Genomic DNA, 229,454 nt, shown 5'->3' with positions numbered 1-229,454 from the left:
GCTTACTTGTACTATGCTCAGACTCTACTTAGGCTAAGATCAATATAGAGCGTATACTTTGACTTTGCTCAGACTTAAGTTTCCGTTAAAACGAGACTTTATGTCTCCTTTTAACAGTATCTTAAATCTGAGTAAAGCCAAAGTATTCTGTATAGATCCCAGCCTTATAGTTAAAACGTTTTCACTAAAGTCTAAGAAAAGGTCGTTAGTAATTACTACAATAAAACAGCAAAAATTAAATAAATCTGTTTATTGATTTACAAATAATTATTTCCTTCCTCTACATCTATCTATCCACAATAACTCCTTTCCTCCGCAACCGATTCTAGCATTTACAATTTAATAATAATACGTAGAATATTTACATACATAAAATTAAGATCAAAATATGCACGAGGAAATTTTATTTCTTTCACCTTTGAAGTTCGACGAAAAAACAGTTTGAAAAATAAAATAAAACATTTTAAAACCAAAAACCTATATCCAATTTTCTTATTTCTTAACGAACATTATTTATAAAGAAACTCATTATAATATCAACAAAAACAATTTTTAAACGAAATTAATAAAAAAAAATTCAACAGAAAAACAAAATTTTACAAACTAAATTAGAATCAGAAAAGGTGAAAGAGTAGGGACTGAGACCTAATACACTCCTAATAAAGACCTAAATACCTAGACAAAATATGTTTTAAAATATTAACATAATATTTATTAAACAAATTAAAATGTTCTTGTGTCTTAATATTTTTCTAATTTTTTTCTAGCTTTACTGGGTCGATTTAAAAAAAAAGGCACAGATTAATTATTATTATTGCCTCCACAGTGTGCTTAGTACGAGCTTTTTCATGTCACCTGTAACGTTCATAGTATTCTAGCATCGAAACACTTTAGCGTTAAAGTAAAATAGACCTTAACAACTTTGTTTTAAAGATAAAGTTTGTCCATACATCTACAGCTAGCGCTCCAAGCGAACGTTGCGAAATTGAAAGCGGTGGCACTGAATTTTTAACTTTAAATCAAGGAATTTTAGTTTCATTTTACTTGGATGGTGTCAACACCATCAAAGAGTCAAGATCAGAGAGACATCATCAAGAGTCAAGACTCTCGAATTCTATCAACGAGATAATATACAATCTCATACTAAGAACACTGTTCTTAACACATACAATAATAAAAGACAAAACATTGGATTGAGCATAATATATAAACAAATTGAGTATAACCTACTTAACAAGTCTACGGAATTAAGAAGACCAGCGTACTTATCAAAATATTTCACAAATACTTTTAAATTCTTTCATTATTATTATTTTAATATATCCATCGATAAAAATGATGACTGTGTACGAAGAACTCAAATAATATTTTTTTTTAATTAAATTTAAAATTCATTCTAATTGGTACCAACCACTTTTATAGACTGGCAACTGCAGGTCGCCATGTTTTTAAACATACTCGTACAATAGATGTCGCTTTACCCCGTAAACACCACTATCTATCTATGGTTCACGAGTCGCGACAGGTCGATATGGCAATCGGGGTATGAGGCGGGGGGACCCGCACCGGGTTAGCGCGGGGGCTGTGGGGGGCGTACCCAGCACGATAGCCATGTCGACCTGTCGCGCACTATTTATGTAGTCTGTGCCGCCGCTTCGTGGCACATGCACGCATGTCATGTCACACACGCATAATATGAGTCTTCACGCACACACTTTGCCTATCTGGAATTTTATATCTTTGTTCGGTACATACGACTTGATTCAGATGTTTATATAATATAGTCAAAGTATGTTTTTAGCAAATACTTATCTAATTTAGACTAACGGTACCAGGCTAAGGCTAATAAAAAACTGTATACCATATTTTTATAAGTAGCGATTGTCGCACCTTGGCTATCGGATCTATGTTTAAAGTCAAAGAGCCCAGTTCCTATGGCCACCTTCTGGCCTATCATTAGACTGTTGTCAATATGTACTAACCACTCATCGAACCAATTTCTCATCGATATCAAAATAGTAATCTACTGCGTACTAGTAATAGTACATCTGCTATAAATTTTGAAAGGGTTAGATAGTCTGCAGTCCAGGTTGCAGCATCAGGTCAAGGTCGCCATATTATTACAGTGCAGGAGTCGAGTCGATATGACAAGTTCATGTAATAAGTATATATCAATCACAGAATTGATCAGATCAGAATCAGATCCCTACACCGGCAGAGAAAAGTGCTACTAATTCTCAAACAGCTGAACAGATTTTCCTCAAACCTAGCTATGACTGAGATCTACAGAGCGTACTTTGACTTTGCTCAGACTTAAGTTTCAATTGAAATTACAGAAAAATTTCTGACAGACAATTTCTGATAACATGTGGCCGGCCTTAGAATTGAGTTTTTCGAAATCATAGCCACATAGAAAGAAAAAAAAAATCGATGAATAAGTGCTTCAAGTTAGGTAAGAAATGACACTAATTTACAATATTTAATATTGCTTTTATTCATAGTTTTTATCAATCATTTTTATCACATTTTTTACAATCATTTATGAAGTTATGAACCCACAAAAATTATCGAACGCAAACCTCCAAGCTATGGTAAAATTAGACTAAGGCCAACCGCAAACATCCTACTGTCGGATCCGATTATATTTATCGACGACTAGTTGATCCACCTTTCCTCGGATCCTTTGCTTGGATGGAATTTCTGAAAAACATGTCTTAGTGGTGGTCTACATTATAAAAAAGATCTATTATAATGTAATAAATAACGGGTACATACCACGATTAATATGACGATTTTGAAAAGAAAATCTAGATTAATTCGAATGCGAGTTGAATGTCAGGCATGGATTTACAAACACAAAATTATTTTCCATATTATTTGCATTTAAAAAATATTCGCTCATAGAACTCAAATTAATTTAAAGATTTTCTAAATCATCAAGCATTTAAGTTAGTAAAAATCAAGTAAATAAGCAAGTATTTTTTTTGTTGGCGGTACATTTTCGATAGATTTGCAGTGCAATTATTACTGTCAACATCAACACATACTAAGGCCAACTTGCAACTGTTTGAATCTGGTTTAGTAAAATTTTGAAAAGCTGTCACTTTTTGACATATAAATTTATTCCAGTGACAAATAGTACAGGGATAGAAAAATTTACTTAAACACATTTAAAAGGTTGATGCAACCTGACCCTAACTTTTTTTAATTATTTGTAAAAATTAACAAAATTAAAACACAAGAATCCACTAAAACCTGTTGAGCTTAATAATGACTGAAATCGATTAGAGGAGTACTTAACCAAACAAAAGGCACTGAAATTTACATTGATTGGAACACAATGTCGAAAAAATAAATAATCGATTTACAACAATCGGACCCAAGACATATCATATCGAAAAAATAATCGATTTCCACTAATCGGATCAGACACATCATGTCGAAAAAATAATCGGACCCGAGACACATCATGTCGTAAAAATAATCGATTAACAATAATCGGATCCGACAATAAATACGCGACCGGCCTGCAAAAGTTACCTTAAAATCTAGTCGCACAAGTGCATAGAAGGAGAACAAGCCTGTCTCTGTCGCACGCCCGGCCGCCATTATCTGCTATCTCTCTCCCTAGTTGGAGGTGACGGTGTTTTGTTGTTGTTGTTGCTGTTGTTTGTGCCGCCGATGGTCGTAGTTGACGAGTCTTTGCCCGACGAGGTACTTGTCGTTCTTTATGTGCTCGTACAGTTTGCGGAATTGACGTATCTGTAAAAAAAATAGGCAATGATACTGATTCTGAGCGCAACTAAAATTTTGAGTATTCGCATCTCTTCCTTACCAATGTAATAAGAAAAGGACAGACAAACCAAATTTAATTGGGTGGTGGTGATGGTGGTGGTGGTAATGATAGTGGTAGTGTTGGCGGTGATGGAAATGGTAGTGTCCTTGGTGGTAATCGTAGTGGTGGTGGTGATGGTGTTGATAGTGAAGATGATGGTGGTTGGTTATGGTGGTGTTGGTAATAGCGGTGGTGGAACTAATGCTGGTGGCAGCGATGATTGTGTTAGTGATGATGGTGGTGTGATGGTGCTGGTAGTGATGATGATGGGCGATTATCAGATCGTGCGATAAGAAGAGTTCATCCTTAAGAGATTTCTATCATCTATCATTCTACCAAAAAGCTGTGATAGCCTACTGGATAGGACGTCCGCCTTCTAATCGGAGGTCGGGGGTTCGATCCCGGACACGCACCTCTAACTTTTCGGAGTTGTGCGTTTTAACTAATTAAATGTCACTTGCTTTAACGGTGAAGGAAAACATCGTGAGGAAACCTGCATCCCCGAGAGTTCTCCATAATGTTCTCAAAGGTGTGTGAAGTCTACCAATCCGCACATGGCCAGCGTGGTAGACTATGGCCAAAACCCTTCTTACTCTGAGAGGAGACCCGTGCTCTGTAGTGAGCCGGCGATGGGTTGATCATGATGATGATGATGATGATCATTCTTTCAGCCACCTGGCACGTCACTTACCTGGAAGAGCGCGAGGCCGGCGAGCATGGCCAGCAGCAGCAGCGCAGGGTACACCCGGCGCACTAGCAAGTTGCGCTGCGCGGGCGCAGTCACCACAAGCGGCGCCACGCTGTGCGCGAGCGCGTAAGGCACCGCCAGCGCGAGGCCCAGCCATCGCACTAACGGTGCCGCCACCTCGCGCAGTATAAATCTGGTGAAAATAAAAAAATAGATGTAAATGAAAATGTAAGCAAAAGTAAAAGTAAAATATTATTGTACACCAAAACAATAGAAATATAACGATAGCATGTACAATAGGCGGCCTTATCGCTAAAATAGCGATCCAGGCAACCTTAGGGTAGAGGATATTATAAAAATTAAAGAAAGCGAATTAAGAAATGTAGTGAGTGTATGTACTAGATATAAGTTGAGTAGTAATAAAGAGGTCTAGCCACCGAGCTGACGTGTTTGAATTATCACCTAGTAACCAGGGTCGCCATGTAGTCACACTACATGGCGACCCTGGTTACTATATAGTTACTATACAGGCGGGGCCAGGACAGCGCTATGGTATCCGTAGCAATACGACAGCAGTCAGCAGTAGCAATGCGACAGTTCATTTGCTGTCTCTCTTCTTCTACTTCTTATCTTGCTTTGTGGCTATTGCTGTCTCAGTCTAGCCGGACGTTTGATCGCGAGATTTACGCCTGTCGCGAGATACGTAATCGCCCCGCCGCGGCGCCATATGGTCACGATCCTTTCTGTAAAGACTTCCAACCATCCAAATCTGTCATAGACAGAAATGTGGCACCTATTTTAATGCCTTTCTGAACACTTACTTGAGATCCATCTCTCGAATTCCATCTCTATACGCCTTCTCAATGGCCCGTCGCATACTCCAATCCGGGCCCATCATAGTGAGAGCACAGACTATCTTCGTGTATAGGACGCCGAGGGCCCAATCTTGCCATACGAATAATACTGGCGATTGTTCTAGCGGCACCCGAAGTGGTATTACTAATACCTAGAACAATAATAAATCCTATAGATATTTTATGACATTTTAATTTGAGTGTAAATCCTCAGGTGTGACTTGAGAGCACTCATCCGATCCGAATCCGTGAAAATACGGATATAAAAAATATCTACGACATAATATGTCATAAGCTACAATAAAAACAGTTCGTAAAACAAAAAGGATCGTATTTTCACGGACTCGGATCGGATAAGTGCGTCATCGCTCGAAGTCAGATTTTTTTCGGACAAAAACAAACGTTATTTCCGTCAGTTTTCAAATAGCGGACTCAAAACAGAACAGCTGTTTTGCAGCCGCCATCTTTTATCGAGGTGTTTAAAACTACTTGGTAGTTAGTGCCATAGATTAAAAACTATTGTTTCACTTACTGTAAAAGTCAAATACAAAATAAAGTCGAATCGACATTTTATAATAGATAGATAGATAATAAGATTTTATAATATATAAATACATAGGATCGTCAATAGCTCAACGGGTAAAGGAATGGACTGAAAACCGAAAGGTCGACGGTTCGAACCCCGCCCGTTGCACTATTGTCTTACCTACTCCTAGCACAAGTTTGACGCTTAGTTGGAGAGGAAAGGGGAATATTAGCCATTTAATATGGCTAATATTCTTTAAAAAAAAAATTGTATTGTGGGATTACTTTATCTAAATATGAGACTCTTACCAGTTCCAATAGCAATCCAAACATAAGCGGAACGAGTCCCAGCAATGCTAAAGCCGCTAGCGCAGCCCTAGCCGCGCGTCGAGTCCACAGCGCGGCCCGAGCCAACAGCGCAGCCCTACCACCCTGCGCCCAGCCAGCCGCTAGCGCTCCGCCCCGTCCCGCCGCCCAACACACGTACATTCCTAAAAAGGTATCTTAACTTATCGCCAGCCTAAATGAGAGTGGTTTAGGGCTTTAGGCCATAGTGCACCACACTGGCCAAGTGCAAATTGAAACACATCTATATATATATTACTATATCTAAATATATAAAATGAGAAGGTGACTGACTGACTGTTCTATAGCACAGCTCAAACTACTGGACGTATCGGGCTAAAATTTGACATGCAGATAGCTGTTACGACGTAGACAACCGCTAAGAAAAGATTTTTGTGAATTCAACCCCTAAGGGGGGTAAAAAAGGGGTTTAAAATTTGTGTAGTCCACGCGGACACAGTCGCGAGCATAAGCTAAGTATATTATAAAACTTCAAAGGCGACTTCCCAGTTCCCAGATAACGGCCGCTTCATTTTGCCTATTGGCTCGTCTCCCTAAACCGGCGGGGTGATTACGTATCTCGCGACAGGCTTACGACAGTAAATCTCGCGATCATTGCTGTCAAACGTCCGGCTAGAGAGAGACAGCAATAGCCACAAAACAAAATAAGAAGAAGAAGAAGAAAGACAGCAAATTAACTGTCGCATTGCTACTGCTATCGCGTTGCTGTCGCTACTGCAACGTTTTACGTTATCATCCCGCGGGTATAGTTCTTGCATTTTACCAAGGCGAGTTACTCATGCTTGTGTTTAAGTCGTATCGGTATACATAATACATAAGGTACACTAAATGTGTGCGTTTGCGAGCACACATACGTAATGTCACATAAGACGTAACCACAAGTAAAGTTCACTCGCCTTCGTGAATTGCAAGAACTGTATAATAATAATAATAGTTTTTTATTTTCAGGCATAAAAAACCCATATACACATTTAAAATTTACAATAAATTAGCATTATAAAGCATACACATAATACATTATACATTAAAATACCTTACGACTAACTGAAATGGTTAAAAAACTCATTTCAGATGTCACAGGTATTACTTTCTGTTCTTATCATGGTGTACAGATAGCCAATAACTAAAAATAGGGCTGGGCAATGGGCATCCCTTCACAAACGACCTTGAGTATTGCATTGTTAGAGTTCCGAAGTCTTTCCCAAAAGGATGCTACGCGAGTTCTAACAATACAATAGAAGTCGGGCACCCCCGCTTCGGCAAACATAGTAGAAGCACTGCAATACCTCGGCAATGCCATGAGTATTCGGAATGCGTCGTTATAGGTAAATGAAAGCGATTTACTTACCGCACGCTGCCGTATATAGTTCATGGACACCTTCCGATGCCTTCGGTAACCATAGTGCCATGACTTTTCTCCCTATAGCCACGGGTATCACCTATAATAAAAAAACACCCATTAAATACTGTTGTTAAGGCGAAATGCAGCCCAAAAGGGGTGTTGAGACACATTTCGAATGTTCAAAGAATTAACTTTTGGCCTCAAAAACTAAAATTTTTTTATTATAAAAATTAAAGATATTCTTCAGTGAATTACGAGAGCCAAAACACGATTGGCACAATTTGACTCGATACAAAAAATCTCGAAGTTTTCCCAAAATACGCATTTTTTACAACGACCAATAGGAGAAAAACCAGTTTTATTAACTTAATTTAATTTAATTTAAAATAACTTTATTGTCAATAGATTTACAGAGAGTAAGAATACAGGATACACTTAAAAAACAAAGGGCGACCTTATCACTAAAGTGATCTCTTCCAGGCAACCCATACTTAAGAACTTATAGAACTGTAAGACGGGGAGTCGCAATGTAGCTATAAATATAATATATATATAAATATATATAGGTATATATAAACACATACACTCTAATAGGTACATACTATAAAATATAATATAATATATACAATATACATGTATATAAATACTATATAAAATCAATATAGTATAATTAAAAAAATAATACATACTACATAGCTAACTGTACATATAGTTATGGCAGAAAATCTACAGTAACAGATAGTGTTTCTTGACACGGTTTTTAAAGATTGCCAGCGATTTGGAGCGTCTTATTTCGACCGGAAGTGCATTCCACAGCGAAGCTGCTTTTACAGTAAATGATTCCGCGTAGCCATGCGTAACTTATTAACTTATTAACTTTATCTGTGCTCTCTTTTTAGTGTGCATGAGAAAGCAAACGTTCCTTTGTCTAGATTTTTTACTCAGTCTATACGTAACAAAATGAACTTACAAGAGTAAGCGCGCTGGCCATGACGAGTGAAACAGACACCAACGCTAGCAGAGCTCCCAACCGCACGGGGAACCACGACACTCGCACGTACGGCTCGAACCCGGCCGGCCCGTCGCGCCACATCAGAGCCTAGAACAAAATCATACTTAATAAAAAACCGGCCATGTGCGAGTCAAGTCATGTTTTTTCATTTTCATGGAGGCCATTTTTATTATTTTTGTTGTTATAACGGCAACAGAAATACACATTCTGTGAAAATTTTAACCCTACAGATTCCGTTTCACGAGATACTGCCCGCTGACAGAGGGACGGACAGACAGCGGAGGCTTAGAAATAGGGTCCCGTTAGAACCCTTCAGGTACGGATACGGAACCCTTAAAGCCGCGTAAATTTAGGTTTAAAATTCCCGTAGGACTAACGATAATTAATAACGGTATCTTGTTTTAAAAGTGTCTGAGCAAACTCAAAGTGTGCTCTAAAGTATGTGCCTTATTTTGAGACCTATAGAGCGCACTTTGACTTTGCTCAGACTTAAGATTGAGTTAAAACGAGACAGATTTCTGTGAAAACCTTTGCCTAAGTCAGAGTGCGCCCTATAGATCTCAGCCTTAGAGCCCAGAGGCAATTGACTCTAGTATTCAGTATTGTCAACTAGGTATCTCAAACCGTTTCTGAAGGCCTTGACACAAGGACGGACGAAAGTACGAACGGACGAACGGATGGAAAGGCAGGCAAACAACTAAAGTCCTAAAAAGAGAAACACTTTAATCTTACCCGATGAGCAGCCCCCAATTGATGCGGTGGATGTGGAGGGGGATTAGGCTCGTTATCCCTCGAAGCCTCCCCTAACAAATATGAGCGCAGCCCCAGGGCTCCGGCCGCGCAGGCGCACCACGCGCGAAGGCCTGCCTTCAGCCATGTACGTGTGTGAGATTGTTCTAGAAGTGCTGGTAGGATCACCTGAAACAACAGGGTTGGGTGTTACAAAACTACTAGCTTATGCTCGCGACTTTGTCCGCGGTTTAAACACCTATTTCACCCTCTTAGGGGTTGAATTTTCCAAAACCCTTACTTAGCGGATGTCTACGTAACAATAGCTATCTGCATGCCAAATTTCTGCCCGATCCATCCAGTAGTTTGAGTTGTGTGTTGATAGATCAGTCAGTCAGTCACCTTTTCCTTTTATATATTTAGATTTCCGAAGTTTAATCTCCAGTGTGCACGTCCAATACTATAGCATCAAAACTACATTACCCGGCAGGAAATATTGTACATCGACCTTTGGAAAGAGAGCAGTTTCGTAGAGCGTTGTCTCTGTCGTTGAGACCTACAAAACGTCACATAGGTATGAGCGACAGAGACAACGCTCTACATAGCCGAAATGTCATTCTATAGGCCGATGTACATTACTTTCTGCCGCGTACTGTACTTAATTATCGCTATCCCACTTCGAATAACAAATTAGAGCGAGAAGTCGGATTACACTGGTATGGACTTACTTGCAACAACAGTAATTCCAAACTGAGCTCATTGACAGGAGCCTCAGTATGGACGGCCACAGCGTACGGAAGGAATCCAGGCAACACGTATTTGATCACCCGGATAGGTAACCACAGCATGAAGAGTACAGCCGTCCCGAACACCATGGCAGACACGACGAGCCTACGTATGTGAGACCATACTGGGAGATGGATCATTTCCTAAAGCAAACAATGGTTTTTCAGTCTGTTTCTTTCGTCTATTTAACTTAATGTTTGGTCTAGTTATCTATGACACGTTAAAGTAATACTGGCATCCCACGGTGATTGGCAGACTTCACACACCTTTGCAAGGGTAGAGAGTTGAAATTTTCACTATTGCCGCTATAATAACAAATAATTATAATTCAAAAAATAAAAAATAATAACTGTTAAGTTGTACTATGGCACGATGATGGTACGGAACCCTTCATGTGTGAATCTGACTCGCACTTGAACGATTTTTTATCAGGAGAATTATTTTAATTAATTTTTAAACTTGTATAATGTACTTGCTAGTGCATAATATCATTAAAAGAATTTTCGATTTTCGAAGAACTGAGTCCCTGTGAAAAAGGACCCCGGATGGGTTCGAAACTTGTCGGGCTAACGTCGACTAAACACGCGGGTATGAGATATTATGTATAATTTTCGATTTATTTTACTTTGCAGACAATCCTACTGGACAGGATATATGTATACGTAGTTTTTCCTGAATACTTGCATATTATTAGCTGAGAATTTTAATCGACCGACTCTACATACTAGGCAAGTACTTAATGGATTGATTTGACTTTATAATTAGACACACCGTGCAAATTAATGAGCCTTACAAAATTAGCCAATTACCTTCGTTAGTGTAACTGTTGGATTTATAATATTATTTGTGCTCTGTACCTAATTAAATCAGGTTAAAAATATATTTTTTATTTTTATTATATCCACATCCATTAATTCATAATAACAAACACACACACATAATATTATCAGTACCCTTATTATAAATGCGAAAGTGTGTTTGTTTGTTGGTTTACCGGTTTATGGGTTTGTTGGTTTGTTGGTTTGTCCTTCAATCACGTCGCAACGGTGCGACGTGATTTTTTGCATGTGTATAGATAAAGACCTGGAGAGTGACATAGGCTATTTTTTATCCCGGAAAATCAAAGAGTTCCCACGGGATTTTTAAAAACCTAATTTCACGCGGACGGAGTCGCGGGCAACAGCTAGTATGGAATAATTGTATTCCACATTATTCCACATAATATTATAAATGCGAAAGTGTGCCTGTCTGTCTTTCTGTCTGCTAGCTTTTCACGGCCCAACGGTACACAATTAGCTGACATCCCAGGGAAGGACCTAGGACTACTTTTTATCCCGGAAAATCAATGAGTGCCCATGGGAATTTTAAGGGCCTTACCGTTTAACCGATTTATATGAAATTAAGCTATGCTAGTTGTAAAAAACTTTGACATTTGTGACCATTATTTTCTAAAACGGTAATTTTTTTGCAAAAAACTGTCTAAGGAATCTCATGATTTTAAAATACCTATTTAACAGTTATCACTCTAGAGTCTAGACTATCCCCCAGAGTCTAGGGGTTAACCAAAATTTTTTACTCGCCGAAACTGCATATCATACACACCTGCACAGGACTAAAATCTGGATCATTCAAATTCTTCAAGAACCACAAAACTCCTGGTCTCAGCACCTCTCTGAGTAGCAAAATGAATGATGCGAAGTAGTACACGTAGACCATTCCAACGAGCCAGTGTATGAACATGAGCGTCCAGGGGGCGGCTTGGAGACTGGACTCTCTGTCTTTGAGGGTGGCGTCGAACATTGAGAGGGAGCATAGGTCCAACCACCAACCGCAGACTAGGGGTATTACTCCAATCTAAAAGGGCAGGATTAAAGTTATAGTTCGTTAGTTAAGACTGTTTTGTTTCAGACAGCTTGTGGGATGAGGTGGTAGTATAGATTTATCTATCTATTTGGCAGTACAAAGCAAAGGGTGACAGCAGGGATATCTGTGTCCATCAGTAAACCTTTCCCCTACTGTATAAACCCCCACTGTCATCCAGGGAGGACTTTTTGTGTGGTACATATAACATGTGCTTCTGAATTCCAATGTTGTGTAAAACTAACTGATGCTTACTTTACTTTTACTTTAATTTTGCTTTACTTTTACTTTACTTTTACTAAGTCCATCTCCATGATGCAAACTATGTATGTGCCAAATTTCGTCAAGATTGGTTCAGCAGCTAAGCCATGAAAAATAACAAATATATAAGCAGTTACTTTTGCATTTATAATATTAGTATGGATGTATGGGATGTATGAAGGTATGTATTTCTGACATTCTCTAAACTTCTTGTACTGGAACTGCATTGCAATAACATGTTGCAAAAATTCTGTTGGAATTGGTACACCTGTTTGGCAAATGAACAGTTAACTATCAGAATTTAAAAATACACTTTATTGGTTTAGTCAATGGGCCAATAATCTAACTGGAATTTTGCACCTGTTTGGAGCAGGTGCTTCTATCTTTTCAATGTTCCTTGAAACCCCTATACTTCTATTTCTTGAATCTCTAAGGGTTCTTTGCAATTAAATATGTAACTAGATCATTGTTTATGTTTCTGTTGGCCAGCCAGCCCAGCCAACAGCCATCATTCACTGAGATGGCTTGTGGGGAAGGGTGCAGGTTACAAGAGTGATAGGAATGGTGAGGCTTGTTTTTTGTCAACCGTAACCCTACCCACACCCTACCTAAGCGATTTGTATGTCTCTAATTATCTCTATATATAAAAATGAATCGCTGAATGAAATGAAACCGATTTCGCTAATTCTTTTTTGATAATATTTCTTGAAGTACGAGGATGGTTCTTACGGAGAGAAATATTTAAAAAATTCCTGAAATAGAATCGACTGTTAGGCGGTACGAAGAACCTTTCAAAACTATTCATATATATGTATAATCTTAGTACATGATATCATGTACTAAGATTTTTTTATAAAGTAACTTGCAACTTGTCCGTGCGGACTACACAAATTTCAAATCCCTGTTTTACCTACTTAGGGCTTGCATTTTCAAAAATTCTTTCTTAGTGGGATGTCTACATCATAATAGCTATCTACAAGTCAAGTTTCAGCCTAATCCATCCAGTAGTTTGAGCGGTGCGTTGATAGATCAGTCAGTAAGTCAGTCACCTTTTCCTTTTATGTATGTTAGACTATTAATTCAAGGAAAACTAAACCAATAAAACTGTAACCTTGTGAAAAAAAACCGGCCAAGTGCGAGTCTGACTCGCGCACTGAGGGTTCCGTACTATAATCATATTTTATCGACATTTTGCACGATAAATCAAAAACTATTATGCCTAAAAATAAATAAAAATCTGTTTTTGAATGTACAAATAAAGCTCTTTCATATGATATCCCACTCAGTATTGTAATCTTACTTTGAAAGTTGAAAATAGCAATATTTGTTCATGACCACAATTTAATTTTTTTTGTGTCATGTAACCACAAATTCACGGTTTTCAGATTTTTCCCCGAATGTCTGCTATAAGACCTACCTTCCTGCCAAATTTCATGATTCTAGGTCAACGGGAAGTACCCTGTAGGTTTCTTGACAGACGGACGGACAGACGGACGAACGGACGGACGGACGGACGGACAGACAGAAAGACAGACAGACAACAAAGTGATCCTATAAGGGTTCCGTTTTTCCTTTTTAGGTACGGAACCCTAAAAATAATAAGAAAACATTGTAAGCAAGATGTTAAAGCCTATTAACCCTACTAATAATATAAATGTGATGTGTGTGTTTCTTCTTTGTTCTTCAATCACATAGGGACTTAAAAACCTGCACATCTACATTCCAATAGAAGACCATGATTTCAACTCCAAAATTTAATAATCAATATCAGATGTTAGTGATAATAACTGGAACCAACAATTTAACATGCTCTTTGATGCATGCTCATTGGGGCTGATTCTCTTGTACACAATCTCTAAACTAAATTAAAATGACACGTCAAAATCTATTGCTATCCCTGTCATAATGTTGCTTGCTGAAAAGGATAGCACTAGATTTAGATCTGTTAATTTAGTTTAGTTTAGAGATTGTGTACAAGAAAAGCGGCCCCAATATTTGGATAGAAGCTTTAGAGTAGATACATTTTAGAAATATTTATATTATAGATAGAACTCTTACTCACCTCAACTACAGACAGTAAGGCAACTTTAACCACCACATAGCAAAAACCCAGTGCTTTTTTAGCACTTCGCAATCTCAGTAAAGATGCCATTCCATGTAAAACTGCCAGGATAGCTCCAACAATTACATATCCTGCTAACGCTGTTAAGAGACCTGCAAACGGACCTTCTGCTGCCAAACCGGCCAGTGCTGCTCCCAGTTTGCCAATATGGTACGGACAGAAGGCAAATACCACAATAAATAAGGTGTTTAAGGACACAACCCAGAAAACATGTTCCAAAAACACCATAGAGCCATCTAAGCCGAGTAAACGTGCCCAGGTCAATTCCTCAGCTGCTGCTCGGTCCCATTCCATCGGATTCCAATTAGCTTCATCTCCCACTAAAGGGTCATCACCCCCTTCACCGTTAGGCTCTTCCCTCGCCCCACCATCATCGCCTGCACCTTCGTTCACATGATCATTGTTATTATCTTGTAGAGGCAAGTCCTCAGCAGCCGGAGCAGGTAGGTTTTCCCTTTCCATCCAATCAGGACCACCACCATGCATAATCTGCTCTCGCAACCATACTAGTCCGATAAACGAGAATAAAGTACACGTCACGACAAAACAACCAGAAAAGACATCTTTAGCAAGGTTCTCAGCTGATACTATATCAAATGGCAGAGATATCACCGGTTCCAATGACCCCGAGAATAAGCATCGATACGTTCGACAGGCAGTCAGAGGCACTATTCCCAGCCAAGCCAGCGCAACCAGAGTATAATGCAACCAATCTTTTACAGCAGATGCCACAGAGGTGACCAATCCTCCAACGACGTCCTTAATAGGAAGCCGGCGCGGCATATCGGGAGAATAAATCGGCATGAACGAGAAACGGTGCCCGCACAACTCGCAGATTTCCTTGCGCGAATATCGCATCCATTGTACCAGGCACTCTTGATGGATCCACTTTATCGAACCAGTGCATATACAGGGGTGGAACAAAGGCCGGTCGGATGACGCCTCCGACCTGCAGAACCGACAGAAGTCCGCCCCGGACCCGTCCGAGTCCATCATTGTTGCAATTCAGTTCGTCAGCTTGATCTGCAAAAGTTGACGTGCTGTTTCCCGAACTGTTGTCGAGTTGTTGCACAAAAACGACACGGAATCTACATGCGTATGAAATTACACACACCCTTCTTATTATCAATATTGGCACTCTTTATGCAAACAAACAAGGGATTTTATAACAGAAAACGATTTCACTTTATCTATAAATTATGTTGTTTAGTTTAGGACCACACAGAATCAGAAAAATGAAAAGTGAATGAAATAACGAGTTGCTAATGTTGCTATTAGTCATATTTAAATTCCTACGATTCCTACCAATAAGCAAGCCCATAAATAATATTTGTACCATACGGGCACCAATTATAGGCTCCAAAAAGCTAGAACCCAGAGCCGTAAAACCAGTTTAAAAAAAAGTTCTATTGCTGTCAAATGTCAAATCACAAATATAAATGTCAATTGTCATAATATTGTCATCTTGTCATGTAAATAATTAAATCATAAATAATCTCTATGAACCCAACCATATCCAAGAAAAAAACCAAGAAACATGCGAAATGGTATGTTCTTATCAAAAATATTTGATTAGGATCCTTGCTTCCAAGTCCTCATAATAATTACATACCAACAATATGTAAAATCAGTTAAGAATATAAATTGGAAGTTTTATGAGCTGATTAACAGTCCACCTTATCATGCAATTTTCCAGCGAAATCTGGAAATTGTTAGATGTTTTTCTTTCTATAGTTTCTTTAAATGCTTAATATTCTTGTATGTTTTCAGTACAAATTGCTACCATGATACTATCAAATAACTAAGTAACTATAATTATTTTATATTAAGTATATTAATACATCATTATTAAGTTTACATTTCTTTTCAGTTAACCATGAAATAATTCATTTGACGTTCAACTCAAATATATTTGTAAAAGTTTATCTGTGATATTAAGAAAATGGATTCCTCAAAGGAAGTACTGATTAAGATAGACGAAGCAGAAGGCACCAATGGACAGACTAGAAAATCAGAAATTAATATATTATGCCTAGATATAACATCATTTAGCCCTTTACTGCAGTTTGCTGTTTGTTCGGTTTTCGTGTTTATATGCTATTTAGCATATGGATATTTCTTGGAACTCATATTCTCAGTGCCTGAGGTTAAGCCAGTGAGCCTGTACATTACTTTAATACAGTTTCTAATAACAATGAGTCTTAGTTATGTGGAATCTCTTATAAGGAATCCTATTAAGAGAAAGTGAGTATTTTATACAGTAAATAAACTTATTTCTTTCTTTCTTTCTTTCTTCATTCTGGGCTGGTTTCCGCACTTAAACGTTTCCGTCTGTTGTGCGTGCATCACCCCTCCCCGCCGAAGTCTTCACTCCAGCCATCCAAGCTCACTCCAGAAGCCAAGTAGACCGCCCAGGTTGCCGAGGGCTTCTTGGAGTGAGGTCGGGGAACCTAAATGGCGTTCGCGTTGCTCTGCTACGCCAGTGCACTCCAGGAGCACGTGCATCGGTGTTTCATCGACCTCCATGCAGGCCCTGCACAGAGGACTGTCGGTGACACCTATAACGAAAAGGTGTTTGTTTAGTGGACTATGCCCTGTTATGAGTCCCACCACCTTCCTAAGTTTACCTCTGTCCAGGCGGAGTAGTTTGTTAGTTTGACGTTTGTCTATGTTAGGCAAAGCCTCTTTGGCTTGCCTGCAGTCTGTTGTGTTAGCCCATAGTTTAGAATATAACTGGACCAGTTAATAAACTTATTTATTAACTGGTCCAGTATTTAAATATTATACACCATGAAAACATTGCTATTTAATAAAATATTTAGCTAAGTTCTGCTTGAACTTTGATTTTATGAGTGATTGCCCTGATTTCTACACCTCCATAGTGGTTAGGGAATATGTATGCATTAAGTTTTTGGGATAAACCTGGGACAAAAAGGCAATCAGCGACTTTGATAGCCCCTCAAAATTTCGAGTTTCTTCACTCTGGGCTGGTTTCCGCACATAAACGTTTCCGCCTGTTGTGCGTTCGAATTTTTGAAGTTACTTAAATTTCAACTGTTTGCATAAACAACAATACTCAGATGACCTATTTAAGCTTAAAAAAAGTTTACACCCCTTGCTTCTATCGCCTCCTTAACAAAGTTTTTTTTATATAATTTTTTATACAATTTTCTTGGTCTTCAACTTTGGTCCAGTAGATGAGTAGTTTGTTTTTAGACTGCAAAAATGTATTATTGCATGACTTTATCGCTGCTATCGACTCTAGTTAGTGCTGTTCAATAATACCTTTTTGCACAATTTAAAAATTGACCACTTAAGTCACAGATAAGTTTGTAAGTACATGCTATAAAGTCACATAATACTCTTGTTGTCTTGTGATTTAGTTACAAGTTATTGCATGGCGTATACACTTGCTACGATTCTGCACTCACTCACCCCATGGAATGATGGACTATTTAAGTCACACCTATCATAATGTACTATTGACATTTATTGTTATTATATACTAGCTGAGGCCCGCGACTTCGTCCGCGTGGAATCAGGTTTTTAAAAATCCCCTAGGAACTCTGTCTTTGCAGGATAAAAAGTAGCCTATGTCACTCTCCGGTCACACATCTATCCGTTGCACTGTTGCGAGGTGATTGAAGGACAAACCAATAAACCAACAAACAAAAATACTTTCGCATTTATAATAAGGGTACTGATTTCTTTACAGGGTACCAATAAGAACATACGCTATTTTAGCAGCTCTGACACTAGGTACTATGGCATTTTCGAACCTAGCACTAAGTTACCTGAACTACCCAACTCAGTTAATATTCAAGAGCTGTAAGCTCATACCGGTGATGATCGGCAGTATTATAATATTGGGCAAAAGGTATGGGTTCTTGGACTATGTGGCAGCTGTTATTATGTGTATAGGACTGACTATGTTTACTTTAGGTGAGTTCTTTTTACTTTATAACTAGACTAGCTGATGCCAGCGACTTCGTTTGCGTGGAATTAGGTTTTTTAAAAATACTGTGGGAACTCTCTGATTTTCCAGAGTAAAAAGTAGCCTATGTCACTCTCCAGGTCTTTATCTATACACATGCAAAAAATCACGTCAATCTGTTGCACCGTTGCGATATGATTGAAGGACAAACAAACACACTTTCGCATTTATAATAACGGTAGGTACTGATGATGCCTGCAGCTTCGCCCGCATGGATTAAGGTTTTTTAAATCTCATGGGAACTCTTTAATTTTCCAGGATAAAAAGTAGCATATGTCCTTCCTTCCAGGCTATCGCTGTACCAAATTTCGTCAAAATCGGTTGGGCCGTGAAAGGCTAGCAGACAGGCGGACAGACACACTTTCGCATTTATAATATTAGTATGGATTATTTTCAATCAACCAAAAAAAAAGAGTTGACCAACGGTTTATTATTTGATATAATTTCTGTAGTTTTGTTAGTGTCTTTGTATGATCTCCATAATATCCTACACTTAAGTGAGTACTTAATTTACGACTTTTTTATTTTTTACAGCTGATTCAAAAACATCTCCCAACTTTGACATCATAGGCGTAATAGTGATCTCTCTAGCGTTACTATGTGATGCGATCATCGGTAATGTGCAAGAGAAGGCCATGAAACAGTTTCAAGCTACCAACAACGAAGTGGTGTTCTACTCGTATGCGATAGCTTGTGTCTATCTGGTTATTATTACTGGATTCAGTGGCATATTGACTGATGGATTCACTTATTGTGCTCAGGTAACTTTTACTTTACTTTCACTTTACTGTCACTTTCACTTTACTGTATTACCTAGTTGTTAAATTCCAATAATTGTTTAAATCTATAGTCCGCGACAGGTCGAAAATGCAATCGAGGTATGAGGCGGGGGGACGCCGCGCACACCCACCGTGTAACCCGGTGCGGGCGAGCGTGGGGGCTGTGTGGGTGTGCGGAGCGTTCCCTCCCCGATTGCCATTTCACCCTATCGCGTACGTATAAGAAATATACAGTCTCACTAATATAATGTACTTAGTGTATGTGAGGGAGAGGGATGGTTGTCTTTAACACAGATCGTTAAAATCTAACAAAAACAACCAGTTTTGATCTTATAGGTTACTAAATGCGAATTTATAACTAAGAAAATTGTTAGATCTAACCAAGCCCAGCAAAATGTTTTTGGAAATAAATGACTGATTGATTTCATTGTCACTTTCACTTTATGTTCACTTAGTACTTTGGTTCTAATAGTTTTTTGGTAACTATTTTTAGGTATGTAACTTTGTAAATCTCTGATGGATGGACAGTGGGCTTAGTAATAAGGCCCCTTGGGATCCTTCAGGCATGGAAACTAAAAATGACACCTCTCATACTCCAAAAACATATGATTTCCTTCCAGAACGCAGCAACAATGTACACCAACATATTCCTGCTGAGTGTGAGCGGGTACTTGGGCCTGCAGGCGGTGTTGACACTGGTCAGGCTGTGCGGCGCCACCGTCGCCGTCACTGTCACCACCATGAGGAAAGCGCTCTCTATTGTCATATCGTTCCTGCTTTTTAGCAAGCCGTTTGTTTTTCAGTAAGTATTTTATCAAATCCCTAATCAACTTATACTTACGTGTATAATACAAGTTGATGATAATAGATTTAGGTTCATAAAAATTCTGTGGGAACTCTTTGATTTTCCAGGATAAAAAGTACCCTATACCTACCCGTCTCCAGGATGCAAGCTATCCCTGCACCAAAGAGATGATACTTACGGCTTTAGGTTTATAAAATCTAGTTTGAACTGATTCTTCAGGATAAAAAGTAGTCTTATGTCCGTCCAGGGTGCATACTATCACTACCAATTATGTGATACCCGTAAATTCCTCCACACGAATTTAGGTCTCTTCAAAATTCCATGGGTACTCTTTGATTTTCGGTAGTAAAAAGTAGCCTATGTCCTTCCCTGGGATGCAAGCTACTTCTGCCCCAACTTTCGTCCAAATCGGTTGAACAGATGGACCGTGACAGGCTAGCAGACAGACACACTTTTGCATTTATAAATAAATAAAAATAAAATTGATTTATTTCAGGTTAACATACCCATAATAACAACTTTGAAATTAATAAAAGTAAAATAACAATACATAAAATAATTAATAAATAAAAATAAAATTAAATATCTAGTACCTTCTCTCCGGCATTGGTACTGGAACATGTCTTTCACAGCAATGCCGAAGATAAGGACAGTCGAGTCGGGCTGCAATCATCTGCAGAATGGTGTTGGGGCTTTCCCGCACTCTGCGCACCAACGACGCGCACCGCTTGCGTACATTAGTATAGAAGCAGTCGATGCGCGCGTCCGCAAACATGCCTGAGGCGCTGCAGAATCGGGGCAACCCCATCAACATTCTGAACGCATTGTTGTAAAGGACCCGGAGGTCACTGTATCGTTTCTTCGTGTAGTTAACCCACAGGCTGCACGTGTATAAGGACGTACAATACGCTCTAAAGAGCGTAACCTTAACACCGGTGGAGCAACGAGCAAACCTGCGGGCTATCATGTTTGCTCTTATCGACAGTGCCCTCCGTTCCCGTTCAACATCTGCATCATCCTTGAGGTCGGTAGTAATCACGTGCCCCAGGTATCTGAACTGCTCCACCGTGTCTAAAGAGACGCCAGAGAGCAGCACAGGTGGTACATTCTGAGGACGTTTTGTACCGGCGGCCTCAAAGACCATACATTTACTTTTTGCAACATTGTATTTCAAGCCATGACGACCTGCGTATTCCTCACAAGTCTGTACTAGTCTCCTCAGTCCACAAATCGACGCACTCAGCAGCACCATGTCATCTGCATAACTTAAATTATTGACGCAAACGCCGTCAACATGGCAACCGACACGCTGCTTGCTGAGTGCGACGATCAATTCATCCATATACAGGTTAAATAGAGTTGGAGACGTTAACCCACCCTGCCTGACACCACATTCGAGCTGATATGAATCCGACATTGCCCCCGCCCAACGAACACTGTTTGACTGATGCGCATACCAATATTGAAACATATTGATAAGTTCGTGTGGTAATTCTACACGCTTAAGTTTTTCCCACAGTAGATCATACGCCACCATGTCAAAAGCCTTGGATAAGTCGAGGAAGCACGCATACACTGGTGTCTTGCGGTCTGTGTAATATTTGACGGTGTGCTTAAGACACAGTATAGCACTTTCAGTAGACAGTTGAGGACGAAACCCAAACTGGTTGTCATGAAGTGCTACATATTTGTTCAACTGTGCATTAAGCAAACCGTCAAAAACCTTGGCCATGACAGTGGCAAGAGAAATTGGCCTGTAGTTACTTTTGTCAGCCAAGTCACCAGTCTTATTTTTTTTTTTTTTTTTTTTTTTTATAATATTAGTATGGATTATTTTCTTACATAAACATGATATTCTTCCAGATACGCGTGGTCCGGTATGTTGGTAGCATTGGCGATATACTTGAACCACTACAGCAAGAAGAATCCGCACTACCTCCCTACGCCGATATCGACATGTTGGCACTACATGCAATCCTTCTACCAGTCCGAGTATAGGTATCTTAGGATTAAGAGCAAAATGTATTCTGATACTGTGTAGATAGGTCACAAAGATTTTACAAAATGTGTTACAGGCATAGTATATGATTGAAGGACTATTGGATAACTGATCGCAGAGGTAACCACAGCCCACAAGAGATCCAGCCAATGTCAAATTAAAATCAACATTGGCGCCGATTCTGTAATCTTTCTCTAAACTAAATTTAGAGTATCTGCATCTTTTTCCTTTAATATTGCTAAAACGGGATGGAACATGAATTTTACATTTGAAGATTCTAAATTTTAGTCTATGCTACAAACAGTAGGCTCGCGACTGGTAGCTAAAGTTTGATGGCTCTAAATTAAATTTAAAACTGTGTCTGTCCTTTTCTAAATGTATCAGTAAGAACTAAGAAGAGGATGTGAATACTCTGAAATTTAGGTGTGCACAGAATCAGTACCCGTTTTGTTTGTTTGCCAGCTTTGCTAAGAATTGTTGATAGCAACACAATATACGATTGTTTCGTAAATTATTTATAGATGTATGAAGCTTCCACTCGTACAATTAAAATTATGGCGTTTGACAGCTCAGTAGGTTTAGGTCTTATTGCAATCTCAATTGTTGTGATGTGCTGAATTTTTGCGATTCTTGTTGCAACAATGCATTGTAGCCAATAGTGAGAGAGTGCCAACCAATCAGAGGTGATTGCGCCAGACTTCACACACCTTTGAAAACATTTAAGGCATACGGGTTTCCTGACGATGTTTTCCTTCACCATACAAGTGATATTTGATTGCTTAAAAATTTTAAGCAATTTTATTTAGTGCAAAAAAAAGTTTGCATCTGGGTAGTTTGGTGTTGTGGTTCCAAGGAAATTGTTCCTTACATACTTCTGCATACTTTGCCCGTAACATTTTACAATTATAATTTTATTTTATGGAATGACAAAGTGTGAATAAATTATAAGATGTATAATATTAATATTATTTTAAAGTGTATTAGAAATCGAATGAGATTTAAAATCAATTTTAAGCAATGAACTCTTAATTAAAAAAGAACATCCAGATCGATTAATGAAATTAAGTAGTATCAAAAATCTCGGATACGTTAATAACAAGAAACTTACGTACATTATTTGTCACAAAATTTATTTTTTGCATTTATTTAAAAGGAAATCTGTACCTATGTAGAAACCTATTTAATAGCCTTTAAGTATATTATTTTTATAAGTCTCAAAAATAGTGAAATTTACATTATAATATAAGTAGGTATCCGGCAGTAAATATTACACAATATCAAGCTTTAGAAAGAGATAATCGGCCGATTCGATGACATTTTTAGTCAGCGACTTGTCAGTGTCAACGACAGAGACAGCGCTCTACGAAGCCGAAGTTGCCGATTATCTCTTTCTAATGGTCGATGTGTAATTATTAAGCCCGATACTTTAATTTATAGATATTCTATTCTGTGTACTATATTGTAAGTGGAGTAGAATTGAAAAATAAAACAATTTTATATCAATAACATTTATTTAATTGTATGTACAAAATCTTACAAATCTAATTGTTTCATACAAAAGTGTCCAAATTTAAAGTGTTTGATTACTTGGAATGTTATAAGACACTATTTTTACTTTTCTCAATTTACACAATCACTAGGTCGATGAGAGGAGATTATTAAGTGATTAAAGCATACCTTTAATACTTTTATGAGGCGACGAAAATTAGCTAAGTCATGGTTTGTGATCAGTCGAACAATAATTGAATGTTATAACGTTGCCATATTACCCGATTCAATATCGATGTGCTTACATCATACCAACGTTAAGCTAAAGTAAAATGGATCTTACCCTTACCCCTTTAAACTTTAAACACCCTTATTTTAAAACTCAAGTTCATTCATACATCTATAGCAAGCGCTCCAAGCAGAAACACTATGAAAAAAAATAAAATTGCAAATCGGTCCAGAAACCTGGAAAAAATCGATGTACCTGTCCTTACATACATTTAAAAAAGTCGAAAAAAAACGGTCCGAATTGAGAACCACCTCCTTTTAGAAAGTCGGTTAAAAATAGGAGTTACTGCATTGTGAGCTTTAAATTAAGATGCTTTAGGTCCCATTTTTCTCAGACTATTGTGTGTTGCAATGCACGAATGCTATCAGTGTTCGTGAGATGAGCACAGTTGAACAAATCTCTCGTCCTAGAAAGTCTTGCTCTGAGTCATATTTCTCGTTGCTGGGGTCGTGTATCTTTCCAATAAGTATTTAATAACTTATTATCAACAGATTAGAGATAGATTGAATATTGAAACCGGACGAGTACGAGAATTCAACTCTTAGGTAATTAAGTAAAAAGAAAGTGTAGAATAATGAAATTGAGAACTGCGGTGAGAAACAATGTTTTACCTACTAACAGACATGTAAATGTTTATAGGTTTATCGATTATTATCAATGTTAGTGATAAACCAGGTTTTTTTAAAAATAAAGGAATATTAGCCATGTTAAATGACTAATATTCCCCTTTCCTCTCCAACTAAGCGTCAGGCTTGTGCTAGGAGTAGGTACGACAATAGTGCAACGGGCGGGGTTTGAACCGTCGACCTTTCGGTTTTCAGTCCACTCCTTTACCGGTTGAGCTATTGAGGCTCTAATGATAAAGGAATGATGGCTTAACGTACTTTCTACGCATGGAGGAATCGAAAAGGCTAAAGTTATCGATTAGGATCAACGTTGCATATCCAGCGTAATCGACTAATATACAGCGTCGCAAGAAAGCCACACGTACTTTCGATAATATTGGTTGAATTTTACTTATCCAGTATCTTTGTGACATCGGTATTTCAATACCGATATCGAATCGGTTAAAGTGTAAACGTTCTTAACAATATAATATTTTTATTAATACAATTTAATCGTACACATGTCAAGATTGAGGATATTGGTCAAATAATTAACAATATACAGGTCACAATTTCTAACTATGCTAAAAATTAAATATGCCCCCACTTAATTACTATCCTTCGCTCATAATGTACTGTACATAATGTACATAACTCTTTGGTATATGATCCTAAAGCTATTTTTTTTTTCACGTTAAGGAATTTGGCCCCTTTGCATTTAGACATTTTGATTCATTTATATTTTTTGTGTTAGTTAAACTCTTAAAGTTTAAAAGAAAATTTTATTAAGGCGAAACATTAAAAATTGACATGACCGGCTTCAAACTACATCCTAAATAATATTTTCGCAAAAAATATCGATTCTTGTAACGATACTGATATCGATATCAACTTCGATACTGGTATCTTTGACCTTTTTATATCACTCTTATTTCGCCCTGTTACAACTCGCCTATGTTTGCTTATCTATGGTCGTTGTCAAAAAGTTTTAAGTATTAAAAAAATTCGCAAAGGAGCCTAAATAATTTCGGTCGAGGTGAATACACGACGTTATAAACTCTGTATAAACTTCGGTATATTAAAGGGGGTATCCAAATTTTTCTATACAAGTTTTTTATCACTATAGTCTATAGTTTATCTATGATTTCTTTTTTCGATAAAAATGGACTGAAAATATTTTGTACGCAATATAATATGAAATGTGTGTTCTGTGTGCAAACTTAGAAGAAAGAGATTTATTTAACATATAAAGATAAAGTCGACCCCACTACACTTCCAAATATAAAGTTATAAACTACAATCTGATAAATCACAGACATATGAAATTTGTAGAGCGTGTCTACAAAACTGAATGCAGTTTGATTGCTTAAATAATATATATTTTTCAATCAAACTACGTTTGTATGAAGCACGCTCGAGCTCCACGCAACTCCACTCTAGCGCAAACTCCAGTGATGAGTTTGTTAATTCAAAAAGTTACACTCTCTGGCGACAAACTTATTATAGTTATAATATACCTTGTTTTTGTGTAGAGATCTTCATTTTTGGTTAAAAATAATTAGAAATATTGAAGTCGACTACTAGCTAGCACCATTGAAAAATAAAAACGTAGTGTGTGAAAATGAAATTGAAATGCATGAAATTTAGACTTCAAGTGATACAAAAATATCACATCTCAATTTAGAATATGAAAATATTGCGTTAAGAGTTCTTTCGCGTTATTCGATCCGATATCAATGTCGAATACCCTTACGATATTACGATAGTATCGAGAACGTTATCGTCCGTTACACCAATGTTACAAGTTTGTTTGACAACGCGACCAAAATATCGGTATCGAACCCGATAACGGTATAAGTATACACATATCGGTTCAATAATATAATTGGTGTCTAGTAAGGGATATTTGATCAAATAATGCGAAAATGCTCTGACGATTAATTTAGATTTTTAATCCCTATTCACAGTGAATGATTTTGTACAAATGCAACGTAATACCTAAATATGCTTAAGCTACAGCTAATAAATAAGAAAATAGGTGTTTGCACAAAAACTGGCCTGTCCCAAACAATCGCAAAATTCCGACCGGTATTTCCGCAATACGTTATTGGAATTATGGATGTTACGCCTTTAGGACACCAAAGCGTCGGTGTTCTAAAGGCATTGAAGAAGTGCGAAATTAGGGACCAAAAATATCTGTCCCATACTATTATTTCGAAATAAAACGATTAGTATCAACTATGTAGGAAAACTAGTGACACTTATGGGACTCTACCACCGGTTGGGGAAGAAAATTCTACATAGAAGAGCCGGCAAGAAACTCGGCAGTTACTCTATCACCGTTCGATATTTCCAGTCGGAAATAAGCACTTATTTAGGAGAGACATAAAGTCACTTAAATTACTTTTCAGTGGACTTAATTAGTTCCATGTGATTTTCTGTAGACTTAATTGATACTTTTTACATACATCATTCAAATTTTCCATAACTACAAATAATATGAAAGCCGGTGAATTAAAATGACAAGCTCACACTTTCCTGTATAGTTTTAGTAACGCTTTGAGTATAAAAATACTAAAATAGAAACTATGATAAGTGTGTGTGTTTTTCAATCAACACTCAATCTATTTACAAGAACATTCAAGGTAGATTTTAATCCGTAGTTTCAAGTCAGTTGCATTTGAAAAGTCTATCAACTCTAGTAGATTAGAAATATTACAGGATTTTTTTGTTTCAAAAAATGCCTTAGTTTGTATGAAATTTCCTGATTATCTTGACCCAGATCTAAGAATTTGTTACAATTGCATAATTTAAGTTTATCATTTCCTAACTGATTCTGAAAGTTAATTTTTTAGACAAAAATCAAGATCTGAGTGAACTGGGATAACTTGATTGTGAATCGACTTTATCTGCCGAAATTAACAATAAATGTATCTTTAAAAAAATTGGTTAGCAATGTTTTTTGTCAAAAATTAATCTTCAGCCGAAAAAACATCTTAATTGCAACAAATAATAATATGTTATCAATCTATCCGAAATCAGTCCTTAGCAATATTGTCATTTGGCAAAAAAGAGCGTACAACTAAGGTACAACAAATAACAACGTTGCTAAGTACAGATTACAGGTAGGATTTGAACATTGAAGTCATTTTCTTTTATTGGTTATGTTTTATCGACACACACACTTGTCATATTTTCGTTTATTCGCTAAGGACCCTACACAATTTTAATCTCTCACGCTTTTCACAATGCTCCCAAACTAAATCTCCCATAAACAGTTCAGCTCAATATTTTTTATTATTCACATAACAATATTGTTTTAGTCATTAAACAGTACATTCGCGTTAAGAAAATAAGTCTTGTCACATTTTCCAGCTACCTCTTATCTGACCAAAGATCTGACTTTAAATAAAAATGCTGACCAAAAAGATACGGTCAGTAAAATAGTCAAGGGACTAGAGTAATAAAGCTCGTAAGTTTTGACCGCTATATAGCATCGAATAACATCACAGAAATCAAGCAACCTCTCAGTGATGTCATTTGACGCTATAAAGTGGCTAACCGTAAACAAGACTGTGTATTTTCCTGGAGTTTTCCGTTTGAAGTCAAAAATTCTTCTATCGTGCTAGGAAACCAAATTCATTTTTAGATCAGAATTTGGGGCTGGCAAGGAATAATTATTTTCTTAACTCGAATAAACTGTATATATTCGCAATGCGACATCATATTATCACCTCCAACAGCCAAAAAAATGTCCAGCGTTTAACCGTCTACAGATCCAAATTTGATAAGAATACGGGCTCATCGCTTTCACTTGAACGCACAGCGTGTTAAAAAGTCTGAAGTGTAAAAATCCTATTCCACTATATCACAGCACTGTCCTAGTCCTGCACTTCTCTATACGGTATCTCACTGGTTACTGTGAACGATTCGAAATAGTGATTCAAGAATTCGAACGTCGGTCGCTTCTCTGGGATAGCGTCCCAACACTGAAGCATCAGTCTATAAATATCGTCTGGCAGATAATGACCCACAGGTTTAGGCATTCTATAACCTCTTTCCACTTGTTCGATGACTTCTTTCCCATGCAACCCTGGATACGGTATCTGGCCATATGTGAACAACTCCATTATTAAAATTCCATACGACCAAACATCACTTTTTATAGAGAAACGTCCATAAATAATTGCTTCGGGAGCCGTCCATTTGACAGGGAATCGGGATCCTTGTTTGGGACAGTATTCGTTGTCTTCGATCACTCTAGCCAGTCCGAAATCACATATTTTCGCTACGTTGTTTTCACCTATTAACACATTTCTTGCCGCTAAGTCTCTGTGTATTAGTAGTTTGGATTCGAGATACTCCATCCCGCTTGCAACTTGAGCTGCAACGTAGACTAAATCCTCAAAATGGAGGGATTTTCCTTCCCCATTTCTAAGGAATTCCAGTAAGGAACCTTTGCACATATACTCCTGTACGATGTACACAGGTTCCTGCTGTGAGCAGACCGCGTAAAGCGCGACTAGTCGTTTGTGACGGAACTTCTTCATAATGGAGGCTTCTTGGAGGAACGCTTGTTTGGACATCGTGCCTTCTCTTAGCGTTTTGACTGCAACCTGGAAAGCAGAAAAAAATATTAGAACTGTTAGTTAAACAGTAAACAACATGTAAACAGTAGTAGTAGGGTAAGTTTTACAGAACACTGCACTCAGGCATGTTAAAATAATTTTCATATCATCATCATCATCATCATATTCATCGTTTGCAACTGCTACATCCTACCTACTTATAAAAAATCGCTTGAACTAGTTTAATATGAAGTCCAAAATATTTATTAGGTACATTCACAATATTTTCATTGATGGCTAAATTCGCAAGTTTGTGGATTAAGCTAATACTCTTGGCCTTCTAAACCAGATGTACCTGATTCCATGGGATCTACCATTAATCCCGTACCTCTAGCCCATGGTTCACATCTAGCTCGTGGGCAATTAAGGTAGTTGAAAATACAAAAATCATATCTTACCTCAATGTTGTTACACCATTTCCCGTAGTACACTTCTCCAAAGTTCCCCTGGCCCAGTTTCTTGATCAGTTGTATCTGGCTCCGCGGAATCTCCCATTTGTCCCGCAACTCTGGCCCCAGATCCCACATCTGTGGCTCAGGTTTGGGACAGGGCCGCGCTAGCACGTGACACAGGCCTAGCGCATTCTCTGGAAAGCGTGAGTACACATCATTGGAATTATGAGTTATTTTTGGTTAGTTGGTTATGTTTTTTGTAAGTACTATTTACATTATGTAGGGACAGGACATTGGGTTATAAAATACAAGAAGTAGCAGGTATATGCAGTGTAGTAGAAAATAACAGCGGTAGGAGTAATGTATTAGTATTTTTAGACTGTATACCAGTGTAACCCAAATGCCCAAAACCAAACAAAAAAAGCATAAAAATGATCGATTCTGTAATCGATAACAACGAAGAAAGACTTAATAGCTAGAAATTCAATTGCCAAACAAATTCCCATAAATTATTCTAGGGCTCATAAATTATGAAGGTAGTTTCAAATTTTGCTTCTTTTGGTTCCTAATTTGTAGATTTAACATAACTCAAAAGGACTCACTCGTATACGACATAACCAGTGCGGGTAAACTTGGAAACGTTTGATTCGTCGCAATATAAAATCCCCCATTATCCAATGGCTTAATCTTATAATGCTTCACATGATACCCTCTGCCCTCTTCCCAATCTTTGACGCTAAGGCTGAAGCCGTGAGGATTATGTTCTGCAGGCCTCACGAGGAAGGTTCCTCGAGGATTGATTTCGGCTAGGAGTAGTTTGTCAGCCTCCTTCCTTGATACGTGTGGGAAGAACCAGCTGTAACATCAAGGTTGTCTTTAGCATCAAGTTGGTGAACACATTTGTTGTTATGAGGACAGTCCAATACAACTTATATACTTATACCTACTGTCCAATAGAATAGGTACCTACTATATTTCCGTGACCTTTTATGGATATACATTGAACAATCAACATTTACAGTTCAATCCATTGTTTCTACCAGAAATATCAGTATAGATAGCTATTTGGCTATCTTTGGGTTATTTAAGAGTGCAGGGACTTTCCAGGAGCAAAGTTAATTTTACAATGTTTTAAGATTGCAGAGAAAATTTCACAAGCTTGCACAATTTTCGACACCTTGCCGACCTCGAATCCTCGAAATCTTCATACGGTTATGCCTGATCCAACGGTAGATAAGTTAAATCTCTCCCGACTAGTGGAAAGATGTAAAATTCTCCACCAGTCATGTTCCGCGTCACCTCTATACGATCTCTCTAGTATAGAAGCTAAATTTTCATGGATTATTATTATCTACATGTTCAACTTACTACTTACACTCCACCGATCTGTCTTCCGCTAAAAATTAGCTGATTCCAAAACACCTCCCACCTGGTGGAGAGATTTTAACCCTACACCAATTGGACTCCACGTCATTCAGTGCCTCCAGATCCAAGTACTAAGATAAAGTGTTCAACTTACTCCTCACACTCCACGGAACTTTCTTCCGCTACAAAGTTAGCTGGTACAAGTCCTTCCCGCCTGGTAGACAGGTGCAAAACTCGCCACCAGTCTGGTTCCGCATCGCTCAGCACCTCCATACGGTCTCCCTTGCGGAAGGAGATATCGGACTCCGCTCGGGCCGTGTACGCACATAGTGCTTTCACTACACGACGCCCGCCGTTCGATATACCTGAAAACCCAAATGAGAAAATTGATTAGTCTTTGGCTATCTTCTACAAAAAATTATACGCATTACTTTTTGTTACCTGAGAATTCTCAAAAGACACATTATGCTCAACCTTGAAAATTCACGGATAATTACTTTTTTAGCGGAAAACTAGTTGATCTGTCCCGACTTCGGTCGGATGAAATTTCTGAAATTCTTCTCAGCGTCTACGTTATATAGAAAAATCAACGAACAATATCTTAGGTTCAATTTAAGCTGATCCTTGTACGATGTGACAGTTTGTTCTTTTGTACAAAGGTATAGAAAGGCTTGTGCGTGACGACAATAATGCCTGATGAAAAGCAACGATAAGATCTACGTTGGTTGCCTGAATGTCTACTCTTAGTTTTGAAGGAACTGAAGTTATAAGTAACAGGAAACACGATAGGTCAGATAAATAATTGTACACCCCCCACCACACCTCTCTGAAGTTCTCAGATGGAGGTTACTGAAACAGCTCAATGTTCGGCATTTTGCTCAGTCGCTTCTATTCTCCAGACACTTTAGGGACTATTTAGATCTCAAGGATCTTTGTAGCAACTACACCGTAGCGGTTTGGTCGAACAAAACTTCTTAAAGCATTAAGATCTTCAACAAACATAATCGCATAATGGCATAAAGCCAAGGCTCCACTAAAGGAAGGCGTCCTTTCCGAGTTTCCCTCGTCTGGCGACGTTGCTTAATGAATATAGAAATGCGTAACTTGGATGGCTTAATTTCATTTTAAATATTCAGATCGTTAGTCCACAACCGCCGTTACCTTATTAGCTAGCCATTACTTAGTGACTCAGTTCTAGTATAAACTATGCAATATTTAGGTAGAATTCATTGTTTGATTAGTAAAATGCTATTGATATCAAAATACTATGTGACCATCAAAGAAGAAACATTAAAATTAACGTTTTTATCAAAATACCATCAGGTTTGCAATTAAGCGTTACTTCTCTATATGCATAATCTTACTAAATCTAAATAAATGGCTGGTTCTTCTCGGTACAAAAGGCATTCGGAACCGCATTTGACGATTCAAAAAATACTTGTAAAAGTTTATTTGAATAAAAAATCTTACTATTTGTTTAAATATGAAAAGAAGAACTGACTGACATATCAACACATAGGTCAAACCGTTGTGCACACCCGCACAGGCCCCGCGTACCCGGTGTGGGCGAGCACGGGAGACGTGCGGGTGTGCGAAGCGTCCCACCGCCTCATACCCCGATTGCCATCACGACCTGTCGCGGACTATATGTATGCTCTGTAACGTAAACCCGCACTCAGAAATTCCACCCGAGCGACGCCAGGCCATCTAGTAATCTATTAAAAAAATCTAAGAAAGAGAACTTACATGCTCCAGGGTTTCTGGTGCGCACGATGTCTGCTGGTCTGCGTGTAACCGCGCGGTTGTTTGGCTCGCCTGTGTACCGCGTCTCCAGCGATGGGCATGTTGTGAAGCCTGCCTCGTTCTTCTTGTATGCTGGGTATACTGTAAACAAGAGATTTTGGGTTGAGCTTAGGGTTTTCCAGGTCCCGCTTATTAGCATCCCGCCTAAAAGAAACATTATAAATTCTGTGAGAGAATATAGGTCAGGTCAGGCAAGTAGGTATACAACAGTGACCCCAAACACTCCCTCGCAAAACAATCCCTATAAAGACAGAGGCAAGCAACCATATTGCAGACGACAGAGAGACCCTCAAAGCTGAGATAATAGGGAAACAAATTAGAAATGTAACACAAAGGACAGCATAAACTTGTATATTTTCATTTGCAACAACTGCAAATGAAACAGCAGGTAAGTAAAGGAAAGGCACCATTGGTACAGTCGGCCAGTATTTTTTATCCCTTTTGTTTAGTCGCAGAATTCGTTTTTCGTAGACAGCGTTCGAAAACTGCGAAAATGTTTTCAACGCTTAATGTATTGATCATTTGCAAAAGCTGCTCTTTGTTTTATCTGTATGTACGGTTTTTGTGAAAATACCTAGGAACTTAATGTTTCAACTTGTTACAATTATTATTATTATCAGGACTCCAGACATAAATATATTACCTATACCTAAGTAAGTATGTGAATGCCCATCCACATAATATTATTGTTCTCTAAACTGGTGATTAAAAATCTGGGTCAGTTATTCAAATTAAAAAATTAAAGTTTACCTAACTACTTATTTATGACTAGATTTTATCCTCTTCTAGCTAATATTTAAAAAGGTAGATAGGAAGAACAAATAATAATAATTAAATAAAACTTTCTTCCTCTTAAAATTTGTATCAAAATTACTTACATAATTACTTAGTAGAAGTTAAGTAGGATAGGTTCTCATGTCGCAATATAAAAAGCAGTTTCATTAGGTGATAGCAAAGCTATTGGATACAAAGAAAGAAAAAAAAACAAGAAAAGCGAATCCTTTCTTCAACCCTTTCCTATACCTAATGGTAAATGCACGGGAAAAGTACAGAAAAGTTGCCGAGAAACTGGGACGCACACACAAGAGCGTTATTGAACCGAGCATATTGATATTGCTTAGGCTACTTACACTTGACCGAAGTTAAATAGGCCTTTGGCCGTCGTTCAACCTTGTTATCGCGTATGATATTAATAGTCAGTGGAATCACTGTCTATAGTCCCAACTCCCAAGTTTAGAGTTCTGCATTTAGCTGTAAAAAGGGACTAATCAAAAACTTCGTCATGTTGGTTCTTTATGTATGCCTTTATAAACCGATACCAACCGAATGCTTCGTAAAAGAAATACAGGTACCTACGCCAAGTGACTACACTACACATTCGCCCAGTACGTTAGGCCAACGTGAATTGGTGACTAAAGGCAAAGAGCTGCAGTGTGATTCTCTAAGGTAAAATAATATTTACATCGGTCGCACATCGGATGTTTCCTTAGATGTAGCACATTTGTTATTCTATTAATCGCGTTCGACTCACCTTTGCGACACTAGCGCTTCACGAGCGAGTGTGATCGATGTAGGAAACGGGTTTTTGACATTTATGTATGGAATTTGCTATTCTAATTGCTCGCCTTCGACTACATCGTACGCCCTCGCCTTCGATTCTATGTGTCAAACGGAAAAGCGTCTCCGGTGTAGCTTTTCTCTACGATGCACCATCGATGCACGAGTTAAATTTCGTTGTAAACATAGAAAAACTTTAAAAGAAAGGTGAAAATGTGAGTTTTATTTTGTTATTTTCTATAGTAAGTATAATTAAATGATAAAAAAATATCTGAGTTAACTATTTATCGTTTTTCACTTCAGATGGCTGCTCGCTTAGCTCAAGTACATTTTTCTTATTAGAAGAAGCTAAACAAGAGGAATACAAAATAAAAAGGCGTGCGAAAGGTTGTCAAATACGTGGTCTTCGTCTGCTCTCGACAGACGCATTATGTAAGAATATTTAGTATCACGGAGGAACTTGTGGCAATGTTAGAAAGGGATTTGCTCCCCTACATCAAGAGCTAGTCATGCAGTGGTGTATGTATTATTTGGAGTTTAAAACGAAGATTTAGATGCCTTCTAGTTCATAGCGATTATGACCCAGGGATGGTGGCCAGAAGATTCATTATACTTAGCATGTTGCATGCACGTTTTACACAACATACTACAACATTACCAGCGTTGTCATTTCCAAATGACATAATCCGAGAAGAACATAGGATAATGAGCATGCTGCAAAGGAATCCTCGTCAAAGCAGAGCAGAGGGCTTAGAAGAAGGACAAAGGTGCCGAGAACTCCTTGCTAATCGCTCGTGGCGTGCAAGACAGATGCAATAATAAATAAAAGAGTAGATTTAGATAATTCTCAATTTCAAAGCCTTTATTTATTCCTTATCTTAATCTTAACTATTTACATATATTTTAATGTTATATACATTTTATAACTTATACCGTGTGTGTGTTAGTGTTTTTCTATAGTTAATTATAATATATTTTATTGCATTTCTAGTTCATTTGTTTTTAATATTTATGTGGAAAAGATAATAAAAGTGCAATATAAACTTAGTTTACATTTTTTTTTACCATAGAAAAACAGACGGGTTTTGTTATAGACTTTTGGTAGAAAAAAATAAAAATAATTCCCACAGGATTTAAAAGCTTCTCAACTGCTAGATGCTCAGGAATTTTAGAGTCTTCCACTGCTTGAGAAGAATTCATGATCATCGTGATCAACCCATAGCCGGCTCACTGCAGAGCATGGGTCTCCTCTCAGAGTGATAAGGGTTTTGGCTATAATCTACCACGCTGGCTATGTGCAACTTGGTAGACTCGCACACCTTTGAGAATATTATGGAGAACTCTCAGGCATGCAGGTTTCCTCACGATCTTCTTCTTCACCGTTAAAGCAAGTGATATTGGATAAAAAGCACAAAACTCCGAAAAGTTAGAAGTGCGTGCCCGGGATGGAATCCCCGACCTTCGATTAGAAGGCGGACATCCTAACCACAAGTCTATCACAGCTCACGAGAATTAGTTAAATATAATCTCCCTGATAAAAAAGCTGTGATAGCCTAGTGGTTAGGACGTCCACCTTCTAATCGGAGGTCGGGGGTTCGATTCCGGGCACGCACCTCTAACTTTTCGGAGTTATGTGCTTTTTAAGTAATAAAATATTACTTGCTTTAACGGTGAAGGAAAACATCCTGATGAAACCTGCATGCCTGAGAGTTCCCCATAATGTTGTCAAAGGTGTGTGAAGTCTACCAATCCGCACATGGTCAGCGTGGTAGACTATGGCCAAAACCCTTCTCACTCTGTGAGGAGACCCGTACGTACTCTGTGGTGAGCCGGCGATGGGTTGATCATGATGATGATAATGATGAATCTCCCTTGTGAGTTCTTCGCCTGCAACAGCCACAGTTGAGATATTATGAAAGAGTTGAAATAATTAACTAGTCAAAAAAATCCGTAGGTATATTTTATACTAGCTTATGCTTGCGACTTCGGCCGCGTGGACTACACAAATTTCAAACCAATATTTCACCTCCTTAGGGGTTGAGTTTTCAAAAATTCGTTCTTAGTGGATGTCTACGTCATAATAGCTATCTGCATGCCAAATTTCAGGCCGATCCGTTCAGTAGTTTGAGCTGTGCTTTGATAGATCAGTCAGTCACCTTTTTCTTTTATACATAGGTATAAAAGCTAGTATAGACTAGCTGATGCCCGCGACTTCGTCGGCGTGGATTTACGTTTTTCAAAATCCCACGGGAACTCTTTGATTTTCCGGGATAAAAAGAGCCTATGTCACTCTCCAAGTCTTTATCTATACCCATGCAAAAAATCACGTCAATCCGTTGCACCGTTGCGACGTGATTAAAGGACAAACCAACAAACTAACAAACCAACAAACAAACACACTTTCGCATTTATATAATGATATAATATATAATAATATTATACACACCGCTGGCTTGAAATAACTCTCCAAGTGTGGTAAACTTTCATCATTTATATATCATTCTGAAATAAGAAAAAAAATAGTACTTTATATTATTATTTTAAATAATTTTCCATATTAATTACGTACCCATACTAGCCATACCTAATACCTACTTAAACTTTAAATGCGAAAGTGAGTCTATCTGTCTGCTAGCTTTTCACGGTCCAAAAATTAAACCAATTTTGATGAAATTTGGTGCAGAATTAGCTTACATCCCAAGGACGGACATAAGCTAGATACTTTTATCCCAGAAAATCAAAGAGTTCCCACGGGATTCTTAAAGGGCCATCTATTTAACCCATTTATGCATTTATTTGTAATTTGGTACAGAGGTAGGTTGCATCCCGGAAATTGACATAGACAACTTCTTATCTCAGAAAAGCAGAGTTCCAACAGGATTTAAATATTCATTTATAGAGATAACATAGACAATTCAAAATCTTCCTATCCTGTTGCAAAACTTTCTCCACCCATAAGAGAAACAATTATTAGGTATTTGCTCAAGGTTATTTAGATCTGCTACTGCTATATTTTCATCCATACCACTGCCTGTTCTTTCTTCTAGCAATAACCATGCTACTGCATTTTCTCTTTGCATCATCTTTTTTATCTTTCCAATACTGTATTGTATGACAACATTTAACACTAGGTAGATACTAACATTTATACTCTGCTTAGAAAGTAGATTGTGTCTTTGAAAATAATATTTACATACCTTTTGCTATTGTTGCCAAGTTTTGATGCAGCCATTTGTATTCATCCAATATTGTTCAACTTCTTGGTTATGCTTGGTGACTACGGTCTCTAGCAAGGGCAGTGCGAGCGTGCCCAGTTGCTAACCATGGTTTTTACTCCATAAATTTGAACAATTTTTCAAGTTGAGCAGTGGATGGGGCAATATTGCGAGGCACTGAAATTTATAATTAAATCGTTGGTCAGCACCGAAAGAACAGTTTGATAGGCAGTCTGACACAAGTTAAAAACCACTGATATAGGAGTAAATTAAGTTTAATTGAATACTCACTTGTATTTTAAAACAAAACACGATAAAACGACGTACAAAGACGAAGTTCACGCACTATTTGTTGAGTTGTTGTGACGACCTATGAAATCACCATGGCAGTAAAGGAATTATAAGTGCTCCACTAACCACTTGATTTATTACGTGCAGTTTGTTTTAAGACTAGAGTTTTTTGTCGAGTAATCGTTTTTCAAGGGTGTAGGTGATCATTAATTTACCAATACCATTTTTAATTTTGTGCTGACTGACATCTTGCACGGCGGGAAGCAACTTTTTTTTTAATGATGCAAAACAAAGGCAAAGGTCTCCTGCCTATGTCCAAGATTTTTTTAAATAATGATGATTTCTCATAGTATTTTGCATTTATTGCTTTAACTTTGTATAAAAATAGCAAAGGTAATCATAAATGAATTTTAAACCCACTATAAATGCCATATTTCGTAATCGTAACTTTTTATCGGTATGAAAATAAAAATAGGATGACATCACTGGCTCATCCGAGATAACATCGTAGAGCCCGTCTCAACCATAAGATCGCCGACGAGCTTAAAGCCACTACAGAATCACAAATTTACAACCGTTGCTGGCCTGGTCGATCTGTACGATGTTACCTCGCAGACCGCATCGATGTTGGCAACGTTGAACCGTTCTTTAGAGAATCACATAGCTGAAATCGGTGCTTATTTATTTTGAACGTCGCGTCGCGTCGGTCGCCCGCCGCGCCCCGCCGTCGCGATCAACTACTTCATATTGTGTTTGTTGATATCTAACCTAATCCTGCGTTTCCTTGATAACAGCGAACGCAGAACTCAGAATTATAGACCTCTGGCAGTGAGACCGGCGACGCATAATATAACTACCTACTAATGAGTAATGGCATTGATTGATACATGTATAGTGCATTCAATATAAACTGACGTGTTTCCACTTGAGACCGGCATTAGCAATAATAATAGGATTACATTCGACATGCCACGTAAACAATAGGGGTAATAAACCAAACACTCATAGAGCCCATTCATTTGTAAAGGAGCCGGTTCAACCTTATATATTTTGTTGCAAACCAACCAGTGTTGATACTTTTGAATTCACACGCCACGACTTAATCCTATTGTTATTGCTAATGACGGTCTCGAGTGGAAACACGCCAGTTTATTTTGAATGCACTATACCTAGTACTCCTATCACGATACGAATAATATGCTTCTGTCAAAATTGTATTGGCCTTCTGCAGGGCGATTGTCTAAAACCTGCATCAATCATTATTACAATCTCAATTGTTCTGATTGGCTGAATTTGTGCGATTCTTGTTGCAACAATGCATTGGGGCCAATAGTGAGCGAGCATTAACCAATCAGAGATGATTGCGATCGTGACATTGTAGCTGTCAAACAACCGCGGTAGGGCCACTGGTTTAACATCTTGATTATCAATATGAATTGGTTCATCGGTATGACTAAAACATTTACTTGATGACTTTTTAGTACAAAAATATGAAGAAGACAAAATCTAGGTAAAATTGGGAATTACCGCTGATAAATATGTAGGTACATCCTTAAGTGAGAGAAAAATAACAAACAATTCAGTAAGTACTTTATAAATAGGTAGGTAATAACAAACCAAATAATTATTTAAATAATGTACCTAGTGATAAAAAGTGACCTTTGTAAGATGCAGTTTCCGAAGAAGACATGCTTGGCTGAGCCAATACGTAATTCGGGAAAACCAATAACACCACACATAGGTACCTAACAGACAACAAAAACTGTATATATCAAAACAATACTGTTAAGTAAAAATACCTACCTACTTTTGAAATACCTACGCTTTTCAGAGTTGGTTTCAAAATAAGTAAGTAGGTAAAATAGTGGCTAATTCTGGACAGGAAAGAATGATAAAAGGCATATCAATCTCAGAACAAGGATCAATATATTATATATTTAGATCTGTCATTTTAGATGGTGTACAACATAATTTTGCCCATAGTAACAGTAAATTAATAAATACTAGGTACAACTCGTAAAACAGTATTAAAGTTAAATAGTTGATGTGACAAAAGTAATAAAAATACGAGAAAACCAGTGGGAACAAAGAAAAAAAATCGCAAACAGACCCTAAGTGGGCAACTTAAGCATCGTGCGAAAAAATCTCGAGGATTGTTTTAAAGAAAATTGTTTCCGCTCTGGCGTTCGAGACTGAAAATTTCGCGGTGTTTAACTTGGATGATGAAATGTTTACATTTTACAATGCAAAGGATAATTGAAAATGTATATTGTTTTTAGTATTTAACTATGCTTTTGTATTGTCTACCAAGGAAACTTTTATTATCGCCATTTTCCAATTCTAAATAACTCGTTGGATGTCCATGCCCAATAAGGTAGCGTAGAGCAATGTATGAAGCAATGTGGTTAATTATTGTACACCACTTGTACACAATGTCTAAACCGAACCTAAATGACAGGTTTAAATTTGTTGCTACCCCTTTCTTAAGGCTCCCTGCGGAGAAGGATAATGCTAGATTTAGACCTGTCATTTAGTTCAGTTTAAATATTGTGTACAACAGAATTAGCCACAATAGTACCTACTTACTTATCTTAAGTTAGAAAATCTACTCTTCTAAAAAATACCTACCTACTCTTCAATTATTTGCGTATCCATAATTTAGAAACTTTAGCAGCCATATTGATTTGGCAAAAATTACAACCTGGGTACTATTATTATGCATACCTACTAAATCTTGCAATACCAGCTTGTTAATTAGTACAATCAAGGGCGGATCCAGCTTTGGTGCCAGGGGGGGTCACATTGTCGTGGTCAAGTCACAACATCTCGACCTCTTGCGACAGGTCGAGTTGGTAATCGGGGTATGACGAGCGGGGGTTGGGGGGACGCCCCGCACACCCGCACGCAGGGCCGTCTTTAACCTATTGGAGGCCCTGGGCACATTAGAATAACGGGGCCCCTATGATCTTGACAGAGTACTATTTTCTTGGAATAGGCAAAGAAAGCAGATAAGTCACCTTCTAGACGTATTATAAATGCGAATGTTTCTATCTATCTGTTATCTTTTCAAAGTCCATATTCTAAATCAAAATTTAGTACTATTCAGAGATAGTTTACACTCGGAAACGGATTTTTATTCCGGAAAATTAAAGGGTTCTCACGAAATTTTAAAAACTTAATCTATGTGGACGAAGTTGTGGGCATCAACCAATACAAAGTAAAATCGCGAGCGAAGCGAGCGCGAAATTTTTCATATATTTACGAAAAAATCATAAGGTAGCTACTAATATTATAAATGCGAAAGCGTGTCTATCTACTTATCTGTTACCATTTGACGGTCTATATTTTTACTACACAGAGAAAGCTTTCATCCCGGAAACCTGCATACACTTTTTATGCGGAAAATCAAAGAGTTCCTACGGTTTTTGAAAACCTTAATCAATGCGGACAAGGTTGCGGGCGGGCAACAACTAATACAGAACAAAAGCGCGAGCGAAGCGAGCGCGAAATTTTCTGTCTGTCTATCATCTTGTAAGGTACTTTTTCACGGCCAAATGTAGGTAGGTAGGTACTACTCAGTGATAGCTTGCATCTCGGAAGGGATTTTTAATCGTAGTGAACAGAACGTGCGAGCGAAGCGAGCGCAAAATTTATGACATTATTTACAAAAAAAGAAAAGATAAATGTCAGAAATATTGTATTACGATATAGATAAATGCCAGAAATTTTGTACTAAAAACTATAAAGTCATCTGTTGTATAAAGAATAGTTCTATTATCTTTAGGGGTCCCCAGATGCAACTAGCGCTTGGATAATAAAAACTTTACTATAAATAATAAACGTAAAGGACCAATCCGACCAATACATTATAGGTATATAATACATATTATTTTTTACTTTTAGAGGTTTTTACTGTCGGGAATTTTTTTAAAGTGTGAAAAAGAATGAAATATTCTATCATTTGCGTTATCAGTAAGACAATAAAGATCGGATATAAGTCAGTCTTGACTATTTAACAATCTCTACGGTCCTTTGCTTGAGATGGCTTTTTGACCGTTGATTTTATCGAAATAAATATGTTTTTGGGTATTAAAATATCGGTTGGTCTGTTATAGTTTGGTGATCTGGCAGGGACTACTGGGCCCCAATCGATCGTGGGCCCTGGGCAAGTGCCGTGTGATGTTCTTCAATCATTGAAGAACGTCGTGACATCTCGATGAAAGGTAGCGGTGGCGCGGTAAAATTCAAATTTTGGATGCGTTTGTTCGCAAGAACATAATGTTTTTGCCATCATACAAAATATTATATTAAATTGATTAAGTATTGAAGGAACTTACATAAAATCTAGGTATATAAAAATATAAAAAAACATTGTTTAACAATTTTAATTAGTGGTCCACCTAGGTCCTGGACGCAGCCCAGGGGGGGGGGGGGGGGTACTTGTAGTACTACTAAGTACTACCGCCCTTGAGTACAATCGTAACATTTTCATTCATAACATTCTAACTTGTAAACTAGTAAGAAACTGTACCTACTTGAGTAGATTAATACTTATACAAAGTATTTCAGTGCATCCTAAGAAACTAAGTTCACACAACAGCAATAATGCTCATACGACCGAAAACTTCCTAAATTAACGGTTCCTCAGACTTGAGCAACTTACGGTTTTGTACTTACCTACCTATACTTAGTTTACTTCAAGCGTGAACCGCAAATAGGATTTAGTAGGGGGAGTTAGTGGGAGACAGGTATGCTTAAGAAACTTTCCGAAATCGAGTTTAAAAAGTTTCAGTGTAAGTGTTTACCTAAGCAAATCGATACCAACTTTAGGGTTACGAAGAAAGCTGCTCAGCGATCGCCCCTGTTCCTAGGGGTGTTCCGCAGGGTTCTGTGTTAGGTCCGCTTCTTTTCATTCTATACAGTGCTGATATCATCCAGCAAATTAAAAGTTGTAAATATCACATATATGCAGATGACTTGCAGCTATATTATGTATTTAAACCAGAGGAGTTCCAAACTGCAGTAAATCTAATCAACGATGACCTTAATCGCATTGCGGAATGGTCAGATTCTAACTCACTTGTCCTTAATCCCGTAAAGTCTAAGTTTATATTGTTTGGAACTAAGAAACAGCGAGATAAAATCGACGTCAGTAGTGCTAATATAAATATAAAAGGTGAAGCTTTGGAGAGAGTTTTTCAGGCGCGTAATTTGGGCCTGCTTATGGACTCAGACCTGAGATTTGAAAATCATATAGCCGAGAAAGTTCGCAATTGCTTCTATCGACTGAAGATACTTTACAAAGTTCGTAACTATCTTTCTCAAGAACTGCGTATCCAGTTGGTAGAGGCTCTGGTGCTTTCAAAGCTGAACTATGCAGACACTATATATGGGCCACGGTTGTTATGCAGAACAAAACGTCTCGTTCAACGTGTGCAGAACGCATGTGCACGTTTCAGTTTTGAGGTTCCTCCGCGCAGTCATATTACCCCTTTTCTGAACAATCATAAGTTGTTGAAGATGAGATCAAGGAGGAAGTTACATCTTGCTGGTTTACTTTTTGGTGTGGTTAAACTGAATAAGCCCACGTACCTAGCCGATAAACTTCATTGGGTAGGCGATGGTGAATCTGACCGTTTGCGAAGCTGTCGCCATCAACTTCGTATTCCATTCCATCGCACTGCCGCATTTAGAGGTTCATTTACGTACTCCGCCACTAAATGTTGGAATAATATCCCCCCTCCAATAAGGAATTTAAAAAGTAAATTTTCATTCAAAACTAAATTGAAAAAATTCCTTTTGGATAAACAGGTAGAATTTCAGGATCATGTGGCGGAGTACTCCTTTTTGTAACAAGATTTAGTCATACCATACACATATACATCATAGCCATACCTTATACATGTGCATAGTTGTGTCCAATTATATATATGTATATATATATATATAAGTAAGTATAATATGTGTGAATTTGTATATATTATTAACATATAGAATAGATAGATTAGATAAGTACAATTGAAATAATTCCGTGGCGCCACCCGAATTAGGGTTCCTACTGAAAACCAGCGCTGTATGTTTTTGTACTTGTGCAAGACATATGGCATTTATGCTGAGTAGGGACCTTTTTTTTCGGGTTGTGCCACACATGACATGGTTTATTCCGGCGCTTCTTCTACTTGAGGTCTTTTGACTTTACTACTCAAGTATAAGAGGCGCCGGGATAACCTAACCTAATAATGGTAATGTGTGGTACAGCCTTAAAAAATAAACGTTTTTCTTTCTTCTTTCTTTCTTTCTTTCCAAATATTACCACTTAGAATCTCGAAATAGTCTTTATCCACAGAATTTTACACATCTTCTCTTATATATCTAGGCTCTTTGTGAACAAGAGGAGGTATACCTATGTGCTATGGAAGATGGATGAAGCAAGAGCTGACTAAGAAGAAGATTGAAAATATAAATACACCAAACCAAGCGAATTCGGGGCTATAGCTAAGATTAAAAAATGTAAATAAGACGAAACGCAAATTAATTAAACAATTTACATCGTCGTCAAGTATGATATTTGCAAGCAACGAAGGAATTCTTCAAAGACGCCATTAGCTTATTAAAATATTTCGTTTCGAGACTAAGTAAAGTAATCTATTAAATAAATACCTATTAAACTGAAGCGGCACTTGAGACCAGACGGAAAAGGGTAGATGGTCGTTTACGGCAGACGCGGCAAACAGAACAGTGATTTATAACCATGCAAAGTTTGAGTGGATCTTAATTCCAAGGGTCTCCCTTAAACTCCATCGTCGCGGAATGGACAGACCACTCAGAAACAGAACCTACAACTATCCATTAACAGTCCCTGTTTTATTTGACGAGACCGCTACTTAAGGCAGCTCAGTTCGGTGCTTTCTTCATACAAACGTAGGAGGGAAAATACAACAATATTCGATATTGTACGCACAAAACTAAGAATTATATCGATTTATCTCGTCATTATCTAGGTTCAATGATATCTAAAACATTGAAAAAAATATTGATTTAAAAGTTACGAGCCTCAAAAGATTCCTATTTTAACACTAAATTTATGTCAACTTTGGGCGTAAATAAATAAGATTAGGAATAGGAAAATTCTAAAAAAAATTATCATTAGACATAGTTTATTTATTCATTAGTTGAAATAACTTTACTTTGCAAACCTAAATTCAGTAGTTTTTTCTCAAAAATACTTTTCCCAAACTACTGTTCAACCCTTTTCAAGCGCTAGATTTCGGCTAAAATCATCATGCTTCTCACCCCAAAACATTAGACACCGCGCGGGTGGCGGAGGGAAGGGCCAGCCCAGCGGCGCGCGGCTGCGCGTGTAATATTGTGGTTTCTATGACGACAACTGTTGTTATTAATATGTTTTCAAAAACAAAAGTCGTAATGATTTTATAAAATTAATTTTTATTCAGTGGCTATGCAAATGTGTAGAAGATTGAGCAGAGCAGAGTCAATAAGTCCTTCAAATACTTATTGCATTTTGTACATTGACCTCTGGAATTTGAAATTTGGACACCAATTTTATTCATTGGTTTATTGACCTGACTTTGTTGTTGAGGTCCTAGTAGGGATATCTACTCGTGTGGTCCTAGTACAATAGGTAAGTAACTTTGTTTAGTTATTTATTTTATCTAATTTTAAAAAACCGGCCAAGTGCGAGTTGCTCGCGCACCAAGGGTTCCGTACTCAGGTATTTTTTTGACATTTTGCTCCATAAATCAAAAACTATTATGCATAAAAATAAATAAAAATGTGTTTTAGAATACACAAGTAAAGCCCTTTCATATAATACCCCACTTGGTATACTTATTATACATTGAAAATTGAAAATACTAATTATTTTTTCATTAACACACTTTAATTTTTTTTTGTAAGTTGTAATCACAAATCTATGGTTTTCGGATTTATTCCTTTACTTGTGCTCTAAGACCTACGTACCTACTAAATTTCATGATTCTGGGTCAACGGGAAGTATCCTATAGGTTTGTGTGACAGATACGACACAGACGGAGAGACGGACAGACAGACAGACAACGAAGTGATCCTAAGGGTCCCCTTTTTCCTTATAAAGTACGGAACCCTAAAAAGGTACCTGTATATGTATAATAATATAGGTAGGTAGGTACCTACCTGGTGGTATTTCTTTGTATTTTTAGGGTTCCGTACCTCAGAAGGAAAAAACGGAACCCTCTGTCTGTCTGTCTGTCGGTCCGTCTGTCCGTCCGTCCGTCTGTCCGTCCGTCCGTCCGTCCGTCCGTCCGTCGTCCTTCAGTCCGTCCGTCCGTCCATGCGTCTGTCGGTCCGTCCATCGGTCCGTCTGCCCGTCCGTCTGTCCGTCTGTTCGTCTGTCTGTCTGTCCGTCTATCTGTCTGTCTGTCTGTCTGTCCGTCTTACAAATAAAGTACGCAACGCTTCGTACAAATAGTACTTTTTTATTTATTATAATAGGTAGTTATAGCGTAGGTATAAGTAAGCGTAGTGTGGGACGCCTTCCAGCACGATGGACCGACGATATACAGAGGCTGGCGGGAAGTGGCTAGGTGAGGAAGGCTGAGGACCGGGTGTGGTGGCGCTCTTTAGGGAAAGCCTATGTCCAACAGTGGACGACCGCAGGCTGATGATGATGGAAAAAATCACGTTGATCCGTTGCACCCCTCACACGTCCCTATCCGCCTTCTCCACTCCTGTCACGCTGGCGAATAAGTTTGGAATAGAATAGGATTTCGATGGAGTGCGTGGATTTTGTGAACGGAGTTCAACCATGTAGTCGTGGTTTGGTACAATAGTAAATGGTACAATATTAATTCACCAACAACAGTTCCTAAAACCTTGGACGATTTAACCTATGGACTTGTAACGCGCCTAATATTACGAATAAAAATTTCTGTCACTTTTGGTGCGGGACGAGGAAACACTACATAGACAACTTGACACACTCGCTCAACAAAGTTTTGTGTCATTATTAACACACACATATCTAAATCTTCAACACTACTACATTTTACGCACACTAATAAGTTATATACATCAACATACAAAGACATTACGAGTGTAAGACAGTCAAAGTGATTTCCGATGCTACCGTATCGATATTTTAAAATATATCGATAGTTTTTCAGAAACAAAAGTAGAAGTAAGAATTTATTACTCGTATTTAATTACTTAAAACCAGTGTTTGGTCAGCGTAGCGTATTCTTGCATACATTCACCTCACTTAATAGGTAATTATCCCAAAAACTAATAATGCAACGTAAAAATAAGAAAAATATTTATTTAAAAAATATGCACATACTTTTTTACTTATTTTATATCATTTTTAATCTTTTGTATTTTTTTATATAACGAAATTTTCATTTAAAATTTCGATAGTGAAAATGTGCTTATTAATGATTTATATTATTATATAATACAAAATAAACCTGACCGCGCAAAAGCCTACCAAACATAATTAGTAGGTATATCAATCAATAAAATGTTTTTTTCTTTCCAATCAATCATTTATTTATTGCACATTGGGTTTACATGGTAATTCCAATATGGTGTACTCTTTGTCCAAAAATATTAAATGTAAGTTATTAAATATAACACGTATTGCCCTTACAAATTAGCAATGCAAAAATTTTCTCAATACCTGCCGCTTTTACCCCACAGCAAAATTCCATAAGACAGATAATATGATACTTTGAAAATAAATTAGTAAACACACCCGGTGGCCTCTTCTATTTTTAACACGTCATTGGGGCCGATTCTCTTGTACACAATCTCTAAACTAGTTCAGAGACACCCTACCCCGTTTCGCGCCTATCACTAAAATTGCGTTGCTTTAATTTTTTTTTAAATGTATTAAGTACGTGAAATCACAGAAATCGACCAGTTTTATTACAAGTATAGGTAGCGAAAAAATTGTGGTAATTAATAATAACTATTCTTTACTTGACTTGAAGACGGTAATTTAGTCGTTAATAATAAAGAAAATGTTTTCATCGATATCGATAATCGAACCGCAATCACTATCACATGATTCTTAAAAATCGAACCTTATGTCCTATGCAATTGAATCTAATACTGAAAAATTTTGTAAAAATAACACTATAGTCTCGTGGGGAGTGCGGTATACTATAGACGGAGAGCCAGGGCCCAAAATACTGTTTGAATTTACTAAGGCTAATTTTTTTATAGTTCATTAGAATGGTTGCGTACACAAACATACTGCGGTCAGTCAAGTGAACCTGAGAACAGTGACTCAGGTGCGCTATCAAAGGTGTCGTACCTGCGAGGTAATAAAATGAATTTACTAAGGCTGAAAATTGTTATATAACTTGTATATTGCATATAAATAAAAGTTGTAATGGTTAGTCAGCAGAATATGGGGACAGAGCTGGTCAGTATGCGCAAAAAATTAGCCTTAGTAAATTCAAACAGTTTTTTGGGCGCTGGCTCTCCGTCTTTAGTATACCGCACTTCCCACGAGACTAGTGTTATTTTTACTACTACGTAATTTCATGCTGTTCACGCGTATTCAAATTTTAACCTAATTTGTATATATCGAGGGTTGCAATTGTTTAGAAAAAACAAAATATAGTCTCGTGAGAAGTGTGACTCGATTCTACCGAATTATTACGTACTCAATTACTGAATCGGTAAAGTTCTCGATTGTTATTTTATTATAATAATTTATGTAATTTAATTTATAGAAAGCGTTTATTACACCAAAAATACTTACTTATGAAATGAAATTCCATCTTTTTGTAAATTTGATGTGTTTGATTTGTTCTTGCACTCACTAACGGCACAAACAGGCATTTTTCACCCAGCGTGTAAGACGTCGTCACACATCGAAAACGATTCTGACAATGACAAAATCGATTCCGCAAACAGTGTTTATAAACGCAGTGGATTAAAAATCCATTACTATTGACAGAGGGGAATAATCATGCGAGGCGCGTCCTTAGGTTAAATCGTCCAAGCCTAAAACCCATAGAATAGGAGTGCAGTACCCTGCAGCATCAGTATTGAAGAGTTGGAACTTAAAGTTCAATAATGGTATATATGTTTGGCATCTACAATATTATCTCACAATCAACAGTGGCTTAGGAGTGCAATACCCAGTACCCTGCATCATCAGGGTTGAAGAGTTGGGATATCGAGTTGAATTATGAAGTCGTTGCTTGGTACCTAAACCAGAGATAGTTTATTCTAAGCGTACCTTTAATATCAATTCAACATCAACTATTCCTAAAACAGCTGATTGAAATCCAAAAGTACAAAAGCTACCCGTCATTATTATGATGATGGTTGAGAAGTTGGAACTTGAAGTTTTAACATGTATGGTTTCTAACAAAAAAGAATGAATGAAATCGGACTACGCGTTAATGAATTACAGCTCAGTATACATTTTAACTTTCAACCCCTCTCCTAAGGGAACCATGCTGAATTTCGGGATAAAAAGTATCCTATATTCTTCCTCATAGTATGACGTCAAATCGTACCAAGTTTCATTGGAATCCATTCAGTAGTTTCAGCGTGATGCGCGGCCGTGATACAGACAGACAGACAGACAGACAAAAATGAAAAAAATTCCAATTTTGGGTTCAGTATCGATTATAGAGTGCCCTCGAAAAAAAAATTTCAAAATATCTTCAATGTACAGAATTTCACCTGTTACAGTTTTATTATAAGTAATAAAATAATAATAATAATATTGATTCAGATACAAGTTAGCCCTTGAATGCAATCTCACCTGGTGGTAGGTGACACGGTAGGTGATACAGTCTTGCTTACGACTATTTCGGATCGGAAATTCTTGGATTCAGGTTAAATGCAGTGCAAAAAGAGAGATCATTAGGATTCCGTACCTCAAAAGGAAAAAGGAACCCTTATAGGATCAGTTTGTTGTCTGTCTGTCTGTCCGTCTTACAAATAAAGTACGCAACGCTTCGTACAAATAGTACTTTTTTATTTATTTATTCAGATACAAGTTAGCCCTTGACTGCAATCTCACCTGGTGGTAAGTGACGATACAGTCTTGCTTACGGCTATTTCGGATCGGGAATTCTTGGATTCAGATTAAATGCAGTGCAAAAAGAGAGATCATTAGGATTCCGTACCTCAAAAGGAAAAGGGAACCCTTATAGGATCAGTTTGTTGTCTGTCTGTCTGTCTATCTGTCAGTCTGTCAGTGTGTCTGTCAAGAAACCTGTAGGGTACTTCCCACTGACCTAGAATGATAAAATTTGGCAGGTAGGTAGATCTTATAACACACGTAAGGGGAAAAATCTGAAAACAATGAATTTGTGGTTATATCACAAAAAATAAATAAAAATGTGTTCATTAACGAATAGTTAGTATTTTCAACTTTCAAGTAAGATTAGTAAACCAAGTGTGATATCATATAAAAGGACCTTACTTGAACATCAAAAACCGATTTTATTTATTTTTATCCATACTAATATTATAAATGCGAAAGTGTATCTGTCTATCTGTCCGTCTGTTTGTCTGCTAGCTTTTCACAGCTCATCCATTTAACCAATTTTGATGAAATTTGGTACAAAAATAGCTTGCATCCCGGGGAAGGACATAGGCTACTTTTATGATAAATAAGATTTAGTGGATACCGCTATTTTTCTGGAAATAACGTTAGATGCGAAACTTCAATGGGGCTCTCATATAAATAACTTATCGAACAGACAGTTCTGCTGCATATGCGGTAAAAAAGATTCGCCAGTTGACAGACATAGAAACGGCGAGACTAGTATATTTTAGTTACTTTCACAGCATTATGTCATAATATGGCATATTATTAGAAAAGAAAAAGAAAGAAAAGAAAAACGTTTATTTTTTAAAGCTGTACCACACATTACCAGTTACCAACTGGTTAGGTTATCCCAGCGCCTCTTATACTTGAGTAATAAAGTCAAAAAACCTCAAGTAGAAGAAGCGCCGGAATAAAGTATGTCATGTGTGGCACAACCCAAAAAAAAAGGTCCCTACTCAGCATAAATGCATATTGTCTTGCACAAGTACAAAAACATACAGCGCTGGTTTTCAGTAGAAACCCTGATTCAGGTGGCACCACGGAATTATTATGGGGTAATGCTGCTGATATAAATTCTATTTTTGTGCTGCAGAAAAGGGCTGTTCGAGCCATATATAGTATGGGACCACGAGAGTCTCTGCGAACTAAATTTAGAGAAGTTAAAATTATGACAGTGCATAGTCAATATATTTTTGAAAATTTATTGTACGTATATAAAAACATAAATAAATTTAAAAAAAAAGTGACTGTCATAAGTTCAAAGTGACTGTCATAAGTTCAAAGTTTTCATAAAACGTAAACTAATTAAAAAATCCTATTACATTGTAAAGGATTATTTAAATGATAAGCAAGCTTGGGAATGAGTTGCTCGGCTGTGTGATAGTTCTAATAAGTTTAATTTATGATTTTGTAAAGTGGTGATAATAAAAAGAATACCCGGCTGAGTTAGCTGTGGGCTCTTCTCAGTCTTGGGCACGTTTGGAACCCTCGTAGCGTTTGCGAAATAATTATATATCACCACTATATTTTACAAATCCAACAACTGACAATCGAAAAGAGTAATTTATTACCTATTTTGAACAAATCATTTGACTTTGACTTTTGATCCCGGAAAATCAAAGTTCCCACGGGATTTTTAAAAAACCTAAATCCACGCGGACGAAGTTGCGGGCATCATCTAGTGCATACTAAATAGTTTTTGATTTATCATGCAAAATGTCAAAAAATACTATTTACCTATTTATTTATTTTTATTTTTCACTAGCTGCCCCGGCGAACTTCGTACCGCCTAACAGTCGATTCTTTTTCAGGAATTTTTTTAAAAAATTTCTCTCCGTAAGAACCATATTCGTACTTCAAGGAATATTATAAAAAAAGAATTAGCGAAATCGGTTCAGCTGTTCTCGAGATTTGCGATCAGCAACACATTTAGCGATTCATTTTTATATGTACCGAAATTCTAGTTACATAGTAGTAATACATTAAGTTACATTGTAAATGCTTATCTCTAAACAGAGATTTAGAGATAAACATTTTACTATTGTAGTACGGAAACCTCGGGGCGCGAGTCTGACTCGTACTTGGCCGGTCGGTCTGTCGGTCGGTCGGTCGATTTATTTTAGAATGCATCGTATCGACAGCTGGTGGTAGTAGTTTACATATATCCTACTAATATTATAAACTAGGTGAAGCTATGATAGCCTAGTGGTTAGGACGTCCGCCTTCTAAACGGAGGTCGGGGGGTTCGATCCCGGGCACGCACCTCTAACTTTTCGGAGTTATACGCGTTTTAATTAATTAAATATCACTTGCTTTAACGGTAAAGGAAAACATCGTGAGGAAACCTGCATGCCGAGTTCTCCATAATGTTCTCAAAGGTGTGTGAATTCTACCAATCCGCACATGGCCAGCGTGGTAGACTATGGCCAAAACCCTTCTCACTCTGAGAGGAGACCCCTGCTCTGTAGTGAGCCGGCGATGGGTTGATCATGATGATGATGAGGTGATGCCCGCGACTTCGTACGCGTGGAATTAGATTTTTAAAAATCCCGTGGAAACTCTTTGATTTTCCGGGATAAAAAGTAGCCTATGTCACTCTCCAGGTCAACCATACCCATGCAAAAAATCACTTCGATCCGTTGCTCTGTTGCGACGTGATTGAAGGACAAACCAACGAACCAACAAACAAACACACTTTCACATTTATAATAGGTGTAGTGATGTGTGTGTGTGGATGTTTGGATGTTTGTTACTCAATCACACAAAAACGGCTGAACGGTTTTGGATGAAATTGGGAATGGAGATAGATAAAAGTGTTAATTTAGGGTATACCCTAAATTAACACATAGGCTACTTTTTATCCCGGAAAATCAAAGAGTTCCCACGGGATTTTTAAAAACCTAATTCCACGCGGACGAAGTTGCGGGCATCAACTAGTAATAAAATATAATTTGGACTTATCCGAATTCCGAAAGTCAGGGTTGTCAAATCACACTTTACATTATAAAGGCGAAATTTTGTATCTGCGTGTGTGTGTGTATAGGTTTGTTACCCTTTCACGCAAAAAGTACAAGACGGATTTGGCTGAAATTTGAAATAGTGATCGCTTTTGAAAGAGTTCTCGCGGGATTAAAAACCACTATATCCTCGCGGACGAAGTCGCGTATATCATCTAGTTACAAATATAAGTATGTAGGTCATATTGTGTGCTTAGACAATTTAATTATATACTTGAGTTTTCGTGTAACAGAAACAAAAATGGATTGGCGGAAGAGGAAAAAGAAACGGTTTAGACTCGCAAAAGCTTCTCGCAAAAGCAAATCCCTTGCAAAGAGGAGATCTATTAAAATTCATCAGAATCTTTCCAAACCATAATATTATCTTGTGATGATAATGCCATTACTTTTTCGGGGTTATTCCCGTGCGTCACACCCGACGTGAGTAACAATGTGACTCGACGGGAATTTTATTTGACTGAATATGTACTTTTCCGGGATGCTGAATTTGATAATGACATTTATTTTCAAATCCAAAATAGCAGACATGCACTTTTCACAAAAAATAGAAATGGGTGTCGTTTTCAGGGTTTCCAGGATGCTGGTTTTGATAATGACATTAATTTTTTAATCTAAGATGGCGGGCCAGCACATTTTATAAAAAATAGACGCGAGTGTCGTTTTCAAGGTTCTCCAGGATGGTGAATTTGATGATGACATTTATTTATTTTTAATAAATACTTATATATTATACTTCTATTTTAGTGGATCACGGGATTTTCTTTGGCAAGGAAACGACAAAGCAAAAAATCGAATTGAATTAGATTATGATGCTATCACACCGTACCATTTAGAGCCAGCTTCTGAAAGTTTGACACTGTGTTTGTAAGTTGATATTATTTAGATACTAGCAAATGCCCACGACTTCGTCCGCGTGGGCTACACAAAATTTCGAACCCCTATTTCACCCCCTCCAGAGTTGAATTTTCAAAAATCTCTTCTTAGTGGATGCCTGCGTCATAATAGCTATCTGCATGCCAAATTTCAGCACGATCCGTCCAGTAGTTTGAGCTGTGCGTTGATAGATCAGTCAGTCAGTCAGTCAGTCAGTCAGTCAGTCAGTCAGTCAGTCAGTCACCTTTTTCTTTTATATATTTAGATTAGGAATTAGGATTAGGATAATATAATTATTATGTTACTAGCTGCCCCGACGAACTTCGCACCGCCTACAGTCGATTCTTTTTCAGGACATTTTTTAAATTTTTCTCTCCATAAGAACCATCCCCGTACTTCAAGGAATATTATCAAAAAGAATTAGCGAAATCGGTGCAGCTGTTCTCGAGATTTGCGATCAGCAACACATTCAACGATTCATTTTTATATAATAATATAAAGATTTACTATTTGTTGTCAGATTTGTCAATGCTGAATTATGTTGTATTTTAGTGACTCAAGACATTCCTTTTAGAAGAAAACAAGGAAAATAAAATGAATGTGCCCAATATACGTACCACTGAAATCCAACATGATGCTGCAACATTCAATTCCGTACTAAATATTGAAAGGTCTACCCATACCATACTTGTAAGTTGTTATGCTATGTTTTTTGCATACATTCTATATAGATAATACTCACAATATATTTACGTTGATTGTATGTTTATTAATTCCAGAAATGAAACGGAGAGCTTCAATAGTTCTGCGTCGAATGATACATCTAATGTGACTGTTGAAACAGAAAATGATACATATTGTGTTTATGTGTGTAGTGGGCTTTTAGAGGGAAATTGAATTGTACCTACTTCCTACTTATAAAAATAAAATTTTCATTTTTGAGATCAAAGTGGAATTTATTTAGACTTTTTTATACACAAGTAGATGGTATATATAGTTTTTAGTCGCTACTAATAGATAAGTGTAGGCAACAAAATTTATTTTCACAGACAAACGAATGTGTAATCATGTGTTCCTAATAGGTAATCCGCCAGCACAGAGAATTCAACTCCTAGAGTACGCATATACAAGGATTTACATGAAAACAAAATCGTAAAATGTTGGCGGGGGACAGGGGAGAATGCTTTGTTGTGATTGGTGGACTGACTAATAAAAACAATGTGCGGAATGAGGGTACCGAATGGGCGTGGGCGATGATTCATTTAAAATTCCGTGGGATCACCACGATTTAGCAATGCAATTCCTTAGGTACAGCATCAGGGTCGAGAAGTGGGTCTTCGAGTTCAATGATAAAGTCTTTACTTGGTAGATATAGGTACCTACCTCTCAATATCAATTTATAACCGACAGTTTCAAAATCCCATAAGTTTTGGTGGTCATGTCCCCTGCAGCATCAGGATTGAGGAGTTGAAATCCACATTTTATATAGGACAATGTTGCAAAGTTTCTTTATCAATTAAAAAAAATACGCAAATCGGTTCAGAAATCTCGGAGATTTCTGTGTACATAGGTAGAAAAACACAACTCCTTTTTAAAAGTCGGTTAAAAAAGTATCCTTTGTTAATTCTCTACTTGTCTGTAAAAGTCCCGTCAAAATAGGTTCTGCCGTTCCGAAGATTAGCCCGTTCAAACTTCAAACAGACAGACAGACAGACAGTTTTTAAAAACATTTGATTCAGCTGTTATGGTACAGTTCAAATAACAATATTATGAGCTTGCGGTAGTTATTTCGAAATTACAGACAGACACTTCATAGAAGTATGGATTTCTATAATATAATATAAGTACGAGTTGTTTATACACGCTGAGGTAGTAGTTACCTAATAGGTATGTATGTAAGTGAGATTTTATAGTATTCATCAAAAGATAAGTAGGTAATCATTATCATTCAAAAAAAATTAAAAATATCTATTTCAGTAGGTAAAACAATTTCACATAGTGCGTAGTAATTGGGACCATCCCAGTAAGTGTTTTAGTATTGCTACGAGTACTCGTGGCAGGCGACCCCGCTCTTCCATAAAATCTTATACAATAATAATTGAAATAAGTAGTTCCTTCATAAATCATATATTTACAAAAATTCATCGGTGACATCTGTCCAACTATCTGTGTGCCATCATCAATATATCCGGACGCTAGTGTGAGCGCATGCACTCGCTACACTGCTCATCACTGAGTCTATTTCTTTCTATCACAATGTTAGGTGAAATAGCATACAGGTTACCCACGTGGGCCGAGCAGTTCGGACGTGCATCCAGCGTCACCTTAACGAAGTGATCATTGCCAAGTAGAAAATGGTAAGTAATTCTTAAAACGAAAGTCACAATGTTTTTGTTAAAGAAGAAAAAAAGAAAACACATGCGTTATCTGAAAATTTTGTGGAGGTCTACGTTACAGAGAAAATTAACAAGCAAAATCTCAAGTTTCGAGACACAGTGGTTTGATCTGTTACGTCAGTCAGTCAGTTTGTCATTATATAAATATCGAAGATCATCTTAAGGGATCGAGGGTGAAATAAATACAAAAGAGAACAAAACAGCAGAACCTGAAGTTCATATAGCCACTAGTAAGCAGGAAATTTTGCTACATCAATGAAAAACTTACGTCTACAAGACTTAATTTTGTGTTAGAAGGCCAGCCCTTCTAACACAAAATTAAGTTAAACAGGAAAGGATAGGGTTCGAGTTAATGCGAATAGTTAGATGTTATGTTGTGGATTCATGCTTCCGCTTCGATGGGTAAGGGAAGGCACCGTAGGCGTACCGTAGGGCCGGCAAAGGTAAACATTTTGTTTTTGCCCACCTCTTGTTTGTGAAAATATAGGTGCGACGTGGAAAATTCTTACACCAGGGGCTCTATTTTATGTATGAGGGAAGGTATTATAAGATTAGTACATGGTTCGATGATTATATTATCTTAAACTCTTAATGCGAATGCGTCATCGTTGAGCTGATCAACTAACGTTTTGATCTACTGTTCGTTCGAGCGCATTGCGAGACCTTGTATAAAGTGATTGTGAATACGCGCGTAAGCATCGGATGTAAGTCTTCAAAAGTGCGGCTAAACGGAGAAAGTGGAGGTAAAGAGTGTACTCACCTAAGGGTCGGTCGGGGTCGTGGCGGCGGCTGCAGCACTTGTTACCCATGGCGCGGCCCCCACGCTACGCCGCGCCAAGCCGCTCCTGCAAATAAAACATTCTATTAGTATAAACTTCAATTAACTTATGGCTTACCTCTAGCTGATCCTTGCTTTGGATGTGGCCTTAACCCTAGTCAAGAAGATCATCATTTTTAGGGTTTCGTACCTCAAAAGGGAAAAGGAACCCTTATAGGATCACTTCGTTGTCTGTCAGTCTGTCCGTCTGTCGTGTCGTTACGTACTGCATCCGATCCGAGTCCGTGAAAATACGTTTCTTTTTGTTATGTGTGGTAGCTTATGAAATATGTCGTAGACATTCGCTGGTATTCTCACGGATGATGGATAGAACTCGGATGACAGAAGTGCAATGCGTAATCGCCGTAAGGGGGGTAAAATAGGGGTTCGAAGTTTGAGTAATCCACGCGGACGAAGTCGCGGGCATAAGCTAGTTTATTGATAAACTTGAAGAAAACATCGATGCAAGACAGGCGGTATATCTTTCCGGAACACTAAATTACAGTTATCAGAACCGGCGCTGGTATCCATTTCCTAGTAAACTCCCGTACAATCGGAGTGCGATAAGCGAGTGGAATGGTTGATCCTACATTAATCACATCATATCAACTTGTCCCGCTATCTCTTTCGTTGTCAAGTTCCCACGACTCTTTCTGATACCCGATCAGGAATAGAGCTGCGATAGGCTGTGATTTATGAATCACGCTCATTGATATAAAAACTGGAGAGACAAATGTAACTCTTTTAAAATGCTTTTTTAAAAGTCAAGTTCAAATGCGTACCTAAGTATACAACTCTACCCAATAAGAAATTAGAACAGTACCTAGCTAGTTAATGTTGGTTCCGTACTACAGTCATATTTTTTCGACATTTTGCACGATAAATCAAAAACTATGATGCATAAAAATAAACAAAAATCTGTTTTAGAATGCACAAGTGAAGCCCTTTCTTATGATACCCCACTAGATATAGTTATCTTACTTTGAAAATTTAAAACACTAATTAGTAGTTCATGACCACAATTTAATTTTGTATGTAACCATAAATTCACAGTTTTCAGATTTTTCCCCATATTTCCACTATAAAACCTACCTACCTGCTAAATTTTATGATTCTATGTCAACGGGGAGTACCCTGTACGTTTCTTGACAGGCAGACAACAAATTAGTGATCCTATAAGAGCTCCGTTTTTCCTTTTGAGGTACGGAACCCTAAAAATTGTAAAAGACAACTCAAACAAACATACCGACTCGACACGACAGTCGACTACGTAAGATCGGGTAGCGTGTTTTAAGTGTGCCCGCTCATTATAATTTTTGCTATAATATTGTGCAACTTCTGGATTAAACTGATTAAATTAGTACGTGCTTATAACGTGATTGATATAAAAGATTAGTTATTCATTACAATAAGTAGGTACTTAATTAAAGTTTGACATGATAATTAATCCGATAAGAAAGTAGGTAGGTAGGTACTTAAAGTCTTAAAACCAGAAAACCCCCATATATATTTCTAAATACCTACTGAAATAGAATTTGCGCACTCACTTGGATAAAGAAACCATAGAATGATTATTAGTTCACTCACGGAGTTTTCTTGAAATTTCCAAGAGCATAGCGAATCCTTTGGCGTCAAAGGAAAACAACTCGTACTTACACTGATATACAAAATAGATACCTTGAGCAAAGAAAAGAAAATAACGTGCAAAATGTATTTTTAGGTTAGTGGTGAACTCTTCTGTCAATTTGTTCATCGAAAAAATGTATATACATCCATACTAGTATTATAAATGCGACAATGTGTCTGCTAACTTTTCACGACCCATCCGTTTCACCGATATTGACATTATATTGACGGGATTATAGGCTACTTTTTATCCCGGCAAATCAAAGAGTTCCCAAGGGATTTTCAAAATCTAGTCTATTGTAAACTTTTATCGCAACGAAATATTACAGCATTTCTTATTTTGGATCAAGCCGAATATCACGAAATTATTTTTTTGCAATATCTACACCTACAGGAAAATGTATAAGAGAATGGGTAAAGGCAAAGGTTTTTGGTTGTATCTCCTTGCTTAGCACCAACTTTAATATTAAATTCTTAAATCTAGTATTTGATATATAGCTGCTTGGCAATTTTAGACAAAGTACCTAGATGTTAATTAGACAAAGTACTTAGATGTTAAAGCTAACTTGATTATGTAAAAGACAATAGAGACATTTTAAGTCACATTTTTAAGGAACTGCGCATCTTCGGTGTTAGTATATCAATGGTACAATGTACGTACATTTTATTTACCGAACATGTAATACGAAGAAAGCCAGTTAACTGAACGCGTCGTAGGAATTCTGATGCCGTCGTCATAATCGGAATTCTGATATCGAATCGCATTTTTGTTTATGTTTTAGAATCAAGCTCGTTTCTAATTATTATGGAAAGCACGCGCGCTGCTGTAGACAACTAGCAATACATCATTAGACTTCTGGCTCAATAAATCATTAGACTTCATAGAAAAAAACATAAGACCGGAGTTTTAAAATTTTTAACATGCGAAACCAACTACAATAAATATATTTCTTTTTGCAAAACACATTGAAGATGCACAGTCCACTAGCTTTTATGTTATTCACAAATAGTAGAATACGAAAGACAAAGGACTGTAATGTGAGTGTATTGTATTGTAAACCCGCAAACAAAGGGCATGAAATAGAATACACGATTGATTTGTTTATACGGTTGCGTCTCTAATTCATAACGGTTTTGCATTTATTTCATAGCTGAAGTCCAAGCGCAATCAGTGAGGCAAATTGGGTATTTTCCTACTTTTGAATTTGATAAATATTACTTTATTATAAACTAGGATAAAAATAATGACGTACGCTAAATAAATATTAAAATCCAACAAAGATTTACAAAGTTACAGGCATTTTAATTTTGGAGTGGGAGGGTCTTCTATCCCTTTCTCGCAAAACGAAATTTTTTATGAAACCGCACGATGCTACTATGGCATTAGTAAGGTGTGACGTCAAAATGTTATATCGCTATCTCTGTCTAATCAGAAATGTTTAAATGCTTATAACTTTTTTGTTATTTGATCGATTTAATTAGTTTTTTCAGTTTACATCATTATTTTTATCCTAGTTTATAATAAAATAATAAAAAAGTTGGAGTCAAAGGCCCAATGGCAATGCTCTGTCGCGGCTTTTGGAACGCTTTGGCTTTGTATCGACAATCTCACAGTTCTTGAGTCGCAAGAGTTGTGAGATATCATCGCAATTGACGGATGCAAAGACAAAATAAAGGTTTAGTCATTAGTGTTAATAAACCATAATATCGAATACCATCAAACAAATTAGGAGCCTTCTGATGTTATATGTATTAAAATACATAGTCACCTGTATGTTGGAAGAGCGGCATTAGTTTGGATTTGGAAGTTTTTTAGGGTACTTCAAAAGGAAAAACGGAACCCTTATAGGATCACTTTGTTGTCTGTCTGTCTGTCTGTATGTCAAGAAACCTACAGGGTACTTCCCGTTGACCTAGAATCATGAAATTTGGCAGGTAGATAGATACTATAGCTGACATTTGGGGAAAAATCTAAAAACCGTGAATTTAGGGTTAGATCGTACAAAAAAATTTAAATTGTGGTCATGAACTAATAATTAGTACTTTCGAAGTGAGTGACTATATCAATTGGGGTATCATATGAAAGGTCTTCATCTGTACATTCTAAAACAGATTTTTATTTATTTTTATGCATCATAGTTTTTGAATTATCGTGCAAAATGTCGAAAAAATACGACTGTAGTACGGAACCCTCATTGCGCGAGCCTGACTCGCACTTGGCCGGTTTTTATAATAAAGTGACTCCACCAAAGAATTCGTCGTCTTTAATGTTAATCTTAATTTTAAGTCCTTTATTAATAAAAGATAATCTTGGGTAACCTATAGCAGTTCCACAGTTTGCATGTGCGTAGAAAAAAAGGCAATATATTTGTTATACCTAAAATAGAATTAATGAAAACAAACAAGCAAGACTTTTAAACAAATAAATAAGGAAGTAAATTAATTAAGCCTTCCATCCAGTTGGTAAATAAAGCACAATCCAACTCCCGAATTGAAGAAGGCCCTCGAACCAAATTTGTGAAGAAAGTGAAGGTGCAAGCAGAGCGGGGGACGAGACGCCCCAAGCAACTTGTTGCCGCCAATCAATAACCTCGCCAACGCGGTATTGCATACCTACCCTCATCCGACGGACCCCATGGAATTGTTCACGAAAATCCCCTCTGAAATGCTTTGTGTGCTATAGAATTTTGATAAACAAAATATTTTGCTGCATACCCACTGCAAAGGCATATTTCTAAGGGTAAAAATATAAAATTCTAGTAAGATAACGTTCAAAAAGCTGTGATAGCCTAGTGGTTAGGACGTCCGCCTTCTTATCGGAGGTCGGGGGTTCGATCCCGGGCACGCACCTCTAACTTTTCGGCGTTATGTGCGTCTTAATTAATTAAATATCACTTGCTTTAACGGTGAAGGAAAACATCGTGAGGAAACCTGCATGCCTGTTCTCCATAATGTTCTCAAAGGTGTGTGAAGTCTACCAATCCGCATATGGCCAGCGTGGTAGACTATGGCCAAAACCCTTCTCACTCTGAGAGGAGACCCGTGCTCTGTAGTGAGCCGGCGATGGGTTGATCATGATGATGATCAACGTTCAAAAAGTAGAGGTAGGCCATACCGGTTCATAATTTTACCATACCTACATATTTATATATTTTCGGTTGCTAAAATACAGACCTCACATTAATTTATACTAGACGTGTCTCCATAATTTTTTTGGCCCTCCATGCCTGGGAGAGCACGTTAAGCCGTCGGTTCCGGTTGTTATCACTAATATCCATACTTACTAATATTATAAATGCGAAAGTGTGTCTGTCTGTCTGTCTGTCTGCTAAGTTTTGACGGCTCAACCGTTCAACCGATTTTGACGAAATTTGCTTGCATACCGGGGAAGGACATAGGCTACTTTTTATCCCGGAAAATTGAAGGGTTCCCACAGGATTTTTAAAAACCTAAATCCACGCGAACGAAATCGCGGCCATCATCTAGTCTGATAATAAATCGTTAAACCTACAGTAAGAGTTGAAAAAGTACTTTTGACGACCTCACTGGCGCAGTGGTAAGCGCTATGGTCAAGTTGTTAGTGGGAGATCTCGGGTTCGATTCCCGGCAGGGATTTATAATTTCTAAATTTCTGGTCAGGTCTGGTGGGAAGCTACGGCAGTGGCTAGTTACCACCCTACCGGCAAAGCTGTGCTGCCAAGCGAGTAGCGTTCCGGTACGATACCGGGTATAAACCAAAGAGGTATGGGTTTAATACCCCTTCCAGGTTAGCCCGCTTCCATCTTAGATTGCATCGTCACTTACTATCAGGTGAGATTGTCCATTGAGTCAAGAACCAACTTGTATCTGAATGTATAAAAAAATTTGTCCCTTACTAGAGCCATACATTGAAGTATCTGGGAACCCACCACATTATTACTCCAAGCACACCACTACCATTATGTGACTAATGGAAAAGTGGTCACGACTCTCAGCAATGAGGAATACGACGCGAGAGAAAGATACAAAGACTGCCAAGTGCTAAACATATAAAACTCCGTGGTCGGGTAAAATCACATAACCCTGCTAGTCTTATACAAAATAGGGCCAGTAAGGTCTTAAAGGCTACAAAGAAATGAATAGCTGCATTAAAATATTAACATTATAAGCCGGACACTAAATCCATGTTTCTAAATTGCCGTCGGGTTATACGAGTAACGCAATAAAGAGGGCTTAAGGAAAGCCTGTTCAAACAGTTACGATAAGAGAAATAATCAATACGCAAATAACTGAATGAACGCTCAAGCCGAGGGTATAATGTGAAAGGTGTATTCATATATTTTGGTGAACAGGATTACCTATTCGTAATTTTTCATTTCATTTTAATTCCATTTCATTTTCATATAAATTTTGGTGAACAGGATTACCTATTCGTAAATGGTATTATGGATTTTCTTACGGTATTTGAATTTGTAAAGCATATTTCTAAGGATAGACACTCACTGGTAGCGCATGTATGTATCTAACAAATTAGATGTTAGATATAAAAGGTATCATCATTATCAACCGATAGACATTCATAGCTGGGCATAGGTCTCTTGTAGAGACTTCCATACGCCACGCCAGGATTGCTCGCCTTGATGTATTTCATCATCATCATCATCGCGTGCCTTCTTCAAAACGAACTTTGGAGGTCATCATACGAAAAGCTTCTCTATTTAAAGCCGCCTCTTTTAACTTTGGGTAACTAAGCCCTGTCAACCCCCTTAAATCGTCCAACCATTTGCGTCTTTGGCGACCTGGAGCCCTGTTTCCCTCAATTCTTCCTTCCGAAACTAATCTCGGAAATGATGCATTTACTAATGAGCAAGTATCAATATTACAAATATGTTCACTGTATGTCACACCTTTTTTGTACCAAAAACATTTACAACTAGCTGATGCCCACGACTTGTGCGCGTGGATTTAGATTTTCAAAAATCCCATGGGAACTCTATGATTTTCCGAGATAAAAAGTAGCCTATGTCACTCTCCAGGTCTTCAACTGTATCCATGCAAAAAATCAGGTCGATCCGTTGCTCCGTTGCGGCGTGATTGTAAGACAAACCAACAAACAAACACACTTTCGCATTTATAATATGGGCAGTGATGAAGAGAAAAAGAGAGTAAAAGTGGACAGGGAAGCACTTATCTCTATGAGAGATCTCTACCAGTAACCCTTGGCAGTGGCTTGGCTTGATATTCGCTGATGAGTATATGATATTGTATCAGTATCATTACAAGTGTGCACGCTGTAATGCTCAGCTCAATAGCCACGTGCCTGTACAGGCAGTGGCGTGCAGATCATAGAGGCATAAATGCACTGCTTGCCCCAGTTGTAACAGCTCAATGCATATTTTTCATTATGACCTGCATGTAAACAGGTTCCTACCTAACTAATGCCTACCCTGGCTTCGAACACTGTGCACGCCACTGTGTACAGGTACACCCTTAGGAGGTATTCATTGATGTAATGCTCAAATTCAAGTAGTTACATTACACGTGCCAGTGGGTATTCACCCTAAAGGACTTTGCTTGTCGCGCATGTACCAAACGCGGTCAATAACCCGGGTGGGCGGAATCTTGAACTTGAACTACATAACGATTGCGGAAACATAAAATCCTCCAGCCAATTCCTAAAACTCACTCAGCGGGCGATGGAAGTGCCTAGTTCATCATCTTCATCATCATCATCAAGCAATAGACATCCACTGCTGGACATAGGTCTCTTGTAGGAACTTCCACACGCCACGGCCTTGCGACGCCTGAATCCAGCGGCTCCCTGCGACTCGTCTGATGTTGTCCATCCACCTAGTGGGTAGACGTCGCCATTCCAGCACCTTGGGACCCCAACGTCTATCTGTTTTACGAACTATGTGCCATGCCCATTGCCACTTCAGCTTCGCAACCCGTTGAGCTATGTCGGTTACTCTAGTAACTAGATACCTAGTTATGCTTGGAGTATCTCTACGACTACGTGATCAGAACAGAACTGAAATGAGAAGATCCGTAGGAGAACTTGAGTTAGCGACAAAGCGGGTTCGAACTTTCGAAGCTGAAGTGACAACGGGCAGGGCGCATAGTTCGAAAAACCGATAGACGTTGGGTCCTAAGGCTACCTCGCACCGAAAAGCGCTGCGTTGGAAGATCCTCACTAGGTGGACAGACTACACCAAGCGAATCACAGAGAACTGTTGGATTCAGCGGTGCAAGACCATGGCGCGTGGAAGTTCCTACAAGAGTCCTTATCCAGCAGTGGACGTCTATCGGTTGATGACGATGACGACTCCCTAAAAGACAAAATATTCGGTTCATTTCAATATCATTGATAAACTCTAGCTCGAACGTAAAACTAATTGTCTACTGAATGGAAAATTGAATGAATGAATTAGTTAACAAATGGGAATTCGATACGCTCAAAGGCAGAAATATTGTGCTTTGTTAGCCGATTAAACATGCTTCTTTTCCATTCAAATTACGCCGTCTAAGCTTTGATGTAACATGACAATTAGTTAGCGAAGGTTACAAAGCAATAGGTACTAGAGATAGCTTATATTCCGGAAATGGACATAGAAAATCCCGAAAAATCACATAGTTCCCATGGGATTTACGAAAATCTAAATCTATGGGGATTAAATCGAAGGTATCGTTTAGTTAGTTTAGTTATCTATAGGTTATAGCTGTCGAATAATATTATGACATATGCTACCTCGCATGATATAATAGATAGATAGATAGAGTTCCTAAAGTTATAACTATGGTTACATTATTTTTCTTTAAACTAGTTTCAAAGTCAATAAGTATTATCTTCTCGTGGTATATTGTCTTACAAAGTAACTTAATCCTACGTGTCATCGTTATAATCGACCAGAAATAAACCACAAAATAAGGAAGTAACTTGATCGATCAGATGATTTTCTAAGCGAGATTGTGATGAGTATTCGATGAATGGTGTGTCATTAAAACCGTTACTGAATAATCAAAAGAATCTTCTTCTTATTGCCTTTAGCCTACGCTATGTGAGGTCGGCACAACTTCCACTTACCTCGCCTCTTCCACTCACTTCTGTCATCCGTTTAATGCATTATCATACATATCCTCTTTCACGCAATCCGTCCACCTTTTCTTTGGTTCCTTCTTCCTCTCCTTTTTTTTCTACTGGCCTGCCTGTCATGATGCTGCCTGGGCATGATTTGTACAGTAATTAGATAAGACTAGCTTTAAGTTTTATTGTAGAATTAAAAAATATATAGGTATATATATATATATATATATATATATATATATATATATATATATATATATATATTTTTTTTTTTTTAAGTCAGCAGGCTAGATACCAATAGATAACGATTTAGAAAGCCGATTTAGCTTTAGCAGATCATGAACACAACGGGAAATTTTTCTACTGAGTATACAATAATTTTGAATTCAAATTAATTAAAACTGACAAAATATGTAGATATGAGATTGTAGAATGGGCGGATCAGTGTTTGGAGTCCCTACACGTCAGTTCTGATGAACTTGACAATGATTTGTATTTAGAGGACGTCGGCCGGCCGTCGGGCGCAGCTGCGGGTGAGACAATGGCTGCGTGCAAGCTTAGTACAACTTTGGATATCTCGACAACGTTATTAGGTTTCAGAACGAGTGATGATTCCATTGCCGAGTTCAGCAACAGCGACTGGATCACTGTTCATAAATTATTACTTACGTACGAATAAGGACTTCGCTCATGTATCCTGATATGGCTGATGTACCCTATTTTAACTCGCGCACGGTTAGGGCAATGTATGATATCATCTACATATTGTAAGTTATATTGTTTATATCAGTTTACAGTAAATTACACTGACGTTTTAAGTGTTTCGAAACTCAAAATCTATCGTCGTTGTCGAGCTGTACAAAATTCGTGCTAACCCTGCGGAACGTTGTGATTAACGTACTCACCTCTGTAGAATTGCTTTCATGTGGAATATACTGCGTAATTAAGAAGCTGCTGTGGCGTAATGGGGAGATAACACGGAGATAAGGACAAATGCTGATGTTCTAATTTAAAATAGCCTAGCAGTTAGGACGTCCGCCTCCATATACTACTCTTATATACTCTTTACCGCCTCCTAATCCGAGGTCAAGGGTTCGATCCCGGGCACCTCTAACTTTTAAGAATTATGTGCGGTTTAAGTAATTAAATATCAGTTTGCTTTAACGGTGAAGGAAAACATCGTGGAAAAACCTGCATGCCTGAGAACTCTCCATAATGTTCTCAAAGGTGTGTGAAGTCTGCCAATCCGCAATTGGCCAGCGTGGTAGACTATGGCTAAAACCCTTCTCACTTTGAGACGAGACCCGTGCTTTGTAGTGAGCCGGCGATGGGTTGAGCATGATGATAATGATAGTTCAAAATATGCACTCTGGAGGAAAATTACGCTATCGAGTTAATGTATTAAACCAGTACAGTAGGTAATTGTTAAGTATTCAAAAGAATTTACAAGTAATAAACGGCAGATAAACGATATAATATATCTTTCAATTTTTACAGATATTTCTCACAATCTAAATATATTAAAGGAAAAGGTGACTGACTGACTGATCTATCAACGCACAGCTCAAACTACTGGACGGATCTGGCTGAAATTTGGCATGCAGATAGCTATTATAACATAGGCTTCCGCTAAGAAAGAATTTTTGAAAATTCAACCCCTAAGGGGGTGAAATAGGGGGTTGAAATTTGTGTAGTCCACGCGGACGAAGTCGCGAGCATAAGCTAGTATAAGTATAATAAATTAAAGCGCACGGTTTCCAAATTTTGCTTTGCTTATTGAACTGTAAAATATTTGAAAAACGAATTAGCTACCATAACGACGTTACATAGATGTTATCAGTGTGAAATATCTCAAGACCTAATTGCTTTGGGAAACAAAATTGCTTCTCGAGAGAAAAATCTGGACGCGAAAGTAATTTCGTATATAATTTCTGAAAGTTGTAAGTATAATATACTTAAATTGGTTTTTAGGGTTCCGTACCTCAAAAGGAAAAAAGATACTCTAATAGGATCACTTCGTTGTCTGTCTGTCTGTCTCTCTGTCTGTCGTGTCTGTCAACAAACCTATAGGGTACTTCCCGTTGACGTTGGGTATCATGAAATTTGGTAGGTAGAAAATTGAAAATACAAAATTTTAGTTCATGACCACAATTTAATTTTTTTGTGTGATGTAACCACAAATTCACGGTTTTCAACTTTTTTCTGTAATGTCTGCTATAAGACCTACCTACCTGCCAATTTCATGATTCTAGGTTAATTGGAAGTATTATTGGAAGAATTGGAAGTAGTATTGGAATTGGAAGATTGGTTTCTTGACAAACCGACAGACAGACAGACAACAAAGTGATCCTATAAGGGTTCCGTTTTTCCTTTTGAGGTACGGAACCCCTAAACATTATAAGAACAATAAATAAAAGCGTAACATTTATAGCTAGAACTAAACGAATTAGCTTTTATCGACAAATTGACGTAATCACTCATATACTTACCATGTACGGAGACCGCAGCACTTATGCGATACGTCGAAGCATATAGCATTATAATCAAGCGTGAAACCAATAGAGCGAGCAACGCAAACCATGATAAAGTACATAGGAAGGTTTCCCAGGAAAGCGACCACTGATTATGCAGGAAACGTCGAGTTACAAGTGTTTGGTACCGAGATTATAATAAGCCTTATTAAAACTCCATACACGCTCCACTGGTACACTGGAGGCATTACAAGACGCTTTCCGGCGGAAACCGCGTTGCTATGTGAATCTTGTTAAAACATACATCAAGTCAAGAAAACAATATTGGTCCCGCAAATTGCTATTGCGCTGGAACCATGTCGTCTCATTAACATCGAAATGACGTCATTTTTAAGACATTTTGACGTCGGCCGAAAAAAAAAATACCATCAGCTCGCACCAGCTTGAAACTTCAGTCTAGTGCTGACGTCACTAAAATGGCGGCCACGCGCATTAGCAATTTGCGGGACTTTTATACTCGTAGATATTCTACACTACTTCATGTTGATAAAATTTCGCTCCTATCGTACAACAATAAAATTGACATTGTAAAATTTTTATTATGCCAATTTGAATTTTTTAAGTGTTTTTACTTGTTCCTACTCTTTTTCTACTGCATGACGCAGTTTGTTGATAGTACAGCTGGTTTAATAACTATAATGATAACATGTGATAATAATCTCAAGGTACAATGATTGTTAGTTCGTATACTATTAATAGTTACTGAACTTCTAGGGAAATAAGATTGTTCACTGGTTTAATTTTCCATGCCACATAGATGAAGCACAATAAAGTAGTTACAGTACGCGGCCGAAAGTATTGTACATCGGCCTTTAGAATTGATATTTCGGTTTTGTAGAGCGTTGTCTCTGTCACATATGACGTTTTGTCAGTCTCTACGACCGAGACAGTGCTCTACAAATCTTCTATCTCCTTATAAAAGTCGATGTACATTACTTTGAGCCGGGTACTGTATCTGAATATTTTAATTAATCTCCATTGCTCATCATCATCATCGTCAACCGAAGACGTCCACTGCTGGATATACGGCTTTCGACTCTCTTGTACGGACTTCCACACGCCACGGTCTTGCGCCGTCTGAATCCAGCGGCTCCTTGCGACTCGTTTGATTTCGTCTTTCCGTCTTTAATTCATTTAAGCTGTCCACCTATATTACGCGACAGGTAGAGATGGCAATCGGGAAGGGAACGCCCCGCACACCCACACAACTCCCGCGTTAACCCGGTGCGTGAGTGTGACATGAGGGTGTCCGGGGCGTCGTCCCGCCTCGATTGGCATCTCGACCTGTCGCGTACTATAGTAGTCTTCATTGCTGATTGTTACAATCATCGTCTTTTGTGTAAAACTTGTCACTTTTTCATACAATTGAATTAGATACTCCGTTGTAAAATAACGTTTATAAGGTCTAAAAACTTCATTTTTTATTAATTTGCAATTTAAAACTGGATATTTAACAGTCCATCGCATCCGCCAACTGGTGTAATCAAAATTAAAATAGATCCAATCAAGCGTATAGAGTTATAATTGGTAATCGCTCGTAAAGTAATAAATTAATTTCAAATTAAACAAGAATCCTAGATAAAAAGATAAGTTTTAAATAGTCATCAATCTAGTATCATAAATTAATAAATAGAAGATGGTATATGAAGATAACAAAGCGTGTTTATTTGTGTTGAATTTTTATACGCGGTAATGCAATTTACATAATACCTGTGTTTTGTGCTTTTGTTAATATTTATCCTTATCCTTTGTTAATATTTATTATTTACAAATGATTTATTATTTATCATTAAATTTATTCAACATTATTCACTTAACTTTACATGTAGGTAATTATTAGCTTTATCCTTATAAATTTTTCTCGTGCACACATAGAGTAAATAATGTTGTGCAGTGCACAGCAAACTTTATAGCTGAGCGTTCATTCCTTTTCTTCTTATGCCCATTCATTGATTCATTCATACTTAGTAGGGACTTGTGGCTTTTTGTTCATTCATTCAAAGGAGTACCTAACTGTAAAAGGAACTAATATCGCACTTGCGGTCAGGGTCCGTATATCCTTTCGGACGTTCAATTTTGTAAATAAATCTCAGAGGCCGACTATCTTACGCTCTAAATCATCGCTCCCCCAAGACAAAAATATCTCGGACATCCCCCATCTAACCCTCTCGGGTTTACATAATATTCGCTGACCGAAAGATCTTATCGCATTTTGTGGATTGCCTTTTACTGTTATACCTACTTAATAACGATTTGTTGTATAGTCGACGCATTTTAAACTGAGTCGTCGAGTTATTTTCTGTTTCGCTCGCACTTACAGGTCGTAGGTAAGTGCGAGCGAAACAGGCAGACAACTCGACGACTCAATTTAAAATGCGTCGACTATAGTAATCGGTTTGCAGTGGGTACCTAATTACGTTATTGTTAAAATTTATCGAGCCGTTCTACAAGTTTTGAAAGTGGACTTCGGTTTAGCCTGAAACATGCTACATTACGCATATTGTGTGCATACCTATTATGTAAGTTGAACGCTGAAATTAGTGAAAATTCTTTTACATTTTTAAGACCAGTCCTTTGCAACACCTCACTACTTCACGCCACGTCAACTTGTTGTCCCAATCTGTGGTCGAGTGTTTGTAATAATGTTTGTAGGCCTTAAAGGACTGACATCTAGGCCGTAATTTTTTTATTATTATTTTTATCAAGTTTGTGTTTATGTTTCTTAATCTTCACATTTTGATCTAATACTCCTTGTATTACGCTAAGTTTCCAAGTGTGTATTGAGTATTGACTTCCAAAGTAACGCAGGCTTCTATGCCACGATTTGATCAGGCTTGACCGACTGTTGCTGCAAATGTGTTTCTGTCATTATTTAAGAGAAATGAAAACTAGATTCATCGAACTGTGATCATTACAGTGTAAGACTTACAAATCCCAGTACATACAAAATCAATTTAGTCTTTATGAACATAGTGTTAACCATAAAATGGTATCTCTTGTATGCCATATTCAGACATTCAAGCCGTAAATCTTGTTTATCTCGCTGAGCTACCAGGATGGATCATGGAGGGTGATCATAGAATAACCAACAATGCACCCGCATACGGACAGTTTGACGCAATCTCGTTACGGTATACAAAAAACATTTATATTTTTTATCCCCCATACTTCCTCACATCCGTTTAAGTGGATAGGTGTTCACATGATACAGTTTATCAGAATGATTATTTCAAAGAAGTGTAAACAGGTATCTTTTTTTTGTTTATATGGCTTTGATTTACGACAATTGTTCACAACGTCGTCAATATATTATGGTTTGACTAAACTTTGACTAGAATTTACTTTACAATAATTTTGTTATCATAACTTTTGTAGACTAGAATCTTGTATTGATCTAACAAAAAAGATAAAACACCAAATATAAATGTAGCAAATAATATAGCTACTTTGGATTTTTTTGTGATTCAACTAGAAACTGATTGTAACTCGATGCAAAACAAAAATCAAAATTTAATTTTGTAAATCGTACCTACCTAATTCACGACAATTAATTAAATTAATCATGACATTGTGGCTAATTCCTTTGTACACAATCTCTAAACTAAACTAAAATATCACGTCTAAATCTATTGCTATCCCTTTCATAATGTTGCTTGCGGAAAAGGAAGGCACTAGATTTAGACCTGTTAATTTAGTTTAGTTTAGAGATTGTGTACTAGAGAATCGGCCCCATTGTTACGACAGTATTTTATAGTTACCGGATACCGGGTGTTAGGAACCGGACAGAAACAGATATAAAGCAACATAGCGTACAGTACGCAGCAGAAAGTAATGTACATCGGTCTTTAGGATGACATTTCGGCTCTGTCACTCATACCTATATAACGCTTTTTCGGTCTCAACGACAGAGACAATGCTCTACAAATCTGTTATCTCCTTCTAAAGGTCGATATACATTACTTTCTGCCGCGTCCTGTAAGATAACAAAGATGAACACCCACTTCCTCCATCCATTAGCAAGATAACAAATACATTGATATACGTAGGTGGCGTAAATAAGGCTTAATTTGGTAAGCTCATTTCCTACATATTACGGACTGATTAAATTATATTTGGTTAACCCACTTCCTTTGCTACGGGATGTTTATGTGAGAGCAAATACGAGAGGGTAACCGTGTTATTACAGGCTGTTGTTACATTTTGTGTAACTATTTTCATTTTCTTACCACGCGACTCCAAAGCACCAAAAGATAAACTAATGAAGCTATTTATATAATTTGGGTGTTTTGTACCTTTTATAGAACTTGGCACTCATTTGGATATCAATGCTTTTATCGACAAAGCTTAAATCCTTCACTTTTTTGATACAGAACTTGGCTCTATCACATTTATGTTATTGGTAAGTTATTATTATTTGTAAAGTTAGTTTATTTTCATTAAACTCAAGTCGGAACTTGGCTCCTTTGTCACATTTAAGGTTTTGGTTGTTAGTATAACAGGCTGTTGTTACATATTGTGTAACTATATCCATTTTCTCACCACGCGACTCCAAAGCACCAAAAGATTAACTAATGAAGCTATATATACAGTTTGGGTGTTTTGTATAAAATCTCGTATGTACGCTTTGTTACTCAGAGATAAAAATTATCCCTATACCCCGAGTACTGTTTATAATGTGCGAAGGAATGCGGAGTACCTATTCCGCATTCCTGCGGAAGGATCTAGGAGCTCACCGTATTATGAGCCCACGAAAACGCTTACTATTATAAGTAAACTGGCTCATGCCCCCGACTTCGTCTGCGTGGACTACACAAATTTCGAACCACTATTATACCCCCTTGGGGGTCGAATTTTCAAAAATCCTTTCTTAACGGATGTCTACGTCATAATAGCTATCTGCATGCCAAATTTCAGTCCGATCCGTCCAGTAGTTTGAGCTGTGCGTTGATAAATCAGTCAATCAGTCAGTCATCTTTTCGATTTGTATATTTAAAAATATTGGTAACGACCCTCATCAATGAGAAATACGACGCAAAGAGAGTTTTCCAAGGCAGAATAGGAATCACCAAAGCGCGCGGCAGGTGGCCCATGAGATGGAAAGACCAAGTGAAAGCTGCGATAGACGTCCAGTTACAACTGTCAGAGAGGAATGGAAATGGACAATCAAACGTGCCATATAACACTGCAGTGACGACAGCCAGACAACAAAGTGATCCTATAAGGGTTCCTTTTTTCCTTTTGAGGTACGAAACCGTAAGGATGGAATACGTGGCATTAAAAAAACACGCAACAACTGGGGCATATCCACACTCTTGTCGATTAGAAACAAGGCGCCATTAAGAAGATTGCAACGGATGTCTGATAGCCAAACTAAACACTAAAGGATGTTAGGAAACTGATGTCGTCCGTTCGTGAGGTCATATCCATTTTTGCTGTCGCAAAAACTACCTAATTACTGCAGAATTTTTTTTTTATTCTAAAAGTAGATAGGGCATGTTTTTTTAAATATGACTAATCGTTGTGAGTTCTAAATGATGCAATATGCAGTTAATGTATAAGTATTAGTGTAAAATGTTATATGGGCATCATAAAATTAATTTTATGTTAAGCATAATATATACTGACACACCACTGTTATAGACCTACTTACTAAGATTGGCGCCGATTCTGATGTTTTTCTCTAAACTAAATCAAGATAATCTGCATCTTTTTTCTCTTTAATTTGCTAAAAAAGAACAGGAAATGAATTTTGAACTAACAACTTAAAATTTTATTGCTACTCTACAAAATTTAACCCTATGCTCAAGACTGGTACCTAAAGTTGTTGTTATACAACAAATTATATAGAGCCAAGAGCACTTGCATTTGACTTATATGAGCAGTTGAATACAAATAAGGCGGTTATTAGGGTATTATGAGCAGTCAGCTGACAGTGTGCATGTTAGTGGGACCGGGAGCGCCCTCCTGTCGCCGGTGCCGGTGGTCACGCGTGCCGCGATCAATACAGGGCTTCCCTGCCGCTGCGGGCCACGAAACTGTACGAACTTCCTCGCCACTCGCTGAAATGTGCTTTATGAGGAATTGTTGAACATAATTATATAATACTAGATGATGCCCGCGTCTTCGTCCGCGTGGATTTTGGTTTTTAAAAATCCCGTAGGAACTCTTTGATTTTCCAGGATAAAGTGCCTATGTCCTTCCCCGGGATGCAAGCAATCTCTACCGCATTTATAATATTAGTATGGAAATATGGATGTGCACGTTTAATTGAAAGGTTAAACAACTATTGTAACTTCGTCATCCCGGGATATATCAGAATTCAAACGCCTGGCGCCTGCTTTAATATAATCTAAATTATTATGCCCGCGACTTACCCTGGACAATTTTACCCCTTAGGGGTTGAATTTTCAAAAATACCTAACGCGAATGTATAGCTATTTGCATGCAAAATTTCAGTCCAGTAGTTTGAGCTGTGCGTTGATAGATCAGTCTGTCAGTCAGTAAGTTATCTTTTCCTTTTATATATTTAGATTGTTAGAATTTAGCTGATGATAAGTGAAGATAGAGCTAAAGCTGTAAAGCACTTACCTGAAATTAGTCATGACCCCATACTCAGAGCTCATATTATTATCATTACCGTATACTGATAGCTACATGTCATAGTACCAGATTGCTAAATCGCTTAAATCGACTTTACTGATAATTATTGTTAAATAACGAGAGAAATCTGAGCTAATATAAAAACGATCACTACCCAGAATAGCATAACCAGATTTTTTTAAATAGCTTTATGTCTGAGGAACATTCGATTGGTAGCTCGAACAAAACCACAAACTTTAATCAATATCCTAATACGTGAGGGGCAAGGAAATGCCATCCTGTCAATATGAACGCTATTGCAAGCCGGAAGCTACTGGTACCTCCTGTCGCTGTGGTCCCGAGCGGGTGTGATCAATAAAAGGCTTCCCCACTGACAGTGCAAGACCACGAAATGACAGGAATTATTCGTCGAATAAACGCCCATTCCGTGAAGATGCCCCGAAGGGTGGTAATCAAACTTTTCGGCTGACTATTGTTATATCGTTAGGAAGATTGAAATTCCAAATGTGGCATCATAATTTTCGATTTAAGAATAAATTACGAAGCATACTTCGTGCAGAATATTCCAATATTGGTAAAGATAATATTTTCTGTTTTGAGAAGATATTTTTTGGATCATAATGGGCCTTATACTGTTATACCTACTTTCTCTTAATTTGTAATTTTGACTAATGGTATTCCTAAATCAATATTTTATTCCAGTTACCACTACACTTGTTTCGCGCAATTCGAATCGAACACATTTTTGTTAAAACATATTCAAATTTCGGCCTTCTCGTATTAATCCTATCACTCATACTATATTCACACACATTACATTATCATAATATGATAGTAGGATGGTTTATGGCAATTTCGTGGCCAGACTTGTAGGGCACTCGTCAGCGACGCCTAGAATCCTCCCGACAGATTGAGTGTCGACGCGTGATAATATGCAAGCCAATGCAGGCTTATTGAAATCAATGGCTATAGAGTACAGACCAGTATCAGGAAACAGTGTAGAATATTGTAAGCTTAATTGAAATACGGCTGCCGGTTTTGACTGGAGGGAGACAGAAATATTTCGAACTGGGGAACGAAATCTATAAATGTACGTAATTATACTGATCTGAATAGAGGGGTGTATATTTAAGAGAGTAAAGTACAAGGCTGCGATGAAAATACGAATAAATAAAATAATAGATTTTACTGCATGCTGGAGAAAAACCTCTCACCAAACTAACTCTTCAGGATGGATTGACGCGTATGTCATACAAAAGATTCTGTCTAAAATAAGCAGATGGTTTCCTTCATCTAAAAGTGCGTAATGATGACTGATAATCAATGACATTCTAATAAGCATGGACACATCGTGGCATACAACACAAGAGCCCAAACATGGCACACGTTTCTAAATTCACCCTATTTAGCTTCAACTGCTCCATTTATACATTCCCGCTAACATTCAAGTCCTGTAAACCAACCTCAGTGATTAAGCCGCAATGTAAATCGATTAAGCACTCGAAGCTGAATAAGGTGATTTAAGAAGCAAACTTGAACAAAAAATGGAATGGAGTAGTGTAGCACTATTAATTTTTGTTATTTCTTTGAGAGATTTTTCGTTTTTGTAAATATGAAACTATTATACTATATCTATACTATATAACTATTATACTATATCTGCTCGTGCTGATTCATTGACTGACTGACTGACTGACTCATTTGATCACCTCTTCTGTAAAATTTTGTATGTTTTTTTTACCGATGGTTTCGTATAGAGCTTTTTGACCTCATTCCACCCTCTTTTTTCTACAACCGCACCGCGCGCCACCGTAAGGAATTTCACCCTCACCATCTGGGTGTCTGGTGCACTTCGACCGTCCGCTGCGCCAGATCCTTCTTTCCACGCACGTGCAAACTGTGGAACCAACTCCCATCGGCGGTGTTCCCACTAGATTATAACATGGGGTTATTCAAGGGGCGGACCAACAAATTCCTAAAAGGCCGGCGACGCATCGGCGGCTCCTCTGGTGCTGCAAATGTTCATGGGCGGCGGTAATCACTTAACATCAGGTGACCCGCCTGCTCGCTTGCTCGCTATATCTATAAAAAAAAAAAAAAAAAAAAAATGATTCGGAGGAAAAATATGGATAGAGCTGATGATTGAGGATTTCGGTGAGGAGCACGGCCAGGGTATTGAAGATAGGTGGGGGGTGCTCGAACAAATGTCACATACAAATCCACCGCGCTACCACTGCGCACCGGAGGTCGTCAAAAGATAATAAAATAAATGTGATACAATAATGGCCAATAGATTTTACATTGAAAAAAAAAAGCTACTCCACAGTTTTGTTTTTCCGACATTCGTGACGCGCCCTTCCATCTGTCTCTTTCCGATGTGCGGGAGAGAAAGGAATCGGAACATTGTAAATAATTTTAGATATTTCTAGTGTTTTCAATGGTTTTACTAAGTATTTTACACTTTTTCGCATGTTATCTTACGTAAATAAAATTAACTTACCGGTGGCAAGTCACACCACCTCTTTTCTGCGTCGTTAACGTATTGTTTCGGCACTTTTTGATCGCGCATTTAGGCATCTTGACAGCTTTGCAGTCAACATGAGACTAGTGAAGAAAGTGTGCTTACACCGAGTATAAGCACACTTACTTGGTCCCTTGTTATGCGCGCCAGTGCGATGTCCTTGCTTATTAGAATGTCATTGCTGATAATATATTTAATGAAATTTTTTTGTAGTTGCTTAGGTTCGAAATCAATATGAACTTTTTGAAACTGGTCGTGTTGATGTCACTAGGTCACCAGGGCCTATAGTGATTATATTAAACAGGATACACAATAGGCAACAGCAATTGAGGAAGTAATTGTAAAAACGCAAAATATAGTGCAAAATGAAAACAGCCAGCGTGGCGTTAACATTAGTCTAGCCTTCCAGGCACTCTGCGAATCAGCCCCTGGCGGAGACCCCGTCCGCATAATAGATATTACGCCTGCAAAAACACGCATATATGTACCCACACTTAATATATTTAGTCTGCATTAGTTGAGCCAGTAGCTTGGTTTAATCATAACAACCTAGCATTACAATTACGAAGTGCTGAATGTTTTGATAGATACGAAGTAATTATTTAAAATATAAGATTATAAAGCAACAGGAACTGAAAATTGAAAAGCCTTTATACCTAGCCCTACCTTTTTATTTTGATGGCTAGGTTTATGAATAACATTATACGCCTTACAACCTCGATTCACTCGGCTGCTCTTATAGACAAATGCAATAAAATCAATGATTTTGTATCATAAATCATATTCCTTAAAAATAGACTAGGTATAAATATAAATAAAAGAACAGATAGTTTGAGCAAATAAAAAAAAACAATGAGAAAGCATAGTATATCATATTTTTATTTTCTGATTTAGTGAAACTTGATCTTAGGTTTGATGGTAAGCAGCCAAAACTTGGCAACGATCAATATAACAGGGATTCCCGCCCTGCAAGCAACTAATAAGTTCTCTGCGCAAATATTATATTTCATGTCTACTTGCTTCTACGTCCAGTCGTAAAATTTCTCGTATATTATATTTCATTTCGGTTCATAAATATATCAACTTAATACTATACTTGTTCATATGCTATCAAAATTGTTCCTATATCTTTGATACTCAGTGTTCATAGAGGCATAAAAGCACTGTGTAGTGTGTACTCTACTTTAAATCTTACTAAACCTTCACCACTGTAAAATTCCCAATGGTTTTAGATTTAAAATTGCAATTTACATACTAACCTTATCATGTTTTTGTCTATTTCTAATTTATTGAAAATCTCTTACTTTCCGTAAAACTTCCACCGTGAGGCGATTTCTATTAGTGAAAACTATAATAACATCAGTCTAGACCTAGTTGTTTTGTAATTAGCACAACTGACTAACGCGACAGGCGAACTAAAATGCAGCGATAATGACGATAAATGTATTGAATGATGTACTAGTATACTAATCAAGGCAGACAATGACATATCATCTATCAGAATATTCAGAATATCCATTACTCAAATTCAACCCAATGTACATAGTACTTATAATTAACTAATTACTATGCGAGACATGGTAATTGAAATATATTGGGAGATTTTGAAGCGAGCGTAGATTATAATTTTAAGAATATTTTTTATATAAAACTAGCAGTTGCCCGCGACTTCGTCCGCGTAAAATTTCTGGTTTCTCATGAGATCTGAAATTTTCCCGCTGCAAATGGCCTCACTTACCTACTCACTCAGTCTCACCTTAAGACACGGAACCCAGAATACCTAAATGCCAATTTTCATATCTCTAACTTCAAAAACATAGGATTTTCATATAACCTTTCAACCCCCATTTCAACCCCTTAGGGGGGGAGAATTAAGTTAGATCCATTCTTATCTGATACCTACCCCCTAGAAAGAACCTACGCTTCAAATTTCAAGTAAAAATAACAATAGTAAAAACTTTCTATAAAACTTTTCGCCCCCTATTTTACCGCCCTTAAAAATTGACCTATACATATTTTTATTATTTAAAGCTGATAACCTAAATGTCGATTTTCATGTCTCTAACTTCAAAAACATAGGACTTTCATACTACCTTCGACCCCCCCTTTCACACCCTTAGGGGGGAAATTTTTCAAAATAGTTTCTTAGCTGACACCTGCGTCCTAGAAAGAACCTACCTTCGAAATTTCAAGTTTGTAAGCTTTATGGTTCCTGAGATTTCGTGATTAGTCAGTCAGTCAGTCAGTGAGTGAGTGGTATTTCGCTTTTATATATTTAGATTAATATAAAATTTTCGGTAAAAAATATCATCAAGCTCAATTGTTTAGGAGGTGGTAGATCTAAAAAAAATTACGTTGGACAACTGTGAGTTGACTTTTAGAAAGATTTTTGTTATACCTATTTCAAAACACGCCGTGATGTTATACCATGCAAAATGTCAAGTCCTCCCAGTGGTTTGAGCTGTATGTTGATATATCAGTCAGTCAAAGTTCTTGAAAGTCTCCTTATATGGATTAAAATTAATTAGATTGAACGTAATACCAATGTAGCAAAGCAAGAATATAAGTCGTAAGTAGGTATAGGTAAATTTATTTATATCCCAAAGAAATGCGGCACACGTTCGCTACGTGACATGATGAATTCTCTTCAAGATGGATTCCCTGTTTTATTTCTCCGCCATACGGCCATTCGGAGGGGGTTTATAAAATAAGGTGCAAGTCCTATAACGGATCGTTCCAACCGAAAAGAGGAAATTCGTATTTGTTCCTTCCTTTTTTGTTGTTGTTCGGAACTTTCCTTCTACTTAATATCCTACATTTCTTATAACGGCTTGTGTATAGAGGTTTTACAATATAGAGGGCATCTATTGGAACAGATATATGTATATACTTAATATTGATGATGTTTAACTAAAACATTTGAGCTTCTATTTAAGAAACACCTTATTTTTTGTTTCGGTTTATTTGTTATGGACTTTCAACAGAGTTTTGTAGAGCTTGTTTTAGAGCAATACAATATTGATACTATGAATATGATTGAATTGAATTGAACTGAATTGAAACACAATGTCTAAGAACAGCCATACTCAGAGCCGCTAATCGTTACTTAAGATTGAGTTAAAACGAGACAGATTTATGTGAGAGAACTGAGAGATATAGTTTTGTCTCGTTTTAACTAAACTTAAGTAACTGTGAGTGCGGCTGTAAGTTCTAAAACGGCGATATAGATTTCTTCATTCCTTATTATTTCATTACAACGGTTTTTTACAATTTTACATATTCATAATAATATGGTGAAAGCTGTTATAATATTCTTGAATTTGAAATTCATAGCAATAGGTACTTATGTTAAAGCAAGACAATGATAGCACAAACAAACACCCAATTATAATATGATAATAAATAGTAAAAACGTATGTAGTTACTCATAGAAAATATGAAATTGCTTTTCATATAGGTAAATATTTTGAATCGAAATAAGCGACAATGATTTTCATTAGAGAAAATTTTAAAACAGTAATCGATAAAAAAATAAATCTTTTATCATGCAGTGAAAGTGATTCGATCTCGATTCAAAAGGTTCAGTGAAAATAATGATATCATTCTTTTGAATGAAAATACTGACGTCATGATTTCCAGAGGAATTTTCAAAACAGAATTCCATTGAAAAATTTTTTTTTATCGTGCAGGTGAAAGTGATTCAATCCCGATTTAAAAGGTTCAATTCAGAGTATCAATGAGTGTAGAGAATCAGAGCGCGATTTGACCTAGATCATTATAAAGTTCATATCTAGTAATTGCAGTGACGCGGTTCGGCTCTGCAACTGTGTCGATGTTATGAAAGACATGTCATCGAGATGATTGAAAGTAAAATCGAATCATATTTTCGTTGCACCGTGTTCTGATTTCATTAAAGGAATAAACAATACATAAGGAATTCATTTCTAAGCATTTGTGTTACATTATTTAGAAAAGCCAATGCTAAATCTAAATTTCGGTCTCCACATAGATTTTAATTTAATGTAATTTGAATTTTTTTTTATTCATTTTATTGTTTTTAAACAATTGTACATTTGTATTTAGATTTATGTTCAAATGGGTTCAAATTGCCTGAAATAAATGACTATTTATTTATTTATTATTTATAGAAACATGATCGACTAGCAAGCTTCTCGCAAAGCACAATGTTTGCCGTTGCGTCTACACAAAATTTTAAGTTTTTCTAATAAGTAGAGACGAATCCTTAAGACAAATAATCCTAATTAAACAACCATCCTAATAGATTCACAGTATCCACTCAGATTAGTATATTTGATGATGGATTGAATTGGAGTACTACCGTTATTTATGTTTAAAGTGAAGTGACTCAAGTATTAACAACCATCGAATTTTTATAATCTCAACAGCGAAGTTAGAATTAAAATTAGTCATAAAGAATCTGACATTAGTTAAGTAGATACGTGAAGTGGCATTACTTGAATCACTACCGGAAAGATGCTTACAAGATAAAAGATCTCTAAACATCTAATTAAAGAATCTCGAGGTTTTATTTAGAATTGAATTATTTTTAAAGGCATGAGAATTAAAACGTGTTTAACGCTTTTGTTACTGTACTTTACTAAGTAATTGGAAAATTACGTAAGCGACGACTACATGAGTCTTGTACATTCTGGCAGTACCTACTTTCACTTTCATGAATCCATAAGAGAGAAAAATGAATAACAACCAGTAAAAGCAATTCGCAAAGTGTTGCACGTAATAATGAGTAGATACAAAAACTAGACTATGATCTTGAGTTGATTTTCCAAAAATAATACATCACAAAATTATAAAAAGGCAATAATGTAAAGTCAGTGTTATGACAAAATTTAATATGGGTAAATCAGTTCTTTTAAAAAGTGATAGTGAGAAATCACTGGATTAGTGTATAATAAAGATAATAAAGAATAAAAACCATTTGTTTACATATCGCAGCATCTAATAACGTAAGTATACCTAGATAACTAATGATGTTATGGAATACCAATGGAGCATAAGCAACAAATGAAAACTCAAAATTTTATAAGGAATCTTGTGCTACATAAAAAAATATATCGTGTTTGATGACATTCATTGATAACATCATCTAGTAACGCAAGTATATCGTTGCCATGGAATACGAACGACGCACGAGCAACCAGTTCAAAATGCAAAATCAAGATTTTGTAAGGAAACTTTTGGTACAATAATTCTATCGTGTTTGATGACATCGATAACATCATCTATACGTATATTGATGTCACGGAACGACGCACGATCAACAAGTTCAAATGCAAAATCAAGATTTTTGAGGAATCTTGTGCTACAACTCTATTATGTTTGATGGCATTGATAACAAATAAAAATGGTGGTATTCGAAGATCCTTCTGTTTTAAATAGAACTTTTAGATTATCTACTGAGATTTAACAAGACTCCTTACTCTATAATAAAGTAGCGCATAGTAAATCTGATCTAGTGCTGGTAGGACTTGATCCATACTCTATTATTCTTCTTAATTCTGTCCTTGTTCTTTGTTCTTGTCTGTTTTTACTTTACTCATTCAGAATCCAATACAGAGATACTAATTCGTTCTTTGATTTGCCAGATGTGATTGTCCAACAAAAACCTGAACTGCTTAAAAATAGTTCGAACGTAGAAAAAGTTGGAAAATTTATTGCCTCCTTCTAAAGAGACTAAGAGTTATGGATCCAAGTCGCAGGATCCCGAAGTTTTTCTAGTATTTTTACTTAGAACGCATATAAAGCTTTCCTCGAGAGAATTACCTTTCCCAGCACAAACACGTAGATACGTAGATTTTTTTTCATACGATAGCGAGTTTGTGAATATTTAAGGAAAACAAGAATGTTCCGTAATTTATAGATACGCAATATCCAAATAGGTTAGACCGTTAGACAACTTCTTATTTATTTAAAGTAAGCTTGAATTATTTGAAGCTATCGAAGATATATAAATTTCGTTACAGGTATTTTATGGTAAATATTTTATGGCTGCTACTTCATCCACGTGGATTTTAGTTTTTATATTTTAGATTTCTTTTATTTCCGGAATAAAAAGTACATACATAGATATCCTGGAAAATCAAGCGTTTTCACGGGACAAGGCACGGCATAACCTTCATATATTATAATACGAGTATGTGATCTGCGATCTTCATAATTTTTCATGTCAAGTTTTTCATCTTGAATAAATACACCAAGGCCTCTTAACTGTTCCATGTTAATTTAACGCTGATTTATGTTTAACCCATTTTAATAAGGTTGAGTGTTAATTTAATTACACTCAATAATTTACGCGTTTACTGTTTCGTGAGGTAGAATTTTTACATGCATTACTTGACGTCAGTACGATAGCTGTAATGTTGTTTTTTTTTCGTGGGAAAACCTTGGATAGTAAAACGTTAGACCTACATTTCCTATAATAATATTTTTTCTTTATCAGCACATGTTTAATAATAAACAAATTATGATTATTAACACCTGAATACGTAAAATATATTTTTAAACGAGTTGACCTGAATATCTGCAGAGTAGGTAGGTATCATAAACTTTTTGTTAATTAAGTAGTTAAATTTTAGATCTAAATAGCGTGCCTTAGCAAACTTCGTATTCTAAATGAATCCCATCAATAATAATCTAAAAAAAGGTTGGAAATGGCATTGCGCTTACAATGAGGCTTTGAATGACCGGAATAACAATGACAATAACGTAAAAATAAATGAGCCAAGAAAATAAGGGAACTTCGGGCCTTATAGCTTTAACCACTTTAGTACAGTTGCTTAAATTTCAATACCTAAATCTCTACAAAGTAGAGTATTCTTTGTTTTTAGCCGTATTCATATCGCAACATACTTTAATAACTTTATCTTCTTCTAGCTATTATTTCGCTGTCTCTTGGATATGTTTTAGAAAAAGATAGATTACCTATGATAGTATGCGTATCTATGTGTGATAATAATATTCTTCTTTTTTACCCACAGGTTATCTAGAATAATCTGGATCAGGATCTACAAGTTTGAACTTTATTTATTCTTCTTCTTTATTCTTATTCGTTGCAAAACTACATACCTGTGAAATGTTTCCGACCTAAACCATTTGCATACTTATGAGATTTTAAATGAACTGCTAAAATCTCTCGAGAGTTCGAGACATTAATAACACAAGTAGACGCTTACGGGAATTTAGGCCATGTGAAGTTGGCAATCATCCGCGAAAAAAACTAATGTGGCGCTGTAAAAACTGGTAAATACCAGTTGCCACGAGAATCAGTACCTACCAATATCTTCTATAAGCTAAAATGCAGCCTTGACAAAAGCAGTTCAAATTCAGCCCAATTTAGATAAACGCAATCGCAATGTGGTTATAACATCTTTGGTAGGTACTAGAGAATATGAATGACAATCTGAATTAATATATTCCAATTCGCTTGATTGATTCAGCCATACCTCAGTAATTTCAAATTAATAGTCTTCAGTTTCGAGGCATCCAGATGGTTAAGTAATTAAACTTAGCAACTGTCTAAAGAGTGATTATTCACAACCATTTAATTTAGGTCTTTAATAACTTAGCCGGTTTGTTATATATCCCTTGAATTATTCACGAACTGAAGAGAGAATTGCAACAGGATTTACGAATAACAGAAGCCTAAAAATTCGGTCACATCGACTTTAACCGACCGCAATGCAGAAATTGGAGCGCGCTTGAAAATTGAAAAATAAAAATTTAAAATTACAAAAAGATTTTCCGAAAAGGTATACAAGTATTCCGATGAAAAAAATGGGTTACTGTTTGTAGTACCTAATTGAATACAACAAATAACATTTTACGGATACCACGGTAACTGAGAGACGCCAATATACCGGCACGGTACCGCTGAGCCAAATCAGGACTCTGGGTTAAATAAACTGACAAAACCATACCCTTTTCAGATAAGTGCTCTTCCATCTAGCACATCAATGTTATCATGACGTGTGATATTAGTCAATCCTTCAGTTAAGTCCAATCCAAAACCTACCAAATAAAAACAAAGCAAAAAGTGCAAAGCTGATTACACATAACATCTAGTAACAAACAAGTGCCTCGTAAATTATTGATAGCAAGCAAAAATTAGGTTCCTCATAAATCGTTTAGTCTATGGCTATAAATTCATATAGTAATAACTGCTTGCGTAAATACATTACGAAGGTTCAAAGTAGTTAAAGGCAACAATTCAACGTTTATGTATGGTTCTGATATAAAATTTACTACTGACGTGCATAAAACGCTGCATCATTTTTAGACAGCACAACCTGTGTAATAATAATTAATGTCAATAAGAATTTGTTGCATTTTCTGACGCTAAGGTTCTGTTTATCTCTGGGGTCCACTTTCTAAAGTGTAAGTCTAAAGTGACCTTTGAGCTCACTCGATACTCAATGCTTTATATTTTATTGTTTAAACTTCTTACAATAAAGTACTGAGTGTAAGTATTATAGAAACCTGTTGAAACTACGCTGCCTCAAGAATTTGGTGGAAAGCAGGTGGATTATGTAGACATGCGACCATGAATGTGATCAAAGAGGCCATGTCCAGCAGAAGACGCATGCAGCTATGGAAGGATAGATTGTAGCTACCTTTTTCATTTCTAGCAGTATTCAACAGTTCTTAGTTTGTCCCAGTTCTGAGGCTGAAATCTATAGAACGCACTTTGACTTTGCTCAAACTTAAGTTTGAGTTCAAACGAGACAGATTTATGTGAGAGATATAGCTCTGTCTCGTTTTAACTCTGTCTCAAGTCTAAGCAAAGCCAGAGTGCGCTCTATAGATATCACCCTTAGTTATTTAACAAAGGTTTGCTACTCAAAGCCCATATTTATCAGACTTCTACGATTTAAGCAGGAACTTCAATTTTGTACATTGCAAACCATCAAAAAGGCTTGAGCCTTTAATCCTTTTTCGGTGTCGAGTTTCAAACGATCAAAATACATCCTACAATACAAACCAAAACAAGAGAGAGGGCTATCGCAAAATTGCTGCTGGTTTTAATGTAATCACAGGACCATTGTTTATTATAACAGAGGGGAGTCGTCGGTCGAGGTTCGACGTTGCACGACAAATTTCGTTTAATGTACTTATCTGTATATAGAAGGAAGGAGAACTGACTAACTGATATATCAACGTAAAGCTCAAACCTCTGGGTCTATAAATTTAAGAGTAAAGAGCTGAAATACACATAAGTTCTTTCTCTTATATTGACCCTACGTTAAGTTAACATATTCAACATATGTTTTTTGATCTTCGAAGTTCTAAACTTTTAAAATTTTAGTTTCGTCGACTCAGTCATCTGTAATTATGGTTTTTCTTACATAATGAAGAGATTAATCTATATTATCCAGTAATAATTATTCAAAATCGTCATCAGAAATATTACCTACTTTTTCAACGAAATTTCCAATAAAGCATATTGTACCTATTTATACCTTTTTTTTTGTTATAAAGAATATTAGCCATGTTAAATGACTAATATTCCCCTTTCCTCTCCAATTAAGCGTCAGGCTTGTGCTAGGAGTAGGTACGACAATAGTGCAACGGGCGGGGTTTGAACCGTCGACCGTTCGGTTTTCAGTCCACTCCTACATCGGTTGAGCTATTGAGGCTATTAAATACAAATATTTCCATTAGCGTGACTAACGCAATGTTTTGAATAATTTTTAGTGAGCCGGCAACAATTCTATTTTCTGCCCTTAGCGTCCCCTATACGTTAACGAGCTTTATTTCTACATTCCCTTTTTACAACTACATGCACAGCACCACAGTTGTTATAAACATACTTTAACAGCGGTCGTCCTTAATTCGTACGTATACAAACATCTATTGTTTTAAACTAGAGAGCTGTTGAAAGCATTTTATGCTCCAATTAGGCAAACCTCTCGTATGTTGGAAAAACTTTAACAGCATTTTATTGCGGGTTACGTAAACTTTACTTTCGCTTGTGCATGGAACTCAACAGGTTTTTGAAAGTAATTATTTATTGTTCTATGCGTTATTAATGGACTCAAAATGAATGTTTTGGCAACAAAAAAAACTCTTTTAACTTAATTACTTAATGGATGGATAGTACTTAGCAAACAGATTGAAAAGAGCTTTAAGTAAATGACAAAGACAAAGATTTCAGAGAATTTTTGTAATTTGTGACAAGCTGAAGTTTTGACGGCAAAATCATTAAGGATAAAATATAATGCTGGAAAGTTTCCGACAACTGAGTTCGCATTAAAATTTTGATATCCTGTCCAAAACACAAAAAGCCGTAACGCCAAGCGATTAAGCGTTCCGGTACGATGCTGTAGTCAATAATATAGATGCCAAAATAAGTTAGTCAATAAGTAATTAAAATGTTTTTATTTCGACCAACAATAAAATAAAATAATAAAAATTAGTTAATGATCTTTAAATCTCCCATTCGTCTAAAAGAGAAGAACTACGAGCATAATCACGAATCTGGTAAAGATCGAGCCCTGTAGTGCCAGGGTTTCAAAGTTCATACTAATGATTACATTTAATGATGTAAATACATAGAATGTTTCAGAAAATGTCTGCGAGATATGAGAGTTCAAATCTAAAACTCCATGAACATTTTTGAATGTGTTTAGGACAACGTTGATGACTCAATCCGTCAAGACATCTCTACAAAAATAAAGCTAAAAGCGTAGAGTTGATAACAGATTTTTAAGACTTTAATGAAAATGATTTTCGATAAAAATGTAAGGAGGATTTATTCACTGTAGTGTAACAAGAAAAAGACCACAATAAACCAAGTTGGCCGCGACAGGAGCAAAAAATCTAATTATATATCGTTTGAAAAATAAACTATGCTAACAAACAAGGACAACTGCATGACGTTTTAGGAATTTGTAATTTAGCCACATAGAAAAATATAGCTATAACAGAAAAAATAATTACTGAACTCTAGATCATATTTGGGGCAGTTTTCGGACCTTCTTTCTATTGAAGATCAAATTTATTCAAAACCCAATCGTGTTTTTAGTTCATGACGAATTTAGATTTAATATCAATATTATCATACTCAAATAATAAAATTATTGTATTTTTAGTTAAATTATTCCACAAGTGGAAACATTTTCAATAAGGACCTAAAGTAATGAGTTTCATGTAACCTGTTTAAAATTAATGCAAAACATCATTTTCTGAGATCCGCTTAAATAATACTGAGTCATAGTGTAATAAAAAGTTAGGTAGGTACCTTTTTATTTAGTGACTAGCTGCCCCGGTGAACTTCGTTCCGCCTAACAGTCGATTCAAATTTTAAAAAAAATTCTCTCATAAGGAACCATCCTCGTACTTCAAGGAATATTATAAAAAAAGAATTAGCGAAATCAGTTCAGCCGTTCTCGAGATTTGCGATCAGCAACACATTTAGCGATTCATTTTTATATATATAGAAGATCAATCTAATGAATTATTTTTGTAAGCGCATCTTTCACAATAAACGAATATTTTTGAATTTTAACGATTACTTATTTTGTACTGGTATCCATATGTTCAATAATTAATTACAACACCATTTTTAGGGTTCCGTACCTCAAAAGGAAAAACGGAACCCTTATAGGATCACTTTGTTGTCTGTCTGTTTGTGAAGAAAACTACAAGGTACTTCCCGTTGACTTAGAATCATGAAATTTAGCAGGTAGGTAGGTCTTATAGCAGCCATAAGGGAAAAAATCTGAAAACTGTGAATTTAGAGTAACATCAAACACAAAAAAATTACATTGTGGTCATGAACTAATAATTAGTATTTTCAATTTTCGAAGTAAGATAACTATAATATTAAGTGGAGTATCATATGAAATGGCTTAACCTGTGCATTCTAAAACAGATTTTTATTCATTTTGTGCGTCATAGTTCTTGAATTATTGTGCAAAATGTCGAAAAATTACGACTGTACTACGGAACCTCGTTGCGCGAACCTGACTCACACTGGGCCGGATTTTTTTGGAGAATTTATTTGAACAGTATAATTTACAGTAAATATTATAACAAGTAACGATCAGAAAGTGTATTACAATAGGTAATATCCCATTCAAATACATATTTAGAAGTCTTTAGATTTCCTTTTATGGAAGTTTCTCATTTACTATATACGGTTATCATTCTGATGCCGCGTCATGCAAGCTTCAACAAATACAAATAGTTTTATAAGTTCATTGTCGTCATTAGCTGCACCCACATCCTTTATTCTTAATAGCTTTACGATGTTTAAGCTGTTTAAAAGTTTGAGAGTTCACGCATTCATTAATTTAGGTAGTTTTATGCCTCGTAAACTACGGTTCGGTGCATTTCAGTGCCTGTTTCTACTGACAGTGAAATTTTATTTTTAGGGTTCCGTACGCGAAGGGTGTCAACGGGGTCCTATTACTAAGAATCCGCTATCCGTTCATCCGTCCATCTGTCAGCAGGCTGTATCACATGAACCGTAATAGGAAGAGAGTTGAAATTCTCACAGAATATATATTTCTACTAGCTTATGCTCGCAACTTCGTCCGCGTGGACTACACAAATTTCAAATCCCTATTTCACCCCTTTATGGGTTGAATTTTCACAAATCCTTCGTCATAATACCTATCTGCATGCCAAATTTCAGCTCGATTCGTCCAGTGGTTATAGCTGTGCGTTGATATCTATCAACTGACTGATCTCAGTCAGTCAGTCAGTCAGTCACCTTTTTTAGCCGACTTCAAAAAAGGAGGAGGTTCTCAATTCGTCGGAATCTTTTTTTAAGATGTTCATCAGATCTGAATGAGGTGCCATTGTGGAGTCTCATAAAAATTCGAAGTCTAGACGATTCGCGCAGCTAAAGCTAATTGGCACCGGCACCAAAAAATATTATTATGGAACTATATCAACTCTTGTATACATAATATATTCGGTAATAAATTAAATTATTTTTCAATTTTTAGTGTTTGTGTATCGAAGTCAGTTTTTATTTTTTTTGTATATATTTAGATTGCCGCTGTTACAACAAATACTAAAAATTTCAAAATAACCACAATAAAAATTAAAAAGTGTTAATTCTTGTACGATGGCACGGGACCCTTCGTATGCGAATCCGGCTCGCACTTGACCGATTTAATTTTTAACCTGTCTTCTTAGTTCTTAAATACCTACTGCTTTATTTTGCACTTCAAATCACATAGTCGAGACACCGCTCTCACTTTAAATTTCAAAGTGTATAATGTCTGTGTTTACTCCTCCAGTTTCTTTACTTTGAGTTAAATAATGTACTTTACTTTAAATTTTGCATATCATGGGCGTTTGCTTTACGTGAATATTATAGAAGTGTATTTCACATATCTACAGTTTATATTTACATTCTATTAACATGGCCAACACCCTTCTCACTCTGAAAGGAGACCCGTGCTCTGTAGTGAGCCGGCGATGGGTTGATCATGATCATGATGATGATGATGATGATGATGATGATGATCTATATATTCACCCGCTATGCTACGTTTATTAGTAAGTCCGTTAATATGTAGGTAGGTACTATTATTAATTAGGATGTAAATTCGTTTTTATTAAACAAGATTAGTTAATTATTGCAAAAGGTCGTATACAAATTATTTCCTTAAAACGTTTTCCTAGTACCCTTCCAAAATTACGGATGCTAATGCCTAATAAGACGCCGAGATCGAGCAAGGGAAGAACACTCAAGATTTACAAGTACATTTATGTAATAAATAATGCAAGCAGATTATGCAAAATAGCTAAAAATTACGTAAATGTCAGCTCACAAATGAAAATTATTTCAAAGTTTTGATGAAACAAAAAAAACCTCATTTTTTTCATTATAGGTTAGTTGGCTCCAAACATTAGTTCATCTTTCGTTGTAGGTATCTCTACATAGTATAAAATAAAGTCGCTTCCCGCTGTCTGTATGTATGTGTGTATGTATGAACGCGTAGATCTTTTAAACTACGCAACGGATTTTAATGCGGTTTTCACCAATAAATAGAGTGATTCAAGAGCAAGGTTTATAGGTGTAGTTTAATATTAGTTTGTGTTAATTTGATGAAATATGACGATATTTGAACAAAATATCGGAAGAAATCAAGCTTCCATCGAAAATTAACAAATACCTATTATAAGAAAAATAAGTAGGATAAACTCAAATTGCACCCATGCGAAGCCGGGGCGGGTCGCTAGTAGTGTATAAAAAATGACTTCTCACGCGCCATTTTAACTTTGTGTCAAATTTCATGTCAAAAGTACGATTTTAGTCCTTATTAATTTAAAGGTGAACTGTATTTCTTTTTGACATGAGATTGGCCCATAGAGTTAAAATAGGGCGGGAGAAGTCATTTTTTACGGACTATAAAAGCCTTGCAGAAGCTACCTTGTATTTGAATAAAAGAAATAACAATACTGATTGTAGACCGCTAATTTTTTATTACTTTATTGCACACAAGATAAATGAAATGTGACTTAAAACTACGATGCAAAGGCCGGCCTTATTGCTTACAGAGCAATCTCTACGAGGCAACCTTTGGTTATAGAGGAGTGAATAGTAGAAGTAATTATTAGTAAGGTGTAAGGTAGTACAAAATAGTTAAACAACATTTTATAATTTTTATAATGTTTTACCCACACTTCAAGGAAATTTCTAAATAATTTTAAATACATATCAAAAATTGCACTGGCAGCAAGCGAACCGTAGCGCGATCCCAGAAGATGCGGGTTCGATCCTGCCGGTCCGCAATTTTTGATATGTACCTATTTAAAATTATTTAGTTAAACAACAATGATATATATCTAACACTACGCTCAATATGTATTTTGTCATAAAACCAATAACTGGAGTGGTCAGTAAACAATATACCTAACCCTTCCATATATTGGGTACATAAACATTATTTCCCATCATGAAGCAGGTCAGGCGTGATTGATGGGGCGATATGGTGATTTTCTTTGTACATTAGCCAGTACACTCTAAACATCTTATCGTTTCCTTACTCAGAGAATCGCTTTGTGTAACACTATAAAATAGTTTACACTTTACACAATGCGTAGAGTGTGTGTCATATGTGTGTGCATATTGACACGATACGAACTTAGGACGGAAAACAATTCACAACGATATCACTAAGAGAGAGAGAGAGAGAGAGAGAGAGAGAGAGAGAGAGAGAGAGAGGGAGAGAGAGAGACAGCGGCTGCCAGACCTTCGTTATTTTATAAAAAAATACAAATATAAATAAAGTCATGTAAGTGCATGATAGGTTTGCACATGATGATAATCATGTTTCTAGTGCGCGTCAGACGGTGTGTAGGGACTATATTGGTCCCCTGAGGTGGGTCCTCAGCAGGCGCCGCTGGCTGGGTGGCGCGAACGTGTTTGGCCTCGTACCCCAGCCACCAGGCGATGCGTGTAATATCGTGGGGTTTTAGTGGGTAAGAGTCCGACATAACCTCCGTGCCATGAGGATTTTTCCAAGGAAAAAAAAACGTTAGCACTCTATATCAGAGTAAGTACCTAAACGTATCCCTATAGTCGTAAATCTTAATCGTAAACACTGATCCAACTTTCATCAAAGGTCCCCTAAAACACTAGATATTATGTTTATGCACAACACCTAGTCTTCGACAAAAAATATGAATGTAACATTTTTTTTTTATTCATTATATTATGCGCAAGCTTGACCACGATCACACTTGATGGGAAGTGATGATGTAGCCTAAGATGGGACGCGTTTGCCTAGAAGATGCCTATTCACTCTTGTTTTAAAGATACCCGGATTATAATTGGCAGGAAACACTGATCTCGGAAGAGTATTCCAGACCCTAGCCATGCGTATAAGGAATGATGACGCAAAGCATTTCGTACGCGTAGATGGAATGTTGACGACATAGGGGTGGAAATTTGCCCGTTTAAACAATACCTAATTAACGTTCTTTTAGTCATAAAATTCTAGCCTCTAGGTAGTAAAATGCCTGGAAAAGTACAGCTTAAAATGTTAAAATACAGCTAAGAACTTAATAGCGATATTTTTACTGTGAACACTTGGACTGAAATTCAGTGTATACGGGTCAAAGAAGTTAGTAACTCTTTTTGCCGCAAACACGAAACTGTAAAATGGGTCAATCCATAGAAAATGTTGAGCGAGAGCCGGCATATTACACCACATACGTATGCGACATGAGTCATATGCTGGGTCACCACGTGCCAACATGCTCGACGATAATTCAGGCTAATTCTAATATATGGACGCAGGTATCGATCTATATATATGAAATTCAAAGTCCTGACTGACTGACTGACTTATATATCAACACACAGCCTAAACCGCTGGTCCTAGAGACATGAAATTTGGAGGGTGTGTTCTTTGTAAAGAGTAGGTATCCACTATCCACTAAGAAGCGATTTTTCGAAATTCTACCCCTAAGTGGGGTAAATAGGGGATGGAAGTTTGTATGAAAGTCTATCATTTTTAAAGTTACATCGATGAAAATTGGTATTTGGGTTTTCGGTTACAATAAAAAATACGTAGGTACATATTTCAGGATTATTGAAAATTCTACCCACACGCCGATCTTCTAAAATCCATCCGAGAGAAGCCGGGGCGGGTCAGCTAGTATTCTATGAAACTTTCTTATCGAGCATTTATTATCAGCATGTTCAAGCACTAATTATTTTAGGCTTATTCTGTAGTTTACAACGACGTATTATCCTACTAATATTATAAATGTGAAAGTGTGGATGTTTGTATGTTTAGATGTTTGGATGTTTGTTACTCAATCACGCAAAAACGGCAGAACAGATCTGGATGAAATTTGGAATGAAGATAGATTATACCCTGGATTAACACATAGGCTACTTTTTATCCTGGAAATCAAAGAGTTCCCGCGGGATTTTGAAAAATGTACATCCAAACGGACGAAGTCGCGGGCATCAGCTAGTAATGTAAATAACGGGTACGTACCACGATTAAAGAATGATTTTCAATTATCGATATTTGGACCCAGTTGCATGAGTTGTGGTCACGACGGGACCATCGAACTGGGTCGAAATATCGATATTCTTTTCGGTCAGTTTCTCTTTTTAAATAGGTAGGTAGGTACATATATAGATAAATCACATCTCATCGATCAATTACAATCTTTTTCACAAAGCTGCTTTTCCAGAATGTTTCGCTACGGGCGTTCTGTTCCCAAGGTGTAATTGAGCGTGTGATACGTGCACTAGCCGGCTGTGAACAGCGTCTGCAACAGATTGCAGGGTTACATGAGCTATGCACCAGTGAAGTGGAAATAACTCCGCATAAAATAGCACTAAGTGAAGTGAATATAACTTTACGCATTATAAATATGTCCTCCTAAAACTTGGTCGCTAACTATCGACCTCAGAGGAAAACTCAGAGTCACTCGGTGGGCGATAGAGAGAACTGTACTTGAAGTTTCTCTACGTGATCAAATCAAAAATGAGGAGATCCGTAGGAGAAAGACAATAGGTAACCGAAATAGTTCAGCAGGTTGTGAAGCTGAAGTGGCAATGAGCAGGGCACCTAGGGGTCCTAAGGTGCTAGCATGGCGACTGGACATGGAAAGTGGACTAGAAGACCCCCACTAGGTGTACACTGTACAGACGACATCAAGCGAGTCGCAGGGAGCCACTGGATTCAGGCAGCGCAAGACCGTGGCGCCTGGAAGTCCCTACAAGAGACCTATATCCTATCCAGCAGTGGTTTAGATAAATAGTTAAAGTCTGTTATGTTAGTACTGCATACATGGGCGGTAAAGTCTATGTTTGTTTTATTGGAAACCTAATAATGGTTATCAAACACTACATAAACAATTTATTGTATCGTGTGTGGCAATTAGCAGCTGCGCTTTGTAGCAAAACACAAAACACACAGATAATTCATATGTCGGTGTAACACCGGCTGTGTGTAATGCGCGAGCGTGTGGTCACGTTTGAAAAGAAATAACATACGGTTCAGGTGCCATAATATTCAGGTTTAGGTAATTACGTTTATTTATAGGCACGTATATTAAGTATTTTTTATTTAACTATCAACGCAACGCTCAAACTACTGTACGGATCGGGCTGAAATTTTTCATGCAGATAGCTATTATGACGTAGGCATCCGCTAAGAAAGGATTTTTGAAAATTAAACTCTTAAGGGGGGTGGAAATAGGGGTTTGAAATTGGTGTAGTCCACGAGGACGAAGTCGCGAGTATAAGCTAGTTTATTATATTATGCACAAACAAGTATTGTTATAATTTGTATCTCGAAAAACTGCACAGCAGTTCGTTGGCGAGTAAAAATACAATTTATGTAGAATGCAGATGATACATATAAAATCTTGATCAAATTCAAACGAATCGTACCCGCAACTTGATGTTGAATGATGTTTACCGTAAGCTACTGAGAAACCAAATGGCTAGCAAGTAACAAGCTTGTTTGCAAGTGGTTCGCCATAACAGGACAAGATATTTTGTGCAAGTAGCGCAGAGAATGTGGGAAAAAGGCGAGCACTCAAGACGATTCGAACTAATGGACTAAGAGTCAGCGCGTGCCAGACCTTCGTTATTTTATAAAGCTGAAAGTTTATCCGCGAATTGTCCATAACACAGGGAGGAACGATCAGCGACTATGAAGTTCGGATCATGGTGGCTTTGGGACATAACAGGTAACACATGTGTAAAAATCTTAGTATAAAATATAAAATATATCTTAGTATAAAGTCTTATTTTTTTAAATTTTATTTGGTTTAGTACCTACCTATTAGAAATCACGTCACCTTTGTTACCTCATATCTCCCAAAGCCATCATGATCCTATCTTCTTAGTCGTTCCTTCCTGTGTTAGGGACAATACGCAGAGAATCTTTCAGATTTTATAAAATAACGAAGGTCTGGCACGCGCTGGCTCTCACTCTATAATAGTTACCTAGTCGGAAACAGTTGCTGCAAGAACCAAAACATAAGAAGCGCGATCGTTTAAATAAGATAAAAGTACTTTTTCTACTATAGTACTCGTACTTTGAATAAAGTTGCTTTTCGCGGTCGACTTATATATCTATCTATCACTATTGAGTTTCTTCCATTTCAACGCAGCAAGAGCAAAAATCCATAAACCTATAGTCCTTATAACTTAGATTGGCCGATTCTCTTGTGACAATCTCTGAACTAAACTAAAATGACACGTCTAAATCTATTGCTATCCCTGTCATATAAATGTTGCTTGCGGAAAGGATAGCACTATATTTAGACCTGTTAATTTAGTTTAGTTTAGTGATTGTGTACATAGAGAATCAGCCCCATTGTTTGTACAAAAACTGGTTAAGTGCGAGTCAGACTCGCCCACGAAGGGTTTCGTAATACGTGCTATTGCTGCATTGAACAGGAAATAAGTAATAACACTTTTTAATTTATTTTGTGATGAAACAAAAAATTCACGGTTTTCGGATTTTTCCCTTTACTTGTGCTACATTACTTACCTGCTAAATTTCATGATTCCAGGTCAACGGGAAGTACCCTATAGGTTTTGATTCCCTTGACGGGTCTTGACAGACAGACCCTAAAAGTGGTCGAATAGAACGCATAATGAAACTTTTCTATTACGGGAAATTCAAAAATTCTGCTGCAGATGTGAGGCGGAAAACCTCTCATGGGGTATTAGAGCGAAATTTAGTATCACGTTGTCAAAGGCCTGCAGAGCATACGGTTGTTATGCCAGCACTTTTCAATTTTCCTACCCTTTAGGTATACAATCAGTAGATGATGGACCAATATTAGATATTATTTTGGTTATGCGTTAAATGAAAATAGAATAAACGCAAAGAAATTAAATTTACTAAAAGAAAATTGAAATAAGACGTAGTGGTGACTGCGAATCTAAATGCAGTCTCGATAGTAAATTCAAATATAATGATGGAAAGTAAAATAGGTTAAAATAGGTTTTCACGGCTCATCCGTTCAACCGATTTTGGGTAGGTACAGATATAGTTTGCATCACTGGGAAGGACATAGGCTGGATACTATTTATCCCGGAAGATCAACGTGATTTTTAAAAACCTAAATCCACGCGGACGAAGTCGCGGGCATCATCTGGTTTATAATAAAGGCCTAAAGTCAGAGCTTAATATTTAAGATGCTTTTAAGAATGTTAAAGTTAAACTCTGTGTTAAAAATAAATTGATAACCATAACATTAACCTTAAATCAAAAGAAAGCAGTCGGAATTGAGCAGATTGTCATAAAAAAAACGAGTTTAAGCAGGAAAAGATAAATAGCTCCAATAATACCCGAGCAAGATAAAAAATAAAAGTACTAAATGAGCCGCTAGACCTAACGGCGTCGCAAGCCGATACATTGCCCGGTCCTTGAACTTGGGACTGAATTACTGAAACTATTTATACCAAGGAGCGTGCATACGAACTAAAACATTTATCTGCAATAGCGGATGAGTAAGCTTATGCTAAACTTCAACCGGTATTGCGTGACTAAGTTGAACGAAAAACTTATAGGTAGTAAGAGACTTTATGATATCATCATCAACTCATCCTCGCCTTACTACTGAGCACGGGTCTCCTCTCAGGATGAGAAGGATTTACTCCACCACGCTGGCCAAGTGCGAATTGGCACACATGATACGATGATGGCATAATTTTTAGTTATAGTTTTAGTTTTTGGTTAGTTACACTACCGAGTTTTTGCTGGTTCTTCTTGGTAGGAAAGGCATTCCGAACCAGAGATTTTTTTTTAATATTCATAAGCATCATCATCATCATCATGATCAACCCATCGCCGGCTTACTACAGAGAACCGTTTCGGGAACTCACAAGTGTACAGGTTTCCTCACGATGTTTTCCTTCACCGTTAAAGCAAGCGATAACTATTTTATGCCTTGAATCAAAATCTTAAGTAGGTAGGTAGCGTTTATAATATTCCGACCCAAAAGTTACATATTTACAAGCGCTTTTAAATGACCTAAGTAAGCAAAGCAAAATGATCTGTAATCTATGTAGAACAGAGAAAACTGTGTCCTACGTTTAAGATAAAATTAATATATCGTGATATCATTTCATAGGCATAGAGTTACCGGCAGCATTTGTTTGTTAATAGATACTAAAAGTAAACACATAACATCACAATGCAAATACACCAATAAGAATAGATGTTGCAACAATAGATAGGGCCTTCTGACGACATTAGTGTTGGAAACAAATGGATGTGAAATACACAGAGCGAATTTACTGCTCTATTTTGTCCGGTTATGTAAGAAAACACGTCGATCCATACTGCATTATAATACTACTAGCTTATGCTCGCGACTTCGTCCGCGTGGACTAGTCGAGATGGCAATCGGGGTGGGGACGCCCCGAACCCGGTGCGGAATAGTGCGGGTGACGTGCGGGTGTGCAGTGCGTCCCCTCGCCTCATACCGCGATTGCTATCTCGACCTGGCGCGTACTATATAATATTAATTGTAACAATATCAATCTCATTTCTTATATATTTTTTTCGGTATTAAAAATCGATTTTATTCTTAAAATTTTTCTAACTTAATTTTATCAGTAAGATAATACATGACGTGTTCTATTGAAATAGGTTCGTTATTAATTATGTACCTGAGCTTAATACTTCTGTGTTAGGTATAGTACGTGAATAGTATATATATGATTCAAATCATTACTGATCTACTATAGGATCACTTTGTTGTCTATCTGTCGGTCTGTCAAGAAACCTACAGGGTACTTCCCGTTGACCTAGAATCATGAAATTTGGCAGGTAGGTAGGTCTTATAGCAGACATTCGGGGAAAAATCTGAAAACTCTGAATTTCTGGTTACATCACACAAAAAAATTAAATTGTGGTCATGAACTAACAATTAGTATTTTCCAAGTGGGGTATCATTAACTATACATTCTACAACAGATTTTTATTGATTTTTATGCATATAATAGTTTTTGATTTATTGTGCAAAAAGTTAAAAAAATTCGACTGCACTACGGTACCCTCAGTGCGCGAGTCTGACTCGCACTTGACCGGTTTTTTGCGCCCAAATCGATACAACAAGGAGGATTATACTTAGATCGGTTTTTTTGCAAGTCTACCATTACAGATAGTTATTCCGGTTCTTATTTTGCACCTGTTTGGCAGAGCCTAAGTAAAAATCCAATGCAAACAACAATCGTAATTAAGTATACTTTTAATGAAGATCATTTAAAAACTGTCTTTATAGAACGCGACAGGTTGAAATGGCAATCGGGGTGGGGACGCCCCGCACACCTACACAGCCCCCGCGCTAATCTGGTGCGGGATAGCGCGGGTGTACGGGGCGTCCCCTCGCTTCATACCCCGATTACCATCTCGACCTGTCGCGTACTATACACATAATTTTCTAGAATAAGATTCTCAAGACGGATCGCTAGTCGGATGATGACACCGCATAATATAAGGCAGTGGTCCGACCGCCGGCGAGAAAACGACTAACTATCCGCGATTTTCTCTCTCAAGAAACGCACAATAAATGTACATTCCGTGTAAACGAAAGAAATGCATGTATCAAAAGTTGCTCTCTGACTGTTCACACTGCCGGCGACGACTCGGTTTACTAGTTTTGTCGCTGAGCGACGAGCTTTCAACAATAAACTTGCTCAGCGATATTCGTTCAGCGATGCTCGCTCGCTTGAACACGTGTAACGCGCGCGCAGGTGTGCACAGGACTGAGCGAGTAGCGACCGCGGGCGAATGGCACGAGTAATCGCTCGTCGCACTTGCACACTCGCTTATAGCCCGTCGACAAAACTATCGAAACTACACACTCGCTTCCTGCTGATCGCCAACTCGTTTAAGCTTCTATACTCGTTTCTCGTTCATCGTCGGCGGTCAGACCGCTGCCTTAATATGCATTACAATAAAAAACTGATTTTACCTTTATTGGACGTCGACACAATACCAGTTGACCGATAGACTACATTCCTGAACATGCGGTTGGCCCAGTTATTTATTTTTTCAAAAACAGGTGTTCCCATGTTTGAACAATAGCCACTGATTAACATGTGAGTCATAAAGGTACTGGGAGGAGGAGTCAAAAGAGAAAATAAACGCTGATGTTTAAATTCCTGTAAAGTGTGACGAGGTATGACTCAGATAGTTTATATTTTAGGTCAGGTAATAAATATTACTTGTGAAATTAACAGTGATGAAAGTAGATCAAGTTAATGCGTTACTAAATAAAACAGCAAGCCTGCAAGTATATGTAAATATTATTATAACGAATTCTAAAATAAACTGATGAGAAAATCTATCAATGAGTATTGAGTATTATCATTGATAGATTTTCTCAGTTTATTTTAGAACAAAGACGCAATCCGAGTCTGTTTGTATAATCGCTTTTAATTTCGTGGTTTTAAGGGTTCCGTACCCAAAGGGTAAAACGGGACCCTATTACTAAGACTCCGCTGTCCGTCCGTCTGTCACCAGGCTGTATCAGCTCATGAACCGTAATAGACAGTTAAAATGTTCACAGATGATGTATTTCTGTTGCCGCTATACAACAGAACGCTAAAGAACAGAATAAAATAAATATTTAAGGGGGCTCCCATACAACAGACATGATTTTTTTTTGCCGTTTTTATAGAAAATGGTACGGAACCCTCTGTGCGCGAGTCCGCCTCGCACTTGGCCGGTTTTTTTACTATTATGTATTTAGAAATTTAATGAGGAAATTCTATGTGAAACAAATTCACATATTTCAAGTAGTCTATAGAAAAGGTACTGGAGTAACGGCGAGTTACAAATACAAGAAAACTAGGTACGGGTTTATTCCTAAATAGTCCTACATAATAAATATAGGTATGTATTTATTTTTGCAGCTCGTTCGTAAAATCGGCGATGTCAATATTATATTTTTCGTCGACAAACCTTTCACGGTACCACTAATGTGTCAGAAATTACGTCCATTGCTTCATATTTCTACCAATTTTGTGTTATTCGATATTCGTTGATAGAATAACAAGATAATCTAAAAATAATCAAGTATATAAATGTCACTGCCGTGTAAAGACATTTCACTGATAAGGGAAATATATTTTTGTACGAGTATTAATATACAGGATGTAACCAGAACGCTAGCGAAAACGAAAACAGTAGGGCGATTGTCTAAAACCTGCATCAATAATTATTACAATCTCAATTGTTCTGATTGGCTGAATTTGTGCGATTCTTGTTGCAACAATGCATTGTAGCCAACAGTGAGCGAGCATTAACCAATCAGAGATGATTGCGATCGTGACATTGTAGCTGTCAAACAACCGCGGTAGAGCCACAGGTGATAGTACTGATGATTACTGATAATATGATACCACAAAAAAAAACGCGAAAATATATATATAAAAAACCCTACACTTTGTAAAAGTTCACGATATATTATTGCAAATAAACATCTGACTGACGCTAGAGGTCAACGAACGTTACCTGAGTAGACCACTCGGAGTCAATGCCGCGTCGTAGGCAGATCATTGACCCGAGTTTAGCACGCTATACGTTGCGAGTTTGAAAAATACTACATCACTAACCCTCTAACAAATAAACCTCGAATAGCGGTGGAATAGTTATGCTCTGTTTTGTCTTTCTCTGTCATCAGTAATTTGACATTCGAAGGCAAAAGACAAAACAGAGTATAACTATTCCACCGCTATTCCAGGTTTATTTGTTAGAGGGCTAAACTACAAAATGAGGCAAACGGTTATTGGTATTGGATTGCAATTTGTTTGTTTAGGTAGTATACCAATAACGCTAAGTTTTTGCTAGCGTTCTGGTCACACCCTGTATAGACGATAGTACGTACGCGACAGGTACAGGTCGAGATGGAATTCGGGGAGTGAACACCCCGCACAATCCCCACGCTAACCCGGTCCGGGCGAGCGCGGGTGACGTGCGAGTATGCTGGGCGACCCCCCGCCTCATACCGCAATTGCCATCTCGACCTGTCGCGGACTATACTTCTATTCTACCTGTATAAATTCAACGTTATCTAAAATTGCGTTACTTTGATGAGATTCACGTAACGCCTCAAAGTTGACATCAAAAACAGTAACTCAATATCAGAATTTACGTGGATTCGGAAGTAGGTACGTGATCTGGGGTGGGCGTGCGTAAGGCATCCCGATTTTCGGTCAACGAGCCCCAATGGACTGCTTCTACCTAATTCCACTGAAAGTTTATCTCACCAAATTGGTCTTACTGACGTTTCATGCCCAAGTCGAAAGCTTAACAAGACGTGTTACTGTCATCTACAGTTTACGTAAGGGTTGTAAAGTTTGTAAGTTTCAAAGTAGGAGGTAATCTCCGAAACTACTCATCCCATTTCAAAAATTATTTCACTGACACATAGCTACATCAACCCCTAGTCATATAGGCTAAGTTATCTCAAATAATTTACATACCAAAATTTACATTATAAAAAATATATATATGTACCTAATACCTATTATGACAACGCCTTAAGCGTAAGATATCACATAACATTAACCTGTCTTTGTGTGGAATTTTCTTATTACACTAGGCCATCATTAGGCCGTATCTAAATTGACAGATATCCATTGACGAGTTTACCTAGTTACCTACTCAAACACAAAGTGCCTAATAGACCGTTAAATTCTACTAATTGAAAAAAAGATCAGAAGTGGGATCCAGTCGCGCTAAGTAAACCCCGGATTTAGTTAATGTAAAATCAATCAAACTTTATATATTATACAAAGTATAAGTGTAAGTATTTGTATCAATGCTTTATAAACCGATAAATGTATAAAGGCGCGATCCATTTAGCCGGTGGTGAACTATCGATGAAACCCTATTAAGTCAATAATAAGATTGCATCGCATCAATTCCAACGCATGCGACATACCATGTGGGTTCAAGGGATTATTTTACAACATAGATAACTAGTAACTATGTAGTGAATAGTAATATAATTAATGAATACTAAAAATCTCATAGTAAAAGAAACAGACCGGGCTATAGATTAGTTGTTTAAAGAAAATCTTCTCGGAGAAAAGCGTACCTAAGCGACGCGATTCACCCAACGCTTTAGACCTTCGGGAGTTACGGTTTCTCATAGTATCATGGCAGTTCGCAGTAACAAGGCCGTATGGGCAGCGTTAAGTGCGCATCTTACGCATTTCAGCGAAAATCTATATACTTGTTTAGCTTTTAAGTAAACTAAGGCAAACTAAAGTACAGCTATTAGAGCCTATAACAATCCAGGTGGAGAGACTACCCCACTTCGTAGTCAGCATGATCTATGTTACTGGGTCTACACTTGCAATATATCGTCAAATAACTATTACGACTTATGAAAGTTGACGACCTAAGCACTACGTAAGTTAGATAAGGTCTAGGAGGGAAAAGGACTATCCATATCCATACTTTCCATAATATTAGAAATGTATGTCTGTTTGTCTGTTAATCACTTTGATGACTTTTAAATGAAAATTATAAATGCTTTGCCTATTTTTGAGCAAAAAAATCAACGATTCAGCGCGGCAATAAAGCCAGTAATCGTGATATTATTCCAAGATAACCTGCATCTCGCTTGCGGGAAACCTGCATCAATCATTATAACAAAGAAGTTGGAAGTACTACTACGTATAAAAATCTCAATTGTTGTGATTCGCTGAATTTGTGCAATTCAACAAGGCAACAATGCATTGTAGCCAATAGTGAGCGAGCGTCAACCAATCCGAGGTGATTGCGATCGTGACATTGTAGCTGTCATTCTACGGCAATCGCGCACCTGATATTTTAAATTATATGGATCAAGATGTCGTAATTACTGTGCCACACACCTACATTTAAGTTGAAAAGTAACACATATTTTCTAGATCTAATTGCAATCTTCAACAACACGACTAACCGTAACGTGAGAATTTCTTGCAACGAACTTTCGCTGACCAAACCACTTATTGTCCTGATATAACGATCGGCTGGGTGCATAATAACTATAATTAAATCGTAACACACCGTTCTGAGGGGAGACTATAAAGCTACATTGTTATTTCCAGCATTAAATCTAAACTTCAAAGTTTGGAACATGTAGAGTTGCCTTTCTATCGGTATTTTACAGGATATATTTCGGAGAGTGTGCCGTTGAACTTTTCAACCTGGTTCCTTCTTCACCTTTCTACTATCGTACCGCAAGGCATCGCCAAGGTCTGCACTCGCACGTAGTCGAAATTCCACGGATACGTACGATTTGAAGCGATTTGCCTCCACATTTCTGATTCGAACCGCTAAGATTTGGAACACCCTTCCAGCATCAGTTTTCCCTTTTTTTTTTTTTTTATTCAGATACAAGTTAGCCCTTGACTGCAATCTCACCTGATGGTAAGTGATGATGCAGTCTAAGATGATAGCGGGCTAACCTGGAAGGGATATGGCAGTTTTTATTGAACCCGTACCCCTTTGGTTTCTACACGGCATCGTACTGGAACGCTAAATAGCTTGGCGGCACGGCTTTGCCGGTAGGGTGGTAACTAGCCACGGCCGAAGCCTCCCACCAGACCAGACCAGAAATTTAGAAATTATAAAATTCCAAACCCCTGCCAGGAATCGAACCCGGGACCTCCCACTAATAAGACTACAGCGCTCACGACTGCGCCAGGGAGGTCGTCAAAACCTCTAACTATAATATGGGTACCTTCAAGTCAAGAGTGAATAGGTATCTTCTAGGCAAGCGCGCTCCATCTTAGGCTGCATCATCACTTGCCACCAGGTCTGACTGCAGCCAAGCGCTAGTCTATAAATTTTAAAAAAACCATATTTTCATGACGCCTCGGGCTAAAACGCGTGATCAACTTCTTGGACTACTTGATCCTGTAATCTGTATCTTCACGTAGCGTTTTTTAATAGCATCGCATGGTCTAAACATCTAGCTTCTCTAGCAGCCATAACGTCAGAAGAAGAAGCGTTAGTCTTCGACGGCAATGATGAAATGCCCAAATTTATGTTCGGACGCCCATCATCCAGAGCATCCGGATGGAATCCTAAGCTACTAAAAATCTCAAGCTGTTGAAAATAAGCGCTACCAGCTCAGTTCACGACAGTTAGGAAACTAGTGACAAAACTTCGAGGCTTCACCTACACTGGCAGGCGTCAATAATATTGTCTACCTAATTTTGAAACGACTAGATCTTTTTGATTCACGTCGACCCTAGCCTAATATTTGACATAATGTCGATTCAGGATCAAAACCGAGAGTTTTTTCAATCTAGTTCATTCTGCTACAGTTCTTGCAATTTACGAAGGCGAGTGGACTTTACTTGTGGTTACGTCGCATAAATGGGCATTGCGTAAGTGTGCGTGCATGTCGGACCAATCAGTCGCGAGCAAGCGCTCGCAAACGCACACATTCAGTGTACGTTACTTATACCAATACGACTTAAATACAAGTATGAGCCACTCGCCTTCGTAAATTGCAAGAAATGTACCAGTCAATGGACGACCAGCCTAAAGTTACATTGTCAATCTCAACAGCACGCCTTTTTGTGTCACCCCCAGAGGAGATTAAAGAAATTGTGCCCAATCCCATTGTCCAGTTCAACCATTTAAATTGTCCCTATTAAATTAAACTTGGCCCCATGACAATGCGTACGCTTTTATTTGTATTCATTAAAACTATTACATTGTACCTACTCTATCACAGTTGCGAAATAACGCCTTGAATACACAGAGAGAGTTTCTTGTCTTTAGGCATGCTGTGGTGCACATACTAATAATATGGTTGTACATGTACATTGTACACATACTCTAAAATAAACTACAGTGCGACAAGGCTCTTTTGGCGCATGGCGAAAATCGAAACTAACGTTGCCTTCAAGTGTCACCTTTGTTCTTATTTGAAGAGTCTAAGCTTTTGTTCTCCAACAGGGCCCCCCTGTCAATGTCATTCAAGTGCCAAAAGAGCCTTGTCGCACTGTATATTATCGTGTCTAACAATTTGAACATTTTTTTGACTTCATAAAAGGATAATTACTGTTCACTTAGTATGACTGTTTTAGGGGTAGTCCACTGAGATATTGTTCTGAACTTAAAGCTTAGGGATGATAAATGATAATAGTTAATCTACAAACCATTTCATTTATCGCAAGCTTAACGTTACATTATGCCAAATTAAGAAAAATTACAAAGGTAAAGGCGATAGTCGGTCATCCTATGCAAATCATACCTACCTACATACATATTTTATGATTCAACTTTTTAATAACTTTGTTTATTAAAATCTAGCTTTATGTAAATGAGGCTTAAAAGTTAAAAGCTGTAATTGTTAAGGCTATTATGCTATAAATATTAAAGGTTAAAGTCCTATAACAACCATGTATGGTTACACGTAGGTTTTCTGTAACCATAGACGGTCGATGATCCGCGCTCAGTCACGCAGGGGTTACCATGTAAATGAATATTCCTTGTACGGTTAATAAATCGTAACCACAATACTAGGCAAGTTGAAAGCCCGTTTGATTACTTAGTAACTAGGCAAGGTACTTAGACATCAATCAATGGTATCCATCACTTTACATAATATCACATCATCATCATGAACCCATCTGTACCTACTCAGTAGTTAGCCGGCGATAGGATCTCAGAATGATAAGGGTGTGGCCATATTATACCACACTGGCCAAGTGTAAGTTGGCGGACTTAACACGTTCTTTAAGAGCATTATGGAGAACTCTCAAGCATACAGGTTTCCTCACGATGTTTTCATTCTCCGATAAATCAAGTGATATTTATTTAATTTCTTAAAAAACCTAGTAAATATAAAATATTAAAAAAATCAGACTTTATACGTTGACATAAGATTTTTACACCTTTATTAAATGTTATCTCTCTAAGACACCGTGATACAAACAAACATCCAAACAAACGTTCCTCGCAGTGTTGGGGACGATACGCAGAGAAACTTTCAGCTTTTATAAAAGGCTATATATATAAAAGGAAAAGCTAACTGACATACTGACTGACTGATTGATCTATCAACGCACAGCTCAATTACTGGACGACGCCTGGACCTTAGTAAATTATGGTCAATCTTACCGCTCCTAAATCGTTATTACATGGCGCATACCTGTAAATAAAAATAATCAAGTATTAGTTCTGTAAAATATAAAGTAAAAAGAAGATACGTACCAACCTCGATAAGCGCCGAATTTGTTTTTGAAAGTCGATTAAACATAGAAAACTGTACACGTAGGTGTCGTAGACAGAATAAAGAAATAATGGAAAAACTATTTAGTTTTTTGTGGCCTACCTTATAAGTATACCTAGTCGAAACACAGGCTTCTGGCTTACAAAATATGCGGAATAGATGGTGAAATCTTTATCAATCAACTAATACAATAAAAATAATGCTGTCTTATCAGACATGATAGCATTCCTTCCTACTCGTAAATCATTTTACAATTTTCGATCGCTATCAAACAACAAGTACTGGCCAAAATAATATAAGTATCTAATTATAAACAATTAGTTAAAATCAACAAAACATAAAATCCTCTGTGATAAAATCCGATATGGATTTTAATAATTTCCACAGGTCTTAATTACCTAAATGCTAATTTAGGACCTGTGCTTAATGCCTTTTCCACAAGGAATATTGCAAAAAAGGATATCCGAAATCCGCTTCGAAATTAAAATTAATCAATCTATCTGTTATCTCTCGATAAGTTGTTATGCAACGTTGTTATTTTGTCAAAAACCGGAAGGCAAGTTTTAATCCCGGAAAATTCAAAGAGTTTCTACAGGATTTATCAAAGACTGGAATCAATGTGGAAGAAGTCGCTGAAATAATCTCGTAATTAATAAGTGTTCCGTAATAGATTGGAAGTTTTAGGCATGACAACACCGCAGCTGAAGTATTTGCACACAAGATTTGCACAGTAATGGGAAAGAACGGGAGCAAAATAATTTCAATATTACAAGAGAAAGTCAGGACAAATTTGTCTAATTCAATACTTTTATTATAAAAAAAATCGTTTCACTTTATAACTACTAAACTTTAAAATTATATTAAAACCGGCCAAGTGCGAGTCGGACTCGCGCACGGAGGGTTCCGTAATAAAAGCGGCAAAAAAATCACGTTCGTTGTATGGGTACTAAGCAAGTTCGTAAGCTTAATTACCTACCATGTAATTCAATAAGGTATAGGTAGCAAATTCAAATACACACTGTCTTTAAATTGGGGACTTGTAGTTTCAAAATAATAATACATTAGCTGATGCCCAGGATTTCGTCCGCGTGGATTTAGGTTTTTAAAATGCCGTGGGAACTCAGACTGTCCGGGATAAAGAGTAGCCTACGTCACTCGCCAGGTCTTTATTAACTATAGCTGATCCCCGCGGCTTCGCCCGCGTAGATTTAGGTTTTTAAAGATCCCGTATAGCCTATGTCACTCAGGAATAATGTAGCTTTCTACTGGTGAAAGAATTTTTAAAATCGGTTCAGTAGTTCTAAAGATTACCCCCTACAAACAAACTTAACGACATTACCTCTTTATATAATACAACGGGCCGTGCAGCAGAAATCGTAATATTTTAATTTCGCCATAACTTCAAAACCAAACGTCCAATTTTAATCATTCAAAGACCAAATATTATCTCCATAAACTGTTCTTAGTGATGAAATCATTTATTTTGATAAGGATTAATAGCATGAGTAAAATAAACGCGTTTAAATGTAGTCCAAAAAAATTCAAGATTTTTAAATAAAAAAATGGTTGCTGTGCCTCACTCGACATAGATGGGTATAGTGTGTCGCGGACTTTTTTGTAGATATTTATAAGATCTACAATTAATTAGAACATTTTATGGTTCTATCTTTTATAGTTTAGGCAGCGTACGCAAAATAAGTAACTTTTCTGGTTGATTTTTTACACCTTGTGTCCGAAAAACCCAAATATCTTACGGAACCCTATTTTTTTCCAAAATAAAATATAGCCTATGTTACTCGTGGATAATGTAGCTTTCGAATGGTGAAAGAATTTTTAAAATCGGTCCAGTAGTTTTTGAGCCTATTCAGTACAAACAAACAAACAAACAAACAAACAAACAAACAAACAAAGTTTTCCTCTTTATAATATTAGTGTAGATATCCATGCAAAAACCACGCCAACCAATTAGTTGCTCCGTTGGGCGTGATTGAAGGACAAGTCAACACACTTTTGCATTTATAAAATGGGTAGCAATTTAAGGCAGTAGAAACTGCGCATTTTATCGGCTTTACAAAACACAGGCAACAGGTAGGCAGGTATTTCACAAAAAAATACTTACTTTCACTACCTATTTGTCGATATAACATTTTCTAACTATTCATAGAGGGCGTCATAGAAAGACGTGCGAGAAATAAATTGTACAGGCAAAAAATAAATTCCAATAGAAAATCAATTTACGATCGTATCAACTTATTCTTTTGAAGATAAGAAAAATAATTTCAATATGTACAAGAGAAAGTCGCGAACAAAATCTGTCTAATTCAGTACAAAACTTACTTGTTTGTTTTTTACTAAACTTTTATATTTAATGTGAAGTGTTTTTTAAATAAGTAGGTATAATAATAATTAATTAATATAAAAAGTCAACTCTAATATTTTGCTACTTAAACCATCTTTACCTAAACTACTTATCTAGTAGTAAGTCAAATCAAATCAATCTCTGTCTGTCTGTCTGGCGTGCTGTCAAAAAACCTAACCTAAGGGTACTTCCCGTTGGCCTAGAATCATGAGGCAGGCAGCCTGGTCTTATAGCACAAGTAAAGGGGAAAATCTGAAAACCGTGAATTTGTGGTTCCATCACAAAAAAAAACCGGCCAAGTGCGAGTCAGGCTCGCGCAATGAGGGTTCCGTACTACAGTCGTATTTTTTCGATTCGATTTCGATTCGATCATTTTGCACGATAATTCAAAACTATGATGCGTAAAAATAAATAAAAATCTGTTTTAGAATGTACAGGTGAAAACCTTTCATATGATACCCCACTTGATATAGTCTAGTAGTATAGTTGAAAATACTAATTATTAGTTCATGACCACAATTTAATTTTTTTGTGTGATCTAACTCTAAATTCGCGGTTTTCAGATTTTTCCCCAAATGTCAGCTATAAGATCTACCTACCTGCCAAATTTCATGATTCTAGGTCAACGGGAAGTACCCTGTAGGTTTCTGGACAGACAGACAGACAACAAAGTGATCCTATAAGGGTTCCGTTTTTCCTTTTGAGGTACGGAACCCTAAAAATAAAGTTTTGTGCTTCCGAAACAATTAGTTTACACATCAAGATGGCACTGTACTGGTATTAACTTACAAATTTTCATCATAATGGTTTGTGAGTTCTGGTACGATAGTACGGAACCCTTGGTGTGCGAGTGCTATTCGCACTGGTTTTTTTAAAGGAAAATAATAACAGTAGCATTAATAATAATAGTTGTGAAAAGGATTTGAGAATAAAAGCAAAGGAACGGTCACACAACATGATCGTTCGTTAATTTTACGGCCTCTTGTAGAGGTCAGCGCACCACAAACATCGGGCTTCCACTCCAAGTTTATGACTCCTTATCAGGGTACCGTTCAGACATCAACTTTAATAACCACTGCCGTTGTTTCCGCTAGAATGATTTTAAGAGTTTCAAACAAACATTCGTCCTTATGCTCTTCGTGGTCGCTCTAAGTTAAGCGTGAGAGCATGATATTGCAATCAAAAATTACAGACAGGACATCAAGAGCGAGATGCGAGATGCGAGATGCGTGATTAGTGAACAACACGAAACAACGTTTGGTATTACGTTAATTTTCTGCAAATAATTAACATTTTCTAATAAAGTAAAGACATTAAGTAAAGTTTGCCATAAAGCCATGTTTTACAATTTTGTGGTTTCCTTACATGGTTTACTAGCTTATTCCCGCGACTTCGTCCGCGTGGACTACATAAATTTCAAAGCCCTATTTTATCTCTTTAGGGGTTGTGTTTTTAGTTTTTTTTGTATTTTGTTTCTTAGCGGATGTCATTAGATGTCATAATAGCTACCTACAGGCCAAAATTCAGTCTGATCCGTCTAGTATTTCGAGCTGTGCGTTGATAAATCAGTCAGTCAATTAGTCAGTCAGTCAGCTTTTCCTTTCATATAATATATTTCTATATACGCACTTGATTTACGCACGATGTTACCTCAAATTTTAGTTAAAAATAGAGATGTTTCAAGGGTCATAACTTTCAAAATAAATATAATTTTAGTATATCAATTCGTTTATGACATAGATAATGGAAAGATAAAATGATATATGGCTTAGGCATAGCTCTAGAAAAGCAAAGAATAAAATAATAGACGTAATACGTTTGTATGGAGATGCGGGTGAGAAGTGTACCCTTAACTCTAATTTTATATTTATGTATACATACTTGCATCCAAAATGTGGGAACGAAATTCTCCCCTTCGTTCGTAAATGTTTATTTATAGGTTTTGAAACTACGAGTATTTCAGTGGCATCAAAAGCTATGGCAACGTTTCAATCATAACAGTGTGTTAATTAACGGGTAGAAATTCGACACTTCGACCCTGTTCATCTAAGTCTCTAAGATCTAATCGGCTGCATCGTTCAGCTTCCTTTGATGTGGGATGGTGACTTACGAAAGTGATATAATATTACCACATTGTCAAAACCGTTATAGTTAAGCTCTTTTCTACAAAGCGTTTGAGCGTCTTTGTCTATTATAAAATCTTTTAAGATAACAATAACGATGTTATGATAGTTTTGTTACAAGTTTTACATGTGCTTTTAGATTCGGTAGCTAAAACTATGATAATTTAGGAATTTCAAGCTCAAAGAGATGATTAATGATGAAACAATAGTGAAAATGTCGAATAGAAACGATAGTGGATATGGGTCGGGAAAGGATGTCGAATAACAGAGCCCACTATGTCGTGGCGATAAAAAATCGTGCAGTTTACAGCGTCGCGGTCGTGGCTTGTATATTCCTTCAAATGATGGTGTTTACATATAGGACGGCACGACTTACTGTCGTCCAAGACTCTTTCATACAACAACGATAAATTTCAGTAACAACATAGTGGAAAGTAGGAACGCGCCGTTAAATGATAAACTGATAGATTTCGTTGAAGCAGATCTAAGAAAGTTAACAGTTCTGGTAGCAGGATGTAAAGGTACTGAAAGATTGTAGTAGACTAATAGCTAGTTGATAAAATGAACATCAGTTTTCGTAAAAATAATACTAAAACAAAATACATTTTTAGGGTTCCGTACCTCAAAAGGAAAAACGGAACCCTTCTAGGATCACTTTGTTGTCTGTCTGTCTGTCTGTCTGTCTGTCTGTCCGTCTGTCTGTCAAGAAACCTACAGGGTACTTCCCGTTGACCTAGAATCATGAAATTTGGCAGGAAGGTAGGTCTTATAGCAGACATGAGAGGAAAAATCTAAAAACTGTGAATTTGTGGTTACGTCACAGGCAAAAATTAAAATGTGTTCATGAACAAATATTGCTATTTTCAACTTTCAAAGTAAGATTAATATACCATCAGGGTATCATATGAAAGGGCTTTACTTGTACATTCTAAAACAGATTTTTATTTATTTTTAGGCATAATAGTTTCTGATTTATCGTGCAAAATGTCGATAAAATACGATTGTAATACGGAATCCTCAGTGCGCGAGTCTGACTCGCACTTGATCGTTTTATTTTTTGTAAAAGCTGGTTAATTGGCTGCAGCTGTTTTAAGCTACATCATCTGCATAATACGAACAATAGTATGGGGCTGTGATATACAATGGCCTTTATTAAAGTGCGCCTCCCTAAGTAAACCAGGTCGGGACATAATTTTTTGTGGTTTGAGATTGTCCTGCTGTGCTGGCGGCGAAATGCAAAGACAAAAGGATGCGAATACAAGGATTTTTACTTAAATTTAATTTTGGTAAAAAAGATTTTTTAGCCTGAAAATGGACTCCATTTTTTGAATTCCACCCACATCTTCACTTGAATTTAAGTCTGGATTGATGAACTCAACAGAGAATCAAGGAGAACTAACAGCCGCACTCAGAGTAGCTTAATCGTTGCTTAAGGTATTCCTTATCCATACTAATTAATGCCTAAGTAACGATTAAGCGACTCTGAGTGCGGCAGTGAGGTTTTTCTATCTTCATTAGATAACTTCAAGTATAGTACGCGACAGGACGAGATGGCAATCGGGGTGGGGATGCCCCGCACACTCCCCGCGATAACCATGTGCGGGAAAGAGCGGGTGACGTGCGGGTGTGTGCCCCGTGTGTCCCCCCGCCTTATACCTACCCCCATCGCTATCTCGACTTATCGCATATTATACCTAGGTTAATGAAGATTGTATAACTTCTTAGTTTTTAGAATTTATTAGTCATTTATAGACTATAAATGACTAAAAAATTCTAAAAACTTGTAAAAAAAGTTGCACTATAAATTATAGTGCAACTTTACTAGAATATCTACCATTGAAATAATATAATTCCCACAATTCAAAACTTCCTAATTTACAAGAGGAACTTAAAAAATGCACTAACGTAGGTATTTATAGTCCTTAAAAGCTTTCTAAAGTTGCGATTCCTGACCACTTATAATATTAAAGTTCTTTTCATGTTGCTTTAGCCAATCTCTTATAATTAGTATAACTAGGACAAATAGTTAATTTTAACTCGGCCGTCTTTGAAGTACCGGAACACCCACGGTTAGGAGTTAAAATGTCGTATCACGTAATAAATGGGTTATGGAATGGGGAATTGGTATTAGCCGAATATCTAGCAATTTTATCCATCATTAGCGGTAATTGCTGATCGCACATTAAGTCACACCGCCGCGCCGCAAGAACAGCATACGGCGAAAACAACGTGATTTATAGTGAACGGAACCAAGTTTCCAACATCCATTGGGACTTGTGATGCAGGCTTGAACGAATTCGTCCAAGGATGCATGCCGTAGCCAGGGGGGACATGAACAACCCTCCACCTCCCATGGCCCCACCAACCTCTCGGTTATATGGGCCGAATCGCGGGAGGGCGCCCGTTCGGTACTTGCTCTTGGCATTTCCCGGGGCGCCTTCTTGACTCCCTACAAATTATTTTTTCTCTTCCTTGTCCCTTATGCTCACTCTCCCCCCTTGGGGGCTAGACGTCACTAACACAGCTGTGATCTCCGCTGCTGCTCCTCCGTGGTGCCGGCCTGGCACCTGTACGCTCCGAGCTGCTTCGCCTCTTATGCCAATGGTGCGCGAATTCCCGTAGCCGGTTGTAGTTCCCCGCCGATGAGACGAGGTCCGTGTAGAAGACCGGCCCCGCTTCCCCGCACTCGCACGCCGGGCTCTCGCACAACGTCATCCTATGCAGGCGCGCCCGGAAACAGCCGTGTCCGATGAGGATCTGTGAGGTCTCGTAGTCCGGCGCGACCCAGGTGGCCCCGAGCCTGCCGGATACGTCTGGGAAAAAGCGTCGCAATTCGTCACCCCAAATCTCCGCAGACCACCGCTCCTGCCACATCGCAATCACATCCGACCCGATATCCCGCTTGCGTCTGCTCAACTCCTTCTTGGGCACGGACTGGCGCACCTCTTCGATTCTCCCAACACGGATCAATTCCAGGTCGGCCGGCAACACACCCGCGAGCACCGCTAGCGCAGCGGAGCTGGCGGAGCGATACGCTTTTGTGAGTAAGATGAGGGAAGACCTCTGCGCCTTGATGAGCGTCGACCGCACGACGTGAAGCGCCGCCCTCCCCGCCCAGCACGCTGCAGCATACGTTATCGTCGCTACGAATGTTCCACGGTACAGGATGCGCAGCGCAGGATAACGGATGCCCCAGGATGAAGTCGACACACGCGACATCTTCCCGAAGCATCTCGCCGCGCGCTCCCCGATCGACAACGCATGCTGCGCGAAGGACAGACTTGCATCGATAGTCACGCCTCCGTCACGTGCCTGATCGAGCTACCACCGAGCTTGATTACTGGGGGTCGCTTCCTAATCTTGCCCTTTAGCGTCATAGCCAGGGGGGACAAAAATTATTGCGCTCACGCTCCTGTTTATTGTTGTATTCTATCCACACTACCTATAGACTCCTAATAGCCGGGACACCCGCGATCGCCAAGATTAGGTAGTTGTTTAGCATAAAAGTCAGCCCACGCCCGTTCGGTACCCTTATTCCGCACATTGTCTTGATTACGTGACTTTTGAGTCAACCAATCACAACAAAGCATTCTGCCCTATCCCCCGCCAACATTTTACGATTTTGTTTTCATGCAAAACCTTGTATGCGTACTCTTGAGATTGAATTATCTGTGATTCTATCTTACCAGATCTTACTGGCAGATTGAGAGGTAACATTCTACTAAACTAGTAAGGACGTGCTAATGATCTCAAGAAAGGATTTGGTTAAGGCCTATCGAAATTGTACTTAATCGAGTCGTATATACGCGGAATGTATTCGGGGCGCCCATTGATGTTCGAATCCCTATTCTAGGGGGGCCGCCCATCCCATTGTTAATCCAGAAAAACCCCTACTATGAAAGGGAACTCATAACTAAGGATTTCGAGTACGACGCAAGTGCGGAAGTGCGTATCTGCTCAGCAATGTGCGTTCAACATCACTCCAGCATTCATCTGGTGGTCTCGCATCCACGATTTTATTACCAAGCGATGATAGACCGGCCAGCTAATGGATGTCGGGAGCGTTAATTGAACTTAACTGTGAACGCCCTTCGCGTTCAATCGCTACACGGTGAACGCTTCATCAACTATAATTACAATGTTCAAGTGCTTCAAGTATAAAACTAGTAACGTTACGGGTGTGAACTTACTGGGTATATTTATACATCCTTTGTTTGTTTAGTTTTTAACGACCGAAATTAATAATCTTTCCTATCTGCAATTTGCCGACAAGTTACTCAATCAATCAATCAATCAGCCTGTTTGCGTCCACTGCTGGACATACGCCTTCCCAAGAGCACGCCACCACACACGATCCTCCGCCTTCCTTATCTACCCACTTCCCGCTATCTTCGTACAACAAGTTACACATATTTTAATGTATAAAACGGGTACATACCACGATTAATTACAGTGGTAGAATTAGGCAAACCAGGACAGCATCGTACGACATCGAAAGTTCACAGTGACGTTGTGAGTGTATTTTGCTAGACAGCTCGTGAAGTTCCAGCGAAAAGAACAAGAAAGAGGGTAGTTCGCTACTGCCCTTGACAGCTCGAACTTTATCTCTCGCAGCACCGCAGTCCCGTCGTGACCACGACCCGTGCAATTGGGTTGAAATATCGACAAATAAAAACAAAAAATAATCGTGGTATGTACCCGTTTTATGTAACCCACAAGCACGCACTCACGCATAATCTCTCTCCCACACACAAACACACATCCACACACACACAGACACACATACACTCACAGATACACACACACACATACATATGTTGTGAATCACCTACTAGGTGTTTTTACTAGTTAATTGACTTTTATATTTTCATATTATTATATTATTGTAAAGCTTGTTTAAATTATCAAACGTACTGTTATAAATTTATAATTAATATCTATTTAAGTAATCTGTAAAAAATTGTAATCCTATTTGGCCTTATTTTCCGTCTGTTATTATGTAAAATTATATTGTATATATCGCTGGTGATTGCAAAAAACTAATAAAATAAAAAAATAAAAATATACATTAAAATGTCATTAAACCACGAAATAAGCTTAAAATCATTAACAAGTTACACAATAGGTAAGTTACTCAGCAACGTTGTTTTTTTGTTAAAAATGATATGGTCTTATTTGACAAATTGCAATGTAGCTAAGTAACTTATCGAAATATTACAAATATGGATTATTAATTTGGGCCGTTAGTCTACTTTCTAATAGATATAATATACTCACTATTTTAGTTTCAATATACTATTTTTTTTAAATGAAAAATATAAAAAATATAAAAAAAAACAAAAAAAAAACCGACTTCAGTAACCACAAACACTAAAAAGTAAAAAATAATTTAATTTTTTGGAGCCGGTGCCAATTAACCGCACGAACCGTCTATCTACTCTTCATATTGTTTTGTGACTCGACATTGGCACCTCATTGGCACCGACTCCAAAAAATATTACTATAGAACTACAATTACTCTTGTGTACATAATATATTGGGTAATAAATTAAATTATTTTTTACTTTTTAGTGTTTGTGGTTATTGAAGTCGGTTTTTTTTTTTAATTATTTTATTTCACAATTTTTAGTGGCCCCATTGTACTAAAATATGATATGCCTGGTTAAAACCCTACTGTTTACAAAGCTATTACACTGATCGCGAGCAATTTACTCTTATCCATTGAGGAGTTCCGTTCTCCATCTCCGAAGATATTCATCAGATCTTTACCAAATTAAAATGGGACCACTTCGGAAGTATGTCCTACAAAACAAAAAGAATCATCAAAATCGGTTCATAATTGACGGAGCAATCGCCTAACAAAAAAAACATACAGACGAATTGAGAACCTCCTCCTTTTTTTGAAGTCTGTTAAAAAACTTAAAGCTAGCCTTATCTAACTAAAATTGAATTTATTTTAAAAGTTATGCCCCTTGAAAAATCTCTATTTTCTAAATATTAGAATATACAAGATTCTTTAACTGATGACTGACCGATGAAGCAGGCTCTTAATACATGTGGATTACTTTCTATAGATGAACCATCTTCTTATTAGGTTTTCGCATAAATGAATAATAATTAATTACTCTATGATATCTAAACTTCGGGATTTGTAGCTAATAAGCTTTTTTTAAGGAATTAATGGCTTCCTCAATTTCAATGTAAATGATAAGTTTTATATGCAAATAGTATCACGGACCGCTAAATGGAAAGAAATTAGTTGAAGCATTTGACACACATCGATGCCCAAAGTGCCTCAATGTGACGCATGATGCCATTGCCCTCTCATTTTAATCATTCTATGGAGAAATGGATGAGCTCATTACTTTAGTTACATTTTAGTTATTAAGTACTAACATAGTGATTAAGTATTTTTGTTACTAACTCCTTAGTGTTCAAGTATTAACATAGTTATTAAGTATATTTTATTGTTACTAACACTTAATGGATCTTTTGTTGTCCGATTAAATAAATAAAATGAATTGAATTACTGGTTCCATAGCAACATTTTCTTGGCTAGACTACCACAACTAGACTTGGTTAACACAAATCGATGATAAAATATTTCTGAAACAATGACAATACAAGTTTATCATTTAATAAGTTTATCATCATCAGCCTGTGGACGTCCACAGTCGGACATAGGCCTTCCCTAAAGAGCGCCACCACACCCGGTCCTCAGCCTTCCTCATCCAGCCACTTCCCGCCAGCCTCTTTATATCGTCGGTCCATCGTGCTGGAGGGCGTCCCACACCACGCTTGCTTAAACGCGGTCTCCACTCAAGGAATTTCCGACTCCAACGGCCGGCAGTGGCAGTGGGCATGTCATGCCCACTGCCACTTCAGCTTGCTAACAGTTTGGGCTATATCAGTGACCTTGGTTGTCCTGCGAAATACGAATCTCCTCATTTCGGATCTTATCCCTCGGGGAACCTCCTAAGACCTAACATAGCCCTCTCCATAGTTCGCTGAGCGACTTTGAATTTGTGAACATTTGTGCCGTTTGTCAGTGTCCACGTTTCAGCACCATAGACGTGACGAGAGGTTAATAAGTTATTTTGTCAAAAACTAGTATCACACCTTGTTAGTTTGTACAAACATGGGCATTAGTGATTAGAGGCGCGTTGAAAATATACCGTCGCGCATTGTGTATGTTCCAGGCTTTATGGAGACATGGCCAAGCCCATTCTACTGTTCACGCCTTCACGCTTAGCAACATTTTTTGTTACGCCTTCTGGCGAACGAACTTACTGAGCCTTATCTAAAAAACTCGGTTAAGTGCGAGTGGGATTCGCACACGAAGGGTTCGGCACCCTGAGTGTGTGGCAAGCGAGCATTCTACCACAAGGTATTCTTGTGGTAGAATGGATATATACTCAAGGATCCTGAAATACAAATAGCAGAGGGTTTTCTGGTGAAAAAACCCTTCAACAAGTAATAACACTTTTTAATATTTTTTTATTTTCATGGCGGCCATTTTGAAATTTTTAATATTTGTTGTTATTGCGGCAATAGGAATACACATTCTACGAAATTTTAAACTCTTTAGATAGGTAGGTACTTATTACGGTTCACAAGATACGGCCCGCTGACAGATAGACAGACCGACGGACGGACGGACAGCGGAGGCTTAAAGTAAAAGGGTCCCGTTAGCACCCTTCGGGTGCAGAACCCTAAAAACTAACCTTAACCTTTAATAAAGCTTGTAACGGCTGTTTTGATTATATCGGAAAACTTTGTGGAAATAAAATATTCTACGCAGCCACGCTATAGGTTAATCACCCGTAGAACCAAGGTTGACTAATTTGAACGTTCTCAAAGGACGTATTAAAATTTTACTGCAAATACAAAGTTTTATTGACACTCCCACATATTCAAATTACCAAATACCTACCAAATTATAAGCAACACTTGTTTGTCGTTTACATAATACATAAATAATATTATCATTTCTGACTTCGGACTGTCAGATTCGCTCCGGATTTGCACAGGCGTTCTGCGTGCGTTTATCGATACAAATAAATGCATAGTGTGTCTGTCTGTTATCTTCGCACGAGACACAGAGGTAGCATCATGATGCATCCCGGAGACATAGGCTACTTTTTATCCCGGAAAAAAGAATTTCCACGGGATTTTTAATACTAAAATGCACGCGGACGAAGTCGCGGGCAACAGTTAGTTATAATAATGTATGACACCCAGTTAAATGCCATCGGGGTCTGAGTTTTATTATTTCAGCCAAGAAAAGCAAACAGCGCAAAATATAAGCTAACTACTTATAATAGAAGCAATAAATTATTTCAGTATGAATAATTTATCGACAATCTGTCACATTCTATTAAATTCAGTTGCAGACGCATTTCTATCGGATTATAAATATTCAAGTATCAGTTAAAACTTGATTTTATGCGTTAAACATTTTTGGGATAGAATACTGCGACAGGAAATCTTGGTAAAGCTAAGCTAGAGGAAACAACAAGTAGAGAAGTGAGATAAATAAAGAAGAAAGTGTTACAACGTAGGTACAACGATTAGCGATTCGTGTGCATATGGCCGATGCCACAACACTGCGGCACGACATCGCATTGCAAAAACGATGCCGTATTGCAATGCGATGCGTTGACGCAACGCAAAAATTTCATCGCAACGGGGTCGTACGAGAAAACTCTGACCATCAATTTCTAGTAAGCGATGGACCGCACTACAGTATCCTCCTTCTACTTGCGTTAAGACGCATAAAAAAAACACACACAGCACAGAATGGCACACAGAGAGATGTGCACACCGACTGAACAGAAATACATCGTCGCATCGCAAGTTTGTACGGTGCGGCACCGCATCGAAAATTAACACAGTGCATTGTGCGACGTCGTAGATTTTTACGACCCGACTAGTCGCCACAAGTAAGTACTTAAAGCGGGGGCACACGATGCGTTGCGGCGGCGGTGCGGCGCCGGAGCGGTGTCGCTGCGTCATCTTACATAGAAATATCTGTGGCATGTCACACAATGCGCTCCGGCGGCGCCGCACCGAACTTGCAACCACCGAGACGAGGCGGGGAGGGGTGAATGCGTTGCGACGTCGGAGCGGCACCGCTCAGTTGCTTTTATTAACAGACTGTCCAACGCTGCTGCGGTGCCGCTGCGACATAACAACGTTGCGGCGCCGCAACGCATCGTGTGCCCTAGTCTACGTGCAAGAGTGACTTTTGCTATGGTGGCAATAGAAGCATCAACTGGCGTCAAAATTTAAATCCCAAAGTCCTACCCCGTAACAATTTGGTTTTTGAGATTTGACTTTATAGTGTTGATTAATAATTAATTTATCGATACAAGTGCTGTAGCAGAATAAAATTTATTGATATTTGATACTAAGTAGAAGTGGTAATACGCGCGACATAGATTATATCGATTATGCATAATTGTATCAATTACACGCATCAATGTAGCGCCTGTTGATCGATCATAAATAAAAAATGCACTTCATAATCAAAGCAATATAACTTTATCTAGTTCTACTTAGCTTATGCTCGCGACTTCGTCCGCGTCGACTATGTAATTTCAAACACATGTTTTAACCCGTTACAGCGGTTACGCACTGTACTAATCCGATCTCTGATCCGAATCCAAGCTATTCAGTGGACATCTTTGACATAGGTATCTACGTCATAATATGTCCGATTGGAATCCGAGGCACATCCGAGATATTCTCACGGATGACGGAGAGAACTCGGATGACAGAAGTGCAGTCCATAATCGCTCGTGAATTTTCTCCTTTCTTGGACGTCTACTAGCTATCATAGCCATCATGTATCTGCATGCCAAATTTCAGCACGATCCGTCCAGTAGTTTGAGCTGTGCGTTGATAGATCAGTCAGTCAGTGAGCCAGTCATATTTTCCTCTTATAATATATTTGGAAAAGTAGTGATTTTGCATATTCGATTTGCTAGAAAAAGAAACTAGTAATCTTTGAGTTCAATAAACCAAGAGGAACGAATAAAGCTCCGTTTAATCAATCGCCCATAATGATTACAAATAGCTATAAGATCTAGAACATAGAATAGAACTAATAAACATTCGAAAGTAATTTATTAAGCATCTATCTATTTTACTCTTGCAAAATAACCGTAAATAATTTTGTTGCTCGTATCTCGTATCACATTATTAATATTATAAAGGTGAAGGTTTGTATGTGTGTGCGTCTGTTTGTTACTCTTTCACGCAAAAACTAGTAGATGAATTTGGTTGAAATTTGGAATGGAGATAGATTATACTCTGGATTAACACATAGGCTACGTTTTTTTACCAGAAATCAAAGAGTCCGCACGGGATTTTAAAAAACCCAATATCTACGTGAACGAAGTCGCGAGCATGAGCTAGTAATAAGCCTTCTCATTCGGAGAGGAGACCCGTGATCAGTAGTGGACCGGCGATGGGTTAATCATGATGATGATGATTCCCAAGGCAAACACAAGTCGTTAGAATCTGTTCAAAATTGTTCACATCGCCAACATTGTGAATGACAATTCAACAATTTCTGCGCTAATGTGGGACGCAACTTGCGTTGACACATTGTCATATGACACGGGGGACAGTATCAAGACCGGGAGCCGCAGCAGAAACAGCTGCATACGGCAAGCGGCGAAAGTATGCCTCTCTTATCGAGAGTTACATTTTTGTTGCGTTTGCCGTGGAGAGTGGAGAACCTGGGGCCATGGAGTTAGTGCTAGAAAAATTTTACGAGACATTTCAACGCGATTTAATAGCCTCATCTAGTGATAGAAAGGCTGGCTCATTTCTTGCGCAACGCAATCAGCGTGGTTGTCCAGCGCATAAATGCAGCTAGTATTGTTGGCACCATTCCACGCGGGCATGATTTGTATAGTGATTAGATAAGGCTAGCTTTAAGTTTTGTTGTAATATTTTCATTCAAAAATAAAAATCAGCAGTATTTATAACCACAGTTTATGACGATGACTAGAATGACTACAATATTATTTAGTTGCAAAATCACCGTCAAGTAATTGTTCGCTAATCATCAACTCATCACGATTAGTTCTAACGACTTTAATCTCCCGTCGTGTGCCAGCAGTAGGAAGCGGGACATCCGTTCCGTATACATTTGCCGTATGTTTTTATAAACATAACATAAATAGGTATGCAATGAAAACAAAGATTATTCACGACCAATATTAGTATAGTACGCGACACATCGCAATGGCAATCGGGGTACGAGGCGGGACGATACCCCGCACACCCGCACGTCACCCACGCTATCCCGCACCGGCGCGGCGGCAGGGTGATTCTAATTACGTAAAACGTTGCAGTAGCAACAGCAACGCGACAGCAGTAGCAATTCGACAGTTCATTTGCTGTCTCTCTTCTTCTTTGTGTTATTTTGCTTTGTGGCTATTGCTGTCTCTCTCTAGCCGCTGTTGTGACAGCAATGATCGCGAGATTTACGCCTGTCGCAAGCCTGTCGCGAAATACGTAATCGTGCGGGGCGTCCCCACTTTTTTTTTTGTTTTCACTTTTGGGTTCCCTTTAGAGATTGAATTTTCAAAAATCCTTTCTTAGCGAATGTCTACGTTATAATTGCTATCTGCACGTTTAATTGCAGCCCGATCCGCCCGTAGTTTGAGCTGAGCTTTGAGATTGGTAGATCAGTCAGTCAGTGAGTTTTTCCTTTTATATATTTATTTACCTAGACGAAGAAGGAGATATAGATTGTATTCAACGTTTAATGTATTCATTCACGCAGATCAAAAGTTTCGAAAGAACATTGTTCTCAATGCCAACTCGGATATTTCCTATTACAAGCACACATTACGTTATAGTTAATGATGTGTACGACATCAATCGACATCACATCAATAATAATCCTCTAGCCTTGGCTCCAACTCTTTGACAAGCGATTTTGGGTCAGCTTATTCAAATAAGTTACTTTGTTACGAGCATTGAATCTATTCTGATTTTATCAATATAGAAATGTCATCATACAACAATCTCTATTGACTATATTTCAATATCATCATACAGTATGGAAGGGTTAGTAGGTAGGGTTAGTAATTAGCGTTCCGAAAATTGTTTAGTATTTTCTACCTTATAAACTGAATGAAAGATACTTAAATACTAAGTGCATATTTAATAGTAAACAACTAAGATTAGTAATTATTTATCTTGTAACTTTATATCGAACATTTGTTTAGTTATATGTACCGAAGAATTTAAAGTAGGGCAAACAGATATCAATACAAATAAAGCCTATTTGATAAGGACATCGACATTTTAAATGTTCAAATATATTCGTAAAATAAGTAAAATATAATATTTTTAATACAGGATGTAACCAGAACGCCAGCAAAAACGAAGACAGGTGATAGTACTGATGATTATTGATAAGATACCACAAAAAACGCGAAAAATATTTAAAAATATCCTATATTTTGTACAAGTGCACGTTGTTCAAGTTGCATTTAAAACATCTTGACTGACACTAGAGGTCAACGAACGTTGCGTAAGTAGGCCACTCAGAGTAGGTGAGACATTGACTTCAGTTTTGCACGGTATACATTGCGAGTTTGAAAAACACTAACACTACAAAATGAGGCAAATGGTTGTTGGTATTGGATTGTGTTTAGATAGTATAACAACGTTTTTTGCTAGCGTTCTGGTTACACCCTGTATATTATCGTTACCAAGATTTTATGACGTGCTATTATTAGACTGGTATTTCTTGAAGTAGATTATCTAGAAGATTACACAAAGTTATAACTTACCTAATTAGTGAAATCAATTTATATAGTTTTGGGTACGGGTATAGTTATACTAGTACCCAAAACAATAAATAAGTGGTTTAATAACTATAATAAATTAATAAATATAATATAATAATTAATAATAACATAATAAAGTGGTTTTAGGTATAATTTGGGTAGTTTTGGGTACAATAAAATCTTTACAGTAATGAACATCAGTACCCTTATTATAAATGCGAAAGTGTGTTGTTTGTTGGTTTGTCCTTCAATCACGTCGCAACGGTGCAATGGATTAACGTGATTTTTTGCATGGGTATAGCCAAAGACCTGAAGAATGACATAGGCTACTTTTTATTCCGGAAAATCAAAGAGCTCACACGGGATTTTTAAAAACCTAATTCCACGCGAACCAAGTCGCGGGCATCAGCTAGTTAATATAATTATTAACTAAGTAGTAATTAGTAAAGCGTATCATCATCTTAATTGTTATAGCCTAACAAGCTGTGATAGCCTAGTGGTTAGGACGTCCGCCTCCTAATCGGAGGTCGGGGATTCGATCCCGGGCACGCACCTCAAGCTTTTCGGAGTTATGTGCGTTTTAAGTAATTAAATATCACTTCCTTTAACGGTTAACGAAAACATTGTGAGGAAACCTGCATGCCTGAGAGTTCTTCATAATGTTCTCAAATGTGTGTGGTCTGCCAATGCGCACTGGGCCAGCGCGGCGGGCCATAGCCTTAGCCCTTCTCATTCTGAGAGGAGACACGTGCTCAGTAGTGGGCCGGCAATGGGTTGATCATGATGATGATCATCATCTTAGCAAATAAGGCGTAAATGATAATGAGGCTTCATAAGAAACAATCAAGTAGATACTATTTAGTATATTATCTATCGATATTTTGAATTAAATTCTAATGACTCGAAAACATGATATTAGAGATATTTATATTTGGAGGTATTTTCCTCATTTTATGTACCTACATTGTAGATTGAAATTTTAATGAAGATGTAGCAGGCCTTGAAGTATTGGATTAAGAACCAGCGCGTGCCAGACCTTCGTTATTTTATAAAAGCTGAAAGTTTATCTGCCTATTGTCCCTCAACACTGGGAGGAACGTTTGTTTGGATCAAACTTTTAAATTTTTAGAGCGTCTGGCAGTGGATTGCCACGACACTAAGTGTCTGGCAGGCAACGCATGCTATGATTTATAATACTATTACGAGGAAAATATAAAAAAAATATACTTTATATTTTGACTTGAGTTTTTTTACATTTTTAGTACCTGTTATCTCCCAAAGCCACTATGATCCAAACAAACGTTCCTCCCAGTGTTGGGGACAATGCGGAGGTAAACTTTCAGCTTTTATAAAATAACGAAGGTCTGGCACGTGCTGGCTCTCTCTCTCTATATGATTTGCATCGGATATATTAGTGTCAAGATTACTTATGCCAACAGCGTTCGCAGGGTCAGACTCAGGATGGTACGTGGAACATTTCGCAACTGCCATTGACGTCCCACGTCCGTCTCACAATACCAGTCTTGATTTCAGTGGATAACGAGTATTTGTGCTATAATGTCACCATCGTAACGAGAAAACTTACCCAATACTTTAAGATATAACGATCTTGCAGACGGTTTTAAGTTTAAGGCCCACTTGCACCAAACGCCACAAATTGGGATTATGACTATGTCAAAAATAAATTATTTTCTAGCAACTACCTATTAAATAGAGGGTCTTCCAAAATTCGTAAAATCCACGTCCGCTGATACTTGCTAACCATTTTAAATTACCGATTTAACTAAAAAAGTACGTCAAATTAAGTCAAAAATTTATGACGTCACATGTGTGTATTTCATACAAGCTCCCTTACTAAGCAAGCGATTTAACCTTTGATATTATGGTGTCAATTTTTGACAAGCTCATTCCGCGGTTGATAAGAAAGGACAGATATAGAAATTATAACGGGTTGGTACCGAAACATAGATTTCATCAAAATTATTTATTGTACACAAAGTAGCAGGAAAAAATGTTCAAATAATAAACATATTGTATGTAAGCTGATTACTTCTAAAAAGGGATCTGCCTTCATCCAACTGAATTACTGAATGGATAAAAAATATTACAGATAAGATTTTATTAATAGAGGATTCAGGTTTGTATTTTAGGTAATTCCCTATTTAGAATCAAGTTTTTTTACCGAACTTCAGATTCTGATAATATTATTTTAGCTAATTAAAAAAAAAATTACTAAATTACTAGTTAAAAAAAAATTATATATAGATCTTTCTTACACTACTACACAATACACATAGAACTAGACATTGAAATGTCTTAATAACATCTCTACTATCATCACTATCGATTTTGACAGACCTACAAAATCGGATGTGTGTGTAACGGAAGTAGGGTATATTCCGAAAAGGGGACCTTACATGGTGGAATAATACAATGCAAAATAGAACACGAAGAAGTTTTATCGTTTCTTAAAATCTAAGTTAAGGTGGCCGAATTTAATTTTGTTACTGTAAGTCATCATCATCATGATCAACCCATCGCCGGATCACTACAGAGGACGGATCTCCTCTCAGCGTGAGAAAAGTTTTGGCCATAGTCTACCACGCTGGCCATGTGCGGATTGGTAGACTTCACACATCTTTGAGAACATTATGGAGAACTCTCAGGCATGCATGATTCCTCACGATGTTTTCCTTCACCGTTAAAGCAAGTGATATTTAATTAATTAAAACGCACATAGCTCCGAAAAGTTAGAGGTGCGTGCCCGGGATCGGCAACCAACCTCCGATTATAAAGCGGACGTCCTAAACACTAGGCTATCACAGCTTTTTTACTGTAAGTACTTACATAAAATTAATAGAGATGTGATGAAACCAGTTGCTAGAAAACTTGAACATCGATCGATGCAAGGTACAAGAACGCCTCGGCGTCTTCACAACTTTCATATATTTTCTTTTGAATCTTTAAAATATGGGCCAATACATAAAACAAACACAAAATAAAAGCGCTGAGAAAAGTGAAGAAAACTTGAAGTATAAAGTATAAAGAAGGATTCCGTACCGTATCTTAGTACAAGATATCCTAAACCAGTATATTAGTACTAATAGTTTATCGCTTCACAACACTGCAAGTTAATGACGGACAGCGCCATCTTGGTGTGAAATAGTAAACATATTATTTGGCCATTAACACTAAGTATTTTTTTGTAAAGTAACCACAAATTCACAGTTTTCGGATTTTTTCTTTTCTTGTGCTACAAAACATTGCTACCTGTTTTTCATTATTCTAGGTCAATGGGAAGTTCCCTATAGGTTTTGATTCCCTTGAATTGACAGACGCAACAGACAGATAGACAGACAACGAAGTGAACCTGTAAGGGTTACTTTTTCCTTTTGAGGTAAGTAACTCAAAAAAGGGTGACAAGTTTTAATCACCACGTTCAGTTCTGAGTGGAAAGAAAGTTACTATGGACGCATAGGTTTGTTTCCCCGAAGCGCTAGAAAGAAGCAAGGAAGGCAGGCTATAAATATTAATGACAACGATTCAATGACAGACGCAGAAAGGTCAGCGGCCTTTGATCCGTTTGTTTGATGCTCACATCTCTGTCTTAATTAGAAATGCCTATTAGGCTTAAAACACGGTATGTGCGTGAATAAAATATGAATGGAATCGTGAAATGCATTAATGAGAGAAATATATTAAAACTTTGTGATGAAAGTTTTAATAAAGAACATGTCATCATCATCATCATCAACCGATAGACGTCCACTGCTGGACATAGGTCTCTTCCACACCCCACGGTCTTGCGCCGCCTGAATCCTGCGGCTCCATGCGACTCGTCTGATGTCGTCCATCCACCTAGTGGGGGGTCTTCCAACGCTGCGTCTTTCGGTGAGAGGTTACCATTCAAGCACCGTAGGACCCCAACGTCTATCGGTTTTACGAACTATGGCACGGCGCCCATTGTCACTTCAGCTTCGCAATTCGTTTAGCAAAGTTAGTTACTCTAGTTCTCTTACGGATCTCCTCATTTCTGATTTGATTTCTGATTTTGATTTCACAATGATGTAATACCTAGAAAGAACTAAATTAAAGCCTGACTATATTTATAGATATCTTAGAAATGATGACAAAGTAGGTAAGAAGGTACCTACAATACCTACCAAGGAAGGTATTTACAATAACATAATTATGTGAAAGCTTACTAACATTAATTGTTATTGAACAATGATATTTTTCTAAACATCATTTAATTTTGAAAGAGAAACATTAATTGATGAGCTACTTGTTATCAATAACGTTTCCAAACTTGTTTATTGTATGGTTCATCGATTAACTAACAATGACCTATACCAATCAGCAGCAGGCTATTCAATCAAATCATAATAAAAACATTAAAGGGATATTATTGTTTAGTAAGTACTTAATAGTAAAGTGTATAGTATAGCAAAATGTGATTTACATAAACTATGATAACTATAGATATACAAACAGTTTTAAAGTAATACCGTGCTTTTACCAAATTCTGCTACATATAAGTAACTTACCGACTGATAATATTGGATCAAAATTATACTAACAAAATTAAAAAGGAATAAAATGTAGTCTTGGTATTCAAAGCCACCGCTTAAAATTAAACAGAAAAAAGTCATTAATATCATAAAGACATTGATAAATAGACATGATCTGATTTTACGATATTTTTTTCGCCTATTTCGTACTAAATTTTTCAAAGCTAACATTAAATCAAGGATACCGTGTTAGGTTAGTTTCAAATTATATTGTAGTAGATACATACAATGAGAAATTATCTGATACATTTGTAAATAGGGATAATGTCTTTGAAATATATAATGCAAATGGTAGGAAAGCAGGTGACGTCTAACACATACCTATAAGAAACGGTACATTTATTTATAGCAGCACTTGAATATAAGATCATGAGTTTTCTAAAAGACATATAATAGCAATGGAATCTTATTTGAAATAGTCACGTTCAAAAGATTAGACATAAAAGGTTCAAATACACAGCAATCATGCAATCATAAACATATTTATTGAATTGCTTTATAGCAATAATTTGGACAGCATCGAATTGACACGATTTTCCAGAAGTGCTCTTACATCGAAACGGCAATTCCATTTTATTATTTCGAGTATAATCTGTGCTTATACCCCAATACGTGTTAAAGCGTTCAAATCATTGTGTTTTAGCACAACTTCAAACACGGTTAGGGGCTTTAAATAAAATTCGTGTAAAAATCCGTCTCGGTTTTGAGATTCGGAATTGAGATTTAGGAGAAACTGGAACAAAAAGATCAAACATTTTTGAACATTCTGTTACTCCTGCTCCTAAACAAATTAGCATTTCTTTGTCAAAGATAAAAATGGTGCTAGATCTGTTGTACAGAAATGTCTTAACTAAAGGCCGAATTAATAAACAATCTATCTGTAGTCTATCGATAAGTTACTTAGCACCGTTGTTGTTTGTCAGAAAACACCATACAATATTTGACAAATAACAACGTTGCTAAGTAAGTAATAATATGGACAGATTACCAGATAGATTGATTAATTACATAAATAATTGATACATCCAAAAGTAGTGCTGACCTTTTCACAATTTCCCTTACAAAAAGAGATAGCATGGCAAATTTTAGGCCTGTCAGTAGATAGTGTGTAATAAAATATGCACCAGTGTTCATATTTAAGGAACAAAATGTGTTCTTACTTCAGTTTACTTTAAATCTAAAAATAAAAATCTTTATTACTCCCATTTATTATATACCTATCTATCACAGTTATATTAATGTAGACCGTAAATCGGAATACCAACAGTAGGTCAGTGTCCTATACATTGGCTATAACTGCTATAAGCGCTCGCTCTCACATCAATAAAGCAAATTAATGCTTGTGCGTAGTCGATAAACACATTTGGTCACTATCAATAGAAAGTGGTAGGCTTTGTTGCTCAGTTGATTTTAAAACCAAACAATGAGGACAAACATCGCTACAAATCTATTAATACCTATGTATAAAAAAAACTGACTGACTGATGTATCAACGCATAGCTCAAGATACTGGATGGATCGAGCTGAAATTTGACAAGCAGATATCCTTTATGATGTAGACATCCGCTAAGACAGGATTTTTGAAAATTCAACCATAAAGTCGTAAAAAAATAGTTTGAAATTTGTGTCATCCACGCGGACGAAGTCGCGAGCATAAGCTAGTTTAATCTAAAACTTATACCAAAAGTTTTTAGATGATTTTTTTAGGCATCTTGCAATACTTAGTTACTAAAATATTTAAGGCATTGCATACCTGCCTATAAATATTTCTGATGATAATAGATATCAATTATCATCAAGAGTAGTGCTACAGCCCTTTGTAAGTTTGTAGGGATCTATAAGGCTCAAAGACTCCAATCATTTACTTAGTTATTTCATCTTTACAAATAATTATTATCTGTTCGGAAATCAGTTTTTTTTAAATAGAGATAGCGAGCAAACGAGCAGGTGGGTCACCTGATGTTAAGTCATTACCGCCGCCCATGAACATTTGCATTACCAGAGGAACCGCCGATGCGTTGCCGGCCTTTTAGGAATTTGATAGGAATTTTACTGAGAAATTGGTAAATAAACTCAGCAGTTAGCTACTCTTTTAGAGATTTCTTCATCCACATAATCTTTCGTTGACAATCTTTCAGTTTTTAGGTCATTCCGAAACTGTTATGTGCGTAATAATGTTTCTGTTGATACATACATTTATTCTTCATTTCTTCATTTTCACATGCTTAAAGTAATTTATGTGTATTTATTTTAAATACAGTCATTTTAATGAGTGGTGGCATACATTTAGGCAATTATGGTCTTCATGCTTTGTATGGAACTGCGAAACCACGATGAAACCGCATAATTAAAATAATTTGCCTGGAGCCTTTTATCTTATGCAAACTGAATTACACCTATTATCAGTATGACCATTTTACAGTTTGTCGCTAATTTTCGATGATCTATGGATTTATTGTTATTGCAAACAGATTTTTAAAAATTAATTACTCAGGACGATCGCTTATAGTCGTAAAACTCGTAAAGATTCATTTATGCCAGAGGAACACTTTGCGACAGTGCTTGAAAATTCCAAAATAAAGTTTTAATTCATATTAACTGAATATTGCGGAACCGGCAGGGATAGAACTTGCATGCCTCTGGTTATCCGTGGCCTTGGGAGTGCCTTTTGTCCATTTAAGCCACGGTTCCTTAAAATTTATTTCGGTTTATTCATCTCATAAGATTTCAGTAAATGTTTCAAACAATTTAATTTTTGTTCAAAAATAGGTACCTACTGTCTTATAAATACCATAATTATATCCGCCATGTCTAGAGATTTTCCATATAAATTGTACATTGAATAAGCACGTAATAGATAGTTTAGGAAAAAAAACCTACTTAATAAAAGATAGTCTATTGTGTACCGAGAAAGTAAGTATTTGTGAAAAGTCGTTGTGCTCGTGATTTATTAACTTTCTAACTTTGCGAATAAAGAAGAACATTTATCTCGTGCAAACAAATTATTTTTATTGAATGTTTACAAAAATAAATTCCTATTTAATGGATTGTTTGATGCTTCAGTCAAAAAATTTATAATCTAGTAGGAATTTGTTTATTTAGGTCCTAGAGATAATCATCCTCGAAACGTACAAAGTAAATACGAACGTGTAGGCACATTCATGATTCAAACTTGCGTGATATGGGTCCCATTACGTCAATAATTTAAGCCGGAAGGGACCCAAAGGAAAGAACAAAAATAATTAGTAATATCAAAGGATGTAGGATAAAGGTACGAATTTACAATCGTTATCATAATATAGGAACTGCATCAAGCGAATATACACTTCTTATAGGACAGGGTAGGTATACCTAGTCAGTCATTCTCTGGCATGCATGTCAACGTAACTTTAAGTTCGATAAGGATTTCAAGAATCCACTAAATGCCTGTCTGAGTACATTCTCCTGGAAATCCTTTCATTGTACTCGAGTGCTATAAAGCGTTGGCAACCCCTGTATTGGAATATGGCTATCTCGTTTCCCCACACCATACCATGTTCCACCCTCCGTTCCAAACATCGTGAGATAATTAAATATTTATGTCATCGCAGATGGCAGGAAAGTTGTAGACGTAAATAAAGGTTAATTAAGGCTTGGTACAATTAATTTTAATTGCACTTTTAATCTGACTGAAATTACTCGCTACTTCTTACATAAAACATCGCTACGTGCACACGTTACAAAAATGAAAGAATAGAAGAATGTAAATATTTCACAACAATGGACTATTGTCATGTATTAAATTAAAATTATGATGAGGAAGCGGTTATTTCATGCAAATAATTAAGCAAAATACCTGTTTATGTTGCAAGACTAAACTCTGTGAGACATCCCATCAATTGACATAAGCACAATCACGAACTTAGTTAAATTAGACGATACAGGCACAACTTTAACCGTTAACGATGACGGTTCAACGATAAATAACGCAGCTGAATGTGCGTACACTGCAATCACTGACACTGAATCAAACGCAGTTGTAGTGAGTTAACTTATGGGGAAAACTGATAACACTTCATTATAAATAAGATAGACAAAGCTCGATCACGAGAAGCTTTTAATCGATAAAAGCAACGTGCGGTCTCTCAGGCAACAGAATTGAGACTGCATCAGTCGGGGGACGCTGGGGACAGGGGGGAAGTAGGAAGGGGGCGCGCGCGTCGGGCACTCGCTCGGAGGCGTCGAACCAGCTTTGTATCGCGGTGATATGATAACGAATGTTTACAAAGTTGACGACATCAAATCCGGCGAATAAATAAAAATAGTAGTTAGCCTACTAAAAAAATGTTTATTAGTATCCTAACATCGAGACTATAAAGCAAATTTTATAAATGCTATTTTCAATGTTCTTGCGGTACCTATCTTCATTTTGTTCTAATGAAATTAATGAATAGGAATAAATTCTAAGCAATTGTCCGCTCATTATGATGATGTTTAAATTGTGTGTATTCGAATATAAAATATTTTTGTACCATCTAGGTAGGTAGTAGCACGGTAGTAGGTACGAACTTCTTGACATTGGCAAAATGCAATGCACTCATTTGGTACTACTAAGCCAAGAAGCAAAAGAAGAAACCTCCAGAATAAAATAATAAAAAAGATGCATAACATACACCTACCTAATCGATCACAAAATCTTCGAGGCGTATGAATGAAATCAAGCCTGTAAGAAGCAACGGGAAACAAAATACGTAATTTTCTTGATGAATGTTGAAAAGTTGATCTCTTTTTCTGTTCGTTCGTGGCTCGTGCCAAAGTAAATAAAAACAAAAAGAGACTGTTATGTTATGCCTTACATAATTAAGAAGCATATGGTTCACATTCAAATAGCTGGGCGGTGTTGGATAGTTTAAAAAGAATTATGGGCTTAAAATACCTATAAATAAAATATTGGTTTAATGTATACTGTATAGTGCGTGGTGAATTGATTATACTGGTGCTATATCAGTTTCTACCTATCTAAGTAAGTAGGTACCTAGTTGTTTTTAGAATAATTTCAAATTCTACTTATTATTTTACATTCGTGCACGTATTAGGTACTATGAGCAGTATTTTTAGAAAGTATTGCAATGAACATTAAATTAATAACGTAATAAAACACCTCACAGTGTATGAAGAAGCTCTAACGTCAGAATTTTAATCAAAATTATGACAAAATGAATTACGAATTTTACTCTCTAACAGCCGCAGTCAGAGTCGCTAATCGTTACCTAAGATTGGGTTCAAACGAGACAGATTTATGTGAGAGATATAGCTCTGTCTCGTTTTAACTAAACTTAAGTAACGATTAAGCGACTCTGAGTACGGCTGTAAGTTAGATACGATAATTTCTTACCATCGGATCTGTCATCAGAATATTTTCTTCTCTCTACTTTTTCTACTCTATTTCTTCTGCTTATATAAATCCATAAACACGGAAATGGTTTTTCCAGTGTTTTTATAATTCCATGTTTTTATATTGTTATATTTTATTTTTATAAATAGCTAATTATATAAATGGTATATCAAACGCGAATATTTCGTCTCGATGAACGCACCGCTGCTGATTCATAAACTGGATCGCAAAATCAAAGCGACCACTCAGCTGGCAAATCAATTCGCAGTCCATGTGTAATGATACAATTAATATTAAACATAGGTATCTACCTATATGAAACCTAGAAAAATAGCAGACGCACACTGCACATTATTCCAATAGCATTCCAGGCATCTCAGCGATCCAATCCAGCGGTGAATTGCTACTGTAATCTATAGATTGTATGTGTTTTAATTCTAGGTAATAATTTGTTGGATCCAGTGTCTCATGCAGTCCTTTAGTAGTCGATCTTCTTCTTTTGGTAGCTCTTCTATCAAAGGTTAGCGATCATATTGGCAAATTAAATTGTTGACACTGCAGTTCTAATAAGTGATCGGGTGAGTTTATTGAACCCACTGGCGGAGATTCTTCAACCAGTATGTTCTTTTCCGTCGTACGCCTCTTATGCCTTGTTTCTTAACAGCCTTATAATGACTGTAAAAAAGATGATACGCCAATTGAGCAGTAGAATGAACTCCTGCCATGTGCCAGTGATCTTACCTAGGAGTAAGTGATGATGCAGTCATGGAAGCGGACTAACTTGGAAGGAGTACGGCAGTTTCATTGAATTCATACCTCTGATCGTTTAATAATAATCGGTTCGGATAAAAATAATGTAGGCCGGCCAGGAACACCTACCTACAGCTACATATGTTTGTCTATTTATTTGTTTGTGTGTGTATTACATAAAAGCACTGGATCGATAGGGGCATTTCATGCGGGCGATACCGTTACCATTAACTAGTAAATATGTAAAAACTTACATAAGTACTTGGGTATATAGTAATAGCTATAAAGGCGTAAGTTCACACGTGGACGGATATGGAAGGCAGATCGTAACAATTCTTTATCCCATTCTTAGAGATGAAATTGCTAAATCGGAGTAATTCGCCGAACACGATCTGTAAAAATGGTATACAAATAATTTTCTTCAGGAATCTTATACTTAACAAATTCTCATTCAAACTGAAAGTGAGCCGAAATGGATATTCCGAGGACATTATTAAGTTCTCAAAAGAACGCATGGATTCTATTAAATTAAGGGGGGGAAAATAATCATAATAACTCATAAATGGCTCCGCACGTATTGTTAAATTAAAATTGACTCAGCCTACAAAATAATTTAAAAACAAATGACATAAATCATTCGCAGACTGACTCACGGCCATTAAGACATTAGTTAAAGCAAATGATGCGATGGAAAGGAATAGAAAGAGTAATAAATAACCCGCGCTTGCTACTGGCCGCGCCCGTCCCCAAAGCATATATCCGAGAAAGACGTTCATTTTTATTCAACACAATACAATACTAAACTAACCAACACACACTGGTATTAGCTTCACTGCAGGTTTACGATGATAGGTTTTGGTACCTGACATAAAATCACTACCGCACTAGAATCCAAAAAGTTTAGAAGGCAAGTAGGAGGTTATTTCGTGAATAGCTGGGCCCTGACGGCGCGCGCCAAAGAGCGCGTAAATCTTTGTAAATTATCTGCATTTGTATGGCGATGCGAAAATATTAACCAGCTGGTCGATTGCGAAACAGTTGCATAAATGATTGCTACAATCTCAATTGTTGTGATTGACTCAATTAATGGAATTCTTGCTGTAACAATATATTTCAGTTAATAGCAAAAAAATGTCAGCCAATCAGACGTGATTGCGTTTAACGGTAGCAATAAAACTATCGTGGTAAGGCCTCAGTCGTACGATTACGGTAAATTTCACGATCGCCAACACCTTTGATTGGTTGACACTCGCTAACTATTGGCTACATGCAGTGTTGAATAACATAAATTCAATCAATCACAACAATTGCAGTGTTAAAAATGATAGAAACAAGTTTTCCGGAATCGATCAGCAGGTTTACGAGAACGCACGCAAGTCACAAATGTCACGTTAGTTTACTTGAAAAGTTAGACTAGCGCCTCTGGATGCGAATACTCATACTCGTGTCAGCTTTCGAAATAGTCGATCCATCAAACATAATCCTTTTTCAGGAAAAACATCATATTTCAGATGGGAACAATATTTCAAGTAAAACAAGATTGATATTTCCCTTTAAACAACTACAAAAAAATATGCCACGAGTTTTCGAAAATACATGTAACTCAAAAGATGAAGCATCTGTTTCTATTAATTAGAAATCTTTAATTGATATACGCGTAGGCCTTTTCAAGAACGCGCCACCAAACACATTCCTCTGCTTTTCTCATCCACCCGCTTCCTACCTCCTTTTTCAGATCATCGGTCCAGCAGGCTGAGGTCGTCCTAGACTGCGCTTACCGGTACGTGATCTCCACTCCAGAACACGTCTGCGACAGACGTGACTAGCCCATTGCTTCTTCAGCCTGCTAATCCTTTGAACTACGAGTATGTCAGCCACTATTGTTCTACTGCGAATTTCCTTGTTCCGGACTTTATGAAGCAAATAAGTCCAATATATTAGAACAACAGTCACAGAAAAATAAGCAAGTCCAATGTATTAGAAAAACATTCAAAGAAATTACCCGAGAAACAAATGGCATATAATACAACAGCGGTGAAAGTCAAACGTCTCATGCTGTGACAAAGTGTGGCAATAAAAATACACAAGGGCTCCGCCCTAGCACACAAACGTGCCGATCTGCACCATCTGAGTTTGTTGGTACGGCTCGTATTTTGAGACGCTCGGTAAGCAAACGTTAAAGATTTATTGCCAATCAGTGCGTGTGGCAGTGCTGTTTAGCACTCTACACCTACGTGTCAAGTAGGTATATACATACACAACGTATCCGATGGTTCAACATTTGGTGCGTTATTTATATATCACTAAGGGGTAGATTATTTCTACACCAATGGAATGCACGTAGCAAGAAATAAAAGCGCCACTACAGTAAGAATTAGGTCCTCTATTCACTTAATTAAAATATTATAAAAATACCTTCATCAATTTTTTTACCCCATATATAGTATATATAAATATAAGTGACGATGAAATCTAAGATGGAAGCGGGCTAACTTGGAAAGAATATGGCAGTTTCATTAAACCCATACCCCTGATTGGTTTCTACGCGGAATCGCTTGTCAGCTGTAATGAACTCATTATCAGATTATCACAGGTATATCATGAAGAATCATCAAAAATTCAAAGATGTATCTGATATCAGATGAAAAATACGTAAAAATTAAGAGATAGGTAATAGGAATCAAAACAGAAAAAAATTAGAACAATTTAAATGCAAAATCACGTAAAACTAAGTTAATAGTAACAATTAAAGTAATATAGAAACGAGTGCTGTTTGAATGTAGGTCGGAGCCCAACTTATAAAAGTTACTGAGGAAATAGGTCGCTGTAAAAGCTGGGGTATTTTGAGATAGATTATATATCTACTTTGTGGTGGGATTTGAGATAAAATGGCACAGTGCTGATCCATGATAATTATCTTTGAAATTTAATTAAGTAAGCTTAGTAAACTTTTGGGCAACTGAATTTGAAATCTAAAGTTCGACGTCCATTGCCTACTCCCTACCTTAAAAATGCAAAACCCTATCAGGCTATTAAGGATGATATTTCGCACACAATTTTGAATAAGATATCATGTCGCCGTCGCCTAATGGGCTTAGAAAAACATAAAATAAAAAATCGAGACATACATAAAATGGAATCGTACCGTTTTAATTTGAAGCTGAACTCGTAATAAAAGAGAACAAGTATAAAGAAAGTTTGCATTCAAATACCGCGCATTAACCTTAAGAACGATATAAAAACAGCACGTGCCGAATAAGGATCGCCCCACGACAAGTATGCAGGGTGGAATTCTGTAGCTAATGCCAGCAGATGTGGCTACCATTTATATAACGGCATATTGCGAGTTGCAACTGACGGTAGGTAGCCATTTACATTCACCATATGCTTTCTAAAGTTTTTAAGTACAATATTATAAGGTCTCGTTACTTGTGTTTCAAATTAAGTAACTTGGCTTCTTGAAAATTTTGAAGGGCGTGCAAATTATGAAACTGATACGTGAACTTGCGTATCAAATGGCAAAGGCAAGGTGCTATACTGTGGGTTGATTAAACTTTGTATTGCATATCTCTGGTATGGTTTTAGGAGAACATTACAGACGTGACGTATAATGTCCTCCTGATCAAATTCGTGTTAGCACGGGGGCTGTGCGGGTGTGCGGGGCGTTCCCTCACCGATTGTAATCTCTACCTGTCGCGTACTATATACCTATGCCTGCTGTGTCCTGCTATTAGCTAAATTTTCTAATCAGTAACTCTGTCATTACATATCTTTTAACTAGCTCAGTACCACACAAATTTCAAACCACTATTTTAAGCCCTAGGGATTGAATTTTCGAAATCCTTTCTTACTGTATATACCTACTGTTCATATAATGCGCGTGTATGTAGTCGGCCTCTACGGAAGCTTAAAATAGATCATGTTTCTTGGAATTCGGAGCTCTAAAACTGAATAACCATAAATAGAACTACTTATTTTATGTTTATGTCTTTAGTAAACATGACCTAAAAGCCGTAGTTGATGATATAATAAGAATGACATCATTTTCATTCAGCCCGAAAAAAACCCTAAATACAATACGATAATAGGTACTCCGTGACGGCATCAGCGTTATTATCTATGCCACACAGCGCATGGCGGAAATAATATTTGGGAGTATTTTTAATTGGCTGTTCTGAATTGTCCTCTCGTCCAAAATTCCTCAGTGCTTGAAGACCAAAGTCTTCGAACAGTGCGTGTTGACATATGGATCCGAGACATGGTCGCTAACTATGGGCCTCATAAGAAAGCTCAGAGTCACTCAGCGGGCGATGGAGAGAGCTATGCTTGGAGTTTCTCTAGTACATCGGATAGACGTTGGGGTCCCAAGGTGCTGGAATGGTGACCTCGCACCGGAAGACGCAGTGTTGGAAGACCCCCCACTAGGTGGACGGACGACATCAGACGAGTCGCAGGGAGCCGCTGGATCCAAGCGGCGCAAGACCGTGACGTGTGGAAGTCCCTACAATAGACATATGTCCAGCAGTGGACGTCTATTGGTTGATGATGATGATGATGGTGATGATGTTCTGAATTAATATTTTGATGCTTTCAACGCGCTTTATAGTCATCCTTTTTTAATATCATTCTAAGTGAAGAAGATTATCTGCACCTTTACCTTTGTTTTGCTGATTTTGATTTCTAGGTCGTTCAGATCTTTCCTCATCTTAGCTGCCCGTCATCCTATTGGGGATGATTTACGCCAACACGTGGCGGCCGTAGGCCGTGCCACGTACGAGGCGCGGGCGAGATTCGTGATGTTTTAAATCCGTGCCTCGTCCGCGCCTCGTACGTGACACAGCCCGCGCCCGCCCGATATGTGTTGACATCATCCCTTATTCGTTCCAAATACAAAATTACATCGAAATTCTCCATTGGGCGTCCGTATCTACTTTGAAGCTAGGTCGTTAGTGTTTCTTATACATTTTTCATACTTATTACTGTGATTAGTCGTATTGCGTATATTAATTACCAAGAACATCATTAAGGGTTATGGTAACCAAGGTGAGCAGGTAATGACTCTTAATAGCATGATCCGTATCTTCCGCCATCAAATTATCGGGTAATCTTAGCCGGTAATTACTTAATACACTCAAGTTGCATTAGTAAACATGCCATATAAGTCCGTTAGATTAGTGACGAATGAAAAGACTACTAAGTATCAGTGGCGAAGGGTGAAAATCTGAAAAAGGGAAGCCGGAAACGTACTTACCTAAAAGAATATCAGCTGTTCGATTTTTCGATCGATTTTTTGTTTTCAAAACTTAATTTAGAAAAATTACTATCGTTACGTAACAAGAAATCTGTTAAACAACAATCTATGTGAATTAAGGCCATTTCTGATTTTGGCTTACCAAACTGAATCAAAATTACCGTGAACTTACACTTATAAGTTATTAATCACATCCCCAATTTATTATATCAAAATAAAACACCACTAACAACTTTAAAAACAAACAAGCATGGCCGCTTCACAAAAACAAATGTATCAATATCAAATCACCCTTCAAAATACAAAATACTCAAAATAGTAGCATGTACCTGTTAAAACTATAGTATTAATATAATTTTTAATTTGGAGGTATTATAGGGTAACTCGGATCCAACCGAGTTATTTCGTCAAATTTGTCTGACCTGTCAGAGTTCCAAATTCGTATTCGCTACTGGGCCAGATTAAATTGGTGTGTTCTTTATTAGTCAACCGTAGAGCGAGACAGCCCTAGTTCGCTCCTTTCGCTTTCGCTAGGGAAATGAAAGAGATAAATACTAAGCAAAAATCTAACTAGGGAATCCGATATTTTACGGCTTGTACGGTGTAGGACTGTAGGTGTATGTTACTTACATTAGCTGTTATGCTTTTAACTTAAATTATTACTTAATAACAAAAAAAAATTAGCATTTGTGACGATCGAACCTTTGTATTTACGAACGTATTACCGAATTTATGTGAATAGTACCTACTTACGCTATATTATGCCAATTCTTAAAGGGAAACCGATAGGAATCGTGTTATATTGACTCTTCGCCGCTGCTAAGTATACTAATGAGGGAAATAATCTAAATATATAAAAGGAAAAGGTGACTGACTGACTGATTGGCTGACTGATCTATGAAATTTGGCATGAAAATAGCCTATTATAACGTAGACATCCGCTAAGAAAGGCTTTTCTTGGAAAATCCAAACCCTAAGGGCTAAAAGGGTTTGCAATTTGTGTAGTCCACGTTGACGTAGTCGCGGGCATAGTCATAAGTCAACTATAAAGAAAGATCTGTTTATTGATAAAATTATTGCACTGTCCACAGTTGTTGTAAGTAGCTGCCCAGCCATCAACACGAAAATTAATTTCAACATGATCAATATTTTCCGTCCCACAAACTGCCAGGTAATCATAGTCGGTAATTACTCAATTTACTCAGGACAGGAGTTGATACCGTCAAAGGATTGCTTAGCTATTAAGTACGGCAACGTGGCGCATGATAGATACTTGATTAAATTGGTCCCAGAGTACTAAAAATCTCTGCTTGAAAAAAAAAACATTTTTCAGACGACATTTTATGAAAATATAAACCGTTCATCCATAGTACCTACCTATTTTACTCTTTTTAGTTTTTTCAGGTTTTAGTTTTGAACTTTATCTTGTTGATATAGACTTGTTCTAACAATTTAAATAAAAATACTGGTTACGTAATATAAAAGGCATTTTAAAAACGAGAGCTCCAAATCTGGATCTTATGAATTTTGAACTAAGTAGGTAACTATACAACATTTACAGTACACGGCCGAAAGTGATGAACATCGGCCTTTACATTTCATCTTTATAGAGCGTTGTCTCTGTCACTCATTCCCATATGACGACCGGACAGTGCTCTAAAAATCTGCTGTCTCCTTCTAAAGATCGATGTTCATCACTTTTGGCCGCGTACACAGTACACACATTTTGTCAGTAAATTGTCCTTCAAAAAAAAAATGCGCGACGAAATGGAATAATATTTCCTTACTTATTTACCTACCTATTTATCTATAATATTATGATGGAAAAATTTGAACTGGCTGCGTAATCAAGTCTATTGTTTTTGAAATTAATACGTGATTCTAGATAGTACTAATAATATAATTACTTACTTAATTTACTATTACTAAGAATACAACACTAATGCATACCTACTCGTACTTAACCTTATTCCGAATAAGTAGGTATCTCTTCATAGTTTATTATTGAAATCTTAGAACTTAGAAGTATCTACTTGACATTCAACTCATATACCACGAGCCTTTTAAATGATATACATTTCAAAAGCTTCATCTACTAGGTTGTCTCAATTCAAATTAACATACTTATAATCTTATGCGTTAACGCCTAGTTATACAAAGACTGTGTGGAATAACACCCACTTAGGCATTAGAATCACAAGATTTACGTCAAGAATTTCATACGATCCTACTTAATGAAAATGCTGTCACTTAATCTTACCAGGAATAATTACAGAGCTTGAAATAGATTAAACTAATTAAGAGGGCTTTAAAAGCCGCGCAGTAAAAATTTAATTTAAACTTTTATTTATTTATTCAGATAACTTGACTGCAATAAGTGATGATGCGCTCTAAGATGGAAGCGACATGATGCCTGCGACTTCATCCGCGTGGATATATGTATGTTTAAAAATCCCGCGGGATCCATGGATATTTACGAGATAAAAAGTAGCCAATTCCAAATTTCAGCCAAATCCGTCCAGTAGTCTTGCGTGAAAGAGTATCACGCAACACACACACACTTTTGCCTTTATATTATTAGTGTAGTAGTTTGGTGGGTAGAATTTGTCTTCAGAATAGGACCATCGATTATATTTGGTTCTATTAAGTTCAAATAGTTAGTTTTTCATACGTACATTCATAAATAGAGCTGGTACAGTTTCTCTACAAAGCTTTTTTTTTAGTTTATAGCCCTTGGCTGCAATCAGACTTGCTGGCAAGACTGCCTAAGATGGAGCACGCTTGCCTAGAAGATACCTATTCACTTTGACTTGAAGGCTATCTAGTTAGTTTAAAATAAAAAAGTTGAGAATAGGTTCTGATTACTTATTTATCTACTACCTACAACAAAAAGTCTTAAAACTAAAAAAAGAAACTAAAGTACTTATTAAATGATAATTTAAGATTCTTAATTGATTCTGTACTAAAATTAGTAAACTCAGTCGACATATTTACCTATGAGAGTCGCCATTTCATTATTCTTCACAATGATTGACACTATAAATTACAAATTTCAATAACGCCACGAGGCACACCCATACAGAGTTTATGGGTGATAAACGTCCCATCAGCAAAGATAATTATAAATGGAGCGGACGCGACCTAAATACTGGCACACGTGGAAGACTATTTCCAGACTACTGGAAGGTACCTATGTCAGGTGGGTTTCGAAATAGCGCCTCCGTTTTAACCCGTGCGCGCTATTTTACTTTAATAAATCAGCGTTTAAATAGTTTTGGACAGTTTCTAAATAAAGATTTAGACTGAATCTGTTTTGACTTTTGTTATTGTACGTCCCGTTTTTAGGCTAAAAGCTTACACAAAATTTGATCCACAGATGTAGAGCAGTGTTAATAGAATACCAAATCTATGAGAATGGATATCAAACAAGTATGAGGATACCTTGGTGTAGACACAACATAGTGAATCAAACGCTTCTTTGATTGATAAATGATGATCCATATTACTATATCAACTTGAGCCTAACTGTTATAGAATGGAATGAACACGCTAAATTGATGTGATGGCGCTGCTACGAAATCCTTTTACTTGAAAAAAAGCAAGTATGTATCACAAAAACATCTATATATAAAAGAAAAAGCTGACTCACTGACTGATCTATCAACGCACACGAAACGCACGCGAAATTTGGCATGTAGATAGCTATAACGACGTAGACATCCGCTAAGAAAGAAATTTTGAAAATTCAACCCCTAAAGGGATATAATAGAGATTTTAAATTTGTGAAATCCATGCGGGCGAAGTCGCGGGCATAAGCTAGTATTTAATATAAAATAAATTTGTATAGTGGCTTATAAAATTGTAGATAAAAATATAAGAGGACAAAGAAGAATGAAAATTTAAGTTTTTATTGGACGTTCAAAGTGTAGCACGTGAATAAAACGAGATCTAAAAGTTTCTCATAACTGACATGCTTTTAGTTTGTCGGTGCGATATTGTCCGAAATTGCAATAAAGGCTAAAAAAGGAGCCACATAATTGGACACCCCAACAATAGCTGCAGATATACAGGAGAGCAGACGGGATGCAAATAACAAAAATCAATACAATGAACGGGCGAACGCAGCGGTCCAGTATGAACAAAATTAACCATAGGTACCTACTCAATATTACGCGTGTAACTTTACATAGTCATACGGCTAAAATTAAAATTGCCTGTAATGTAAATCTGAAATCTGTCCACTCCATGACATTGAAAACGAAATGACTGAAAATTGGAAATACATAACAAAATAATCTAGTTAATAAGTGAACACTCGGGTAGTAAAAGTAAAGATTTTCTATTTATGTGACGTTAAGTTACAGACAGAACTATTTACTTAATAAAAATGATGTTCAATTGTCCAATATAGAATAGAATAAATTTTTATTCAAATTAACTTTTACAAGTGCTTTTGAATGGTCTGTATAATTTACCACTATAAACAAATATTGCTGGTATTACAACAAAATTTTACGAGTTCTAAGAGCAAAGGAATACTATAATAATAATAGGAATAAATAGGAATACTATAATAATAATAGGAATAATAGTTCCAACTTTTATCCATTTTGGCAAAAGGACCAATAAAATTTGCAACGTCTGATGTTTCCAAGTTAATATCGTCTTAAAAGAAAGAAAGAAAAGAAGTTAAGAAAAGAAAAAATGTATAAAAAATCGAAATACCCCATTTAACTTTTTTATTTTGAATAGAAATAGCGACTCCCAAAAATCCTAGACGAAGAAGTTGAGGTTATGAAACGTCGAGTCAAAATTAGTCCACATACATTCACCAAATTTAAAAGCTAATAGCATGTTAAAACATAAACTTATTGCGCATAATCATAACTGTTTGCACCAACCACATAGCAACTGTAATTGTCCCACTATTGAAATAGTTAACTCGCATAAATACTTAGGATTAATAATTGACCATAAGTTCAACTGGCATGAGCACATAAAGCATGTCTGTGATAAGCTCAGAGCATTCTTGGCAAACTTATTTATAATTAGAAAGAGGTTAAATTTTAAAGTCAAATTGATGCTGTACAATGCTCTTGCCGACTCCATAATTGCTTATGGGTTGAGTAGCTATGGTCGAACCGACAAGTCGCACTTACAACATGTTTATCAGTTGCAACTAAGGATTTTAAAAACCATTGTTCCTCTAAATATTAAACTACTTGCAAAAAATAATGAAAATCTTATATTTAAGTATTGTAAAGAGATTAATATTTATGACAAAGTTCAACTTACGATCCTAAAAGAACAATTTTTTAATTTAGCCATGCAAAAGGAAGTTATTAACAAAATTCAGACACGCAAAGTAACTCAAAAAAAACTAGTTACCATCTCTGCAAAAAATAAATATGGTGAGCGCACCAGCGCGTACATGATCCCTCGCCTAATAAATAGTTTAGATAATACTTTTAGGTCAGGACTAACCGAATTTAACTTCAAACACAAGTTAAAATCATACTTTCAAAACAAATATTAACAATTCCCATTTTTGAAAAATTAAATATAACAAATTATTATCATGTAACGCTCCCTAGTGCTAGTGCTTCTATACATAATGTATATATTATTTATGGAAGCACTATACCCAAAATCGATTAATGGACGGAATGATAAGCAACATACTAAACCTTAGTGGTTTTTTTGTTGTGTTAAAAGTATTTGTAAAATGTTCAATATTTGATAGTTAATAAAAAAAAAAAAAGAGTAAACTACTTGTTCGAAATCGGTAGACGTCCTTTCTCTACGTTTAAGGTCTGGCCCTCAATAGCTAGTTATTAAACAGTCGGCGTCCCTAAACGGATGTCAGATGATCTATTGTCTATTACGAATACGACTGAGCGTCTGGGAATTCTGTTCGCACAAACGTTGTTTTTCAAATACCTTGTAATTTGTAAATCATACCGCTTTTGGACGTAGGTACTCGTAGGTACATACATAGATATTATGCTGTTTGTTGCATTGTAATTTCTCGTCCATTGTCTTAAATAAAATTGGCGTTTCTGTTTCATGAAACAAATATTAACTACGTTAAAATATACCTAGTATGAGTTCGAACGAAGTTATTTCTGTGTTACTTTAGGTAGATAACGTGTGTTCTATGTATGTTAGATCAATTTAGATTTTACAAAGGTCTTCATAAGAATAACGTCCCGTTGCATGCGACGTTATAGTTAAACTTTGACCACCAATAAAAAGCAAAGTGAGCTGCAAAATTAGTAGTATTCCATACCTCCATGATTATAAGCGTAAGTACGTTTTGCATTTAGATTCACGATCAAAATTTAACCGTAACCATTACGTAACTTTAACCACCTGTAATGTAACTGGAGATAAATAAGGAGTAGGTAGCTAAATACTAAAAGTTTAGAATCTTATTATTATCTTTTTGCTAATATCACTTGTTCTAAAGTACATCTTTATTCTCATTTCTCTAGCTAGTATAAAATGTAACTTTTATTTTATTTGTATAGATGTATTATGCACCAAGCCGTAGCCCAAGTGGTTGAAGGAGTCTACAAGAATCTTGACCCAGTGACTGGAGTTGCTATAGCTTTTCATATACAGTAAGTACTATGCCTTTACAAATTATAATATATCTAGTTAGTAACTGCCTTTGTCTAGTCGTAAGCATGTTCCACTTCGGATGACGAGATCCTGGGTTCGATTCCCAGGTCGGCCGGGCCAAAAACATGTATGTATTGGGTTTTTCTCAGTACTAGTATTTCTACCGAGTTAGGAAATTGTCATCTCTGGGTGCTAACAGGCCGAAACTAGATACAAAAGCCGGTCAAGTGTGAGTTTGACTCGCACACGGAAGGTTCCGTACCATCGTACATTTTAAATTTTTTTTGTAATGTAAGCACAAATTCACGGTTTTCGGATATTTCCCTTTACTTGTGCTACGAGACTTACCTATAGTCCGCGACAGGTTGAGATGGCAATCGGGGTATGAGTTTCACACACCGGGTTAGCGCGGGGGCTGTGAGGGGTATGCGGGGCGTTCCTTCCCCGATTGCCATTTCGACCTGTCGCGTACTATACCTGCCAAATTTCGTGATTCTAGGTCAACGGGAAATATCCTATAGGTTTCTTGATAGACACGATAGACAACAAAGTGATTCTATAAGAGCTCACTTTTCTTTTTGAGGTACGGAACCCTAAAAATGCTCTCGCATAACAACAAACAGCTGTCTAGACGGAGGCACTACAGACACGAGCAACTTCGTTTGTCGAAACAAAGACAATCTTAGAGAAACTAGCACTAGCTGCCTCATTAACGCTACACTACCGTCTCAAGGTGTTTTAATGTTGCTTTTTTTTACAATTAGCATACTGAACACTTTGACATAGTCAAAGTCAAATGATTTATTCAAAATAGGTAATAAATTACTCTTTTTGATGGTCAGATGTTGGTTTTCTAAGATATAGTGGTGATAATTATTACGCAAACTTAAAACTAAAGCAACGAGGGTTCCAAACGCGCCCAGGTCTGAGAAGAGCCCACAACAAACTCAGCCGGGTATTCTTTTTTAACCGACTTCAAAAAAAGGAGGAGGTTCTCAATTCGTCGGTATCTTTTTTTTTTAATTTTTTATGTATGTTCCCCGATTACTCAAAAACGCCTGGACCGATTTTGAAAATTCTTTTTTTGTTTGAAAGGGTATACTTTACTTTACAATTTGGTGAAGATCTGATGAACATCTTCGAAGATAGATACTGGAACTCCTCAACGGATAAGAGTAAATTGCTCGCGATCAGTGTAATAGCTTAGTAAACAGTAGATTTTTAACCAGTCATAGCATAATTCCATGGGGCCACTAAAAATTGTGAAATAAAAAATTTTTACAAAAAAAATAAAAACCGACTTCGTTACATAAACACTAAAAATTGAAAAACAATTTAATTTATTACCGAATATATTATGTATACAAGAGTTAATATAGTTCCATAATAATATTTTTTGGGGTCGGTGCCAATGAGGTGCCATTGTGGAGTCCCATAAAAATATGAAGTCTAGACGATTCGCGCAGCTAAAGCTAATTGGCACCGGCACCAAAAAGTATTATTATGGAACTATATTAACTCTTGTATACATAATATATTCGGTAATAAATTAAATTATTTTTCAATTTTTAGTGTTTATGTAACGAAGTCGGTTTTTATTTTTTTATTATCACCACTTTACAAAATTATTGAAACTTATTAGAACTATCACAAAGTCGTTAAGTAACTCACTCCCAAGCTTGCTTATCATTTAAATAATCCTTTACATTGTAATAGGATTTTTCAATTAGTTTACGTTTTATGAAAGTAAGTATTTATTAGCTACTAGCTGATGCCCGCGGCTTCGCCCACGGGGATTTAGGTTTTTAAATCCCGTGGGAACTGTTTGATTTTCCGGGATATAAAGTAGCCTGTGTCACTCTCCAGGTCATTAGCTATATCCGTGCAAAACATTCGATCACGTCGAACCATTGCTCCGTTGCGACGTGATTGGTGGACAAAGCAACAAACCAATAAACCAATAAACAAACACACTTTCGCATTTATAATATTGGTGCAGTGATAATATGGCCTATGGGTAGGGGGAGTCCGGGAGAGTTTAGCAGGTAGGAGACATTAGCCACTGCTCATAGAATCTTTGTGGAACTAGATATTGCGACTTTGCCACACTTCTTAGCCTCCATAGACGCCTCCCACCTCGCTCACGAGATACCGTTTCGATCGGCAGTTTGGTTTAGTAGTGAGAAGTAACTAAAAAATTTCGTGCCGGTAAGTAAATTTTTTAAATTTTCGATATTTGATTTCTGTTTCTTACTGTGAATAGATTCCAGTATATCATTTATATACATCGTAACTGTAATTATCCTAGTAACATTTACGGCATACAGCTTTTACTTAAGTGTCATAGTTTTTTATAAAAATGTAATAACTGACAGATTTGTGTGGGGTGGGAGACATTACCCTGGAGTCGGGAGGAGACTTTACCCCGGGTAAACTCGCCCGTTGTTTCTCCAGCAATAATATTTTTGTATTACCTCCAGATGTAACCACGATCGTCCTGCCTTCCTTCATTACCTTCATCATCTACTGTACAACGTCAGTCAGAGCCTTCAACATCAGCATTACTATTCATGAATCTATCTGCGGCGGCTAGAGCCAATTCACCATCAATTTTGACTGAGGAAAAAATCTGAGCAACCAATTGCAGTATTAAGACAATCAGAAGAGGTAGCTTCTACATCTCAAAATCTGGATGTGACAACGGTAGATTCTGATTTACGACATAGACCGAAAATAGTTGTACCACAAATGATTCGTTCAATTCCAAAGGCTGCTCCTTCGTCGTGGTAGACAGCCCAGAAAAACTAAAATTGTTAAAAAAAACGCCAGAAAAACTAGACCTAGATGATGATATAGATGATTATGCACCAAAAAATAAGAAAATTAAAATAACTTAAAAAACAAAAAGGTAAAGCGAAGAGAAAGAGACTGTAAAAAGACCATTGAAAAGACAAGTTTTACAGTCAAGTGACGGTTAGACAGACCCTGACGAAGAACCCAAGCATGATAATAGCTCTGATAGTCCATGGGATGAAGTAGGAGATGAAATTGATAATTGGTTTTGTTTCAGATGTGCAGAAGAGAAAGTTATAAACATGAGACTTATGACCATGAAATCCGTTGGACTGTCCAAATATGATAAAGACATGATGAGGAGCAGTTTATTTGTATTAATTGCTCCAATCAAAAAAGGAATTCTCATTTACTACAAAATACTATGTGTCATATTTGTATGATTAATTTTTTTTATAGAATTATAATTTGTAATGATTATTTTGCTTATTTTTGTACCCGGGTAAAGGCTCCCCACTTGGGGGGTCAAGTCTCCCACCCAGGTGGGAGATATTAGCCGAATGTCACTTTGGTAGAAATCGTTAATTACTCATAAACTATTACTTATGTATCAAACTTTATTAAGAGAAAATATAGCTAAATAGTGCAGCTTAAGATACAATTTATAGAAAATAGCGATTTTTAAGTATATAAAGATTTATGAGCATTTTAGTGGAAGGCGGGTATACTCTCCCGGACTCCCCCTAGTGATTATAACCAAAGGGGAATGGTTTAACAATATCTGCCATACCCTCCTTCCTGGTAAGTCCACTTCAATCTTAGACTGCATCATCACTTAACTTATCACTACTCATCTGAATGAGACAAAAATTGCCCGCGACGATTTTTTAAAAATCTCGTAGAAAACCTTTGCTCTCTTGGGATAAAAAGTAGCCTAAATTACTCTTTTCAAAGTCCCCCACCTGCCTGCAGAGGTCTGTCAAAATGGGTTCAGCTATTTCCAAGATTATTCCGAGCTCCAGACAGACAGACAGGAATATTTAAAATGATGAATGCTAAAACATTTTGTGAATATCTTCGTCCGAGAATTAATACTTATTTGACTTTTGGTTGACCCGTAAATAATAATTTAATCAACTTAGCTAATAAAATTATTAGGTACTAGCTGATGCCCGCGACCTCGTTCGCGTGGAATTAGGTTTTTAAAAACCCCGTGGGAACTCTTTGATTTTCCGGGATAAAAAGTAGCCTATGTCACTCTCCAGTCTTTATCTATACCCATGCAAAAAATCACGTCAATCCGTTGCACCGTTGCGATGTGATTGAAGGACAAACCCACAAACAAACACACTTTTGTATTTATAATAAGGGTACTGAATACTGATATAATCATGAATGGGTCTGGCTGATGGTGATTTAGGTACCTAACTATTATTTATAAGCCCTACAAGAATAACGATGCAATAAAATGCCAAAATACACTCGTAAGAGAGAAAAAAAACTGCTCTCGGGAACTTTCATAATGAAAAAAGCGCTCATGGAAAATTAAGCCATTCGTATCTGACATTTCATTTCAAGTCATCAGGATAATACAACGACAAAAATACTTGTATTTGGAACTGGGATCTCATTTTCGTATAAAGATAAAACCTTTATCCCATTTTCAGTGGTCCACTGGATAAATACCTAGTTTACAACAGTATTTCCCCACAGCGACTGTCATGTCTGTCTAACCACTGATCGAACTTTATTCCGACTTTAACTAGGTACATAGTAGGTACTTAATCATCATCATCATCATGATCAACCCATCGCTGGCTCACTACAGAGCACGGGTCTCCTCTCAGAGTGAGAAAGGTTTTGGCCATAGTCTACCACGCTGGCCATGTGCGGATTGGTAGACTTCACACACCTTTGAAATCATTATGGAGAACTCTCAGGCATGCAGGTTTCCTCACGATGTTTTCCTTCACAACGCAAACGCACATAACTCCGAAAAGTCAGAGGTGCGTGCCCGGGATCGAACCCCCGACCTCCGATTAGAAGGCAGACGTCCTAACCACTAGGCTATCACAGCTTATCTTATCAGGTACTTAATATGAAGTGTGAACTAGGTATCCTACGCGACAGGCCGAGATATCAATCGGGGTATGAGGCGGGGGACGGCCCGCACACCTGCACTATCCCGCACTGGGTTAACTGTGCGGGTGTGCGGGTTATCCCCACCCTGGTTGCCATCTCGACCTGTCGCGTCCTATAAATATTTTAAGCAAATTAGCCGATGATTTTTGTATTGATAATTGATATAGTTACATAGATGTGTTGTATGTCATCATTGTTAAAAGTTTTGCGTGAACTAAAACTATAAACGTTCTATAAATAAAGAAAATCGAAGATTTATCTTAAATTCCAGAGCCAAGGCGTGTAGGTAATGTAAATGTACCTAAAGTACCTGCATATTGAAACAAATGTGCCAAACTGGCAACACAGCACTAAGGTAACAACTGGGTTAATATCTCAAGAAGGCACTGAAGCTGTGAACTTATTGACCCAGAAAGTGAAGAGAATATTTAGAGCACAGATTATTGACCATTGACTTATTAATATTACCTCGTATGGACAGTGCCATTGAACAAACAAAACGGCACCGACTCATGCAACCTTATTGACGTCTGGATTTTAAACGGGTCGTTCATTAGTATCTAAGAGGTGGCGCTGATTTATTTGGTTCCAAAACTGTGAAAAATTGTGTTCGCTTGGGCATATCTTGTCATTTATATCGATGTTATTGACACAGTTATTTTTATTAGTACCTTCCTAAAGACAAGACGATATATTTACTGTTAAGTTTTGGGCGAGTTACAAACATTCATTGTTTTCTTACTTCGAATTTACTCTTTCTTTTATTCATGACTAGCTTACGCCCACGACTTTGTCCACGTAGAGTACACAAAATTTAAACCCCTGTTTTACCCCTTTAGAAATTGAATTTAAAAATCCTTTCTTAGTGGATGTCTACGTCATAATAGCTATCTGCATGCCTAATTTTAGCCTGATCCGTCCAGTACTTTGAGTTGTGTGTTGGTAGATCGATCAGTCAGTCAGTCAATCAATCAGTCAGTCAGTCACCTTTCGCTTTTACATGTATATATGATCACGGCTAATGATTATTATTCTTCTTCTCAATCGTTCACTCTTGACAGAGTGGTCGTGGTTATGAATTCTTCACTGCTGCTCGTGCGGTCTCCCTCCAGCGACTTCTGTTGGTGGCATTACGTGGCATTACGTGCACACACGGAGATAGGCGTGTTTGTTGCGGACTTGCGGATCTGATTAAGTCCATCCACCTAGTTGGTATTATAAAATATTACAAATCATCAAACACCTTTAAAACCCTGTAATATTTACTAAAATGGTTCAACCTAATGGGAATTTGCATAGAATTAATGAAATTGCATTTTCAACTCTCATCTGTATGTAAATGTGGAGCCCAAAACCTAACTACATATATTAATGACGTCAAAAGGTAACCTAATTACGTATATATACATTTAATCGTAATTTTATCTAAAAAGCATATTAAGTATGTTAATAATACTACCAGAATCATTTTAAACAGCTGAACCTTCGAGAACCTTGTTACAAAATACTAAAATCTAGGTCTAAAAAGTCGGCACATAGAAATTTACGGATACGTCATATTAATGGCAGATATAAGCCCTTGTAATGGTTATCTATAAATAATTTAAAGATGCACATACAGCAATATTTAAATCTAAGTACGAGATGTATGATTTAAATATTGTGGATAATAGTATGCAGCAATACAGAAAATGAAATGGGTTTATGTGGCTCAGTCTCACCTGAAATTACTTATAGTCCGTACAAAATGACTCCTCACACGCCTTTTTAACTCTATGGGTCAAATGTCATGTCAAAAGTATGGTTCACCTTCAACATAAGCTCTTTTGACATGAAATTTGACACAAAAAGTGAAAATAGCGCGTGAGGAGTTAAATTTTACACGTTATACTTCGAAATTCACTTTATTTAAACGACATCAAACAGTTGTGAGAGTTGAGACCCTTTAGAGATTCAGGGCCGAAAATATTATGTTAGAAATCTTAATCTATCAGAATGTCAAAAACTATATGTACGTAGATAACTACGACGACCATTCAAGCCACTAGTCTAACTCGACGGGCCTTAAAACTGAATTCGAAGACACGTGAAAAATTCAAATTCAAATTCACAAGCAACCTATTCGAATTCATGGATTATAAAAGGCTCTCAAATGTAGAGTGACGTCACAACTTCAAGTGCGCCCCACTTTACGCCTGCAATATTCACAGGCATAAATAACAAGTTTCTGGTTTCACTAGTTTTTGAACGAGTTAAGCCTATACTTCTTTTTGGTGATTTTTTTTTGCCGAAAAAGGCAGACTAGATTTTAGAGTTAAAGCAAAATACTGATATTGTGATACGTACGGTGAAAAAGTCTATACTTTTAGATGACTTTTAGATCTGATATCGGAAAGGTGGAAACTACTTGTGCCATATTTTCCAAGTTCCATCAGAACACTTAGATATTTTAGAAAAGATACAAATTTTTTTGTTTTATATTTAAGTATTTAAGCGAATCCACGATCCTTGGAATCTTAAAAAGCATTTGGCATTTCACCGACTTCACGCCAAGAGGTCATCATTATACGACTAGTAGTATGCACGAGTGAGTTGCCGGATTTATAAAACATCGCTTTTTCTTGTAAGGAGATATCTCAAAGCGTTCATCGTCAACCTCGCGTTGACAAAAGCAAGAGATAACGAAGCTATTCTAAAAGTAAAATCATACAATACGCCATGATTATGAAAAACATAAGTTGCGGAAGATAAGAGGAAAGGAAGCCGACCGTTTCTACACGGTACTTGAGTACTACTTCAATGTATACCGCCTACGCACTGAGCGTGGGTCGAGTTGCCATACAACTTATTGTAATCAGTGAATTTTGAAGAACGTTTCCGTAATTATCTGAGTCATCTTCCTTTCTGAATGTCTAAGCAGTCCAAAAATACAAACGAAAGTTGCGATTATCAATTTACCAAATTATTTAGATGAGATTATCAATTTATCTAAAATATGTAGGTACCTACCTGTAAATAGGTATGTAACATTGCTTTTTAGAAAACTTTGATAAATTGACAAGTTTCTTATCAGTAGAACAAACCGTAACCGACAGCTGAACGGGTGGCAATGGGCTGGTACACAGTTCGAAGAACCCATGGAAATTGGGTCCCAATGTACTGAAAGGGTGATCTAGCACCGGATAGCGCAGCGTCAGCAGACTCCCCAAGGTGGACAGATGAAATCAAACGATGAGTCACAGAGAGCAAGACTATGACGTTGGAAGAGCCTATAAGAACAGTCACATGGCATGGCATGGATTGCAATCTATAGCACAGATTTAATGGAAAACAAATTAAATAACAACAAAGATAATATATACAAGTAAGATCGCTAACGTCATACATTCATTTAAAGCTTGCGTAAAACTCCTTTAAGTCGCCGGTACCTTGTAGGTCAACTCCTTATAGTGTGATGGCATTATTGTGCAAGCTAAAATGTGAGTTATCGAATTTATTTAGTGCCATCTATCGAACAGCTGATGAAACTCAATTTTATTTAGAGCCAACTCAAATTTTACTCAAATAATAAACAAAATCCAAAATCACAGGCAATCATCAAAGGGTCCGCTATCAAGCGTAGGTCAGCAGTTTGGCATCATCAAAAATCCAGGAGCAAGCACAAGTAATCGGGTTAGCAGAATCTCGGAGTCCATATATCAGAAACAATTCACAAAAGAAATAGGGAAAAGAAATAAAAGCACTCAGAAAATTGTAACACACCGTCAAATTCAACCGTCACCAATCCAAAGGCAAAATAATAATTTTATTTTCAAGTAACAAGTCATTTTGTTACGCCATCTACTGGAATTTTGTAATACTACTTCAGCTATCCAAAGCAAAATGCTATGGATATCGTAAAGTTCAATGAGTCAATAATTAAAATTAAGAATTAACTTTTTCCGATGGTGATGTTGTGAAAATTTTGTATTTTGTTACTAAATATAAATAAATTTGATGAACCAGACAAGTAAAATATGATATTTCGTCAAATCCATAAAAAATATATTTCATATGAACCAAGTGACGCCATCTAGTAATAGTCTTGAACTAGTTACAATTTTAAATAGAGAGTTAGCGATCTGTACTTGTTTAATATATTATCTTTGATAACAATAATCTTACGTGAAAAGCTGTGATAGCTTAGTGGTTAGGAGGTCCGCCTTCTAATCGGAGGTCAGGGGTTCGATCCCGGGCACGCACCTCTAACTTTTTGGAGTAATGTGCTTTCCAAGTAATTAAATATCACTTGCTTTAACGGTGAAGGAAAACATCGTGAGGAAACCTGTATGCCTGAGGGTTCTCCATAATGTTCTCAAAGGTGTGTGAAATCTACCAATCCGTACACGGCCAGCGTGCTATAGACTATGGCCAAAACCATTCTCACTCTGACAGGAGACCCGTGCTCTGTAGTGAGCCGGCGATGGGTTGATCATGATGATGCTGAATCTTACTTGTAATCCTGTTGGCGGTTCTAATGAAGTTAAAATAACATTTGTGTATTATATAATAGCGAAGATAACTTAATCGGTTTAAAAAAATTACCCAAGGGTATCAGAAATGCCGCAGCCATTTAAAATTTTAACGTCCACAATTCCAAAGGTACTTCGTCCCGGTAATAATAGGAGGTTTTAAATAGCGTGTAAGCGGTTTATATCCGACCCGCTCCTGTCCCAGTTTGAGGCCGGTAACGATTTTCGTTTACTTCCTGAGCTCACCATTGGGCCTTACCAAATGCATAATAGATAGTCTGATAAAACCACTCGTGTCTTGGTCATTGATCCAAAATCATCATCATCATCAACCGATAGACGTCCACTGCTGGACATAGGTCTCTTGTAGGGACTTCCACGGTCTTGCGCCGCATGAATCCAGCAGCTCCCTGCTACTGGTCTGACTGATGTCGTCCGTCCACCTAGTGGGGAGGGGTCTTCCAACGCTGCGTCTTCCGTTGCGAGGTCGCCATTCCAGCACCTTGGGACCTGCCCATTGCCACTTCAGCTTCGCAACCCTTTAATCTAAAATATGCTTAGGCATAAAAATGAAAAGGTGACTGACTGACTGACTGATCTATCACCACACAGCTAAAACCATCCAGGCATCCAGATAGCTATTATGACGTAGGCATCCGCTATCAAAGGATTTTTGAAAATTCAACCCCTAAGCGGTTTGAAATTTGTGTAGTCCACGCGGACGAAGTCGCCAACATACTGCTAGTACTACTGTATATGTTTGAAACAAGTAACTTTTGTGAGTTACTTGTGAGAACAAGTAAGTTTGTATTGTTGTTATTTATATCTTCAGTTTCCAACACAAGTCTTGGTTTAAAAATTGACTATCAAAGTTTGCTACATTACTGATGACTTATGAATAAAAGTTTCTGGTTGTTCAACTTCTCATTTGACAGTGCATTTACCTGGCTGAGGCATATTTGGGTCTAACCAAATAAGCTTCGATCATCATCGAACTAAAGTTCTAAAGCATTATTCATAAGTAAGGCAGTAACTATGATTTAATGCAAGGGATGATATGTTGCGGTTACTGAGCAATTCGGTAATTACAGAGCGACAAGGCTCTCTTGGCACTTGAATGACATTAACAGGGGGGCGCTGTTGGAGAACAAAGGCTTAGAATATTCAAACAAGAACAAAGGGGACACTTGACGTTAGGGGCAACGTTAGTTCCGATTTTCGCCACGCGCCAAGATAGCCTTGTCGTACTGTAATGGTTGGGGCTGAAGCTACCTACCGAAATAACTATCAAGAAAGACACACACACACAGTTAACTGCCCCAACTAACGTAACTGTAAAACGAAATACTTAATGCCTATGTGCCACAGAAGAAGTGATTCCCCGCGATTATTTTAAACTTCCGCAAAACCATTTTTCATTTTCTTACTTTTAACTTATTCCAGTTTAGCAATAAACCTTGACGTGGCTTACTTCACAGTTCCGTCCCGTTCCAGCTGTTCCGCTTTTAAACTGCTAACGATTTTCGTGTACGGCCTCAGTCTGCTATTGGGCATCACTAACTGCATGATAGATGAGGTCTATAATAAAACCATTCAGTATCTCGGCCGTTGCTCTATTATGGTATTTTTGGAGCCTTTAGTCTGTTACTATGTGAATCGGGAATGGAGATTCGACGAGCTATATCCATTGCTATTGTTAAGTTTACTTTAGATAGGTTCTTTAATAGAACGGGAGCTTGATGGTAATTATTTGGATTTTAGTGGTACGAGTAAGTATATAATTTCCATTACAGTACGCGGCAGAAAATAATGTACATCGACATTTAGAATGAGATTTCAGCTTTGTAGAGCGTTGCCTCTGTCACTTATATCTATGTGACATTTTGTCGGTCTCAACGACAGAGACAATGCTCTAAAAAACCGCTATCTTTTACTTGTGAACAGAAAATAAAAGTTAATTTTCCCGTTTCTAATTGTTCTCGAGCTACGGGTGATAGAATCTTTCACATTGCTTGACGTCACGAAGTCATGGAGATCGTCATAAAATATAGAGAAAAGAAGATACTTAGATAAGGAAGATCTAAATTGGAAATGGGCACAAATGCTGAACCGCATCCGTCAGATCATTGGAGGAATGAAATATGAAATCAACCATAATCATGACTACCACCAAAAATCCAAAAATATTTACTAACACATTTCCTTATTCCTGATGTTGCAGGGTTACTGCCCGCCTAAGTTATCAAGATTCAGGCAGTGTTCATAATTAATTCATGTTGTAGGTACTAAGCAACGACTTTTCGCTTGGTTTTCAACTACTAACTCCTCAAGCCTGATGATGTAGGATACAGCACTCCTGACCTAAACTATAGATTCAGGATCCGGATCACATTTCCTACAGTGACGATGAAGCTCTGTGTCCCTTTGTTATCACATTGTATGGAGATATAAGCATAATTTGATAGGTACTCGTTATAGTCGGCCAGTAATTACGAATACACAGCCAAAAACCTGCGCGGACGTCCACAACATGAATTTTTAGATGCGCCTAACGCGAACTTTAATCAAATTAACATCAGGCAATGCTGAATCATTCCGCTTTAATTAGAACCGGAATCGTTGTACCGTTCGGACTTCGGACACCTCTCGATGTAACCGAATACATACAGTTCCACGAAACGCATCGTTTTAAATCCCGATGCATGAATCAATTGCCACCCATTGTTGTGAGATCTCTTTTTTCCAGAAAAACAACAAGCGCTGAAGCTTTGCGTCCTCTATTCTAATACCAATTTCTTGGATGTGGATCTACAATCTTTCTTAATATATTTTTTATATTTAATATCAAACGAGTAGGCTCATTAAATAGCAGACTCATAAGTGATTACGCAGCCCATGAATATTTGCAGTAGGTAACAGAGGAACCGTCAATGCGGTGCCGGCTTTGCAGTTTGTTGATCCGCCCCTTTAATAACCCTCAAATATAGATGGAAAACAATGAGGTCTTGGTCGGAACACGCTTGCATACCCTTGCCGGATTCGGCTAAGCTGGCTTCGGCCTTAGATGCGTTCAGGCATAATCCCCCGGATGGTAGCTTCACACCACCGGCCGCTCGGCCGAGTGCATGAACCAAATGTCCGAAACAGCGGTTCCTTTCGTACTGAGCAGTATTATTATCGCAACGAAACGAGCCATCAGTAGGGTAAAACTAACATGTCTCACAACGGTCTAGAAAAATAACGCTAAGTTTTTGCTAGGGTTTTCCCTGTATATTTCGAGGATAATAACACCAATGTCAAGTTGATAACACAAGACTTATCCGGTAGTTGTATGGTTACATCAAAATTATTCATAATTCAATCATTATCTAATTTTGCGTACGTTGTTAATATTTTAAAGATATGATGCATTTTATGATGCTGATGAACAATACAGATAAACTGATCGATAAAATTTACAAGCAAATAAAGCAAACAATTCGATTTCGCAATAGGTACCTAATCCGACTAAAGCCTGCTAATCCAACGAAAGATTAATCTGCTTAATTGATTAGAAATTGATTACATAAACTACATGATGTACGTAGCAAACACGAATCAGCACCTTTATTATTAATGCGAAAGTATGTTTGTTTCTTGGTTTGTCCTTCAATCACGTAGCAACGGTGCAATGGATTGACGTGATTTTTTGCATGGTTATAGATAAAGACCTGGAGAGTGACATAGGCTACTTTTTATCCCGGAAAATCAAAAAGTTCCCACGAGATTTTTAAAAACCTAATTCCACGCGAACCAAGTCGCAGGCATCAGCTGGTCTAATATAAAATACATTTATATCAATTTACTAGCTGATCCCCGCGGCTTCGCCCGCGTAGATTTAGGTTTTTAAAGATCCCGTATAGCCTATGTCACTCAGGAATAATGTAGCTTTCTACTGGTGAAAGAATTTTTAAAATCGGTTCAGTAGTTCTAAAGATTACCCCCTACAAACAAACTTAACGACATTACCTCTTTATATAATATAATACAACGGGCCGTGCAGCAGAAATCGTAATATTTTAATTTCGCCATAACTTCAAAACCAAACGTCCAATTTTAATCATTCAAAGACCAAATATTATCTCCATAAACTGTTCTTAGTGATGAAATCATTTATTTTGATAAGGATTAATAGCATGAGTAAAATAAACGCGTTTAAATGTAGTCCAAAAAAAATTCAAGATTTTTAAATAAAAAAATGGTTGCTGTGCCTCACTCGACATAGATGGGTATAGTGTGTCGCGGACTTTTTTGTAGATATTTATAAGATCTACAATTAATTAGAACATTTTATGGTTCTATCTTTTATAGTTTAGGCAGCGTACGCAAAATAAGTAACTTTTCTGGTTGATTTTTTACACCTTGTGTCCGAAAACCCCAAATATCTTACGGAACCCTATTTTTTTTCCAAAATAAAATATAGCCTATGTTACTCGTGGATAATGTAGCTTTCGAATGGTGAAAGAATTTTTAAAATCGGTCTAGTAGTTTTTGAGCCTATTCAGTACAAACAAACAAACAAACAAACAAACAAACAAACAAACAAACAAAGTTTTCCTCTTTATAATATTAGTGTAGAAATACAACGGGCCGTGCAGCAGAAATCGTAATATTTTAATTTCGCCATAACTTCAAAACCAAACGTCCAATTTTAATCATTCAAAGACCAAATATTATCTCCATAAACTGTTCTTAGTGATGAAATCATTTATTTTGATAAGGATTAATAGCATGAGTAAAATAAACGCGTTTAAATGTAGTCCAAAAAAAATTCAAGATTTTTAAATAAAAAAATGGTTGCTGTGCCTCACTCGACATAGATGGGTATAGTGTGTCGCGGACTTTTTTGTAGATAGTTATAAGATCTACAATTAATTAGAACATTTTATGGTTCTATCTTTTATAGTTTAGGCAGCGTACGCAAAATAAGTAACTTTTCTGGTTGATTTTTTACACCTTGTGTCCGAAAAACCCAAATATCTTACGGAACCCTATTTTTTTCCAAAATAAAATATAGCCTATGTTACTCGTGGATAATGTAGCTTTCGAATGGTGAAAGAATTTTTAAAATCGGTCCAGTAGTTTTTGAGCCTATTCAGTACAAACAAACAAACAAACAAACAAACAAACAAACAAACAAACAAAGTTTTCCTCTTTATAATATTAGTGTAGATACAACGGGCCGTGCAGCAGAAATCGTAATATTTTAATTTCGCCATAACTTCAAAACCAAACGTCCAATTTTAATCATTCAAAGACCAAATATTATCTCCATAAACTGTTCTTAGTGATGAAATCATTTATTTTGATAAGGATTAATAGCATGAGTAAAATAAACGCGTTTAAATGTAGTCCAAAAAAAATTCAAGATTTTTAAATAAAAAAATGGTTGCTGTGCCTCACTCGACATAGATGGGTATAGTGTGTCGCGGACTTTTTTGTAGATATTTATAAGATCTACAATTAATTAGAACATTTTATGGTTCTATCTTTTATAGTTTAGGCAGCGTACGCAAAATAAGTAACTTTTTTGGTTGATTTTTTACACCTTGTGTCCGAAAAACCCAAATATCTTACGGAACCCTATTTTTTTCCAAAATAAAATATAGCCTATGTTACTCGTGGATAATGTAGCTTTCGAATGGTGAAAGAATTTTTAAAATCGGTCCAGTAGTTTTTGAGCCTATTCAGTACAAACAAACAAACAAACAAACAAACAAACAAACAAACAAACAAAGTTTTCCTCTTTATAATATTAGTGTAGATTAGTGTAGATAATACTTATCAGGTACCCGATATTCGGCTTATCTTGAAAATACAGAAGTTCCTCAATCTACGTACGTACCTAAATCATCATCATCATGATCAACCGATCGCCGGCTCACTGCAGAACACGGGTCTCCTCTCAGAGTGAGAAGGGTTTTGGCCATAGTATACCACGCTGGCCATGTGCGGATTGGTAAACTTCACACACCTTTGAGAACATTATGGAGAACTCTCAGGCAAGCAGGTTTTCCCACGATGTTTTCGTTCACCGTTAAAGCAAGTGATATTTAATTTTGAAATTTGTTTAGTCCATGCGGACGAAGTCGTGAGCATAAGCTAGTTAGTTAAAACTAAATCAGTCACCAGATAGAACAAGAGACTCAATATCAAGCATAAACCAGTAAGAAATTGTGTGCCTATAAAGAGTTCAAGCTACTGATTGCCTACAGCAAGAATGACCTACTTATTGGAGCGTGTTAGCATGAATTCAACATAGCTCTGAAATGTGTGAATAAAAATGTTGGAGGGATATGCTTTCTTGCCCCACTTTTGCCGGTTCGTCGGCCATTTTCGCGTTTACGGATTACTCGGCGATATCACAGGTGAAGCTAGCTTGCAGCGCCGGTTTCCGACCCCAGGATACATTTATATTTTATAGGAAAACTGATTTTCTATTTCTGCATTCGGGACCGTGGGAAATATTTCTGTTTTCTACGAGTAAATCATATCGGATGAGTTTATTGAATTCTTTAAGAAAAGCAGTAAGTGGTTATTTATTTATTAACAGAAGAAGTAACATTGGAATAGGTACCAGTTACAACTTACCATTGACTTATATATTACTTCGTATGGACAGGGTTATTGAACAAACAAAATGGCACAGACTCAGTGATACTTTAGCACCAATGCAACCTCAGTGACGTCTGGATTTCAAATGGGTCGTTCATTAGTATCTAAGAGTTGGCGCTGATTTATTTGGTTCCAAAACCGTGAAAATTTTGTTAGCTTGACCATATCTTGTCATTTATATAGATGCAACTTTACACATTATTTTATCTGTGACATGGAGTCGGTTCTTTTACTTATCAATAAAAACCAAAGAAGACAAATCGACCATTTTTTTCAAACTTATTAGAAATTGGACAAAAAATCTAAACTACGAGAGCAGACCCCCACTGAGATAAATAATCTTTATTGTACTTTCTTATATCCTTTTCATATTTATTCATAGACTTGTCTCATCATAGACTAGTGTCTAAGGGAATAAGCTAGTGCTTATTCCCGCGGCTTTGTCCGCGTGGACGGCATAAATTTCAAACTGCTATTTTACCCCCTTAGCAGTTGAATTTTTAAAAATCCTTTCTTAACACATGCCTATGTCATAATAGCTATCTGCATGCCAAATTTCAGCCCGATCCGTCCAGTAGTTTGAGCTGTGCGTTGATAGATCAGTCAGTCAGTCAGTCAGTCACCTTTTCCTTTTATATATTTAGATTATCGGTTACTTTAAGAAAAAGTATAAGACTTGTTCAGTATTTTTTTCATTATTATAAGAATAGATGTAGGTGTAATGATGACGTTAAACCTCTTATAAAATGAACTGACAAAACTAGCAATATTTGTGGGCCTTTATTAAAATTAAGTAGGTAGGTACAAGGCAAACAGTTATTGTGATATAATTTTATCTGTTCCAGCTCTTATCACTTGCATCTGATTGTAATCGCACCTAGTTACTATGTACACATGCTACTGTTTAATAATTAATTATTCTTAACTAGATGATACCCGCGACTTCACCCGCGTGGATTTAGATTTTTTTAAATCCCGTAGGAACTCTTTGATTTTCCGGGATAAAAAGTAGCCTATGTCCTTTTTCGGGATGCAAAATTACCAAATTACGTCAAAATCACACAGTTAGACACACTTTCGCATTTATAATATTAGTAAAGATGAGTTGCTACCGCCAGATGACAATCGCCCAAATCGTTATGATCAATATCTTAGTTAAAATAATTAATAACGTATTATCGATAAATTTGCTAATAGGTAATGCCCAAGAAGCTTATCATATAATCATAATTTATTTATATCATGTAGGATAACTAGTGTCTCTTATGCTAGTCCTGTGACTCTACCTACCTACCACCGGTTCCTAATGTAGATTATAGTGAAAAGAGCCGGCAAGAAACATGTTTCTGTTTGACGAGCAACTGCTAAGTGCTAGGTAGCAGTTGCTTTTTTCAAATCATAAAAAGTTACAATATGTAATATTAATATTACAATGAGGCTAATTCCATTGTTCACAATCTCTTAAACCAAACTAAAACGACACGTCTAAATCTATTGAAATCCCTTTCATAATGTTGCTTGCGGAAAAGGATAGCACTAGATTTAGACCTGTTAATTTAGTTTAGTTTAGAGATTGTGTACAAGAGAATCGGCCCTTGCGGACAACTGCAAGCTCTGCCGGTTGCTTCCACGCAAGTTTGTCTCTAAGGATTAGGTAATGCCAACGGCCAATAATAAATAATCCGATGCGATTGCGATGCGAGGTTCGAATTAGAAACTAAGTAAGTAAGTACAGTTCTTGCAAGTCACGAAGGCGAGTGAACTTTACTTGTGGTTACGTCGTATACGCGGACGTGGCGTAAGTGTGGGTGCACGTCCGCGTCGCACGTCGCGCGGACCAATCAGTCGCGAGCAAGCGCTCGCAAACGCACACATTTACTGTACCTTACTTATACCGATACGACTTACACAAGCATGCGCCACTCGCCTTTGTGAAATGCAATAACTATACCTACAAAGAATTTTGGTTTGCTCACTCGCTTTTTCGGTTCTAAAACGCAAAATTTTAAATTACGAGAGGACCAAAATAATAAAATCAAGCAGTCTTTTTCCACAGGGAACATTGTAAAAAAAACCGGCCAAGTGCGTGGCGGACCACGCGCAGTGTAGTGTTCCGTAGTCACAATTAACCTCGAAAAACAGATGTCACTTGAATCTAATAACTAGATTAGTACCTACTTTAAAACATCATATTTTACCAACGGATCTCGAAATCGAAAAATGATGTTTCCACACCCACAATATTTTTAAAAGATAGACGAGAAAAAAAATTCATCCCCACTTTACATGTAGGGGAGCTACCCAAAAAAAAATTATCAAACAAAATTTTATTTCACCAATTTGTCGGTGTGATTAATATTTATACCCATGCCAAATTACAGATTTCTAGCACTAATAGTCTCTGAGATTAACCGAGGACGGACGGACGGACATGGCGAAACTATAAAGGTTCCTTAGCATTAGAATAGCATTCCTTGTAATTCACAGGCTAAAAAACCTATTTAACAAATTCAGATCTTGATCATTACTCGGAATGCCAGTGTTTTTGAATTGTTGATAACGAATTCCCTTCCACGTCCGCGCGTCGCTAAATAGGGAAGGTCGTTGCTGGCGCCTTGTACGGCGCCGGGACGTCGCGCGTCGCCAGCATGGGAATGTAATGTTGTAGAATGTAGATGCAGGAACATAAGCCACTAATACATCTTTACTATAATTTTATGTCATCGACCTAGGTATGTTCTATGGGGAAAATGTGGGAATTTCCAAAACAGAGTTTCTAAAAAATAGGACCAAGGTTCCTAGTTAGTTTTAAGTTTGGTCCTGTAGCAAACTATTTTGAAACACTAGTTTTTCTAAAATGCCATATTTTTGGTAATCATTTTTCGGAGTCCTTTAGTTAAAGCCTAGGCTCTAGTGGATGGTAGTAAGTATTATTTACTATTCATTTTTACTATTATTAAGTATCCCTTTGCTCTTATAGTCTGATGAGATGGAAATTCAACACAACCAGAGAGAGATCAGATGACAGTCATGTAAATTCTTTCTTGGTCTACATTACAGAGAGAACCTACTTGCAATAGGTACCTACTTTTTTTTTTGTTCTTCTTCTGGCTTTACACAGATTAGCCAATGTCAGGTACCTAATTATCTAGTTTTTCTTAAAGTTTCTAGAGCCAACAGTTTGAACTGTATGTTGATAATATTAAGAATGTCAATCAGCCAGTAGTTTTTTTTAAATCCCAAGGGAATTCATCAATTTTCTGGGATAAAAAGCAGCATAGGTATGTCCATCCCCGGGATGTAAGCTACTATCATTAAATATTGGTTTTAAATAATTAGGTAAGTACCTACCTACTTATATATAAATTTCCATTTCTTTTTCTACCTAAATGGTCTCTTCCTTATGATTGTAATTAATGCTAAACTTTTCTATATTAGGTACTTATACGGTATACCTTCGTAGGTACCTACCTACTTCTTCTTCTTTTACTTTATCAAATGTTTAAGTAAGTAAGTAAGTAAGTACAAACATTATTTAAACATTCATAAAATATTTTTTAGCCGAAGGTAGGATAAAAAAACTATGCGTGAAAAGACTTGGTAGGTACTTACCTGCCTTTCAATTTTAAATTACTTATTTTGAATTATTCGAAATTTAAATAGAACGAACGAAATTTAAATAATTAATTTTAATTATATAAATAGCGTCAAGTGCCATCTGCGAAAGTTTTTTTAAAGTTCTATTTTTAATTAATAAATAGGTAAAACAAAAAATAAACATCAATAATAAACAAACTTACTGCCACCGGCAAATGGGTGAAACTGTACAGCGTGTGATCCTTACATTAAAAATACCTGTTACAACAGTATCACTAACACAAAAACTGAAATAGTCTGTTTTGTTTTAGCTTTCTTTGCAATTCTTTTCAATCGGCAAAATCAAAATTTCAGCTCGCGTCGCATCCTGTCTTGCCTTGCTTTTATTATTTTTTCACCGATTTGATTTTTGCTAATAAAATGTTGCCAGTGCCCTGTGCCAGAGACCAGAGAGTTGCCAATCGATACTCTAATATCGATAGACTATCGATAGTTAAGGCAAAACCGATAGTAACCACAGATAGTATCGTGACGTCACAATACTATCGATAGTAGCGATAGCGCAAAACAATACTATTGATAAAGGCAATAAAATTCCAAATCCCGAATTTTCAATTTTATCCAAAGTTTCCCTAACTTTAAACTTTAATAAATAACAAACCTGACATTGGCTAATCTGTGTAAAGCCAGAAGAACAAAAAAATAATAAAAGGCAATACTATCGATACTATCGATCTATCTTTAATCATGAATACATACCTATCTAATATTGATATTCCACTTAGTTACCTACATTAATTATATTTTTTGAGTTGCAGATGAAAGTTGGACACCTATAAAATTCACAAAAAATATGCACTTCTTCAATTTTTTAAATTGCTACAAAACCATTGCGATCTTCTATCCTCAAAATTAGTCAGAATTATTGACAGATAGGTGGGTAACGAATTGAAAGTGTAACTAGAAAAGAAAATATGACCTTAAGAAAGTAATTATTCAAAATGACCAAAATAATCTCATGAATCTTTCCAAATCACCCCATTTTATAGTACCTATTATTTATTTTAGTTACGTAGGTATTTTGTTTATTAGACAATACCGATTAGTCAGAGTATTATGCTTCTTCTTCTTATTTTGCTTAATAGTATTATGCTTATAAGATAAGTAATAGACCACAGTAGATGTGTCTGTTTCGACAGAATATTATTTTACAACTTCACGTGCCAGTCCAGTAAGACCCCTAGAATTATTAAGTTAAGTATACCTACCTACTAATATGTAGGTATCAGGTAGTAGTTTAAATAGCCGGATCAACTGGATTTAGGCATGGTCGTGTGACTTAGTAAATTCCAGGTAAATTCCCTCTACCTATTTTTTTTACAAAATCACGTATGCATACTTTGAAGCTCAAACATACCTGTCGAAAATACCAAGTATTTAAAATACTCATCCGTAACCCATCCCTATTCCATTCAATTGTCAATGTCAATCAATTGTCAAATGTCAATTATCAACTAAAAAGCGCTTTTTTGTTAAAGAAAAAGAAAACAATTATTATTTTGTAAAATAAGTTTTTAAGATCTACTTTGTTATTTATAGCTACAAATTAGAACTTGTAAAAATGCTATGATTTAAAAAAGCTTAATCATGGAAGAAGAAAGTAATAGCAGTTTATCAATGTCGTGCATGTGTTTTTGTGGCTAAGTTTACCTATCGAAATGTTTTAACTTTTCCAGAATTGATTCGTAAAAAGAAGAAGGCTTTAAACGGTAGCAACAAGCGGGCCTATGCTGAAGCCTGCAATGATTTAGCGTCGTATTATTACAAGCAAACTCGGTATAGTGACGCATTAGATGAGTACAAAAATGAGGCCTCAATTTGTAAGGAACTCGGTCTTCGTATGGAATGGGGGACTTGTAACAGGATGATAGGTGAAATGTACATGCTCATGGCTGAATTCGACAAGGCTCTGAAGTATGAAGAGCGGCACTTATGTAAGTAATATCAATTTCTAAGGTTTAGTGTCATTGCATTGCATTGATTGACCCAATCTTCTTTCTCTCACTACTGAGTGGTTGTGGTACTTTTTTGTAAGTAATATCAATTTCTAATGTTTAGTGTCATATATATCAATTTCTAAGGTTTAATTCTGTGTGTTTTGTGCATCAACATGCATCAAATGCAGGGTGCAGTCATGTTAATAGACAAAACCTAATAATAATAAGTATTTGATTTTTCCAGCTGTAGCAAAAGAGCTCAACAATCTAGTGGAGGAGCAGAGAGCCATGGCCACACTGGGAAGAATATATTTATTGCAAGGACAGAGTTCTTCTGATGAAGCCGAATCCAAACAATCGCTGACTGCTGCCGAGAAGGCTTTCATGAAAAGCCTGGTGCTTTGTGAAAAGTATGTTTTACTTTAGAACATCCACCTCCTAATCAAAGGTGGAGGGGTTCGTACTCTTACGTATCGGTTGGGGGTACATAACTCTAAGTCTCTAAGTTTCTAGAGTTATGTCCGTTTCAAGTAATCGAATATCCTATCTTTAATAGTGAAGGAAAACATCGTATGGAAATCTGCATGCCTGAGAGAGATTCTTCCTAATGTCCTCAAAGGTTTGTGTAGTCTGCCAATCCGCACTTTGCTAGACTGGTAAACTATGGCCAAATGATGGGTTGCTCATGATAATGATGATGATGATAATACATTGTATTACACCAATTACAATTTGCCACTCTCAAGTGCCCCATAGACAGTCAAACACACCGTGAATCAAATTTGCCAAACACATAGTTTGTTTGACAAACGCAGCCGTACACCTTCAAGCATGTTTGACAAAAAAAATTGCCAAACGACGTTTGTTTTACATACGCATAAAACACGGCAGATGTTCAAATAATTTGACAAACATGTTTGACCGTTTACAGGGCACTAGATGTGAAAGTGAAATGATTTCTGGGTTTCATGCTATGAATCCTCATTCTTCACACATCACTGGTGGAAAGCCAATCATAATAATCTGTTTAACTTTACTTAATTTCTAAATACTTTCTTTACTTTTCTTTACTTAATTTACTTAATTTTCACAGACTAAATGGCAAAGTAACAAAAACTGAGCTAATGGATATGCGAGCCAGACTTCTACTCAACATCGGTGTAGTTCAAGAACACTTAGGCCATTTAGATAAAGCTATAGACTGCATACACAAGGCTATCACAATATGTACTAATCAGGATTTGTATGAGATCCTACATAACTGTTATATAACAGAAGCGTTGTTGCATAATAATAAGAAGAAAGACTATGCTAAGGCTTTGAGTTGTTTGAATAAGGCTTTAGAAGTTGCTAGCAGGCTTGATGACAAGGTAAGGGTAATTGAATGTATTTCGTACTTTGCGGGACTTACGTAATATTTAGGGAAACTTGTGCTGTGACTGCAATAATATTAATCGTAAGCTATACTATAACCTAAACATACCATCCTATTTCATCCAGAAAAGGATGGAACCTCAATAATGCCAATCAAGTGTAGAATTTTTGTATATCTGAATTCCTCATGATGACATGCATGAAACTCCTAAAAGAAAAAATATGAGTCTTTTACATGTTCTTTTTAGGGTTTCAAACCCGAAGCATGCCAATGGGAGCTTCCTCTGTCCATCCGTCTGTCTGTCAGCGGTCTGTTTCTCATGAACCGTAATAGCTAGAGAGGCTAAAATTCACAGAGCGTATATTTCTATTGCAGCACAAAATAAAAATTTCAAAAATTATTATAGTTACTGCAATATTGCACATTAAATAATTATAAACTAGTCGTTAATATTTTGTATGATAATATGGAACCCTTTATGTGCAAGTCTGACTCGCACCTGACTGGTTTTTTCTACATGTTCTTAAGATATTTCTACAACTTCAGGTGTTAAAAACATGTCAAACGTTGTCAGCAAAGGCGGAGATATTATGTAAGATGTCAGATTACCAGAGTGCCAAACAGGTCCTCCTCAAGGCCTGGAAACTTAAAACACCTGATGAAGAGGAAAAGGAGAACATTGAATCGAATCTTAAAGTTGGTAAGCTACTTTTATGCCATTGTAAAATTGTAATAGATTGATTTTTTTTGTATTTACAAATGTGTAATGCCCACTGTACACACTGACTCAAAACGCTCGGCGAAAGTTTAAGGCTTGCTAATATTATATTTGCTACATAAGATCAGCTAGTTTAGTGACTTTGACTGATGCAATTCACAAACAGTGTTTATAGCATGTGACATACGAAAATAAACAAATCTAAAATGGCAGTTTCAATCATTTTATCTCACTTAAGCGTGAAACAAACTATGAGACGCTCACTGTCGTTTGGAACGCGGCTTGCAAGATATCTTGGACGTCCATGTGCTCAAGGTTACGTCTGCGACTTACGTTGGTATTATCCAGATACCTTTAAGTCGCGGCTGTCAGACGCGTCCGATATATTGTTTGCGCCTTTACACACTATACCTGTGTATAGTGCATAAGTGAGACGGAATGATTCGCCACTTCGTTTAGATTTGTTTCTTCATTGACACAAGTTATACCTGCCATTTCAATCTTACAGTTGCAGCAATGTGCTACACTGAAGACCTGCTAGTATCGACGGATCCATCGGACCATGTAACGTTTAAGAGGCTGTATGAAAAACTCGGAGATGGGGCATGCCATCTGCTCAACTATACTGGTGCGGTGGAGTATTATCTCAAGATGTTGGACCACGCTGAGTTGGCTGGGGACTGTGGGAAGACATTGATACCTATTTATGTTAGGCAAGTTATTGCTTTTGCTATATTTTCATTAACATAAAGAATACAATATGTGTACTTACTATTGTTTACAGCACTATTTGATAGTTCTTTAAAAATATGCGTTTCATACTCTTTATGTGTTTTATACTCCTTAGGTTCAGTAGTAATGTAAAATGTTACTAATTATCAAGTTGATATGATTACTTACTTTGATAATATTTTTAAGCGTAATTCTTGTTCCAAGTCAAAGATGTTAAATTAATAGTATTATTATTATTAAAGAATTTAAAAAAACTTTTTACAGTTTATATCAAACATACAAAGATATGGGCTATTACTACGACGCGCTACGATACTACTACAAAGAGTATGAACTCATAAAGGATGTCCCTAAAGAAGCTTATACCACCCTGTACAATATTGCTGAAGTTTCATTCCTTGCCAAGAAACCTTATGACCAGATCGAGAAGGCCTGTCTTGATGCTAGGAATGCTGTAAGTGAATAAACAATTTATTTCTTTTTATTTTCTTTTCACTTACTATCTGTTACTCATTTTATCTCTTTAACCATTATAATAATGTAATACATAGTCCATCCTACAACAATTAAGCTAGAAAAATCACAGTCTGATATTTGCCAATTTATTGTTCATACTTAATTTATTGATCTATCTAAAGCTTTCGATTTTGTAAATCATAAAAGCAATTGCTTAGTTCAAGAACAATGTTGAATGTTTCCGTAAACGCGTGCAAATTATTTGTTTAACACATAATGTAAAAAATAAAATCAATGTAGTGTGCTACAGGGTAGTCTTATGGGTAAAGTTTTATTAAAATTTTATATTATTGACGTGCCGTAATTTTTACTATACCAAGTAGAAACCAATTGATATAATTTGAATCTAAAATGTCAATATAAAATCATATCTAAAAAATCAATCAACCTGTACAGTTTAAAAGCTAAGTAAAAATCTGTGAATAATTCAACCCTTCAATTAAAGGCAAGAGACTGGAATAAAAAGAAGTATGAAGTAAGAATACTAAAGAACCTATTGAAATACCAAGAGGAATATGGTGAGCTGGACAAAATGGAGGAAACAAAATCTGAGTTAAAGGCATTAGGATATGATGATGTTGACAATCTAGAACATTGTTCAGAGGATGATCAGAGTTCTGCTGGTGGTGGAGATGAAGATACCACGCATATTGGGGATGACATATGCCTTGATGATTTGACAGGTAACTAATAGTGTTAGGCTTGCCATGCTAAAGCTTAGTTAAGAGCATTTAGATGTGATGATGCAGACAATCTAGAAGATTCGGAGGATGGTCAAAACTCCAATGGTGGAGGGGAGAAATATATCACGCATATATAATGTTGTGATGATTTGACAAGTTTGTTTACATTGTTTTTTTAACTCTTGACAATTAAAGAAGTTTAAATGAGAGGATATTCAAGGACTTAAAAATTAGCGTAGGTGCGCATTTTTTGATGAAACGTAAATTTTTGTTAAAAAGTGTCGCTTTTTTAAATCGACTAATTGCAAAGCGACGATTTTTATGGCAAACTTACAAGATAATATAAACTTATTGTATCGAATAGAAATCAAAAAATTCAAATCAGTAAACGTGTTTTCAGATCTTTCGGATACTAATGAAGAAGATGTGAGTGAAGCTAAGCGCGAAACAAGGAGACGAGGCAAAGGTTTCGCTATCAAGAAAAACATGAAGGGAGAAACACAACTGCATGTTGTATGTATTTACATTCACTTACTTTAAACTACGAGAAACTTTGAATTAGCAAGTGGATTTTGTGGAAGAGTTGTGAAATGCTGAAAACATAAACCAGTGTTTGCATCATAGATTAAGGTCACGATAAAGAAATAAAAATGAAGTTTTCGCGATTATTTTTTCCGCTTTTTGAGCAAGGTGTTTTAATTTAGAATTTAAATCAAACTGGTTTTTTATTCTTAATTATTTCAAATAGTTTTACTTTTTTGTGATTTTAAATACATAATAGCAATTATTAAAGAGTATCTTTGTTGGTTTACAGGCGTGTATATCTGGTAATAAATTACTGGTAGAACGTCTAATAGCTAAAGGTCATCCAGTTAACATAAGAGACAATGCCGGCTGGTTGCCGTTACACGAAGCCTGCATACATGGTCATATTGAAATCGTTAACATATTGATCGATAATGGAGCCAATATTAATGATCGAGGCGGTGTCAACTGTGATGGTAAGTTTTTTCGTAATTTTTAAAAACAAAAAAATAAGCTTAAAGAAGAAATCTTGAAAGTATTAATATAACTATATAAAATGGTCCTTAACGCTATGGTTTATATTATCATTGTACAGGTATAACACCTCTATATGATGCAGCTAGCAATGGTCACTTGGAAGTAGTACAGTTATTGCTAGAAAGGGGCGCTGTCCCATCCTTAAAAACTGACTTTGGGGAAACACCTTTACAAGTGCTACAAAAATGGCGAACGGGTACCATTCTTACCCGAGACGAAGAAATACTGTATAATAATATATCAAATAAAATAAATAATATAACTGAGAAAAGTAATCCTATAGAATCAGTATTAAATATATCAAAATCGAAAACACCGGTTAAACAAACTATCAGAGATAGAACACCTCCAAGTACATCAAAAATGAATAGCAGTGTAAAAGAGCTGTATTCACCCGCGTTCAAAAGGCGCAATATTATTGACGATGAAAGTGATGATGAAATAGACGCTTCACAAAATGTTAGAAATCAAACCGCTTTTCCATCTGATGACTCAAACTCTTCAGAAGACGAGAGAACTGCAAATGAAGATAAAGACAAAATTTCGAGTGTCAAAGAGTATAGAAATGCCATTTCTGCTCTTAGAAATCGAAATATAGATTTGCCAGAATCAGATGTGAAAAAGCCTAAATCTAAACCAGCGTTATTAGCCCCTGACGAAGTCGATGATGATTGGTTAGATGACGATATAGGTATGAATACGGCAAAGAGACGAAAATTAAGTGATCCATTAACCGTCGTGGCGAAGAAAACATCGATTGATAGTCTAAAAGACAGTATAGAAAATTTAAATAAAATAAGTCCTTTGACAGATAATAATGGGAAATCGAAAAAGAAATCCAGATTCAATGAAGTTATTGATGTGAGTGAAAACAGTTCCGATTCAGAATATTTGCAGAGAAACGAAAATATTTGTCCCCAAAAAACGGCTGAATCCTTTAGAAATATATCGAGAGAATTGAATAGTTCTAAATTGAATGACACAAGAGAAAATATGAAGAGGCGATGGAAAAGACAAAGTACGTTACTTAGAGCTGGTTTTCAACGACGTAAATCTGAAGTAGATCAATCAAGTAACAGTGGCAGTGATAATGAAGTTAGAGAAACTAATAAAAGACCAACTAAATCGTTTTCAAGACATTCTTCAGGCGAGAATTTCAGTTATTCAAACTCCAATGACGGTTTCAATATAATGCAGAATGTTAATCCCAATATAGTACAACCAATGAATTTGATACAACCTATAAATATAGTGCAATCGAAGAATGGGAGGGCGATGCAGACTCAAATAATGCCTCCCGCCGCAGTCAAAGTGAAGATAGAAGATAAAATATTGTTAATATCGCTGAAATTGGACATGATAAACAAATTGACAATCAGCTGGCTGGTCGAAGAGGTGAAGTCGAGATATTACAAGTAAGTGAATATCTACTCAAACTATGTAAGTATGATATGATTTTTTTAATGTTTACATGGTTTAAAAGGCAAAAAAGCCCATTTTATTCATGAATTATAAGAGAAAAAACTTTTTACTTCAAATAATTTTAGGAATGCCTAATTGTTGCGTTTTTCAAATTGAACTTAGTAGTTTTGTCACAGAATCGAGTATTTTACTCTAATATTTTTCATTCTACTTTAAACAAATATGATAATTTAAAGCCTCAATAGCTCAACCGGTAAAGGAGTGGACTGAAAACCGAAAGGTCGACGGTGCAAACCCCGCCCGTTGCACTATTGTCGTACCTACTCCTAGCATAAGCCTGACGCTTAGTTGGAGAGGAAAGGGGAATATTAGTCATTTACCATTGCTAATATTCTTTATAAAAAAATATTATATTATATGAATCTATATATTATTCCCTTGTTTATTTGCCTATGGACTCCGTTGCGATATTTTTTTTAGTTATCATGCCTGTATAACTTGTACAATGTTCGTTGTTATGCATCCGATAAAAGAAAACATTCGATACGTATTTCATGTTCTATACATTGGATCAGTTTTTGCTCCATCAAATTGACTAAAATGTTATTCATCCATACTAATATTATAAATGCGAAAGTGTGTCTGTCTGTCTGTCTGCTAGCTTTTCACGGCTCAACCGTTAAACCGATTTTGACGAAATTTGGTACAGAGGTAGCTTGCGACCTGGGGAAGGACATAGGCTACTTTTTATCCCGGAAAATTTCCCACAGGATTTTTAAAAACCTAAATCTACGCGTACGAAGTCGCGGGCATCAGCTAGTACTTAATAATTCCAGATTAACGGGCGTGCGTCCAGTATTCAGTTTAATGACGTCAGACGGTGCAATACTGTCGGAGGAAGACCCGCTCAGTCTGGTCTTGTCTTCTCCCGAACTGCAGACATGCATAACGACCTTCAAAGCATCGCCCGCTGAAGAGAGATATCTCGAGTGCTGCGACGCTTTGGAGATCGGTAAGTTAAACTAGCTTTGATTCGAGATGGCAATCGGGAACGGAACCCGCACAGCCCCCGCGCTAACCCAGTGCGGGCGAGCGCGGGTGTGCGGGGCGTCCCCCCCGCCTTATACCCCGATTGCCATCTCAACCTGTCGCGGACTATACATAACATCAGGTTCGATTGAAATTCCTATAATGATGGTTTTTATGGTTCCACATCTCCAGAAAAAAAAGGAATCCTAGGATCACTTCGTTGTCTGTCTGTTGTGTCTGTCAGGTTCTGTTAAGGAAATCAAAACCTATAGGGTACTTCCCGTCGCCCTATAATCATGAAATTTGGCAGGTAGCAATGTCTTATAGCATAGCACAAGGGAAAAATCCAAAAAACCGTGAATTTGGGGTTCCAACACAAAATAAAAAATAAAAAGTGTTATTTCTTGTACTATAATACGGCCCCCTTTGTGTGCGTCTCCGACCTTTGCCGGTTTTTCAGTAGTAGTGGGAAGGCGGGTGGTACATATCGCATGCTGCACGTTGTACCATCCACATTGGTCTGTTTTTATCCGCAAAGTAACGACTTCTATCCAACCAATTAATTTTGATTTTTGACTTTCAGCTCCATCTGAAGAAATCCAACAAGCCGTAGGGCGCAGTCACACAACCCGACGCTTGGCATTAGGCTCCCACACACTATCCGGATTACAAGTCCGCCCCTTATTCCGCGCACTGACGCACCAAACGCACATAACCGCACTAATGCTACCACACAACAATTTAGCTGACGACACTATGAAATACCTAACCGAAAGCATATGCACTATGAAACATTTAACGATTTTGGACCTCAGTAATAACAATATTACAGGAGAAGGGGTCAAAATTTTACTAAACGCTTTCGAAAAAGCGACAAGACCTGTCTGCCAATCTCTAGAAGACATAGATTTTAGTCACAACCCAATTTCCGATGACGGTTTTAAATCTATAGCAAAATTGACACAATACTTAAAAATAAAAGTTCTGAAGCTGAATAATTGTAAAATAACTGAAAATGCAAATGATTCAAGCATAAAAGTAAACTTCGATACGTTGGAAACGATAGATTTGAGTAATAATTCGATTAAATATTCGACTGTCGTATCGTTAATGGCGGTCTTAAATCCAAATGTGTTAACTGATTTGGAGTTGGATGATGTTGGCGTGGAGGGCGGTGTCGTGGCGTGTGTGGCAGGCTTTATGGACACAGCGAAAGACTTGAAAATAAGAAGATTCAATTTGTCGAAGTGTAAACTGGTGGATGGACAGTTTATGAGGATATTTAGGTTGGTATCTTCTTTTTTACGTTGATAGTACGAAGTTAGAAACCTTCCCGCAAGTTCTAATAACAAATCTGAATGATGCGCGAACGGATAGACATCAAATATAGCCTGACCGACCGAGATCTAAATCACTAACTGACTCACCAACGCCCAGCTCATAGAAAGCTGAAATTTTGCATAGAGCTTCCTTTTTTAATGTAGACAAGGGATAAGACTAGATTTTTCTAAATTCCTACGGGTTAGGGAATAAAGAGGATTTATATTTTCGACGTGCGAAGCCGCGGGCAGTCGCTAGTACAAGATATAGAAGATAATAATATTATAATCACTACCCATATTATAAATGCGAAAGTATGTTTGTTGATTTGTCCTTCAATCACATCGCAACGGAGCAACAGATCGACGTGATTTTTTGCATGGATATAGTATGACCTGAAGAGTGACATAGGCTACTTTTTATCCCGCAAAATCAAAGAGTTCCCACAGGATTTTTAAAAACCTAAATCCGCGCATATGAAGTCGCGGGCTTTTAGTTTTTTAAAAATCTAGTGCTTAATAAAGATTTTCTGCAATCCTTTTATTTTTCCTAATTTACTTTCTTTTTTCAGGTCTCTCGGCCGCGCCAAGCACTTGCAATCAATAACGTTAAAAGACAACAACCTAACTTTCATCACTCTAAAGAAATTACTGCAACGTCAGCCTCCAGTACCACAAATCAACCTCGAGGGTTGCCAGGACATATTCAAATACTCGCCAGATTCAGATTTCCAAGTCTGGCTACCCGCTATAGACTTCAAAAGGTGTATTCCAGAAATAAACGTCACCCCAGTGGCCAAAAGTGACGAAGAACGCGAAAGTTTCAAGCTATTTTCGAAAACTTGGTTGAGTTGCTTCAAGGGAAGAGGGATGATTGAACATTGTGAAGGTGGTGTCACTAAGTTTACAGCAAGATAGTGGTGATAAATATGCTATGGCGGCTCTACATGCTTGCGACAAACAGCAAACAACAAGCACTAGCAAACGTGTGGACGGGTGTTTGCGTAATCTTGCCTATGCTTGGGATCGTTTGTCGTTCGATCCAATTGGCTGCAAGCCAAACACTGTAAAAAGTACCTTTAATGCGTAAAATTTAACTCCTCACGCGCCATTATAGCTTTGTGTCAAATTTCATGTCAAAAGTGCGATTTTACTCCTTATTTTAAAGGTGATCCATGGGTGAGCCCGTACTTTTGACATGACCAGTTGACCCATAGAGTTAAAATGGCGCGTGAAGAGTCGTTTTGTACGGACTATACTCTGTGGCGTTTGTCCATGTTTGTTGTATGTTGTTTGCCGCAAGCATGTGGTGCCGCCATTACGTTTTGTATGATATCGATAAAATTGCTTCACCACATGAAATGTAAATCAAGCTACAACGTTCCGCGGTAGGCGGAGCATATAAAAAAATCACTCAAAATTATATAACTGATGCCAATATGACCTTGAAGCAACGAAAATCTTCAATGTAGTTGACATTGAGGCTGAAACTTTGACTTAGCTTAGACTTAAGATACTGTTAAAACGAGGCACAGTTATATCGCTGACCAAGAAACATATTTACTCTAGATCGCTGACATAAATCCGTCTCGTTTTAACTGAATCTTAAGTCTGAGCAAAGTTTAAGTATGATAGATAGATATATGTATAGATCTTGGTCTGAGAGTGTGTTGTGTGAGTTTTTTAATGTATTTCTGTATGTTGGTATGCCTTATGGTTCCTTTATTAAAGGCGTCATTGTATGAGAGTGACATTTTTTTTTATTTTTTTTGTTCTTCTGGTTGACATTTCTTTAGATAATATAATATATAGAATAGATCATACTGGCTGTACTCCAATGTAAATGACAAATGTTAGGAATGTGTTCTATGCTTTGTTGTTCACTGGTTTGCTCATCATAAAACTGGTATTTTCGCTTACAAGACTACATACATAATTATTTATAAAAATCGGAACCAGAACGAAATTTTGATTTACTGGAAGTTGTCAAAAATTGTAAACCAATTTTATGGTCTATATTTATATAAACTAAAATAAATTGACGTAAATATACTAAACACGTAAAATAAACACTAAACTGGCTGTCTCATTGTGATTAATATTAAAAAATAAAGTAGGTATCCTGTATACCTACTTTATTTTTTAATAAGTTTTTTTAGACTAAGAAAATACATCTAGATAGAGCAGTCCCAATATCAGTTTATTTTATACCTCTTTACCCACCCAATTTATTTTAGAACTGCTTTTTTGATAATTTTAAGTAAATTTAGTACCTATGTAAATTATAAACTTACAGAAATTTTGTTGTAAATATTTTTTAAATTAAAAAAAAAACTACTTATTTGGTATACCTATATCTGTTTTAATTTTTCTCCCATACTCCATAAAGTTTGTCCTGCGAATACCAAGATTCTGTCAATGATTTTTATGGCAGAAACATCGATGGGCAGAGCAAAGATATGGGACATGGGACTGATTTTATTTTATATCCGCGATTACACCTGTAAGTTTTACTCACTTAAGTAGCTTACGTAATTTTAAAATTGACAACAAATTTACTACGGTAAATGACAATTATATACATTAGTAGTAAATTCGCTAAATTTGTCGTAAGTTAATCAAGTAAGCTACTTACGTGACACTCATGACTGTGTAACTTACAAGTAATTGCAGCCTTAGGTTAGATATACCCACGAATCTATACTAAAACCGGATTTAGTACTTAAGGATATCACCGAAAGAAAAATAGACTCTATTCCATTGTGATAAAAGTTATTTTCTTATGACAACTGGAGAAAACATGCCGAGCGAGAGCCACAAATCTGTACAACGGTGTCCCACTCGCACGCTAGAGTAACCATGATTTTCGGTTTTACATAACAGACTCCAAAAAAATGTTAATTTAAGAAATATAAAGGGCAAAAATGCTACAGTCAGCAGCAGATTTCTATCACTGTTTTTCCAAGGCTAGAACTTGTGGGGCTTAAACGTCAACTGGTCACGACTACGAGGGTGTGCGACGCGGCGTATCTCGCAAAGTTTGTTTTGCGTCAGCGATCTGCCACGTGTAAGTACGTCGTGAAGATTGGACATTGGCTTTTGGAGCGTTAATTAATCGGCATCATCACAATGTACCTACCGTTCGAGAAATTGGAAGGTATTAGTAACTACAATATCTGGAAATTCAACCAGCGCCACATCTTGATCATAGATGACTTATGGTCATGTATTGAAGGTACAGAGCCCATTGACCCATCTAGAGATTTACGTCCTCTTGCTCGTATTTTAGTTTAGCTGTGAAGCACATATGTGTGCAATATATTCGAAATGCAAACACAGCTAAGCAAGCCTGGGATGAATTAAGCGCAGTGTTTGAAGATAAAGGATTTGGAAGACGTGTAGCTTTATTAAGACTTTTATAGTATGAATGCATACTTTGAACACGTAACGACTCTTGTCCAGCAGTTGGCAGAATCGTGTTGTTGGCGTGATGAATTAGATAAGTTTACGGTTACGTGGCCTGAAGAAGCACAGAATAGGGAATGATGGAAGGTTTTTTTAAATAGGTAATAATAATAATAAATATTTAGGATTGGGAGGGACTAGGGAGGCCTTAGCCCAGACGTGGGATAGTGCAGTATGATTAAGATTAGATTTGATAATAATTATTATACTGTGTATCATAGAATAACTACTTGTTCTGCCCAAAACCTTTATTTACAAGCATCGTACAAGTTTAATAAAATTCATTTTTTTTTTGAATTTTTAAGTCATACTTTTTGCTTTAGCCGCGGAAGGCAAAAGAAAAGTCTTAAAAAACAATCTGTGATTTTAAAGACGTTACACACACGTCACAACTTATAACTTGGTCACATGCATGTTGGTCACAGGCGTGGTCACATGGCAACATCATGATTAATGAAGTCGCAGCTCAAACTACAAAACGTGTACCTACGAAGTAGTACCTACTTAGAAATTCTTTGGTGAGCTCTTTAAGAAAAACAGCACAAATACAAAATCTAAAAAACAGCAATAAATATTGTAGACATCATATAATCGGTTGTTGGTCTGTGGTAGACATAGGGCACCCTAGAGTTATTCATCTGTAAAATAACCTCAATCTGTCACCTGAATCCTGATATCGCTCGTGTATTTTGCCGTTTTGTTATTAAGATTTTGAAAGAAACTTCTCAAAAAAGTTATTTATTTTAATATAAAGTTCAATTAAAAACTCGTAAAAATGGCGGAACAAGTTAACCAGCGTATTGAGGGTATGATAAATGAGTTAGAACAAATGAAACGTACAAATCTATACACCGACGACGAAATAAGGTAAATACCTTTGTTTTTCAAAATTCTACTAGTATTTTTCAATGTTCCTCCCTCTCACGAGTTCCGTTTCCCAATATAATTAAACTTCTATTTTGTTTTTACATTCCTTATTGATTTATTTCTGTGTAAAGCACAATTTTCATGGTCAGTTATTTCAGAGAATTATCGCGTAAAAGAAAAGAATTCGAATACAGAATACAACGTAGGATGAAAGAGAAAGATGATTTTGTACAATACATAGCCTTTGAATTGGCCCTACTTGAGGATATTTCATTAAGAAGGAGGCAAGCCAAACTTTCAGAAAAGAAAAAAGATATTGAATATGCCATAGCTAAGAGGCTGAATAAAGTATTCAAGCAATTTATATATAGATATCAGAATGATGTTGCAATATACTTTGAATATATAAAGTTTTGTCAAAGCGTTGGCTTTAATTATGCTGTGTCTGCTATAATAGCTCAGATGTTGCAGGTAGGTTGAAGAAGTTTGTGTTTACTCTCTCTTTCTCTTATTCTTCACTAGCTGATGCTCGCGACTTCGTTCGTGTACATTTAGGTTATTAACAATCATGCGGAAGCTATTTGATTTCCATGGATAAAAAGTAGCCTATGTTACTCTTCAGGTTAATATATCCATGCAAAAAATTACATCTGTTGAAATTTTTGCGTTGCGTGATTGAAGGACAAACACACTTGCATTTATATGGGTAGTGATTGCTGAAAGTTTGATCCTTTCACTTCTATGCTTCTAAATTCTGTGTTCTTACATAACCAATAATAATTTAATATACTTATAATATGTATTTACAAAGCTACCTTAATTTTACAGATGCATGGTGATAAGCCGAAGATGTGGCAAATGGCAAGCATGTGGGAGAGTAAAGAACAGAAAAATCTCGAAAATGCAAGGAATTTCCTTCTAAAAGGCATTCACAGGCACCCAGAGTCTGAAATACTATATTTGGACCTTTTTGAAATTGAGCTTATGTTTGCATTTCAAGCTGCAGAGAATGAAGAAGAAAAGGTATGTAGCTCAGAGTTGTGAAGTCTGTCAATCTACATGTGGCCAGCGTGGTCAACGCCTATCCTCTATCAGCACTTTTTCCTACTATACATTATTTAGATTGTCATTTTTTTTCTAGGAAAAATATCTTAAAAGAGCTGAAATTGTATGGAGAAGTGGTATAAAGAACATACCAGACGTGAATTACTTGTTCAAATTATGTGATTTGTCAATCAAATTTGGCATTGATGATGCAACTACCAATACTATAAAAGAAGAGATTTGGAACAGAAGGACTGACAAGAATGTGTGGTCGTATATTGCTAGTAAGGAATTAGAGGTATGATAAAAAGTTAAAAATCAACTCAATGTCAATCAAATAAAATAAATTCAAGTGCTCTCTGTGAATTTTTCGCATTCTCTTTCTTTCTCTCTGTTTGTAACTCATTGCTAGGAGCAGTGTTTTTTTTCAGGTTTTTTTTTAAATAAAATAAATTCACTCAGGAAATGTGGGGCGGGGCTCTAGATGCTTCTACAAAATATTTATCATGAAACTCTAACTATATCTCCATGCTCTTGTATTTGATTGAGGTGAAGCTTTTTACAGTTGTTGTTGGAACTTGTGGAAAGGTTTCTGATATATATAGTACCATCACTATCATCAATGTAAAAATAAGTGGTGTGTGTCTCATTGCAGTGCATAATATTTGATAATTTTTTTATAGGAATGCCACTGGACAGAAATTGAAGAATATGTTAGTGAAGAGTTCAATTACCCTCCAGAAGTAAATAATTATATTGCAGTGTACGAGGAGGCCTTACAACAGGTAAATATTTTATTACATCTTAATCTAACATTACTTGGCCGAAAGATAAGCTTATCTAGTATTGTACTGTTGGTATTACATAAAAAGATTTCTAGACGGCTAGTGGAACAGAATAGAATAGAATATATTTTTATTCAAGTAAACTTATACAAGTGCTTTTGAATCGTCAAATAGTTAAATTTACCAATGTTAATGAAAGGTTGACTGAAGAACTAATGCGTTACTCTCTATGGTAGAGTGTAAGCCTTAGGGTGTAAATAGATTAATACCCACTCCGCAAGAACAAAGTCAAAGTTCTTTTTATTCATCAGTATGTTTATTCATATTTCTAATCCAGACAACCACTTGCGTCTAAGGGTAAGGTCTATGGAGCGCACTCTGACTTTGCTTAGACTTAAGACAGAGTTAAAACGAGACAGGTATATCTCTCACATAAATCTGTCTCATATTAACTCAATTTTAAGTCTGAGCAAAGTCAAAGTGCGCTCTATTAACCAAACTTTGTTGTAATATAAAGTACATCATCGTCATCATGATCAACCCATAGCCAGCTCACTATATATGCGGGTCTCCTCTCAGTATGAGAAGGGTTTGACCATAGTCCACCACGCTGACCAGGTGCAGATTGGCAGATATAAAGTACAGATGCCATCAAATAAATTCAGCCCTACAATCAACCCAGTGCAGTCTCATGACAATATTATACTAAGTGGACTAGCAATAAAAAATTTCAGAAGTTAATTGTCATTCTCAATTAGTGCAATTTTAACAATTAAAACTTGCAGTAATTAACATGCTTCAAATATTTATATAGTGCAGGTGACGCGCATTGTTTAGAAACATGCTAGAGCTGACTTCTGCATGTTTTATTGCTAGTGGATACTTGGCCTAATGTTAATGTAAACCTAATTTGTTTACTTTTTAGTTTCCAGATGAAAATCTCTGCACTAAATATATCCATGGCCTACTTGGTATAAAGGATAGTGTTTGTACGGAGTTACAGAAAATTAGCACCATTAAACATGCTTGGAATTACGGTCACGAGAACGGGCTACTTACTAACGAAATGTATGCTTTTGGCATTAGTATGTTGAAATTGGAAGATGAAATTACTAAAGATGAACTCACTGAGGTATCGTAGAAATTTTCATTTTGAAAATCTAATTATGTACACAGTACAACTAGGTGATGCCCGCGACTTCGTTCGCGTGGGATTAGGTTTTTAAAAATCCCGTAGGAACTCTTTGACTTTCCGGGATAAAAAGCAGGTCTTTAACTACACACATGCAAAAAACAACGTCAATCCTTAGCACCGTTGCGACATGATTGAAGGACAAACCAACAAACAAACACACTTTCGCATTTATAAAGGATTCTGATTCATGTATTTCTATATTGCAGGCTCAGTATATTAAAGCATGCTTTAATTAATAGAAGTGACTGAGACATGGCACAAGTATATCCTTCTCTATGGTATTGTAGAAGTGGCGGTACCAATGCGGAATGCCCCTTGGCCTTTTTATAACTAACATCATAGAAGTGGTCCACCACCACAACCACAATATTATGGTGGAGTTAGTCTCTGCCATGCCTTCTCCAGTTCTTTATAAACCTTGATTTAAAATAATGATCATAGCTGTTTCAATTCGCATATTACTTTTGTAAATGATAACAATGGGGATATTTATTTGTCGAAAAAATAGATTGTATCATGGTATTGGTTAATTTAATACATGCTATCAGTTATTAATCTGCTTATTAAATAAAAAACTTCTCACTGTGTATTTATTTTCCAGATAATTGATGCAGCATTAGCTAAAAATCCACATTATAGAATGCTTTGGGAAGAAAAGCTTTTGCTTAATAAGTCAGATGAAAAGAAAATGTTATCCATACTTCAAGATGCTGGTAAAAGTCTCAAATCTGAAGATATGCTTGCACTATGGAATTTTATGTTCGACAAGATTGATTCTAATGTTGTTGTAAGTATGGAAAATTACTTTGAATATCATTATCGTAGAAAAAGTAAGATTTTTTCATTCATGTTATTTTTTTCAGTTCAAGTCATGCTATGAGAAATTCAAGACCTGTGAAAATGCAATAGTACTGTCTCTAAAACCGAAGCTTCTGCAAAAAATGTATGAACACAACGGTATAAAAGCTGCAAGACAGATCTATGATGAGTTAATTAGGGCTCCACCAACACAAGTTGATGTTCATAAAATTATGATTGATTTAGAACTTTCCCAAGAGAAGCCGGCTTTGAAGAATGTTAGAAAATGTTATGAAGCTTTGATACAACATCATGGAACCAATAATATTGAAGTGTGGATGGATTATATGGACTTTGAGCAGAGTAAAGGTAGTGCTGCTCTTGTACCTACTATTCATAGAAGAGCTATAGGAATGTTAGATAAAAATGTGGTAGACACGTTTATTAAAGCCCAAGCTTTAGCAAAATTGAAATAAACAATTCAGATTAATCTTGTGTTTTATTTTATAAATATAATAACAAATAATAATACTACATTGAAACAAAATATATTTATTTAAAATATAACCCCACCTGTACTTTGACAATCTAGCAAAACGAATTCACATGAAACGTCATTTATACTAAATTATTTACAGTAATCACTTTACACATAATATGTCTCTAACTCTCTACAAGAGGTCAAAATCTCTACTTTGGTGATTGTGGAATAACACTTAGCGAATAAACACAATATAATAAATGCAATAGTAAATTATGATGACGGCGATTACTGCATAGCTGCAATGGGAGCAATGTAGTACCTAAAGATTAGGGATGAACCTCGTTTGTGTTGTTTGTTTCTCAGAAGGTCTCGCCAGCACGTTTGCCACGATGGGTACACAGGCATCAGTGGGGGATTGCCTGCCTTCAGACTGCTCCCAGCAACAGCCATGCAAGTTGACACTACCACTAGTGGGTAGGTAAGAGTGCTAGTCACAAATGTGAGCAATGGCACAGTGTAGTATCTGAGGTCTTTCGTTTTCACAAGATATTTGTTTACATAGTAGGCCAAAATGCCAGTGACAGCGACACAGGTCAAATCTGCAAACAACTTTGGCACTATACCATGGAAAAAGCCCATAATACCATCGTCTCGGTAAATCGATACAATCGCGCCCAATAAAGAGCTGTATTCCTCATCTTTGCCAATAAATGCAGCCATCATTCTAACTGACACTACATGGAAAGGGTAAGACACTATGACTGATGCGGTGTGCATGATCATGTCCCGACGTCCGAGTTTGTAGTATTCTTCTAGATTAGGTTCCTCGTCGGTGACGATGTTTGGAGGATCGTTGATCTCAGGGAGGTCGATACCACAGACGTGTATTACCTTAGAGGTTAGTTGACTAGATGCGATCAAACCGAGCACTCTCGCCGACAATCCCGTGTAGCAACCGAAGAAACCATCGGACTTCTTGATATACTTTATGTACTGAAAGACGTTAGGTAATATCATAGCGGGCCGACCGAAGAGGGTTGTCGAACGCCGCGGGGGTAAAGGCTCGTATCCGAGTTGGATGAGGACCTTCGCATACTCCATGGGATGGCATATTGTGGTAACCAGTAATTGTGAAGGCAGAGCCGCTATTTTTTCTTTTTCAATTTCGTCCATATTATTGTGTTTCAAATTCGACAACCTTTTTTTCGTAAATCGAAAATATTGACAAATTGACAGGAGAACTGACCATAAACTAAAAAAAGTTTTATTTAAAGCCTTCATCACGGCTCCGGATTCTAGGCTCTAGCTAGCCCTAGACGTAGATTGAGTAAAAAAGGTAGATTAAAGTATTGTGTAACCGTGTATAAGATAGCGATAGCACGACGTAACGATGAATAACACGACATGTATATGACAATAATGATTACCATTGTTTAGTAGTCAATAATTGTATTAACAGATCAACAATATTTGTATTAAACGTTTTTTATGTGAGAACAAGTAAATAACTAATGAAAAATACAATATTACGCCATGAATTCTCATGGTTTGTTTTGCATGGCTTGTATGTAGTCTTGAAAAAAATCGGTTACACGATAGGGGACAAAAAATATGTAGGTTAGCTGCGTCTCTGTTTATCACATTAGTTACTTTATTTGTGCTCTCTTTTTAGTGTGAATGAGTAAGCAAACGTTCGTGTATATCTAGATTTATTACTCTATCTGCGCCCCTAGAATTAAAAAAAAAATCCATCTGTTACACAGACGATCGACCTTAGTTGGATAAAGCTGGAAATACACGTGTCAAGTAACCAAACCATAGCAAGTTGCTGCATCGAATCCAAAGAATCAAAATATGTGACTCGCGTTTGAAAAAAACAGTAGGTACCTACGGTGCGACAAGGCTCTCTTGGTACTTCAATGACATTGACAGGGGGCGCTGTTAGAGAACAAAGGCTTAGAATATTATTCAAACAAGAACAAAGGGGACACTTGACGGTAACGTTAGTTCCGATTTTCGTCACGCGCCAAGATAACTAGTCAACTAGAAACTAAAGACCTCCTAAAGACCGTAGCAAATTCATCGGAAATCCCCCCATCCCCTCCCTAATATAACGAAAGTTGACTGACGCCGCGACGCGGTTGAAACTTGCGACAATCAACGATGTATGCTTACTTAGTGGACAGGCGCGATCGCAGCCTAAGTTTTTGGGCGATCTTAGTTTATGGTACAGTTCCTAGTCAGTTTTAATAGTTAAACGATTAATTACCTAATAATAATCAGAGAAATCAAATCTAGGCTCTCAGAATATGATAAAGCGTGAGCGAAGCAAGCAACAAGCAACAACACTCTTCTATAATTTCGAGCTCACAACGTGGGTAGGGCGGGAATAAGCATTAGACATGGTTTTCGTCTTACTCATGTTCATTTTCAGGTCCACCTGTTGTGAAATTCTGCTAAAGGTCATTGAGAAGGAAAAAGTTGTGGCTGCTAAGATAAGCTCGGCCTTTGCGCCCAAGGCTCTAGCCTAATTAAAAAGCCTGTGGGTAAATTAGGTCCTGGCTAGGGCGTCACGATTTCCCTTTCTCAGTTTGAACGCGCTAATATACCTACTTAATTAAACTCCTTAGAAAAAGTACTGTATGCCACTTCTGATGAACTCCCATATTTTATTTCTTTACGTTACTAGCAAGGTAGGTATTTTTACTCGTAAAGCTTTAAAATACGTGCCTATTCTAGAATATTATTTAATTACTCTAGCAAAAAAACTTGGTTTCGTCTTCTATTTGGAAATAATAGCCTACTTATTATTTAACTACATGAAGTAGGTAATTAAAAAACCAAAAAAAAATTAAACTTTTATTATCATGAACTTGTTTTTAACTCGATAGTATTCTCTTCTTCACGAGACGACAGCGTGGTTGATAACTTCCGAGGGCCCGGCTCTGTGCCGTCGGCTGGACCATTTGGAAGAGTATTCTGAAATATATAATATATATATTTTAATTTTACAGCACTGAAGAGCTCTGGCTCTGGAATCTGATCGTCGTGGTCTGGAATGTCATGGTTTGACCGGCAGCATGGTAACTGGTAGATTAGCTAACCGCAGACACAGCCAAAACTTTCCATTCCAAACTTGAGACCTGAGACAATTTAAAATAAAAAATTCTCTTTGACTCTTAACTTTGTATAGACAAAATGCATTTTGTATGGCGATTCAAATATTCAATAATCTACCAACGGCCATGAAAGAAATGACACTTCCTAAATTTAAACGGAAGCTACACGAGTGGTTATTATTTCATTGTTTTTACTCGGTTAATGACTTCTTAAATTGCAAAGAATGATTATTTGGCGGATAAAGTGTTTGTTGTTAACAACTACTAATCTAACTACTATAACTAATAATAATTTTAATGATAGCATGTTGACATACTTTTTTCCACTATTTGATGTCTGTTTACATAATATTTTATTAATTTTAATAATTGACATTTTGTAATCGCAATATTTTATTTTGTTTCGTACTCAATATTCTCCTTTAAAATACTAATTATTGATGACTTATTTAAATTAGGTATATATTATTGTCATTTATTGTACTTAATAACATTGCACGCCATACTTGGTAATACACTGTTTCCAAAAAAATATTGTAACACCACTTCACGTGTATTTTTTGCAATAAAAAATTATGAATTATGAATTATGAATTATAAGAGTATTATCATGATCAGCCCATTACCGGCCTACTACTGAACCGGGTCTCCTCTCAAAATGAGAAAGAAGGGTTTAGCCCATAGTCTGCCATGCTAGCCCAATGTGGATAGGCAGACTTCACACACCTTTGAGAACATGGAGAACTCTCAGACATGCAGGTTTCCTCACGATGTTTTGCTTTTTAATTACATAACACGCACATATTAAATCCGAAAAATTAAAGGTGCGTGCCCGGGATCAAACCGCCGACCTCCGATTAGGAGACGGACGTCTTAACCACTAGGCTATTACAGCATGGAAATTAGAATCAACTCTAGCTTATTTAGGTACTTTACATACACTTTTATCGTTATCTGAATCGGTTCCATCTTCACTTGCTTCATCGGAAGCGCTTTCTTTGTCTTTACCATCTTCTTCTTCTTCTTCATCGTCTTCATCTTCTTCGTTTTCATCTTGTTCATCTTCATCTTCTTCTTCTCCATTTTCTAGCATTTCATCTTTCTCTTCCAGAGGCTCCCACGCTATATCTTTATCTACCATATCTGCGGTCAAATGTTTAACAGGAATGTGTTATACATTTTTATCAAAATCATGGACCTAAGCATTTAGGCAAGCAAGTAGGTAAGTAAATATTTCAAAAGAGAGAACAAAAAGTTAAGAATGCTAGATTCTTTTTTTCCGATAATTGATCTTTATAAATTTTTCAGGGTCATTGAATAAAATAATTCGGTATAAGAATTAATCTAAACTAGGTACTCGTATTTCAGCTTTCTAGGATGCTTTGCGTTATAAAGTTTTGTACCTAGCTTATCATATTTATTACCTAATTTAGAACTATGGGTGATTTTATTGCTAATTAAATATTTATCTAAAATTTTCACATATTTGCTTACCCCTAAATCTCAAAGATCCTCGTCTACTGGGTGGCTTGTCTTCAGTTGCTTCTATTATGATGGTTGGAACGACATCTATCACTACTCCGTTTAGTTTCTTCTCTACTTCTTTGATTTCTTCATCTTTGTTGAGCTTTGGAAGGAAAATGTATTAAGTACTATATATTGATTTTCCGGTATAAAACGTAGGTAGCCTAATGTCTTTCCCTCGATGTAAGCTAACTCTGTACTAAATTTCATCAAAATCAGTTAAACTGTTGGGCCGTGAAAAGCTAGCAGACGGACGGACACACTTTCGCATTTATAATATTAGGAAGATTGTAAGATATAAAATTGATCTTTACCTGTACTAATGAAACTGAAGGCTCTTGCAATTTGGTTGCTTTTTCTTTGCTCCTCAAAATGTTTTCATCTGTTTCTTTTTCCAGCCTCAGTTTGTAGGCTTTGTGTGTTCGCCACATCTACAACAAAATACGATTATTGTAGTTTTTATTGAAAATAAGAGGAAAACTCAAGTGAAATCTTGTACCTACGAAAGTTATTGAAACAGAGGGACAAAGTGAAAAAATCGAAATGACATGAAATAGAAAAGTAACTAACTATATGGGAACTACCTATAGTACGCGACAGGTCGAGACGGAAATCGGGGTATGAGATGAGGGGACACCCCACACACCCGCACAGCGCTCGCGCTCATCCACACAGGGTTATCGCGGGGGTTGTGCGGGTGTGTGGGGCGTTCCCACCCTGATTACCATCTCAACCTGTCTGTACTATAATTAAACGAAGCAGAAGTAATTAAATCACTCTTACATGGGAACCGGTGTAGCAGAGACCAAGTAGGAATATAACGATTAGAGCTATAAAGAATTTATCTGTATTCTCCTCTTCAGTGTCAGGCTGCAAGTTCAACGAGTCGTATGGAACTCTGGAGGGTGGATCTTCAACCCAGGTTTTGTCAACACTCTGTAAATCAATGGCAAAAACAAAAATAAAATTTTAGTAGATGAAAGATTAGATAAATAATAAATATCAGTGAATGGAGTACTTTGGTGAAAAAGAAAAAAGAAACAAGTTGTAGTTAAATGAGACAAAATAAGGAGGTACCTAATAAAACAGAATAATTTAATATATTGAGTAAAAAATATAAAGAATTTTATGGTCCAGTATCCAATTGAACATCTTGAAAATGAAGAATGTGAATAAAAAAAGTGAATAAACATAATTATTTACCAAAGTGGAAGTGGATAGAGATGTGTTTAGTAAACCAATTAGATTATTGATAAGTGACGGGATTTTTTTTTTCACGTCATCTATCAATAAATCTGATTGGTCTGCTGAACTCATCTCCGCTACGCTTCACTGCAATGGATACCGGGGGATTATTTACATTAAACCACTAAGAGACTTATTTGCAGAAAAAGCGAAGCAATTGTGGTCTTAAAAATTAACACTGCCTAGTCTTATAGACTTAGGTGAACTGGAACCTACTGAGTAATCAGAAAGGTTTATCTAAGATATTTTCAACTTTAAGGTTCAAGAATACTAACAATAAGAAAGCTGCCGTTATGTGTAGCTCCAAGTTGATCATGTTCAGGCCAAGCTTCATCGAAATCAGATGAGCATTGTGCACTCCTAACGCCTTGAGCGTTAACAGCGTTCACTTTTTCGGCATCAGATCGAGTGAAGAGCATGTATTCTTCGAGAGGTTTCATTTCATAATCATTTAATTCCACGAAGATATCTGGGATTGAAAAGTTCTGTATAATTAGGTATACGAAGAATTTGTTTGAAGTTTTAAAGAAATTTCTTGACCCTAATGGAAATTTTTACCCTTTCAGATCATGTTTGAGCAAATCCTCTTTTGACTTACAAGTATTTTCAGATTTACATAATCTAATCTAAGATCTATAGTAAGACTGAATGCAACACATTTTCAGATTCAGATCAAATTTTAAAATAAAAGCTTTCTGAAGCAAATATTAAATAGAAAATCTCTATAAAATTCTTTTAAAATACTTTATTTTACTTACTCGAAAGACATCCATTATATCCCTTGTATATTTTAAGCCTTGGATCTGTAGTATTGAGACCACCAATCTGTACCTCATTAGAACCTACATCGTACACTTCCCATAGACCTTCTGGTGGTAATTTCTCTAAGGGTACTTCTATTCTGTCTATTAGTAGCATTGCTTCTTGACCTATTCTAGTATAGTATACTGTGTGACGTGCCCCTGAAAAAAATTAATTAGTCTGCTGATTTTTGAACGTCGTTCTTTTAAAATTAACAAAAAATTCCATTTATTTTTAACACTTTTTCTAAGCAATCTATTGGGTAATCATAATATTTTGTTATATTCCCCTGTTCTAACTAAGCACCGTTATAACTATTACAATTCTCATTTTAGCTTCTTTCATGATTATGATAATATTGCTAATAAATTTTTATATTGCATTAGCACGATGATGATGATTTTTATTTATTATGTAATTTGATCTATCTATCGAGCATTTTTCTAGTGTAACTAGTTATTTTCTTAAGTTAAATTAAGTTTATACTTCTTCTAGAATATAATTAATGTTATCGTCATTTGATTTACATTATCTGACTTACCATTTAAGAAATTTCTATTCTTAAATTCAGCACCATAAGCATATTCTTCTCTGTCTTCCTCGAATTTTAGATAGCCGTCTTGTGTGATTGCTACCAGTAAGTAATAACTACGCCTGTAAGAATTTGACAGTTGAAAATTATGGGGAATTCTTGAAAGATCGTCTTTGTATGAGAGTACGTGCGTGTATAATATATGTGATTTTATGGTTTTCTCTCTTTTTACTTTTATATGTCAGCATTTGCGCAGATGTGTATGTGGGCGGGTGTTTGCGGTTCTTCTGTTTGTGTATTTTTTTCTAAGTATCTTTCTTTCCCATTTCACAATGGCATTTATTATGTGATTATTTTAATCCTACCTACTTAACTACTTGTTTTCTGTTTGTATTACTAGCAGAACTGTGTTCTTTAGTCTAAGATCGTTGTTTTTCTCTCTTTTTACTTTTATGTCAGCATTTGCACAGATGTATACGTGTGCGTGTATTTATAGGTTTTTCTGTTTGTGTATTTTTTCCCCTCCAAGTATTTTTCTCGCTCATTTGATTATGGCAGTTTTTGTGTGCTTATTTTGATCCAATTTCATATACTCACTTGTTTTCTGTTTGCACCAGTAGCAGAACTGTGTTCTTTTGTCTAAGATCGTTGCTCGAGAAAGCTAAATTGATTTTTACCTGTAATTAATGTTTGAAGATTAATACAACGCTTCATAATATATTTTTATTATATAATCCTTTTACTAAGTAAATGTCAAAGTGTTGTCTGTTTGTTACCTTTTATGGCTAAAGTGCTAAGCCGATCTTGATGAAATTTGGTATAGAGATAAATGTGAAGAGATAAATATTCTAGAGACGTGACGTGGTAGAATAGGAAATTCAATAATATCGACTGAGCATCTAGATACTTATAACTACATTGAAAGAAAAACGTGTCACACAATTACAAGTTTTGACTTTCACATTGATATACTCAAAAATTAAAAATTATACATTTTTCTGAAAGGGACGGTGACCGCTACAGTATATAATTAACTTTTGAAGCTCACTTTTAACACGGGTCCGGTTAAAACGAATTTCCTCTGTAGAATGCTTTCGCCATTAAAGTCCGCGCCTTTTTCTTCCATGCAATATTCACCAAAATAACTGGTCAGTTCGCAATCACAGCTACTCTCCTGGTTTGTGAAGTCTTCGGTGCAAATTCCGCCATTTTTACAGGGCTCGGAATCGCATTTCATGTTGCATTCTGGCAGGACGCCTGTGAGATCTATATAATGATTTTTTGGTTAAATTAGGTTTTTTTTTTAAAAGTCGGGATTTTTTATATTTTTGTATCATCATCATCATCATCATGATCATCACCGGCTCACTACAGAGCACGGGTCTTCTCTCAGAATGAGAAGGGTTTTGGCCGTAGTCTATCAAGCTGGCCATGTGCGGATTGATAGACTTCACACACCTTTGAGAACATTATGAAGAACTCTCAGGCATGCAGGTTTCCTCACGATGTTTTCCTTCACCTTTACAGCAAGGTATATTTAAGTACTTAAAACGCACATAACTCCGAAAAGTTACAGGTGCGCCCGGGATTGAACCCCCAACCTCTGACGTCCTAACCACTAGGCTACCTAGGTCTGGTGTGAATATAGAATTATAATTTTATTAACTGCAAGGTAAACAAAATTGTATTTAGCCGTTAAATTTTTTACCTTGTTCAATATTCTGCTGAGCCTTTTTGGGTAAATCAACCACGTGATCGTCAATTTTGAATCCTCTCACGCAGCCCACGTACCCTCCCTGAGGAAGGAGGACCACTCTGGGTGCTAGATGTAGGGAGTATGGGTCGTATCCTCCGAGGTTCATCTGAAAGTAGTCCGTTGGAGGCGCTGGGGGTCTTTGAGGACGGATTACCTCTAAAATATACAGATTTATTTAATTAATCGGAGAAATTGGTATGGGGTTTTTAATGAGAACGTAGCGGGAAAAATAGTCTTTGAATCACGAAAATTCTACAACCGTTTATAAAATTATATATGTTATTATTTCAGACAACTTGTACCTACTCGTAAATATTTATAAAGTTCAAAATGTTAACTCATCATCATCATCATCATCAACCGATAGACGTAAGCTGCTGGTGGTAGGTCTTTTTGTAAGGAACTTCCACACGCCACGGTTTTGCGCCGCCTGAATCCAGCGGCTCCCTGCGATTTGTCTGATGTCATCCGTCCACCTAGTGGGGGTCTTCCAACGCTGCGTCTTCCGGTGCGAGGTCGCCATTACAGCACCTTGGGACCCCAACGTCTATCGGTTTTACGAACTATGTGCCCTGCCCATTGCCACTTCAGCTTCGCAACCCGTTGAGCTATGTCGGTTACTCTAGTTCTCCTACGGATCTCCTCATTTCTGATTCGATCTCGTAGAGACACTCCAGCATAGCTCTCTCCATCGCCCGCTGAGTGACTCTGAGCTTTCTTATGAGGCCCATAGTTAGCGAACTAGCGAACAATGAACAAAAAAGTGTGACGCTACATCCGTTCAATAGGAATATCTGCTAACTTAATTTCACTTTTCCTATTACAATAGCTGCACGCGGCAGAAAATATTGTATATCGACCTTTAGGAAGACATAGCGGTTTTGTAGAGCATTGTCTCTGTCGATGAGACCGACAAAACGTCACATAGGTATGAGTGACAGAGACAACGCTCTATACATCCGAAATCTCACCCTAAAGGTCGATATGCATTATTTCTTGCCGGCTACTGTAGGTGTATCAAAAGAGTAGGTAAGAGCAGTCAAATACGGGCAGCTTGATCAGTTGATCGTTGAACAACCTAAATGAACCGCTCGAGCAGTTATTTTCAACTGCCCCAGACAATTTTAAAGAAAGTATTGTAGTTTTTACAATTGCTTCAACCTGCCTATGAAGGCACTAGGCACTAAGGATGAAAGTATATACCTATCTAAAAAGCTTAAAAAAAGGATTGAATACCGGACCGGCAGGTATTGTTTTTTTTCTAATTAGCTATCCTTCTGAAATTTCGTTAACTCACCCAAATCAGCGTTCTTCCACGGCTTATTAGTATAGTTAGACAGAAGCTTCGCAACTTTATCAATGGTCGTGTTCTTATCATTCACATGCAAAGTGGTCGTATTCTCCGTCCTTATGATAGCAATCTGAACACTTTCCCCTTTGTTGATCTTCTCGTAAGTTACATTCATTTGTATGATCTCATCTTCGTTGTTGAATAGATAAATGATTTCCGTTCCATTGTGAATGAATAGATGTATGAAGTTGTTTAGATTGTCGTTCGCGTACAGGACTAGCGCGTTGTCGTCGTATGTTCTCAGGTTCATTAGGACGTTTTCTGTCATCATTCTCTTCAGTCGCATCTTTTCTGCGTCTGTCGCGTTGTCTACTAGATAGTTTTTCTTTAGGTATGCCTCTTTGGTTTGGAATGTTAATGCTTTCTCGTTTATGTCTGAAAATTTACACAAGTAACCACACCGTTACCATTGCAATGGGTTAGGGAGGTCAGCAAACGATAACCATGTTAAAGTGGGAAGTAGTATGTAATGAAGGTAATATTTTGTAGAAAAGTAGATAAAAATATTTCAGATGTTAAATCCATAGGTTGGATTGTCGTACAGGACGAATGCGCTTTCGCAGTAGATTCTCAGCTATAGTACGCGACAGGTCGAGATGGCAATCGGGGTATGAAGCGGGGGGGATGCCCCGCACGCGGGGCGGGGGCTGAGCGGGTGTGCGGGGCGTTCGCTCCCCGATCGTCATGTCAAATTGTCGTGTATTTTCTTGTAGCTAATATCTTAATTTTATTGTATCTAATTATACTTAGGCTAGTTTTGAGTGTTTTGTACCTACTTCTGTTCTGTCTTTGTGAATTAATATTTAATATGAAACGTGTAGGTAATAAAAAGATGCAAATATCTTTTTTTTGTTTTGTTGCGTTCCATTCTTTGTTAGTAATATTCAGATAGCCATCGGCCACGCAAAATGTCAGGGGCATTTCCCACTTACAATAAAACACTTTAAAATTTTGCCTTCATTAATTCCAAATGCTACTAAACTATTAAAGACTAAAAAATCCCGATGTTTCGTTGATTCATTTTTAGGGTTCCGTATCCGAAGAGTACCTACTAACAGGACCCGCTTTCGCTGTCTGTCGGTCTTTAAGTATGACGGCCCGTTGGTTTGCCAGCGGGCTGTATCTCATGAACCGTATAGAAGGCCTTGTTATGCAAAATAGTAATTACTTACTTGTAAATAAAACGTTTCCTAAACTACAATAATACAAGAGCAAGTATAGGAAGTAATTAGTAAAATCTTGCGGTTTATTTCTAAAGCAGAACTTTATGTTTAATTGTGGTTATGTAAATTATTATTGTAAGGAGGTTTAGATATCTGTTACAATCTCATCTATTATCTATATCTGATAGATTAAGAATTACTTATCTAGAAAGGTATCATAATCGTCATGATCAACCATTACCGGCCCACTACAGATCACGGGTCTCCTCTCAGAATGAGAAGGGCTACGCTGGCCCAGTGTGAATTGGCAAACTTCACTCATCTTTAAGAACAAAAAAGAGTTAGTACCTACTCTCAAACATGCAGGCTTCCTCACGATGTTTTCCTTCACCGTCACAGCAAGTGATATTGAACTAAACGATGCCCGCGTCTTCGTCCGCGTGGATTTAGATTTTTAAAATCCCTTGGAAACTCTTTGATTTTCCGGGATAAAAAGTAGCCTTTATCCTTCTCCGGGATGCAAGCTATCTCTGTACCAAATTTCGTCAATATCGGTTGAACGGATAGGCCGTGAAAAGTTAGCAGACAGACAGACAGACGGACAGACAGACGGACGGACGGACCGACGGACGGTCGGATGGACGAACATACTAATATTGTAAAAGCGAAATAGTGTCTGTCTGACACAATATCGCTTTAACAATATTTTGTTATTATAAATATCTGAGTCCGGCCCTGCCGGCAAAGTGTATGAGCATTGCCATACATTATACTACCCGCTATTTTTACGATCGTGTTGTTGCTTGCCACCGCGCTGTGCCGAAAGATAAAATTAGTTTAAGTTATGTTACTATAATTTCTCATTAAGTGAAATTTGTATATCTGATTTCTTTTGAGAATAAAATTCTTTAACCACAATATGTTGCTTAAAACGCACATAACTCCGAAAAGTAAGAGGTGCATGCTCGGGATCGAACCCCCGACATTCCGAAATGGAGGCTGATGACGTCTTAACCAGTAGGTAATCATATTTTTTAAAACATTGTTTATCTATATACACTTTTTGAAAGTCACTATGCTGTTTTTTTCACAATGTTCTCTAAGTACAAACAAAAAGATAGCAATTTTAGACCTGTCAAATTAGCTTAGTTTAGATATTGTATACAACCGAGTTCGCACCAGCATCTCAATAATAAAATGTGAGATATTAGTGTTTGATAAAATCTCTTTGTATCAGAGATTAGGTAATAGAGAAAGAGCCAGCACATGCTAGACCTTCCTTATAATATAAAAGCGGAAAGTTTCTCTGCGTATTGTCCCCAACACAGGGAGGAACGATCAGCGACTATGAAGTTTAGATCATGGTGACTTAGGGAGATAACAGGTGGTAAAGGTGTAAAAAAAATTATACACTTAAAAGTTTAAGGGTGTCTGCCAGGGGCTGCCACGATACTAAGTGTCTGGCAATGCATGACGTGATTTCTAATACTATTCCGAAAAAATTAAAAAAATTACTTTGACGTAATTTTTTTTTACACGTTATCTCCCAAAGCAACCATAATCCAAACTTTAAAGTCGCTGATCGTTCCTCCCTGTGTTAGGAACAATACGCAGAGTAACTTCCAGCTTTTATAAAATAACGAAGATCTGGCATACGCTGGCTCTTAATCCATAGCGAACGCGACAAATCGTGACAATCCTATTAGCATTGTCTTTTCTTGTGTAACGGTAAATTAGCTTTTTCGCAATAGGATATTTGCTTGGCAATTTAAATTGAAAAGATTGCAATGTTAGTTAGTTTCAGTACATTGTCTAGGTTTTAGATTTAAGGAGACATGGTTTTTTAATATGAAATTAGGAAACTACTGAATTGAGTAATAAATTTCAAGTTTTCACGTCAAAGAAAACTATTCCATTCAGAAAATAACATAAGTGGAGGTCCCGAGTTCGATTCACGGTAAGAGCAATTTGGGAATTTATAACTCCTAAATTGTCTCTGGTCTGGTCTGGTGGGAGGCTTTGGCTAGTTACCACCCTACCGGCAAAGCCGTGCCGCCAAACGATTTAGCGATCCGGTAAAATGCCGCGTAGAAACCGATCAGGGTTACCAGTTTAATGAAACTTCCCCCTACTACTATACGCCATCCAAGTTAGCCCGCTTCCACCTTAGATTACACTATCACATACCACTAGGTCAGATAGCAGTCAAGGGCTAACTTGTATCGGAATAAAAAACATACCTTACGCAGTCTTCACTAGAAAGGGAAATCTTACGTAGATTTTATATTATCATTAATACTGCTTGCATGTAAGATAATAGCGTATCAGAAAGTGAGAGAAACCGTTATCCTCTTACTATTACCAAAGACGAAATTATAGCGTTTTCCCTTTTCTTTTCGTTGGTAGACTAGTTTAGGGAATCCCTTTTTATTTGATGATTCATGACAACATACATAAACAGACAGTACTTAAAATCTAACTTAACTTACCTCAATCAATCAATCAGCCTGTTTGCGTCCACTGCTGGACATAGGCCTTCCCAAGAGTACTACTTACCTAATAAGCGTTTAAAATGTGTCATACCTTTGTATCATAATCCTACCTATAACTAATTACTTACCGCGTATTATGTAAGTGTAGTGTGGGCCACCCTCCAGCACGATGGACCTATGATATGAAGAGAAGAGATGGGAAATGACAAGATGAGGAAGCCTGAGGACCTGCGGCGTGATTCGCTAACTCAGTGACTAACACAGAATTATCGGCAGCGAGCTCATTACACATTGGTTGGTTCTACATAGCTACTTCATTGAGTGATTTTAACATAATTCTTCGAAGAAAACCTTCAATGGATTAAAAATAAACGTTAGACACTGAGTTAGCGAATCACGCCACTGGTGGCGCTTATTAGGGAAGGCCTATACCTAACTGAGCATCTTCACAGATTGATGATGGTGATGATGATACTTACTTTCTTCACAGTGTACTCCCAAATGCGCCCAAGGGTTCTTACAGATGCACTCATAAGTTGACCATAACTCTTTACAAGTGGCTTTATTCTGGCATGGGTTGGGCACACAGGACGGCTTGCAGTCCTTTATGATTTCAGACAAATGGACGGACATGTAGCTGTATATATCCAGGATTTCACCATTCACTACTAAACCTCGGAAACAACCTATCAAACCCTGGTGTACTGCGGATTTTTTTAGATGTTCTCTGAAATTGAATTTTTTAGAAGATCTGAAAACAGCATTTGGTTAAATATGCCCAAGCGATCTACAGGAAAATATGAAATAGCTCTCAGAAACTTCTATGTGGTAATCTAATCAGTATTATCTAGTAACTAGAGTACGTAGGAAAGTACTAAAAGTTACTTCGTTCCTATTTTGTGGCTATATACAGGATGTAACCAGACTGCTAGCAAAAACTTAGCGTTATTGTCATACTATCTAAACACAATCCAATACCCATAACCATTTGCCTCATTTTGTAGTTTTAGTTATTTAGTATTTTTCAAACCCGCAATGTATAGCGTGCAAAACTCGGGTCAATGCCCCACCTACGACGCGATATTGACTCCGAGTGGCCAGGCAACGTTCGTTGACCTCTAGCGTCAATCAGATGTTTTACTTGCAATATATCGTAAACTTTAACATTACAGGATATGTAAATATTTTTTTGCGTTTTGTGGTATCATAGTTATCATCAGTTCTATCACCCGTCTTCGTTTTTGCCAGCGTTCTGGTTGCAAATTTTCAATGTTTTGCTACTGTTGGCAATTTAAAACGACGTGTACTTTGAAAAAAAGCTTATTCAGGTAAGTAGAATTTATTTACATTTACTTTGATCATACAACGTGGATATTCAAAGGGAAAATTAATTAAAAAACCCTTTTTTTCTGAGGAAATTTGATGATTTGGGAAAATAAACAAAACTACTTACGCAGTAGCACCTCCAATGAACATGGAGCCTTCAAATGGACCGAATTCCTCTTCTTGCAAGAGATTCAGCATCTGATACTCTGTGTTCAACATGAACCTGACGTGATAGAAGTTGTAGTCTATCCAAATCTTGTGCCACTCTCCCCCGTTGAGTTTTCTTTTAGAGTTTATTACTAGTTTTCTTGTAGTCCCAGTGTTTAGTGTGAAATTAAACGTGAGCTCGTGTTCTGTAAATGATTTGTAAAACTGATTTTATTTATATAACTAGGCTTTCAGCTACAGGTATCCGAGTACTTAATGGAAGGCCTCATAGCCACATGAATGCAACTTGGTAAGTATATAATATCATTTTAAAAAAATTATTTAACCTACGAATTCGTATCTACGCGATGATGAAACCTACATGCCTGTCTGTCTTACCTGTTTCTATAAGCAAAGCAAAAACATTATATTTTTTGTTCAAAAATCTAACAATACTACAATAATATATAATTCTGAATTTATAAGTTTCGAAGTTTAAGATTGATGTTTCGATAAAAACTTTCACTTATAAGCTATACTTAATATTATTCAGGCTCATGATTTGTATTGATATGATCGATAATCGTGATTTCCTGAAGACAGGACTCGTTCAAACTCTAGTCATCAAGATCATTAGAAATAATTTAATGATCACGATTAACAGATGTATGTACTTACTCGTTAACAAAGTGTAAAGAGATCGAGAAAATGATCGATTAATTTTTCATATTTACTTTTACTAGCAATGAAATTTATTTTTCACAACATTATCCAATAAATGTTCTATTAATTTTGTTATAATAATACTAAAAAAATGCAAATTTAATCTATAATAATGCAAATTTAGTTTTATATAATAATACAAGAATTTGTAAACTGAATTACGCGTCTTAAATTAGTGCCAGCCAATCTTATTCAACAGTAAAGAGTGACTTCTTTGAACTTGTCATTTTACAAGATTTGCATACAACCAAATTAGCATTAACTTTTTGTATTTTAAGCTAAATTTGAAAAGTTAAGGAAACTAACAAAAATTATGGAACTGGCCACTTACCACTCGTCAAAGCTACCATAAACGATGGATAGTTAGGTCTTATAGGTGGTTGAAACAGTAATATGGCACTGGTTCCTGTAGTCCGAAAACTAAAAGCTATATCCCCTTTCCGCCAACCTGGTACCTCTATGTACGATTGAGACGTTGTGAAAGTTACTACGTAGCGTTGTGTATCTAGACGGCACGATAAAGACATAATGATAAAAAATTTAAAACTCAAGAAATCTTATCTAAATATATAAAAGGAAAAGGTGACTGACTGACTGTCTGACTGACTGACTGACTGACTGACTGACTGACTGACTGACTGACTGACTGACTGATCTATCAACGCACAGCTCAAACTACGTGCTGAAATTTGGCATGCAGATAGCTATTATGACGTAGGCATCCGCTAAGAAAGGATTTTTGAAAATTCAACTCTTGAGGGGGTGAAATAGGGGTCGAAATTTTGTGTAATCCACGCGGACGAAGTCGCGAGCATAAGCTAGTAAATTATAAATTGATGATACCTACTAATGAATATTGTAAGAAAATAATTTCAAAGTGAAATCAAGCATGGTTTTACTTTGGTTTTTTATTATGACCTTATAAAGGCAATCAAATGATTGTCTATAAAATCCTGTGGTAAAAACTATAAAATAGACACATTTTTATTGAGGAAAATTCGTGGTGATAATTAACGTCATCCATATTTCTCTATCGAATTTGAATTTAGTAGGTAATTAAGACAGATAAAACAGTTACAAATAATAAAACAGTTAAGAAAATTAGCATTGTGATTAGCCAAAAGAAGAGATTAATGATGAAAAGGCTACCTAAAGGGTTAAAGGTGAATGATGAAAGATTAAGTTTATATTAATAAGGTAAAGGTGAACAAAAAATTAAAAACATAGTTGTAACTAGCCACTAACAATAAAGGACCATGAAATACTTACTGGTTTCAACACATTCTAAAGGTCCCAAAGTAATCCGACCCTGAGCTTCTTCAGTCAAGTCTTTCTGCTGTAGAAAGAACATTTCAGTGATTCCTAAGCTTCTTGGATCAGTTAAAGTTCCTTCATCAGACAGCCACTTGTTTTCGTTGGCATCACAGTTGCAAGACTGTGTCGGATTCACGCAAGTTGTATTGACTCCACATGGGCAGTAACCTCTTAAATAATAATTAAGTAGTTTAAATTTTTATAAAATTTCTGTTTTCACTTTTCAGCCGTTTCGGTTTTTGTAAAATTGGACGTAAATTTTTTAAAAGTGAAAACAATTACAATTCTCAAAAGGTCTCAAAGGATATCTTCGTTGAAACCTAAATATCATATTTTACGCGTATTTATTGAAAAAAATGATTATTGCAATGGTTTTTAAAGAAGAGAAATTGCTGATACTAGAATATTCCATCATAACGAATTTCCCCAACTTTACAAATTCACTATGTCGAATCTTCCATCTTCTCTTCTTATCTTATCCTGTATACATATATATGTATATAAAAAGAAACGCTGAAATGTATGTACGAGCAAATTGGATAATTCTTTTTTTGTTGTGTTTTTACTTGCCAGGACACGGTTTTTATGAAAGATTTTTTTTGGAAAATCCACGGGAACAGATAGTTCCCGCGGGACGCGGACGAAGTCGCGCACAACACCTAGAATACAATATTACTAAATTGAAAAGAGTTTGCCAATTTTAAATATTACATAAGACGACCGAAAACAATAAAATGTGCCGTAACGTTAATGTGATATCGATAATATATTAAAGTCTTAATTTATAATGTGCGATAAATTTCAATAAAGGTCCGTTTAAATTCGAAAGTCATTTACTAAAACGGTTGGTTAAGGTCAGAATGAATGTGCAAAAAGGAATAATCGAGGGAACAACGAACGTAATGTATTGCGGTTACCAGGTCCCACGGCAATCTGTTAACCTGACCCTTTGGGAGGTCAGTAGATTCCGTTATTAAAGTGGTTTAAAACGCCTTTAATTATTTTAGTAACGGGTTACATTTGTTTGTCAAGATTTATTTTAATTTTCTAATTTCTCTTCATTATAGAGCTTATTTGTTTAAGTTGGAAAGTGTATGAGAAAATTACCTACTAATTAAGTTTCTAAGTGCTGATTGAGGGATCTCAGGAACCCTCTCAGACTTTTTTCTAATGGTGTCCAAATCTTTTTATATTTACTTTCTTTTGCATCGTTAATTGCTGCTTAGCTTATATTATATTATTATATTATTAAATTATTAAGTACTCTGTAATAGAAAACGTTACAATTTTAAAACTACTTAGCCTTATCTAATAACAAATTATACAAGCAGGAATGGTGCTAAGAATTTCAATTTTTTTTGGAAAAAAATCAAATTGAAAGGCAATGTGGACAGTATGTAATTAAATTAATGAGTTTCTTACCTTTTAACATTTCCAATATAGTCCACAGTGTTGTTAGAAGATGACATGAACCATGTAGCACTGTGAAGTTCTAGAGGTGCCATGTTGCAATCGTACTTCATGTATTGGCGACAGAACAAGGAATGGGATATCAACTCTTGGAGCATTTCTGCTGTGAACTCTCGATACTTGATCTTGAAGCTGAAGTCTTGACCAAGGGCTGATCTGACGTCCTTTAAAGTTTTAATTAAATTTAAATTTAAAAAAACGGGTTGCCTTTGATAATTCCGATCTAATGGATGTACGAATTTTAACATCATTTGTTTTGTTTGAAAGTTTATGAAGTTTGTATACAGAACTACGATGTGATTTGTCAGAATTATCGTTTGCTATATTTTATAAAATATGATGAACACAGCATTTTTACATGCCATTCAATGCAAGTGTTATTATAATATTACGCTACTATTTGAGACGCAAGCCATGTTCTGGGTCAAAAAGCCGGAAAGGAAATTATTTATGTGTTTTCGGGGTCTGATCATGGTATCAGAACCTAACTCGAAGACCTGAGAACCTAGTTAGATTTTGTTTGCGTTCAATCCTTTTGTGTCATAAATTGAGGGTTATTAAATCTTTTGAATTAATAGTTGTTTATGTCGCTATCAGTCAACATCATCATTTTAATATTGAAGGCTAAGGAAACAAAAATATGGTAACAATAGAACACAATTCGAAGATTGCTGCCTCGTTTCCCACCTATTAGTATTGTGTATCACCTCGTATTAAGTGTTATCATAGTTTTAGAACTGTGCCGGTAAAGTACCTATTGTCATTGCCATGACTTGTAAGGTTCGTTTTATTTTTTTACTATAATTACTTGCCAGATTGGTAATTAAACACAAATAGCTTCTATCTGGGATTATGAAATATGGGAGTCTATTTAAATCTAAATACACAATTAGCTGTTGTTCATCTTAGATTACACCTTTACCATTATCATATCGCTGTTACTATTCGTTATTTAACCAATAAAAGATAGTCAAGTACCTACCAAGCCTACCAAATTGTAGCTACACAAAATAAATTCCAATAATTCTAGGATAGTAGGATGTGATAGTTTTAAAAAATGGTTCGGGAGCATCATGTATAAATAGCTAAATTATATAAGTGATAATGTTATTATTACAGTATGTATTTAAAAATATGAACGATACAGGAAATTGGACATTTAAAATATTATGTTATTTAAGCTTTTATCTTGAACTAGCGTATGCTCGCGACTTCGTTCGCGTGGACTACACAAATTTCAAACGCCTATTTCATCCCCTTAGCGGTTTAATTTTCAAAAATCCTTTCTTAGCGGATGTCTACGTCATAATAGCTATCTGCATGCCAAATTTCAGCCCGATCCGTCCAGTGATTTGAGCTGTGCGTTGATAGATCAGTCAGTCAGTCAGTCAGTCAGTCAGTCAGTCAGTCAGTCAGTCAGTCAGTCAGTCACCTTTTCTTTTTATATATTTAGATAACTTCAGGAAAGGTTTGTAAATTTTTTTGAATCGTATGTGGGCGTATATAATAATGTTCTGGTTGTATTTGTTTATTTTTAATATCAAAGCGATGTGAATTTTTAAAAGAGGTAAAGGAAATGTCTCACCACTTGACTAGGCAGATTATGTTCAACAACAGTCGTAGAGGAATCCGCTTCGATTTGAAATTCGCATTTGACATGGGCCGGTGGAAATTTTCCATTTCCATCTATGTCTATAAGGTAAACGTCGTTTCTTGTATAGCCTAAAAGAGCTAACTCTTCGCAAGTTTTCCGGAAGGTAGCAAAATGACAGTTTTCGCCGATGTAACCTGAAATTATTAATCTAAATAATATATAAAACTAGCTTATGCCCGCAACTTCATCCGCGTGGACAACACAAATTTCGAACCCCTATTTTACCCCTAGGGTTGAATTTTCAAAAAGCCTTTCTTAGCGGATGCCTACGACATAATAGCCAGAAATAATAATATTAATAGCGTCAAAATAAATGCCTTTCAGCCCGATCCGTCCAGTAGTTTTAGCTGTGCGTTGATAGATACAGCTCAAACTATATCGCCAGTATAATTGAATAATCTATCAATCAGTCAATTATTCTGACTGATTGATAGATCAGTCAATCAGTCATTCAGGTTTTCTTTTTATATTTACATAGATTAGTATTCTCAATTATTAGATGTGGATATTTTTTCTTTTTGAAAGCAAGATCACCCACGTCATACTTAAAATCTCATGCAATGATAGTTTTAGAATACCTGTAAGATTTACTATACCTGTATGCTCACAGTTGCATATAACTCTGTCCTCTCTAATAGAGCAAATACCTCCGTGCTCACAAGTATTGGGCCTTGTACATGGATCTACATATCTACAATCGTCTATTGCTACCTCACCTACTACTCTTTCTGTGTTTATAACGAATCTGAAAGTTAATTAAAAAAATAATTCATATATACACATAAAATTCGAAAGTGTCTGTCGATTGCCAGGCACTTTTTCACGAACCATTTAGAAGACGTTTACAAGATTCTATTTATCTCGGACCTCGGTAAACAAAGGATTCCTATACATAATTAAAAACTCTAAATTCAGATGGACAAAACATTTAACACACGTCACTCTGATGCATTTTGGTACCTCTGGTGCAACGTTTCGGGCAAAATTTTAAATCAGCGAAAAATTCAGATTTAAAAAAAGGTGGTGCCTATTAAAGCTCTAAAAAAATGTTTTGGTAAAGTACGTAGATACAAGAATCTTGACATATTGGAGTACTTTTTTTGATACTAAATATGTAGGTAACATATTTAGTATAAAAAAAAGAAGAATAAAAATATTAGCAATATTTTGGAATTTGGAATATGTAAAATCTTCTGATTAATAATAATAATCCAAAAATGCATCGATATAGAATTATAAGTCCCGCAAATAAGTCAGCACTAGACTAAAGTTTCAAGCTGATGGTATATTTTTATTTCGGCTGACGTCAAAATGACGTCATTTCGATGTTAATGAGACATAGTTCCAGCGCAATAGCAATTTGCGGGACTTCTAGTACAAAATGTGAGATTTTTACGAAAACATCGTACAATATGTAGGTATACTTAAGTTTTTATTAACATTTATTAATTTATTTGCAGATTGTTACCTTGGTTCAATCAATAGACCATTGATTTTGATATTCCTCATACATCCAATCAGACCTAAGTTGGCTGATTTCAATCCACTTCCAATGACAATCTTGTCCTGCAGTTGAAAGTCTAGCCCTGTTTAAATACAATAAACGAATTATTTCCTTTTAATTGTTTAGAATGTCTCTAGTATCGTTCAAGGTCAGATAACACTGTTGTCTATTATTGCATTTGGATTTTCAATCAATTTCATATAACTTAAATTATATCTGAATTAAACAACTATATCGATTTCTTATTAAGCAATCAAATTGCTGCATTATTTTGTATTTCCTCACTCCAGTTTAAAAAAATAGAAATTTTGTTGCTATTATTAGGTTTTCGAGGCTTAAGCGATCTGCTAATGTCTCCTTTCTCTGCTACTGTTACTGTTATTTAACCAGGGTTTTTGTTTTTTATTCGGTGATAAGTTAGCGCTTGGTTGTGATCTAATTTGATACTAAATGATGATGCAGCTTAAGACAGAAGTATCACAACTTAGTTATTTAAACTGACTTTACCAGTGCATCCTCATTTACAGGCTAACTCAACATCCATGATCTTTTTTAAATAACACTTTTTTTAGGGTTCCGTACCTCAAAAGGAAAAACGGAACCCTTATAGGATCACTTTGTTGTCTGTCTGTCTGTCTGTCAAGAAACCTACAGAGTACTTCCCGTTGACCTAGAATCATGAAATTTGGCAGGTAGCTAGATCTTATAGATGACATTTGGGGAAAAATCTGAAAATCGTGAATTTAAGGTTAGATCACAAAAAAAATTGTGGTCATGAACTAATAATTAGTATTTTCAACTTTCGAAGTGAGTGACTATATCAAGTGGGGTACCTATCATATGAAAGGTCTTCACCTGTACATTCTAAAATAGATTTTTATTTCTTTATATGCATCATAGTTTTTGAATTATCATGCAAAATGTCGAAAAAATACGACTGTAGTACGGAACCCTCATTGCGCGAGCCTGACTCGCACTTGGCTGGTTTATTAGTTTTCCATCAGACTAGACTTAGTAACTAAGACATTATAAATTTCTCAATTTCCTAACTTTTCGCGCAACGGGTCAGCATAGCTGTCCGGCGCGGAAATGCAGCCAGTATTCTCGGCACCATTCCACACGGTCATGATTTGTATAGTAATTACATAAGGCTAGAATTACGTTTTATTGTAATGTTTTCAATTATATTCCAATTAAATTCCTAAATTGATTCAAAATGGAACGAGCTAGTTTTAGCCACAGACCGCTGGAAGGGTTGTTAAACAGATTTAACAGGATACAATACATTTACTTATTATAATGAAGCTGTGGTAGCCTAGTGGTTAGGACGTCCGCCTTCCAATCGGAGGTCGGGGGTTCGATCCCGGGCACGCACCTCTAACTTTTCGGAGTTATGTGCGTTTTTAAGTAATTAAAATATCACTTGCTTTAACGGTGAAGGAAAACATCGTGAGGAAACCTGCATGCCTAAGATTTCTCCATAATGTTCTCAAAGGTGTGTGAAGTCTGCCAATCCGCACTTGGCCAGCGTGGTAGACTATGGCCAAAACCCATCTCACTCTGAGAGGAGACCCGTGCTCTGTAGTGAGCCGGCGATGGGTTGATCATGATGGTGATGAATACATTTACCTTTCCTACTTACCGAACATCTGCGCATGTTTATTATGATAGTCCACAGTCAATTTGATCCGGCCTTTCCTATAATCTAACTCGACGGTGTGCCAGTCACCGCTTACGTTGAACTTAACCGACTTCAGAACTGTTACGTTCTTGCCTACATCCGGCACTAGCTCGAATCTTATTTCCTCTTTCACCATTCTCACCTAAAATATCATTTTTTGTTTTTAGAGAATTATTTACTCATTGAGGCGTTGAATCTAGCCAAGATTTCTGAGATATCTAATTATTATCCAATTACTTAAATTTCTACATACATTGAAGATGTTGCCTTTATAAAAATTTGTAAAGGGAAGGATACCTGCTAAACTTTAGACCGTAGATTAAAGTTTCATATTATTCCTTCTTTTGCTTAGCATGTTCCTTACTAAATTTCAAAAATAAAATTGCTTTTTATTTGAGATATTTTCAGCTGTTTATAAGGAGCCATTGCATGTCAACAATTTGTGCACCGCGGTCAGCCGCGGAAAAGCATTCTGATTATTTTCGGAAAACGAAAATGTTTGAAATGTGAAATCATTATTGGTCGCACATCCTGACTTTTGTTAACCGACATTATCAAATGATATAAAAGGAACCGGATTAATTTAAACAATGAATTTTAAGTTTGTCTAAAATGAGTGAACAGGAAAAATTTAAATTGGTACGGTACCATGATAATATATTAAAATAAAATTCCTTAAAGACTAAATTATGTATGTTATCGTTAAAACAATATCTATTTAAAGACAGGTAGTCTTACCTCCCAGTAGCCTTGTCCCGATGTGATCTGACTGTATGCCAAAACCGCCATATTCTTACTGGTCTTAAAGTCGAAAATCAAATTGATACTATTGGTCTGATTCAAAGGCCACCATATATGAGACGTGGCGAAAGGATAAGTTATAGGTATCAATTCAATATCGATTTCTTCGAATTCAGGATCTAAGACACCTATGTAATGGACTTTAGGGTTATTTTGCTTTAACTCATAGAGGATCGACACATCGTTGTAGTAAACATACTTAAGATTCCCCGCAAAGTTATTGAACGATTTGAGACCTTTCATTTTGTGTAGATCTGGTCCGCCGCATATATAGATTTCAGGGTCGATACAAACATATTTAGCATCTCCTGGCATCTCATAACTTGCTCTTATATCATCTAAGTAAACAATCACTGTTTTTTCTTGCAATATAACAGTAATGTTGTGCCATCGATTGTTATTTACTTTATATTTATTCCCAAGATAATCTTCTACAGGACCATCGCCCAAGTCTATTTGTATGGCGACTTTTTCTTGGTGTATTGAGAGAGCAATATAATGATGTTTGTCGTCTATCTGTCCGCTCGCATAAAATAGTGCGGAGTCGTCGAAACGAGTCTGAAAGTAATTTATTGCTTTTTGTTGAAACCTTTTAGCGGCTGACATTGAGATTGTGGGTCGACGTTTTATATGCCTTTTAATTATTGTATTTTGTAGACACACTAAAGTTGTTTTGTTATTTTTGAATTTTGACTCATTTATCAAGTGGGTAATAATAATAATCATTATATTTTCTACTTAAGTACTGGTTTTAAATAATATATATAAAAAATTGTCATATTTTACAGTTGCCGTTTCAAATTTTTTTAAAACAGCCAGTTAGTTAAAAGCAATTTTTGATAAAAACGAAAGTGTATGTATAAAAATGTAGTAATTATTACCTTGAAATGTAAGCTGACTCGAGTGTTAGTGGAATGAACACGATCCTTCCAATCATAAACCCTGTAAGACACGTAACTCGAACCTCGTAAAGTTAATATTGTCGCAGCTAAAATAAAAATATTAATAGAAACAAAAGTGTATTGAACAAAAAAAAAGCAATGAATGACTTGGTGTAAAAACACTTGATGGCATAATTTGTTATATCACTCGAAAAATATAAGTACTTAAATAAGAAAGTAAAGCCCCCTCAAAAAAAGTCTCAACTTACGAAATAAAGCAATATCTATATATATAAAAGCTGACTGACGGACTGAATGATCTATCAACGCACAGCTCAAACTACTAAAGGGATCGTGCTGAAATTTGGCATGCAAATAGCTATTATGACGCAGACATCCGCGAATGCGCAGAAATGATTTTTGAAATTACAACCCCTAAGGGGGTAAGATAGGAGTTTGAAATTGAGTCACGCGGACGAAGTCGTAGACGAAGCTTGTAAACTAATAAATATAAAAATAGGACTCTATACAAAATTAAGGTGAAGGTAAGGAAAATCGCACATTAAATAATAATTTCTGTCTATATTATGAATACAAAAACAAATAGATGACGAGAAAAAAAAGAAATACACTTACTAAAAACATCACAAAGCTGTTCTTCATACAAAGTTCCGAAGCAATCACACCTGTATCCGTTATACTCATTAATACACCTAGAGCCTTCGAAACAAAGGTTTTCCATCGTCCTACATTTGTTTATACATCCCTCTTTAACGTTCTCATGCTTGGTTGCAATGAGGGGGACTATCGGTAAGAGGTCTGATGCAGCTTTGCCTGAACTTAGTACCATATCGCTGATGCATCCGACAAATGATTCGATGATGTATTTGACACCGTGGAGTTTTTCTTCGGAACTGAGACCTTAAATTATTGAAGTTGTTTAGAAAGCAAGAAAATACAAGCCCATAAGATTTAGAGCAAAATTTATATATTTCTAGGGCCGATGATATAATTATGTATGTAGATGGTCAAAATTGTCTAAAATATTTTACGTTATCAATAGTTACAGAAGGAACACAAATTAAATCCATACTAACATTATAAATGCGAAAGTGTGTCTGTCTGTCTGTCTGCTAGCTTTCCATGGCTAAACCGTTCAACCGATTTTGATGAAATTTGGTACAGAGTTAGCTTATATCCCGGGGAAGGACATAGGCTACTTTTCATCCCGGAAAATTGATGAGTTTCCACGGGATTTTTAAAAACCTAAATCCACGCGTACGAAGTCGCGGGCATCAGCATAGTTTTATATAATTTTAATTAGAGTTTTACTATAATGAAGATTGATAACTTACCTCCAATAAGAATAACTGATGTTAAGTTATCCGTAATGCCATAATTGGTATCGAAACTTAACCCCTAAAAAAGAAGTGCAGTTTAGTTAGTTTACCGTAACATTTAAAAAAAGGTTGTGATAAGTTTATTATAATATCAAACTGAATTATTAAAATAATGTATATTTCACTCACCTTTAAGTAAACTTCTTCTTTCAATTGATCGACTTTAGCAATCAATCTGGCACCATGGACGTCGATAGTTACAACCACACTATGCCACTGATCTCTGTTCAAAGCTCTACCAACTGTAACTGACGTGAGGTGTTTTCCGAAAACATGCACAACTGGAAAATATTATTATTCATTTCAGGAGGTAGCATCGATCATTCCGCCAAAAAAATACCGCAAATCGGTAGTACAATAAATTTTATATTATTGGATCTTAGCCTTTCAAACGCCTCATATGGATAACTAGCTTATGCTCGCGACCTTGTCCGCGCGGACTACACAAATTTCAAACCCCTATTTCACCCCCTTATGGGTAGAATTTTCAAAAATCCTTTCTTAGAGGATGCTTACGTCATAATAGCTATCTGCATGCCAAATTTCAGCCTGATCCGTCTAGTAGTTTGAGCTGTGCGTTGATAGATCAGTCAGTCAGTCAGTCAGTTACCTTTTCCTTTTATATATATGTATGGATAAGTATTGCATTTATAGCATCTGCCCTAAGATATCATTATCCATTACAGACTGAAGCATCTCTTTATCAGGCAACAATCTTACTTGTGTAAATCAAGAAAAACATAAAAATTTTACTCAGAGACTGTGGACCCAAATGATTGAGGTGTAATTTTTTGCTATCATTATACTTAATATTATTTACCTTTAAGTTCGCCCTTCTCCACGATGACGTACAAAGCATAAGGCTGCATTTTAAAAACTGGATTCTTAACATTATGATAAACTAGAAGACCGTGAGGGAGTCTTGTTCGAAACTTGAACGATATTTCTCGGCATAATCTGAAATTTAAATGAGCAAAAATCACGATAAATTCTTTTATTATTACACTTAGTTACCTATCTGCTTATTCCATTTAGCCCAAGTCAGTAGATAATGCTGCGGATGATCAGTTTTTAGATGTACGAGTGTTTTTCCATTAATGATATTCAATTTTCAACATTGAAGCATTTTTTAGTTGGCTTTAGATCTTTAAGACCATATCCGTGAAATCGAAATGATGAAAGCTATTTATGAAATAAAAGTTTTTCTATAAGTAATTATTATAAAGTGGAATATCTAAAAGGGTCTTAAAGCAGCGATGGTTGCATTTTCCTCCACAAATTTGCATGAAACGTTGTAGATTCAGAACAACTTTGACCAGTCTAAAACAGTTTAAAATGCAGACAACTTCTGCCAACATTTTCATACATTTGCATGAACTGACCTTAATTGAAATCGCTGGATTATATCACCACCTAAATAGCATCTAAATGTTTTTTTTTTAAATATTAGCTATCTTTACTACGATGGAATATTCTTTTTTTCCGTCCAACTAAAAATAATCCTCACAATTTAACTAATACCAAGCATAGACTATATCGTTAAATTTCGGATCCCAACTTCTTATTCCTAATGCTGCAAGATACTGAATTCCTAAGCCGTGGGGATTTGGGAATTCCTGATAGTGAATTCATATTTTACGTATCAAGCAACGGCTTCATGATTACACTCTAAGTCCGATCTCAACAAACCTGATGATGCAGGATACAGCACTCCTAAACCATAGAGATTCAGGAACTTGGTGAAATATTATTGTAAATGCCGAGCATAGACTTTGTCATTGAATTCCAAGTCCCAACTCTTTAATCCTGATGCTGCAAGGTACTGAACTCCTAAGCGGTGTGAATTTGGAAAGTTTTGCTGGTGAATTAATATTTTAGGTACCAAGCAATGACTAACTACACTAAACAGCTTAAAAAAATCGACTTTTAAAATCACTACAATGTATTTTTGCCCTCTGTCCCCAATAAAACTAACTAGATGCTGCATAATCATCATCATTATCAACCGATGTATGTCTACAGCTCTGAACCCAGCAGCCACCTGAATCCAGCGTCTCCCTGTCTTCAACGCTGCGCTTTCTGGTGCGAGGTCGCCATTCTAGCACCTTGTAGACAACGTCTACTGAATCTGCTGACTCACTGATGCTGCATCAACTGACCTTAATTGAAATCGCTGGATTATATCGCCATCTAGCTGTATGAAGGTATTGTCCTTGGCGAACATGAATGTCTGATGATGTCCGGATTCAGCGAAGGTGAGGAATCTGTCGCGGTCGCTGGGGGGTATTGGAGGTATGGCTGTTGCGTAGGTGGAGGTGGAAATGTTGACTGTGGTCGGGATAGGGGACGTGGATGTTGGGGATGATATTGTTGTTACTTGCGGAGCTGAAATAGAAGAAGAACATTTGTAATAATTTTTATTTGGTTTGAAGCAAAATGAAGCTTTCCCTTTTGAGCTGTTTTCCCTTTGCTAGGTGATTCCAAGTAGATCTTTTGATACTGGAGGTTTTAGGACACTGGACATTGTAGGACTGGACATAACAAGACACCGGACCGCTAAGCATAGATACTAGACATTCTAGGAGACTAGATATTGTCAGACGCAACCATTCCGATGATATCGTCTGCGTCGACTTATGGTTTTGAGGATCCTTAACCGAGTCCTCAAGTTTGACGGATTGAGGCAAACTACAGTGATGAACTTCTACGGATTTATTCAAAAAATTAAGCAGTTTACAAATTTCAAATCCCTATTCTATCCCAATAGGGATTGAATTTTCAAGAACCAAAAAAGCAATCTGCATACCGAATTTCATCCCGATCCGTCCAGTAGTTTGAGCTGTGCGTTGAAAGATCAGTTAGTCAATACTTAGATTTTGAAGTAAGTAGTTATTTCAAAATCTAAATAGTATTAGAATCTTTACCTTTTTCTTCAGCAGCCAGATCTATAGGAATGCTGGTGTCAATATCAGCTATTCCATATGAAATCAATAAAACGGTTATGAATATGCTTCTTCTTTCCCGCACACCCATCTCGCTCGATTAAGGTCATTTATCTGAAACACAATAATGTAACCTATTTTATAAATCCATGATAGCCTAGTGGTAACAACCTCCGTCTCCTATTCAGGAGGTCAGAGATTTGATCCCGGATAAGCACCTCTAACCGCTGGACTAACCGAAGTCCGTGAAAATACGGATATAAAAAACTCGGACCGAACTCGGATATTGCTTACGCACTAATCCGATCTCTGATCCGAATCCAAGCTATTCAGTGGACATCTTTGACATATCTACGTCATATGTCCGACTTGAATCCAAGGCACATCCGAGATATTCTCACATATGACGGAGAGAACTCGGATGACGGAAGTGTAGTGCGTAATCGCTCTTACTTTTCGGAGTTATGTGCGTTTTAAGAAATTAAATATCACTCGCTTTAACGGTGAAGGAAAACATCGTGAGGAAACCTGCATGCCTGAGACTGAGAGTTCTCCATAATGTTCTAAAAGGTGTGTGAAATCTGCCAATCCGCACTTGAACAACGTTGTTGACCAAACCATTATCATAGTGAGAGGAGACTCTGTATTGAGCCGGGTATGGGTTGATCATGATGATGATGATGAACCTATTTTATTGAAGCAAAGCTTGCCGTGGACATTGCGATAGACGAATGAACGAATATGTAGTGATGGAATACACCTTAAAAGATACGCTTTGGCCCTATGCCCTACGTTTCCTCTGTCCCCATGGCTTTGTTTTAATAAAACAAAAATATTAAACGAGTTGCAGCAAGTTGCTGCCGTCAACTGACTCATGAATACTTAGGTATCTTCTAGGCAAGTGCGCTCCACCTTAGACTGTATCATCACTTGCCAAGAACAGTATAATCTATTAATTTAAAAAAAGCCCTGCAGAGAATGTTCATTGAGATGACGACAAAGAGAGCTTATACAGTAGGTTCACTAATCAGATAAGATCAAGGCATTGATCAAAAAAAGTTGTTAAACCACATTGGATCAATAGAGAAAACGGAAAATGGGTTTCACTTGTGATTATGTTATTAAATTATTTTCATGTTTTTATGATAGTAATTGTTAAGAGTTACGGAAAAAGTTGCTATGAAAGTCACGAAACGGGTTTTGTGAATTTAAACGCAAGAGTTAAATAACCAGTAGGTATTAACTGCGGTTAATTTATACGTTTTGTTATGAGAATGCGATACTGTGTGGGAAACGCTAGCTCTTATTTGCTTTTTAGGGTTCCGTACCTCAAAAGGAAAAAAGGAACCCTTATAGATCACTTTGTTGTCTGTCTGTAATTTTAATATCTTCTCATCAGCTTTTCTTAGTATCTTAAAAAGTGTTTTTTTTTAGTTGAAACAGTTTTGATAATTATAGGAGTGGCGTTGTCTTTGTGCAGGAACCACTTTGTTAGACACAACGTCAAATATTGCTATAGAAGCTTGCTCCTCAAGCACGTGTCTTCGTGAGGATGAGGCCAAAGAAGTGCATGAGGAAATCTACTAACAAGTATTATATATGTACCTTATGTACCTACTCGTAGTTATAAGTCGTGACTTCGAATAACATTAATGTTCTATCAAATGCATATTCTTCTTCATCAATCAAACAATTTCCTTAAAAAATCCATTCGCTGCTGACATCGCTTACGTTAACTGTTACTGTAATTTGAACTCTTTCTGTTTTGATATAGGGACTGAATTTATTTACACAACATTAGTATAGGGTTTCGAGCGGAAATATGGAATCAGAGTGCACACACACTACATCACGCCGTCTAAATGCAGCCAACTTAACTTGAGCCGTCTTGATCTCTCCGTTTCCAATTAAAGTGAGTAATGGTAGAGGATTTTACATAAACACGAGAGGTCTAAAGGATTTGGTCAGTGCGTGCGGTTAAATTGATTCAAGTGCTACAACGTCTCGTGATAGTTTTGGTATGACACGGCGATTTAGAAAGAATTTTTGCTTATGGATGAATTAAAAAAAAACATACTTATGTATATTCCAATTGCCTGTATTTTTAACCGACTTCAAAAAGGAGGAGTTTCTCAATTTGTCAGAATCTTTTTTATTTTTATTTTTTATGTATTCATAGAGTAATATGAATGTGGTATTAGGTTGGTACTTACAACCTTAAATAGAGGGTAGCTAGGTGTTACTTATTTCAGAAGTTAATTTTTCTTGCTTATTTTTCTAATATTCAAAATTTAACATTGTCAATGAAAGAAAATGAAAATTACATGGACAGACACAATAATATGTCGGTAAAATTTTGATATGAAAACCAAATATGCCGCAAGAGTTTTACTAGGTACCTAATATTATTATAAGGCACCTATAAGATTTAAAATACTTACATCTAAATAAAATTTCAAAAGAACAAAACCAATAATAAATCACATTAAAATCACTGTTCCAATTCAAAATAAAAATACCACATAGTAAATTCGATTCATTTCAACTCGAGCACTTCGAAAAAAATTTGTAAATAGAACTTTTTATTTCGCGCTAATTGTTAAGACCATAGACTGCAAATTATAAAATGGTGTCCTTTTTTTTAATTGTTTTTTTTTCAGTGTTAACAGTGAGGACAAGGACGCGAGGCACGCGGCCCCCGACAATCGCGGCGGGACTTTAACAGGCATAATGACACCTACAATTTGTCCTCGCGGGTCGTGGGTCAGACCCTGTTCCCAGTCGCGGGCGCAGGACACTAGCGGCGAGATTGAGGAAGCGTTTTAGAGATTCCATTTGTATTCGTTTTTATTGGTTTACGTCCTAGAACAGATGAGATTTACATACAATATTAGGTACGTAGCACGACCTTCTGAGTTATGTGTACCCTACTACGTAAGTAGCAACTGAAACTTGGTTGCTTGCAATTAGTTGGGGTTCCGCTTGACTGAAGTTAGCTACCTACTGTTTTCTGTAAATTGTTTAAAAAAAATACAACTAAGTAGATACCTACTGGACTTATTCTTTAATTATAAAATCATTAAAATTAGACTTTAGATAAATAAATGCGATAATATACTTAGTGAATTTGAAAATCGAATACGACATCATGACCACACATTTTGCACTTTGCAGTAGATATTGAAAAATGTCGTCGTCCCGACTCTCGATCAGTTTAAAGAAACTCTATGACAGGAAATGCAGATGCAATATTTTTGCATCTATGTCTTTTGAGAAAACCAATTTTCTCTCCATCTATTTTATAATGTCTCCACATATTTCTCGTATAGATACTTTATACCGATTGATTTATGCTGATAGGTAAAACAATCCACTTACATTGTACAATAAAAATCCGGCCAAGTGCGAGTCAGACTCGCGCACCGAGGGTTCTGTACTCGGGTATTTTTTTCGATATTTTGCACGATAAATCGAAAACTATGTATTATGCATCGAAATAAATAAAAGTCTGTTTTAGAATGTACAGGTAAAGCCCCGTCATATGGTATTATTATCTTGGTATAGTTATCGTACTTTGAAAATTGAAAATACTAATTATTTGTTCATGAATATATTTTAATTTTTTTGTGATGTAACCACAAATTCACGGTTTACGGATTTTTTCCTCACTTGTGCTATAAGATCTACCTACCTGCCAAACATGATTCTAGGTCAACGGGAAATACCCTATATAGGTTTTCTTGACAGACACGATAGATGGACAGACGGACAAACGGACAGACAGACAACGAAGTGATATTACAAGAGTTCCTTTTTCCTTTTGAGGTACGGAATCCTAAAAAATGCCCAATAAGTTTATAATGTAGTACAGACGAAGATATAGCTTGAGAAAAAGTCAAAACAGGCAAAACAGCAAATATTTGCAGCACTTGCGCTGCGCATTGCATGAGTGCACCGATAGCAAGATAGTAATTAAATCCACATTGGTCAAGACATTTGACACTTCTTTGCTAATTGGCATTGAGAACGAATTGGATACCTAAACCTAACGTATATTGCGCACAAACACTTTTTTACCCAGTTTCACGGAAGGTAAAATTCGATACAATGAATTATGAAATACAATACAATCTTGAGCTTAGTGTTTAAATTTTTTTTGTCTTGTTTGCGCAAGAATAACGTGATATTTTTAGGGTCCCGTAGGTACCCGAAGGGTGCCAACGCACGGAGTACTTTGTAATATATGAAATGCCAACGTGAGTCTATTACTAAGCCTCCACTGTCCGTCTGTCCGTCTGTCAGCGGACTGCATCTCGTGAACCGTAATATGTAGAGACTTGAAATTTTCACAGAATGTGTAGCCTACTACTTATTTTTAATTGCTGCAACTTCGTCCGCGAGTGTTTTAATTCTTTAAAATCCCGTGGGAACTCTTTGATATTCCGGGATAAAATTAGCATAACATGTCTCTCTACAGGTTTTACCTATATCCAGCAAAAAATCACGTCCATCCGTTGCTCCGTTGTGACGTAATTGAAGGACAAACCAATACACGAAACAAACACACTTTCGCGTTTTTATTATGGGTAGTGAATAGTGAAACAGCGTTCTAAGACTTTAACCCACAAAATTAAAGAAACCTATCCTCTAGTTTATAAGCATTGGTCACTGAGGTGATACAGGAGATCTTTTTAAAATGGTTGTATTATCTTTTATTGAACGATGAAAGGTAGGTAGAGGTACTAGCAGACACCAATTGGAAGCAAAAGTTAAATATTTTGTTATTATATAACGAGCAATGATACAGAATCAGATGACTGGATGATGTAGTGAATGGCGACGGCCATCGCTTTTTTGCCTGTTTCCAGTGCCAGTTTTTATAATAAGTACGATTTTTTGCCGGAACATTTTTTAATATACCTAAAGCCAACTGGCTTAGGGATAATTTCACCAACATGGAATACATTTTATACCCAGGATAAAGTCGCAAGTTACTCTCAGATAACCAAATTTTCATTTCATCAAATACTTAACCTAAGATATACGAGAATAGTCATATACCGCTGATTTTGAAAGTATATTATATGGGGCTTATTCCTTGGGTGAAATCAAATTGAACTCGTCTCCATAGTGGCTCGTGACCTTAGTAACTCGTGACCACCAGGGTAACGGTAGACAAGTAACAAGGCAATCAGTGACAATTATTGACATTGATAGATACCTATTCAAACTTTAAGCTGACGTACATTGGCGAAGTGCATTGTGCTCGGTGTGGCACTACTGAAAGCCACAAAGCAAAATAAGAAGAAGAAGAATCTCAGTTTTTTACATTTACTCATTCTTTTGACTCATTCAAACCTGCCATAGACACCTAAAAAAACGCTATAAAGAATAGTTTACCAAAAATTGGTGAAACGTATTATAAGTGAACCAACAGTAAATGTAGCGGTTTATTTTATTTTTGGCATAGGTACTAAGTTATTCTCGTATAACAGCATCGTTGGTGAAATTGGGCCTTACTGTGACATCTAACTGCACCCACTTTCTGTATACTACGAGGATAATGTATTTAAGAGAGTACAAAAAATGTCTTTTTGTATTTTTCTACATTGCCCCTATTTTATTAAATACCTTACCATAAATTTTCAACAATTATGTCTGTCATCTTGTCCTTTATCTACGCTATCGTCTATTTTGACGTTTTTCTATGCGACAAGAAAACGGGGTGGAAATATGAGGTACCGTCTCGTAGAAAAATGGAAACGCACACGTCTGCACAGTGACCGGTGGCGAATGCGGCGGCGACCGGCCCGGCTGTGTCCATCCACTGTTACGACTGACCCGAATACTTCACGTACTATACACGGACATGGGCTTATCTGGACGAGCATTCTATCTTCACTTTATGTATAACCTTAAAGGGCCTTCACAGACCTTCATGGGCCTTTTACGAGTAGTTTCTATGAACAATGAGTGAATGTATAGGTTCAACCCATCGCTGCTCCAGTACTGAGCTGGGTCTTTTCTGAGAATGAGAAGGGTGTACGCCATAGTCCACCATGCTGACCAAGTGTGGATTGGCAGATTTCACACATATCTGAGAATATTATAGAGAACTCTCTAGCGTGCAGGTTTCTTCACGCTGTTTTCCTTCACCGTTAAAAGACAGACTGTGTCCATCCACTGTTACGACTGATCCGAATACTTCACGTACTATACACGGACATGGGCTTATCTGTATGAGTATTCTGTCTTCACTTTATAATCAACCTTCAAGGGCCTTCACAGATGATGGCCATGTACGGTGAGCAGACTTCACACACCTTTGAAAACATTATGGAGAACTCTCAGGCCTGCATATTATTAGCAACCTCCAAGACCCTTTACATACCTTCATGTACATGAAATGTACATTTCAGTTTCTATGAACACAGAACAATGAGTGAACGCATATTCATTATCTAAATTCTAAACCCATCGCCATTCCACTACTGAGCACGGGTCTTCTCTGAGAATAAGAAGTGTTTAGGCTATAGTCTACCATGCTGGCCAAGTGCGAATTAGAAGTTTACTCACACCTGTTACAGGACATTACGGAGAGCTCTCAGGCCTGCATATTACAAGCTTTAGTTTTAAGTTCGCGTAAAAATTATCACGTTATAATATTATCATATCATCATCTTACAAATGCTACAACCGACCATCAAAAAGTGTAATTTATTACCTACTAGACGATACGGGGACTTCGTCAGTGTGGATTTAGATTTTTTAAATCCCAAGGGAACCTTTCGATTTTCCGGGATAAAATTAACCTATGTCCTTTCCCTGGATGAAGCTATTCTTTGTACCAAATATCGTCAAAATCGGTTGACCGGATGGGCCGTGAAAAGCTAGCAGATAGACAGACAGACACACTTTCGCATTTACAATATTGGTATGGATTTTGAATAAACCATTTGACTTTGACTTTGGGCCTTTTTGTTTAATCTATGAACAATGAATGAATATGGCAGAGCGTCCATACAATTGAGTGCACGCCAGACAGAGTTCATGAAAATGCAATAGACAGCGCATTTGATATACGAGTACTATAATAGATAACTTCGCTTCTGTCGTATATCCCAGCAGCATTACACCTCGCATTTTTTTAGAATTTATTAGAAAAAGTAGGAATCTAAATTATATAAAAGGAAAAGGAGACTGACTGACCGACTGATCTATCAACGCACAGTTGAAACTACTGAAAGATCGGGCTAAAATTTGGCATGCAAGTAGGTAGCTATTATGACGTAGACATCCGTTAAGAAAGGATTTTTGAAAATTCAACCCCTAAAATAGGGGTTTGAAATTTGTGTACTAGTGCACGCGGACAAAGTCGCGGGCATAAGCTGCTATTAAATAGAGATGGCATACAAGGAGCTGTAACAGGTACAATAGGCTGAAAATATGAATGCCTAACAAATTCGAGTGCCGCCAAAATGCCGCTAAAATGCATAATCAGAGGTCATGACATCAGCTGGCCTTTGCTAACATCATCAGTATTTCTTCGATACGCCCGATGCGATTGAATAACCGAATATTGCTGCTGATTGTAAAACATAAATCCATGTGTACGAAGTCACGCGCAAAAGGTACCTACTTACTTTTTTTTGTCTACTATTTAAATTACTATCTAGGTTATGTAATCGATATTCCGTACTGGAAATACAAGTAAAAAAAACCGGCCAAGTGCGAGTCAGGCTCGCGCAATGAGGGTTCCGAACTACAGTCGTATTTTTTTGACATTTTGCATGATAATTCAAAAAGTATGATACATAAAAATAAATAAAAATTCGTTTTAGAATGCACAGGTGAAGATCTTTCATATGATACCCCACTTGATATAGTTATCTTACTTAGAAAATTGAAAATACTAATTATTAGTTCATGACCACAATTTTTTTTTTGTGTGGTGTATCTAACAAATTCACGGTTTTTAGATTTTTCCCCAAATTTCAGCTATAAGATCTACCTACCTGCCAAATTTTATGATTCTAGGTCAACGGGAAGTACCCTGTATGTTTCTTGACAGACCGACAGACAGTCAGACAGACAGACAACAAAAGTGATCCTATAAGGGTTCCGTTTTTCCTTTTGAGGTACGGAACCCTAAAAATGTATTTAAAAAAATGCTAAATTGCAACTCGTTAATCTGAAATATTGACTTTCAGATATTAAGTAACCTAAAAGTCTATAAAGCGGACTGATAATAAAAGTAAGACTACTTTTACACGAACCACATTATATTGCAGGCACATGATTATTTATCTACTGACTTTTATAACTGTAACTATATTAAATAAATAATCAGAATCACTATCATATTATAAATGCGAAAGTGTGTTTCCTTGTTGGTTCGTTCTTCAATCATGTCGTAACAGAGCTGAAAATCGCCTTAATTTTTTGCATGAGCATTTGCATAAAGGCCTTAAAAGTGACATAGACCTATTTTTTATCCCGGAAAATAAAAATGTTACCACGGGATTTTTAAAAACCTACATCCACGTGGACGAAGACCGCGGGCATCAGCTAGTCATTGAATATTGTTGCTGTTATTGTAAAAAAGGCAAATTGCTGTCTGTGAATTGGGGTTTTTTATCAAGCGTAGGTATAATATGGGTATAATATACACAACACACAATGTGCACAAAAAAATATCCATTTTTAAAACGACCTACGCGAAAAAAATGCGTTTGTAAAATACATTTTAATTCAAGGGTTTTTCAAATAAAATGTGGCGCGTGTAAAAGTAGTCTGTTATTTTTTGCCGCTACTGCCGAAATGGTCACGCGAGGCTCCTATAAAAGTAGCTTTACATAAGAGTTCGACATAAAACATGAAATGAGTGTATTACGTATGCAGGCATGTACAAGGCATGTTCGTATAATTCGAGAGAGCTTTCGTGTAATCATCGGAATCTTATCGAAATAAAATGTGTGTGTTGTGACTATTTTGACAAACTATTGTGACAGGTCCTGACCATCGATGTTTCTGACTGAATGACTTATATATAAAAACTGCCATACCCCTTCCAGGTTAGCCCGCTTCCATCTTAGACTGCATCATCCCTTACCACCAGATGAGATTGCAGTCAAGGGCTAACTTTTATCTGAATTTCAAAAAAAGGTCCATTGCTGAATATAGGTCTCTTGTAGGGACTTCCAGAGTCCACACGTCACGGTCTTGAATCCAGCAGCTCCCTGCGACTCGTTGGATGTCGTCACTCCACTTGGTGGTAGGTATAGTTTTTGCATTTCACGAAGGCCACTGACTCATGCTTGTGTTTAAGTCGTATCGGTATACGTAAGGTACACTAAATGTGTGCGTTTGACAGCGCTTGCTCGCGACTGATTGGTCCGACATGCACGCACACTTTCGCAATGGCCATGTAAACGACGTTACCACAAGTAAAGTTCACTAGCCTTCGTGAATTGCAAGAACTTTAGATCCATAATGGAGTGATATTATGAAACATTTTATTATTGACGATTAAGATCAATTACAACATCCGACTATCGACTATCGTTGTTATGGATTGCGATGTTATATGGTTGTGGAACAACAAAGTATGTAACATATAATCACGTACAGCTACACGCTCTTGTTTAATCTCTCTCTTGGTTTAGCTGGAGACACGTTCCCTCATACCTGCTGTACTGTTAGATCCACAGAATTCATATTAAGTATAGAAATGGCAAAGGGTCCAGCTGTGCGTTGGTCGCTAATGTGTAGTGGAACATCAGGACAAGTTATTGTAAGAATTACAATCCATACTAATATCATAAATACGCAAGAGTGTCTGTCTGTTTATCTTCTAGCTTTTCACAGTCAAACAAATTTTTAAAACAAATTTTGACCAGAAGTACAGAGATAGCTTGCATTCCAGGGATGGACAAGGCTAGGTGCTTTTAGTCCCAGAAAATCAAAGAGTTCCCACGGGATTTTTAAAGAGTGTCCACGTGGATAAAGGCGCGCACATCATCTAGTTTAATAATTTCTTTAGGATTCTAGATACCTACATGTCGTGGATTTCAAGCCATAGAGTCATATCCGCAGTAAGTAATACTGGAAAAGAAAGCGCCAACGGTTCGAAGCATATGATGTGCTTTCAAATAATTTCTGTTATAGCGAGTCTCAGTTATAAAGGCAGTAAGATGCTATTTCTATTACCTAGTTTAGAATTTGGTGGTTTCAAGCATGCTTTATACTTAAACAGCTGAGCACATAAATGCTTCATTACAATGAGGGAACGCGTTAGATGTAAGGGGCTTTCGAGACGGTCAAGTGGCTTGACATCAAGCACGTAGTTATGTTTTGCTTGATCAAGCTGCTTGACGGTCGCATCAAGCAGCTTGATTAACCAATAGCACTTTTTTCATATCTCAACACTGTCCAAACGTCGCGTCAAGCAAAAATATAAAATCGCACAACGTTTGCATGACTGAGGCATCAAGCAAACATTGTAAACGGTCAAAATGCTTGGCTCGAGCAGAGGTCTACGTGCTTGACGTCAAGCCGCTTGACCGTCTTGGAAGCCTATTAGAGAATCTGCTATAGGAAATTAACTTATGGTACCTATTTATCTCGTCGTAGATACTAGATAGTGCTGACTCAAGGATGCGTGACTTAGGTGCGACAGCACGTACCAGTTGGTAATTGGATGGGTTCTCCTCTGGATCTCCTCATTTCTGATTTAATCATGTAGGGAAACTCTAAATATAGCTTTTTATTGATTTATTAGGAAACTAGCGTATGCTCGCGACTTCGTTCGCGTGAACTGCACACATTTCAAACCCCTATTATACCGCCTTAGGAGTTGAATTTACAAAAATCCTTTCTTAGCGTTTGTCTACGTTATAATAGCTATCTGCATGCCAAATTTCAGCCCGATCGACGATCCGTCCAGTAGATTGAGCTGTGCGTTGATAGATCAGGCAGTCACTCAGTCTGCTTTTCCTTTTATGTATGTATATAGATTATAGATCCTCCCACATCTGTTATTTGCGACTTGAAGAGCAGTATGCTGTTAATATGATCTGTCAGCTTTACTCCTAGGATGCTGAACTCCATTGCTCGCTGGCAAACTCTTAGTGCAGACGTTTGATGATCCTTGATCCGTCAAAGACCTAGTTTGAGCACCATATATGTGAAGATGAGGAGGATGCACATATCAATCATATATAGAACAGCATACAAAACAACGTTTTACTTTATTTTAATAGAAAATATTTCAATAAAACCTTAGCTAGCCTTATCTAATTACCTACTATACAAATCGGGTCCGCGTGGATTGATGGTGCCTAGAATACTGGCTGCACTTCTGCGCTGAATAGCCAGGCTGATCCGTTGCGCGTGAATGCATACTAAATTCATATAAATGTAGTTATAATTATATTAAAAACATTTAATTGTTGATGCTAAGCAATCAGACCATTGATCAAGGTAATAATAGATATTAAAGCAAATAAAACTCCATTAGGTAAGTCTTATTAAAAGTTAATTGAAATTTCTCATGAACACAGTAAGAGACAGTGATAAAATATACAATCTAAATATTCTCATGGACTCAGCGGATGTTGCGTCGAGATAGAATGCAAATTTCCAGCACCATTTCTCTGCAATGAGACTCAAATATTATACGACTTATGTAACTATAAAACGGTCTAGTGAAATGTGTGTGTAAGTATTTCTAACCGATTCAAAAAAAGAATTAATGATTTTAAGCTTATTTCGTGGTTTAACGACATATTTAAATGTAGATAACGGGTACATACCACGATTTTTTTGATGTTTTTTTTTTGTCGATATTTCAACCCAATTGCATTGGTGGAAAGTACTTATGTTAAATCCATATCCATATCCAATTATGCAAACCAAGACAGCATCGTACGACATCGAAAGTAATAGTGACGTTGTGAGTGTATATTGCTGGACAGCTCATGAAGTTCCAGCGAAAAGAACAAGAAAGAGGGTAGTTCGTTAGTGCCCATGACAGCTCGAACTTCATCTCTCGTAGCACCGCAATCCCGTCGCGGCCACGACTCGTGCATTTGGGTTGAAATATCGACAAATAAAAACATCAATTTAATCGTGGTAGGTATGTACCAGTTATCTACATTAAAATATGTCAAAAAAGGAAGTTCTGAGTTCTACGTGTAGGTACCTTTTAAACGTATAAGTTATAATATTTATCATCATCATCAACAACCTATCGCTAGCTCACTAATGAGCACGGTTCTCCCCCCAGAATGAGAAGGGTTTGGCCAAGTGGTAAATGGCATCTATTTACATAATTATACTGATAAGTAACAAAAATATACTAAAAATATAGTGTCACGTGTGACCAAATACCTATAGGTCACTCAACATCATGCTGCAGCAAGCTGCAGCGCTGGTTTTCAGAGGGAGCCTTAAAAAGTGAAGTCACGAAGTGAAGAAGGGATATAAATTACCTGCCTGAAAGGCTGAAGCACTACATAATAAAGCTTCAAGATAAGCGCATCGGGCTCGCGTTTCACTAAACCGTGCAAACTAATGGTTATTACATAAAGAGACTATTTAAGTCTCATTGCTGTGAGGTGTGATGGTAATTTCGCATGCAATCGCGATCCACTCGGCTCTTTTATATGAACACTTACGTTTTAACTGGTTTACGGTGAAAGATTTTGTTTATTAGGTACCTAGTTCATAGGTAAATGGTGATCGCGACGTCCACGTAGATTTACGTTTTTTACTGGGAACTCTTTGATTTTCCTAAGTAGAAAGTAGCCTATATGCCTAAACCACTCTGCAGGTCAGGTTCCGTTGAGTCGTGATTGAAGGATAAACTAATAAACGCACTTTTGTATTGCATTTAATATTAATATGTAAGTATGTTATATACACTTATTTAACCTCTTCAAGGGTTGAATTTTCAAAAATCCTTTCTTAGCGGATGTCTACGTCATAATAGCTATCTGCATGCCAAATTTCAGCCTGATCCCTATAGTAGTTTGAGCTGTGCGTTGATATATTATCCGTCATTCAGCTTTTCCCTTTATACACGCTGAAATTTTAATGGTTGTTTTCCCGAAGCGAAATGATTTTGTCGTGGTATTACAATCGATTTATAAATATAAAAAAATATTAGAGTCAAAAATGATACCGCGTGCGCGCAGGCTAGTTTAAATGCCGTATCACTACGC

General features: G+C 36.8%; 7 protein-coding genes across 12 annotated transcripts; 3 read left to right on the top strand and 4 right to left on the bottom strand.

The window, feature by feature from the left end:
• Positions 1-234: 234 nt before the first annotated feature.
• On the bottom strand, positions 235-15,633 carry LOC117988447 (E3 ubiquitin-protein ligase MARCHF6). Its single transcript, XM_034975594.2, has 10 exons — positions 14,321-15,633; positions 11,740-11,991; positions 10,080-10,280; positions 9,355-9,540; positions 8,581-8,709; positions 7,617-7,707; positions 6,212-6,393; positions 5,345-5,529; positions 4,527-4,716; positions 235-3,762 (listed from the first exon to the last, which is right to left on the bottom strand). Exons 1-10 carry the CDS (start codon positions 15,374-15,376, stop codon positions 3,628-3,630), a joined length of 2,607 nt encoding a protein of 868 aa, XP_034831485.1. The 5' UTR covers positions 15,377-15,633; the 3' UTR covers positions 235-3,627.
• Positions 15,634-15,833: 200 nt separating this feature from the next.
• Papst2 (PAPS transporter 2) lies at positions 15,834-23,371 on the top strand. Its single transcript, XM_034975598.2, has 6 exons — positions 15,834-15,927; positions 16,251-16,624; positions 18,096-18,322; positions 18,909-19,135; positions 19,774-19,955; positions 21,822-23,371. Exons 2-6 carry the CDS (start codon positions 16,323-16,325, stop codon positions 21,997-21,999), a joined length of 1,116 nt encoding a protein of 371 aa, XP_034831489.1. The 5' UTR covers positions 15,834-15,927; positions 16,251-16,322; the 3' UTR covers positions 22,000-23,371.
• A 78-nt stretch (positions 23,372-23,449) lies between these two features.
• On the bottom strand, positions 23,450-167,283 carry Src64B (Tyrosine-protein kinase Src64B). 3 transcript variants are annotated; one of them, XM_069503103.1, is made up of 8 exons: positions 167,118-167,283; positions 107,239-107,269; positions 56,713-56,797; positions 32,471-32,608; positions 30,879-31,089; positions 29,962-30,215; positions 29,366-29,553; positions 23,450-28,955 (listed from the first exon to the last, which is right to left on the bottom strand). In XM_069503103.1, the coding sequence occupies exons 3-8, from the start codon at positions 56,759-56,761 to the stop codon at positions 28,221-28,223; spliced, it is 1,575 nt and encodes a 524-aa protein (XP_069359204.1). In that variant the 5' UTR covers positions 56,762-56,797; positions 107,239-107,269; positions 167,118-167,283; the 3' UTR covers positions 23,450-28,220. The 3 variants fall into 3 exon arrangements, with proteins under 3 accessions (XP_069359204.1, XP_069359205.1, XP_034831486.1); XM_069503104.1 differs by lacking the exons at positions 107,239-107,269; positions 167,118-167,283 and adding an exon at positions 133,054-133,521 and having other exon boundaries at positions 29,366-29,541; XM_034975595.2 differs by lacking the exons at positions 107,239-107,269; positions 167,118-167,283 and adding an exon at positions 133,054-133,518.
• A 1,145-nt stretch (positions 167,284-168,428) lies between these two features.
• LOC117988563 (tonsoku-like protein) lies at positions 168,429-180,117 on the top strand. The gene is made up of 14 exons (XM_034975719.2): positions 168,429-168,574; positions 168,651-168,908; positions 169,156-169,321; positions 170,005-170,281; positions 170,833-170,986; positions 171,513-171,717; positions 172,001-172,190; positions 172,698-172,935; positions 173,336-173,448; positions 173,750-173,936; positions 174,056-175,412; positions 176,256-176,431; positions 177,032-177,734; positions 178,340-180,117. The coding sequence occupies exons 1-14, from the start codon at positions 168,562-168,564 to the stop codon at positions 178,683-178,685; spliced, it is 4,383 nt and encodes a 1,460-aa protein (XP_034831610.1). The 5' UTR covers positions 168,429-168,561; the 3' UTR covers positions 178,686-180,117.
• A 1,750-nt stretch (positions 180,118-181,867) lies between these two features.
• Positions 181,868-186,411, top strand: LOC117988564 (U3 small nucleolar RNA-associated protein 6 homolog). Its single transcript, XM_034975720.2, has 8 exons — positions 181,868-182,099; positions 182,258-182,570; positions 182,928-183,122; positions 183,241-183,441; positions 183,827-183,928; positions 184,854-185,060; positions 185,725-185,910; positions 185,987-186,411. The coding sequence occupies exons 1-8, from the start codon at positions 182,008-182,010 to the stop codon at positions 186,395-186,397; spliced, it is 1,707 nt and encodes a 568-aa protein (XP_034831611.1). The 5' UTR covers positions 181,868-182,007; the 3' UTR covers positions 186,398-186,411.
• On the bottom strand, positions 186,402-187,646 carry LOC117988565 (mitochondrial carrier homolog 2-like). The gene has a single exon (XM_034975721.2). The coding sequence runs from the start codon at positions 187,576-187,578 to the stop codon at positions 186,691-186,693; it is 888 nt and encodes a 295-aa protein (XP_034831612.1). The 5' UTR covers positions 187,579-187,646; the 3' UTR covers positions 186,402-186,690.
• A 1,605-nt stretch (positions 187,647-189,251) lies between these two features.
• axo (axotactin) lies at positions 189,252-219,003 on the bottom strand. 4 transcript variants are annotated; one of them, XM_069503063.1, is made up of 30 exons: positions 218,669-219,003; positions 216,214-216,345; positions 215,449-215,674; positions 214,110-214,246; positions 213,419-213,570; positions 213,245-213,308; positions 212,526-212,810; positions 211,890-211,996; positions 210,946-211,566; positions 210,169-210,349; positions 208,491-208,608; positions 207,619-207,767; positions 206,954-207,156; positions 205,321-205,532; positions 203,854-204,068; positions 202,916-203,089; positions 201,842-202,067; positions 200,868-201,139; positions 196,680-197,108; positions 195,335-195,538; positions 194,675-194,892; positions 194,224-194,303; positions 193,636-193,748; positions 193,052-193,255; positions 192,569-192,762; positions 191,832-191,984; positions 191,363-191,479; positions 191,019-191,151; positions 190,465-190,667; positions 189,252-189,384 (listed from the first exon to the last, which is right to left on the bottom strand). In XM_069503063.1, exons 2-30 carry the CDS (start codon positions 216,320-216,322, stop codon positions 189,271-189,273), a joined length of 5,613 nt encoding a protein of 1,870 aa, XP_069359164.1. In that variant the 5' UTR covers positions 216,323-216,345; positions 218,669-219,003; the 3' UTR covers positions 189,252-189,270. The 4 variants fall into 4 exon arrangements, with proteins under 4 accessions (XP_069359164.1, XP_069359163.1, XP_034831606.1 ...); XM_069503062.1 differs by having other exon boundaries at positions 218,673-219,003; XM_034975715.2 differs by having other exon boundaries at positions 200,868-201,115; positions 218,673-219,002.
• Between the last annotated feature and the right edge of the window lie 10,451 nt (positions 219,004-229,454).

This window comes from Maniola hyperantus, chromosome 14 (assembly GCF_902806685.2).
Source record: "Maniola hyperantus chromosome 14, iAphHyp1.2, whole genome shotgun sequence".
NCBI classification, from domain to species: domain Eukaryota; kingdom Metazoa; phylum Arthropoda; class Insecta; order Lepidoptera; family Nymphalidae; genus Maniola; species Maniola hyperantus.
Note: the sequence above shows the minus strand (reverse complement) of the source record. Positions and strands in the feature narration are given on the sequence as shown.

Coding starts and splice junctions, on each gene's coding strand:
- LOC117988447 (XM_034975594.2), bottom strand. CDS start 15,376: ATGATGGACTCGGACGGGTCCGGGGCGGACTTCTGTCGGTTCTGCAGG. Junction 10,281..11,739: donor CAGATTTTAGTCCTGTGCAG/GTGTGTATGATA, acceptor TGTTTGCTTTAG/GAAATGATCCATCTCCCAGT. Junction 4,717..5,344: donor ATTCGAGAGATGGATCTCAA/GTAAGTGTTCAG, acceptor TATTTTCACCAG/ATTTATACTGCGCGAGGTGG.
- Papst2 (XM_034975598.2), top strand. CDS start 16,323: ATGGATTCCTCAAAGGAAGTACTGATTAAGATAGACGAAGCAGAAGGC. Junction 16,625..18,095: donor AGGAATCCTATTAAGAGAAA/GTGAGTATTTTA, acceptor ATTTCTTTACAG/GGTACCAATAAGAACATACG. Junction 19,956..21,821: donor AGCAAGCCGTTTGTTTTTCA/GTAAGTATTTTA, acceptor ATATTCTTCCAG/ATACGCGTGGTCCGGTATGT.
- Src64B (XM_069503103.1), bottom strand. CDS start 56,761: ATGGGTAACAAGTGCTGCAGCCGCCGCCACGACCCCGACCGACCCTTA. Junction 32,609..56,712: donor CGACCCCGACCGACCCTTAG/GTGAGTACACTC, acceptor TCTTGTTTACAG/TATACCCAGCATACAAGAAG. Junction 29,554..29,961: donor ACTGGTTATGTCGTATACGA/GTGAGTCCTTTT, acceptor CACGCTTTCCAG/AGAATGCGCTAGGCCTGTGT.
- LOC117988563 (XM_034975719.2), top strand. Junction 170,987..171,512: donor TGAATCGAATCTTAAAGTTG/GTAAGCTACTTT, acceptor TCAATCTTACAG/TTGCAGCAATGTGCTACACT. Junction 173,937..174,055: donor AGGCGGTGTCAACTGTGATG/GTAAGTTTTTTC, acceptor ATCATTGTACAG/GTATAACACCTCTATATGAT.
- LOC117988564 (XM_034975720.2), top strand. CDS start 182,008: ATGGCGGAACAAGTTAACCAGCGTATTGAGGGTATGATAAATGAGTTA. Junction 182,571..182,927: donor TAATAGCTCAGATGTTGCAG/GTAGGTTGAAGA, acceptor TTAATTTTACAG/ATGCATGGTGATAAGCCGAA. Junction 183,929..184,853: donor ACGAGGAGGCCTTACAACAG/GTAAATATTTTA, acceptor TTTACTTTTTAG/TTTCCAGATGAAAATCTCTG.
- LOC117988565 (XM_034975721.2), bottom strand. CDS start 187,578: ATGGACGAAATTGAAAAAGAAAAAATAGCGGCTCTGCCTTCACAATTA.
- axo (XM_069503063.1), bottom strand. CDS start 216,322: ATGGGTGTGCGGGAAAGAAGAAGCATATTCATAACCGTTTTATTGATT. Junction 201,140..201,841: donor TTCATTGGAGGTGCTACTGC/GTAAGTAGTTTT, acceptor TGCTGTTTTCAG/ATCTTCTAAAAAATTCAATT. Junction 197,109..200,867: donor GGGAGTACACTGTGAAGAAA/GTAAGTATCATC, acceptor GTAAATTTTCAG/ACATAAACGAGAAAGCATTA.